Raw genomic sequence first — 278,689 nt, 5'->3', positions numbered from 1 at the left:
ACACTCTGTGTGAGTTACTCATTAACCCCTGAGGTAGGTGGTATGGGCTCTCCGTTTCATAGGTGAGGAGTGGGAGGCTGACAGTAAGTTATCCCTATGACTGCATACAATCCTGAGAAAACTGAGAGTGGTTAATGATTTGCTAAAAGAAACACAGTGGCCAAGCAGCAGTGCCAGAGTATCTCTGCTTTTATAGTGAAGACCAGGGCTGCCAGGACACATTTTCTCTAGGGAATAGTTCTCTGTTTACATAACCAAAGAAACAGTAGAATGAAACAAAGTTTACTGTAAGCTCTTCATCAGAGTCTACATGTTGAATGATTTTCTAAGTTCTTTTCTTTTTATATAGCATCATTTTCAAATGAATGCTCTGTAATATGGTCACTTAAATCCCTACAAAGTGAGTCAGATCTTAAAGCTGACACTGTTACCAGACTCTGTCTCCTCCTCGATTTCTTGTTCCTCCTGGCTGGAGGCTGTGGTCAGAGTATAACCTATATCATCTGAATGGAACAACTGGTTGAATACATGAACTGAGGCTGGGCAAAACAGGCAAATATTCTGACCAGGAAGCCATTGAGATCTATTTTATATTTTGTTTAAGACAATTTCTTGAGACCAACTGTACAAAGATGGTGCACCTGCCTAAATCACATGTGAGATTCTACACTGGTACACATTTGACTGGTTGGCAATTTCCATGTATCTTCTGGCCACAGTATTGTTATAATGAATGGAAATTTTCTGGTTACAAACAAAACTACAAATTCAGTTGCCCATTAAGATACTGGTGGAGACTTTAGGGAAAATGATATTTAGGTTGAAGAGCAGAAAATATATAGCCTTCTCCAGGGAGAAAGTCATTCATTCATTCTCATCTGATGGAAGGGAAAAAAATCCAACTTTTTGGTCTATAAAATCTAATTAAAATGAGTGGAAAAGATATTATATCTGTGCTATTTCTCAGGATTCAAGTGAAAGTAATTGTATGGAGTTAGAGTTGCTCTTCCTTTACTACTAAAAGACTTTTTTGAAGTAGGCAAGATTGTAACATAATAAAACAAATAGCTGATTAACAGATCAACATGGAAAGTATAAATTTACACATCACTCACTTTGACAATCCCCAGACTCCAGATTTGGTATTCCATTAGACTAAGGAGTAGGTCTTTAACATCCTGTCACTTGGATTAAGTAGAATCAATTTCTTCCATGTTTCATTGGCCCTGATTCTTTTTTTCATATCTTCTGTGGTTTCTCTGAGCTCCTTGAGTTGCCCCAAATGCATTTCTTTAGATGGTGTATTAGTTCGTTCTCACACTAATGTAAAGAAGTACCCGAGACTGGCTGGGCACAGTGGCTCACGCCTGTAATCCCAGCACTTTGGGAGGCCGAGGCGGGTGGATCACGAGGTCAGGAGATTGAGACCATCCTGGCTAACTAACACAGTGAAACCCCATCTCTACTAAAAAATACAAAAAAATTAGCCAGGCATGGTGGCGGGCACCTGGGGCAGGAGAATGGTGTGAACCCAGGCGGCGGAGCTTGCAGTGAGCCGAGATTGTGCCACTGCACTCCAGCCTGGGTGACAGAGCAAGACTCCATCTCAAAAGAAAAGAAAAGCAAAGAAATACCCGAGACTGGGTAATTTATAAAGGAAAGAGGTTTAATTGACTCACGGTTCGGCATGGCTGAGGAGGCCTCAGGAAACTTACAATCATGGAAGAAGGGGAATGGCAGAAGGGAATGGCAGAAGGGGAAGCAGGCACCTTCTCCACAAAGCAGCAGGAGGGAATGTGAGTGTGTGAAGGAGGAAATGTCAAACACTCATAAAACCATCAGATCTCATAATTCACTCACTATCATGAGAAGAGCATGAGGGAAACTGCCCCCATGATCCAATCACCTCCCACCGGGTCCCCCTCTCAACACATGGGGATTATTGGGATTACAATTAAAGGTGAGATTTGGGTGGGGATAAAACCAAACCGTATCTTTCTGCCCCTGGCCCCTCCCAAATCTCATGTCCTCACATTTCTTTTTTTTTTTCTTTTTCTTTTTCTTTTTTTTTTTTTTTTTATTATGAGACAGTCTCACTCTGTCACCCTGGCTGTAGTGCAGTGGCACAATCTCGGCTCACTGCAACCTCCACCTCCCGGGTTCAAGCAAGTCTCCTGCCTCAGTCTCCCGAGTAGCTGGGACTATAGGCATCCACCACCACACCTGGCTCATTTTTGTATTTTTAGTAGAGACAGGGTTTTACCATGTTGGCCAGACTGGTCTCAAACTCCTGACGTCAAGTGATCTGCCTGCCTCGGCTGGGATTACAGGCGTGAGTCACCACTCCTGTCCTCACATTTCAAAACACAATCATTTCTTCCCAGCAGTCCCCCAAAGTCCTAACTCATTTCAGCATTAACCCAAAAGTCCAAAGTTTCATCTGAGACAAGGCAAGTCCCTTCCACCTAGGAGTCTGTAAAATCAAAAGCAAGTTAGTTATTTCCAAGATACAATGGGAGCACAGGCATTGAATAAATACTTCCATTCCAAATGGGAGAAATTGGCCAAAACAAAGGGGCTACAGGCCCCATGCAAGTCCAAAATCCAGTGAGGCAGTCATTAAATCTTAAAGCTCCAAAATAATCTCCCTTGACTCCATGTCTCACATCCAGGGCACACCGATGCAAAGGGTGGGCTCCCATGGCCTTGGGCAGCTCTGCCCCTGTGGCTTTGCAGGATACAGCCCCCTGCCCTGGCTGCTTTCACAGCTGGCATTGAGTGTCTGTGGCTTTTCCAGGTGTACTATGCAAGCTGTCAGTACATCTACCATTGTGGGGTCTGGAAGACAGTGGCCCTCTTCTCATAGCTCCACTAGGCAGTGCCCCAGTGGAGACTCTGTGTGGAGGCTCCAGCCCCTCATTTAGCCTTTGCACTACCCCAGCAGAGGTCCTCCATGAGGGCTTCACTCCTGCAGCAAACTTCTCCCTGGACATCCAGGCATTTCCATACATCCTCTGAAATCTAGGTGGAGGTTCCCAAACCACAATTCTAGACTTCTGTGCACCTGCAGGCCCAACACCATGTGGAAGCCACCAAGGCTTGGGGCTTGCACCCTCTGAAGCAACAGCCTGAGCTGTACCTTGGCCCCTTTTAGCCACGACTGGAGCTGGAGTAGCTGGGACACAGGGCACCAAGTTCTGAGGCTGCACAGAGCAGGGGGACCCTGGGACCAGCCCATGAAACCATTTTTCTCTCCTAGGCCTTCAGGCCTGTGATGGGAGGGGCTGCTGCCAAGATGTCTGAAATGCCCTGGAGACATTTTCTCCATTGTCTTGGCAATTAACATTTGGCTCCTCATTACTTATGCAAACTTCTGCAGCTGGCTTGAATTTCTCCACAGAAAATAGTTTTTAATTTTCTATCACATCGTCAGGCTGAAAATTTTCCAAACATTTAGGCTCTGCTTCCCTTTTAAACATAAGTTCCAATTTCATATCAACTCTCTCAAGTTCAAAGTTCCACAGATCTCTAGGGCAGGAGCAACATGCCACCAGCCTCTTTGCTAAAGCATAGCAAGAATGACCTTTGCTCCAGTTCCCATTGAGTTCCTCATCTCCATCTGAGACTACTTCAGCCTGGACTTCATTGTCCATTCATTATGAGAATTTTGGTCAAAGGCATTCAACAAGTCTCTAGGAAATTCCAAACTTTCCCACATCTTTCTGTCTTCTCTCTGAGCCCTCCCAACTGTTCCAGCCTCTGCCTGTTATGCAGTTCCAAAGTTGCTTCCACATTTTCAGGTATCTTGATAACAGGGCCCCACTCTCCACAGTAGCAATTCCTGTATTATTCCATTCTCATACTGCTATAAAGAAGTACCCGAGACTGGGTAATTTATAAAGGAAAGAGGTTTAATTGACTCACAGTTCCACATGGCTGAATAGGCCTCATGGAATTTACAGTCGTGACAGAAGGGGAAGCAGGCACCTTCTTCATAAGGCAACAGGAGAGAGTGTGAGCGTGTGAAGGAGGAAATGTCAAACACTTATAAAACCATCAGATCTCGTGAGAACCCACTCACTATTATGAGAACATCATGGGGGGACTACCCCCATGATCAAATCACCTCCCACTGGGTCCCTGCCTTAACATGGGGATTATGAGGATTACAATTCAAGATGAGATTTGGGTGGGGACACAGCCAAACCGTATCAGATGGGAACACTGTTTCCCCAGTGATTGGCAGCATCTGACCATGGATAGAAGTATGTGTACTTCAATATGGTTGTGGACATCTTGTCATCCTTGCATAATCTCTTCAATGCTTTGCAGCTCTGCCCACATGCAGTACAAGATGTGCTTGATGAATGCTAGGGAGTGATTCTGGAGCAGCATTTCCTGCACAGTCCCAGTCTATAAATCTGTCAATGGCAGAGTTTTTAACCTGCATAGTGAGGACCTTCTTGGGTTGGGAGGAGTCATCAGAGGGAAGGTAAACCAGAAAGTTATCCAGTTTAACCTTCGACTTAAAATCTAGGGTTGAAGGGAAGCTCTGCTCACAAGGACTAACAGCTAAGCATTAGTGGAGATGCCACTATTGGCATATAGACCCTGCCTTGTCATATTGGCCCAGGTAGCATTAGAACGCAGGTCTTGAGGATTCTCAAACTGGAGGAAGAAAGATATGCTTCAGCTGCTTATTTGGATCTGTTTATTTGAAGTAGAATTGCTGGCCCTGATGTCAAGAACCTGCAAAGATAAAACCTGGAGCTCTTTGAATAGAGCTACTGGAGAATGAGTCTTGGAGAATGAATCTTGGCATCCTTTTGTCAGAACCTGAAAGAGTATGAGAGGAATATTCTCAGATAATTCTTTCAAGGATATCTCAAGTCAATCTTTTTCCTAGCAGCCAGAATTCCCCCATTCCACACTGAGAAGGATAGAATGGTTTTGGTAGAGAAAAAAGAGGCCAATAGTAATGGATGTGGGCTTATTCCCAAAAAACTAAGTGAGCCCTATTCTCTTTTCAGCTCAAGAGTATAGATTCATGTTAATTTCTAAGACTGATTTTTCCAGAACATAGCTCTTGGAGTAAACAAATTTACTGAGGACAAACGACACCTCAAGAACGGAGCTGCACTGGGCCTTAAGGCCCTAGGAAGCCCCATTCACATTGCATTCTATGTGAACGGTGCCTTCTGGAGTTGTGTAACACAGAGACTCTTTTAAGATCCCCGGCACTTCTATTATCTAACACAATGACAACTTTGTCAATACTCAGCTTTTGAGAGAGGGGCATATTGTTGTAGGTAAGGGTATTGAGGAAACAGATATCAGAATGTGGCATCCTAGCTTAAGGGCAAAAGAAGCCTGGAATTAGACGATGCTCATTGCATCTCTCTCACTAAATGATTACATAGCTTTGTCATCCCATTCTATTTGTTTTCCTCTTGCCAATTCCTTTTTCTTCTCAGTCAATATAGCCAGATCCTCCATCTGATCTTTGAATTTTGGAGCTCTCCAGGGCACAGTCCTTGGTCCTTTTTTATTCTCATCAGGGATGTCATTCAGTTTCATGGCCCCAAGTAATATTCCTATGCTGAGAGAACCCAAATGTGTATTGCCAAGCCTGAGCTCTCGCTTCTGTCTTCCAGACCCATAAAATCCCCTAGCCCGTTCCTCCTCTCTATTTGAGGGTCTCAATCCTCTCAAACTTGACATTTTCACATGTAATCTTATCATCTTATCCTTCCGACTATACAGTTTCCTCATTAACTCTGACACCTCTTTCCCACACCCTCCACAGCCATCACTAAATCCTCTCCTCAGAACTAAACCTACAAGTGGTTCAATTAGCTTCATCTTCACTGCTAAAAATAATCCAATCCATGATCATTTCTCACATGGATTAAGGTAAGAGCTTTGTTTTGACCTCCCAAAATCTACTGCAGCCCCACTGTGATCCATTATCACATGAATGTAAAATTAAACTTTGACTTTTAAATTAAAATTTGAGTTAAAATTGTAGTTTTGATTATGTTACTCTCCTTCTCCAAACCCTACAATGGACTGTATAACTAAGGACAACTGTGAAAATATTTGTTTAATTGTGATAGATGCTGCAAAATACAAGAATAAGATGTCTGGGCATATATAGCGAGGGATCTCTAAGGGCCTGGATGATTAGGGAAGGCTACCCATTCCTTTTAGGACAGTATGCAAGACCCTTACTCTAGCCCACAAAGCTTTGCTTGATATAGCCGGGCTCAATCTCTATTTCTCCAGGCTCATCTCATGTCACTATTTCTCTCAGTGCACAACTCTCAACCTCATTGACTCACATCCTCAAATACACCAACATCCTTCTTGACTCAGGCCTTTAAACATGCTCTTCCTTTTGCCTGGAATTTCCTCCCTTGTCTTATTCACCTGTTTAACTCCTATTCATCCTTCAGGTTGAAGTTTAAATGTCACTTCCACAGGAAAGCCTTCTCGGACCATCTAGGCTTGGTGATGTCTCTCTGTTATATGTTTCTAAGGCAGATTATAATTTTGTTTTATGGCAATCATCAATATTGATATAGATACTTATTTATGAGTGAAACATCTGCCTCCCCTCCAGACTAAAACCTCTATGAAAAAGGATCCATATGTGTCTGGTTCATTGCTATATTTCCAGAACACACAATAAATACCGGTTGAATGAACCAGAAAAGAAAGGTGAGTTTGGGCTCCCACCCATAGGATGGCCTCCAGAATGGATCAGAGCAACTCACAACAGGGATGGATCTGGAAGCAGGCCTTTTGGCAAAGTGTTGAAAAGAGGTTGATTCAAAGTGGTGGCCACCAATTAATCTAGTGAACAAAGCTGAGTCTTGATACCTAAGGCTTTAGGAGGAAATTATCTTCATCTAACAATTGCCCTAGGTAAGCTAAAAACAGAAGGTGCTCTGGATCCTTCATTCCCCTTCAGCTTACCCTTTCCTGTCCCATGTTTAAGGAGCTAAGTCTGAAGGCAGGCCAGACTCATTATGGGGCTGGTTGGAAATTAATTGAATGACTGCTCTTCTGGCCAACAGTAAGTCTGATATGACTTAGCAAGGAGGACTCTCTTCTACCAGCATGATAGAATATAGGGCCTGAACTGCAACTTGGTCAGAGACATGGTTGAACATTTGAGAAGTAACTTGCTTTCATTCAAAATTGCTCCCCTATAGAGGACCAATAAAAGGATGTGCTGGATGACAATGGTAGGGTAGGGTATGATGAAGGTCATGGGAGAAGGACCTTGGTATGTCAGAAAAGACACATACCACAGAACTATTGTGCTAAAGAGTGACTGTCATCAGAAATCTTTAAGCTACACCCACTTCTGGAAGTGGATGGCTCCTGCCACCTGCTGGATGAGCATATGGAATGCGAGTGGAAAGGAAAGGATCCTAATGAACTAGAGCATAGAAACAGCAGGCTGTGAAAGTTGGCAGCACAGCAGGCATGGAGATAATGAGAAGAAACCATCCAGCTCCAGATTGTTTTCAAGAATTTCTGATTGTAACTTGATCTGGTGGCCCAGCTATGCTATGGAACTTGTTTCATGGCTGTATGGAAGGGCAAAGAATGATGTCAGAAGAAAGAAAAGCAATGCCATTTCTCTGCATCTTTGGCGAGCAATTTGGAGCTATTTTTGTGTGATGACTTTGCATTAAGTTTCCTAATTCTCAGTGTGGAAGGTCAGTATGATTGAATGAGAGCTGACCAGCAGTGCCATAAAATTCCACTGTTTATTTTCTACAGCTTGATAGCACCTTCCTTCACTCCCATGGAGAAGCAAGCTTAATTTTATTATCTCACATGCTAGTTAACAAATATGGTAGATGCTTTTTCTCAGTTTTTTTTTTTTTTTTTCAGTTCTCAACAGCATGGAGCCCTATTCACCACCACTCCCGGAAGCTTTCTCCTTCTCTTCCCTTCTCTGATCTTCTGCCTTACTACTTTTTCTCTTGTCTCTTTGAGTGCACCATGGAATTCTTTCCAAGCTGTTCCTCTTTGCCACACTCCCACTGCAATGGACTGAATGTTTGTGTCCTCTCAAAATTCATGTATTGAAACTCTGATCCCAATGTGATGGTATTAGGAGGTGCTTTAGGAAGTGCTTAGGTCATGAGAGTGGAGCCCTCATGAACAAAGTTAAAGCCCTTATAAGAAGTCAGAGAGGTATCCACCACCTGGGAGTACAGCAAGAAGCCAGCAGTCTGCAACTCTGGGTGGGGGGGCCTATAGAACACTGATCTCAGACTTCCAGCCTCCAGAACTGTGAGAAATACATTTCTATTGTTTATAAGCCACCAGCCTATGATTCTTTGTTATAGCAGGCAGCCAAACTAAGACACACACCCTATCAAATATTTCTTGAATTCAGTACTTAAGCCTCTACTCATTTTAGTCTATCCTCTCTGCCTCAGGATTCTCTTTCTCAAACATTACTTCTAAGCACATGACTACTACTAGATGTCTATTGTTGTCCTCACCACTGCCTTAAATTCCAGATATGCATTCCCTTCTCTGTGCTGAACATTTGCTCCAGTTCAGCAAGTTTGCTCCAGTCCAGTAAGTTTCTCTGTCAACTCATTATCAGTATAGCTAAGTCAAAATTCATCAAGACTACCCAAAATGTAGCTTACATTCCTTCATATCTCAATGCATCCCACCACCATGCCCCTAGATATTCTAGGCCCTCCTTGACCTTCCAATTTTTCCTTGGTTGTCTCTTCCCTATAATTTTTCAGTTACTACTTCCAGGTCTCAAATTTAGATCACAATCATCTCACGTTTAGATTAATCCAATAATATTCTAGGGGTGGTTTTCTTTCTCTGTCTCTTCTTGTCTTTCCTTTCTTTGCTGCCAGATTAACCTGATGCAGATGCCACTTGGGTCATATTTTTGGTCAGTTCTAAAAGGGCCCCACTACTTTATATCTTACTTGGTGGTCAAGGCTTTCCTGGCCCCAGTGAACCCCTTCAGCTATATTTCCCATTACCCTCTTTCTTCCAGAAACACTTACATCAAAACATGAACTGAAAGATATCAGGCTTCCCTTTATTTTGCAAATTGCACAAAGACTTTTATACCATAAATGTGACACCACTGACACTGCATCATCTTGCCTCAATCCATCCATTCATTTGTCTGTCCATCTCTCTGTCTATGGATGCATGAAACTATGATTCCATCCACATACCTATCCAAGAAATGTTTGGAGAGTCTCTATAGGCCATGAACTAGACCAAAGTGCACACCCTATTAAAAGCTCCAATATCATCCTGTGAGGCAGGGCAAGGGATCCCCTGAAGGGACCTTCCTCCTAATTTCAAAACTGGTCCTCTGTTGTCTCTTCTGAGCCCAGTCACCTACTTTGGAGATTCTGTGACATGTTTTCACCACGACCTACCTCATCAAGAAAAGCTGTCATATACAACCATGTTTTTATGCATCTTTCTGGATGCTGGAGCATGGAGTTCTCCCCACTGCCAATACCAAACACTACAAAATCCCCAAATGATTTAAGTACTATGTATCCACTTAAGTGATGCTTCTCAACTCACATGCATCCTGGAATAGGAAGTACAACATCTAAACCCTTATTTGAAGTTGTACAATTTTTTTATGTCAAATCTTCATATCTCGGTTAAACCTCCCTCTCTGTTGTAAAACCATATCTCCATCCATTCCTTCATATGATTTGTCTGTAAGTATTTATTCAACACCCAATTACCTGCCTTCTGATTTGTCTGGACTATGTTAGAGACCCATGGGACTTCATTTTGCTAAAAACAAAACCAAGTATACTTAATTTGCCAGGTCATGTATGCCATGGTAAAAATGAAGCTCTCCATTTCTCTCTCATAAAGATTGTGCTGGGTGCCCACTGGGGCATGAGGATCAAGAAGACCTGTAATAAAGCTGTTGCTCACAAGCAGAGCCTGTGGGTCTGATACAAAGGAGCCTGAGGTTGCAGTATTACTGGGCGCAAAACTGTCTTGGTCTGTGTTTCCCTTCTGAAAAGACAGATGGTCAATTTCCACTCTGTGGAAGTCTTGGGCATGTGGCTAATGTTCTAAATATATGAAAATACATCCCATGCCTTGGACTCTTTCCATCTGTGATAGGCATAGGAGTCCCAACCAAGATACTTCCTTGTGTGGGAGCCAAGCAAGACCACTAGAATCTCCCACTGGAGTCCTCCATGTAGGTTCTTGCAAGATGCTCTGACCCATAGGGTCACTAGCAAGATGTGTGGTTGCTGGGATAATTTCTAGTTCTTCATCCTTGTCCCAAGGCAGCTCTTCCTATATGGGAGAAAATGCCCATATGAGGTGTCTCTTCTTTCTTGAAATATATTTTTCCAATCAAGTTATTTGGTTTCCATCTGAAAGTCTGTGTCAAAAGAGCTGGAAACACCAAGCTGTGGTGTTGTGAGAAGATTATCCTGTTGGCCATCTCTATGCTTAACAGTGTCCCAGAAAGGCTGCAAGGTCCTTACGCAGAAAGCTCTCACTAGACTTGTTCTGTCTCCTGGAGAGTGGCCTTATTTCCATCTATCCTTGGCATATGAGAACATACCATATTGGAAGCCTAAAGTATATTCATTCACCTATGTTGGACATGTCTGAAAACATGGCTACCATATGTCTCTGTCTGTCTTCTGAACACCTGTGCTGAATAATGGAACCAATCTCAGGGACTGAAGGGACAAAAATATTGGGGAAACCAACCAGAGAAAGGGCCTGACAAGCCCATTACTACATTGTGTACGTGTGTGTGAGTGTGCATGTGTGTGTGTGTGTGTGAGTGCGTGTGTGTGCGCGTGTGTGTGAGACAGAGAGAGAGCATTAACGAGAGAGAGAGAGACAGTTCTGATCATTATGCAGGAATCTAGGGGCCATTTCTGAGAGTGTATATTGATAAGTAATAGATAAGAGCTCAAATCAAATAGCACTTACCAATGTCCAGAATGCCATATCCCGAAGAAAAACCAAAGAAATACTCAGGGCCAGGAAGGAAGATGACAGCAGGGCCACGAAGCAGGGCTGAGACTTTTGGTGGAGTGTTAGTGTAAGTTGAATTGAACTCAACTATTATTGGAAAATTGCAAGAAGTTTCACAGACTGATCTATCTGAATAAAGGAGCTGGCCATGCCTTTTTTTCTTCCCCAGGTGTCCTAAATAAAAAACAACCTACTGAAATAACTTCTTTCTCTGGATTTCAGGTTCTACCTTTCTGCATTACATTAAGCTAGTTAATATAACCATCACCTCAAATATTTAACATTTTTGTTGTTCAGACAAAATTAGAAATTTACTCTTAGTGATATTAAAAAGTACAGAACTCAATCATTAGTTATATCCGACATAATCATTACTTACATTCGACATACTGTGCAATTGATCTAAAAAATCAAACTTATTCCTCCTAATTGAGGCTTTGTACCCTTTGACTATTGTGGCCCTATTTCTCCAACCCACCAGCCTTTGGTAACTACCATTCTACTTTCTGCTTCTATGAGTTCAACTGTTTTAGATTATACATATAAGTGAGAACATGGAGTATTTGTCTTTCTGTGTTTAGCTTATGTCACACAGCATAATGTCCTCCTATTTTATCCATGGTGTCTGAAGTTGACAGAACATCCTCGTTTCTGAAGGATTAATAGCATACCATTGTGTATATATACACCACATTTTCTTTATCCATTTATTCCAAGATTCGCTAGCATCACAACTGCCATAGGTCTGTACATGGGCCATTCCCTCTTGGGGCTTCTAGGTAGAATGGCTGGCCTTCTTTCCAAATAACACAGTCATCAATTAGCTCATCCACCCACCCAAAAATTACTTATGAGTGCTTTCTATGACTGAACACTTAAAACCCACATCCCACACATTGCTGTGGCCCTGTCTTGTGAAAAGGGAGATGGCAGGAAGTAAACATGTTATTTTGTTCAAACTCTCACCACCAACTGGCACATATTTGCCCCTTGTCCTCAGGGGCCTTATTGCCTCTTTGATGATGTAAGCGTTTTTGTAACATACATCCACCAACCCAACGGGAGAAAAACTTCTTCAGTTGTACCTGCATATACCCTTTCTACGTGTCTCGCCACCAAATATATTGTTTGTGCCCTTCCCTGTGACTAGTATTAGTGAGTAGACAATTAAATAATTGTTTAATGTTTATGAGACTAATGCTTCTTCTTATGTTTTCTGCCCCCAACACATTTGAAGGATAAGGAGTTTCCACATAAAAAACAGTGGCACACCAATACGTTCTTCTGGTGGGTGTATGAACAGGACTCCATGAATTTATAAGTTAGAACCCCAGTGGGGAAGGGGACATTCATAGAAATGATATTTGATAAAGCCCCTCTGCCCCAGTCCTTTCCAAGTCAGGGTCTCATAACTAGAAAAATATGAAGTGATAATTTAAGACTGAAGGGAATGCAGGTGTTACATGAAGTGCTGGAGAAGGGAGGCTGTTGCCACAGGTATGAAAGAGTCTAATACTGTGGAAGATAGAATGCAGCCAAAGGAAACATGATTGATTCCAAACTCCACCTCCTTGATTGGAAATCCATGTGTTGCTCCCTCAGTTCTGATTATTAGAGCTTCCTACCCTTTCAGCTCCCATTAGCAGCTCTTGTCCTGTGTATTCCCAGGTGCTCATTTCAGAAACCCCAGCAGTCTGCACTGTGTGTAAGGGAAGATTAATCAGGAAATTGGATGGAGATGATGGACTGGGTTTGTGCATATGTGTGTCGGTGTGTGTTAGATATGGATATGTCATAATTAGGACTGAAAATAAAATGGCTTATTAATTAGGAGTAATTTCTGGACATCAGAATGCTTCAGAAATGAGATTAAATGAAAGCAATCACCACCCAATCCTGAAAAGGAGAGGATGTCTTCCAGAGTTAAAGTTTGCTCAAAGTGCTCTGAGGTTTAAGTTGCAGGACAGGGCATTATAAACAGGGAATGAGAATACAGTCACCTCCCTGGTTGAGATGCTGTGGTAGGGCCAGCAGTCAAACTAGCTAGGCAGGGAATTCCCATTCTCCAGTGCAAGAAGCAAAGAGATGCAGTCATCTGCCCACAGTGTAAGTTCCTGCAAGTTGGTGCTGGTGTCCCAGGCTTAGAGGCACCAGGCTCCCTTGTTGTCTGCTACCCCTCATGTGGTGCATGTGAATGTCACTCTCATGCCTTCTGCAGGAGACAAATCATATCATTGTGTTGGCATGTATTTTGTATTTTACATTTCCATGGCATAGTTAATTAAAAATATTATTTTTTCCTTTGTAGAGTTAAATGATAGATATCCTGTGTTTGGTGATAGCATTTTTCAACTTATTGAGGTATAATTGACAAATAAATATTGTATATATTCAAGATCTGCAACGTGATGTTCTGATACACATTTTGAAATGATTACCATAACCAACCTCATCAATGCACCTATCACCTCACATAGTTACTCTGGGTGTGTGTGTGGTGCAAACACTGAAGATCTACTCTCTCAGCATATTTCGAATATGTAATACTTATTATTAATTATAATCACTGTGCTATGCATTAGGTCTCCAGAACTTATTCATCTTATAACTGAAGGCTTGTATACTTAGACCAACATCTTTTCATTTTCCCCACCCCAGACCTCTGGGAACCACTATTCTAGGAAATGAGATCAGCACCTTGAAGAGATATCTGCCTTACCATGTTCATTTCAGGATTATTCAAAATAGCCAATATATGGAACCAACCTAAGTGTCCATTGATGAATGAATGATAGGGAAATTGTGATAATTGTGGTATATGTGTATAAATGTGAATATTATTCAGCCTTAAAAATGAAGGCGATCTTGTCATTTGGGATAACATGTATGCACTTGGAGGACACTATACTAAGTGAAACAAACCAGACACAGAAAGAAAAGCACTGCATCATCTCATTTATACGTAGAATCTAAACAAAGCTATAATGTTTCCATGATGGGCAAATAAGTTCTTTCCTGTGGCTGCATGCATTTTGATGCAGTTTGTGGAACTGAGTTCCAAAAAAAATTAAAAAATAAAGTCATCAACTGTTTTTCCCTCAGATTTGACTTCAAACATATGAGCAAAAGATTCTACACCAGACAGTTTGGGAGTTAAAATGACTTGGCAAGATTTGTTCCCAAAATCAAAAGGAAGAGAAGAAAGAAAAGGATTGCTATATGTGTAGTTTACAGACCTAACATTGAATGAGAGGCTGGGAGTTATGTGGTGCATGTGTGGGGAAAGCAGTGGAGGATCTGATCATAATAGCTGAGGTGTACTCATTGCATCCTGTGTACCCAGCAGTGTGTGCATTATTTCACCTATTTGAGCTGCTTGACCTCAGTCAATCAGCCACAAAAGTACTATAATTTTGCTGCTAACAGTATCTGCAGTTTATTGAAGGGGAAAATCAAGCTCAAGGCATTTAGAACTTTGCACAAGTTTAAAGAACTTGGATGTTGCCGAGATGGGATAGGAATCCAGGGAGTCTGACTTCAGTCTCCATTTTTAATGACCATAAGCCCTGATGAATTTCAAGGGTTAAGAGTAAGTTCAATATGTCAGTGTTACACCTGCAAACATCAATATTTACATTTTTAACTCATAAAATCACCACTGTAAAGTTATGGGTGTGAGCATATAATTATGCCCATTTGCAGAGAGGTCTCACAGAGAGTCCCATTGTGCAATAAAGATGCAAGCTCTGGGCAGATGGGAAGTTGAGTAATATGTAGATGGTGGATAGGTTGTGATGTGGTGGGAAAAACCATGCCCTTGGGAGAACAGCCTTCTTTGTCTCCTTGATGGTGGACCTCAAACTTTCTGTTCACTGCTGGCATCCTGAGACAGAATTAAAGAGGGGTAGATACAATTTTCTCAGCATAAAGCCCATGACTCTGACTTCTATGAGGGTTGTGGTCAGGTGAGGGATGCTAGAGTTGCCCACACAGAAGGTAGATTTCTTTCATCCATAAAGTTTCAGGGTATAACATCCAGAAGAAATTGCAGGGGAAGAAAAGTATCTCTTTTGTGAAGGCAATGGTCAGTTTCTTTAAGGTTTTGAAGCAACCTAGGTAACAAGAGCTTATTGTAAGGATACCAGGGGAAAGGAAGGAGAAGAGAACTCTGCTTACTTCTTAGGTGCAAATCCCTCAAAGTCCCTATCCTTCCAGACTGGGAGAGACTCCAGGCCTCAGAGAGAATCCCAACACTCAAGCAACCCCATTAATATTAATGACATTCTGAGCTCCAAAAAAAAGCACTTTCTCCATGTTAGTAGTATTTATCTGATTGGGTTCTTTTCCTAACACCCAGTGAAGGGCTCCTCCTCTAAGCAGAGTGACTAGCACAACCATCTTGGAGGCAGGTGTTCTCCCCTATGTCCATCCAATTCATAGCTGCCTTTTTGTCCAAAATTTTGGAAGACAAAAGTAAACTTTGGAGAATGGATCCTCCAGCTTCACTCTTCTCCTTTTTGGTTCTTACATGTGTGTTCTCTCTTACAGAGAAACAGCCCAATAAGTTGTTTACTTGACTAGATAAAATGCAAGAGGGAACCCCAAATTTCAGGATGAAGACCTCATTCATTGCCAGAGGTGAGTCACCAAGAGGCCATTTGAGATTTCTATGTCAGTGTTTGGTATTATTAGTGGTCACTGGAGCTTTGACACTTCCATGCTTGCCTAGGGTGTGAGATCTCGTATGGCAAGCAGCAGACTTCAAACGTGTTCCTTACATTCATGGGAACTTGGGAATGCACAAAGTCTTTCCAAGATGTTGTGAGACCAGGTGGCTTCAGAAACTCCATTTCCAAGTCTTCAGACTTCCATAAGTGCTAGACTCATCTGCTGGAGAATGGCTTATGGGTTACACTTTTTTGCCTTCCTTTTTCATAATCCTCCTCTTCCCACTTTACAAATGAGAACTCTACTTCTAGCACATCCCTAATGTTATAATGGTGGAGTAGACTCAGACTTTAAAATCTACAGGCATCAAAGGCAGAATTTGAATATTTGAATATTGATATTAGCAAACATCCTTTGATTCAAAGACCCCTGGCATAAGCCTACTCCATCCATCTCATTAAGATACTCATTCCCAATGAAATTTTATATATATATAACATATATGATATCTAGAAAACCTATATATAGGATATATCATATATATCTTACATGTAATATTTAAGACTATATGTACATATATGTATATATATGTCTATATGTATTCTCAAAATGTATGTGTTGTTATACATATGTGTGATGCATATGCCATTATGTACATATTATGTCACATGAATAAAGCACAAAAGACAGTAAAATTAGATAATAGGCCTCTTTTTCCTTTTTAACATAAAATATAAATATGCTATTTTATGCCAGACTGGTAGAGGTTCCTATTTGTTGCCAAATTTTTCCATTAGTTCTTAGTGCATCTTGAGATACTCCTCAATCATTTCTTAAATGATTCTTTACTGTTGAAAAAATTTAAGTTCTCATACATACCGTTGTTGATTACCATGTGATTTACAATGTTGCCTATACATATTTCTTATCCTTAGATGCATAGTACTTCTATATTGCCTACTCTACCAAATATTCTTGATTTTGTCTTTCCTTGACTTTTAGGCCTAACCCATTCTGTGCTTTCTTAAAATGGCATTAAAAGAACACAGTGATTTGCTCCTTTGCCCTAGAAAAGGAAAGACAATGACATTAATTAGGCATATCTAAAATTCTACAAATGATAATTAATTCCAAAACAATGATAACCTTTTGTTTACAAAATCACAGAAAAACACTGAAAATGAAAATTTCTCTTCCTATATTAATTTTCCGTAAGTAAAATATCCTAACAAAACATATTTCAAAGATTGTATATGTTTTAGGTTATAAGAAGTATATGCAAGTTTAAGCACAAAGACTGGTGGAGTAACTATGAAGAGAATTCTTTTTAGAAGGCTAGGTTCACAAATCCTTTTTATATTTTGTCCATTAAAATTAAAAGTTTGCAAAACCACTAAAGTTCCTTTTAAGAATACATAGGAATTGTAAGAGGCCAATTACTTATTTCAGTCTTCTATTAGATCTGGGTGCCAAGGCATATCTACCTTGTCTAACACCAATAGCAGCAAGAACCAAAGCTGCAAAAACTTTAGCTAATTTAGTTCTTGGGTCTCCACTAAATTTACCAGTTCCCCAAACTATGTACAATATTCCATAGACAGGAAATCCTCAGCGCTTCTTGGCTAGTCACCTACCCTCCTATGAAACATCATCACTTTCCCCTTAACACATCCCTGTGCATTGCTGCACCTTCCTCCTTTGCCTGACGAAGAAAAGTATATGATTTCTTAACTGTGTTAGGCAATTATCCATATCCTGCACAGACCTTCTAAAGACATCCTTGGATATCCTTGCTTTAATTCTGTTTGTGGTTCATACTGAAAAAGAAAAGCTAATAACTGACAAGTGAGTTCTGCTACCCCAGACTGGAATTTACCCTTGAAATGTAACTTTCTCTCAGAAATTAAATCTGTTCATTCGGTTAAGTTACTTGCCCTTGTCTAGTCCTGCCATCTGACAAAATATGAATGAGCAAATATTTATACTGGTCACAGGTGTGGTTTAGGGTTAGTCCATAACTTTGAAATGTTATAGAAACAGAGTTTTCAGGACTCTGTTAGAGAGATCTCTCTGTTAGAGAGATAAAGAAACTAGAAATGTTTGCTAATTAACTTAAAGAGATTGCCATCATAAAAGTGGGGGTTAGAAAAATTATTTTATGTATTACAACAGCAAAGACAAATTGGCAATTATATAGAATCAACGTTGATGGGATAATTATACAATTATTGCCACACACTCAGATGATGCCTCTAGTTTTGCTACCAACATGTACAAGCTGCGTTTCCAGAACACACACCTAAGCAGCCTCTGCATGACCTAATACCTGGAGATCTGGTCTTCTGGAAAAAAGTCATTGAGGAAACACTGTCCTTAGGCAGCAGTGGAAAAGACCTTATCACGTACTGTTAACAACTCATTTCATCCAAACTACAAAGGAAGACAACTTCTGTTCAAGACACCATTAGTTTTCCAATTCATTGGCACCTATTTTTTTGGTTTAACAATTAAAATTGCTTATCCTGGTGTTAGATAGGCAGACATGAGCAGGGCAGGGGAGCCCCCCTCCACTCCCCACCCAAGGAATGTCAGGTGACCATCAGGTGATGGTCAGGCAGTTAAACTGTTTCTATAAAATGATAATTGGCACAGCTGATGCCGGGGAAAGACGGTCTCCTAATAGAAAACACTTGGAACTGGTAATCAGCAGCTTCCTGATAAGATCTCAGGAGTTGGGCGAGTGGGCTGAAGCATGTGCACTAAGAAGCAAAATGGCAAAATTTAACCAGTATATGACCTTCTTCTGTGAACGCGTGACTGGTTAGGGAATAATGCCTCAAGTGAGCATGCACACAATTTCAGTAAACACGCTGTGCATACGGCCCCTCCCTAGTGCTGGTAGGTCACTGTACATGCGGACAGTCCTCCTCAAGGGAAAAATCAAGGGAAAAGAAATGCAAACCCAAAACCATGCCAATGTATAAAGCCCCAAGTCAAGAGCCAAATGGGGCACTTGGATCTCTCAAGTCATCCACTTGGCCGTCTTCCGAATGTACTTTACTTCCTTTCATTCCTGCTCACTCCTGCTCTAAAGCTTGCCTTGGTCTCTCCCTCTGCCTCATACCTACTTCTACCCCTCGCCTGAATTCTTTCCTCTGAGGAGGCAAGGATCAAGTTGCTGAAGATCCATACAGATTCACCGCTAGCAGCACTGGTAAAAATGAGTGACTGCCAGCTTTTTTTCCAACTAAACCTTTGACCATGGTTTTATCTTTGCACCTTCAAGATAAAAATTTAAAAGATGAGGTAAACTAAAAATAAAATCCCAACCCCCCACTGCCTGAATGGATCCCTTCTTGACCAAAGGGACCCTAGAAAAACTTTAAAACTGTAACTGAAAAGTAGGTTAGTTGCTTGCTGCATGTAGAGTTTTAATTAACAAGAGCAAGGCCACAAAAAAGTGAATTTATTCCAAAGCTAGCTTGGGGGAAGGGACACAAAGCATCCTGCCTTTAAATATGCCACTTCACCTTTGGAGCAGAAAGTGGGCATTTTTATAAGGTGCTAGCTTGGTGTCTTATCTATGAAACAGGTGAGTTGGTGCCTTTCCGGGCAGAAGTCATAAAGTGGCTAAGCTTGCATGCTTTCAATAAGCCCTCCTAGTGGATGAAAGTTCCAAGGCAAGCCCTGGAAGATGGAAGTTCCAAGGCAGCCCCCTGGAGGTAAAAGTTCCGTGGTGCTTTGGTCTGCAAATCAACTGTCAGCTCTGGAGAAGAGATCTGTCTTGGAGCAGCACATAGTTTGAAGAACTTGTCCTGTAGGGAATGTCTGGTAAGAGGGAGGTGAAAGGTTATATTTGTATTTCTATGGACTAAGTAGGAAATGGAGAGCTGGGGAAATGAGAAAAGAGAGAGAGAGGAAAAAATAATTAAACAGCCTCTAAAAAAATGAAGGTACTCAGTAACAAAGCTGAGCTCCTGGCCATGAAGGGAAGGGAAGTCAGACATGCCCCATTAAACCCCTCTCCCTTTTATGGTTAAGACACAGCAGCTTCCTAGCATTAATGTTAAAACAGAGATCATAAGACTGACAGAATGGACTCTTTGTGGCATCGAGATACCAAACTACAAACAAGACCTAAAGCCATGCCTGACAAGAGTAACAAGCTCTGTTCTAACTGCCACAAGGTGTTTCTTTTTCTCTAGCAGCCAAAGGAGCACTGGCCTAGAGATAAGCAATATTCAAATAATTGTAGCTTATCACCAGATACTAACTGACCTCCTGTTTCACAAGCCATAATGACAACTTTGATTGGACAAGAGACTGATTTCAGGAACTTTCTCTAGATAAGAAGACCACCAATCATGGACTGGTTCTGGTCAGTTTACAGAGGCTTCCCACTTGAGTGCTTTTGCATCCTGAAAAGACCTTTTGACATATAGGGCCTAATTGTAATATGTTTAAATGTTAACGTCTCCACCACAAGGTGAACATGGGTCATATGTTACATACATTTGTTCAGTACGCATGCATCAGGACCACCTTCATGAATATTCCTAGCTTCTCCTGTAACCTGATGAATACGTATATTTAGCCAACCTGTTCAGAATAAAGCACCTTACCCCAACCCCTCCTCCTTTGAAGTGCACCTCTCTGATCTCTGCCAGAGGCTATGCTGTAACCCCTTATAAGAAATAGTCTCTTTTTTCCAAATTTATAATCCTGTGATTTTTTACATTAACAATACTTAATCATAGAATTATCCCCCACTTCCTGACAGTGTTCAATTAGAGAAAAGCCCCACTTTTTGAGTCCTCCTGCAAATCACCTAACATAAGCCCAAGTCCTATAGAAAAGACTCTAAGAAGTATATTCTAGCACCATATTAATGAGATGCCGCAGTGTGCTCCGCGGTGCATGTTTTCTCCCTCCGTGAGACTTTGTTCAAGGTGTTCCTCATGTTCTTTGTCTGGAGGGTACCAGCAGAAGATACATGATGGATTTACATAGCACAAATGATTAAAGTCTCATAACTTATGCCTATTTGGCACTTTATTTTAAAATATTTTAGAGTATCATTTTGTTTTATGCCAAGAGATTTTTCTAAAATTAAGTATGGCATCATCATAAAACAGTAGAACTGAAGTGCAGGGAAAGCAGCAACTGTAAAAGTGACTCTTGAATTGCAGGGTTCTAGGAAATGCTATCCTAAGTCATACTCTGCTAAGAATTATGTCAGCTTTTGTGTGGAGTTCACGGAAAAGTTAATCAGGTTCTCATCTTCATCCTTGATTCTCACAGCTGACTAGAAATGTTTGCAGGATAACATAAATATAGAAACTCTGGATTGGAATGGGAAGATTGAGGGGAGGTTTCTGTCAGTCTTACTTCCAAATGAAGTTAGTTAATTCAATAAGCAGGAACTCAGTGACATTTAGCAGGTTTCATCCAGCCAACGGATGCTGGATCTGCAAAGACCAATCAAACGTAGTTCTTGCCCTCAAGGTGTTATAGGAGGCAGAAAGAAATTATTTAGGTAGACATGATAAAGCCAGTCCCCGGCAGAAAACTCCTTTTAACAAAAAGCAGCTCAAAAATAGCTCCCTTTCCAACCGCATGCAATTCAAAGAAATCACTTCTCTTCTAACAACAAGCAACCTGAAAGAGCAGACAGTAAAACACAGATAAGACAGCTCAGACACAGAAGGAGGTGGGGGAAGTCTCCTGGGTAATTACCAAACTTCACACTTATACAATGGGCCCCAGTAAAACAGTGGGCCTTAATAAGGACATTCCTTTCCCTTTAGGCACGCTAAGATAGAGAAGCTCAAAACACACTCCGGGGATGCCTGCAGCTGCAAGAAGATGTACCGAAACAGACACAGAAACTCTCCCTCCCAGATAAGCAGGACAAAGAAACACAGACTAAGAGTTGGCCTACATGGTCAGGGAATGGGATAAGAGCTGATTAAAAACAAAAAACAAAAAACAACAAAAAAAACCTCTGCTCTGTACAGATAGCACACCTGGTCCTAACTAAACCGTCAGGCCCTAGGAGGATAAGACATCCCCTCTTCACAAGCCCCCTCCTCGCTAGCCCATTTATTAAAACCCTGACATTTTTACTACAACTTGGCAACCCGCTCAGGACCCCTCTCTGTGATGGAGAGCTGTTCTTTCCTTTTGCCTATTAAACTCCTTCTCCAAACTCACCCTGTCTGTGTGTGTGTCTGCGATCTCAATCTCCTTGGCCATGAGACCAAGAACCTTGGTATTTACCCCAGACAATGAGGCTGCTTCAAAGGGTCTCACAGTCTCCTGGGAGAGGAGATCCATTAATTCAATCCAGAGTTACCTGTGATGGCTTATGGTGTGCTGGGCACTGTGCTAGCTGCTGTGCATACAACAGTGATCAAAAGAAGCAGAGGAATCCACCCTGGAGGAGTCTACATTCTCTGAGGAGTGACTTTAGGGGAGTGACTGACAATTTACAAGCACTGAAAGACATTAATAAGCAATGATTCTACTAATCCAAACTTGATTCTGTCTCTGTAAGTAGCTTTGAAAAGTCCCATATGCTACAAATTCTGTATCACATGCTATATTTCCATTATTCCCTATTCTTACATGCCCACACCAGAGTCACTGAGCTGAGTAGGGCACACCATGATGCGATTGTGATTACATATCCACCAAAAAAACACCCCTGATGGGCCAAAAAAATACAACAGCTCTGTACATGTTACATGAAGAGGCTAGGTTGTGGAGAATTTGTTACCTAGGGGAGCCCTTGTGGTAGCTTCCTCCAGTGGACAGCAAACCCCCACGACTATACTTAAGCTATACTAGCTTGTCTCTCTAGTCATTCTCATTTTCTTTGAAAACTCCCAGGAATGTTTTATTCTTCTCTAACTGCGTTTAAGCTGTAAACAGGAAACCTACAATAATCATATAATAATAACCAAAAAACCCACATAGTTGAAATTTTTTTAAAACACTAAGTATCTCATGACTCAGAGGATAGATTTTGCTGAAAGATATGAAATACTTTATTTGGGTGGATATCTGTGGAGTAATGCTCACAGTAGTCGAGTCTACTGCTGCAGACTTTGTGGGGATAACATGTTCCTAATATGTAAGTTCCACACTCTTCAAACACTACTCTAGCCCCAGATAAAATAGCAAAAGGGTGAGCTTCCAGTTAGTAGGAGTGCAGAAACAGATAATTATGCAAGCAATTACAACAAACTGATGTGCTCTACCTAACACTTTAGGAGAATGAAGGTAGGCTAAAAGAGGATTTGGCAGGGAAAACTAGCCTAATGGAGGGGTGACAGAGAAAGCTTGCCTGAGGAAGTGTTCTGCAAGCTGAAATAACCAGGAGATCCCCAGAGGAAGGCAGAGTGTGTGTTTGGGGGGAATATTAAAGAAAGATGGAAAAACATGGCTAAGGTTCTGTGAGCCAAAGACAATACAGATAACCTGGTGGCCTTGATTGTCTCAATCCCTTCTCTACAGGGGCCACATTTTATTTCCTGGATTTGACCTGAAGATCTCATGGCCCACCTAGAGTTTTCAATACATTCCAGTGTATGGATGTGTGTCAATGTTTTCAAGCAACTTCCTTCTGATGGGCATTTAGATCATTTGAAGTTTTCTGCTCCTGCCAAGAAAACTAGGGTGATAACATTGTTCAAAACTCTTTGTATGCTTGTGTTGTTATTTCCTAGGAATAAAGAATTTTTTTTTTTTTTTGAGACAGGGTCTTCCTCTGTCGCCCAGGCTGGAGTGCAGTGGCACTGTCTCTGCTTACCGCAACCTCCACCTCCCAGGTTTAAATGATCCTTCCACCTCAGCCTCCTGAGTAGCTGGGACTACAGGCACACGCCATCATGCCAAGTTAATTTTTATATTTTTTGTAGAGATGGGTTTTCACCATGTTGCCCAGGCAATTCCTGGGCCCAGGCAATCCACCCGCCTCAGCCTCCCAAAGTACTGGGATTATGGGATGACCCACTGCCCCCGGTTGGAATAAATAATTTGAAGGGAAGTTACTGTATCTGAGGGTTTTTGTGCTTATACCATTGGTGCTTATTCCCAGGCTGTACAGTCCTACCTGCAAGGGTGCTAATGCTGGTTCACCACATCCTCACTGTGGTAGGTATTCTCTAAATACGGCCACCATCAAGAACTTCTTTCCCTCTCTGCACTCATTGATTGTCATGCTATGAGATGGAGTCTAACTCCCTTCCCCTTGAATATGGGCTGTGTTGGAGCAATAGAACATGGCAGAAGTGATGCATGTTTCTTCCAAGTCTAGGTCATAAGAAGACTTAATTCCACCCATGACTCCTAAAACTCTCACTCTTGGAGTGTTCCCTCTGAGAACACAAACATCATGCTAAGAGAACCCCAAGAGATAGGGAAAGGCCAGGTGGAGGATACAAAGTTGTAAACCTCAAATAAGGCAACAGTCAGCATGAAAATCCAGTCACATGAGTGAGTCTACTTGGAAGTCCAGGCCAGTAGAGCCTTTGGAACACCACAGTTGCCATTCATAACTGACTACAACTGCACGAGAGACCCCAAGTAAGCTGATACCCGCCAACCTATAGAACTATGTGGGACACAGATACATTTTTTGCTTTAAGCCGCCAAGTGGTGGAGCAGTTTTTAAAATGTAGCAACAGAAAACTGGATCATTCACCATCACTTTTTCTCTTTTATTTAATTATCTTACCCTGTGAGTAGGTATAAGGAGGATGATCAGATTTTAGCCCATATATATAATATCTCTTATGCCCCTGTTTAATTAAAGAAATGAGATCCAGGCAATCCTACTGATTAGATATTAGGTGACTGGTATAATGATGAGTCAGAAGTTGTCATCGCCCAGGACCCTAGGACCAAACACTAGAACCTTCTAATATATTTTACTATTCCTTGAGGTAAGACATTATAGGACAGGAGTTAATAAAACTGGCTTTGGAATGAAGCAGATCTGAGTTAGAATCTGAGCTCCAGCACTTACTACTTGTGTGAACTTAGGCAGTTACTATGATTCTGTGGGCCTCCATTTCCTGATTGGCTAACTGGGATGATGGGAACAGTTAAAAGATAAGTGAAGGCACATCTTTTGATGCTGTGTCTGGTACATTAGAAGGAGTAAGTAAATGAGAACTGTTTTTGTTATTAGTGTTATTATTAGTAGTAGTAGCAGCAGCAACAGTAACAATAGCAGTAGCAGCAACAGTATTGTGATTTATTAAATGCCCAATATATTCTAGGTATTGTTATCATTATATAAGGGTTTTTTAGTCAAAAGCAATTTGAATCTCCTCTTGTCTGCCTGGAACATGGCATCAATTCTAGATCCATATCACCCTCTTCCACTCTTCCTTAATCAGGGAAGATACAGCTTTTCTCTGCAGGATAACTTGTAGGAGGCCAGCCCTGATTATAGCCTCCATGAGTCTTGTCGGGGTGAGGCCCTGAGACCTAATTCCATTTCTCCTGCTCTTCTTGAGGTGAGAAACATGGAGACCCAAACAGCCCAGCCATGGCCTGGGAAAAGTCATGCACACTGTGCCTGGGTAAGCCACACATCAGCATGGAGGACTATGCCAGGACACCTGGGCTTCTAGTCTATCCTTGGTCCAGAAAAAGGGCATTGAGTATAGGAGCAAGATTTATGTCATTTTTTCATTTCCTTTTTTTCCGCAGACCGTACTACTCTTAGTTGTTCTGTGCTAAGAGGAATTAAAATGACAAACTGTAAATGAGTGAAGACCTCACAGACAGATTTCACAGATGTGTCTGGAGAAAATGGCACCATTTCCTCTCTGGGTTTGTGGAATCTTTTGTAAGTGCCAATGGGATGGGCGAGACCTCTTTAAAGTCTCTGAATGGGATCTGAGATTCCTGCCAGACAAACGTACAGAAAGTCTGAGCCCTGAACAAAGGGCTTTTCCTACTTTTAAACATCTTAAGGCGGGAACTACGTGAGGCAGGAAGCAAGTTACAGAAGCAAGAAACAAAGGCAGCATTACAACATTTCTTACATCTTGAGAGAAACATGTCTTGCAACCTAAACTTATCGGTCTTGTGACCCTGCAGCTGTGCAGGAACTCGCTGGGCCTGTAATAAACTTTGAGGAATGTGGACTTGGGGAGTATAGATAAGGTCCACTGTCCACAGAGGGAAGACAGGCTGTTAATATTCTCTTTTAACCTGACTGTAAGGTGGGGGGAGGTCACATTTTGCAGCAACTCTAAGAGGATTTTAAAATGTCTATTACTACTATTAGGTTATAGTTGATTTCATTAATTCCTTCTTCAATTTAAAGCCATGGAGTTTGTGATAAATTGTTATGGCAGCAATGGAAGGTTAATTCAATATGGAAACACATTTCTCATATTGAAGTAATCAGAGAATCTCATTCTGGAATATATGAGGTATCATTAGACACGTTTTAATGTTTTTGGTCTCCTGCATTAGCTTATACTTCTTTAAACAAGTTTGTCAGGAATATCTAGTGAGTGAATGACTCCTTGGATAACCAGTTTGCCTGTGTGGAGCAGATATTGGGCATCAGAGTTGCACTGTTATTGGAAATTTGGTCATATGATAATATGTCAAACAATCAAGTGTTCATGGCTTTGCTTGGCTCCATGGCTTTGTTTGGCTCCACTGCTCCAAGAGAAATAAGAAAGGATTTCCATATCAATGAGCAGTATTTATTAACAATGCTCAATAACTGGTGTGTGTGAATATGGAAAATCAAAGAGGTGTTATCTCCTGCAAGGGAACTCCTGACATTTGATAAAATCCACTATTGTAGGATGTTGTGAATAGCTTTAAAGGGGAGCAGTGGGTTTCCAATTGATCACTGCATATGGATAGCATTTTTAATTTGTGTTTGATACTCAGTGTAACAGGCTGGTTAACACTTTGGCAGCAGTGATCCATTCATTTCTCATTAACCCACTCTGTGGATGGAGAATGGATTAAAGCTTAACGTTTTAGTAGCAATCCAGCCTATAAAAAAGAAAGGCCTCATGTATTTATTATACTTAGCAGATTTGAAGACTGTAAAGGAGTGAACCAAGATAAGGAGGAAGTATGGGTGATGAATGTGAATCAAAACAGATGACCATATCATGATGGGTAACATTCACAAGATTAGTAACATTCACAATGCAAAGGACTTTGCATTTCAAGAGACATAGGTTGAAAATGTGTTCCACCACTTAAGTCGCTTAACCTCTCTGATCCTCAGTTACCTCATCTGCAAGTGGGGATTATAATATTATACATCATAGCATGTCCTGAGAGAAGCTGTTCCCGACCACTTGGACTAAGGAGCCCCCCTCTGTGTTTCGAGACTCCCGTTTCTCATGCCCACCATGGTTTTCATCTGTTGTTTTGCCATTATCTTCAATATGCCTCCCCATCTCCACCAACTGTGAGCTCTTTGAGGTCTATTAACCTGCAGAAAACATGGATATGTGAGAAAAGTCCACCAAAGCACAGATCCTGGAGCCTGGTGCTCACAGATGCTCTGACACATTTATGTATGATGATGACCCATGCCACTCAGTACAGTGTAGCTGTTTTTTTGGGGGGGTAGGGGGATGGAGTCTCGCCCTGACACCCAGGCTGGAGTGCAATGGTGCTATCTCAGCTCACTGCAACCTCCGCCTCCTGGGTTCAAGCGACTTTCCTGCCTTGGCCTCCTGAGTAGCTGGGATTACAGGTGCGTGCCACCATGCCAGGCTATTTTTTTTTTTTTTGTATCTTTAGTAGAGATGGGGTTTCACCGTGTTGGCCAGGATGGTCTCGAACCCCTGACCTCGTGATCCACCTGCCTCGGCCTCCCAAAGCACTGGGATTACAGGCGTGAGCCACCGTGCCTGGCCCAGTGTAGCTATTTTTATACAACTAATAAACATCAGTTAGTGTGTTGGAAACAATATACTGTAAATGACTGAATACAGCAAATCTTTCAGCTCAATTTTCTGTTAATATAGAGGGTTTATGTGTTTTTATCCCCACACCTCGTTCAGAACCTTATCATACCACTATAAAACACACATTTTCCCTTTCATAGTGCATCTTGGACAATGCAGTTTAGAGCTGCTATGAGTACTTCTTTGGAGCCTCCCTGTATACAATGAATTGATATAGCAGAGTAGGACTGCAATAAATACTTATTGAAAGAATGCAACATTCCTGTCTGTTATTTTTACTTTGTAGATGGGAGGCATATATGCCATTTAGGTGTATCTCAGCAGGTTCAAGAACGTGAACCCAGTGATTATGGGACTTGGAAAGTCCAGGTAACCTTTTTCACTTCTACAGAAAGGCCACTCTGCTTACTTTCCTCCTGCCTCTTTTGGTCACTCCTTCTCAGTCTGTTTCCTTGAACCCCTCCCCTTGCCATTATATATATATATATGACTATATATACATATATATTTGACTATATATTACAGTATTCTCTAGGGGTCTTACCTTACAGTGTGTCAATTGGGTCATGCTCCTGATGATCATCAGTGATGCTAAAAATACAAAAGTGCCACATAACATAATCATTCTAGCAATGGTTTTCAGAAATGCCCTGTTCCCATGCCACCTGGATGTGGAATCCAGATGGTGGCCTGAGAAGAGGCTCTAGCCTTTGGCTCCAGGCATAAGTCTCAGAACATGCCAGAATAGAGATTTACCTTTGAATCAGAATTATACTGCAAAATAAGGAAGAGGAACCTTAGACCTGAGAAGTTATGGGCAATTCCTGAATCAGATTGACTGAGAAAACCCCAAGCAAACACTAAAGAGGCATAGGAAAAGAGAGCTGTAAAAGTACACAGTAACTCAAGGGGGAATTCCAAATGTGAACTGAGTTCACAGGTCAGAAGTTGGGATACTGAAGAAGGAACAGTATTGGGGGCAGGCAGTGGGGCCCCACTGCCCACTATGGAAAGCAGTTGGAAGCATAGGCCTGCAGGTGCGAGTACCTTCCACCTTCACATTAGTGCTGGTGTCCTTTGCTTAGATGTTCCATGTTTCTTTCTTTGTTCTCCAGTGTCTACTATGGGATGACTATGAACAGCACTGTTATGACTCTAGTATGGGGCCCAGAGCATCACTACGCCATTTCAAAATGGTATGAAGGTTAAGATGTGTGTCCTGCTTTTTATGACATGTAAAGGATTAAATCTGTTTTCCTCATACAGCCCTCTGGAAAGTACCCAGCCAGTCACAAGGACAGTCTCCTCATGAGAAAATAAGTACTACTCTGGGAAAATCTGTTTTTGATGACATATATCCAGGGGTCTGTTGCAGCAAAAAAATAACTTCTTGTGTACCCAGAAAAGACTTCTGAACAGGTAAGTTCATGTGAACTCAGTTCCTCTGGTGGGATCTCAACAGAGAGTTTGAGAATTAAAGTGACCCTGAATGGTTCTTCCCGTCTCAGAGAGAGATGGGGAAGGATAATAATATATTTACTCCTAATTCAAAGGCCTAAACTTGAACAGAGGACTCAGGCTGCAGATATGTTGTGGGGAGATGTTATTAATCATGATATGTTGCCCTAAACTGAAGTGTAGCAATTATATCCTGTGTGCCAGGCACTTTGCAGAGTATTTCACATGCTTTACCTCATTTAATCATCTCCAGTAATTCTATAAGGTAGGTACAATCATTATCCCCAGTTGACAAATGAGCTTCCAAGGCCCAGAGAGGTCGCACAACTTGCTCAAAAACACAGCTTGTGAATGTGTGATCTGGGATATAAACCCAGGCTGTGGCTCCAGAGCTTGCATTCCAGATGACTTTCCCCACTGCCTCTAAGGAATGGATGTTAAGGGCTAAGAGAGAGTCCCATGAGTCAGGGTTACACTTGCAAGCGCCAACATTTATATTCCTTACATCATATAATCCTCAACACAAGAGGTGTGAGTGTATACATACGCTTACTTTTTAGAGAGATCTCAAGATAGAATTGTAGGGGAGCTGAGACTGAGGTTCTGCGTTGTATGGGTATTTTCCCTAACATCAGGTGGCTCTGAAGGGATCTACTGCATCGTTCTAGAAGCCACACTGTGTTAGCCAGTCAATCTTCTTTTATCCCTTCTCTTCGACAAGCTCAAATGCTTTTGTACCTATTCTGCTAGATATTTGTTGGGGCAAAGCCAGAACCAGAAGACAACACAATCCCTGTCTTTGAAGCATAGACATTCTATTCAGGGTCAGAAAATTAATGCACAAAATAATTAAGAAACACTTGGGTCAAATTCCAGTAGGTCAGAGAAGATATATGAAGTGCTTAGAATAGTTCAAACCATTAGATGTGTTACTACTTCTGCAGTGGTGTTTGATGCCAACTGTTGCTTATAAGTTATAAATAATTTTCCTTGGCATCATTCTCCTCACATCACTCCGCCACCATCACTCCACCCAAGAAATTATTTAAACTTAAATCTCCAGTTTTGGTATCATCAGAACATCTTGTTTTGCTGTTTTTCAAAAATTATTTATATATTTTAATGCACGCATAAGAATTGTATATATGTATCAAGTACAACATGATTTTTTTTTGAGATGGAGTATCACTATGTTGTCCAGGCTGGTCTCAAACTCTTGGGCTCAAGCAATTCTCCCACCTCAGCCTCCTGAGTGAGGCAGTGCTCCTTTTGCAGGGCCACTAGCTGCAGAGAGTCTGTCCCTTGCAGACCCCTGGCCCAGCAACAGATGAATCAAATATATTGACACACAGATATTCTGCTTCGCCAGTCCAGCTGAGGGTCCGAGGCCACTCACAGACTCCAAGGAGAGTCCTGTAAACAATGGCAGCCGTGGCCCCCAGCAGCTCGCACTTCAGGCATTTATTTGGAACAAAATTAACAACAGAAGCTTTGAGTAAACACACTTGTGGATAATTAACATGATTAAGAGAGAAGTTTTATGAATGATTAAAGCTCAGGTACTGTGATCTAAAGTAAATACCATTAGGGTGCAATTTCCCTGGTTGACCTTCCCCACTCCCCCCGCCCCCAAGAGGGCCATCTGGCTCAAAGGTTAGTTAATGGAGGTAGGATAAACAGACTTAACTGGGGAAGCCTCTATTGTCCCTAGTATTTACCCGATGACCTAATGCCCTAAGGTAAGAACCAGCCGCCTTCAGCCTGTACAATTATTACAAGCTATGTAACCTTTCGGCCTTCCAAAAAGGTTTGTGACTATTCCCTATAACTTTCCCTAATATTTCTGCCACCATCCTGAGTGAATTCCAACACCTGAGTAGCTAGGATTACAGGGGAACACTACCATGCCTGGTTTACATGATGTTTTGAGATACATCTTCATTGTTGAATGGCTCAATCAAGCTAATTAACATAGGCATTACTTCACATACTTAGCATTTTTTGTGTGTGGAGGGAACACAAAATCTTCTAGCAATTTTCAAGAATACAATACATTGTCATTATTATAGTCAACATGATGTACAATAGATTTCTTTTTTTTTCAAAGTGAAAGCAAGTTTATTAAGAAAGTAAAAGAAAATGAAAATGGCTACTCCATAAACAGAGCAGCCCCAAGGGCCGCTGGTTGCCCATTTTTATGGTTATTTCTTGATGATATGCCAAACAAGGGGTGGATTATTCACGCTTCCCCTTTTTAGGCCATATAGGGTAACTTCCTGACGTTGCCATGGCATTTGTAAACTGTCATGGCACTGGTGGGAGTGTAGCAGTGAGGACAACCAGAGGTCACTCTTGTTGCCATTTTGGTTTTGGTGGGTTTAAGCCAGCTCCTTTACTGCAACCTGTTTTATCAGCAAGATCTTTATGATGTGCATTTTGTGCCAACTTCCTGTCTCACCCTGTGACTTAGAATGCCTTAACCACCTGGGAATGGAGCCCAGTAGGTTTCAGCCTCATTTTACCCAGCTCCAATTCAAGATGGGGTAGTTCTGGTTCATATGCCTCTGACATTTCCCCCTCCCTTTTATAAGAGAACCCTTAATCCTAAGGGTTGTAGAGGGATGAAGATCCATCTTCTGTAACTTCTTCAGGTTCAGCAGGGGCGACAGTATTCCTGCCTAACTATGAGGGTCTCTTGTGTTCAGGGTAGAGAGGAGCTCAGTTAGAAAGCATCAGTATATTGAGGGCCATTTATGACTCTTGAGTTTTGACAAGAGGTGATATCTGGAAGATTAATATGTGTTTAGTTTAAGAAAACATTCAGTAAGCTTGTCCTGTATTCCTACACAAAGAGTATAACAGCAATATATTCCACAAGAGTAAAGCAAAATAGGTAAAGTTATTCCAAGTAAACTAAATTAGAAAGTTTTTCATGAACTGAGCAACTATTGGAATTAAGCTGATATGGGTTTGTTAGTTGATTGTAATGTGCCCAGAATTAGAATACCGATCCAGATTTTTACATTACCCATCATCCCTATTGTTTGTTCTGAGCAGCAGTCAGAGATCACTGATTGGTTTACAGGCATAAGCAGGGTTAGCCTAAATTGCAGAAACAAACTTAAAAACAACTGATGAGACTAGAATTTAATAACAAGTGTGCCACAGTTCTTGAAACATAACTAAAAGGCAGTACACATTTTACTTTCCTGATAAAATATTTGATTTAAGCTCTTATTTTCAAACTAACTAAAGCTCTTTCATCTATAAACATCACACACATAATACATATAAATACATAGACAGATGGAAGATAAAGGATCATCCCCTAAGCTGGGAATTGAACCCTGAACCCAGGTCGCCATTGTGAAAAGAGAAAGCATGGCCACATCATTACAAGGTCAAGCTCCCAAGGGCATAACTGACCAGAGGGAAACATCCAGTTTACACACACAAACACACACACACACACACACACACACACACACACACACACAGAGAGAGAGAGAGAGAGAGAGAGAGAGAGGGCGCCAGAAATCTGACTGGTAAGAAATTCTTATCCTTTTGCTGGCATGCCAGGCTTCTGAGTTCCCTTTCCCTGAGCAGGCCTAGTGACCCAGCTGGCTACACCAAAGCCCTAGGCACCAAGCCACAACACAAAGGAAAATTATCTTTTTCTCTTCTGGCCAGAGCAAAATACATGTGAAAAAATATAGACATTACCCACTCTGGTTAGCACCCCCAATTAAACTCGCAAGGTTTAAACTTGTCCCTGGTTGGGCCCTGTCATTGTTAATCCAACCTCCGACCAGGAGTTTCAACATGTGGTTTCTGGGCAAGATTGTTGCCCTGAGTAATAGAAAAGAAAGAGAAAGGAGAGAGAGAGAAGCATTGCCTGCGGCAGGGTGGAGAAGGCAAAATGATCAGGGAAGCCAGAGAAAGACCCACCCATTGCAGTGACACTGAAAAGTTCAGGTGGCTGCTGTCAGTTGAGCAGGGATCTTTTCCAGCAATCCTATCAGCTCTCAAGTTTCCCCTTTTAGGGAGGAAAAAGCTTCCCATGTCCCACGATCCTGTACATGCCTAATCCTATCATCCATAGCCATCAGCAAAGAGTGCAAGGCAGATTAATCCAAAGAGAATAGCAGTTCACATTCCATAGTGCCGAACCCGTTCTTAGCCGAGAGGGACTTTACCGAGAGGGGCCTCTAGCCCCCTGAATCTTAGAAGGGACTCTAACCCTCCTAAGTCGGGCCTCTAACCCAAGGTCAGTCAAGCGTCCTTGCCTTTTATTAAGAGGGGCCTCTAACCCACTCTGTCTTAGGAGAGACTCTAACTCCCCTAAGTTGGGCCTCTAACCCAATCCCGTTCTTTACTCAAGTACCCCACCACTTACCCAAAGTCATCCAATCAGTGCTGCACTCTATTTCCTTTGCGTTGGTGGGGGTGGTTTCTTCAGTATTGTCCCTTCAGGATTCAGCAGAAAGATGTTACAGGACCCCAACACTTACCCAAAGGTAGCCGTTGAGTCAGGGTTTCTGCACTGTAGTCCCTTCTGTGGTTGCCAGAAATATGTTACAGGACAGGGGTCCAGATCCAGACCCCAAGAGAGGGTTCTTGGATCTCATGCAAGAAAGAATTTAGGGCAAGTCCACAGTGCAAAGTGAAAGCAAGTTTATTAAGAAAGTAAAAGAATAAAAGAACGGCTACTCCATAGACAGAGCAGCATACAATAGATCTCTTGAATTTATTCCTCCTATCTGAAACTTTGCATTCTTTAACCAGTATCTCCCCACTCACTCCCCAGCCCTGGTAACCCCATTCTACTCTTTGCTTCTAGGTTCAACTTTCTAGATTCACATGTAAGTGAGATCATGCAATATTTTTCTTTCTGTGCCTAGCTTATTTAATTTAACATAATGCCCACCAGGTTAATCCATGTTGTTGCATATAACAAGATTTCTGTCTTTCCTTCTTTTTAAAGTCTGAATACTATTCCACTGTGTACATATGCCACCACAATGTTCTCCAACTAACTGGCTCTTTAGCCTTGCCACTATTTCTTGCTGAGCTTCATTTTCCCCCTGTATACATTAGGGTTCATAGTTTACATTACAGTGTTGATGTGTTCAACACATAGTGATTGGAAATAATAATCATTGTCATTACTCTTGATAGTCATTTAATAGGAGGGAATGATCAGATTGCACTGGAATTGCATTCATATTTAGAGGGGTAATATTAATATCTGTTATAAATACAACAGAACAGGGAGTGACTGGGAATTTGAAGCACTTATAAACTTGAGGCTTGATGAGGTGGCATAAAGGAAACTACAAAGGAATCTGGCTCCCACTTCCTGCCTCAGGGCTCCTCTCCATGCTGGGTGTGGACCATTTGACTAATAAGGGTGGCACCTGCTCAATCAAGAACGACTGCTAGGGTGCTGGTCTAGGCAACTAGGTGGATGTTGGTGACCACATCCAAGCAATTTCCTTCCTCAGTGTCTCGGCAACTTGTACTGTTCTCTCATCGACTATCTCCTCTCCTCTTAGCTTCAATCAACCAGGAAAGCAGCAATAAGAAAGGCTGTAATTCACTCAGCACCCTCTCTGTGCCAAGCACTTCATTCCAGATATAAACATTAATTGAGGGCCTTTCTTTTCGGTGTATACACAGTAGTGGAATTGCTGTATCATATGACAGTTCTATTTTTTTTTTAGTTTTTTGAGGCACTTCCATACTGTTTAAAAATCAAAATAAAATATTTTACAAATATTTTCAGGCAGACAGACATATCAAGTATAACAAATAGATTCTACTTTTAAGTACCCTTTTCTGAGCCAGAATTAAATATTGGTCCATTCAGAAAATTTAAAATCCACCTTCTTCATATTCCTCCTAGTAAAATTTAAGTGTTTCTGCTTATAATTTGCAAGTAACAGGAAACTGGCCCAGCATCTAAATCTATCTACTAACCCCACCCTAGTAATTGACCTTTCACTGTGACCTTCCACAGTTGTTCCCAGCAATGTCAGTATCTTTACTTGAAACATGTGATGGAAAGTCCACAGGCTCTAGAGCCATACATTGTCCATTATTACAAAAAAAAAAGCTAGTGTAAACATCTTCGATCATAAGTCTTCTTACATTCAGTCAGTTATTTCTTAGAATCAATTTTAGAAGGGAAAATGTGGCTATTTCTAAACAGCCTAAAATGGACAGGCCCTGTGCTAATCACTCATACACAATGCAACAAGAAATAGTGGGTTTTATTCTTTTTTAATTGAAGTAAAAATATACATATAAAATTTATCATCTTTATCATTTTTACCTGTACAATTCAGTGATGATGAATACATTTATTTTCTATATTCCCTTCATCCCTCTCTCCCTTTAACATTCATGGCCTCTCACTTTAACATTCATGGCCTCTCATAATCACCATTCTCCTCTCTACCTTCATGCCACCACCCACTTTTTCAGCTTTCACATGAGAACATGCAATATTGTCTTTCTGTGTTTTATTTCACTCAACATAAACAGTTCCAACCATGTTGCTGCAAATGACAGAATTTCATTCTTTTTTATAATGAAATGATATTCCATTGTATATATGTACCACATTTTCTTTATCCATTCATCTGTTGATGAAAACTTGGGTTGATTCCATGGCTTTGCTATTGTGAATAGTGCTGCAATAAACATGGGAGTGCAAATGTCATTTTTATATATTGATTTATGTGAATAATGTCGTTGGTATTTTGATAGGAATTGCACTGAATTTGTCAATTACTTTGAGTAACGTGGTCATTTTAACAATATTAATTCTTTCAATTCATGAGCACGGAATATATTTCCATGTTTAAGTCTCAATTACATTTATGTATGTTCTGATCTTGATTGTTTATTTTCTTCTACTAATTTGTGGTTTGGTTTGTTCTTTCTTTTCCAGTTCCTGGAGATGCATCATTAGGTTGTTTATTTGAAGTCTTTCTACTTTTTTGACAGGAGCATTTATTGGTATAAACTTCCCTCTTAGTGCTTTTGCCATATCCCATAGATTTTGGTATTTGCTTCGAGAAATTGTAAACAATTAGGGGCATGTTTGTATAAGGTGTAAGGAAGGGATCCAGTTTCAGCTTTCTACACATGGCTAGCCAGTTTTCCCAGCACCATTTATTAAATAGGGAATCCTTTCCCCATTTCTTGTTTTTGTCAGGTTTGTCAAAGATCAGATGGTTGTAGATGTGTGGTATTATTTCTGAGGGCTCTGTTCTGTTCCATTGGTCTATATCTCTGTTTTGGTACCAGTACCATGCTGTTTCGGTTACTGTAGCCTTGTAATATAGTTTGAATTCAGGTAGCGTGATGCCTCCAGCTTTGTTCTTTTTGCTTAGGATTCTCTTGGCAATGTGGGCTCTTTTTTGGTTCCATATGAACTTTAAAGTAGTTTTTTCCAATTGACAAATGGGATCTAATTAAACTAAAAAGCTTCTGCCCAGCAAAAGAAACTACCATCAGAGTGAACAGGCAACCTACAGAATGGGAGAAAATTTTTGCAATCTACCCGTCTGACAAAGGGCTAATATCTAGAATCTACAAAGAACTTAAACAAATCTACAAGAAAAAATCAAACAACCCCATCAAAAAGTGGGCAAAGGATATGAACAGACACTTCTCAAAAGAAGACATTTATGCAGCCAACAGACACATGAAAAAATGCTCATCATCACTGGCCATCAGAGAAATGCAAATCAAAACCACAACGAGATACCATCTCACACCAGTTAGAATGGTGATCATTAAAAAGTCAGGAAACAAGTGCTGGAAAGGATGTGGAGAAATAGGAAAATTTTTACACTGTTGGTGGGACTGAAAACTAGTTCAACCATTGTGGAAGACAGTGTGGCGATTCCTCAAGGATCTAGAACTAGAAATACCATTCAACCCAGCCATCCCATTACTGGGTATATACCCAAAGGATTATAAATCATGCTGCTATAAAGACACATGCACACGTATGTTTATTGCGGCACTATTCACAATAGCAAAGACTTGGAACCAACCCAAATGCCCATCAATGATAGACTGGATTAAGAAAATGTGGCACATATACACCATGGAATACTATGCAGCCATAAAAAAGGATGAGTTCATGCCCTTTATAGGGACATGGATGAAGCTGGAAACCATCATTCTCAGCAAACCATCGCAAGGACAGAAAACCAAACACTGCAATGTTCTCACTCACAGGTGGGAATTGAACAATGAGAACACCTGGACACAGGAAGGGGAACATCACACACTGGGGCCTGTCATGGGGTGGGGGGAGTGGGGAGGGATAGCATTAGGAGATATACCTAATGTAAATGACGAGTTAATGGGTGCAGCACACCAACATGGCACAAGGATACACATTTAACAAACCTGCACGTTGTGCACATGTACCCTAGAACTTAAAGTATGTAAAAAAAAACATAAAGTTAAAAAAAAACAATTAGGAGCATGTTGTTTAATTTCCATGTGTTTGTGTATTTTCCAAGGTTCCTCTTGTTATTGATTGCTAGTTTTATTCCATTATGGTCAGAAAAGATCCTTGATATAATTTCTATTTTTTCATTTAGACTTGTTTTGTGGCCTAAGATATGATGTTTTCTGGAGAATATTTCATGTGCTGATGAAAAGAATGTGTCTTCTTCAGTAATTGGATGAAATGTTCTATAAATGTCAGTTAGGCCTATTAAATCTAGTGTGTAGTTTAACTCTGATTTTGTTGTTATTGTTGATTTTCCATCTGGATCATTTATCCATTACTGAGGGTGGAGTGTTAAAGTCCCCTACTAATATTGTATTACAGTATATCTCTCCCTTTAGATTAATGTGTGCTTTATAGACTTGGGAGCTCCCGTGTTGGGTGCATAGAAACTTATAATTGTTATATCCTCTTGCTGAGTTGACCCATTTATCATTATATAGTGATCTTTTTTGTCTGTTTTTAAAATCTTATATTTGTAGTCTATTTTATCTGATAAAAGTATAGCTTATCCTGACCTTTTTTGGCTTCCAGTTGCATGGAATATCTTTTTCCACCCCTTCACTTTCAGGCTATGTGTGTTTTTATAAGTGAACTAAGTCTCCTGAAGGCAGCATATAGTTGGGTGTTACTTCTTTATCCATTCAGCCACTCTGTGCCTTTTCATTGGAGAATTAAAACAATTTACATTCAGTGTTATTGCTCAGTAAGGACTTACTACTGGCATTTTGTTGCCTGTTTTCTGGTTGTTTTGAGACTCCTCTCTTCCTTTCTTCCCTTATTACTGTCTACCTTTGTGGTTAAGTGATTTCTCTGGTAGTGTGTTTTAATTTGTTGCTTTTAATTTTTAGTGAATCTATTATAGATTTTTGTGCCATTGTTGTCATGAGGCTTACACAAAATTGTATAGATATAACAAGTTATTTTAACGATACAACTTATATCACAAAAATAATAGAAACCAATGAAGGCAAAAACACACAAAATTTCTACACTTCAACTCCACCTCCTCCCCATTTTGCTGAGGTTGGGGGAAGTGAATTCAGCTTGCTTCTATACCACCATGTTAAGACCAGAAGTTGGCCGGGTGCGGTGGCTCATGCTTGTAATTCCAGCACTTTGGGAGGCTGAGGCAGGCGGATCACGAGGTCAGGGGATCAAGACCACGGTGAAATCCCATCTCTACTAAAAATACAAAAAATTAGCCGGGCGTGGTGGCGGGCGCCTGTAGTCCCAGCTACTTGGAGAGGCTGAGGCAGGAGAATGGCGTGAACCCGGGAGGCGGAGCTTGCAGTGAGCCGAGATCACGCCACTGCACTCCAGCCTGGGTGACAGAGCAAGACTCCGTCTCAAAAAAAAAAAAAAAAAAAGACCAGAAGTTATTATTCTTTAGTTACAGGGAGAAAACAGGTTCAGAGAGTTAGAGAGTCTTGCCAAGAGCCACTTCGTCCTCTAATGCAGTGTTCTCAGCTTTTCTTCCATTCATCACCCACTTCATTGGGATCCTGAACACGAACCACCCACTCCCAATGCATGTGTCCATGTCTAGCAATTCTAAATATATAACCCATATATCATCTGGATCAGTTGAGCTCATGCCCAATTCTGTCCCCAGAGATACTGCAGCTTCATGCTGGACGGAGATTGTTCCAGGCTGTCATATGGTCTGTGCCTTTTTTGCTACTCTTACCACAGCATTTGGTGCTTTCCATGACCTAATCCTGACTACATTTTCATTCCCAGCCCCCTTTACTCTTGGATTCACAATTATTATTGACACTGGTTTTGGTGTAATATAGAACACATATGAATTCCAATCCTGGCCCTGACACTTAAGTCATTCTGCCATTAAGCCTCAGTTTCTTCGTCTGCAAAATAACAATAATCTTACCTACTTTGTAAGTTGCAGGGAGGATTAGTAAGTTAATGGATCTAAAACTCCTAACTCTCAGTACCTGGCCCACAGGCTACACTAAATAAGTGGTTTTTATTATCTGTCACATATCTCTGTATCACTGGCACAGGGGAGGTCATGAGACAGGCACTCAGTAAGTGTGTGTAAGACTGAATTAGAGGGAAATCTTGCAAAAGACTGGAAGAGTAAAATGTAGGAAATCACCCACCAAATGGAATCTGTGGCCAATGACTTTCTCTTTTGGTTCATTTTCCTTTTTTCAAGTCTTTTGCTTGTCTTAAGAAAGGATGTGGGCTGGTGAAGGAAACTCTAGGTAATGAGTAATTTGAGCACATATTTGTTCTAAGGAATATTGAATATTTAACCCTCTAGAGTAACTGTAGCTGAGGGAGAGAGGAGTCATAAGGAGCTGAATTAGCTGGGGCTTGCTTTTATTGCTTTCATTCTTCCAGTCCAAATAAATGGCAGTGTAAATGTATCACTGTCCCTAATATCTTACCTCCTAGGATCAGGAATACATTTATTTGTGAGGCCTAAGAATCTCAAGGTGCCCATTGAGATAGGACTGCCTCATATTACATGAAACTAATGGAGGGAGTCTGAGGTGTTTTGTTTTTGTTTTTGTTTTTTTTCGGAGTCTTGCTCTGTCACCAGGCTGGAGTACAGTGATGCGATCTCAGCTCACTGCAACCTCCGCCTCCTGGGTTCATGCAATTCCCCTACCTCAGCCTCCTGAGTAGCTGAGATTACAGGTGCATGACACTACGCTCAGATAATTTTTTGTATTTTAGTAGAGACAGGGTTTCACCATGTTGGCCAGGATGGTCTTGATCTCCTGACCTTGTGATCTGCCCACCTTGGCCGCCCAAAGTGCTGGGATTACAGGCGTGAGCCACCGTGCCTGGCCTGAGATTTTTTTTTAAGCCAAAGAGTAGGCTTTTTGAGGAGCAGTGCTGCAAAAGATTTCAGTATTTGTACCTTTAGAAATTGTGATATGTACTCTCCACTTGAAGACGTGTGATCCTGAGGTTTCTTGTGGCATGTGTAATCCAGTGGGGATAAAATAGGGTTAAAGCCAATATTTCCCATTTTTGGACTACATTATTTGCTTATGTTGGTGCTTACCAAAAGAAATTACTAAATAAATTTATTAGATTTCAGTTGCTGAAATTATCAGGGACTCTTCCTGAAATGTGTGTAGGTGTGTTTATAGGCATTCCAGGAATAACATGCAACATAACATGTTTTAAACACAATCTTTGTGTTTCTAATATATGTTTTTTTCTTTGAGCAGCTGGAAGAAGATCAGCAGTGGGAAAGTTCAAGGTTACCCCAGAAGAAAAAAAAGTTAGTAGAATGCATGAGACAGAGATATATCAAGCCCATGGCACCTTATCAGGTTGACAGAAAAGCAAAAGCCTCCTTCTCATGTGATACAGATCAGAAGAGATTCAAATGTGAATGCCACTGCTGTCAGGGGTATGTGGGAAACACTTCTGGGATCTCAACCAGGAAGAAAGTAACCTCCCATTCTTCCTGGGATAACCTAACACAAGAACTCAATAACTTGATGCTCAATCCTGGAACTATCCAGCCTACTCTCCTACAAGAAAGGGCACAGGAAAGAAAGAAGAAGAGCCCAAAACAGAAGCATCATTTCAGAGGCTCCTATAAACATAAGCAGAATAACTCTTGAGACTACCATCCTCAGGTAAAGGAAGATCAAAATAAATGGGGTCATGAACGTCAACATTACCAACTGCTTGAGTGGAATCCTTTTGAAAACATGGTCAGGAGGAGTAACAGCATCCAGTCTTATGACAAAGAATCACATCAGCTGGCAATTCAATCCAATCCAATTGTGGCATCAGCATCTGTCCTCCAGTATTTTAGCATCACCCTGGCATATGCTGGAAGCAGTTGCTCTTTGACAATGGCAACTGGGTAGCAATGATTCTATACTCTTGGTAATATTGTTTTCATGGTGCAAGCTGTCATTTTCCCTCCTTAGGTTTCAGTCTTTCCTCCCTTAGCATGTTGACAATAAGGTATAAAGCATCTATGCATTGTTTCTGACTTCCTGTTTTTTAAATGGTTTAATTTCACTTTATTGATTGGATCCAAGAAGTACTAGGTCTGTTGAAATATACTTATGTGTGTGTTCACTTTTTATTTTGAAATTATAGATGCACAATAAGTTGCAAAAATAATACACCCTTCACCTTGTTTCCCCCAAGACAATGTATAGCTTACATAACTATAGTATAGTATCAAAATCAGGAAATTGACATTGGAACAACGTGTATGTAGTTCTGTGTCATTTTATCATGTGGAGATATGTGTAATCACCAATCCAATCAAATCACAAAACTGTTTCATCACCATAAAGATCTTTCTCATGCTATCCCTTTGTAGTCACACTCACCACCATCCCAGCACCATCTCTAATCTCACGTAACAACTCAACTGTTCTCCATCTCTCTAATCATTTCATTTTAAGACTGTTGCTTAAAAAAGAATCATGCAGTATGTGTCCTTTTGGGGTTGGCCTTTTCCATTCAGCATAATGCCCTCAAGGTCCACACAGTTTGTTGTGTGTATCAAAAGTTGCTGATTAGCATTCCATGGTATGGATATGCCATGGTTTCTTTGTCCATTCACCTCTTGGTGGACATGTTGGCTCTAAGATTTGGGCTATTACAAACAAAGCTTCTATGAAGAAGTCTTTTTGTGGACATTTGCTCTCATTTATAATAGCCAATTCAGCTGCTCTAATAGATATCTACTGATATCTCATTGGAACTCTTTGTAGACCTCTCCAATATCTGTACCATCAAAACCCACTCTTTTTCAACTCTACTCATTTTTTGTTAATGAATAGGAATTGCTTCGTGGCTTGAAACAGTTTAGGTAGGAATATTCTGTTACTTTCATTCAGAATCATCCCTACTAACACAATGAGCAAGGTAGATTTTTTAAGGATGCATTTTATCATACTCCAAAATAACCTCCATGAATTCTAATCCCTTGTATGCTATTTTAAAACTCTGCAATCATTTGCAAATTACACAAGTTCTGTGTCTCAGCGTTCTGATCTGAGAAAAAGGAATTGTAATATTACCAAACACAGAGGACTTCAGCTATATGAACTAAATGCAATTATGTCAATAAAGTGTAAGAAATGGTCCCTAGTATGTTAGTTAAATTAGTTATATATCTCTTAATCCTCTTACTAAAGATATCATGGAGGCGCGGTGGCTCACGCCTGTAATCCCAGCACTTTGGAAGGCCGAGGTGGGTGGATCACGAGGTCAGGAGATTGAGACCATCCTGGCTAACACGGTGAAACCCCGTCTCTAGTAAAAACACACACACACACACACACACAAAAATAGCCAGGCGTGGTGGCTCACGCCTGTAATCCCAGCACTTTGGAAGGCCGAGGCGGGCGGATCACGAGGTCAGGAGATCGAGACCATCCTGGCTAACATGGTGAAACCCCGTCTCTAGTAAAAATACAAAAAAAAAAAAAAAAATAGCCAGGCTTGGTGGTGGGTGCCTGTAGTCCCAGCTACTCGGAAAGCTGAGGCAGGAGAATGGCGTGAACCCGGGAGGTGGAGCTTGCAGTGAGCCGAGATCACGCCACTGCACTCCAGCCTGGGTGACAGAGCAAGACTCCATCTCAAAAAAAAAAGTTCTTAGAATAGTACAAACTATTAGATGTACCATTACACCTACTGTGATATTTAAGATATCCCATAGTATGGTTTTCACAATAGTTTATCATTGCATTTATCAAATGATACTTTTTGAACCAAAATACATATTAAATGAAAAATACTTTTAGGCATCAGAAGCATAAAAGATGTCATTTACTGTTTGAGACTTGGGAAATGGTACCATAAATTTCACACTATATTGAGAACTGTGCCAGCTACTATGTGGAATTTCATAGAAAAATTTCTCATGTTCTAGCCATTGAACACCTCATAGCTGACTAGACAGATTTGCAATGTATGTAATTTTTTTTAAAGTCACACATATTGTGCCTACGGAGGTAAATTCCATCTTATCTCCTAACAGGAATGGAAATGATGTTCCTATTTATGCTACTTCCAAAAGATCAATTAGTTCAACAAACATTCATTGACACCTGCCAGCTTTCAAGCAATATCTTAGATTCTGAAGGTGGTGATATTGAGAAAGACTGTAACCAATCAGTGTGCTAAATTCACAAATTGCACGGTATTTTAGAAAGTGTTAAGTGCTGTAGAAAAGGGGGGAGTGAAGCAAGGCAAGGGAAATTTGGAGTTTGACAAGGAACTGGGTGAGCTGCAGATTAAATTATTACACAGAGTGACCACGATAGGCTGCATTGAGAAAGTGACATTTTGACGAATATGTGAAAGGGTAGAGGAATCAGCCAAGCAGATACATGGGGTCAGAACTTTCTAGACAGATGAAACAGTTTGGAAAAAGTGTCACAGGCAGAGCCTGCCTGACGTAGCACAGACGCTACAAAGACACCAGTGCGGCTGGGAGCAGGAATGAGGGCTGAACAGAAGGCAGAAGACGACAGGGTGACAACAACAGGATCCTGTTGGACATGGTAAGCTTCTACTCAGTAAGCTAGTCTGAAAAGAACAACCAAGGGGCATAAATATTGAAGGCAAGTCTGTGTGGGGTAGTCGAGTTCAGGCAAAGGAGGGCCATGGGAAGAACAGTCAGAGAAGAGGACACAGGGATAATCTGCATGGCTTTTATATATGTGTGTGTGTTTATATGTATATATATAATATACATATACACACACATAATTTAACCTGCAGCTCACCCAGTTCCTTGTCAAACTCCAATACATATAATACATATATACACACACACATAAAAGATATATAGTGTGTGTGTATATATATATATAATCTGCATGTCTTATAGCTATACATATGTGACATGCAGATTATCCCTTATATATGTATATATATACACATCCCTTATATATGTATATAAACATATATACACACACATATATAAAAGATCTATATACACACACATACACACATACAAACACACATAATGCTGAGTACCTTTCAGAAAAAGGTAAATGATTAATGAGTGATTATCAATTATTTGTCATGAAAAACAAAGTTAAATACCTACACCCTCAACAATTTTTAATTAACCCAATGATTCCATGAGATCCATGCAGCAGGCATGAGCGTGCTATTAGCACTCCCACACAAGAGATACCAGACCAAATGGAAAGCTCCTGTATCTATTAAGCTGAGGCACTAGCACCAACATGCAGAAATTCATGCTGTGGGTGGAGGAATCTGTTTCCTTCTGCTTCATGCCCTGGGTGTTCTTACTGCCTTATATATTCCACAATGGAAAGTGGAGAAGCAGGCAATCCAGAGAACCCAATGGTTGCAGAAAAAAGAAAGCCCCAAGAAAAGCCTTCTGTTTAGCCAAAGAACCAATCAATGCATGAGACATGTAATTGAGTAGCCCCAATTCTACATGCACCTTGAGATTCTCGGTCCTTACACACAAAACTATTCATGGTCCCTGAAGGGAAAAAGTTACAGAAAACAAGCCCATTAGGCTTCCATCATGTTTATATTTGTCTATTAGTATACACTCTCTCTTCTATGAAGGAACATGGGGTCCAGTAAAGCAGATGTGCTATCTGGTGTGGCCACTGCTTTATCCCCTATTCCTAGAGCAGGCCATGGTGCAGCACAGGCCCTCACTGCCTGCTTATTTCATTAAATGAATGAATGAATATGTAAATATGAAAGAGGATGGAGAGACAAGGCTAGAGGATGAAGCCAGTTATGAAGTCTTTGAGTGGCAAAGGAGCTGGCTGTTCCTTTTTCCAAGAAGAGTTGCAGGTCTTATGCTCATTATTTCACCTGAGTCTCCCAACAGACCTTCAAGCTAAGTACTCTAATCCTCCTTTGACATTTCAAGGGACTAAAGATGTCGTCATGTACCCAAGTTCTTTCCCATGTGCTCTACCCTTTTACATGCTGGGTTAAACCTCCAGGTGGTCTCAAGATAGCTATAATTTTTCCAGGCCTCATGGATTAAAATGTTTATATCCCTAAGCAAAAGAGGAATTTGTGTGTGTGATATTTCCTAGGAGCAAAAAATTATTTCACAGGAGTCCCCAGGATATATTTTCTTCTTTCACCTAGGCCAACACTGGGTCACATACCCATTTCTGAAGATAGAAAGGATGACCATTAAAGTCTGAGATGAAAAGATTTTGGAATACAATGGATGTTGCGGAATCAAGCACAATATTCCCTACACCAGCATACACACTGTTGTGAGAGGCTTGTGTATGTAGGGGGAAGGCAGGGAGAGTGAGATAAAGAGAACCTGCAGCAGGATAGATTTCAAAGTGCAACATTGTGCACTGAGAAAAACAGACTGAATGTTTTGATGTGCTGTTTATTCCCACTTTATAGGTGAAGAAATTGAAGCTTAGATATTAAGTGATTAGCTCCAGATCACATAGCTCTTCTAAGAAGAAGAGCGAGGTATTCCACCCAGGAGTCCACTTTCCTAATCTCCAAGCTCTACAGGTTCTACAGGCTGTGAGATTGTCGTCTCCCTTAACCATGCTGAGCCTCAGATTCTTCATCTGTATAAAAGAGATAAGGGAAATACTTACTCTACATGGACATTGTGAGATTTAAGTGAGACAATACATGTAAAACGCTTGGGAACCCAGTAGATTAAGTAAACAGTAGCTCTTCCCATCACTGAATCTATTACACAACACCCACCACTTGGATGACACACAGACACCGACCTAAATGAGCAAACAATTACTGAGGGCTGGAGGTAGGATCATCTGGGGGAGGGGACATTGTCAGGACAGGAAAGAGCACTGATGCTGCAGACCCCACAGCAAAAAGTCACAAAATCTCCTGTGAAAACTTCTACCATTTCCCTAAGGATGCTCTGTGGGCATCAGCCTCCTCCTCCATAACATTTTCTTCGACAACATCCTTCATTCAGTCTCTGGCCATCAGATCTCACCTCCCCAGCTCCCTGGTCCCAGCCCCAGCCACAATCTCTATTCAGGACTATAACAAGGTATCTCTTCAGTGAATTATGGAATGCAGGCCCATTCTGATGGCAGATTTGAGGTTGAGGCAGTAAGAGTCTATCGAACCTTTGTTATGAATGAAAATCATTTGGAGAATGCACAACCACTAGATGCTTCTGGTCAAAGTGTAGAACAACAGTCACAAACCCTAGTGAATTCATGCAGAGGGATTTGCTATGGTCACTCATTACTAATATATTATTTTTAATTATTAATAACAGGTATAGTAGTTACACTTTGTTGAGTATCAAGTACTATCACATTAGCAATAAATGAACTCTAGGCATTCTGTGAGGTAGGTTAATTGTCATCTACTTAGAGAACACTTCTCTGACATACCTCTAAAATATTTTCAGCAGGTGGTAGTCATTTATAATTATCATAAAATATTTCTAGTATATTTTCTATGAAGATATATAATTGCACTTCCTGGGTAGTGTCATGTAACTAGTTGTGGCCTACATAAACAGAAGTAATTCATATCTTATCTGACATCGAGTATTTAACTTCTAGGGCAAGACACTCCAGAGCATTCTCTTTTCTTCTTGCACAGTGACCAGTAATATTCAAGATGGTGGCTGTTCTGTTAATCATGGTACCTAAATAACTACAAATACCACATTACCACTCTTGTCTCATGATGTATATGTACTGTGGTTAAGAAAAATCCTATCTATTTACCACTGAGCTTTGCGGGTTTGTTTCTGTAGCATAAGCAAGTCTGTCCTGAATGATACACTGTCCCCTCGATAGTTATTTTCTGTCCTTTCACTCAATTATTTCCTGTGTTGGCAGAATTCTAAAGATGGCCTTTCAAGATTCATGTCTCCTGGTTTATTCAATCAAATGCCTATCTAGATGTTGCTTTAAAGGGATTTTACAGATGTAATTGAAGTCCCCAGTGAGTTGACCTTGAAACGTGTATTTTTTCGGGGTGGGCCTGACCTCTTTAGGTGAGTCCTTTAAAAGCTGAGTTTTCTCTGGCTGGTGGCAGTGGGGGAAATTAGAGAGATTTGAAGCATAAAAACTTGAGGAACCATTGCAGGCTTGAATACGGAAGAGGCCACCTAATAAGGAATGTGGATAGCTTCTAGAAGCTAAAATCAGCACCCAGATGACGGCCAAGGAACTGAGGACTTAGTCCTACAATCACAATGAACTGAGTTTTAAACGTACAATCATAACGAACTGAGTTTTTCCAATAACAGGAATGAACTTGGAAGAAGACTGCAAGCTCCACATAAGAACACATTAAGTGGACATCTTGATTTCAATGACGGTGGACCAGACTTCTAACCTACACAACTGTCAGTTAATAAATGGGTGTTGTTTGAAGCCATTAAATGTGTAGTAATTTGTAATGAAACAATATATTTCCCTTGTAGCATTTGTCACAATCACCCATTTTCCTATTCATTCATTTTTTTAATGTTCTGACTTTCCCCACTAAAATAAAAGGAGTAGTTTTTCTTGTCTTGCCGCCTATCTAAGCCTTGAAATTATTTTGTTGGTCATTTCCTTTTGTTCTCCTGGCTCAAGAATTAACCATAATAAATGAGAGTAAGAAACAAAAAGAAGCTATTAGCCAAGTAACAATTTATCTTGGCTTTTATGTACTCTCAGAATTAACAAGAATTATGTAAATTATTGCCTCAACCTAAATTTATTTTTGGGGCCAAAATATAAGAATTTTCCCTTATCATCCAGAAGGCGTCCCCTTCTCACATCACTATAAAAAAGTCATAAACCATACCCCTTCCCCATCTTGGAAAGGAGTAGGGGAGTGGGGTGAAATCTTAAGAAACAGATTTTTCAGGTAAAATTCAACATCCCTTCATGTTAACAACTCTCGATAATCTAGGTATTGAAGGAACATACCTCAAAATAATAATAGTGATACATGACAAACCCACAGCCAATATCATACTGAATGGGCAAAAGCTGGAAGCATTCTCCTTCAAAACTGGCACAAGGATGCCCTCTCTTACCACTCCTATTCAACACAGTATTGGAAGTTCTGGTTAGGGCAATCAGTAAGAGGAAGAAATAAAGGGTATTCAAATAGGAAGAGAAGAAGTCAAATTATCTTTGTTTGCAGATGACATGATCCTATATCTAGAAAACCCCATCATCTCAGCCCAAAAGCTTCTTTAGCTGATAAGCAACTTCAGCAAAGTCTCAGGATACAAAATCAATGCACAAAAATTGCTAGCATTCCTAAACACCAACAACAGGCAAGCAGAGAGCAAAATCATGAATGAACTCCCATTCACAATTGCTACAAAGAGTATAAAGTACCTAGGAATGCAGCTAACGAGGGAAGTGAATAACCTCTGCAAGGAGAACTACAAACCACTGCTCAAGGGAATCAGAGATGACACAAACAAATGGAAAAATATTCTGTGTGTGTGGATAGGAAGAATCAATATTGTGAAAACGGCCATACTGCCCAAAATAATTCATATACTCAATGCTATTCCCATTAAACTACCACTGACATTCTTCACAGAATTAGAAAAAAAGCTGTTTTAAAATTCATATGGAACCAAAAAAAAAAAAAAGAGCCCATATAGCCAAGACAGTCCTAAGCAAAAAGAACAAAGCTGGAGACGTCACGTTACCAGACTTCAAACTTACTACAAGGCTAGAGTAACCAAAACAGCATGGTACTGGTACAAAAAGAGACACATAGACCAATGAAACAGAATAGGTAACTCAGAAATAAGACTACACACCTACAACCATCTGATCTTCAACAAACCTGACAAAAACAAGCAATGGGGAAAGGACTCTCTATTGAATAAATGGTGCTGGGAGAACTGGCTAGTCATGCGGAAAATTAAAACTGGACTCCTTCCTTACACCTTATACAAAAATTAACTCAAAGTGGATTAAAGACTTAAATGTAAAACCCAAAACTCTAAACACCCTAGAAGAAAATACATTCAGGACCCAGGCACGGGAAAGTATTTCATGATGAAAATGCCAAAAGAAATTGCAACAAAAGCAAAAATTTACAAATGGGATCTAATTACACTAAAGAGCTTCTGCACAGCAAAAGAAACTATCAACAGAGCAAACAGAAAACCTACAGATTAGGAGAAAATTTTTGCAATCTACCCACCTGACAAAGGTCTAATATCCATAGACTACAGGAACTTTAACAAATTTACAAGAAAAAAACAAAACCCCATTAAAAAGTGGGCAGAGGACATGAACAGACACTTCTCTCAAAAGACAGTATTCATGTAACCAACAAATATATGAAAAAAGCTCAACATCACTGATCATTAGAGAAATGCAAATCAAAACCACAACCAGATACCATCTCATACCAGTCAGAATGGCGATTATTAAAAAGTCAAGAAATAAGAAATGCTGGCAAGGATGAGGAGAGAATGGACTGCTTTTACACTGTTGGTGGGAATGTAAATTAATTCAACCATTGTGGAAGACCGTGTGGCAATTCCTCAAAGATCTAGAACCAGAAATACCATTTGACCCAGCAAACCCATTACTGGGTATGTCCCCGAGGGAATATAAATCATCCTATTGTAAAGATACATGCAGGCATATGTTCACTGCAGAACTAGTCACAATAGCAAAGACATGGAATAAACCCAAATGCCCATCGATGATAGACTGGATAAAGAAAATATGGTACATATACACCATGGAATACTATGCAGCTATAAAAAGGAATGAGATCATGTCCTTTGCAAGGAAATGGATGGAGCTGGAAGCCATTATCCCTAGCAAACTTACGCAGGAACAGAAAACCAAACACCACATGTTCTCACTTATAAGTGGGAGTTGAACGATGAGAACACATGGACACATGGGAGGAACAACACACACTGGGGCCTGTTGGCAGGGGCAGGGGCAGGGAGAGCATCCAGAAGAATAGCTAATGGACGCTGGGCTTAATTCCTAGGTGATGATTGATCTGTGCAGCAAACCACCATGGCACACAAACCTGCACATCCTGCACTTGTACCCTGGAACTTAAAATAAAAGCTGAAGAAAATAAAAAGAAGAAACAGATTTTTCAGGCTGGGCATGGTGACTCACACCTGTAATCCCAGCACTGTGGGAAGCCAAGGTAAGAGAATCATTTGAGCCCAGGAGTTCGACACCACCCTGGCCAACATGGCGAAACCCTGTCTCTATTAAAACTAAAAAAAAAAAAAAAAAAAAAAAAAAAAAAAAAATTAGCAGGGCATGGTGGTGCATGCCTGTAGTCCCAGCTACTTGGGAGGCTGAGACCAGAGGATCACTTAAACCCGGGAGGTGGATGTTGCAGGGAACCGAGATCGTGCCACTGCACTTCACTTCAGCCTGGGCAACAGAAGGGGACTCTGTCTCAAAAATAAATAAAAATTAGCGACGAGGGATCTAGCAAGATGGCCAAATAGGAAGAGCTCCAGTCTGCAGCTCCCAGGGAGACCAATCCAGAAGGCAGGTGATTTCTGCATTTCCAACTGAGGTACTCTGTTCATCTCATTGGGACTGGTTAGGCAGTGGGTGCGGCCCACGGAGGGCAAGCAGAAGCAGGGTGGGGCATCGCCTCACCGAGGAAGTGCAAGCAGCTGGACAGCCTCCCTTTCCCAGGCAAGGGAAGGCGTGAGCTTGGAACCACGGCATGACAGAACCCTTCACTCCACTGGAAAGTGGGCTGAAGCCAGGGAATCAGTGGTCTCGCTCAGCGGATCCCACTCCCATGGAGCCCAGCAAGATAAGAACCACTGGCTTGAAATTCTCACTGCCAGCACAGCAGGCTGAAGTCAACCTGGGACGAACTTGGTGGGAGGAGGGGCGTCTGCCATTACTAAGGCTTGAGTAGGCAGTTTTCCCCTGACAGTGTTAAGGAGGCCAGGAAGTTCAGACTGAGCAGAACTCACCACAGCTTGGCAAAGCAGGTGTGGCCAGACTGCCTCTCTAGATTCCTCCTCACTAGGCAGGGCATCTCTGAAAGAAAAGCAGCAGCCCCTTATAGATAACACTCCCATCTACCTGGGACAGAGCACCTGTGGGAAGGGGCGGCTGTGGGCGCAGCTGCAGCAGACTTAAATGTTACTGCCTGCTGGCTCTGAAGGGAGTAGCAGATTCTGACAAAGAGGTTTCTCCCAGCACAATGCTCGAGCTCTGCTAAGGGACAGACTGCCTCCTCAAGTGGGTCTGTGACCCCTGCGCTTCCTGAATGGGAGAGACCTCCCAGCAGGGGTCGACAAATACCTCATACAGGACAGCTCTGACTGGCATCAGGGTGGTACCCCTCTGGGAAAAAGCTTCCAGAGCAAGGAGCAGGAAGCAATCTTTGCTGTTCTGTAGCCTCAACTGGTGATACCCAGGAAAACGGTCTGGAGAGGACTTCCAGCAAACTGCAGCAGACCTGCAGAAGACAGGCCTATTAGAAGAAAAACTAAAAAACAGAAAGCAGTAACATCAACAAAAGGACCCCCACACAAAAACCTCATCCAAAGGTCACCAGCCTAAAAGATCAAAGGTAGATAAATCCACCAAGATGAGGAAAAACCAGCACAAAAATCCTGAAAATTTCAAAAACCAGAATGCCTCTTCTCCTCCAAATGATTGTAACTCCTCTCCAGCAAGGGCACAAAACTGGATGGAGTTTGACAAACTGACAGAAGTAGGCTTCAGAAGATGGGTAACAACAAACTCCTCAGAGCTAAAGGAGCATGTTCTAACCCAATGCAAAGAAGCTAAGAACCTTGATAAAAGGCTACATGAACTGATAACTAGAATAACCAGTTTAGAGAAGAACATAAATGACCTGATGGAGCTTAACAACACAGGACGAGAACTTCGTCAAGCATACACAAGTATCAATAGCTGAGAAGATGAAGCAGAAGAAAGGATATAAGATATTGAAGATCAACTTACTAACATAAGGCATGAAGACAAGATTAGAGAAACAAAAAAGAGAAGAAATAAACAGCCTCCAAGAGATATAGGACTATGTGAAAAGACCAAACCTATGATTGATTGGGGTCCCTGAAAGTGACGAGGAGAATGGAATCAAGTTGGAAAACACACTTAGGATATTATCCAGGAGAACTTCCCCAACCTACCAAGACAGGCCAACATTCAAATTCATGAAATACAGAAAACACCACTCTATTACTCTTTGGGAAGAGCACCTCAAGACAAATAATCGCCAGATTCTCCAAGGTTGAAACGAAGGAAAAAATGTTAAGGGCAGCCCGAGAGAAAGATCAGGTTACCTACAAAGGGAAGCACATCAGACTAACAGCGGATCTGTCTACAGAAACCCTACAAGCCAGAAGAGAGTGGGGGCCAATATTCGACATTCATAGTCAGGAAACAACAGGTGCTGGAGAGGATGTGGAGAAATAGGAACACTTTTACACTGTTGGTGGGACTGTAAACTAGTTCAACCATTGTGGAAGTCAGTGTGGCGATTCCTCAGGGATCTAGAACTAGAAATACCATTTGACCCAGCCATCCCATTCCTGGGTATATACCCAAAGGACTATAAATCATGCTGCTATAAAGACACATGCACACGTATGTTTATTGCGGCACTATTCACAATAGCAAAGACTTGGAACCAACCCAAATGTCCATAAATGATAGACTGGATTAAGAAAATGTGGCACATATACACCATGGAATACTATGCAGCCATAAAAAATGATGAGTTCATGTCCTTTGTAGGGACATGGATGAAACTGGAAACCATCATTCTCAGAAAACTATTGCAAGGACAAAAAACCAAACACCGCATGTTCTCACTCATAGGTGGGAATTGAACAATGAGAACACACGGACACAGGAAGGGGAACATCACACTCTGGGGACTGTTATGGGGTGGGAGGAGGGACAGCATTAGGAGACATACCTAATGCTAAATGACGAGTTAATGGGTGCAGCACACCAACATGGCACATGGATACATATGTAACAAACCTGCACATTGTGCACATGTACCCTAAAACTTAAAGTATAATAATAATAATAAAAAGAAAGAAATAAGAACTAGTGTACAGCCAAATGAAATTCTATATGAAGGCCTAACATCATATAATGATATCAAGAATCCCTAAATTTACCTATAAATTTAGCATGATTTTGTTCTCACTTATAATTGGGAGCTAAACATTGGGAGAGAGCTGGGCAAGGGTTGAGACACCAACTGTTGGGTACTATGCCCACTATCTGGGTGACGGGCTCATTCATATTCCAAATCTCAGCATCATGCAATATACCCATGTAACAAACTGGCACGTGTACACGTTGAATCTAAAATAAATGAAATTATTTAAAAAAAAAAAAAAAGAAAAGAATTTTCAACCCAGAATTTCATATCCAAGCAAAATAAGCTTCATAAGGGAAGGAGAAATAAAATCCTTTCCAGAACAGCAAATGCTGAGAGATTTTGTCACCATCAGGCCTGCCTTACAAGAGCTCCTGAAGGAAGCACTAAATATGAAAAGGAAAAACCAGTACATAACCAGAACAGACCAGTAACAAGTAACAAGATCAAAGCCATAATAAAAGTCTTCCAGTAAAGAAACCCCGGACCTGATGGCTTCACTACTGAATTCTACCCAACATTTAACAAAGGACTAATACCAATCCTACTCAAACTATTTTGAAAAATAGAGGAGGGAATACTTCCAAACTCATTCTATGAGGCCAGTACTACCCTGATACCAAAACCAGACAAAGACACATCAAAAAAGAAAACTACAGGGCAAAACCGCTGATGAATATTGATGCAGAAATCCTCAACAGAATACTAGCAAATCAAATTCAACAATACATTAGAAAGAATCATCATTATGACCAAGTGAGATTTATCCCCGGGAAGGAAGGATGGTTCAACCTATGCAAATTAATGTATATAACAAATCATATCAACAGAATGAAGGATACAAACCATATAATCATTTCAATTGATGCTGAAAAGCATTTAATAAAACTCAGTATGTCATCATGATACAAACCCTCAAAACACCGGGGAAAGAAGGAACATACTTCAGTGTAATAAAAGCCATATACCACAGACCCACAGCTAGTACTGAAGTGGCCTCGTTGTCCGGGGTAACATCCAGAGTTCTTGGTCTCACAGCCAAGGAAATCAAGGACATGGGCACACCAAGAGTGAGGTGTAGAGCAGAAAGTTAATAGGAGAAACAAAGAGAACAGCTTTCTGCTACAGAGAGGGGTCCCAGAAAAAACGGTTGCCATCCAGCAGTGAAACGCAGGGGTTTTTATAGATGAGCTAGTGGGGAGGTAGTATCTGATCACCTACATAGGGTACAAACAACCGATTAGGACCAGGTATACTATCTGCATACGGTGTGAATCTCTGGCAGCCCCCACCCTAATCTTTTATTATGCAGGCAGGTCCTCAGCCTGAGCTACTCCATGTTGCTCATTTCATTCTTACTGTGCATGTGCTAAAAATGAGGAGGTGGAAAGCCCATGGTGGACATGCCTGGCCCCAGGTGGCCTTCTCTATCTGTGCAGCTGTTGGCATCCCCCTATGAAAGCTTCCAGCTTCCTATCTATCATAGAAAATCAATGTACCAACATTTTATCTCTATGTACCATCTCAAACACAGGATTTACACTTTCAAAAAAGATACAATTCTCAAGAGTATTAAAGATCCAGAAATAAATTTCACAAAAATGTGCAAGGATTCTTTGCAGAAAACTGTAAAACTTTATTAAGAGAATGTTATCAGTCAAATTTCCAGATTAAGAATAACATTCTTGGTTTCAGTCTTCATTTGTCTTGGTTGAAATCTACAGTTGTGCATCACCTATAACATAAATATAAAATTAGGGTCTGTTACTCAGCAGATTTTTATTCATATGACACTAGAGGTATGTGACTACCATGTTGATGAACTAGTATCAGAACCCTGAGGGTGACCCTTTAACTTACATCCAGTTAGCCTCTGAATAAACTCTGAAGGTAGACTTCCAGGCATATTAACAATATTTTTAATTCATGCCCCTTTTTCTAGTAGAATAAGGAAACAAAGAGACCAAGTTCAGAATGAATTAAATCAAGTGAATCTATTTTTTTTTGAAACTATGGCTCTTTATTTTCATGTGGATAATTCAAACAAAGTCATTAGTAGTCACTGTTCAATTTTTTTAAAAAAACAAAAAAACCCTCAAATAAAAAATCTTGGGCTTAAAAGAACTCTAAGTCTGTCACAGGAGCCTGGTTGGAGGATTCCTATTTTTTTAGATGAGAAATAGAATGCAGATTTCTCTGAAGAGTGTTTAAAGAAGGAATGGTAGTTGAGGGGGCTTATTTCCCAGGCTCAAAGTGATTTAGGGGTGGTGTCATAGTGCTAGGTATAGGGTGATAGGACAGTGATCACTGCCGAGGGCCTTGGAACGGATCTTGCTGTCACACAATGCAGGTAACAGAGAGTGGGACAACAAAAAGTAATCAAGGCGCCAACCAACATTCTTGGATCGAGCATTCATCATGTAATCAAGTGAATCTATATTGTATCTATAAGTGGAAAGCAAAAAAAATGCATATACTTTCAATGAAAATTCAACGAAACAAAATCCTAAGGGAAAAAAATATTTCTAAAGTATCATTTAAATATTTTGATAAGAAATAACACTCTGAATATGGAATATGTTTATAACTGCCTAAATGAAAAACATAGAAAAGTCAGTATTACATTTGTTTTGTGTCTCTTGTGAAAAAGTGTAAAAACGTTACTTTGGACTAGTTTAGCCATTATGTTAAGTAGGGCGAACATTTGTCACTATTTTCACGGGTACTCCTGCCTCTTTACATGCCTAAAAGCAGTTCAGTTTATACAGTAAACTGAATATCCACGCTACCTTTAAGCCACTACCATCACACTTAACATCACAATATAAACTGATGCTTATTACAAACATGTTATGTATTTGTTAAAAACAGGCCTCTATAAAAATATCTGAAAATCATTGGCTGTTGGTAAAATGACTTACATTTAAAAGTCAGAATACATTTTCATCTTGATTTAAAAATGACACATAAAATTGTATACATTTATCAAGTAAAACATGACGATTTAAAAAATATATATACATTGTGAAATGGCTACATCAAGCTAATTAATATATGCATTATTTCATTTAGCTGTGAAGACACTCAAAATATACTCTTTTAGCATGTTTCATTTCTTTCACATCATAATCCAATTAGTTTTGACCCAATTTTTCTCTGTCTCCTGAAGTCTTGGCCTCAAGTGATCCTTCTGCCTCGGCCTCCCAAGATACTGGAATTAAAAGCATGAGCCACCACACCTGGCCCTCTATCTCTGATAGTGTGTAAGGCAGCCATTTGGGGTCTGAACTACCTTCAAAGAACCTTTAGACGTGAAGTATGATATTAAAGTAGCATTAATTTTACCTCTGTGTCACACAAAATAATGTGAAAATAGAAATACAATAGTTTGCATCTTAATTGAATAACATACCTGCTTCCAGCACTTTAGTGAGATCAAAAGTGGGCAGAGTCCCCTCCCTGACAACAGGACCATCTCCAGTCTCATCTGCTATCTTAAGCAGAGCCAGTTCCTGTTGAAAAGCTTTCATGTCAGGCCCTTAAACAGTAAAAAGGTCACCAATTTACAAATTAAAACATGAACTATGAACGAGGAAATGAAAGTATTTATTCCCCCATCATTATGAAATAAAAACCTGTAGGCTAATTATTTCAGGAGTCTGCTGCCAGGAAAACAGGAAAGCAGAGATGTTCAAACATTGCCCTTTCCTTTCCCAAGGCTGGCCTTAGACAACTTACAAGTCCCTTTTGTACTCATTTGTTCTTATTCTTATCACATTAAATCAGTGATTTGTTTGAGTCAGTCTGAATAGACTATGAGCTTTAGGCAAAATTTTGGCACTGACATCTCCAGCACTTAGTATATTACGCGGCATGAGGAAGCATTAATAAATGTGTGTTAAAAAGTTTCTTAAAAAATACATCAGGTGTCCGCAGATGGCAGACTAGGAAGCTGCAAGCTGCCATTCTTCCACAGAAACATAAAACAAAACAAAAACTAGAAAATGGCTGAACAAACCATACAGGAGCTCTGGAAAACGAATTACAGCACCCATGCAAATACCCAATCAATAAAAAGCCTCCATAAAAACGGTAGGAAAGTTTAGTGGCTTTTTATGTCTCCTTGTCCCACCCCTTCCCACAGCAGCAGTAGGAAATGTTTAAGATTCCTTCCTAATGCTTTCTGTCCGTCCGCGTGTTACTGGTATGTCATAAAATATAATGCATAAATATACCTCCACCACCCATAAGTGTCATTCTCCACTCTCCCTTCACCTTGAACAGCGGGCGCTGCTTCATTATCAATCTCCCCACTAGGTGCAATACCATGATTATCAGATGGTGGTTCCTCTTCTTGACGTTTTTCCTCAGTGGGCTGCTGGATCTAAGGGTGTAAGTGTGTGTGCAAATAAAAAGAAAACAACAGAAATACGCAAACGCATATGTGCATCCAATCATAAATTTAAAGACATTTTTACAACACATATATATAGATAGAGAGAGAGAGAAATATCCATATCCATACAGGTAACACCAGAACATATTCCTGAACCAACGTTTCCTTCATGAGATGCCATCATCAATTTTTATCAGCATGGAACACCTGTATCAGTGCATGTACACTAGCTCAAAAATATTTTTTAAAATAAATTGTATGAATAGGAAACATCAAATGTTAAAGGACCCACAATCACAGATCCTGGGAAGACTCTTCATCATTTCTTCTTTCTGAGGATTGGGATCTTGTTCTTACATGCTCACTCATATTTCCCACTGAAAACAGAATATTGTTATTTGGAAAAAGTGTGTAAGAACTTAGCTATATATATGAACATTCCATGGCAAAATGGTGATTTGTACTTTTTTAATTTTGAAAATATTTTCAACGTAATTCACAGAGCATTGATAAGTACGCATGCTTTCCATTCAAACTAAGGACAGATTTGTTTGTATCATAGTCAAAGAGGCCTAGAAATCACCATAACGCCATAGCAAAGGACAGAGGATATTTCTGCGTTTTGGTTTCACAATTAGACTCTCCATCATGAAGACATTTGGGGAAAAAAGGGCAGAGAATTGAAACTGAAATGACTACTGCTTTCGTCCCACTCTGATTTGTTAGGCCCATTTCACCCCCACACCCCTCTCAAAATCAAGTCTTGGTGGAAAGCACAGCCTCGCCCATTCCTTCCATGGCATCCATGGTGGAGGTGAGAAATTGTGAAACAGAGTGAACGTTATGCTCCTCACGGGACACCTCTGCCAGGCACTCTACAGACCTCGGGGCCACAGTCACCAGCCCACAGCGTTCCCAGTTCCCAGGCCCCTTCCTTACTGACCACACGGTCCCTTCCCGCGTCCCTACCGAGGAGTCTGGAAACTGTCCTCTCTCAGGGGGTTCCAGGAGTTTTCGAGACTCAGACACCTCTAAAGGCACCCCCAGCACTCGCCGCATCTTCACGCGATCCCTCCCCTCTGCGGCCCACCTTCCTCCCTCGTCCCTCGTCCCAGCCCAGCCACGACGACAAGTCCCATGGTGGCGTCGCGACCTGGGAGGAGCCGGACGACGACCGCGAGGCCCTTTTCCCTCAGAAGCCACGGACTGTGCCGCAGGACCTGTCCAAAGCCAGCTGGCTCCTCCACACATTCACCCACAACTAAATTCCCAGGAAGACCGCTCTGTGGACCTACCCGCTGAGTCTCGGTCAGTGACAAAGAATCAAGATGGCAGAAAGAATGAAGACACTCTCCTCGCAGAGCTGTGTGTGGACAAAAGGCGGGCAGCAAGGCGCATGTGCAACAACAGACACGCCTAGCAAAAGACGTGCTTTGTAACAACAGACATGCGCAACAACGGGTCTGTGCAGCATGTGCACTGAGTGGGGTATTCGCCTCGTGACTCAAGTTTTCCTGCCTCTGTGGAGAACCTAAACCACCAGCGCTCCTGACAACGAAAATGAACTTGCAAAGCACTTTTCTTTTTCCCCCGCCCAACCTTTCTTTCACTTCCAATGGCATTAGAGAATAGGAGCCTCAGGTTACTCTAATAATGTGTTTCAGAAAAATTCACCATCATAGAAATAAATCTTAAATATTTTAATACCTGTTTTATATATGCTTCCATAAATCATTTTCTTGCCTCCTTCACGAGTTTGCTTTCATGCTTGCAGTGGTCTTACCCAGTACAATATCATAAGACATTCATAGATTTTGGTTGCATTATTGTACATTCAAAATCTTTGATCCATCTGGACAAAATTAAAGTGGTAGGAACTCAACATTATTTGTTGAATCCCTGTTTCACCCACTGTTTTGAAATGGCTCTTTTATCATCACCTACATCCCCAATCAATTTTGTATGTAACTCTCTTCTTTTAATTTTCTTCCATTTGGTTGTTTATACCTGTACCACTACTACACTATTTTAATTGCTGTAACTTAATTATACTTGAAATGTGAAACAGTGCTTGCCTTTCCTCATTAATTTCTCCTTTTCTATCAACTCTGACACGTTGGTCTTTTAGATGAACTTCAGAATCATTTGATCAGGTGCTAAAATATTCCTGTTGAGATATTAGTGACTATTTTTATATTACATGTTAACTCTGGGACAATAGCCATCTTTCTATTTTAGAATCTCTCTATTCAAAAAAAAAAAAAGTTACTCCTCAATTCCTCAAGTCTTTTAACTTATCCCACACAATGACTGTGTTATTTGCTTCATGTTAGTTCTTCACATTCAAATTAAATTTATTCATGGGGACTTTTATTTTTCTATTCCATTGCTGACACGTGTTTGCCTTTACTCCACTATGTTTTTCACACAAGTCAAACAATCTGTTTGCAAACCATGTGATTCTATACCTAGAAAATCCCAGAATCTCTGCCCAAAAGCTCCTTGATCTTATAAACAACTTCAGGAAAGCTTCAAGATACAAAATTAATGTACGAAAACCAGGAGCGTTTCTGTACACCAAGTACCTTCAAGCGCAGAGCCAAATCAGAAACACAATCCCATTCACAATTGCCACAAAAAGAATAAAATACCTAGGAATACAGCTAACTAGGGAGAACAATCTCTACTATGAGAACTACAAAACACTGCTCAAAGAAATCAGAGATGACACAAACAAATGGAAAAACATTCCATGCTTGTGAACAGGAATACGCAATACTGTCAAAATGGCCTAACTCACCAAAGCAATTCATACATTCAATTATATTCCTATTAAACTACCAATGACGTTCCTCACAGAATTAGAAAAAAAAGGACTTTAAAATTCATATGGAACCAAAAAAGAGCCCAAATAGCCAAGGCAATCCTAAGCAAAAAGAATGAAGCCAAAGGCATCATATTACCTGACTTCAGACTATAACACGAGGCCACTGTAATCCAAACAGCATGGTGCTGGTACCGAAACAGTCACAGAGACCAGTGAAATAGAATACACAGCCCAGAAATAAAGCTGCACACCTCACACCTATTACCACCTGATCCTCAACAAAGTTGACAAGAACAAGCAATGTAGACAGGACTCCCTATTCAATAAATGGTGCTGAGATAACTGGCTAGCTGTATGTAAAAGACTGAAACTGGACCACTTCTTATAAAAAAAATTAACTAAAGGTGGATTAAGAACTTAAATGTAAAACCCAAATCTATAAAACCCTGGAAGACGACCTAGGCAATGTCATTCTGCACGTAGGAAAAGGCAAAGGTTTCATAACGAAGATGCCAAAAGCAGTTGCAACAAAAGCAAACATTGACAAATGGGTTCTAATTAAACTAAAGAGCTCCTGCACAGCAAAAACAAAACAAAACAAAACAAACAAACAAACAAAAAAAAAACTATCCACAGAGACAACAAACAACACACAGAATGGAAGAAAATTTTTGCAAACTATGCATCTGTCTAAGGTCTCGTATCCAGCATCTATAAAGAACTTAAAGAAATTTACCAAACAAACAAAAAACACTAAAATGACACGCCATGCGTGGTGCCTCACACCTGTAATCCCAGCACTTTGTGAGGCCAAGATGGGCAGATCACTGGAGGCCAGGATTTCAAGACCAGCCTGGCCAACATGGAAAACCCTGGCTCTATCATAAAATACAAAAATTAGCTGTGCAAGGTGGTGCACACCTGTAATCCCAGATACTAGCGTAGCTGAGGCAGCAGAATAGCTTGAACCCGGGAAGTGGAGGTTATAGTGAGTGGAGATTGTGCCACTGCACTCCAGCCTGGGCAACAGACCGAGACTGCATCTCAATAAACAAAACAAAACAAAACAACCCATACCATTAAAAAGTGGGCCAAGGACATGAACAGACCCTTTCAAAGGAAGACATGCACGCGGCCAACAAGCATATGAAATAAAGTTCAAAGTCACTGATCATTGGAGAAATGCAATTCAAACCACAATGAGGTATCATCTCACACCAGTCAGGATGGCTATTATTAAAAAGTAAAAAAAACACAATAAAATAACAGATGCTGGTGACATAGTAGAGAAAAACTTATTCACTGTTGGTGGAAGTGTAAATTAGTTCAGCCATCGTAGAAAACTGTGTGCTCATTTCCCAGAGACCTAGGATATTATCCAGGACAACTTCCTCAACCGAGCAAGACAGGCCAATGTTTAAATTCACGCAATACAGAAAACACCAGTCCGTTGCTCCTTGGGAAGAGCAATCTCAAGGCAATAATCATCAGAATCTCCAAGGTTGAAACAAAGGAAAAAATGTTAATGGCAGCCACAGAGAAAGGTCAGGCTACAAAGGGAAGCCCATCAGACTAATAGCGGATCTCTCTACAGAAACCCTACAAGCCAGAAGAGAGTGGGGGCCAATATTCAACATTCAGAAAGGAAAGAATTTTCAACCCAGAATTTCATATCCAGCCAAACTAAGCTTCGTAAGGGAAGGAGAAACAAAATGCTTTCCAGAACAGCAAATGCTGAGGGATTCTGTCACCGTCAGGCCTGCCTTACAAGAGCTCCTGAAGGAAGCACTAAATATGACAAGGAGAAAGCAGTACCAGCCACTGCAAAGACAAACAAAAAAATGAAGACCAACGACACTATGAAGATACTGCATCAACGAATGTGCCAAATAACCAGCTGGCATCATGATGACAGGATCAAATTCACACATAACAATATTAATCTTAAATGTAAATGGGCTAAACGCCCCAATTAAAACACACAGACTGGCACATTGGATAAAAAGTCAAGACCCATCGGTGTGACAGATACAGAAGACCCATCTCACGTGCAAAGGACACACAGGCTCAAAATAAAGGGATGAAGGAATATTCACCAAGCAAATGGAAAGCAAAAAAAAAAAAAAGCAAAGCAGGAGCTGCAATCCCAGTCTCTGATTAAACAGTCTTTAAACCAACAAAATACAAAATTAGCTTGGTATGGTGGTGCATGCCTGTAATCCCAGCTACTACTAGGGTGGCTGAGGCAGGAGAATCACTTCAAACTGGGAGGCAGAGATTGCAGTGAGTGGAGACTGTGCGACTGCACTCCAGCCTGGGCAACAGACTGAGACTCCGTCTCAGGAAACAAAACAAAACAAAAAATAATACCATTAAAAAGTGGCCCAGGCTGGGCGTGGTGGCTCAAGCCTGTAATCCCAGTACTTTGGGAGGCCCAGGCGGGTGGATCATGAGGTCAGGAGATCGAGACCATCCTGGCTAGCATGGTGAAACCCCGTCTCTATTAAAAATACAAAAAATTAGCCGGGCGTGGTGGCGGGTGCCTGTAGTCCCAGCTACTCCGGAGGCTGAGGCAGGAGAATGGCGTGAACCTGGGAGGCGGCTCAAAGCCACTGATCGTTGGAGAAGTGCAACTCAAACCACAATGAGGTATCATTTCACACCAGTCAGAATGGCTATTATTAAAAAGTAAAAAAAGAGAAAATAGAATAAAATAACAGATGCTGGTGACATTGCGGAGAAAAAGAAACACTTACTCACTGTTGGTGGAAGTTAAATTAGTTCAACCATTGTAGGAAACAGTGTGCTGATTCCCCAGAGACCTAAAAACAAAACTACCATTCGATCCAAGCAATCCCATTACTGGGTATACAGCCAAAGGGATATAAACTGTTCTGTCATGAAGACCCATGTACGCATGTGTTCACTGCAGCACTATTTACAATCAAAAAGATATGGAATCAACCAAAAAGCCCATCAACGGTAGACTGGATAAAGAAAATGGAGTACATGTATACCATGGAATAGTATGCAGCCATAAAAACGAATGACATTATCTCTGTGGCCAGAACATGGATGGAGCTGGAGGTCATTATACTTAGCAAAGTAATGCACGAACAGAAAACTAAGTATTGCGTGTTCTCACTTATAAGTGGGAACTAAAATGGAGAAAAAATAAACACACAGAGGAGAACAACAGACACTGGGGCCTACCAAAGAGCGGAGGATGGGAGGAGGGAGAGGATCAGGAAAAACAGCTCATGAGTACCAGGCTTAATACCTGGGTGACAAAATAATCTGTACAACAAACCACCATGACACAAGTTCACCTGTATAACAAACCTGCACCACATATACGCCTGAACTTAAAAGATACAAAAAGAATAAGAAAAAAATAGATTTCAAAACAAAAACTTTGAGAAGAGACTAAAGGGTCACTATATAATAATAAAGGGGTCAATTCATCCAAAGGATATTAACAATTTTAAATATATATGCACCCAATACTTGAGCATGCAGATATATAAAACAAATTCTATTAGAACTAAAGAGAGAGATAGCCCCCAATAAAATAATAGATGGAGACTTCAGCACCCCACATTCAGTATTGGACAGATCTGCCAGACAGAAACTCAACAACAACCACAACAACAACAAAAACAGAGTTAATCTGCACTACAGACACATGGATCTAATAGATATTTACAGAACATTTTCTCCAACGGCTACAGAATACACATTCTTTTCCTCAGCACATGGATCATTCTTAAGGACAAGACCATATGTGAGGTCTCAAAACATTAAAAAAAAAAAATACCTGAAATAATATCATGGACCTTGTCAGACCACAATGGCCTAAAACTAGAAATTAATAATAAGAGGAATTTTGGAAACTACACAAATACATGAAAACTGACTGAATGAATAATGGGTCAATGAAGCAGCTAAGAAGGAAATTTAAAAAGTTATTGAAACAAATGATAAAGGAGACGCAACATACCAAAACCGATGGGATACAGCAAAAGCAGTACTCGGAAAGAGGTTTATAGCTATAAATGCCTACAACAAAACAGGTAAAAACTTCAAATAAACAATCTAACGATGCATCTTAAAGAACTGCAAAGAAAGAGCAAACCAAACCAAAAATTAGAAGGAAAGAAATAATAAAGATCCCAGCAGAAATAAACGAAATTGAAATGAAAAATCCCTACAAAAGAGCAGTAACACAAAAAGTTGTTTTTTTAATAAGTTAATCCAAATTGACAAACCATTAGCCAAACTAAGAAAAAAAGAGAGAAACCCAAATGGATAAAATCAGAAATGAAAAAGGATTTGGGAGGCTGAGGCAGGTGGGTCACTTGAGGCCAGGACCTCAAGACCAACCTGGCCAACAAGGCGAAACTCCAACTCTACTAAAAATACAAGAAATTAACCAGGCGTGGTGGTAGGCGCCTGTAATCCCAGCTACTAGGGTGGCTGAGGCAGGAGAATTGCTTGGACCCTGGAGGTGGGGTTCTACTGAGCTGAGACTGTGCCACTGCACTCCAATTGTCACCATTGGCGACAAAAGGAGACTGTCTCGAGAAAGAGAAAAAAAGAAAAAGAAATGAAAAAGGACACATTACAAAACTGATGCTGCAAAAATTCAAAGGATCATAACTGGCTCCTATGAGAAACTCCATGCCTATAAATTGGAAAATCTAGAAAAAAAATGGACTAACTCCTAGATACATACAACCTCCCAAGATTGAACCAGGATGAAATCCATAACCTAAACAGACCGGTAACAAGCAACAAGATCAAAGCCATAATAAAAGTCTTCCAGTAAAGAAACCCCGGACCTGATGGCTTCACTACTGAATTCTACCCAACATTTAACGAAGGACTAATACCAATCCTACTCAAACTATTTTGAAAAATAGAGGAGGAAGGAATACTTCCAAACTCATTCTATGAGGCCAGTATTACCCTGATACCAAAACCAGACAAAGACACATCAAAAAAGAAAACTACAGGGCAAAACCGCTGATGAATATTGATGCAGAAATCCTCAACAGAATACTAGCAAATCAAATTCGACAATACATTAGAAGGAATCATCATCATGACCAAGTGAGATTTATCCCCGGGATGGAAGGATGGTTCAACATATGCAAATTAATGCATGTGATAAATCATATCAACAGAATGAAGGATACAAACCATATAATCATTTCAATTGATGCTGAAAAGCATTTAATAAAACTCAGTATGTCATCATGATACAAACCCTCAAAACACCGGGGAAAGAAGGAACATACTTCAATGTAATAAAAGCCATATGCCACAGCCCCACAGCTAGTATTGAAGTGGCCTCGTTGTCCGGGGTAACATCCAGAGTTCTTGGTCTCACAGCCCAGGAAATCAAGGACATGGGCACACCAAGAGTGAGGTGTAGAGCAGAAAGTTAATAGGAGAAACAAAGAGAACAGCTTTCTGCTACAGAGAGGGGTCCCAGAAAAAACGGTTGCCATCTGGCAGTGAAACGCAGGGGTTTTTATAGATGAGCTAGTGGGGAGGTAGTATCTGATCACCTACATAGGGTACAAACAACCGGTTAGGACCAGGTGTACCATCTGCATAGGGTGTGAATCTCTGGCAGCCCCCACCCTAACCTTTTATTATGCAGGCAGGTCCTCAGCCTGAGCTACTCCATGTTGCTCATTTCATTCTTACTGTGCATGTGCTAAAAATGAGGAGGTGGAAAGCCCATGGTGGACATGCCTGGCCCCAGGTGGCCTTTTCTATCTGTGCAGCTGTTGGCATCCCCCTATGAAAGCGTCCAGCTTCCTATCTATCTACGACAGAAAATCAATGTACCAACATTTTATCTCTATGCACCATCTCAAACACAGGATTTACACTTTCAAAAAAGATACAATTCTCAAGAGTATTAAAGATCCAGAAATAAATTTCACAAAAATGTGCAAGGATTCTTTGCAGAAAACTTAAAACTTTATTAAGAGAACATTATCAGTCAAATTTCCAGATTAAGAATAATGTTCTGGGTTTCAGTCTTCATTTGTCTTGCTTGAAACCTATGGTTTCGCATCACCTATAACGTAAATATTTAATTAGGGCCCGTTACTCAGCAGATTTTTATTCATATGACACTAGAGGTATACAACTACCATGTTGATGAACTAATATCAGAACCCTGAGGGTGACCCTTTAGCTTACATCCAGTTAGCCTCTGAATAAACTCTGAAGGTAGACTTCCAGGCATATTAACAATATTTTTAATTCACGCCACTTTTTCTAGTAGAATAAGGAAACAAAGAGACTGTTCAAGTTCAGAATGAATTAAATCAAGTGAATCTATTTTGTATGTGTTAAGTGGAAAGCAAAAAAAAAAAAAGTATATACCTTCAATGAAAATTCAACGAAACAAAATCCTAAGGGAAAATGATATTTTAAAGTATCATTTAAATATTCTGATATGAAATAACACTCTGAACATAGAATATGCTTAGAACGGCCTAAGTGAAGGAAATAGGAAAGTCAGTATTACATTTGTTTTGTGTCTCTTGTGAAAAAGTGTAAAAACGTTACTTTGGACTAGTTTAGCCATCAGGTAATTGCTTTAAGGAGGGCGAACATTTGTCACTATTTTCACCGGTACTCCTGCCTCTTTACATGCCTAAAAAGCAGTTCAGTTTATACGGTACACTGAATATCCACGCTAGCTTTAAGCCATTAACATCACAGTTAACATCGCAATATAAACTGATGCTTATTATAAACGTGTTACGTATTTGTTAAAAACAGGCCTCTATAAAAATATCTGAAAATTATTGACTGCTGGTTAAATGACTTACATTCAAAAGTCAGAATACGTTTTCGTATCTTTTCTTAAAAATGACACATAAAACCGTATATATTTATCATGTATAACATGATGCTTTAAAATATATATACACATTGTGAAATGGCTTCATCAAGCTAATTAATATATGCTTCACATAGCTGTGAAGACACTGGAAATCTACTGTCTTAGCATGTTTCATATCTTTCATATCGTAATCCAATTAGCTTTGACCCAATTTTTCTCCATCTCTGGAAGTCCTGGCCTCAAGTGATCTTTCTGCCTCGGCCTCCCAAAGGGCTGGAATTTAAAGCATGAGCCACCACACCTGGCCCTCTATCTCTGATAGTGTGTAAGGCAGCCATCTGGGGTCTGAACTACCTTCCAAGAATCTTTAGACGTGAGTATGATATTAAAGTAGCAGTAATTTTACCTCTGTGTCACACACAATATAATATTGTGAAAGCAGCAGAAACCATATAGTTTGCATCTTAATTGAATAACAAACCTGCTTCCAGCACTTTAGTGGGATCAAAAGTGGGCAGAGTCCCCTCCCTGACATCAGGACCATCTCCAGGCTCATCCTCTATCTTAAGCAGAGCCAGTTCCTGTTGAAAAGCTTCCATGTCAGGTCCTTAAAAGATAAAAAGGTCATCAGTCTACAAATTAAAACATGAACTATGAACAAGGAAATGATAATATTTATTCCCTCATCATTATGAAATAAAAACCTGTAGGCTAATTATTTCAGGAGTCTACTGCCAGGAAAACAGGAAAGCAGAGATGTTCAAACATTGCCCTTTCCTTTCCCAAGGCTGGCCCTAGACAACTTACTTGTCCCTTTTGTACTCATTTGTTCTTATTCTTATCACATTAAATCAGTGATTTGTTTGAGTCAGTCTGACTAGACTATGAGCTTTAGGCAAAAATTTGGCACTGACATCTCCAGCACTTAGTATTATTACATGGCATAAGGAAGCATTAATAAATGCGTGTTAAAAAGTATCTTATAAAAATACATGAGATGTCCGCAGATGGCAGACTAGGAAGCTGCAAGCTGCCATTCTTCCACAGAAACATAGAACAGAAGAAAACAAAACAAAACAAAAAACAGAAAATGGCTGAACAAACCATATAGGAGCTCTGGAAAACACTCAAAGGTTTATGGTAACCATGCAAATACCCAATCAATAAAAAGCCTCCGTCAAAATGGTAGGAAAGTTTAGTGGCTTTTTATGTGTCCTTGTTCCACCCCTCTCCACAGCAGCAGTAGGAAATGTTTAAGATTCCTTCCTAATATTTTCTGTCCCCCTGTAACTGGCATGTCATAAAATATAACGCATAAATATACCTCCACCACCCATAAGCATTATTCTCCACTCTCCCTTCACCTTGAACAGCAGGTGCTCCTTCATTTTCGATCTCCCCACTAGGTGCAACACCCTGATTATCAGTTGGTGGTTCCTCTTCTTGACGTTTTTCCTCAGTGGGCTCCTGGACCGAAGGGTGTTAAGTGTGTGTGTGAATAAAAAGTCAATAATATAAATACACAAATGCATATATGCATCGAATCATACATCTAAAGACATTTTTACAACAGATAGAGACAGAGAGAGAGAGAGAAACACCCATATCCATACAGGTAACACCAGAATATAATATTCCTGAACCAACGTTTCCTTCATGAGATGCCATCATCATTTTTTATCAGCATGGAACACCTGTATCAGTGCATGTACACTAGCTCAAAAATATTTTTTAAAATAAATTGTGTTAATAGGAAACATCAAATGTTAAAGGACTCACAATCACAGATCCAACTGGCTGGGAAGACTCTTCGTCATTTCCTCTTTCTGAGGATTGGGATCTTGTTCTTACATGCTCACTCATATTTCCCACTGAAAACAGAATATTGTTATTTGGAAAAAGTGTGTAAGAACTTAGCTATATATATGAACATTCCATGGCAAAATGGTGATTTGTACTTTTTTAATTTTGAAAATATTTTCAACGTAATTCACAGAGCATTGACAAGTACGCATGCTTTCCAATCAAACTAAGGACAGATTTGTTTTTATCATAGTCAAAGAGGCCTAGAAATCACCTTAACGCCATAGCAAAGGACAGAGGACATTTCTGCGTTTTGGTTTCACAATTAGATTCTCCATCATGAAGACATTTGGGGAAAAAAGGGCAGAGAATTGAAACTGAAATGACTACTGCTTTCGTCCCACTCTGATTTGTTAGGCCCATTTCACCCCGACACCCCTCTCAAAATCAAGTCTTGGTGGAAAGCACAGCCTCGCCCATTCCTTCCATGGCATCCATGGTGGAGGTGAGAAATTGTGAAACAGAGTGAACGTTATGCTCCTCACGGGACACCTCTGCCAGGCACTCTACAGACCTCGGGGCCACAGTCACCAGCCCACAGCGTTCCCAGTTCCCAGGCCCCTTCCTTACTGACCACACGGTCCCTTCCCGCGTCCCTACCGAGGAGTCTGGAAACTGTCCTCTCTCAGGGGGTTCCAGGAGTTTTCGAGACTCAGACACCTCTAAAGGCACCCCCAGCACTCGCCGCATCTTCACGCGATCCCTCCCCTCTGCGGCCCACCTTCCTCCCTCGTCCCTCGTCCCAGCCCAGCCACGACGACAAGTCCCATGGTGGCGTCGCGACCTGGGAGGAGCCGGACGACGACCGCGAGGCCCTTTTCCCTCAGAAGCCACGGACTGTGCCGCAGGACCTGTCCAAAGCCAGCTGGCTCCTCCACACATTCACCCACAACTAAATTCCCAGGAAGACCGCTCTGTGGACCTACCCGCTGAGTCTCGGTCAGTGACAAAGAATCAAGATGGCAGAAAGAATGAAGACACTCTCTCTCCTCGCAGAGCTGTGTGTGGACAGAAGGCGGGCAGCAAGGCGCATGTGCAACAACAGACACGCCTAGCAACAGACGTGCTTCGTAACAACAGACATGCGCAACAATGGGTCTGTGCAGCATGTGCACTGAGTGGGGTATTCGCCTCGTGACTCAAGTTTTCCTGCCTCTGTGGAGAACCTAAACCACCAGCGCTCCTGACAACGAAAATGAACTTGCAAAGCACTTTTCTTTTTCCCCCGCCCAACCTTTCTTTCACTTCCAATGGCATTAGAGAATAGGAGCCTCAGGTTACTCTAATAATGTGTTTCAGAAAAATTCACCATCATAGAAATAAATCTTAAATATTTTAATACCTGTTTTATATATGCTTCCATAAATCATTTTCTTGCCTCCTTCACGAGTTTGCTTTCATGCTTGCAGTGGTCTTACCCAGTACAATATCATAAGACATTCATAGATTTTGGTTGCATTATTGTACATTCAAAATCTTTGATCCATCTGGACAAAATTAAAGTGGTAGGAACTCAACATTATTTGTTGAATCCCTGTTTCACCCACTGTTTTGAAATGGCTCTTTTATCATCACCTACATCCCCAATCAATTTTGTATGTAACTCTCTTCTTTTAATTTTCTTCCATTTGGTTGTTTATACCTGTACCACTACTACACTATTTTAATTGCTGTAACTTAATTATACTTGAAATGTGAAACAGTGCTTGCCTTTCCTCATTAATTTCTCCTTTTCTATCAACTCTGACACGTTGGTCTTTTAGATGAACTTCAGAATCATTTGATCAGGTGCTAAAATATTCCTGTTGAGATATTAGTGACTATTTTTATATTACATGTTAACTCTGGGACAATAGCCATCTTTCTATTTTAGAATCTCTCTATTCAAAAAAAAAAAAAAGTTACTCCTCAATTCCTCAAGTCTTTTAACTTATCCCACACAATGACTGTGTTATTTGCTTCATGTTAGTTCTTCACATTCAAGTTAAATTTTTTCATGGGGACTTTTATTTTTCTATTCCATTGCTGACACGTGTTTGCCTTTACTCCACTATGTTTTTCACACAAGTCAAACAATCTGTTTGCAAACCATGTGATCCTATACCTAGAAAATCCCAGAATCTCTGCCCAAAAGCTCCTTGATCTTATAAACAACTTCAGGAAAGCTTCAAGATACAAAATTAATGTACAAAAACCAGGAGCGTTTCTGTACACCAAGTACCTTCAAGCGCAGAGCCAAATCAGAAACACAATCCCATTCACAATTGCCACAAAAAGAATAAAATACCTAGGAATACAGCTAACTAGGGAGAACAATCTCTACTATGAGAACTACAAAACACTGCTCAAAGAAATCAGAGATGACACAAACAAATGGAAAAACATTCCATGCTCCTGAACAGGAATATGCAATACTGTCAAAATGGCCTAACTCACCAAAGCAATTCATACATTCAATTATATTCCTATTAAACTACCAATGACGTTCCTCACAGAATTAGAAAAAAAAGTACTTTAAAATTCATATGGAACCAAAAAAGAGCCCAAATAGCCAAGGCAATCCTAAGCAAAAAGAATGAAGCCAAAGGCATCATATTGCCTGACTTCAGACTATAACACGAGGCCACGGTAATCCAAACAGCATGGTGCCGGTACCGAAACAGTCACAGAGGCCAGTGAAATAGAATACACAGCCCAGAAATAAAGCTGCACACCTCACACCTATTACCACCTGATCTTCAACAAAGTTGACAAGAACAAGCAATGTAGACAGGACTCCCTATTCAATAAATGGTGCTGAGATAACTGGCTAGCTGTATGTAAAAGACTGAAACTGGACCACTTCTTATAAAAAAAATTAACTAAAGGTGGATTAAGAACTTAAATGTAAAACCCAAATCTATAAAACCCTGGAAGACGACCTAGGCAATGTCATTCTGCACGTAGGAAAAGGCAAAGGTTTCATAACGAAGATGCCAAAAGCAGTTGCAACAAAAGCAAACATTGACAAATGGGTTCTAATTAAACTAAAGAGCTCCTGCACAGCAAAAACAAAACAAAACAAAACAAACAAACAAACAAAAAAAAAACTATCCACAGAGACAACAAACAACACACAGAATGGAAGAAAATTTTTGCAAACTATGCATCTGTCTAAGGTCTCGTATCCAGCATCTATAAAGAACTTAAAGAAATTTACCAAACAAACAAACAAAAAACACTAAAATGACACCCCATGCGTGGTGCCTCACACCTGTAATCCCAGCACTTTGTGAGGCCAAGATGGGCAGATCACTGGTGGCCAGGATTTCAAGACCAGCCTGGCCAACATGGAAAACCCTGGCTCTATCATAAAATACAAAAATTAGCTGTGCAAGGTGGTGCACACCTGTAATCCCAGATACTAGCGTAGCTGAGGCAGCAGAATAGCTTGAACCCGGGAAGTGGAGGTTATAGTGAGTGGAGATTGTGCCACTGCACTCCAGCCTGGGCAACAGACCGAGACTGCATCTCAATAAACAAAACAAAACAAAACAACCCATACCATTAAAAAGTGGGCCAAGGACATGAACAGACCCTTTCAAAGGAAGACATGCACGCGGCCAACAAGCATATGAAATAAAGTTCAAAGTCACTGATCATTGGAGAAATGCAATTCAAACCACAATGAGGTATCATCTCACACCAGTCAGGATGGCTATTATTAAAAAGTAAAAAAAACACAATAAAATAACAGATGCTGGTGACATAGTAGAGAAAAACTTATTCACTGTTGGTGGAAGTGTAAATTAGTTCAACCATCGTAGAAAACCGTATGCTCATTTCCCAGAGACCTAGGATATTATCCAGGACAACTTCCTCAACCGAGCAAGACAGGCCAATGTTTAAATTCACGCAATACAGAAAACACCAGTCCGTTGCTCCTTGGGAAGAGCAATCTCAAGACAATAATCATCAGAATCTCCAAGGTTGAAACAAAGGAAAAAATGTTAATGGCAGCCACAGAGAAAGGTCAGGCTACAAAGGGAAGCCCATCAGACTAATAGCGGATCTCTCTACAGAAACCCTACAAGCCAGAAGAGAGTGGGGGCCAATATTCAACATTCAGAAAGAAAAGAATTTTCAACCCAGAATTTCATATCCAGCCAAACTAAGCTTCATAAGGGAAGGAGAAACAAAATCCTTTCCAGAACAGCAAATGCTGAGGGATTCTGTCACCGTCAGGCCTGCCTTACAAGAGCTCCTGAAGGAAGCACTAAATATGACAAGGAGAAAGCAGTACCAGCCACTGCAAAGACAAACAAAAAAATGAAGACCAACGACACTATGGAGATACTGCATCAGCGAATGTGCAAAATAACCAGCTGGCATCATGATGACAGGATCAAATTCACACATAACAATATTAATCTTAAATGTAAATGGGCTAAACGCCCCAATTAAAACACACAGACTGGCACATTGGATAAAAAGTCAAGACCCATCGGTGTGACAGATACAGAAGACCCATCTCACGTGCAAAGGACACACAGGCTCAAAATAAAAGGATGGAGGAATATTCACCAAGCAAATGGAAAGCAAAAAAAAAAAAAAAAAAGCAAAGCAGGAGTTGCAATCCTAGTCTCTGATTAAACAGACTTTAAACCAACAAAATACAAAATTAGCTTGGTATGGTGGTGCATGCCTGTAATCCCAGCTACTACTAGGGTGGCTGAGGCAGGAGAATCACTTCAAAATGGGAGGCAGAGATTGCAGTGAGTGGAGACTGTGTGACTGCACTCCAGCCTGGGCAACAGACTGAGACTCCGTCTCAGAAAACAAAACAAAACAAAAAATAATACCATTAAAAAGTGGCCCAGGCTGGGCGCGGTGGCTCAAGCCTGTAATCCCAGTACTTTGGGAGGCCCAGGAAGGTGGATCATGAGGTCAGGAGATCGAGACCATCCTGGCTAACATGGTGAAACCCCGTCTCTACTAAAAATACAAAAAATTAGCCGGGCGTGGTGGCGGGTGCCTGTAGTCCCAGCTACTCCGGAGGCTGAGGTAGGAGAATGGCGTGAACCTGGGAGGCGGCTCAAAGCCACTGATCATTGGAGAAGTGCAACTCAAACCACAATGAGGTATCATTTCACACCAGTCAGAATGGCTATTATTAAAAAGTAAAAAAAAAGAAAATAGAATAAAATAACAGATGCTAGTGACATTGCGGAGAAAAAGAAACACTTACTCACTGTTGGTGGAAGTTAAATTAGTTCAACCATTGTAGGAAACAGTGTGCTGATTCCCCAGAGACCTAAAAACAAAACTACCATTCGATCCAAGCAATCACATTACTGGGTATACAGCCAAAGGGATATAAACTGTTCTGTCATGAAGACCCATGTACGCATGTGTTCACTGCAGCACTATTTACAATCAAAAAGATATGGAATCAACCAAAAAGCCCATCAACGGTAGACTGGATAAAGAAAATGGAGTACATGTATACCATGGAATAGTATGCAGCCATGAAAACGAATGACATTATCTCCGTGGCCAGAACATGGATGGAGCTGGAGGTCATTATACTTAGCAAAGTAATGCACGAACAGAAAACTAAATATTGTGTGTTCTCACTTATAAGTGGGAACTAAAATGGAGAAAAAATAAACACACAGAGGAGAACAGACACTGGGGCCTACCAAAGAGCGGCGGATTGGAGGAGGGAGAGGATCAGGAAAAACAACTCATGAGTACCAGGCTTAATACCTGGGTGACCAAATAATCTGTACAACAAACCACCATGACATAAGTTCACCTGTATGACAAACCTGCACCACATATACGCCTGAACTTAAAAGATACAAAAAGAATAAGAAAAAAATAGATTTCAACACAAAAACTTTGAGAAGAGACTAAAAGGTCACTATATAATAATAAAGGGGTCAATTCATCCAAAGGATATTAACAATTTTAAATATATATGCACCCAACACTTGAGCACGCACATATATAAAACAAATTCTATTAGAGCTAAAGAGAGATAGCCCCCAATAAAATAATAGATGGAGACTTCAGCACCCCACATTCAGTATTGGACAGATCTGCCAGACAGAAACTCAACAACAACCACAACAACAACAAAAACAGAGTTAATCTGCACTACAGACACATGGATCTAATAGATATTTACAGAACATTTTCTCCAACAGCTACAGAATACACATTCTTTTCCTCAGCACATGGATCATTCTTAAGGACAAGACCATATGTGAGGTCTCAAAACATTAAAAAAAAAAAATACCTGAAATAATATCATGGACCTTGTCAGACCACAATGGCCTAAAACTAGAAATTAATAACAAGAGGAATTTTGGAAACTACACAAATACATGAAAACTGAATAATCTGCTCCTGAATGAATAATGGGTCAATGAAGCAGCTAAGAAGGAAATTTAAAAAGTTACTGAAACAAATGATAAAGGAGACGCTACATACCAAAACCGATGGGATACAGCAAAAGCAGTACTCGGAAAGAGGTTTATAGCTATAAATGCCTACAACAAAACAGGTAAAAACTTCAAATAAACAATCTAACGATGCATCTTAAAGAACTGCAAAGAAAGAGCAAACCAAACCAAAAATTAGAAGGAAAGAAATAATAAAGATCCCAGCAGAAATAAACGAAATTGAAATGAAAAACCCCTGCAAAAGAGCAGTAACACAAAAAGTTGTTTTTTTAATAAGTTAATCCAAATTGACAAACCATTAGCCAAACTAAGAAAAAAAGAGAGAAACCCAAATGGATAAAATCAGAAATGAAAAAGGATTTGGGAGGCTGAGGCAGGTGGGTCACTTGAGGCCAGGACCTCAAGACCAACCTGGCCAACAAGGCGAAACTCCAACTCTACTAAAAATACAAGAAATTAACCAGGCGTGGTGGTAGGCGCCTGTAATCCCAGCTACTAGGGTGGCTGAGGCAGGAGAATTGCTTGGACCCTGGAGGTGGGGTTCTACTGAGCTGAGACTGTGCCACTGCACTCCAATTGTCACCATTGGCGACAAAAGGAGACTGTCTCGAGAAAGAGAAAAAAAGAAAAAGAAATGAAAAAGGACACATTACAAAACTGATGCTGCAAAAATTCAAAGGATCATAACTGGCTCCTATGAGAAACTCCATGCCTATAAATTGGAAAATCTAGAAAAAAAATGGACTAACTCCTAGATACATACAACCTCCCAAGATTGAACCAGGAAGAAATCTATAACCTAAACAGACCAGTAACAAGCAACAAGATCAAAGCCATAATAAAAGTCTTCCAGTAAAAAAACGCCAGACCTGATGGCTTCACTACTGAATTCTACCCAACAAAGGAAACTATAGGCCAATATCACTGATGAATATTGATATAAAAATCCTCAACAAAATACTAGAAAACCGAATTCAACAACACATTTAAAAAAAGTCATTCATCATGACCAAGTGGGATTTAACCCAGGGATGCAAGGATGGTTCAACCTATACAAATCAATTAATGTGATAAATCATATCAACAGAATGAAGGGTGAAAACCATATGATCATTTCAATTGATGCTGAAAAAGCATTTGGTAAAATTCAACATCCCTTCATGATAAAAACCCTCAAAAAACTGGATATAGAAGGAACATATCACAAGATAATAAAACTATATACAACAGGTGCATAGCTAGTATCATATTGAATTAGGAAAAACTGAAATCCTTTCCTCTAAGAACTGGAACAAGGATGCTCATTTTCACCACCGTTATTCAACATAGTACTGGAAGTCCTAGCTAGAGCAATCAGACAAGAGAGAAATAAAGGACATCCTAAAGGGGAAGGAAGGAGTCGAATCATCCTTGTTTGCAGAGATGTGATTTTATGTTTGGAAAAACCTAAAGACTCCACAAGAAAACTAATAAACTGATAAACAAATTCAGGAAGGTTTCAGGATACAAAATCAACATACAAAAATCAGTAGCATTTCTATATGCTAACAGCGAACAATCAGAAAAAGAAATTTTAAAAAGTAATCCCATTTACAATAGACACAAATAAAATACAATACTAGGAATTTGCTTAACCAAAGAAGTAAAAGATCTCTACAGTAAAAACTATAAAACATTGATGCAAGAAATTAAATGTTAATGGATTGGGAAAATCAATATTTTTAAATGTCCATACTACCCAAAACAATCTACAGATTTGATGCAATCCCTATCAAAATACCAATGATATTCTTCACATAAATAGAAAAAAACTCTAAAATTTATATGGAACCACAAAAGACACAGAATAGCCAAAGCTATACTGAGCAAAAAGAACAAACATGGAAGAATCATATTACCTGACTTTAAATTATACTACAGAGCTATAGTAACCAAAACAGCACAATACTGGCACAAAAACAGACACACAGACCAATGGAACAGTATAGAGAACCCAGAGATAAATTCACACATCTACAGCAAACTCACTTTTGACTAAGTTCTCAAGAACATACACTAGGGAAAGGACAGTCTCTTTAATATACAGTGCTGTGAAAACTGGATATCCACATGCAAAAGAATGAAACTACACCCCATCTCTCACCATATACAAAAATCAAATCAAAATGTATTAAAGACTTAAATTATAAGAACTCAGACTATGAAACCACCAAAGGAAAACACTGGGGAAACTCTCTAGGACACTGGATTGCACAAAGATTTCGTGAGCAATACCCCACAAGCACAGGCAACCAAAGCAAAAGTGGACAAATTGAATTACATCAAGTTTAAAAGCTTCTGCACAGCAAAGGAAACAATCAACAAAGTGAAGCGGCAACCCACATAATGGGACAAACATTTGCAAATTACCCATCTGACAAGGAATTAATAATCAGAATACATAAGGAGCTCAAAGAACTCTATAGGAAAAAAATCTAATTGTCTCATTTAAAAATGGGCAAAAGACCTGAATGGACATTTCTCAAAAGAAGACATACAAATAGCAAACAGGTATATGAAAAGATGCTCAATATAATTGATCATCAGAGAAATGCATATTAAAGCTACAATGAGATATCTTCTCAACCCAGTTAAAATGGCTTTTATCTGAAAGTCAGGCAATGATAAATGCTAGTGAGGATGTGGAGAAAAGGGAACTCCCCTGCACTGTTGGTGGCTATGTAAATTAGTACAACCATTATGTAGAACAGTTTGGAGGTTCCTCAAGAAAACTAAAAATAGAGCTACCATACAATCCAACAATCCTGTTCTCAAGTATATACCCAAAAGAAAGAAAATCAAGATAATGAAGAGATATGTGCATTCCCATGTTTACAGCAGCACTATTCTCAATATCCAAGATTTGGAAACAACCTAAGTGTCCATCAACATATGAATGGATAAGAAAAACCATGGTACTTATACACAATGGAGTGCTATTCAGCCATAAAACGAATGAGATCCAGTCATTTGCAACAACATGGATGGAACTGGAGGTCATTATGTTAAGTGAAATAAGCCAGTTACAGAAAGACAAACTTCACATGTTCTCACTTATTTGTGACAGCCAAAAATTAAAATAATTGAACTCATGGAGATAGAGTAGAAGGGTGGTAACCAGAGGCTGAGAAGTGTAGTGGTGAAGTGGCAGGGAACTGGGGATGGTTAATGGGTACAAAAATGTAGTTAGAAAGAATGAATAAGACCTAGTATTTGCTAGCACAATAGGGTGACTATAGTCAATAATAATTTAATCATACATTTAAAAATAACTAAAAGAGTATAATTAGACTGTTTGTAACACAAAGGATAAATGCTTGAAGTGATGGATATCCCATTTACCCCGATGTGATTATCACACATTGCATGCCTGTAATGAAATATCTCATGTAACCCACAAATACATATACCTACTATATACTCACAAAATTAAAAATAAAAAATATTGAAAAAGAAGAGAACAATGCACACTAGGGTCTATTTGAGAGTGGAGAGCAGGAGGAGGGTGAGGATTGAAAAACTACCTATCAGGTACTATGCTGATTACCTGGGTGACAAAATTATCTGTACACCAACCCCTATGACGCATAACTTACCCATGTAACAAACCTACAAATGTACCCCTTGAACCTGAAATAGAAGTTGGAAAGAATAAGAAAAGAAAAACAGATGTTACAAATCACTATTTTAAAAGAAATCATATGAAAATAAAGTTGTTCATTCCTTTATTCTTCTTTCTCTTATACATTATATTGTGATTTTATAGAATAATTGGAGCCAATTGGACTTTCACTAGCAGCTACCCTCTGTACACCCTTACCATCCCACAGTTCTTCTCTGTCAAATAAGAAGACCATGTGATTTACTAAATAATTTTAAAGTAATAATATTTTGAGATGTTAATTTCTTTGTCTGAGTTTCCTTGTGTTCATTGCCTCCATACTCCCAACAGTTAAACAGTAGTGATGTATTTCTACATGTCTTAGCCTAGTCAGGAATAAATAGCCACACTTTTCAATTTGGTTATTGAAAACTTACTGAAAATATAATTTACGGAGCCAAGATGGACAAATAGGAACAGCTCCAGTCTACAGCTCCCAGCGTGAGCGACACAGAAGACGGGTGATTTCTGCATTTCCGTTTGAGGTACCGGGTTCATCTCACTAGGGAGTGCCAAACAGTGGGTACAGGACAGTCGGTGCAGCGCACTGTGTGCAAGCCAAAGCAGGGCGAGGCATTGCCTCACTCAGGAAGCACAAGGGGTCAGGGAGTTCCCTTTCCTAGTCAAAGAAAGGGGTAACAAATGGCACCTGGAAAATCAGGTCAGTCCCACCCTAATACTGTGCTTTTCCAACGGGCTTGGAAAACAGCACACCAGGAGATTGTGTCCTGCACCTGGCTCGGAGGGTCCTATGCCCATGGAATCTCGCTGATGGCTAGCATAGCAGTCTGAGATCAAACTGCAAGGCGGCAGCGAGGCTGGGGGAGGGGCGCCCGCCATTGCCCAGGCTTGCTTAGGTAAACAAAGCAGCCAGGAAGCTCGAACTGGGTGGAGCCCACCACAGATCAAGGAGGCCTGCCTGCCTCTGTAGGCTCCACCCCTGGCAGCAAGGCACACACAAACAAAAATTCAGCAGGAACCTCTGCAGACTTAAATGTCCCCGTCTGACAGCTTTGAAGAGAGTAGTGGTTCTCCCAGCACGCAGCTGGAGATCTGAGAACTGACAGACTGCCTCCTAAAGTGGGACCCTGACCCCCGAGCAGCCTAACTGGGAGGCATCCCCCAGTAGGGACAGACTGACACCTCACTCGGCCAGGTCCTCCTCTGAGACAAAACTTCAAGAGGAACGATCAGACAGCTGAATTTGTGGTCTCACGAAAATCCACTGCTCTGCAGCGACCGCTGCTGACACCCAGCCAAACAGGGTCTGGAGTGGACCTCTAGAAAACTCCAACAGACCTGCAGCTGAGGGTCCTGTCTAGTAGAAGGAAAACTAACAAACAGAAAGGACATCCACACCAAAAACCCATCTGTACATCACCATCATCAAAGACCAAAAGTAGATAAAACTACAAAGATGGGGAAAAAACAGAGCAGAAAAACTGGAAACTCTAAAAAGCAGAGCACCTCTCCTCCTCCAAAGGAACGCAGTTCCTCACCAGCAACAGAACAAAGCTGGATGGAGAATGACTTTGACGAGTTGAGAGAAGAAGGCTTCAGATGATCGAACTACTCCAAGCTATGGGAGGAAATTCAAAACAATAGCAAAGAAGTTAAAAACTTTGAAAAAAAATTAGACGAATGGGTAATTAGAATAACCAATGAAGAGAAGGGCTTAAAGGAGCTGATGGAGCTGAAAGCCAAGTTTCGCGAACTATGCGAAGATTGCAGAAGCCTCGGTAGCCGATGCGGTCAACTGGAAGAAAGGGTATCAGTGATGGAAGATGAAATGAATGAAATGAAGTGAGAAGGGAAGTTTAGAGAAAAAAGAATAAAAAGAAACGAACAAAGCCTCAAAGAAATTTGGGACTATGTGAAAAGACCAAACCTACATCCTATTGGTGTACCTGAAAATGACGGGGAGAATGGAACCAAGTTGGAAAACACTCTGCAAGATATTATCCAGGAGAACTTCCCCAATCTAGCAAGGCAGGCCAACATTCAGATTCAGGAAATACAGAGAACACCCCAAAGATACTCCTCGAGAAGAGCAACTCCAAGACACATAATTGTCAGATTCACCAAAGTTGAAATGAAGGAAAAAATGCTAAGGGTGGACAGAGAGAAAGGTTGGGTTACCCACAAAGGGAAGCCCATCAGACTAACAGCTGATCTCTCGGCAGAAACTCTACAAGCCAGAAGAGAGTGGGGGCCGATATTCAACATTCTCAAAGAAAAGAATTTTCAACCCAGAATTTCATATCCAGCCAAACCACGCTTCATAAGTGAAGGAGAAATAAAATACTTTACAGAGAAGCAAATACTGAGAGATTTTGTCACCACCAGGCCTGCCCTAAAAGAGCTCCTGAAGGAAGCACTAAACATGGAAAGGAACAACCAGTACCAGCCACTGCAAAAACATGCCAAATTGGAAAGACCATCGAGGCTAGGAAGAAACTGCATCAACTAACGAGCAAAATAACCAACTAACATCATAATGACAGGATCAAATTCACACATAACAATATTAACTTTAAATGCAAATGGGCTAAATGCTCCAATTAAAAGGCACAGACTGGCAAATTGGATAAGGAGTCGAGACCCATCAGTGTGCTGTATTCGGGAAACCCATCTCACGTGCAGAGACACACATAGACTCAAAATAAAGGGATGGAGGAAGATCTATCAAGCATATGGAAAACAAAAAAAGGCAGGGGTTGCAATCCTAGTCTCTGATAAAATAGACTTTAAACCAACAAAGATCAAAAGAGACAAAGAAGGCAATTACATAATGGTAAAGGGATCAATTCAACAAGAAGAGCTAACTATCCTAAATATATATGCACCCAACACAGGAGCACCCAGATTCACAAAGCAAGTCCTGAGTGACCAACAAAGGGACTTAAACTCCCACACAATAATAATGGGAGATTTTAACACCCCACTGTCAACATTAGACAGATCAATGAGACAGAAAGTTAACAAGGATATCCAGGAATTGAACTCAGCTCTGCACAAAGTGGAACTAATAGACATCTACAGAACTCTCCACCCCAAATCAACAGAATACACATTGTTTTCAGAACCACACCACACCTATTCCAAAATTGACCACATAGTTGGAAGTAAAGCTCTCCTCAGCAAATGTAAAAGAACAGAAATTATAACAAACTGTCTCTCAGACCACAGTGCAATCAAACTAGAACTCAGGATTAAGAAACTCACTCAAAACCGCTCAACTACGTGGAAACTGAACAACCTGCTCCTGAATGACTACTGAGTACATAACAAAATGAAGGCAGAAATAAAGATGTTCTTTGAAACCAATGAGAACAAAGACACAACATACCAGAATCTCTGGGACACATTCAAAGCAGTGTGTAGAGGGAAATTTATAGCACTAAATGCCCACAAGAGAAAGCAGGAAAGATCCAAAATTGACACTCTAACATCACAATTAAAAGAACAAGAGAAGCAAGAGCAAACACATTCAAAAGCTAGCAGAAGGCTAGAAATAACTAAAATCAGAGCAGAACTGAAGGAAATAGAGACACAAAAAACCCTTCAAAAAATTAATGAATCCAGGAGCTGGTTTTTTGAAAAGATCAACAAAATAGACCACTAGCAAGACTAATAAAGAAGAAAAGAGAGAAGAATCAAATAGACGCAATAAAAAATGATAAGGGGGATATCACCACTGATCCCACAGAAATACAATCTACCATCAGAGAATACTACAAACACCACTACACAAATAAACTAGAAAATCTAGAAGAAATGGATAAATTCCTCGACAAATACACCCTCCCAAGACTAAACCAGGAAGAAGTTGAATCTCTGAATAGACCAATAACAGGCTCTGAAATTGTGGCAATAATCAATAGCTTACCAACCAAAAAGAGTCCAGGACCTGATGGATTCACAGCCGAATTCTACCGGAGGTACAAGGAGGAACTGGTAACATTCCTTATGAAACTATTCCAATCAAAAGAAAAAGAGGGAATCCTCCCTAACACATTTTATGAGGCCACCATCATCCTGATACCAAAGCCTGGCAGAGACATAACCAAAAAAGATAATTTCAGACCAATATCCTTGATGAACAGTGATGCAAAAATCCTCAATAAAATACTGGCAAACCGAAACCAGCAGCATATCAAAAAGCTTATCCACCATGATCAAGTGGGCTTCATCCCTGGGATGCAAGGCTGGTTCAACATATGCAAATCAATAAATGTAATCCAGCATATAAACAGAACCAAAGACAAAAACCACATGATTATCTCAATAGATGCAGAAAAGGCCTTTGACAAAATTCAACAACCTGTCATGCTAAAAACTCTCAAAAAATTAGGTATTGATGGGACATATCTCAAAATAATAAGAGCTATCTATGACACACCCACAGCCAGTATCATACTGAATGGGCCAAAAGTGGAAGCATTCCCTTTGAAAACTGGCACAAGACAGGGATGCCCTCTCTCACCACTCCTATTCAACATAGTGTTGGAAGTTCTGGCCAGGGCAATCAGGCAGGAGAAGGAAATAAAGGGTATTCAATTAGGAAAAGAGGAAGTCAAATGGTCCCTGTTTGCAGATGACATGATTGTATATCTAGAAAACCCCATTGTCTCAGCCCAATATCTCCTCAAGCTGATAGGCAACTTCAGCAAAGTCTCAGGATACAAAATCAATGTACAAAAATCACAAGCATTCTTATACACCAATATCAGACAAACAGAGAGCCAAATCATGAGTGAACTCCCATTCACAATTGCTTCAAAGAGAATAAAATACCTAGGAATCCAACTTACAAGGGATGTGAAGGACCTCTTCAAGGAGAACTACAAACCACTGCTCAGTGAAATAAAAGAGGATACAAACAGATGGAAGAACATTCCATGCTCATGGGTCGGAAGAATCAATATCGTGAAAATGGCCATACCACCCAAGGTAATTTATAGATTCAATGCCATCCCCATCAAGCTACCAATGACTTTCTTCACAGAATTGGAAAAAACTACTTTAAAGTTCATATGGAACCAAAAAAGAGCCTGCATCACCAAGTCAATCCTAAGCCAAAAGAACAAAGCTGGAGGCATCATGCTACCTGACTTCAAACTATACTACAAGGCTACAGTAACCAAAACAGCATGGTACTGGTACCACAACAGAGACATAGATCAATGGAACAGAACAGAGCCCTCAGAAATAATGCCGCATATCTACAACTATCTGATCTTTGACAAACCTGACAAAAACACGCAATGGGGAAAGGATTCCCTATTTAATAAATGGTGCTGGGAAAACTGGCTAGCCATATGTAGAAAGCTGAAACTGGATCCCTTCCTTACACCTTATACAAAAATTAATTCAAGATGGATTAAAGACTTAACATGTTAGACCTAAAACAATAAAAACCCTAGAAGAAAACCTAGGCAATACCATTCAGGACATAGGCGTGGGCAAGGACTTCATGTCTAAAACACCAAAAGCAATGGCAACAAAAGCCAAAATTGACAAATGGGATCTAATTAAACTCAAGAGCTTCTGCACAGCAAAAGAAACTACCATCAGAGTGAACAGGCAACCTACAAAATGGGAGAAAATTTTTGCAACCTACTCATCTGCAAAGGGCTAATATCCAGAATCTACCATGAACTCAAACAAATTTACAAGAAAAAAACAAACAACCCCATCAAAAAGTGGGCAAAGGACATGAAGAGACACTTCTCAAAAGAAGATATTTATGCAGCCAAAAACCACATGAGAAAATGCTCATCATCACTGGCCATCAGAGAAATGCAAATCAAAACCACAACGGGATACCATCTCACACCAGTTAGAATGGCGATCATTAAAAAGTCAGGAAACAACAGGTGCTGGAGAGGGTGTGGGGAAATAGGAACACTTTTACACTGTTGGTGGGACTGTAAACTAGTTCAACCATTGTGGAAGTCAGTGTGGCGATTCCTCAGGGATCTAGAACTAGAAATACCATTTGACCCAGCCATCCCATTACTGGGTATATACCCAAAGGACTATAAATCATGCTGCTATAAAGACACATGCACACGTATGTTTATTGTGGCACTATTCACAATAGCAAAGACTTGGAACCAACCCAAATGTCCAACAATGATAGACTGGATTAAGAAAATGTGGCACATATACACCATGGAATACTATGCAGCCATAAAAAATGATGAGTTCATGTCCTTTGTAGGGACATGGATGAAACTGGAAAACATCATTCTCAGTAAACTATCGCAAGGACAAAAAACCAAACACCGCATGTTCTCACTCATAGGTGGGAATTGAACAATGAGAACTCATGGACACAGGAAGGGGAAGGTCACACTCCAGGGACTGTTGTGGGGTGGGGGGAGGGGGGAGGGACAGCATTAGGAGATATACCTAATGCTAAATGACGAGTTAATGCATGCAGCAAACCAACATGGCACATGGATACATATGTAACAAACCTGCACATTGTGCACATGTACCCTAAAGCCTAAAGTAGAATAATAAAAAAAAATATAATTTACCAAAACAAAAAAATACACACAAAAAAACAGAGATCAACTCAAAATGGATTAATGACTTAAATATAAGACCTAAAACTGTAAAATACTGGAAGAAATTATAGAGGAAAGCTTATTAGCATTTGTCCTGGCAAGGATTTTGGGGATATTACCCCAAAAGCTTAGGCGACAAAAGCAAAAATAGACAAATGGATTGCATCAAAGTAAAAAGCTTTTGCATGGAAAAAGAAACAATCGAGTGAACATGCAACCTGCACAATGAGAGAAAATATTTGCAAACTACATATCTGATAATGCATTAATATCCAAAATATATAAGGAAATCAGACAACTCAATAGCAAGAAAATAAATAACCTGATTTAAAAATGGGCAAAGGACCTGAATAGATATTTTTCCAAAGGAGACATCCAAATTGCTGACAGTTATGTAACAATGTGCTCAATATCACTAATCATCAGAGAAATGCAAATTAAAGCCACAATGAGATATCACCTCACACCCATTAGAATATCTACTATCATTAAAAAACAAAAGATAAGAAGTGTTGGGGGGATATTGAGCACTATTTGTGGGAATGTAAACCAGTTCAGCTATTATGAAGAACAGTAAGGAGATTCCTCAAAAAATTAAAAATAGAGTTATTGTATGATTCAGCCATTTCACTTTTAGCTATATACCCAAAGGAAGTAAAGTCACTATGTCAAAGACATACCTGCACTTCCATGTTCATTGCAGTATTATTCACAATAGCCAAGATATGGAATCAGCCTAAGTGTCCGTCAACGAATCAACAGATAGGGAAAATGTGGAGTATACACACACAGAGACGGGCACACACAATGGAATACTATTCAGCTTTAAGAAGGAAGAAAATCCTTTCATTTGCAACAATCCCCATAAACCTGAAGGACATTATGCTAAGCAAAATAAACCAGACACAGAAAGGCAAATGCTGCATGATCTCATTTATATGTGGACTCTAAAAAAATCTAATTGATAGAAACTGAGAGTAGAATGGTGGTTACCAGGGGTTGGCAGGAGGATGTAGGAAATGGGGAAATGTTGGTCAAAGGGTTCAAAGTTTCAGTTAGGAAGCAGAAATAAGTTATAGAGCTCTATTGTACAGTATGGTGACTGATTATAGCAAATTATAACGTATCATATACTTGAAATTGCTAAAGAAGTAGATTTTAAACGTTCTTACTGCAATAGATATTATATGAGGCAATGGATACATTAATCAGCTTGATTTAATCATTCCACATTGTACACATATGTCAAAACATCATGTTACACCTCATATATATATAATTTGTATTTTTCAATTCAAAATTAATTAGCTAATTAATTAATTGGAGTGCTACTTGAGAAGCTCTAACTTCTATTACTCCAGAATATGACTGTAATTGGATATCAAGCCTATAAAGATGTGATTAAGTAAAAACGAAACCTTTAGGTGGCCCTAATCCAATCTAACAGATGCTTTTATAAGAAGAGGAAATTTGTATGCACAGAGAAACAGCAGGGGTGCATAGGCATAGAAGAAAGACTATGTAAGGACACGGTGAGAAGGTGACTATCTGAAAGCCAAAGAGAGAGAGACCTCAGAAGAAACTAAGCCTATGTATACCTTGATCTTGGACTTCCAGCCTCCAGAACTGTGAGAAAATGAATGTCTGTTGTTTAAGCCACCCATTCTGTGGCATTTTGTTATTGCAGCCCTAGCAAACTAATATACCATGCTAATGTCCCATGCTAATTTCATCAGATTTAGCTTCTCAATCCCGAAGGCATTCAATATTTCTCCTTTTTTTTGTGAAGAGAGGGCTGAATGGAGAAATGAGTGCTCCATTAGTGGGTGGAGGGCAGTTAATTTATATATATAATGGTCCTTTTTGAGGAAGAATTGAGATATGTCAGGGTCTCCCTGGTGTTTCAGGAAATGTTTGTGCATAGCATCAATAAAATTTTCGAAGACTAACACTCCAGACTGTTCTCCGCTTTTACTACATAAGGGAGGCAGAAAAAAGACATACCTGCACTTCCATGTTCATTGCAGTATTATTCACAATAGCTAAGATATGGAATCAGCCTTCAGAAACAGGAAGACCTCGGTTTGGGCCCTTCTCATCTCCAAGTACCTCAACTGTAAATTCAAGATAGTAATAGTATCTACATCAAAGGGTTTGTAGGAAGGGTTAACGAAGTATTGCATGGAAAGCAAGCCTAGCCTGTAAGAATTAATTTCCTTATCCGAAGTTTCTCTAAACTACAAAGGGCTATGGCAACTAAAAGTGACAGAAAGATCTCAGTACCAATAACATTTCTGTTCCCCCTGCTATCCACAAGGAATTAGCCTCATATAATTTAAAAAATGGCCTCTGAAAGGTTCAATGATTGCACCAAAACCCAACTTATTGCATGTATGTAATACTCAGATAAAATAATGCAAATTATATCACACCTAGTAGTGCTCAATAAATATTGGTACTTGTCAATTCTTATCACTCTACCTTTATGCCCCATCTACACACACACACACACACACACACACACACACACACTACTCAAATACAAGTTTTTTGTTTTTTAGGGAAAGTTTTCCAGTCGTAGAAGAGAGTACAGACAGATATGAACACCCCCGACACTTTTTACTCCCTAATTAAACTTTAAATGCAGGTTCACATTAACTTCTAAGGTCTCAGTGGAGATCACATTATTACAACCCAGTTGACATCAGCATGAATATTCTGAAATCATATGGGAGTATACAAGCAGAGGATGGTTTTTATTAAAATGCAACAATAGAGACTGCATCAGAAAGCAGTTGCCACAGAGCAGAATGTATTTTCCCATCAGAAAAATATTATGGCCAGTGGTAGGCTATCTGATTCTTTTCTCTATAATCAAAAAGATTAACAGAAATATTCTACTGCATAGCTTGAAAAATACAGATACAAGTCTAAAACCCGTCATACAGCAGTGAAATGGAAAAAATGGCTGCAACTGTCAAGAGAGTGCAATCCACATGTGTTACACTAGGGGCAGCAGCGTATAAGGAATGGTGATATATTCTAATTGCATTTTCGTAGAACTCTTTGATACTGGACCCAAAACAAATACATATTAATTAGACATTGAAAGACCAGTACTTTGGTTAGATTTTCTGGGATTTTTAGGTGGAATTCTAGGGAAAGATTTTGATGGTTGAGGTTTATCTCTCTGTTGCTTTTAAATTAAAGCTAGGTGAATTGATGCTTTCTTTTTCCCTTAGTTTCTTTCCCTGTAACTAACAGAGCCATGTACAGAGGCAATATCATTAGGATTACATCATACTCAGATATAAGGCATGTTGGGAGACTGGCAGCATGGGGCCAGCAGAGAGAATGGAAGGCGGAAGGGGCAGGTTTCAAGGCCATTCCATAGACTGATTCTCAACTAAACATTTAGGAAAAGCTATTCATCTTTGTGGATTTACATATGTATGTACAATAATTATAAGGATGAATAAATCTTTGCTTGTTTGGTTAATGCCCATCCTCCATACAGTCTTGCATTTTGAGTAGCAATTTTGCTTTTATCTCACAAGCTCGTGAATCAAGCATACTCAGCTTCAGTTTCCCTGGTAACCGACCTCTGCTTCCTGTCTAGACTTCTGGTCATGAGAGGAGAGAAAAGGAAAAATGCAAAACGGGAGAGGAAGGGCTAGAAAATGTTATTCCTTATCCCCTCTCCCCTTTCCTACCACAGTCTATTTCTCTACCACCACAGCCATCCCCCACAAGAAATGAACAAAGTCTGTTGGGGAAGTTGAGTAAAATTAATCCCACCTGTGTATGCTCCTACCCCCTTGTCTTCCTTCCTCTCTGCATCAATTTGGTACTAACTAGTCAATTCATCCATATGCGAGTAAATATAAGGTTATCTTGACAAGAGATCCAGAGACTAAGAATCTTCGGCAGAACAGGTATCTTTCTTTATACCTCATCCTGCCTCTCTCTGTTTCTAGAATATAGTGGTCTTATTATTAATCATAGGCAAAAAGCTCCATCTTTTCTTGCTCTCCTGCCTCCACCCTATTGAAATAAATGAGGGCAGAGAAGAAATTCACTACTACAGGGAAGAAATCTGGCACTACTTCTAGAATCCATAGTGGCAGGTATTCCAAAACTCAGGTTCTCGGGCACTGCAGCCACTGCCTCCACATTGCACTCTGAAGGGTGCTGGAATCTTTTCCCATCTTCTTCAGTCCAGTATTGTATTCTTACTTTAAATCATCCCCAGGCCACCACTCCAATCCCCAACCTCCACCAGGAACCCTCCCACAATTGCCCACTCTGTGGCCCTTATCCCATCCTAACGGGCTTTCTAGAAATCCAACTCTCTAAAATAAGCCTCACTGCTAGTAGGCCCCATATTTGTCCCTCAGATGGGCTCTCTGCAAGTATCTGGCTTGCCTCAAGATTCTCCATTTCTGTAGTCTAATCCTTGGTTGCTACAAAGTTCAAGGAAATACTTGGGTCCTCTTTTCTTTGGCCTAAAAGACTCCTACCTCTTCTACTGACCTGGACTTGAGGGTTTCCATGTTCTCTCCCATTCCTCTCTTATCCTTTCTCTCCTGCCACTCTCCCAATCTCAGGACCACAGGGCCTCGGGGGAAATGTAGAAGAAGGATATTGCTACTAATAACTTCTCTGTGGAAAATAGAGTAATTGAAAAGAGGGGACTCGTGGGTAAATTTTGAGGAAAGAGCTTGAAGAGCTAAGGATATGCCCCCCAACTTCCTCTCCACTCCCAAATGATCGAGGTGTCTCTCCTCATACTCATCCACACCTGCTCTCTCTTTCAGAGGCCCAGCTGTCCATATTACTACACTGGTACTGGAACCCTGCAGTGCACTCCACATCAGCTAACATCACTCATATCCACAGATTAAAAACAACAAACTTCTCCTAAATTATCTTGAGGTAAAGTTGAAGTTTTTTATTTTTTGGCACCCATGACTGCATTTCTAGTTTCCAAAGACCTTTTCCCATATAAGAAATACAAAGACAGTTTAGAAAGTCAAACAAATAGGATTTAATGAAGGATTGCGAGAAATAGAAAACAACTCAGGAATAAAGTTTACTGGATGCCAGGCAATTCAGCAACAATAATCTTCAGAAACTAAGGTAGAAGACACCGCCAGGGCAAGCAATGAGGAAGAAGGTGATAAGGTAGAAGAAGACGGAAAAAGCAAAAGAAAGAATGAAAAAGCAGTCTCAAAACAAAAAATAAAGTCATACACTTCAAAGAAGCCCTCTAAACATTTCCAGAAATCTCCTGGAGATGAAGATGACAAAGAATGCAAAGAAGAGATAAAAGCAGATCCGAAGATAGAAATGCCTGCAATGACACAAGAAACACAGCTTCAAACTTGCAGAAAACCAGTGAAGGGAGCTACCTACCATAATCAATGCTGCATATTAAAAGAAATCATAAGAAAATTAAATGTTTGGTTGTCTTATGTGTATATATATGTATATATATATATACTTTTTTTTTTTTGAGACGGAGTCTTACTCTGTCACCCAGGCTGGAGTGTAGTGGCATGATCTCGGCTCACTGCAACCTTCACCTCCCCCGTTCAAATGATTCTCCTGCCTCAGCTTCCGAGTAGCTGGGACTACAGGCATGCGCCACCATGCCCAGCTAATTTTTGTATTTTTAGTAAGGGTGAGGTTGTGTCATGTTGACCAGGCTGGTCTCGAACTCCTGACCTCAGGCAATCCACCCACCTTGGCCTCTCAAAGTGCTGGGATTACAGGCGTGAGCCACCGTGCCTGGCCGATGTTCTTAGATTTTATATGAACCAACACATAGTCCTTGTTATTATTGACAGAACCCCAGTTTTTATGTACATTATTCATATTCCTCTCTGTTGTGGTTGAAAAAAATATGTTATCCTTTTTAAAGGTTATTGATTTAATTTCATGTCATTTGGTTGCATGAAGTTGCCCTTAACCATAAAGGATTATCAAGACTTTTGCACAGATTTGTGCATATCTAGGATCCTTTTATCAAGGCAGTTATATCCACCATTCTCTGGCCCCCATCATCACCAAACACTTAGTTAAAAATAAGTTTTACTTTTAAATGACCACTCAACATATTGCTTAAGAATGGGGTTTTCTGTCTATGACAGAACTGAGGAAGTGATTCTTAAATACATAATGCTGGCATACTGAAGATGAAATTATAATTCGATTTCAGTTTTGAGGCCATGTGTAAAGTTTATGTTGTAAAATATCTATTCAGTAATAGAAATAGTTAGCTGAAAGCTTTACTTCCCAAACTCATGTTGTTATGTACAACACAGACTCAGTTTCTATATGTGAAGTGAGTCTTTCTGTGTTATTCCAAAATAAAAGCAATGATTTATTTTTTCCCAATGCCAACACAATTTGAGCTAATCACTCAAAGTGGATACTTTACATTTTAATGCTGGAATTAGCAGAAGTCCTCTGGAAAAGCAGACAAAACACTTACATGTAAATAGACTTTTAAAATGAACTGCTGTTTTCTTTGGAAAGTAGAATTAGAATAGTTAACATTGATCCATAAGTCACTATTGTGTGTGCATTATTGTTGCTACTGTGATAATAGATAATTTCTGTTGTTGTTGTTTTGTCTTGTTTTTTGCTTTTTGGTTTTTTTTTTTTTTTAGATGGAGTCTCACTCTGTTTCCCAGGCTGGAGTGCAGTGGCATGATTTCGGCTCACTGCAACCTCCACCTCCCAGGTTCAAGCAACTGCCTCAGCCTCCCAAGTATCTGGGACTACAGGTGCGTGCCACCACACCTGGCTAATTTTTGTATTTTTAGTAAAGACAGGGTTTCACTGTGTTAGCCAGGATGGTATTGATCTCCTGACTATGTGATCCACCTGCCCTGGCCTCCCAAAGTGCTGGGATTACAGGCATGAGCCACCGCACCTGGCTGAAAATAGATAAATTTATTTATTTTTATGCCAGCTTATATTGTGAGAACACATTTAGTCAATTTGGGTTTTATTAATCTCATTCTGCTTATCCTTGGAACATCTTTCAAGTAAGTATATGAGGTTTGTAGTATAAAATTTTACTGTAAAAAAATAAGAAACAGATGTATTGATTTTGCAGAATAAATGCATTGGAATGTAGAAAAAATATGTCAGGATAGGGGACAGGGTAATAATTTAAAATGGACATGGGAGGAAATCCTGGGATGGTGACCATGTTGTTATTTCCTCTGTATGCTGATTATACAAGTATACTGAAATTGTGAAAATATATATTAACCTGTATACATGTATGACTTATGCACCTCTCTGTATATGTGCTACATATCAATAGAGTTTTTTAAAATTTTAAGTTTCAGGATACATGTGCAGGGCATGCAGGTTTGTCACATAGGTAAATGGGTGCCATGGTGGTTTGCTGCACCTATTAACCCATCACCTGGGTATTAAGCCCTGCATGCATTAGCTATTTATTCTGATGCTCTCCCTCCCCTCACCCCCTTGACAGGCCGCGGTGTGTGTTGTTCCCCTCCCTGTTCCATGTATTCTCATTGTTCAGCGCCCACTTATGAGTGAGAACATGTGGTGTTTGGTTTTTTGTTCCTGTGTTAGTTTGCTGAGGATGATGGCTTCCAGCTTCATTTGTGTTCCTGCAAAGGACATGATCTCATTCCTTTTTATGGCTGCATAGAATTCCATGGTGTATATGTATGACATTTTCTTTATCCAGTCTATCATTGATAGGCATTTGGGTTGATTCCATGTCTTTGCTATTTAACAGAGATTTTAAAGAACATAAACATATGTAAAATGCAAACAATAACCTCAAAAATATTTGCCACATTGTAGAAGTACAAAAGATAAAAATCATGAAGTTTTAAAATGACTACTAATAATCAATAAGCAAAAAACGTCTCAAAAGAAAACTGTGGTGAAGCCAAGATGGCAGAATAGGAACAGCTCCAGTCTACAGCTCCCAGCGTGAGTGACGCAGCAGATGGGTGATTTCTGCATTTCCAACTGAGGTACCAGGTTCATCTCACTGGGGAGTGCCGGACGGTGGGTGCAGGACAGTGGGTGCAGTGCACCGCGTGTGAGCCGAAGCAGGGCGAGGAATCGCCTCACCCGGGAAGTGCAAGGGGTCAGGGAATTCCCAATCCTAGTCAAAGAAAGGGGTGACAGACGGCACCTGGAAAATCGGGTCACTCCCACCCTAATACTGCACTTTTCCAATGGGCTTAACAAACGGCACACCAGGAGATTATATCCCGCACCTGACTCGTAGGGTCCTACACCCACAGAGCCTCGCTCATTGCTATCTCAGCAGTCTGAGATCAAACTGCAAGGTGGCAGTGAGGCTGGGGGAGGGGTGCCCACCATTGTTCAGGCTTGAGTAGGTAAACAAAGTGGCCCAGAAGCTCGAACTGGGTGGAGCCCACCGCAGCTCAAGGAGGCCTGCCTGCCTCTGTAGGCTCCACCTCTGGGGGCAGGGCACAGACAAACAAAAGACAACAATAACCTCTGCAGACTTAAATGTCCCTGTCGGACAGCTTTGAAGAGACTAGTGATTCTCCCAGCACACAGCTTGAGATCTGAAAACGGGCAGACTGCCTCCTCAAGTGGGTCCCTGACCCCCAAGTAGCCTAACTGGGAGTCACCCCCCAGTAGGGGTGGACTGACACCTCATACGGCCAGGTACTCCTCTGAGACAAAACTTCCAGAGGAACGATCAGGCAGCAGCATTTGTGGCTCACCAATATCCACTGTTCTGCAGCCACCGCTGCTGATACCCAGGCAAACAGGGTCTGGAGTGGACCTCCAGTAAACTCCAACAGACCTGCAGCTGAGGGTCCTGACTGTTAGAAGGAAAACTAACAAACAGAAAGAACATCCACACCAAAAACTCATCTGTATGTCACCAACATCAAAGACCAAAGGTAGATAAAACCACAAAGATGGGGAAAAAACAGAGCAGAAAAACAGGAAACTCTAAAAATCAGAGTGCCTCTCCTCCTCCAAAGGAATGCAGCTTCTCACCAGCAATGGAACAAAGCTGGATGGAGAATGACTTTGACGAGTTGAGAGAAGAAGGCTTCAGAAGATCAAACTACTCTGAGCTAAAGGAGGAAGTTCGAACCAATGGCAAAGAAGTTAAAAACTTTGAAAAAAATTAGACGAATGTATAACTAGAATAACCAAGGCAGAGAAGTCCTTAAAGGACCTGATGGAGCTGAAAACCCCGGCATGAGAACTACGTTACAAATGCACAAGCCTCAGTAACTGATGCAATCAACTGGAAGAAAGAGTATCAGCGATGGAAGACGAAATGAATGAAATGAAGTGTGAAGAGAAGTTTAGAGAAAAAAGGATAAAAAGAAATGAACAAATCCTCCAAGAAACATGGGACTATGTGAAAAGACCAAATCTACGTCTGATTGGTGTACCTGAAAGTGACGGGGAGAATGGAACCAAGTTGGAAAACACTGCAGGATATTATCCAGGAGAACTTCCCCAATCTAGCAAGGCAGGCCAACATTCAAATTCAGGAAATACAGAGAACACCACAAAGATACTCCTCGAGAACAGCAACCACAAGACACATAATTGTCAGATTCATCAAAGTTGAAATGAAGGAAAAAATGTTAAGGGCAGCCAGAGAGAAAGGTCAGGTTACCCACAAAGGGAAGCCCATTAGACTAACAGCTGATCTCTCAGCAGAAACTCTACAAGCCAGAAGAGAGTGGGGGCCGATATTCAACATTCTCAAAGAAAAGAATTTTCAACCCAGAATTTCATATCCAGCCAAACTAAGCTTCATAAGTGAAGGAGAAATAAAATCCTTTACAGACAAGCAAATGCTGAGAGATTTTGTCACCACCAGGCCTGCCCTAAAAGAGCTCCTGAAGGAAGCACTAAACATGGAAAGGAACAACCGGTACCAGCCACTGCAAAAACATGCCAAATTGTAAAGACCATCGAGGCTAGGAAGAAACTGCATCAACTAACGAGCAAAATAACCAGCTAACATCATAATGACAGGATCAAATTCACACATAACAATACTAACCTTAAATGTAAATGGGCTAAATGCTCCAATTAAAAGGCACAGACTGGCAAATTGGATAAAGAGTCAAGACCCATCAGTGTGCTGTATTCAGGAAACCCATCTTACGTGCAGAGACACACATAGGCTCAAAATAAAGGGATGGAGGAAGATCTACCAAGCAAATGGAAAACAAAAAATGGCAGGGGTTGCAATCCTAGTCTTGGATAAAACAGACTTTAAACCAACAAAGATCAAAAGAGACAAAGAAGACCATTACATAATGGTTAAGGGATCAATTCAGCAAGAAGAAATAACTATCCTAAATACATATGCACCCAATACAGGAGCACCCAGATTCATAAAGCAAGACCTGAGTGACCTACAAGGAGACTTAGACTCCCACACAATAATAATGGGAGACTTTAACACCCCACTGTCAACATTAGACAGATCAACAAGACAAAGTTAACAAGGATATCCAGGAATTGAACTCAGCTCTGCACCAAGCATCTACAGAACTCTCCACCCCAAATCAACAGAATATACATTCTTTTCAGCACCACACCACACCTATTCCAAAATTGACCACATAGTTGGAAGTAAAGCACTCCACAGCAAATGTAAAAGAACAGAAATTATAACAAACTGTCTCTCAGACCACAGTGCAATCAAACTAGAACTCAGGATTAAGAAACTCACTCAAAACCACTCAACTACATGGAAACTGAACAACCTGCTCCTGAATGACTACTGAGTACATAACAAAATGAAGGCAGAAATAAATATGTTCTTGAAACCAAAGAGGACAAAGACACAACATACAAGAATCTCTGGGACACATTTAAAGCAGTGTGTAGAGGGAAATTTATAGCATTAAATGCCCACAAGAGAAAGCAGGAAGGATCTAAAATTGACACCCTAACATCACAATTAAAAGAACGAGAGAATCAAGAGCAAACACATTCAAAAGCTAGCAGAAGGCAAGAAATAACTAAGATCAGAGCAGAACTGAAGGAGATAGAGACACAAAAAAAACCCTTCAAAACATCAGTGAATCCAGGAGCTGGTTTGTTGAACAGATCAACAAAATTGATAGACCGCTAGCAAGACTAATAAAGAAGAAAAGAGAGAAGAATCAAATAGATGCAATAAAAAATGATAAAGGGGATATCACCACCGATCCCACAGAAATACAAAGTACCATCAGAGAATACTATAAACACCTCTATGCAAATAAACTAGAAAATCTAGAAGAAATGGATAAATTCCTCGACACATACACTCTCCCAAGACTAAACCAGGAAGAAGTTGAATCTCTGAATAGACCAATAACAGGCCCTGAAATTGAGGCAATAATTAATAGCTTACCAACCAAAAAAAGTCCAGGACCAGATGGATTCACAGCCGAATTCTACCAGAGGTACAAGGAGGAGCTGGTACCATTCCTTCTGAAATTATTCCAATCGACAGAAAAAGAGGGAATCCTCCCTAACTCATTTTATGAGGCCAGCGTCATCCTGATACCAAAGCCTGGCAGAGACCCAACAAAAAAAGAGAATTTTAGACCAATATCCTTGATGAACATTGATGCAAAAATCCTCAATAAAATACTGGCAAACCGAATGCAGCAGCACATCAAAAAGCTTATCCACTATAATCAAGTGGGCTTCATCCCTGAGATGCAAGCCTAGTTCAACATACGAAAATCAATAAATGTAATCCAGCATGTAAACAGAACCAAAGACAAAAACCACTTGATTATCTCAATAGATGCAGAAAAGGCCTTTGACAAAATTCAACAACCTGTCATGCTAAAAACTCTCAATAAATTAGGTATTGATGGGATGTATCTCAAAATAATAAGAGCTATCTATGACAAACCCACAGCCAATATCATCCTGAATGGGCAAAAACTGGAAGCATTCCCTCTGAAAACTGGCACAAGACAGGGATGCCTTTTCTCACCACTCCTATTCAACAGTGTTGGAAGTTCTGGCCAGGGCAATCAGGCAGGAGAAGGAAATAAAGGGTATTCAATTAGGAAAAGAGGAAGTCAAATTGTCCCTGTTTGCAGATGACATGATTGTATATCTAGAAAACCCCATCATCTCAGCCCAAAATCTCCTTAAGCTGATAAGCAACTTCAGCAAAGTCTCAGGATACAAAATCAATGTACAAAAATCACAAGCATTCTTATACACAAGTAACAGGCAAACAGAGAGCCAAATCATGAGTGAACTCCCATTCACAATTGCTTCAAAGAGAATAAAATACCTAGGAATCCAACTTACAAGGGATGTGAAGGACCTCTTCAAGGAGAACTACAAACCACTGCTCAACGAAATAAAAGAGGATACAAACAGATGGAAGAACATTCCATGCTCATGGGTAGGAAGAATCAATATTGTGAAAATGGCCATACTGCCCAAGGTAACTTATAGATTCAATGCCATCCCCATCAAGCTGCCAATGACTTTCTTCACAGAATTGGAAAAAACTACTTTAAAGTTCATATGGAACCAAAAAAGAGCCGGCATTGCCAAATCAATCCTAAGCCAAAAAACAAAGCTGGAGGCATCATGCTACCTGACTTCAAGCTATACTACACAGCTACAGTAACCAAAACAGCATGGTACTGGTACCAAAACAGAGATATAGACCAATGGAACAGAACAGAGCCCTCAGAAATGATGCCGCATATCTACAACTATCTGATCTTTGACAAACCTGACAAAAACAAGAAATGGGGAAAGTGTTCCCTATTTAATAAATGGTGCTGGGAAAACTGGCTAGCCATATGTAGAAAGCTGAAACTGGATCCCTTCCTTACACCTTATACAAAAATTAACTCAAGATGGTTTAAAGACTTACATGTTAGACCTAAAACCATAAAAACACTAGAAGAAAACCTAGGCAATACCATTCAGGACATAGGCATGGGCAAGGACTTCATGTCTAAAACACCAAAAGCAATGGCAACAAAAGCCAAAATTGACAAATGGGATCTCATTAAACTCAAGAGCTTCTGCACAGCAAAAGAAACCACCATCAGAGTGAACAGACAACCTACAGAATGGGAGAAAATTTTTGCAACCTACTCGTCTGACAAAGGGCTAATATCCACAATCTACAATGAACTCAAACAAATTTACAAGAAAAAAACAAACAACCCCATCAAAAAGTGGGCAAAGGATATGAACAGACACTTCTCAAAAGAAGACATTTATGCAGCCAAAAGACACATGAAAAAATGCTCATCATCACTGGCCATCAGAGAAATGCAAATCAAAACCACAATGAGATACCATCTCACACCAGTTAGAATGGCCAACATTAAAAAGTCAGGAAACAACAGGTGCTGGGGAGGATGTGGAGAAATAGGAACACTTTTACACTGTTGGTGAGACTGGAAACTAGTTGAACCATTGTGGAAGGCAGTGTGGCGATTCCTCAGGGATCTAGAACTAGAAATACCATTTGACCCAGCCATTCCATCACTGCCTATATACCCAAAGGATTATAAATCATACTGCTATAAAGACACATGCACATGTATGTTTATTGTGGCACTATTCACAATAGCAAAGACTTGGAACCAACCCAAATGTCTAACAATGATAGACTGGATTAAGAAAATGTGGCCATATACACCGTGGAATACTATGCAGCCATAAAAAATGATGAGTTCATGTCCTTTGTAGGGACATGGATGAAGCTGGACACCATCATTCTCAGCAAACTATCTCAAGGACAAAAAACCAAACACCGCAATGTTCTCATCATAGGTGGGAATTGAACAATGAGAACACACGGACACAGGAAGGGGAACATCACACTCTGGGGACTGTTGTGGGGTGGGGGGAGGGGGGAGGCATAGCATTAGGAGATACACCTAATGTTAAATGACGAGTTAATGGGTGCAGCACACCAACATGGCACATGTATACACATGTAACAAACCTGCACGTTGTGCACATGTACCCTAAAACTGAAAGTATGATAAAAAAATTAAAAAAAATAAAAACTGCAAGATGAAAACTGTCACCAAATTCCATCCATATCCTGCCCTATCCCCAGCAAATCCCTCCCTGCCCCACCACTCAAGAAAACCTGGAAAGAAAAAAGCTTATCCAATTCTGCTCTCTACCCATATAATTCACATATTCATAATATGTAAAAAAAAAATCGCCTTTCCCCATTTAATACATGATGCATGATATTTACTTTATGCCTAAAAAAGCATCATTTGTCAATAAAGAAATTTTTAAAGCACCCATCCTGTATGAGTTGGCAGCTGATTAGGTTAAACTGGCTGGATTAAAAACATCACTGGACTCAACAAGTTATAAAATATGAATATGTTCATGATATTTATTCTCGATAAAATGATAGGCTCAACACTGTCAGACCTAACATATATTTACTGAGATACTATGTTTTTGGAAATAATCAAATTGTCAACTTACACTTGATGATAACTTTTAAATGGGGAAGTTTAAATAGGGACTTGTATGAATGCCACATGAGGGTTTAGCTGTCTCTTACTTTCAATCAGTGAAATTGACCTATCCGTGAAGAGGCAGGTATAAACAAATAAGATGATGCAGTCGAATTTTCTGAAGTTTTTGTAATTTCATAATTTACTAGGTATGATGCTTCAAATGCATTTAGATCCAATATTAGATATTTAATATTCTTATATTTAGTATTTTAAAATTAGATATTTTATGGTTAGAAATTTGTTGTACTAGTTCATGTGTGAGTTGATGGTAACCTGGAATAAGGAGGTAGCACTGAATTCAAATAAAATATAGAGACAAATCTCTGGAATTAAAACTTTTAATTTGGCAAGAAAAAAATGCAATTTGGAATATACACGCATACCAGGTGTTCTTCAGTATGTCTAAAGAACAAAGAGAAGTTTAGAGGTTTTATTTAAAAATAGAAATATTACACATTGCTCTTTGAGACAGTACATTGGCACTAGTAAGATTTTTGGGGAGGTGGCAAGCTCTTATTGTTGAGTGATCGTGGTGGGTAAAAGTTGCAGCAGGCTGTTTCAGTAGCCATGAGATAAAAGTGCTTTCAGGTTACAGCAGGCAGTTTCAGCAGCCAGGCTTGCAGAGAATTATACTTTTGGAGCAATGTTATGTGCCCTGAGTGATGTTTCCCCCCCGGCTTCTTGACTCTGTTTTAGTTGGGTAAGACAAGAATGACCCAATTCATATAATCAGCTTTCACAGTAGCGATGAAGACGGACAGAAGTGAATGGAACTGAGATATATTTAAAAGTAATGTCTGCAGCATTAGTCAAAATAGCCAAAAGGTGGAAACAACCCAAGTGTCCATTGAAGGATAAATGGATAAACAAAATGTGGTATATACATACAAAAGAATACTGTTCAGCCTTGAAAAGGAAGAAAATTCTTTTTTTTATTTTTTTATTTTTATTTTTTTTTATTTATTTTTTTTACCACAGGCCTCCGGATTGGGCCACTAAAATTACTAGTTTATTTAGTGAAGAAACCCTAATGGTATTTTCTTAACCCTGAAAACAAGCATTTCCAGTTCTTTGCTGATGCCACATTTTTCTGAGATGAATGTTATTGTTACATGTTTCTGTTACTATTTATGGTGCCCGGAGCAGTGTGGATTCTTTGCAAATATTATTATCTTGTCGATTTCTCATGGGATTTTGCAAATACTGCTTTTCCAGAAGAGGAAACCTGGTCTTAGAGAACTGAGTCACTGCCTAAGGTCACATAGACAGTGTGGGCCAGGCTGGGATTCAGCCCGGGGCTGGCCCATGTCCTTGTTCTTTTCAATAGCTTCTTCACTGTCACTTGCTTATTGCTTTCCACTTGCCAATGGACCATGCTTTATGACATAGGAATTTGTGTTTTTGTTTAAAAGCATCAGGAAAATAATAAAAAAAATTGAAACTATAGCTTAAGTATATTATGTATTAAACAAAACACCACTACTGTCAATTCACTTCAAGGAACTCAATATTTTCTTTTTTTTTTTTGAAGAGATCATAAACCAGAGGCGGATTTTAATCTATTTTTAAAATTTTGGATCAGGATATGTCTACTTTAGCTACTTCTCTCTTTTTTTAATTATTATTATACTTTAAGTTCTAGGGTACATGTGCACAACGTGCAGGTTTGTTACATATGTATACATGTGCCATGTTGGTGTGCTGCACCCATTAACTCACCATTTACATTAAGTATATCTCCTGATGCTATCCCTCCCCCTCCCCCACCCCACGACAGGCCCCCGGGGTGTGATGTTCCCCACCCTGTGTCCAAGTGTTCTCATTGTTCAATTCCCACCTATGAGTGAGAACATGCAGTGTTTGGTTTTCTGTCCTTGTGACAGTTTGCTCAGAATGATGGTTTCCAGCTTCATCCATGTCCCTACAAAGGACATGAACTCATCTGAAAAGGAAGAAAATTCTGACACATGCTACAACATAGATGAATCTTAAAAGCATTATGCTATGTGAAATAAGCCAGTCACAAAGGATGAACATTGTATGATTCCACTTACATAAGTTAGGTACTTAGAGCAATCAGATTCATAGAGATAGAAAGAATGGTGGTTGTCAGGGGTGGGGTGGCGGGGAGAATGGAAGTTACTGTTTAAGGATACAGAGTTTCCATTTGGGAAGATGAAAAATTTCTAGAGATAGATGATTATGATAGTTGTACAACAATGTGATTGTTCTTAACCACTCAACTAATTATATTTAAATATGGTAAATTTTATGTTAAGTATATTTTACCATGACTAAAAAGAATAATCAACAAAACCTATATAAAATGCTGTAAGGTTTGCTTGCATTCTTCCCCCAAATCTGAACCTGATCTCTGATAGGTCTGACCTTCTATAGTACTTTAGCTGTATCTATTTAACTACCTTTAGTTTCTACATTGTGAAATGGTATTTAATGCTATTTACCTATTCAGACTGGCAGCATCTCTGGTAGAACTTAATCTCCCATACAGTGTTACACTTAGCATTAGTAGGTGTTCAATGATTCTTTTTTTTTTTTTTTTTGAGACGGAGTCTTGCTCTGTCACCCAGGCTGGAGTGCAGTGGTGTGATCTTGGCTCACGGCAAGCTCCGCCACCCAGGTTCATGCTATTCTCCTGCCTCAGCCTCCCAAGTAGCTGGGACTACAGGCGCCTGCCACCATGCCCGGCTAATTTTTTGTGTTTTTAGCAGATACGGGATTTCACCGTGTTAGCCAGGATGGTCTCAATCTCCTGACCTCGTGATCCGCCCCCCTCAGCCTCCCAAAGTGCTGGGATTACAGGCATGAGCCACTGCGCCTGGCCTCAGTAATTCTTATTGAATTACAAAGACTAAAAATACTGGTTTATTTTTATAATTTCCAATTTTTTCCTAATAATATACAAGTTAAAAGGTTTTTAAGTTGGTATTTTATTTCTTTGTTTCTTTGTTGTTGTTGTTGTTGTTGTTTGATAGTTGGCAGAGCTAGCTGAGGTTTGATTTTGGAAAAAACCCAACTGAGTTGTTCTGTAGCTAAAGGCATGGACAAGGCAAGTACCCCAGGCAGTAAACTGTCCCTACAGGTGGGCTGAGGGCCAGGGCTGAGCCTCTGGTGGGTCTCCTGTCCCCTATGCTCCCCTGCACAGTGGTCTCCCCCACAGGCTCTGGGGCAGCCACAGTAGGGGTAGGCTGGGAGCGGCTGCCATGGCGGTTCACACTGGCAGGACATCAGAGGACTCAGACACCAGCTTCCCATCACGGGTTTCGATCTTCTTCACAACCATGGCCCTGGAGGAGCAGGTGCAGCTGAAGGCGCCCAGACCCCGCAGTAAAATTGGCATAGAAGGGATGTAACTTAAGGTAATAAAAGCCATCTATGACAGATCCACAGCCAACATTATACTGAATGGGGAAAAGTTGAAAACATTAACCCTGGGAACTGGAACAAGACAAGGATGCCCACTTTCACCACTTCTATTCAACATAGTACTGGAAGTCCTAGCCAGAGCAATCAAATAAGAAAAAGAAATAAAGGGCATCAAAATCAGTAAAGAGGACGTCAAACAGTGGCTGTTTGCTGATGATATGATCCTATACCTAGAAAACCCTACTGACTCCTCCAAAAATCTCCTAGGATTGATAAATGAATTCAGCAAAGTTTCAGGATACAAAATTAATGTACACAAATCAGTAGCTCTTCTATACACCAACAGCGACCAAGCTGAGAATCAAATCAAGAATGTAACCCCTTTTACAACAGTTGCAAAAAAAAAAAATCAAATAATTAGGAATATACCTAATCAAGAAGGTAAAATACCTCTACAAGGAAAACTATAAAACACTGCTGAAAGAAATCATAGACAACACAAACAAATGGAAACACATCACATGCTTATGAATGAGTAGAATCAATATTGTGAAAATTTCCATACTGCCAAATGCAATCTACAAATTTAATGCAATTCCCATAAAAATACCATCATCATTCTTCACAGAACTAGAAAAAACAATCCTAAAATTCATATGGAACAAAAAGGAGTCCACATAGCCAAGGCAAGATTAAGCAAAAAGAACAAATCTGGAGGCATTATATTACCTGACTTCAAACTATCCTATAAGGCCACGGTCATCAAAACATGGTACTGGTATAAAAATAGGCATATATATCAATGGAATAGAACAGAGAACCCAGAAATAAAGCCAAATACTTAGAGTCAACTGATCTTTAACAAAGCAAACAAAAACATAAAGTAGGGAAAGGACATCCTATTCAATAAATGGTGCTGGAATAATTGGCGAGCCACATGTAGGAGAATAAAACTGGGTCCTCATCTCTCACCTTATACAAAAATCAACTCAAGGTAGGACTTAAATCTAAGACCTGAAACCATAAAAATTGTACAAGATAACATGAGGAAAACTCTTCTAGACATTGGCTTAGGCAAAGACTTCATGACCAAGTACCCAAAAGCAAACACAACAAAAACAAAGATAAATAGATGCAACTTAATTAAACTAAAAAGTTTCTGCTCAGCAAAGGAAATAATCAGCAGAGTAAATAGACAATCCACAGAATGGGAGAAAATCTTCACAACCTACACATTCGACAAAGGACTAATATCCAGAATCTACAGGGTCCTCAAACAAATCAGCAAGAAAAAAAAAAACAATCCCATCCAAAAGTATTGTCCATAAATAGACAATTCTCAAAAGAAGATATAAATGGCCAACAAACATATCAAGAAATGCTCAACATCACTAATTATCAGATAAATGCAAATCAAAACGACAATGTGATACCACCTTACTCCTGCAGAATGGCCATAATTTTAAAAATCGAAAAATAATAGGGCTGGGCGCAGTGGCTCTTGCCTGCAATCCCAGCTCTTTGGGAGGCTGAGATGGGCGGATCACCTGAGGTCAGCAGTTTGAGACAGACTGACCAACCTGGAGAAACGCCCTCTCTACTAAAAATACAAAATTGGGCGGGTGTGGTGGTGCATGCCTGTAATCCCAGCTACTTGGGAGGCTGAGGCAGGAGAATCACTTGAACCCGGGAGGCAGAGGTTGCGGTGAGCCAAGATTGCACCATTGCACTCCAGCCTGGGCAACAAGAGCAAAACTCTGTCTCTAAATAATAATAATAATAATAGATGTTGGCATGGATGTAGTAAAAGGGAACACTTTTACTCTGTTGGTGGAAATGTAAACTATTACAACCACTATGGAAAACAGTGTGGAGATTCCTTAAAGAACTAAAAGTAGATCTACCATTTGATCAAATGAAAAAAAAAGTCATTATATGAAAAAGACACTTGCACATGAATGTTTATAGCAGCACAATTGCAAAAGCAAAACTGTGGAACCAGCCTAAATGCTCACCGTCCAATGAGTGGATAAAGAAAATGTGGTATATACACACTATGGAATACTACTCAGCCATAAAAAGGAATGAGATAATGGCATTCACAGCAACCATTATTCTAAGTGAAGTTACTCAGAAATGGAAAACCAAATATTGTATGTTCTCACTTATAAGTGGGAGCTAAGCTATGAGGATGCAAAGGCATAAGAATGATACAATGGACTTTGGGGACTTGGGGGGAAGGGTGGATGGGGTTAAGGATAAAAGACTACACATTGGGTACAGTGTACACTGCTTGGGTGATGCATGCACCATAATCTCAGAAATCACCACTAAGGAACCTATCCATGTAATGAAACATCACCTATTCCCCAAAAATCTATTAAAATAAAAAAAAAAGGAAGTTCTGGTGTAACAAGGAGTAAGAATTGGAGGTAAACAGACCAGTGAAGAGATTAGTCCAGGCAAGACACGAGGCTTGAATTAGGAGAAATCAACAGTCATGGTATCTACTACAATGACTTCTGTCATGAATTTTCTGGTGATTAATAAGGTTGTCCTCCTGGTTAAGGCTTGTCATATGCATGACATTCATAAAGTTTTTCTCTGCTATAGATTGCTGATGCATAATCAGGCCCGAGGCCTAAGTTAAGGCCTTATGCATAGATGACACTCAAAGGCTTCTCTCTACTGTGAATAATCTTGAAGTTTACACAGTTTGAGCTCCAAGTAAAAGTTTTTCCCATAGACATTATATCCCTAGGATTTGTCTCTACTATTGATTCTTTCATGTTTAGAGCTCCTGATGATTATCCTTGCATATTCACTGCATTTATAGGACTTTTTCCTACTGTGAATTCTCTGGTGGAGAAAAAGAATTGAATTCTATCTAAAAGCTTTTAAACACTAGTTATACTTTTAATGTATTTCCTTAAGACTAATTATCTGACTACCTAAAAAATTCAGAGTTCGGTATGATGATAAAATTTTGTGAATTTCTACTCCAGACTCTCTGGCCTATAGCTGCTCTCCTTTGGGTCATAAGGCTTCAGTTCTTCTGGTGGATATTATTTCAGGAACTCTCCCCCAGGAAGAACTGGCTGTTCAGTGACAGAACCAAAACAGTTTTCTTGGAAGGAAACACATATCACGCTATGTTCAATCTAGCACTCTGACTTGCCTTAATACTCAGAAGTTGTTCCAGAGTTGGGGGCCTAGGGAATGACCCTGCTTGTAACATCTCTAGAAATTTTTCTATGACTAACATGTCTTGCTTTGGAATAGAATCCTTGCTGTCAGTCTTATTATCTGAAAAAATAAATAGGTATATGTGGTAATTGGCTTTGGCATGCTGAGCCCTCTTAAAACTCATCCCTAGCCATACAGGAGAATTTGCAGGAAAAATTTAGACAGGACCTTCTGAGAACTCAGAAATAGTTTCCCAGGAACCTAAGAGGATGGAAATCCTCAGATACAGGAACATATGTATGGAGGCTGAAGACAGAGGCCCAAGTCTGAGACATCTAAGCAGTGTCACCTCCAGAAAACCCTGTAAATTGCGCTAAGCCACAGCTAGATAACCAGTACCCCCACTGTTTGAAAACAAGAAACAGAAAAACACTACATGTGCCTTTCAATATACATTCCTTCAACAAGTATTTGTGGAATGCCTGCTATGTTTCACGGTCTATTTTAGGTTACTGAGGATACAAAGAAAGTCAAATAACATAAGAAGTCTGTCATTGAAGGGATCAAGGTCTTGTAGGAGAAACAGGCACATAAACAGGGAATCATAGAGGCATGGAGGAGAAACATCTGCCACTATCACAAGAGAGCAACTGAAGGAAGATTTCTGGAATAGGTGATATCTGAATTGAATCTTTTTTTTTTTTTTTTTGAGACAGAGTCTCACACTGTCACCTGGGCTGAAGTGCAGTGGCACGATCTTGGCTCACTGCAACCTCCGCTTCCCGGGTTCAAGCAATTCTCCTGCCTCAGCTTCCTGAGTAGCTGGGATTACAGGCACCTGCCACCACGCCCAGCCAAATTTTATATTTTTAGTAGAGATGGAGTTTCACCATGTTAGCCAGGCTGGTCTCGAACTAACATGTGATCTGTCAGGTGATCTGCCCGCCTCGGCCTCTCAGAGTGCTGGGATTACAGGCGTGAGCCACTACATCTGGCCCTGAATTGAGTCTTAAAGGACAAGCAGGAGTTAATAAGCTAGACCAAAACAACAACAACAACAAAGATGGATTGTGTGAACCTATGGATTATATCAGGGAAAAAAGAGAGGGATTGGAGAAGATAATTCTAGCCAGAGAAAAGAATGTAAAGGCCAGGAAGAAAGCAAGCATAGGTGGACTAAAGGAAGCTTACAGAAAAGTGTCAACAGGTAAGACACAGGACATAAGCAGAAGACAGTTTATGACCAACTTTATAGATCCTGTAAAAGAATTTGTTGTTTTTCCTGGCAACGTTGAGGAGCCATTGAAGGAGTCTAAACAGCAGAGTGGCATGGCCATATTTCTGGGATAGAAAGATCATGCCAACATCCAGTGGGGAGGATGCAGATGATGAAGCCTGAACTGCAACAATGGCCTTGGGGACACAGAAAAGGAATGCATAAAGAGAATTGAAATTAAATGAACAGAATATTTGCTAGTTGCTTCCTAGGTGCCAGACAATATAAGTTTTGCAGAGATTCACTCTTTTTTTTTTATTCTTTAAGTTTTAGGGTACATGTGCACAACGTGCAGGTTAGTTACATATGCACATATGTGCCATGTTGGTGTGCTGCACCCATTAACTCGTCATATCCCCTAATGCTATCCCTCCCCACTACCCCCACCCCACAACAGTCCCCAGTGTGTGATGTTCCCCTTCCTGTGTCCGTGTGTTCTCATTGTTCAATTCCCACCTATGAGTGAGAACACGCGGTGTTTGGATTTTTGTCCTTGCGATACTTTGCTGAGAATGATGGTTTCCAGCTTCATCCATATCCCTACAAAGGACATAAACTCATCATTTTATATGGCTGCATAGTATTCCATGGTGTATATGTGCCACATTTTCTTAATCCAGTCTATCATTGTTGGATATTTGGCTTGGTTCCAAGTCTTTGCTATTGTGAATAGTGCCACAATAAACATACATGTGCATGTGTCTTTATAGCAGCATGATTTATAATCCTTTGGGTATATACCCAGTAATGGGATGGCTGGGTCAAATGGTATTTCTAGTTCTAGATCCCTCAGGAATTGCCACACTGACTTCCACAATGGTTGAACTAGTTTCCAGTCCCACCAACAGTGTAAAAGTGTTCCTATTTTTCCACATCCTCTCCAGCACCTGTTGTTTTCCTGACTTTTTAATGATTGCCATTCTAACTGGTGTGAGATGGTATCTCATTGTGGTTTTGATTTGCATTTCTCTGATGGCTAGTGATGATGAGCACTTTTTCATGTGTCTTTTGGCTGCATAAATGTCTTCTTTTGAGAAGTGTCTGTTCATATCCTTTGCCCACTTTTTGATGGGGTTGTTTGTTTTTTTCTTGTAAATTTGTTTGAGTTCATTGTAGATTCTGGATATTAGCCCTTTGTCAGATGAGTAGATTGCAAAAATTTTCTCCCATTCTGTAGGTTGCCTGTTCACTCTGATGGTAGTTTCTTTTGCTGTGCAGAAGCTCTTGAGTTTAATGAGATCTCATTTGTCAATTTTGGCTTTTGTTGCCATTGCTTTTGGTGTTTTAGACATGAAGTCCTTGCCCATGCCTATGTCCTGAATGGTATTGCCTAGGTTTTCTTCTAGGGTTTTTATGGTTTTAGGTCTAACATTTAAGTCTTTCATCCATCTTGAATTAATTTTTGTATAAGGTGTAAGGAAGAGATCCAGTTTCAGCTTTCTACATACGGCTAGCCAGTTTTCCCAGCACCATTTATTAAATAGGGAATCATTTCCCCATTTCTTGTTTTTGTTAGGTTTGTCAAAGATCAGATGGTTGTAGATATGCGGCATTATTTCTGAGGGCTCTGTTCTGTTCCATTGGTCTATATCTCTGTTTTGGTACCAGTACCATGCTGTTTTGGTTACTGTAGCCTTGTAGTATAGTTTGAACTCAGGTAGCGTGATGGTTCCAGCTTTGTTCTTTTGGCTTAGGATTGACTTGGCAATGCGGGCTCTTTTTTGGCTCCATATGAACTTTCTCAATACATGCAGAAAAGGCCTTTGACAAAATTCAGCAGCCCTTCATGCTAAAAACTCTCAATAAATTAGGTATTGATGGGACGTATCTCAAAATAATAAGAGCTATCTATGACAAACCCACAGCCAATATCATACTGAATGGGCAAAAACTGGAAGCATTCTCTTTGAAAACCGGCACAAGACAGGGATGCCCTCTCTCACCACTCCTATTCAACATAGTGTTGGAAGTTCTGGCCAGGGCAATCAGGCAGGAGAAGGAAATAAAGGGTATTCAATTAGGAAAAGAGGAAGTCAAATTGTTATTGTTTGCAGATGACATGATTGTATATCTAGAAAACCCCATTGTCTCAGCCTAAAATCTCCTTAAGCTGATAGGCAAGTTCAGCAAAGTCTCAGGATATAAAATCAATGTGCAAAAATCACAAGCATTCTCATATACCAATAACAGACAAACAGAGAGCCAAATCATGAGTGAACTCCCATACACAAATGCTTCAAAGAGAATAAAATACCTAGGAATCCAACTTACAAGGGATGTGAAGGACCTCTTCAAGGAGAACTACAAACCACTGCTCAATGAAATAAAAGAGGATACAAACAGATGGAAGAACATTCCATGCTCATGGGTAGGAAGAATCAATATCGTGAAAATGGCCATACCACCCAAGGTAATTTATAGATTCAATGCCATCCCCATCAAGCTACCAATGACTTTCTTCACTGAATTGGAAAAAACTACTTTAAAGAGATTCACTCTTTTACACTTCATAAAAACACTATGAAGTAGATATTATCAGTATCTTCATATTACAGACAAGGAAACTGAAATGCAGACAGGTGAAGTAATCTCCCAAAGTTCACACAGTTAATAAATGGCAGAACCCAGTTAATCTGGCTGGAGGGCTGATGTTCTTAATCACTGTTCATTCTTGCAGTGACATTTAGAAGAACCAAGTACCAGGATGAGATCTCATCTTCCATAAAGTGACTGAGCAAGTAATTCCAGACTCTTCCTCCTCCCTCAACATCTACAAAACTCACTGTTCCTGAAATGCAGTAAACATCTTAAGACCTCCCTGATTTTGTTGATATTGTACCCTCTGCCTGGATTGCCCCTCTCCCTCTGCTTTATCCAGTAAACTCATGCTTCGTAACCCATTTAAAATATCATCTGTTCTCTGTAGTGTTTCCTGAAATACATTAGAGACTTTTAAATTTTTTTCCTTTTGCTCATATTGCTGTCTCTGCCTGTTGAATAGGGGATTGAGAAAGAAAACCCATTCTTCTTTACCAAAAGACAAAAAATATAAATAGTTATTAGCTGTATTAAGATATATGCCAGGTGAGATGGTTAATATTGAGTGTCAACTTGATTGGATTGAAGGATGCAAAGTATTGATCCTGGGTATATCTGTGAGGGTGTTGCCCAAAGGAGATTAACATTTGAGTCAGTGGGCTGGGGAAGGCAAACCTACCCTTAATCTGGGTGGGTATCATCTAATTGGCTGCCAGCAAATATAAAGCAGGCAGAAAAACATGAAAAGGCTAGACTGGCTTAGCCTCCCAGCCTACATCCTTCTCCCATGCTGCATGCTTCCTGCCCTTGAACATTGGACTCCAAGTTCTTCAGCTTTGGGACTCAGACTGGCCTCCTTGCTCCTTGGCTTGCAGATGGCCTATTGTGGGACCTTGTGATCATGTGAATTAATACTACTTAATAACTCCCATATATATATATATACGTGTGTATATATATATATATGTGTGTGTATATATATATACATGTGTGTATATATATATATACACATACATATGTATATGTATGTATATGAGAGTTATATATGAACTCACATATATGTGTGAGTGTGTGTGTCTCCTATTAGTTCTGTCCCTCTAGAGAACCCTGACTAATATACCAGGACCTTTTTTAATTCTCCTAATAGGAAGATATTCCTACTAAGCATATAGATTACTTATAAAAGGAAGAATATGAGCCTGACATTGAACATTTTAGCTCTAATTATAAGTGTTATTAAACAATGAAATAATATTTATAACACTCTGAGGGGTGAAAAACTGGACTTTGGAATTTTACACCTAACCAAAAATTATAAGAGAATTCTCTGTATTACTCTATGATATTTTGAAAAATATTGATGACTAAAATTGATACGGGAAGAAGTTTTTTAAAAAACATATAAACAAATTATCATGGAAACCATTGGAAAAGCTGTCTAAGAACAGCCCAGCTACCATCACCAAATGGTATTAGGGCAAATAATTATATTGGCTGGTATTACCAAAACTTACAAGAACAGATGTGTTATTTAAATTAAAATAGAAACTATAGACCAATCTTACACGAAGAAGAAACCACAGCACATCTGGGACATAGCTATCATGCTACCCTCTGAGTTTCATTCCAGAATGTGGGTAAGGGATATAGCTAATGAAGGAGAGAGATGCTGATAGTGAGACCAACCCTTCAGGAAGTAACCCAACAAAGCCTGTATGTCTTCCTTAATCCCCACTCATCACAAGTGGTTGAGACTACCATTAACCAGGACAACTTTTTACAGAGATATTGGATAAAATGTAAGAAAATATATTTAAAAGATCCATATCCTTTGGTCAAATAATCCCATTTCTAAAAATCAATACTAATATTTGTGGTGATGGTTACACAATTCTGTAAATATACTAATAATCATTGAATTACACATTTAAAATGGGTGAATTTTATGGTTTATAAATAAACTTTTAGAAAATCTATGCTAAGAAAATAACCTAAGATGCAGAGAAAACTTTAAGTACCATGATGTTTACTGCAGTGCAACTGCAAAGTAAAAAGTTGAAACTCCTAAGTCACTGAAGTCTATTCAATCAAACATTGTCTGAATATCTACTTATTGTCAGGTTGACACTGGGGTTGCAGAAATGAATCAGACCTAGACTCTGATTCCAGAGGAATTCCCACACAGGTAGGAAGTCAGCCAAGACACAGAACAAATCAACGCAGAGAGAGAGAGAGAGGGGACTATGTAGAGAAGGGCCAGGAAAGTGTTTCCTGAGGACATGCTACATGAGCATATGGGACTGAAACTTATTTCCCCCTCCAGGCTATATTGCCTCATAAAAAGGTGAGAATCACACAACCACCACCCAAAGAGAAAATGAGACATTTTCCTCTAAAGGAGAGGAGATATCAGGCACAACCACAGCCACCTACACTCATGGGCTCAGCTGGACCAGGAATAGTACAGAGAGGCACCACCTAAGTATCCTTCCCAATGACCTGGGAAGTCCCAGACACTTTCCTCCATTAGGGCACTTCGAGTTCTTCTCCACATCACCTCAGAGGTTTGTTAACCTCAGTAGATTTTATTCTTTCAGTTCCTTTTCTGGGTACAGGCAGAACAGAGTAGAAAGAACAGAGGAAATGCATCTGAATGCAACAGGCATTTCTGACAGCCCCTCTAGTCAATGGTTCCAGATTCCTGTCAGCAAGTTGCTCAAGGTCTGATGTGGGAGGAAGACATAAGACAAGGTGCCAGTAGTACAGTGTGATACATTCTGCGAGAGAAGATGTGGGGGCCCAGAAGAGGGAACAAGATCCAGTGTGGGGGTTTAAAAGGGCCTCCCAGAAGTGATGACCTTTGAGCTCAATTTTCAAAGTGACAAATGGTTAGCCAGCTAAAAAGTTGGAGGTCAAGGTTATTGCAGCTGCATTTGAAATACCTTCTAGAAGAACTGGAGTTAATCTTTAGTTTTAAAAATGGTTAAGTACACCATGCTATAACCATACTCTCCAATTTACATGCCACTGCATCTCCAGTACCTAGCACCACACCTGACATGCTATAGGCACTCAATAAACATTTGTTGAATTAATAAATTAATCCAGATGAAGCAGCAAATATCACAGAAAAGGAGTTAATATTGATATTATTCAAAGTTCTTCTCATCTCATCCTCACAATAATCCAATAGGGTAGGTTCTATGACTGTCCCATTTTATATATGAGAGATCTGGAGATAAGTGAACCAAATAGCTAAGGTGTTTTGGTGACTTGGTGACTTGGGTGAGTCTGACTCCAGAGTGCATGCTTTTAGTCCACTATATTTTACTGCCAACCCACCCCCAAAGTGGGCAAAAAGTAGACCATTCAGAAGAGAAATAGACAAATGATAAAGAAACATATGAAAAGACACCAATCTCATTAATAATGAAAGAAAAGCAAATCAAAGCAACACTGATATACCATTTTTAGTGCCTATAAGATTAACAAATATTTTAAAAATTGAAAATAACAAATGGTATTGATGAGTTTGTGAGAAAATAGATACACATTTACTCTTATACACCACTGGGTGGGGAAGGGTGTATAACACATGTATAGGGCAAATTGGCAGTATCACAATTTTTAAATGTCTATTACCTTTAGATCCAGGAATGCTTATATTTTAGGATGCCACCCTCTAAAAAAATGCTCTCACAAATGCCAAAAGATGTTTATTGCAACATTAATCATAATGGAGGGGGGAAAATCCTTGGGAATAACCTAAATTTATATCAATAAGGGAGTGTTTAAATAAATTATAGTGCATTCAGATTTTGTAACCTCCATGGTATATTGGCATATGGTTGAATGAAAAAAAAAGAAATTGCAGATCAATATGTAGACTATGGTCTTATTTATGTAAATATAATATTAATGATGACAATCTGCTCTAAAGATGAAATTGTCTGGTTATAACATGGTCCTGATGCCTTAGGATTGATAAGGGAAGGGGAAAAAGAGTGACAAAAGGGAAAGAAAATGAAAAAGGGAAGAGAAGGTAATAGAAAAGATAAGACAGAGAACTTCACATTTTTAATAGTATATTATGAGAGGAAGAGAAGAGTGTGGGTTCTGTAACTAGATTGCCTAGGTTCATAGGCGGGCTCTGTACTTTCTAGTTGGGTAATTATCAGCAAGTTACCTCACCTCTCTGAGCCTCAGTTTCTTCATCTGTAACACAGGGATGATAGTACCTATCTTTTAAGGTCCTTACGTGGCTAAATTAATTCATGTAATTAATTCACGTATTACCAAATTGTTACAACAACCGGGGATCTAGTCTGTGGAAGCTGACTGTTAGAACTCATAAGCACAACACCGTATTCTAGGTCTGACTCCAGAGCCCTCCCAACTTGTGCTACAGTCACTTCTGGGTTTTATTGCCCTCCTTTTATAGTTGAGGAGATCTATAGTCAGAGAGGTGGTTTGTTCAAGGTACCCCAGCTCTATGTGGATGGTCTGATTCCAAAGCCCAAATGAGCTAATTTGGGCTATATGTCCTATAGAGACACTGTAGAGACACTGTCCTATAGAGAGAAGAAAATAGGGAAGAGCCAGAGCTGGGGGAGGGAGTACACTAGAGGGAGGTGCTACTTTGGGTTTTATCTCTAGCAAGGAAGGGACTTGCAGGGCCAGGCCAGCAGAAGGCAGGGTGGGTGGGGCTGAGTCAGAGGAGAAGGGATAAATGTCAGGTCCTAACCCACAGTACCCACCCGTCGTTCGTTCGTCCTCAGTGCAGGGCAACAGGTAAGAGCTGCTTTCAGCCTGGCACCCTCTCTCTGGTCTGCCAGCTGGTCTCTCAGGGCTGTACACACTGACTCTCTGGTCTGAGTAGATCTGACTTTTTCCTTTGTTTCTTAGAATCTGTCTCATTTTCATTTTCTTTTTACCTCCCATGTCTCTTTCTGTCTTTCCTCATTTTCAGCTTTCTTCTCTTTTTCCCTTCGTTACTTTCTTTTGTTAGTTTTCAAGATCATTCATTTCATTTCATCATTCTCTGACACTCTTGCTTTCTCTTATTTTTCCCTCCTCTGAATTCTAACTATCTTTTTCTCTAAATTTCTTTCTCTCCCCCTTTTTGTCTCTTTCCTCGGCTTTGTATCTCTCCGTCTCTGTGTTTCTGTCTCTCTCTTCCTCTCTATCAAGAACGATGCCTTAATATTTCTTTCTGCAATTCCCCATTCCTCTCTCCCTTTGACTCCCTCTACCTGCTGGACTGACAGCAGAGCTCAGTGGGTCAGAGCCCATGGGGTGCCTAGGGGTGGGGGGAAGAGCTAGGGAGGGAAACTAAGAGGATGTGGGGGTGATGGGAATGATGAATTGGGTAAGGAGAGATTTGGGGAATTGAGAGATGAATAATTAGCAGAAATAAGTGAAGAAAGTGGAAGAGGAATGTAGTGTCACTATACAGAAAGTAAACAGATTTCTATTCTCATCCTAATTCACTGTGAGACCCTAGGCAAGTCATTCACCCTCTGAAAAAACGGCTTGGCCTGTTAATTTCCACCACCCTTTCTAGTTTTGATTTTGTCATCTTCTAAATTTTCCTGTTTCTAAGAATTTCTGATTCTCTGATTACAGTTATCTAAAGTTCTGTATGATTCTTCCATGGTGGGAAAGCGGTACTAGGAAGAGAAGTAAGGCCTGATGTTTCCAACTCCTGAAGAGAAATTACCACTTCCCTTCCAGACCTAATTGACTTTTGCAAAGCAGGCCACAAAAGGGGTGGGGGGTGGGGGACAATGAATGCTGCAATGAGTGTTTTCTGGCTCTCTGCTGGGGTAGAGTTGCAGTTGGCCCTTTTGACCTCTGGGAGTACAGATAGGGTGCTGACACGAGAGAGGATTTTAAAGTCATAGGGAAAACCTTTCAGTATGATCTGTTACTTGGTCTGAAATTTCACCATCATCTCTTTGGTTAAAAGTATTGTTTTAAGAAGATGCCTGGCAAGCATTACCACACATTAGGTGCATAAGTTATTAAATGGTAGAGTAAATGAATATTCAACAGTACCTGAAATTCCACTGTAGTTACAGATCTGTTCCTTTGGTAAGGCATTGGTGACAAATGGCATATGACCTGGAAAGAGGCCTATGTTAGTGCAGCAGAGGAGATAAATGTCTAGAGTCAGGCCCTCAGTCAAGAAAAAAAGGTAGTAATAGTTGAATCACAGATCCATAGTGGTTAAGTTAGGAATCTCTGGAAACAGATTGCCTAGGTTCAAATCCTGCTTCTCCTATGTACTAGCTTTCTGATCTAGACAGGTTACTTAATCTTTTTGGGATTCAGTTTCCCTATCATCACAGGGTTGACATAAGAACACGGCCTGGCACACAGGGCTCTGTAAGTGTTTGACTATCAGAACTAGGCGGAATCTATGAAATTATCTAGTCCAATGTCAGTGGAGAAACCGAAGCCAAGAGAGGGGAATTACAGAGCCCAAGTTCACACTATAAATTGTAACAGTATTGGGACAAGAATCAATTCTCTAGCTTCCCAAACCCAGCCTGGTATATTCATATGACTTCCCTTGGCTGTACCTTCATTTTTTCTACATGGGAAATGGAGAAAATAAAAATAATAAAGTCTATCCATTAAATATAATAGCTAACACTTTTTTACTGTTTACTCTGGGATAGGTACTCTGCTAAATGCTTTATATGGATTATCTTACTGAATCTTCACAACATTCCTGTGATGCAGATTGTCCTTGTTATTACCAACATTTTCCAGATATAAGATGTACAGCAGGGAAGTGACTTTTCTAAGGTCCCAAAGCTAGTGAGTGGTGGAGCCAGGATTCAAACCCAAGTAGTTTGGCTCTAGAGCCTATGCTCTTTATACCCTAAATTGACTAAAATGCTTCCTTGATTCAATTTTATTCACTCTAGTCTCTTGGTAGGTAATGAGATGAAATAGAAACAGAGCCCATGGTAACTAGACTACAAGGTCATGGGTATAATGACGGCCAGGCAGAGTGAGGCAGAGCAAATTTCAGGAAAGGAGTAACAGAACAAGAGAAATGAGAACAGGAGCTTGAAAGAACTTGAGAATTCAACAAATTCCAAGAAGTGGTCTATATTTTCCCAGGACCCTGAGAATATCATGGCCAAAAGCCCCCTAGTAATGATGTGTGTTTAATTTCTTCTGTTTTTATATACAGGAGGTAGGTCTTCTCCACCATTCCAAGGCAGGACTGGACTTTGCCTCCAATATTGGGGGCTTTCCTTCCCACTACATACCCCAATGTTGTTGGCATTATTGTTGCCAGTATTGATGTTGGGGGAGTTTACAGGAGCCTGGAGCCTTGTCATCTGCCTTACCTGCACTTCTGGGCCATCCACTTCTTACCACCAACAGCCAGGGCCAGCTCTAGCCAGATGCTCAGACGTGATTCCAGGAAGGGGTGCCTCTTCTCTCCCACGCCCTGGTCTCAGCTTGGGGAGTGGTCAGACCCCAATGGCGATAAACTCTGGCAACTTTATCTGTGGTCTGCAGGCTCAGCCCCAAGTGCTTTAGCTTTCACAAGCAGGCAGGGGAAGGGAAACACATATCTCCAGATATGAGGTAGGCACTGGATCCAATTCCTTACCTACCACGTGAAGTGGCCATAATTACCTCATGTTTGACAGCTGATGAAGGCCAAGATCCAGAGAGGGGAAGTGATTTGTACAAGAACATCCAACAGTGAAATTGGAGAGCTGGAATTTTAATAAGAAAAGCTAATATTTATTGAAGATTTACTATGTGCCAAACACCACCCTAAAGGCTTAACTTGGATTGTTTCATGTAGTCCCTCCAACAACCCTTCTGTCTTTTCCAATTTCAGGGCCCACATGCCTTGGCCCCACATACCAACCCAGGCTGCTGTGACAGCCCATGAGAGGGGGAGAGGTTGCTCTGGAATGGAACAAGAAAAAGAGGTTGTTTTGTGAGGTAGGGGGAGGGTGCTTGTTCTATGAGATCAGGAAGGGAGGGAGATGAAGGAGGTTGCCATATGAGGGCAGGGCCATGAGCTGACCTGTCCCTCAGAACATAAGGCTGAGGGTGCTAGTAGATTCTACTCAGTAACTTTCTTCACAGTGTCAGGGCTTTAGTCTTCTCACATTCTCCCATGTCTCTCCCATTGTACTGTCCCTTATCTTGTCTCACTTTTTGACTCTGTCTTTCCAATTTGCCCTTTTTCTTTACATCTGTCTCTCCTTCTTGCTCTCTCTAGCTGTCTTTCTCTTGGTGTCTCTCAGCTCTCACCCCTCTTAACTCTCATCCCCCTACTTTAGTCACCTCTCTGTCTCTATCCTTTGATCTTGTCATTTTCTCTACTCTCTTCTCTCTGTCCCTTGGTCTCTCTCTCATCTCCCTCAATTAGGGCCATGATTCTCTTCCCTAAACTCACTTAGCCTTTTGCAATTTCTGGCAGCATTTTTTTATCTTTGTGTCTGACTGACCCTCTACCCCTGCTGGATCCTCTCCACTCCTGCTCTCACTTTTGTGAATCTTTGTATAATCCTCTAGACTCGTTGATCGCTCCTCATGTCCCTTTCGTGTCCCTTGGTCTGTCTGTCTCTGCCTTTATCCCTGTGTGCACTATCCCCACCCCCTTTTTCTTTTTTCATTTTCTCTTTCTCTCAACTCAATCTGTTTTCATCTCTACCCTGCTCCCTTTCCCTCTACCTTTGATCTCTTTTTCTCCCTCAATTTCTGTTCTTTTAACTCTACCACCACCACCACATCTTTGTTCTGTCTCTACCTTCCTCCTTTTATCTTTCCTAAATTTTCTTTTCTTCTGGCCTTTCTCCTAGTCCCTTCTCCTTCCTCAATTTCAGACTCTGTTCATTCATCAATTTACCCCAAAATCCAACAAATATTTATTGAGTGCCTATGTGTCATTTGCTTTCTCTTTTTCTGATCTCTTTGCCCCCTTTCTCTTCTCTGTCTTGGCCTCTGCCTGTTTCACTAACCCATAGACTATGTCTTTGTCCCTTGTTTTCCAGCCCCACTGGGACTTGCTTTCACCTCTTCCTATATCTGTGCTTATCCAAGAGACAGGAGCAAATTCAAAGACAGCATAATATCAGGCTGGTGGCACACATTCTGTAGGACCTAGGGCCTACCCTTCCTTCCTATTCCCTTGATTTCCTTAAACTGATACATGTGACCTCAAGCTCCTTCTCCCTCTCTGGCTGATCCTGCTTAGGAAACACCCTGGGCCAAGCCTCAGGAGCTCTGCTCAATGACATATGTTTGCATTAGCACGCTGAATCTTCACTTGGCTAAGACCAACATTCTTAGAAAGATTCTTGGCCTTAAATATTGATCAAAGGGTTAGTGGTTTGGCAGTTCTCATCCTGCCACACAAAAACACATCACAGAGGCAGTCAGTGCCAGAATGTGAGTCAGAATCCAGGCTTTCTGACCTCCAGTTAGAACTCTTTCCTTCACCCCTTTGCCCAGTAGTCAGTTTCCTATTTCTTCCTCTCTGATGTTTTATTGGTACATGTTAACATTGGGAAAGAAGTTCTTTCCCTGGAAGGGCAATAAGAGCATCTCAGAGGCAGCAAGTTTTGGGTGGGAAGCTGAAGACGAGGATCAAAGGCTTGGCTTTTTGCCAGGCCCTCATGATGGAATCTCATCTCTTCCATGTCTTCTACAGGACTTCGGGCTCAAGATGGTGACTGCAGCCATGCTGCTACAGCGCTGCCCAGTGCTTGCCCGGGGCCCCACAAGCCTCCTAGGCAAGGTGGTTAAGACTCACCAGTTCCTGTTTGGTACTGGACGCTGTCCCATCCTGGCTACCCAAGGACCAAACTGTTCTCAAATCCACCTTAAGGCAACAAAGGCTGGAGGAGGTAAGAAGAGGCTGCTAGCAAAAGGGGAGAATGTTAGGGTCCTGGGGTAAAAGTTCCAAGTCATACTGGACATCTTTGCCTAATAATTAGGACGGTTCATGTGAAAAGTGTCAAGATAGCATGAACTGGCCCCAAAATATACCCAGGATCTGTCTTCTGCCAAGTTCTCTAGAAAGAGTCTCATTCTTGGCCAGGTGCAGTGGCTCATGCCTGTAATCCCAGCACTTTGAGAGGCCGAGGCAAGTGGATCACGAGGTCAGGAGTTCAAGACCACCCTGGCCAAGATGATGAAATCCCGCATCTACTAAAAATAAAAAAAAATAGCCGGGCATGGTGGTGGGCGCCTGTAATCGCAGCTGCTTGGGAGGCCGAGGCAGAGAATTGCTTGAACCCAGGAGGTGGAGGTTGCAGTGAGCCAAGATCACGCCACTGCACTCCAGCCTGGGCGACAGAGTGAGAATCTGTCAAAGAAAAGAAAAGAAAAGAAAAAGTCTCACTGTCATGTGCCTCACACACTATACTCCAGACAGGCTGAAACTACTTAAAATTGCCTAAATCAACTATTCTGTCAAGAGTTTGTGCCTTTGCTCCTGTCAGATTACCCTCTCCTAGACCCTGTACTGGAGAATCTCATACTTCTCATTTGACACTAAGCTTGGCCATCATCTCCTCTGCAAAGCCTGCTTAGACCTCCAAACTGTCTAATTCCAATTCTGGCTCATTTCCCCTCCCTCTTCTGGGCTTCTGTAGCCCATGTACTTCTCCTATCCCAGCACTGTTCACAATGTGTCTTCAGTGTATGCCATTCCCACCAGCTTAGGAGCTCCCCTAGCACAGGGACCAGACTCATCTATCTCTGTGTCTCTACAATAGCCTGAGATAGGGCTTTAGGGGTACATTAGATCTCAGTAATTATTGTTGAGCTGAACTTATGACTAGAAATGCACCCCAAATTACTCTCTTACCTTTGCATAGATTCTCCATCTTGGGCCAAGGGCCACTGTCCCTTCATGCTGTCGGAACTCCAGGATGGGAAGAGCAAGATTGTGCAGAAGGCAGCCCCAGAAGTCCAGGAGGATGTGAAGGCTTTCAAGACAGGTTGGAGTCAAGTTCCACCTTATGCAACCTTTACTCCTAATGCTTGAACCCACTACATTACAGTCCTGAGCAAGGCTAATACAAAAGCAGCCAGTACACATCCCATGATGAGAAGTCCAGTCTTTCCAGGGGATCCATGTTAGGCAACAGTTTAGGCTGTATGCTGAAGCACACCATTCCTGACAAACACACATGTACGGGCTCCTGAAACTTTTAGTCATTATTCTAAGATGAGCCCTCTAGAATTTTGACTCCTCTTTTTCAGGTGGCTAAATTGATCCCAACAGGCTGGGGTCCCACATTTCAGCAAGACCACCCTATGAGAATATGGATTTGCATGAAAGAGAAAGAGCTGGGAGTAGGTACCTCCTTTAACCAGGGTGCAGATCCCCAGGTCAACTTTATTAGTGCAGACCACCCAAGATAATCACCCTTGAGATATGGCCACACTGTTGACATCTTTCATAGGACCCTTTGGGATATCATTAAGGACAAAAACTTCAAAATTGAAATTTAACGATGTTTAGAAAAGAAGAGTAAGGTACATTATCACGCACCTACTTTCTAAATGCAGGACCCAGGGTGGTTGCCCCAGTTACCTGACCCAAGGGAAAATCCTAGTGGAGAGAAGTATGATTCACCTTATAGGAGGTTTCCTAACAATGTAATAGTCTCCATTCAGGGGGATAAATAGAAGCTCACCTTGGAGAAGATTTCTTCTTGCTGTAGAAGCTGCCCTTACCTTATAAACTGGAATTTTCATATGTTGCATTGAGCTTAAAGACGACAACACATGCTTTCTTTTTCCCCCATTCCCTTCATGGCCAATGAATCTCACATTCCATCTCAGATCTGCCTAGCTCCCTGGTCTCAGCCAGCCTAAAGAAGCCATTTTCCAGTCCCCAGGAGCAGGAGCAGATCTCTGGGACGGTCACACACCTGATTCAGAACAATATGCCTGGTGAGTTTGCTGAGGTGGAAAAAAAGGGGATCATAATAGGGAAGGCATTCTGAAAGGGCCTCTGTCATAGTAGGGGAAACAGTACAGAAGGGCCTTGGAACCAAAGGAAATTTGAGTTTAAAATTTAAAGCTGGCACTTGCTGGATCTAGGTGTTTTGGCAAGTAAGACACTTTCCTTCGGTGGCATTTAATACCTACCTCAATAGGTTACCATGAAAAGAAAGTAAAATTACACTTATGGAAGTGTTTCTAATGAGGCTTCATTAAATATTAGGCTTACTCCCATTATTTCTTCTCCATGCTTCCCTCAAAAACTTTCACCCTTCATAGAGCACCTTTTCCCCATTCTTATATGTGTTTATATTCCTTTTCATAATGACATTTACATTATTTTCTAATGTAAAAGGAATATGATTCATGGTAAAATGTTTTTCAACATATACAGGAAAGTATAAGGAGGGAAATTTAAGTCATGCAGAGTTCCACCATTAAGTTTTTGTTATATTTTCTCCCAGATATTTTTCTATGGCTACACACACACACACACACACACAAACACACGCTCTCTCTCTCTCTCTGCTCTCTTCACCCCACCCACACTTTTGTTAGAAGTGTGATCTTATTTTACCTGGAGTTTGTTATGCTGTTTTGTTCATTTAAAAATATGTCATGGGTATAGTATGGATTCAATATCATTCAGTTAATCAAGCATCTATAATTTAAGTTGTTGTTTCCAATTTTTTGTATTCTCTCAGTTTAAATTTTAGGTTGGTTTTACATACATACAAACGTACTCAAAGAAAATGTATAGTATTACTTTTTTCAATTTTTATTTTTACCTAATAATATCTTGCTATATATTTTACTCTGTGCCTTTTTTTCACTCAACAATATACTGTGGAGATGCTTCCACTTTAACACATATGTATCTACCTTATTTTTCAATGCTTCAAAATATTTTGTAGTATAAATATAATAGAGATTATTTGGCTACTCCTCTGTTTGGTTGCTTCCAATTTTTTCTATTACAAACAGTGGTGCAACAAACATCCTTGAATGTATCTCCTTGTGTACACAGGCAAGTGTTTCTCCAGGATAGACACTCAGTGGTGGAAATTCTTGGGATGTAAGGATGTGTACATTTTTGATATTAATAAATATTGTCAATTAGCCCTCCAATATGGCTGTACCAGTTATCAAGGAGGGTATCCATAGTCTCATACCCTTACCAGCCCTTGATATTATCAAACTTTAAATCTTTATCAATTGATAGGTGAAATTTTGTTTTCTAAGTTTTATTTTTCCTGATTAAGAATCTTTTTCTACATTTATTGAATTGTCTGTCCATATTCTATGCCCATTTTTCTACTGGGTTTAAATTTTTCATGTTAATTTTTCAGAGATTATATAATAAATTCTGAGTATCAATCATGTATCTGTTAAGTATGCTGCAAATATTTCTCTAGATATGTCAGTATGTACATTTTAAAAACTTTTGATATATATTTCCAAACATCTCTGCAGCAAGGATGTTACCAATTTGCACCTCCAGCAGCCATATAAATTGCTGTCTGCAACATGATTTCTGTCTCATGTAAAGAGTTCTAGAGTTTAACAAGCCCTTTGGCAAACGTTATTTCAATTTATCCTAGGAATAAAGTTACCCCATTTTGTAGTGGTAATGGTTAAAGAAGTGGGCTCTGAGTTACTTACTTGATGAACACTTACTTGCTGCATGACCCTGGTCAAGTTGCCTAACACTTAATGCCCCAGTTCCCTCATCTGTAAAATGGAGATACTAATAGAACTGTCCATGGAGCATTGTTGTGTGGAATAAATTAAATATTTATAAAGTTCCTAGGAAAGAACTTACATGTATTAGGAATTCATTAAATGTTAGCTATAATAATATAATTGAATATTAGCTATCTTTATTAGTATTATTATGACTACTAATACTATAGCAGTAATAATACTACTATTACCATGTGCCATTTATTAGTTTGAATATATTACATGTTGTTGGCTGTCAGATGCTCACAACTCTCCAAGGAAAGTATTATTAGCCTCATTCTACAAATAAAGAAATTTAAAGTAAGAAAGAAGATTCATGACTTGTTCAAGGCCACACAGCTAGGAAGCGGCAAAGAGATTGCTAGAAACAAGATCTGTTGATACTCCTTCCAGTGAGACTGAAAGTAGTGATTCTAGTAAGGAGGCTGCCACACCAACCCGGGAAGAGAGAGGAGGCCATAAGAAAGTCTAAATGAATGTGTGAATGAACTACTGAGTGAATGAGTGAATGAGTAAGCAAAAGGATGGCTGAATGAAGTAGTAGAGAGTTAATGTGGTCCATAAGTCAATGACTGAGCAAATAAATGAATATGTGGAAAAAGAGTTGGAGAACTCAAAATCAGCAACATGGGTAAAATACAGACTAGCCAGGGAGAGACTTAAAATGAATTCTTTTCATCCTCATATCTGCTCCTGCAGGAAATTATGTCTTCAGTTATGACCAGTTTTTCAGGGACAAGATCATGGAGAAGAAACAGGATCACACCTACCGTGTGTTCAAGACTGTGAACCGCTGGGCTGATGCATATCCCTTTGCCCAACATTTCTCTGAGTCATCTGTGGCCTCAAAGGATGTGTCCGTCTGGTGTAGTAATGATTACCTGGGCATGAGCCGACACCCTCAGGTCTTGCAAGCCACACAGTGAGTAGTAGGCTCTCAGGCATCAGCAGTGGCCAGAGGAGATGAAAAGCCACACATGGAAAAAATAAGGCAGAGCTGGCAGTGGAAACCTGGGTTCTACCACCACTTCTTTTGTCCAAGTTCCTCCACCATATCTATTCCTTGAATATGAAATAAGTCAACACACCATGTTTCCCAAACTCTTCGGTGTCCAATGCTATGGAGGGAAAGGATGGGAGACCAAGCAAGGCCCACTCTGCCTGAGTTTTTAATCTAGCTGCAGAATTAGTATTGCCAGAGATGGAGTGTGACTTCCTCTAGGTCTTCCAAACTACTCAAGCTCAACCTAGCTTCTCCCTCTCTCCCTGAGTACCTCCAGTCCTAGAAGGAAGGCACATGTCTCCCTATCCTCCCCATCCTTCCCTCTACTTTGTCTCATAGGACACAGTTTATATAGGATCACTAACTCAACATTGACTCCCATCAAGGAAGGGAAACCTACCCGGTTCCTCGATGCCTGACGAGAGTTTTTTTTTTCTCCTTTTCTCCTGTTTTCTCCTTGCCAGGGAGACCCTGCAGCGTCATGGTGCTGGAGCTGGTGGCACCCGCAACATCTCAGGCACCAGTAAGTTTCACGTGGAGCTTGAGCAAGAGCTGGCCGAGCTGCACCAGAAGGACTCAGCCCTGCTCTTCTCCTCCTGCTTTGTGGCCAATGACTCTACTCTCTTCACCTTGGCCAAGATCCTGCCAGGTAAGCCTGAGGCTTGAGCTTTGTTCAGGGCTGGTATCCTGCAATACAACATCCAGTTTCACTGGTTCCATCACTCCTTCCCTGTATTTGGAGTTCCCTCACTCCCATTGTTCTTCCTTCTTATCCACCTTGCATATCCTCAACACTGGATAATTATATCTCTCTGCTTTCTCTCCTTCTGCACGTAGAGAGGACCATTACCGGGGAGCTTTTTCTCCATTTCAAACTTTTTCTCCTCTTCTAAAACCTCTGAATACCTTCTCATTCACACTTAGCAAACAACCTCACATCTTACTTCACAATAAAAACAGAAGCCCCAGACAGAGAATCCTTATTTATTGCCACCAAACCTACAAACTTATCTAATTGTTAATCTAGCCTTGCCTCATTCTTCCCTTTTACAATGGAAGGCATATCTCTCCTTCTGCCTAAAGCCAATCCCTTCACTTGTACACTGGTTCCCATATTGCCAGTCTCCTACTCTCTAGTCTATAATGTCCTCACCTCATACGCCTTGTTGTCCTTCCGCCAAGGCCCAATCCAGAATGAATACGACTCTCCATCTTCACTATATCAATTCTGCACTCATACAGTTGCTCAGACAGGAGTCACTAAAAATTCACAGTCTTAACCTCTACTGGGTTCTCCATGGTCTCTGGCAATCCCATTTCCCTGGTCAGTTCTCGAAGTTTATGGGACAGTTTTGCCAAACCACCATTATCCTCAGCCTTCCCGCACCCCCTCCTCCCCATCTCCCTCAGCAGACGACTTCACGTTCTACTACATTCAAAATAGAAGATACCAGACAGCAATGTCCTTGACTCCCAGCCACAAAGCACCTACAAACTCTTAAGCATCTTCAAATGTCCTCTCCTCACTCCTTCTCTTCTGTCATAGTGGAAGAAGTATCCTTTTTCTTGTGACTAATCCTTCCACTGTTGCTCTGTGCCCCATTCCCCTCTACCACCTTAGGAATCTTGACCTATTGGCTCTCTCCTCCTCTCCTGTATCTTCAGCCTCTCCCTCTTTAAACATGTTTTCAAGTCTCTTGTATCTTATAAAAAAAAATTGCCTCAACCCCTCATCACTCTCTAGCTACTGCCCTCTTTCCTCCCTATAACAGGCAAACTGCTTGAGAGAAGTCTCCACTCTTACTATCTACTTCCTCACCTCCTGCTGATTCTTCAGCACAGCAAAAATATTACCACCACTTCTCAGAAGCTTTTTTTGAGTCCACCCATAAGCCCCAACTAAACTCAACATCTTTAAGCGGTTTTTAGTCCATCCCCTCCTCAACCATTAGAATTAAACTTCTTTCCATCTCTACTGCCAGCATCCTAGCCTGATCCAACATCATTTTTTAAAGAAAATTTTACCTTTGTCCTCTGATAATCTATTCTTTACAGTAGTCAGAATTTTTTTTAACTCAAAACTATCTTTGTCACCCCACCTCCAGCCCTGGTCAAAACCCTTTGGTGGACCCCCATTTCCCCAGGACCAAATCCAAATTTCTTATCACAGCTTCTAAAGTTCTCATTAATCTGGCTTCTATGTATCTCTTCGGTCTCACATTTTTGCACCCCTCCTCTCACTATTTCATTCAGTAATACATTCATTCATATACTCATTCACTTACTTATAAATCAGTCATCAGTTTATTTATCCATTCATTTAATAAATGTTTACTTAGCATCTACTATGTGCTTACTCTTATACTGGACACCAGAGACAGAGAGATAATAAGATGTTTTTGCTCCCATGCAACTCCCAGTCTGCTTGCCTTTCAAGCCATGTTTCCAGAAAGCCATAACTCATTTTCTCAGGTGGAAGTTATCCCTTAATCTTATAAAAAGGCCACAGTTCCTTGATGGCAGTGCAGTTGGTGGCAGGGGTTGGGGAGGTCCAGGAATCAACTCCCTCTACCAATTTCACAAGCCCACTTGCCCCACCAGGAATGCCCAGTAAAAAGCCCTGCATTCTTCAAATATTTCTGGACCTTAGCTTTCTCACTTGTCTAGTAAAGGGGATGAATCCCATTATCACTAACAGCCCTGCCAGCTCTGACACGCCATGAGCTTATGACTCCAACAGTAAAAGCCTGGTAAATATCCATCCCTGTAACCACAAGCAGATGGATGCTACCTGGAACGGATGGAATTTCATCTAGACTAGGAACAATCTAGCATCAGTCCAAGTCAACAAGCATTCCCTGGGGTAATCCCTTTTCCAAGTCTTGATCTTATATATCGGGGAGAAGGAAAATAGGTCCTGTCCTCAAAAAACTCTGAAGCTTCTTGGGAAATTAAATGTTCTTCCACCCCAAGGCAGACAGAGGCTAGACCAGGGTTACAAATGACTGGAGGGAAGGATGTAGGGGTCAGAATTTGGGAACAGTGAAGTCCTTCCAAGGGAGAAAGAAGTGTCACAAAGGTTCCCAGAGAAGGAAGAAGCAGAGCAAGGTCTTCAAAGGGAAGAAAGGGTTGGCCCTTTTCTTTGCCAGGTCAAACCTGAAGGTTGAAGTGGGAGTACTGGGACAAAAGCTTAAGGATTATGCATCTGCTTCCTCAGGGTGCGAGATTTACTCAGACGCAGGCAACCATGCTTCCATGATCCAAGGTATCCGTAACAGTGGAGCAGCCAAGTTTGTCTTTAGGCACAATGACCCTGACCACCTAAAGAAACTTCTAGAGAAGTCCAACCCTAAGATACCCAAAATTGTGGCCTTTGAGACTGTCCACTCCATGGATGGTATGTATATGAGTGAGTGTATGTTTACTAGTGTTGGTCTCATGAAAACCATGATGATCATGATGATGATGACGATGATAACATTATAACAGCTAATATTTATAGTGTTTATTATGTGCCAAGCAAAAGTATTTGTATTTTACATGTATTAATTCACTTAATTTTCTGAACAATTCTATGAGATAGGTGTTATTATTATTTTGATTTTTTACATGAGGAAACTGAGACATAAGAGTAATTTGTCCAAAGTCACACAGCTAGTAAATGCCAAAGAATGGAGGCAGCTATTACATTCATCTTATAGGTAAAGAAACTAAAGTTCAGAGTTGGCATACAATTTATCTTGAGTGGCTCAGCAAGTTGGTGCTAAAGTGAGTATCTGCACCCTAACACATATAATTCCAATTTGTCGAGTAACACTTCTCTGGTTAGAAATGATATGTAAATCAATAATCCCAGTGTTTGGTTTTTATGAAGCAAATTTCAAAAACCATTGCCTAGGATTTTTTTCAAGGTCCAGTATGAAGCATTGGGGTCAAAACAGGGTTTCAAGTCAGAGAGACCTGGGTTCAAATCCCACCTTTGACAGTTACTGGCTATGACCATGGGTAACTCTTTAACTGTCTAAGCCTCAATTTTCCCAAAGGTAAAATATCTGGTTGTAAGAATTAGAGATGATAGAAACCATTCTAGTTATTATGCTTTAGTAGAAATAAATGATCTTCACACTCCTACCTCCTTTCTTTGCTCAATTGAAACAATGTCCAGAGCTTTCTGTTGCTGGCCCTGTTGTGTAGAAATCATGTGTTTTAGGCATCCTCTTATGGATTTATTTGAGGGAAGAGGTCCTCAACTCATTTCAGTTTGTCTCTTTTCCAACTGAAACAAAAGAGTCCATAGTATTCCCTGATTTAGGTATCTTAAGTGGCATGTAATGATTATACACACAGGCTCTAAAACCAGACTATCCATGTTCAAATCCTAGCATGACCATTTACTAGCTTGGGCAAGCTTCTTAATTGCTCTGTGTCTCAGTTCTCAGTTGCTTATTTACAAAATGTAAGTGATAATAATTAAATAGGTATGCAAATTAAATGAGTTAATATATGTAAGGAACTTACTATTATGCCCACTCCCACATTTCTAACACTAGCAATAAAGTAAAACTATCCTATCCCTTTTGTATATTTCTACCACTGAGACTATTCAAATTCATTATTTCTCTAGTGGAAACTATGTTGGTACCATTCTACCTCATTACATTTGCAAATAAATAGTTCTTTATTTACCTATTTTTGGGGTGCAAACTCTGCCCAAACTGTTGATCCTTAGGCCGAATCTCTCCCATTGAAATGATGCTAGGCTGAACACAGCAGAAACAGGAAAATAGACATTGTCAGAATGAAGTAAAAATAGAAAGACAAAGAGTCAAGCCTTGATCCCAGGCTGGGGAACACACACACATGCCCACACACACGTACACACACACACACACACACACACACAGAGAGAGAGAGAGAGAGAGAGAGAAGGCAGGGATGAGATACAGGCAATCGATCCGTACACAGAGGTTTGTAATAGTTCTAAATGAAGGCGCACATCCTCCTTCTCTACAACACCTTTTTCCAACCCAAAGTAGGCATGGATGGGAAATTCCACACTGGAGATGGAGCTGGGGAAGGGTTATGATGTCCTACCTCTATCCCTTGGCTTTGCTCAGGTGCCATCTGTCCCCTCGAGGAATTGTGTGATGTGTCCCACCAGTATGGGGCTCTGACCTTCGTGGATGAGGTCCATGCTGTAGGACTGTATGGGTCTCGGGGCGCTGGGATTGGGGAGCGTGATGGAATTATGCATAAGATTGACATCATCTCTGGAACTCTTGGTAAGTGAATGCTTTGGGCCTTCTTATATACCCTCCAGAGAGGACGCCCCTACAAAATTCTTTTCTCCCTCCTCCCCAAAGCTATAGGGGTTGTTTGGACAGAATTCACAGCCCCAGGCTGCTGCCATCCTGGACTCCCTCTCTCCACTTGCATCCCACTGCAGAGTTGATGAGAAAGTCTGGTAGTTTTTTGAAAAGACCTGAACTAGACCAAATAGTTAGATTCAACTTGAGTATGTGAAGAGCTGTGTTTCTAAACCCCTCCCCAATCCTAGCCCCAAGCTTCATCTTAGCTCCACTCCTGACCCTATCCAGCTAAATGTCCCCACCCAGCTCCTGCCTATCTAGTCATTGCATATGGCAAGACTTGAAAGTCCTATCTCAAAGCAGCAGAATTATCAGCTCTGACTGCCTCGTCATGGACAGATGAGCAGAGGCCTGGGAAGACAGCCTGGAGCCCCAACTTCTGGTGTATCCCCTTGTGTTATCTGGCACATGATCCTGTTCCTCTGGGACTGATTATGGGATCTGTGTATATCTTCTTCCTGTCTCCAGGCAAGGCCTTTGGCTGTGTGGGCGGCTACATTGCCAGCACCCGTGACTTGGTGGACATGGTGCGCTCCTATGCTGCAGGCTTCATCTTTACCACTTCTCTGCCCCCCATGGTGCTCTCTGGAGCTCTAGAATCTGTGCGGCTGCTCAAGGGAGAGGAGGGCCAAGCCCTGAGGCGAGCCCACCAGCGCAATGTCAAGCACATGCGCCAGCTACTCATGGACAGGGGCCTTCCTGTCATCCCCTGCCCCAGCCACATCATCCCCATCCGGGTGAGAGCCCCACCATGCCCATTGCCCTCTCCACCTATTTCTTCTGGGAAACACTCCCAACAAACCTACATCTGTTGCTGTCTTCAATTATTTGCTTTCCTGCTAACCATTCCCCTTATTGCCAGCTTTGTTTCCCTTTTTGAAAAATTATCAGCCATTCTGGATTAACCAGTCTTTTCCTTGCATCAGCCATTACCTCATGCTTATTAGATTATCCTAACCCTAATAATAGCGAGTGCTCACAGCCTATAATTCAGAGTTTTTCAAACTGGATCAAGACAATTAATGGGTCACAAAATCAGCTTAGTGGGTTATCATTAGCATTAAAAAAAAAGAAAAGAAATAGAAAATGTTGGAGTACATCACACATACTAAGGGTATCAATTTGTGAAAAATTTGTATGCGTTTTGTGTATTTGCACATATACACGTATGTGTATGTGTGCGTTTATGGTCATGGTGTAAAACGTACTTTTTATTGAGAATTGAGGGCAGAAAAATAAAATCAAAAGCCATAGGATTAGCTGCTACTTTGGATCCTCAATATGAGCATTTACTGCTTTTAAAAATGAACTGCTACTTCTTTCTTAAATAACACGTATTTGTGTGAGTCAGTAAGCCAGGGCAGGGAAAGGACAGTTATTTGTGACAATTTTGTGGATGAGAAATAGTCACTGCTCTTTAGACTAACCTAGTATTTCCTTTAAACAGTCATTTTATGAATTAATTTAGTGACAGCACCCCAGAATTGGCTTGGTGGGGGGTATCTTCTCACCCAGAACCATCCCAAACTAAGATATTAGCTAAGTAAAATCAGTGTGCTTGCTCTGCAAACAGCTCCCAAACAGGGCTCCTGGTACCACTTCTGCTCCATCCTTTTCAAACCAAATTGCTAGCTCTGAGCTCCTCCTTGATAGAAATTCTGGAGCTGCCACTAAGCCCCTAATGAAAAACAAATCTATCCCAAAATTCAGTGATGTTCCCTCATCTAGTTCCCTCCACCTGCTTAATGGAGCTAGTGATGGTGGAACCAGAGTGGCAGGTACTGATAGGCCTTTCTCCTGAGTCCAGGTGGGCAATGCAGCACTCAACAGCAAGCTCTGTGATCTCCTGCTCTCCAAGCATGGCATCTATGTGCAGGCCATCAACTACCCAACTGTCCCCCGGGGTGAAGAACTCCTGCGCCTGGCACCCTCCCCCCACCACAGCCCTCAGATGATGGAAGATTTTGTGGGTAAGTTCTTAACATGGGTGCCTACAGGACCTCCCTCCCCTCAGCCCCAGGATCTGAAAGAGAAGCTGAGAGGACAGAGACCATTCAGTTTATAAAATATTTCTGGAACATCTAATGTGTGCCAGCACCTATACTAGGGTCACAAATAAATGAGAAGCAGCCCCTACACTTGTAGGGCTCCAGTTTGGTTGGGGATACCACAGTGGACACAAACAATGACATTAAAGGATGATCAAAGCTCCACAAGGCAGTGCATGATAGAGTTGTTGGAGCAGAGAGGAGGGGCCTGACTCAGCCTGAGGGATCTAAGACCCGCTTCCTAGTAGAGGTGACACCTGAGCTGAGTCTTGCAAAGTGAGTGGTGTTAAAAGAAAGAGAGCATGGAAGAAGTATTCCTACCAGAGCGAAGAGCATGAAGAAAGGTGAGGAGAATGAGAAGCAGCCAGGGATATATCAAGAACAATAAGCAGGTGGTATTGGAATGTAGGGTCATAGGAATGGAGTGGGGCAGGGGAGTATCAATCTATGAATCTACAAAGACAACATGAGATAGAGACTGGATTGAGAGGCTTGTAGAGCTGAGTAGTTTGAGATTTACCCTGAAAATGCCAGTTTAGTCAATTCACCTAATGTTTGCTGGATTTCTGTTGGCTAGTTTTGGTTTTTTTGTTTGTTTGTTTTTTTGAGACAGAGTCTGGCTCTGTAGCCCAGGCCGGAGTGCAGTGGCACGATCTTGGCTCACTGCTACCTCTGCCTCCTGGGTCCTGGCTCAAGCAATTCTCCTGCCTCAGCCTCCCAAGTAGCTGGGATTACAGGCACGTGCCACCATGCCCAACTAATTTTTGTATTTTTAGTAGAGATGGGGTTTCACCATGTTGGCCAGGCTGGTCTTGAACTCCTGACCTTGTAATCCACCTGCCTAGGCCTCCCAAAGTGCTGGGATTACAGGTGTGAGCCACCATGCCCGGCCTGGGTAGTTTTTAATGCAGGGCCTGACATTGAACAGGTGCTCATCCCAGGCCTGTTGGATGAAAGACATGTAGGCAGTTGATGGTCTGGCAGAGGAGCCAGATATAGATGGTACTGGTCCAGTATGATGAGCTCCAGTATTCTGGGAGCTACAGGGAGTGGACACATTATGGCGAGAGAGGGTGGGAAGGATGAAATTGGAGAGGCTTTGTGAGTAAGGAAGTTTTTATGATGCATGTTGAAGTACATGTGAATATGTTGTAAGAATATTCCAGAATAAGGGAATTCCATGAGCAATGACCTAGAGATAGGAAAGCAGGGGGTATGTATTGACAACATCCTTCTGTTTGTCTGAAGCATGGGCAGTATGAGAATTCAAGGAAGACAAGCTAGGTAGGCGCCATTCATTCATTCAAAAGCATTAAATAATGCTGGCTAACAGTAAGTACTTACATGTGCCAAGCACTGTTCTAAACACTTTACACGTATTAACTCATCTAATCCCCACAACAACCTCAAGAGTTAGAGATCCTCTTATCATTTCCATTTTGCACATGTGGAAATTGAGGCACAAAAATATATAGTCGCTGATCCAAGGTCACACAGCTTCTAAGTTGCAACTGGGAGGTCTGTCTCTACCTCCATGGTCATAACTGCTAGGTCTACCATCTCTCTGAGCTGATGACCCAGACTCCTGGGCCTTTTGTTCACTATTCTCTATTGCTCTGGGCTTCAATTATAGAGCTCTCAGTATTCTTGGTTCTCTGAATGTCCACTTAGGCTAGGCTTTTGTAAGAATATGAGAGGCATCCACGATGACTCCACCAGTCCCTAAGTTCCACAGCCAATCCATCCTGAAATCCTGCAAAGTTATCTATAATCTCTCTCAAACCTATTTGCTTTTCTCCCCTGCCACTTCTTTAATCCATGTCAACATGATTTTTTCCTAATTCCTCTGCTTCTCTCTTGCTCCTCTCAAATCCTTTCTCGATGATGACCACTAGAGGGATTTTTCTAAAATTCTGACTATATTGCCCCCTTGCTTAAACCCCTTCATGTTTCCCTCTAGACTCTAAAGCAGTGGCCTCCAAGGTGAGGTATGCAAAATGATTACAGGGTGAAGGAGCAGAAAATGTATTAGAATTTTATGATTTTTTATCTTAAAAATAGGAAATCAAGCATTACTGATACTGATCTTTAATATACAGACTGACAGTTATACATGTATATAATATATAAACAAATATACAGAGATTGGAGGTACATGCTGAAACATTTGTACTGATAGGGATGTATAGTCCAAAATTTGGAAACCATTGACATATAGAACAGAGTTGAAGCTCTTCAGCATAGCATTCAATGCCTTCCACGTGGTGATCTCTATGCCCTCACCTCCTCCCCACACGCATTTTGTTTTTTCAGCTACACTGAAGGACTTGTCGTTCCCTCATTTTTTTCTGCTCTCTTACCTCTGGGACTTTGCTCATGCTGCTCTCTTTTGATTGGAATGCCCTCCCTCACACTTTCCTCTGGCTTACTTTCCTTCATCTTGTAGACTTAACTTAGGCATTCTTTCAACAAATATTTATTGAGTACCAACTGCGTACTAGATACTGTTCTAGGCACTGGGGATGCAGTAGCAAACAAATCAGACACAAAATTCCTACCCTCTGGAGCTTACATTCTAGTGGAAGGGGATAGTAAAAAAAAAATTACCAAAAAGAAGCAAATTAAGTAGCACATTAGTTCTAAGTGCTATGGGAAAAAATAAAGCAGGATAAGGAGAATGGGATAAGGGGCCAGGGGCGAGTTCAGAGAAGGGTTGTAGTATTAGAGTGGCAAGGGTAGAAGACACTAAGGTGAAACTTGAGCAAAAATTTGAAGGAGGTGGAGTTAGTGAGGCAGATATCTAAGGGAATGGCATCCCAGGCAGAGGGAACATCCTAAGGCAGGGAAGACACAGGAGTATTCCTTTTATATTTGAGGAGCAGTAAGAAGATGGGTGTGGGTGGAATGGTATAGGCAAGTGGGAGGCAGAAGAATTGAGTACATAGAGGCAATGTGGGACCAGACTGTATAGGGTATGGTAGGCCATCAGAAGGATTTTGGCTTTTACTCTGAGAGCCCTTGAAAGGATTTGAGCACAGGACTGATATATCTGACTCGGGTTTTAACAAAATTGCTCCAACTTCTATGTAGAGAATACACTAAAAGGGAGCAAGGGTGGAAGCAGGGAGACCCAAGAGTGGGCTACAGTAATATCCCAGGTGAGAGATGATGGTGGCTCAGACTTGATCATAATGAAGGCAATAAGAAGTAGTCAGATTTTGAAGGTAGAGCCAAGGGTCTTTGCTGATAGATGGGATATAGGGTAAGAAAGAAAGAGAAAAATAAAGGATAGCTGTGAAATTTTTGGACTGAGCAACTGGAATTGCCATCCACTGAGATGGGAAAAGCTAAAAGTAGAATAGCTTGGTGGAGGGTAGGGACATGAGTAGCTCAGTTGTACTCATAAGTTAGAAACGCATACTAGACATTGAGGTGGAGATGGAGAAAAGCCATTGGATATACAAGATTGGAAACCAGTAGAGAGGCGTGAGCTGGAGATTAAAATTTCTGAACCATCAGCATATAGATGGTCTTTAAAGTCATGTGACTAGACAAGATCAACAAGGGCATGAACACAGAAAAGGCCAAGAACAGAGCCCTGGAACGTACCTGGGGTACTTCCTCCAGCTAGGTCAGGTTCCCTTCTCTGGGTTTTCACACCCCCAGGTGGACTCCCTACCCCAGGTTTCCTGGTCATAGCACCAATGACACAGTATGGTTACTGTCATTATCATTGTCCTCATAGGGCTTGGAGTTCCCAAGCAGACAGTCATTCTTGGGCCACAGCACATCCTATACTTAGGGAGTGGTCCAGGCCAGGACAGTATGGCTTCAAATTGTGTCAAAGGAGAGCTTCCCAATCTTTTATAATATATATCCCAGCATCCAGATACAAATGGTAATATTCACAGCACACACAGAAGCAAACAGAAGGCTACTTCTGGCCCTGAGGTATCTTGAAGGGTTGAGGGGGATCAATATCTTGGTGCATCTGTACTGTGACAGATTTGGAAGATCTAGTCTAACCCATTTTTTCCTTCCCCTCCCCCTACCACCTTCAGAGAAGCTGCTGCTGGCTTGGACTGAGGTGGGGCTGCCCCTCCAGGATGTGCCTGTGGCTGCCTGCAATTTCTGCCATCGTCCTGTTCACTTTGAGCTTATGAGTGAGTGGGAACGTTCCTACTTCGGGAACATGGGGCCCCAGTATGTCACCACCTATGCCTGAGAAGCCAGACGCCTAGGATTCACACCCCACCTGCACTTCACTTGGGTCCAGGCCTCCTCCTGTCTTCTGCTTTGTTGTGTGCCTCTAGCTGAATTGAGCCTAAAAATAAAGCACAAACTGCAGCATGTGTAGCCTTTTATTGGACAGGGAACAGACAAATGCACTCTACCTGACTCCCTCAGACAAGTGGCAGATCCATGAGGAAACCACAGGTCACTTGTTGGTCACCATTCCATTTTACCAACAGGTAAACAGAATGAGAAAGAGGAAGGAAATGCCCAAAAACTACACAGTGAGTTGCAGAGCTAGGATACTTGGCAGATTTATTTGAAAGGGCTCTTCTCCAATGGTTTCAATAAAAATCCAGGGATTGACTCTTCACTGGTAATCTGGGCCCTGGAAATCTGGGCCCAGGGTAGCCCCTGAAGCCAGGAAATGAGTCAGCCCTAACCAAATTCCCTAGAAATGAGTGGTTCCCCAAAACCAAAGAGGTATTTTCCATAAGGGGATATGGATGTCTTCCTCAATCCGTTATCCTCTCTCCCTCCCATGGCATCCCACAGAACAGGATTTACCAGTCCCATTCTCTTTTTCTTTTTTTTTTGGAGACGGAATTTTGCTCGTTGCCCAGGCTGGAGTGCAATAGCACGATCTCAGCTCACTGCAACCTCCGCCTCCCAGGTACAAGCTATTCTCCTGCCTCAGCCTCCTAAGTAGCTTGGATAACAGGCACGCGCCACCACGCCCAGTTCATTTTTTTGTATTTAGTAGAGACGGGGTCTCACCATGTTAAGCTGGTTGCGAACTCCTGACCTCAGGTGATCCACCCACCTCAGCCTCCCACAGTGCTGGGATTACAGGCGTGCACCACTGCACCTGGTCTACCAGTCCCATTTTCAAAGGTGAGAAGAGGCTTGGCTAGAGCAAGCACTGTGTTCAATGCTCCCACTTTCCAGGTCACAGTATACAGGAAACATTTCCATGGCACACTTAGGGGTACTAATGATACTGCTTGCCAAGGAGGCGATCTTCCCTGAGACTTGTGTGGCCCCAGGCCCTGCCTGGCAACTCTGAGGGCTGAGGACCCTGTTTCTTTCAACCCTGTAACCCACTGTGGCAGCTGTGAGACGCACTAGTTGGAAAGCTCTGGTTTAAGGCTACACAGCCCACCTCCCTTGCTGATTTAACCTTAGCAGTACAGGAAACTCCTACAACTGAGCAGACAACCCTTTATGGTGAGCACTGCTCCTCACTCCTCACTCTTCCCTCCTTCCTCCTCCCCTTTTCCTGGGAATTATATCACTGGGCTACAGCCAGCCGGCAAACCCAGTATTGAGATGGCTTCTCTGACTCAACTTTATGGAGTACATCCACAATGTCCAAAGTGCAACCCTGAAACAAATACACAGACTTTATTTATGCACAAATACATTTTCCAGCAAAGACAGAAGTGATTTAAAATCACACAACTTCCCGGGGCAGCTAGTGTCCGTGTACTTCGGACAGGAAGGTGGAAAGTGGTGTAGGGGGCTGGGTCACAGGATTAAGGCACAAGAAGCTCACCAACAAGGAGCTAGGTAGGAAGGACAGCGAGGAAGAGAGGGCTTAGAAGAGGAAGAGAAGGGTAGGAGACTTTCAGGGAGAAGCAGGAGGCAGCTCAGGGAAGAGGAGCTGGCCTCAGATCATGTGCAGGGGTGACCATGCCAGATGTCCCCAGGCCTCCATTGGTTCAGCTGGGCCTGCTCCAGAGGAAGAAGTTGCACCGGGAGGAGGGGTCAGTGGGAGGACCCCGGGGCCTGGCACACATGTAGAAGCGGCGGCCCAGGTTGGGTCCTGGCTTCTTCACAGTACGCATCACACATGGCTCCCTGTGGCCCCCACAGAGGGGTGTGCGCAAGGGCCCTGCCAGCACAGACTTCCAGAATGAGGTCCGTAACTCCTTCTCATCTTTGGCTTCTGAAGTCTTGGCCTGCCCCTTCACCACTTTAGCCACTGCCTTCTCTTCTGGAGTCTTCGGGGTCATGAGGGCGCTCATCAGTGGTAGGCTAGGCAGCTCTATGTCAGGAGAGGCTTGGGGACAGCTAGGGGAGGGCTGAAAGTAGCTCTTCAGGTTTTTCTGGCCTCTGCTAGAGCCAACCTGACTAGGCCGAGGCCTGGTTGAGCGCACTTGGGCTTTGTTTTGGCATGTCTGTACCCGGGTTTGATTGTCGTGCTGCAGCGTCGACTGCTCCAACACAGGACTTTGTTCGAGAGGAACCAGGAAGTGAAGGATCTTGAGCTGGGTGCCTGCAAACTCAGGGAGGAAGCGGGTGCACAGAGGTGGGCACTGTTTTGCAGGCACAGAGGACACGCTCAAGACTGCACCCACAGGGCAGTGGTCAGAGCCCATCACCTCAGGCAGCAGGAAAGAGGCCTGAAAGGTGTCTATGACCAGGGTCCTGTCCCCCAGCACATAGTCAAGGCGGGAGCCATAGTTGAGATGGCGGGCGCCGGTGACTGCTGACCAGCAGGTGAAGGCCCCCTCCTGCTTTGGTTGGAAGCAGCGGTAGCTATCGATGAAGGGCCCTACATGAGAGGCAGACTGGCACCCCAAGTTACTGAGCAAGCTGTCCATCCACTTGCGCCCTGGGTCCTCTTCAAAGCATTCCTAGGTGAGGAGGAAAGGGGGTTGGAAGAGAGAGAGACAGAACTAGATACCTAGAACTGGAAGGGACTTAGACTAACTGCTGCATTTTGCAAATAAGAAAATTTGGTTGTCCCAAGAGGACTACTGCTCAAGGTCACACAGTCTGGAATTGGCAGAGCTGGGATTCTGATTTTCATCCTTACTGATTTAAAAGACCATGCTTGTTTTTCCCTCTGCACGAGCTTGCATTTGTCTTGCACTGGTCCATCAATGGCAAATCTGAAAGTTTGTTTAATCAAAGCAATTCCCGGAACTGCTTTTCAAAAGGATGGAAAACAGGAAATTAAAAGTGTTTGCCTCTAGGAAGCAGGGCTGGGGTTAAGAGTTAGGAAGACTGTCAGCTTCTTCCTTTAAACCCTCTGGCACTATTTGGTTTATCTAGTGTGTCAAAGCCCTCAATGACCATCCCTACCTCCTGAGCTGAGGACCTGCAAGGATCCAGGTCTGAATACTTCCTTAGGCTCTGATTCCCCATCCATCATCCATCAGTCCATCCATTCAATCCACCTACCCACCCACTCATTCAATGCAAGAAATGTTCATGGAATACCTATTATGTGCCATGCATGATGCCAGGGACAAAGTAGGAACCTGGTCTACTCCTGGGGACCAAGGAGGCTTCCTTTCGAGAAGTGATCTGGAGCTGAGGTGTAGGGGCTGAGTAAGAGTAACCTAGGTGGAGGGTGCTCCTAACTTTAAGAACAGTCTCTGTGCTGGGCCTGTGGAGGGAGTGTGCTGCGTACCCAAAAGACTTGAGGAAAGACCAGACTGGAGACCAGAATACCAGCAGGAAATGGCTGCCACAGTCACACAAGCAAGATGATGGTCACTTGGACTAGGGTGGGTGCCAGAGGAGACAGAAACATGAAATTATGAGATGATTTGTAGCTAGAATCAACAGTACTTGCTGACCAACTGAACGTGGGAAGTGGAGTAAGAAAGAAAGACACTACTAGCACAATTCCCAGGCTTTTAAGTTGAAGCAACCAGTGGGATGATGGTGCCATTTAGAGAAATGACAAGACTAAAAGAGCAAGCCTAGTAGAAAGTGGATGTGTTCTGCTATTTTGGAAAGACTGTGTAAGTCATCTGAGCTGGCACTATTAGTTCTCTTTTCCTGGAGGAGAAAATGAAGGAGGTATACATGAGAGATCTAGGATACCTCTGAACTAAGTAGAAAAGGCATAAAGATATATGATGCTATCACAGGAATCTGAAAGAACACACTGAATGAATGCATAAGAGGAATGAGGCAGGGAGGGACTGAAGGCTCGCACTTTGTAGCATTCTCTCCGCTCCCCACCACACCACCACCACCATTCTCTCATTCTCTCACTTCTGCTCATTTTCCCAGCTGGGAGCCATATCTACATTTATGTAGCTCTTCTGTGAATTAATCAAGGAATATTCCCACGGTCCCTTCTCTAAGCCAAGCCCAGTGCTGAGTGGGACTGTACCAGCATAAATCACTGATCCCCCATCATAAGACATAAGGCAAGCCAAGATGAGAGCTGGCTTGTAGATTCTAGGGCAATGGTTCTCAAGCCTGGCTGCACAATAAAGTCACACCGGGGGCTTTTAGAACATGCCACTACCCTGGCCCCATACCCGAGAGTTCTGAGTTCATTGGTCTGGAGTAGTGCTAAGATATTGATATTTTTGTTCTAATATGCAGTTAAGGGCTGAAAACCATGGGCCTAAGGGAACTTAGAGATAAGAGGTTCATATAACAAAAAGACAGAGAGGGGGTCATGTCCACCAATTCAGGGCACAGTGAGAAAAGCCAGAATGAGAATAACTTTTACAACGGGCCGACAGGAGACAACCTGTCTAGAGAGGACAAAATGTGTAGGGACACTGAAGGTGGAAATAAGAGACAGGTCACAGACCAAGGAGAGCCTTGAATGCTAGGTCTCCATGTTTTCTCTGCATCACAGAGGTAACAGGGAGGTATTGAAAGTTCATAAACAAGAAATATAGTGTATTAAGGAAATGACCAAGGCAATGTGGAATTCACAGTCCTTGAAATCTGACCCCCAACAACTCTCCAGCCCCACCTTCTGCCACTCACCTCCCTTCCCGTGTCACTAAGAAGAAAGGGACTTGTGGTTCCCCATGCACACAATGCAAATTCTCACCTTGAAACCTTTGCCCATGCTAGAATGCTTTCTACTTCAAAGCTCTGTTCTACTCATCTGTTAAGATTCAGCCATTTTCAGCTGCCTGTCCTGATGTCCAAGCTCACCTAGGAATCCCATCTCTGAGCTCCTGTAGCTTTCTGGGATGCCATCTGTGCCTCTGCCCTGAGAATACCATCCTATGATTGGCTAGCCATGTGTCTGTAGCCCACCACCATGCTGGAGAGCTCCCAGGAGCCAAGAGCTGGATCTGACTCCTGAGTCCTCAGTATGTGGCTCAGGGCCAGGCCATGGGCAGACTCAGTATTGTCTATTGAATGAATGACCAATCCTCAGTACTATAAGAATAGTATTGCAAGCCAAGCTCCGCTTTCCCATAAAGGAAGCTGTCCCTGGGCCAAAAACTCAGCGTTGGTCGGCTGGACAAACAGAATCAGTCAGGAGTGGGGCCAGGCACCTAGAGGGAGCCTTACCAGGTTGACTGCATCCCAGTGGTCAATGGGGCGGTGGGCTGTATTCAGGTCACCCAGAATGATCACATGGCTGAAAAACACAATGTGGGATTATTAGAAAGAGGTGCAGCAGTCCTGGCCCATATACTTTTTCCTGGGCCCAAGAGCTCAGACAGGCCATCTCCCATATTGAGGCTTCCTAGCCAACAGCAACTCATAGCAGCCTACCTCTCCAATCTTACCACAACCTTGCTGCCTTTCATATCTAACCAACCCAATTCTGATCTCCAAAGGTGACAGTGTTCCATGTTTGACATGACTGCCTCACTAATCAGTACCCAGTGGGCATTTTTCTTGTCCTTCAAAGCTGAGCTCAGATACCACCTCCCCTTGATTGTTCTAACTCACCCTCACTTTCCTGTCCTTCCCTGGAACAAGACTTTCCTTTGCTCCCAGGCACTTTACCATTCTCATCTCTTTTCACCCTTAAAACTATTGTGTGGGGTAGAGATTCATATATTCATTTGACAAAAGAGAAAACAGAGGCAAGACTAGCCCTAGGGCTCACAAATGAATAAGAGCAGGAGCCTGAATATGTGCTCAGAGTACAAAACCCATGTTTGTTTTGAACAGAGCCTATTCAGGTGGGCATATTGGTGTCTGCAACTATGCTGTGAAAGAACTCAGAGACAAAGGGTCCATATCCCTTCCAATGGAGCTTGACACAGGGCTGGGCACCCAGGACCAACTCAAGGAAGCCTTGCTGCCCAGGCTTGCAGTACCTGCCTGCCGCCAGGAGGGCTTCTGCTCGGATTTGCAGCAAACGATAGAAGCGCATCTTAAAGACTAGCCGCTCAGGCCTCCCAGGGTCCGCATGTGGGCAGTACACATTGATTAGGGTCAAGGTCTTCTCCTTCCCTTCCCATGTGCTGGAGAAAAGAGAAACCCCCAAAAGGGGTCAGTTTCAAACCTCCCCTTCTGTCCCTTCCCCATACCACATGGCTTCCATTTTATGACTGTCTGGGATGGAAAAGAAAGGGGTTAAAGAGACACAAATGATCTGGCATGCACAGGACTTGGGGACTGACTACTGATAAGGCAGGGAGAGGGGTATCTAAGGATTACCACCAGGTAATGGTGCTGCTATTCACAAAGACAGAACACCCAGAAAGAGAGCAACCTGGGGTAGTGAGTTCAGCACTAAGTTGCTTTTGAGATGTCTATGGTAATAAGAGCTGGATCACTAGGCCAGCCCCACACTGTAGAGATGGAAACTCAAGCCTCAGAGGGGGAAAAATTTGCCAGGGTCACACACTGAGTAGCCCAGCCAGGACTAAACCAGGAAAGGCAAATTTGGGAACTTCTCCACGGTGCATGTATGTTTACATGGCAAGCCTTAGAATCTTCACACTCAAAGAGTAGCACCAGCAGTGCTCAGTAGCAGGGAGATATGAGCTATTACCGGATTTTATGCTGTGTGAGGAGGGCCCGGCCCTCACTATCCAGAGCCCGGAGTTCCTCTTGGGTAAACTCATCCATGTTTCCATAGCAACCAACATCGCCATTCTGGGTGGCAAACAGGCCACTCAGGCCTTCTTCAGCAGCCACTGGGGTAGCGTTGTCCTTACAGAAGGTGGCTACACCTGGGAACAGACAGGGCACTCTGAGCAGACCTGGCAGTCAGTAGCCTGTTGCACAGCCTGTCCCACTCCAATTGTCCCCACACAAGTCACCTAAGTCATCTTCATAAAGTGTGGTTCTTGGGCAACCTTATTCAAACCCTGGAGTCTCAGTTCCTGCATCTAAAAAAGCCACAGAATGTTCTAAGTGTTTTACATTGATACATGGTGAGTGCTCAAGAAGTATTAGCAATTATTATTATCACATGGATTAATTCATTTAATCCTTGTAACAGCCCTTGAAGGTAAACATTATCCTCATTTTCTAGCTGAGGAACCCGAGGCACCAAGTGGTAATGTAACTTGCCAGAGGGTGCACAGCTAGGAAATGAGCCATGACTCAAACCCAGGTTGTCTGGCTCCACAGTTCACACAATTAAGCACCACACTACTACTGTACTTCTGGGGTCCAGTAGGATAATTCTATCCATAAAAATTATATTTCCAGTAGGATAATTATATCCATAAAAATTATATTTCACGTAATTTACTACTATGCAGCTTTAGCTCTGTAAACTAAATGTCTAAATTTCTTATTACCCTCTCATCAAATATTGGAAACCTTTTTCCCCTATCTGCCTCCCTCACTAATTTAAAGTCCACAGAAAGCCCCATTTACCAGAATAGCCGCTACGGTTGCGGCTGAAGCTGAAATAGGAGTTATAACCCTCAACGATAGCCAGGGGCTCTGTCAGTGCATCCCCTGGAAAAAAAAAATGTAAGATTAAGTCAGAGGTAAAACTAGGATCCGAGAAACACAAAGGCCTGGAATTACAGTTGTAGGCTAATTCCTCGCACACATCAGAGCCAGAGTTGGGGGTGACGGGAATGAAGTATCTATGATTAGTGGAGGACCTAGAAAGATGGGAAATGTCAGAGAGGAAATTGATATCAGAATTAGAAGGCTGCGGGGGGCGGGGTTAGAGACTATGAAGTGGAGGTGGAGAATTAGGTGGGAAGGGGCAAGAATCAGAGCTAAGCCTAGGGGTCTGAACGACAGGAGGAAGCTGGGGATGGGGATGGACATATGAGAGGACAGTGGGAATCTGAGCTAAGGGTGAGAGGTAAGAGAGAGGGAATTAGGGGATCTGAACTGGGGGTGGAGGGAAAAGGAATTAGGGGATTCTGAGGGGAGATAGGAGGGTGAAGAAATAAGAGGACATCTAAGCTTGGGGTGGGAAATAAGGTGGGAATTAGGGACTTTCCGCTGGGAGGAGAGATGGGAATAGATAAGGGGTACTGGGGTTCTGAGGTGGAGATGTGAAAAAGAGGAAATTAGAAAGACTGAGCTGGGGTCAAAGATGGGGTGGGAATTAGAGGATCTGAGCTTGGGGCAGGGATGAAGAATTCGGGGGTTTGACTTTGTGGCAGGGAGATGCACAGCGTATGGAAGGAAGAAATTCAGGGGACTGACTTTGGGGCCGGAGAATGAGTGGGAATCTGACTAGATATGGGGTTTTGAGAAGGAGCTAAAGTTTGCTGAAGACAGGAGATGGAGTGCAATTAGGGGATCTAGTTAGGGTAGGAAATGGGAGTTTAAGAGGGAAGGGACCTGGGTCTAAGGGCAGGACTCTAAGAATAGGAAACTGGGAAAGTAAAATTACATGGGACAGGGGGCAAAAGTTAGCGGGAAAGAAAAAGTATGTAGGGATCCTGGAATCTAGAGCGCTCACTGGTCACTTTGGTTTCCTGGAGACAGACGATATCCGCATCCAGCTGGTCCAAAATGCGCCCCACGGCCACGGCGGCACAGTTGCTGGGTTCCTGATTTGCCGCCCCTTGCAGGGGTCTCCGAATCCCATTGATGTTCCAGCTCACCACGCGCAACATCTTAACGGGCTGAAACACCTCCCAGCCCGCGCCAACGTAGGCGCGGGCGAAGCGCTTGCTGTTCAGAAGTTGGCCAGGCCCGCCTCCCGCGCGCGTTTGCGCAGGCGTTCGCGTGCGTACCACAAAAGCGTCTGACGCATGTCGGGCGGGGGCTTCAACTTTCTCAGCTCTCATTGGCGGGAGGAGGAACTGGGTGGACGCTGAAGGAAGCAGAGCGGAAGGCTAGTGGCAATGAATGGCGAGAGGAGTTTCCACTTGGGCTCCCGCTCCTTCCGCTCGGATCCCTGAGTCTCAGTGCGTTTTTCCTGTACTCAGAAGTCCACGTGGTGCGTCCGGTTACTTACAAACGGGATTTTGTCACTTTTTAAGCGACGGAACCCTGAGCGGAACTGGTCAGCCGCCAAAGCCCCGCCCTCAGTGCGGCAGACCGCCCACCTAAGTTCACAGATGGCTGCAGCGCTTGCGCCCCAGGAATAGCTGGCGCTAAGTGCTCGCGTTGGGCTGGGCAAAGGGAAGTTCATGGTTGGAGGAGGGAGCAGTAGGAGTCGCTCCACTGAGATAAGACTTAGGAGGAGGGCCTTTGGCTTTATTGGGGCAGGGGGAGGAGGAGGAGGTTGTCTCAAGCCTGCCCTGTAGCTTTTATTTGTCTTGGCTCTTAACATTCTGAAGGATGTAGCCGGACACATCCTTACTCTTGGTTCTGTTTCTCAGATAAGTGAAATCGAGGCCCAGGAAATGTAAGCTCGTGAGCAGCATTGTCTCCGGATGCATCTATGGCTCTTCTGTATATGTTATCTCATTTCACTCTCAGGACAACCCAGTTGGGGACATTGAGGCTAAGTTAGAGACGTCGAATGAATTCACTTCATTCTCACAGTTCACTCTCTCTTACACTGAAGTAGTAGAGCCAGGATTCAAACCCTATCTTAATTAGCTCAATAATTACTTTTCTGAGTGTTTTTACTGACCACACACCTCCCCAGTTAAGTCTTTTCCTCTGGGGCCCCACGGCACCCTATGGTCCATTCTGTCACAGTACTTATAATACACAGTTATCATTGACTTCTATTTCTGCTGCCACTAGACTGCCAGCAACTTGAGAGCAATGACCATGTCTGGTTCATCTTGTTAGCCCCATCCCCTAATACTGGACACAGCATATATTGGGAAGCAATAGATATTTGTCAGGTGAATGAATGAACAAAGGATAATAGCAAGAGCATCGATAGGTTCATGGCTTGTTTTTGAGAGCACAGAAGTTAGAAGTAATGGATATGCCCAATGTCCAGGGAAAAGCATAATGATGCATCTTTAGGTTCCTCACCCAGAATTGCAACATAATTATTTTTTCCCCAGAATTTAAGTCTTAGAGCCATCATCCTCAATGGTTACAGCAAAGACGCAGTAAACTGCTTTTCCTCCTGGAGGACTTAAAAGGTTACCAGTTGTTGCTATCAGAAAATAGCTCTGTGATTAAAATAAAAATTTGTATGTCCTGAGCTTTTTCATGCTTTGGGGGTTAATGACTCAGGATTGACTCCCATGAGTGTGATAACTAGGACAAAGGAAATGAACATTTTTATTGCTCTTGCTTCATATTGCCAGATTGCTTTCCACTAAGGGATTATGCCCATTTACACTGAAGACCGATCTGAAACAGCCCCAGCGAAATCCAGAACTTGCCTGTCTCCATAGCTGGTTTTAATTTCCCCATTCTGCAGTGGCTTGTTAATATTAGTTCTGACCTTTGGGGCAAGGTGAACACATGGTTGGACTGAAGAGAAAAGGCTTCGGGTGGCTCAGGAACTTCTTTGGCAACTACAACAGCTGATATTTCAACAGAGCACATACATCCCCCACTTAACAAGGGTACATCCTCAGCCTTCTCAGGGAACCAACGAACACCTCCAGGCTTCCTCTTTGATGCCACCCATTGGACCTGCCTTGGGGGTCTGTAAATGCAAGAGAACCGAGTGTTGGATAATTAGCGATGGAAGAAAAATCCTCTAGAATAAAAGGTAGGTGAGAAAGAAGGGAAAGTAGGTAGGAGTTGCACAAATCCACATCCGTTCTTCAGGCCCTCTGGAAAGTTTTCTTTGCATAGATGGTTGGTTGTCGTGTGCATTAAAGGGCATGGGAAAGTGGGGGAAAAGATTATATCTGTATGTAACCTATTTATCTGTCTGTATATTTTTAAAAGTCCATTCTGGCCTTTGTGGGACAATGGCCCCCCAGGGCAATTCACTGGCACCTGTGAAAGTCTAACTTGGCCTAGTCTGGTTTTGAATGAACTGAGTGATTGAAATTATAGCTTTTACCTCCCCACTGATGTGTAAAGTAGGGTTGATTTGCTGTGGCGCTTTGAACAAGCTCTCTAGCTTCTCTGGGCTTCAGTAGCTTCCTCAGTAAAATGGATATCAAAGTCTCTAGCCAATGTTCCTCAGAGGGCTGTCACGATCAAGAAGAGTGGAAAGGCAGAAACCAAAGCTCTTTGGAGACATTTCAGGACTTGCTCACTCTAAGAGTAGTGATCTTGCTTTTTTTTATAGGCTCCACAAGCAATCCCACCCAAAACCCTCCAGCTGCTGTGCGACTGTAGTCTGTGGAGAGCCACTGCCATAACTGGGATTCAGTGAGGTTTGGGGCCCAGGTATGAGGCCGAAAATAGTGGAGAGATGGTGGGCCAGGACAGTGGGTGAGAAGGAAGGGGATCCTAGGCTGCTGTCACAGAAGGCCTGCACCTAGCTTGTAAGTGTGTGGTTGATCTCCGCTCACACCTTCACTCTCCACAAATGCATTCATACCCAGTCTGAGAGCTACCAATAGGGAGACCCCATTCGTGACTTTATTATCCATCAGCACTGTCATATACTGCTTTACATGGTATTCTCTCCCCATACACATGCCCTGTACTTTGGGAGGGCTATGGGGTCAGGATCTGGGGGCCTTGGGAAATCACATTGTAATCTTCCCTAGAGATAGCCCCATTTTAGAATTTTAGACCAAGAGCTGCAGGTCAGAGCTTGATCTTGAATGAGAATCTGGTACCGACTGAACCCTTTCTCTGCCACGAGTTCATTGGCCCTTTTCAGAGAGGACTTCATTCTTTTGTTTATCTGTTTCTGTCCCATTCAAGGTAGAGAAACCTTTCTAGATGCCACCTCCTACCTCAGACAAGTTAGTTCTCCCATCCAATTCCCTGCACAGCTCTCTGTTACAATATTTACCTTGTTGAACTAGGATTAGTTGTCCACAAGTTCATCTCATCTGGGGCAGAGAGATGTAGACTGCACAAACACAATAAGCAAGTGTCTTTTCTCTCCTCTGTGCCAGGGCCTGAGTTGGACACTGGAAACACAAATTACAGATCACTGAGATCTAGTCTCCATCCTCAAGGAGTTCACAGTCTAGTGGGGAAGCAGACCAGGAAAATACTGGTGGATACTTGCTCAGATAGGAGCATGTGGGCAATATAAGAACCAAATACAAGGCTTGTCCCAAGGATACAGGGGTCACTTCCCAGAGGAAGGGAACATCAAACTAGACCTTGAAAAGTGGGTCAGATTTTGTTGGGAATAGGAGAAAAATGGCATTTCAGGCTGAGCAAAGGCCAAGAAGCAGGAAAATACACCATGTATTTTGGGGCCCAGTGAGTCAGCCAGTGCAGTTTAAGGATGGAGATCTAAGGAGAGACATGGCTGGACAGGTAGGCTGAAGCTTGATTGAAAAGTCTTGGGTGCCAAGCTGAGGGCTTTCCATAAAGCTTGTTTTGGTCTCCTGCTTCTGGGATCAGAATTGGTAACAGTAGTGAGGAATCTCATAGCTAATTCCAGGCACTTTTAAGTTAGGCTTTCAAGCCTGGACCCCAGGTTTACCCTTTAAGACTTTGTCAAAAGCCTGTCAGCTTCCTATCTCAGATTTCCTGCTGCTAAAATTATCCTTCTGCCTGTTGGCAGGGCCATAAGGACAAAATCGTAAACATAGAAGAGACATTCATGTGACCAGCTAGATTACCTTGAACATGCCACTTCCCCTCCCCAGACCTCAGTTTCCCTGTAAGGCTAACAAGGATGTTTGTAAGGATCAAATAAGATAAGGAGTATGTTGTTGCTTTGTGGGCAATGGAAAACATACAGGGAAAGGGTTATAATTAAGATTATTAATATTAACAGATTTATACCAGTTAGGAAATTTATTAGAATTAAAAGAGTTGTATCTCTTACAAAGTCTAGTTCTGAGACTCTAGAGGTTCTGAGCTAACTTGTAAGACCACATTCTTAGATCAGGCTTGTTTGATTAATTAAAGAAAAGCCCTGACCTGGGAGAAATTAGTTCCCTAGTGTTCTATTCCTGACTTGGCCACTGATTTACTACATGACCTTAGGAAAATATTTCTAGACCTCAGTTTTCTTACCTGAGAGGGTGAGATGAAATGATCTCGCAAGTCTTTACACAAAATCAAAAGAGTAAAACCAAATTCATCCTTCTAATTGATTTGCAGGAGCTCTTTGTGTATTATAAATGTTAAGCCTTTGCCATAATATTGTAAGTTTCCTTAACTGAGGGTTTTCTGTATGGTCGGCATTATATTAGAAGTTTCAGATTAGTCAAAGAGGTGTGTCTGGTCATTTACCTCCCAAAGGGAGTAACAGTGTTAGATAATATATTTTTAACATTTCCCAGATTGCTTTACATTTTTTAACACATTGAATCTTCAACAGTCCTAAGGAGGGTAGGTACTCCTATCATTCCCATGTTCCAGATAAGAAAACTGAAGTACTGAAAAGTTTAGTCTTCTGCTCATTGCCTCATAGCCAACAAGGGGCAGAGGTAGGATTCCACTCAAGAAATATCGCTCCAGAGCCTATTGCTCTTAACCATCATGATCTGCTATCTCAGTTGATTCATTTAGATAGGTGGGCTCTGGAATGTATTAAAAATTTGGTATGATTTATACACAACAACTGGAGGGAATCTGACCCTTGTGTAGACTAAGGCTTGCAAATGTATTTTAGGGAACTTCTTAAAAGGCAAAGTGGAACTGAGAGCATTTGAGGGCAGGGATTAGAAATTTCTGTCCCCAAGAGATTGCCCTTGTGCAGCCCAGCTCAGTGGAAGAAAGTTGAGCTTCTTCATAACCAATCGTTGGAGGTTCATTGGGGGTGGGAAGGTTGCAAAAGAGTGAAGTAAGAGCACACTTGCACATCTTCCAGGCAAGCTGTGCAGTTCTATGAGTTATGCACATAAAAGCCTCAAAACAGTGGGTCAGGGGAGCGGGAGAGAGGGCAGGTGAGAGTGAGTCATCTGGGCTGGATGGCTCTGGCCTATGGACTTGTCCTACTTTGAGGCCATTGCTCTCTGTTCCCTGCTGCAGCCTCTACCCTCTTAAATCTCCATCCTAATGGCTTGGCATGAGGAACTTTAGCGAAATTTTCTATCAGTTCATAATGCCAATGTCATCCTCCTTAGGGCATATGATGGTGGCTAACAGCCATGTGGGCAGAGCTTACCATTCCCCCACCTCCAGCCCCAGGCAATGGCTGCACTCTTCCAAAGGTGTCAGTTTACTCCTATTTATTTAGCCCTTGGCTGGAGAGAGTAGAAAGATGATCAGATAGTGCCCATCTCTTCAAGAGTGCCCCAGGCAGCACATTTCAGGTGGGAGAGGCCCTGTGGCAAGGAAGGCAGCAGAATCCAGAGAAGACAAGGGATGCAATGCCATTTTGGGTCGGGGAAGCAGAGAAGTAGTGGACCTTCCATGTCCAGTTTGGGCCTCTAATTGCCAGCTCAAAACACTGCATTCCCCAGTAGGGACTTGGTGTTTGTGTTTTTGTCCTTGGGAACCTTGCATTTCTGATGTGAATCTTGGTTTCTGGGTTGGAGCTTGACATTCTACTTGGGCCCATTTTTTTATTTCAAAGCTGGGAAAGCCGCTGAGACCTACCTCCATCACCTTTGCCTCTCTACCCCACACAGGCTGTAAGCACATGATCTTTGGTCTTTTATTTGCATACTCTATTAGTCTTGTCTTCATTGGAGGGAAGTGACTGGTCAGACCTGGGCTGTGTTGCTGGCTGCCTTCCTTGTTGGGCTCCAACTTACCTCCTATGTACACAGCCCTTGGAGTTCAGAGGCCTCTCCTGACCTCTGCCCAACCTCTCGCCCTCTGCACCCAATACCCAACTAGTACATACAGGAGCAGAGGCAGGCTAGGACCAGAGGAAAGAGGAGAGGGGGCTGAAGACAGACTTTGAGAGGGCTCAGGAACCCAGTGCACCCCCTGTCCCAGCCCTGTCCACCTGCTGCTGTGGCCACAGCGAGAGAAAAGACAACTAGTAAGATAGGAAGTGAGGCCAGGTACCTTGTGGGCAGTGATGTCATTAGCTGCGACTCCTAAGATGTCTCCAGAGATGGGAGAGCTCACCCAAACCAGGTTGCAGAAGATCTGGATTCCACACAGCAGCGGCAGCAGCAGGCTGCAACGGAGAAGGGGCTGTAAGTGGGGTTTGCTTCCGTGGGTTTCAAGGTGGTGGTGGTAGAGTGGGTGTAGAAGAGCAAAGGATGCACCTCCCCTTGTCATCCACTCCTACCCCAACCTAAAAGTTGGAATAGATGAACAACTGGATGAAATAGAGGCTAGTGTCAAAAAGGTGAGGAAAGAATGAGACAGAAGACAGGCGGAAAGAAAGAGATGAAGACAAAGAAGGAGGATTAGGTTAAGACCATCTTAATCAGAGGGATCTTTAGGAACTTTTCCTTTCTTATGCAGAGCTTGTTTGGAATGCTTCTTGTTTGGAATTTAAGATTTCTAGTTTAGGACTGTTCAGTGATAGCCTAGTATGTTTCATTTTGGTGACTTCTGTGAAGTGTCTGGGAGTTGGTCTTGTCTGACTGATAGTGCCTGGGTGAAATAAGGTGATGGCTCCTGGCATCATCTCTCAGGGGACAGGTGCTGGGTACACAGCAGTGCCATGTCACTGGTCAGTATTGCTCCTCTCCTTTCTCAGGCCTTTTCTGAGTCTATACCTGCCTAGGTTGGGAAACACTTAATGTCCTGTCTCCAGTGTTGCCTTCCTGGCACATATGGACTTCCTTGCTGCTCTGGGAATTTGAGAGAGACACTCTCTCAGGGCCAGCCCGCTGGTGTGGTGCTCACTTTGGAAATTTAAGAAAGATCAAGGGCAAAACAAAACCTGTACATATTTAAAACAAAAACTGGAGTATACCATTTCCCATAGATAACAGGCGACAGTGGTGGACCAAGGTGCATCCAGCCCAGGGATTGTGGCCTGAGTGGCCATAAGGTGGGTTAAGATAAGGCAGCTGTGGACTGTGGGACTCAGACATCCCAAAGGCCAGCTAACCAAGTTTCCACTCTGCTAATGCTAGAGGAGGCCCAGGCTCAGGTATATTGCGGGTAGCAGTAGTTGCTTAGAGGATCCAGGAGCATATAGGATGTTAAATATAGTTATAATATACAGGATGTAGGGTGTGGGTGGAGGAAGAGAGAGAAAAAAGACTAGGCTCCTACTCTCTCTCTTTCTTATCTCCACCAGCTCTCTCACTCACTCATCTGGAGATCTAGGAGCCTGGAGACTGAGAGGTACCCTCACCCAGCTAGCCACTCTTGGCCTTTTCCAAGGGGCTGTTTAGTTGACAAACAAACAAGCCATTCTCTGCATACACGGGTCCTCCAGAACTAGAATGCTTATAGTCCTGGGAACTGTGTCTTTGAAGTTGGAGAGATAATATACATAAATCACCTAATATAGTCTCTATCAAATAGAAGATGAAAAATAAATGTGTGCTCACTTTAGTTTGGAGTGTCACTTTCCTCAGCTATAAAACAAGATTAATGCCTACGACCCAGTGTTATTGGGAGTAATTCACTGATTCAGAGGTTCTGGATCCAGACTGCCTAGGTTTGACTTCCAGCTCTATCTCCCCCTGTGTCTGTGACCTTGGACAACTCTCTTAACCTCTCTGGGCTTGTTTCCTCACCTGTAAAAGGAAGTTAATAACAGTGTAGTTGTGAAGATTAGATGAGCTGAAGCATGTGACATGCTTAGAAGAGTGTCCAGCACATAGTACATACTCAGTAATTGTTAATTATCCTAATTATTATTGTTCTTGTTATTTAAACAAGAAAGTGGGCATGTGGTCTTATTTACCATCATATCCTCAACATCAGGCCCTTATACTGGCACACAGTAGATGCTCAGTAAATGGTCACTCTGTTTTACTTCCACTCTACCACTCACCGTAGCCAAGAATGGGGCTCTGTGTGCACAAGACAGTCACTCATTAATATTTGACTAAATTTTATCAGACCATAGATGCAAAAAACTTAGTGGTTGCCAAGTCTGGACAATGTCTGGTTCACTTCTTGCTAGGGAGGCCAGTCTATTGGTCCCTGTAAGGTCTGAATCACCTTTTTCTTGGAGCATCCTCTCTAGAAGACACACAGTTACTTAATGTTATTCTGAAGATTAAATACATTAACATGTAAAGTACTTGAACATCTGTGCATATTCTTTTCTCATCCAACATTATGTTTATGTGAACCACCCATGTTATCGTTGCAAGCAGTTGTAGTTTGTTTATTCCCCTTGTGAATATCCCACAGTTTATCCATCTTACTATTGTTGAGCATTTGGGTAGTTTCTAATTTTTGATTATGAAGAATTATCCAATGGGCATTCTTGTACCTTTATCCTGGTAGAGCAAGTCCCTCCATCTTGTCCTTCTTATGGAGTGTCTTGGCTATTCTTGGCCCAATGCTATTCTCCATAAATTTTGGAATCAGCTTCCCAAGTTACACACATACACACATACACACACACACACACACACACACACACAGAGAGAGAGAGAGAGAGGGAGAGAGAGAGAGAGAGAGAACTTTTGGAATTTTGATGGAAATTACATTCAATCTGTAAATCAATCAATTTGAGAAGAGTTGCCATCTTTGTGACATTGAGTCTTCCCTAAACATGGTATATCACTCCATATATTCAGGCTTTTTCATGTTGAGTGAAGTTTTATAATTTAATCTATAAAAGGTTTGCATGCCATTGTAAGATGTTTTTGGCTTATTTTTTGTTGCTATCTTAAAGAGTACCTTTTTAGAAAATTAAATTTTATAGCAGTATGTTGCTAATGTATACAACTGTATTTGTTTCTCATGTAATGAATTTGTAACTAGCAAACCTGCTAAACTTTCTTATGAGTTTTGATAATTTGTATGTAAATGACAGCTTTCATTTTCCCCACAACCCTTGTTTTTATCTTTCTTACATTATTACACTGCTAAGACCTCCCACCTTTAATATACACACACGAGATGTGCAGTACACGTTGAAAAGAAATGTTAATAGTGTATATTCTTATGCTGATCCCGATTTTAAGTTTCACCATTGAGCAAATTTGCTGTAGTTTTTTTGGTAGATATCATTTAACAGGTTAAAGAGGTTCCTGTTTATTCTGAATTTGCCAATACAATTTTTAAAAGATGAATGAATATTGAATTTTATTAAACATGTTTTCTGTATTCACTGAAATGACATTAATTTTCTATTTTAACCCATTAATGTGGTACATTACATTAGAGTTTTTCTTGTGTTGAAATAATCTTGCAGTCCTGGGATAAATAAAAACTTCTGAATTTCTTTCACTAATATTTTGTTTAGGATTTTAGCATTTTGCTCAGGAAAGAGATTGGCCTGTAATTTTTCCAAGAGTGTCAAGATTATACTAACCTCATAAAATCAGATGGGAACTATTTCCTTTCATTCTGTCCTCTGACAGAGGTTGTCTGCAGAACTAGCCATTCCTCAAATATTTTACCTGGCAGCATTTTTAGGTAAAATATCTGGACCTGGTGTCTCCTTTCACATTTTAACTGATACAATCTCTTTTATCAGTTATAGAGTCCTTTCAGTTTGCTATTTTCACTAAAGTTAGCTTTCTTAAGCTTTCCTAAGTTATGGTTTTCTATGAATTTTTCTACTTCACATCAGTTTTCAAATTTATTTTGTGTAAAGTTCTTATCTTTGTATCTTTTTTATCTCTGTTGCATTTGTGGTTATAGCTTCTCTTTCATTATAATGTTATTTATTTGCACCTTCTTTTTTCTCTTGATCAATCTTGCTATAAGTTTGACACTTTTATAATTCTTCTAAAATAATCAGCTTTTGACTTTTTGATCCTTTGTTATCTTTATTTTCTATTTAGCTATTTTTCATCATTATTCTGTTTCTCCTATTTTCTTTGGATTTATTCTGTTGTTCTTTTTTAACTAATAGAGTTGTATGCTGCTCAGCTCATTCATTTTCGGACTTTCTTCTTTTCTAATTTAAGTATTCAATGCTATAATTGGCCTACTAAACAGGGCTGATATTCCACAGATTCATAATCGTATGGCCATATGAATTTTCAAAATATTTATAGTCCATTTAATAAATAGGCACTGTCCCAGGCTCTTTTAGTCTCTCCAACACTTACCCAGTTACCCTGGCCACCTCAATTCCTTTCCCAGGACAGCCAGGACCTACTGATTATCATCTAGCAACTAAAGGATTAATGCCTACCACAGCAGGAGGCCTCCAGTACTCGGTGCCAGCCCTTGGACCAGCTTCTGTTTTGATAGATCAGTGCTCTTGTCATTTCTATTTTAATTCCATTCTGGTCAGAGAACAAACTTTGTACTATTTCAGTTCTTTGAAATCTGTTGAGACTTGCTTTATGGACCAACTTATGGACAATCTGGTAAATATTCCAAGAGCACTTGAAAAGAATGTGCATTTTACAGTTGTGTTTAGTGTACTATATACCTCGATTAAGTTGTGTTTGTTAATCTGGCTCAAATGTTCTATATTCTTCCGGGGTTTTGGCTGCCTGTTGATATGGAAAATTTGTTAATGTCTCCTTGTAATTCTGTCAATCTTGAAAGTTCGTAGTTACAAACAAATTTAGAATTGCTATATCTTCCTTGTGAATTAAATATTTTATCACCATGTAAGGAAATTATTAACTCTGGTAATACCTGGTAATTTGGTATCATTGACGTTTTTGCGCTATAATCAATCTTTTTCTCATATTAATATACCTACATTAGCTTTATTTAGCTTAATATTTGCCTGGTATGTGTTTTCCTACATTTTAAAAAAATTGTTTTTGATCGAGATATAATTCACATACCATAAAATTCACCATTTTGAAGTATACAGTCAGTTTGTTTTGAGTATATTCACATAGTCGTGTAACCATCACCACTAATTCCAGGACATTTTCTTTATGCCAAAAAGGAATTCCATACTCTAGACTCACTCCAGATGACCCTCTCCCCTTAGCCCCTGGCAACCACTAAGCTACTTTCAGTCTCAATGGATTTGCCTATTCTGGACATTTTATACAAGGGAAATCATACAATATGTGGCCTTTTGTATCTGGCTCGTTTCTTTGGGCATGTTTTCAAGGTTAATCCATGTTGTAGCATGCAAAGTCACAAAGATTTATGCCTAGGCTTTTTTCTAAGAGTTTTATAGTCTTAGCTCTTACCTTTAGGTTTTTCAATTTATTCTGAGTTAACATTTGCATGTGATGTGAGATGGGAATCCAGCTTCGTTCTTTTGCATGTGGATACCCAGTTGTCCTAGTAGCATTTTTTGAAAAGACTCTTCTTTCCCCTACTAAATTGTCTTGGCACCCTTGATGAAAATCAGGTGACTATAAGTTGAAGGGTTTACTTCTGGGCTTTCAGTTCTATTCCATTGGTTTATATGTATCTCTACCCTTATACCAGTACCACACATTCTTGATTACTGTAGTTTAATTGTAATTTTGAAATTGGGAAGTATGTCTTCTAATTTTGGTCTTTTTCAGATTGTTTTCATGATTGTTTTGGCTATTCTAGGTCCTTTGCATTTCCATATAAATTTTAAGACCAATTTATTAATTTCTGCAAAGAATTAAGCTGAAACTTTGACAGAGGCTACATTTAATCTATAGATTAGTTAGGGAATTACCATCTTAACAATAATAAGTTTTAGGTCCCTGAACATGAGATGTTGTTGCATTTACTTAGGTCTTTAATTATTTTCAGCAACGTTTTGTAGTTTTCAGAGTGTTTTACATTTTTTAAAGTGTTCTTTTAAGCATTTTATTGTTTTGATGCTATTGTAAATAGAATTGCTTTACTTAATTTCATTTTGTTTGCTCATGGCTACTTTATAGAAATGTAATTGATTTTTATATGTTGATCTTATATTCTGCAACATTGCTGGACTCATTTATTAGGTCCAATGGTGTTTTTTAGTGCATTCCTTGGGATTTTCTATATACAAGATTATGTTATCTGCAAATAGAAATAATTTCATCTCTTCCTTTCCAATCCAGATGCCTTTTATTTTCTTTTTCTTACCTAATTACCTTGGCTATAACCTCTACTAGAAAACAGACATCCTTCTCTTGTTACTGATCTTGGCAGGGGGCATGGGGGAAACTATTCAATCTTTCGCCATTAAGTGTGATATTCACTGTGGGTTTTTCACTGGTGTCTTTTATTAGGTTTAGGACTTTTCCTTCTTGTCTTAATTTGTTGTTGGTTTTATCATGAAGGGGTATTTAATTTCCCAAATGCTTTATCTGTGCCTATTATGATGATCATATGGTTTTTGTCCTTAATTCTATTGATGTGGTCTATTGCGTTAATTGATTTTCAAAGGTTAAATCAAGCTTGCATTCCTATAATAAATCTAACTTGATTGTGATGTATAAAGTATAAGTGTAATATATACATATATATAATGTATACATATAAATCCTTTTATACATTCCTGAGTTCAGTTTGCTAGTGTTTTGTGGGGATTTTTACATCCATATTCATAACAGCTGTTGGTCTGTAATTTTCTTTTCTTCTAATATATGTGCCTAACTTTGGCAGCACAGAAATACTGGCCTCATAGAACGAGTTGGGAAGTGCTTCCTTCTCTTCTATTTTTTGAAAGAGCTTTTGAAGAATCGTATTATTCTTTAAATGTTTGCTAGAATTCACCAGTGAAACCATCTAATCCTGGACTTTTCTTTGTGGCAAGGTTTTTCATTACTTATTCAATCCCTTGTTATAGATCTATTTGGATTTCATTTCTTTTTTAGTCAGTTTTGAGAGTTTGTATCATTCTAATAATTTGTCTATTTCACCTAAGACATTTATTGTGTTGGCATACAGTTTATGATTGTTCATAATATTTGCTTATAATTCTTTTTATTTTCATAAAGTCAGTAGTAATGTTTCCTCTTTTTTCCTGAATTTATTAAATTGAGTTTTCTCTTTTTTCTTGGTCAGTCTCACTAAAGGTTTGTCAAGTTTATTAATTTTTTCAAATAACCAACTTTTGATTTTGTTGATTTTTTTCTAATGCTTTCCTAGTCTCTGTTTTATTATTTTCACCTCTAATCCTTATTATATCCTTCTTCTGTTTCCTTTAGGTTCCCATATTTGTGAATTTCCCAAAGTTCTCTCGGTTATTAATTTTTTATTTTACTCCATTATGATTAGAGAACATACTTTAAATGGTTTCCATTCTTCCAAATTTATTGAAGCTTGTTTTATGGCCTAGAATATTGTCTGTCTTGGAGAATGTTTGATGTACACTTTGGAAAAATGTATAGTCTGCTGTTTGGAGATGGAGTGTTTTACAGATGTTTGTTATTACTACTTTGTGTTGAAGTCCTCTATTTCCCTGTTGTTGATCTTCTATGTAGTTGTTCTATCCATTATTGAAAGAGTGGTCTTGAAGTTTCCAACTATTGTCAGTGGATTGTCTATTTCTCCCTTCAGTTCTGCCAGTTTTGCTTCATGTATTTGGCGGCTCTGTTGTTTAGGCATATACGTTTATAATTGTGATATATTCATTATGGATTGACCCTTTTGTCATTATTAAATATCCCTATATATCTCTAGTAATGTTTTTGAACATCCATTTTGTCTCATATTAGTATGGTCACTCCAAATTTCTTGTGGTTGCTGTTTGCATGATGTATTACTTACATTCTTTTACTTTTAATCTATTTGCTTCTTTCTCTTTTTTCTTCTTTCTTTTTTAGAGTAGAGATGGAGTCTCACTATTTTGCCCAGGCTGGTCTCAAACTTCTGGGCTCAAGGGATCCTCCCACCTTGGTTTCCCAAAGTGCTCGGATTATAGGCATGAGCCACCAGGCCTGCCTTGTATCTTTCAGTCTAAAATGTATCTTCTGTAGGCAGCATGCGGTTGGATCTTGTTTGTTTGTATTCAGTTAAATATTCTCTACCTTTTGATTGGGTTGATTAATCTGTTCTGATTTAAAATCATTATTGATATAGTTGGTTTAAATATGCAGTTTTATTTTTCCATAGAGCTCATGTCTTTTCCCTCTATTCCTCCTTTACTGCTTTCTTTTGCATTAAATGAATTATTCTAATTATTTTAGTTTAACTTTTTAATTCATTTGATCATTTTTTATTATATATTTTTGAGGTATTTTCTTCGTGGTTGTTCTAGGGCTTTTCACATACATCATACATCAGTGTGCTTCAGATTTGTACTAATTTAGTTCCAATGAGATATAAAAATTTTACTCCTATATAGCTCTCTTCCACCTTCCTTTTTGAGCTATTATAATATATATATTATATCTGTATATGCTAAAAACTAAACAATACATCATTATAATTATTATTTTATATAATTTTATGTTTTAAGGAAGCTGAGAAAATTAAGGAGAACATGTATGTATTTATTATTTTCTATTATTTTCATTTGTTCCTGTGGGTTTGAATTACCTTCTGGTATCATTTCCTTATTTCTGTATAACTCTTTGCTTTGTGACTTGGCCAGGCTATTTTTAAAGTATGTTTCCCTGCAGTATGAACCCTTCAGTGTTGCTTCTTGGAGTGCATAGTTTTTAGCTTGCAGGTAATTTGGGCTTTCTTTGACTTTTTCCCAGTCTCTCTATTAAGCTGTCAGCCCACATGGGGGTATTACACTCTAGGCTCCACTAATTACTAGCTGAACGCTGTATTTTGTTTTTGTTTTTTGTTTGTTTGTTTGTTTGGCAGTGTCCTGAAGCATGCATTGCCCAGCAGCCTTATCTAATTAAACTCTAGCAGGAGTAGTTTGTGAAGTAAGTCTTGGAAGTTTCTTCATACCCTAGAAGGGCTCTTCTTACCTGTCCCTGTCTCTCTTGTTCTCTCTGATGAACGAGCTGGCCTATGTTGCTGTTAGTTAAGTGAACTTGTAGTTTTTGAGAACATCCTTGGGCTTGAGCTTCTTTGTACTATGTTAAAAATAAAGTTAGTTTTGGGGGGAGAGTTTCAGAGCTCTCTCATCTTATGAATTTCCTCTCTCCATGGGTATACTGTCTGAGCACTGTTCTGGGTGCTGGGCGAGGCAGCAGCTTCTGGTCTTAGTTTGCCTGTCCTGGTGTGGAACCTACCCTATGAGCAAGATGGAATGAGGGTAATCAGGACCTCCGTATTCTTAGCCTATTGCACCTGGTATATAGCCTCCATTCTATGAGTAAAAACTAGGAGGAGGAAGGGATCCTCCAACCTCTTAACCACACTTGCCAGGAATTTAGCCTCTGCAATTCTGAGCTGAAGGGAATGCTAAATGCTAGCTCTCTGCTCCTTCCAGTAAGATGCCAGTATTGATGGGACATTCTCTCCAAGATGAAAGGGAGCTTCTTCTTGGCTATATACACCTTAAGTGGAGCTTCTATCAAGCTAAGCTTGGAGCCAGTAGTGAGGAGACAGTAGTAAGGTTGGGAACAGTAGCATGGCACATGTGTGAAAGACTGTGTTCTTACCAAATTTCAGTAGATTTTCTTGAATAAAAATATCTTCATGTGCTGTATTCCATTAAGACAATTTCCAGAGATTTTAAAACGTTGTTGTGTTGTAATTTTTGCCAGCTGAGCTTGTTTTATTAGAGACTGGGTCTTCAGAGCTCCTCATGCTGTCATGCCAGAAATGAAAGTCTCAAGATTGTCTTTGTGTGTTGATCTTGTGTCTTGCAGCCTTGATGAACTCACTTGTTAGTTCAAGGAATTTCTGTAGTTTAGGGGGATATTTCTATGTAGACAATCATGACATTTGCAAATAGGGAATTTTTTTAAATTATTTTCCAAACTGCATGCCTTTTATTTCCTTTTGTTGCCTTATTGCAGTGGTTAGAACTTCTAGTACTATGTCAAAAGAGTGGAGAAGGTGGAAATCCTTACATTAGTCCTGATGTTAGGGGGAAAGCATTTAGTCTTTCACTTTTAAGTATAATGTTGGTGATAGTTTTTGTTTGCTTTGTAGAAGTTTCTTATCAAGTTGAACTTAAACAAATTTACAAGAAAAAAACAACCATATTAAAAAGTGGGCAAAAGACATGAACAGACACTGTTCAAAAGAAGACACACATACATCCAACAAGCATATGAAAAAACGCTCAACATCACTGATCATTAGGGAAATGCAAATCAAAGCCACAGTGAAATACCATCTCACACCAGTCAGAATGGCTATCATAAAAAAGTGAAAAAATAACAGATACTGGCGAGATTGCAGAAGAAAGTGAATGTTTATACACTGCTGGTGGGAATGTAAATTAGCTCAACCATGTGGAAAGCAGTGTAGTAATTCATCAAAGAGCTAAAAACAGAACTACCATTCAACCCAGCAATCCCATTACCGGGTATATACCCAAGGGGATATAAATTGTTCTATTATAAAGACACATGCAGACATATGTTCATTGCAGCACTATTCACAATACCAAAGACATGGAATCAACCTAAATGTCCATCAATGATAGGCTGGATAAAGAAAATGTAGTATGTGTATACCATGGAATACTATGCAGCCATAAAAAAGAATGATATTATGTCCTTTGCAGGGACATGGATGGAGCTGGAGGCCATTATCCTTAGCAACCTAAAATAGGAACAGAAAACCAAATATTGCATGTTCTCCCTTGTAAGTGGGAGCTAAATTATGAGAACATATGGACACAGAGGGGAACAACACACATTTGAGACTTACCTGAGGGTGGAGGGTGAGAGAAAGAAGAGGATCAGGAAGAATAACTAATGGGTGCTAGTTAATAGGTAATAGGTACACCTGGGTGACAAAATAATCTGTACAACAAACTCTTGTGACATTAATTTATCTCACTAAGAAACTTGCCCATGTACCCCTGAACTTAAAATAAAAAATGAAAATATAAAATCTTAAGCTTAACCATTCAGAAACCACCAACTAACCTCTAACTATGGACTTTCTACTTTAAGCAATCAAATATTTATTTCGTCTTTCTTCTGAGAACACCTTATAAAAGTTTTCCCTTGATCCCCCTCAGTGGAGCTCTGAACTGCTTGTGTATTGTGCTTCCCAATTCATGAATTGCTGAATGCTCAAACTCATTAAAATTATTTAAAGAAAGGAGTGCCTATCAAGTTTAGGTAATTCATCTCTATTCCTAACTTGCTGAAAGTTTTTATCATTAATGGGTTTTATGAAGTGCTTTGTCAGTATGTATTGATTTTTCTTCTTTAGTTTGTTGATAGGGTGGATTACATTAATTGATTTTTTGAATTTTATTCTAGTCTTGCATACCTGTACTAAATCCCACTTAATCATTGCATATACAGTCATCCCTCAGTATCTGCAGAGGATTGGTTCTAGGAACCCCTGCAGATACCAAAATCCATGAATGCTCAAGTCCCTTTTATAAAATGGCCTAGTGTTTGCGTATAACCTACACATATCCTCTCATACACTTTAAATCATCTGTAGATTAATTGTGATACCTAACACAATGTAAATGCTATGTAAATGGTTGTTATACTGTATTGCTTTTTATTTGTAGTGTTTTATTCTTGTTACTTTTATTGTTTTTAAAAGTATTTTCTATCTGCTGTTGGTTGAATCTGCAGATGTGGAACCCACAGATGTGGAGGACTGACTGTAATTATTTTCATGTAATGTTGGATTCTGTCTGCCAATATTTTGTTGAGGATTTTTGCATCTAAGTTTATGAGAGAGTGGACTATAGAGTTTTGGGGTTTTTGGTAATCCATTTGTCTGGTTTTGGTATCAGGGTAATTCTGGCCTCATAAAATTAGTTGAAAATATTCCCTCCTCTTCTTGTTTCCTTGAAAATATTGTTTAAAATTTGCATTAATTCTTCTTTAAAAGTGTTATAGACTTTTGAAGTAAACACATTTGGGTCTGGAGATTTCTATTTCTGGAGATTTTATGTTGAACTAAATTATTTTAATGTTTATAGGATTATTCGAGTGTCTGTTTTATTTTGGGCTGACTAGTGAGTGGCTGTGGTTTTCAAGGAATTGATCCATATATTCTAAATAGATAAATTTACAAGTGTAAAGTTGTTTGTAGTATTTAAGTATTAACTAGCTTCTGGCATCCAGTGCTTTCCGCACGAGATAAGCAAATTTCAGATGCTTTCTCTCTCTCTGAAAGTGCCTGACTCTTCAGATTTCAAGGTAGTAGTTTTCTCTATGGCCTCACTTCTCTAATGGGTCCCAGAAAAGTCACTGATTTTCAGTGTGATGAAATTTTTCTTATTGTGAAAATGAGAGCAAGAACTCCCAAGCTCTTGGAACTGAAACTAGAAGTTCCTGGCTTAGTTGTTTTATAAACCCATGAAATAGACATTTTTACTGGTGTTTCTCAAGTCAATGTTGGCTTAGTTTGACACACATGTTTACCATTTTACTTGCTCACCATTTCTTCTTGTCTCTTAGCTCTTTCTTTTGGTACCATTTTTCTTCTGTCTGAGGTACATTCCATAGAACCCTTATTGAGGGTCTGTTGGTAATAAATTCTCTTAGAGTTGTTTGCATGAAAATGTGTTTATGGCATCCTCATTCTTGAAGAGACTTATTTCTGAGTATACAATTCTGGGTTGAAAGTTATTTTCTCATAGAACTTCAGTAATATTATTTCACTATCTCTGGTTTTCATTATTGCTGTTGAGAAGTCAACTGCGAATCTAATTGTTACTTGTTAGGTAAACTGTCTTTTATCTTTGATTGCTTTTTAAGATCTATTCGGCTTTAGTGTTCTGAAATTTTATTATGATTTTTCTAAATGTTGCTTGTTTTTATTTTTGTTTAAAGTTGGGCTTCCCTAACTTGAGGACTGGTATCTTTCATCAATTCTTTTCTTTCTGGAACTGTAATTAAACCCATGGTAGACTTTATCATTCTAGCCTTGTGTTTTAAGCTCTATTTTATATTTCCATATCTTGTTATTCCTATAGTACTTTCTATATAATTTCTTCAGATTTATTTTCCAGTTCATTATCTCATCACCTCTGTTTAATTTGCTATTTAACCCTCATACATTGAGTTTTTAATTTTAATGCTCTCATTTCTAATTTCTAGAAGCTGTGTTTGATTCTTTTAAAAATTCATGTAGTCTTTCTTTGATAGTCTCACATTTCGTTGACATACTTTTGATACCTTCTTCATTTCTTTAAACATACAACCAATGCTTATTTCACAGTATAAATCAGATAATTCCAATTATAGCTTTTGCAATTCTGATTATTTGGTTTGTTTCTGTGGATTCTTATTCATACAGGTTTTTCTCGTGTGTGTGTGTGTGTGTGTGTGTGTGTGTGTGTGTGTGTGTGTTGGCTTTTTTTTTCTACACAGGTAATGTACATCCCAGCCCCAAACCCACATAAATGCAGGACTGGGCTGGGACATCTCAGGAACTATTCACTCTTTTGTTTCCCTCCACGGTTGAGCCAAAGTTGAGACAGTCTCAGTTAGGTGCTTCTTCTTCACCCACTGATTATGTCACCTTTGTCTGGTCCACACTTTAGTCAGGCTCTGAGATCCAACTTCCTACTTTAAGCCCAAAGAGTTTTGTTTACTATCCTCTATACGTGCTATCTCTTAAAGCCCAAGTTTTAAGCCAGAAATGTGTCAATCCTTTGACAATGGCCCAGAGAAGAAACATCGTTTTTCACTTTGCCACTCAATAAACACACACGTGTGTGTGTGTGTGTGTGTGTGTGTTAAATCAAAAAATATGCTTTTTATGATCCACTGTATTATTTTGTCAACTACTGTGTCATAAATTAACTTCAAAACGTAGTGGCTTAAAACAGCAAACATCTATTTTCTCTGTTTCTGTGGGTCAGAGATCAGTGCACAGCTCAGCTGGGTCCTCTGGCTCAGGATCTCTAATAAGGCTACAATCAAGGTATTGGCTGAAGCTTTGGTCATCTCAAGGTTCTACTGGGTAGAAGTGAGTGGATAGGGATCCACTTCCAACTTACTCACAAGGTTGTTGGCAAGATTCAGTTCCTCGTAACATATTGGAATGAGGTCCTTAGTTTCTCACTAGCTGTTGACCAGAGACCATCCTCAACTTCTTGCCATGTGGGTCTCTCCCTAGGGAAGCTCACAACATGACAGCTGGCTTCCAACAGAACAAGTCAATGAGAGAGCCAAAGAGGACCAACAAAATGGACGGCCAGTCTTTTTGTGATAAAATCTCAGGGGTGATATCCCATCACTTTTGCCTTATTTTATGGGTTAAAAGCAAGTCACTAGATTCAGCCCACACTCAAAAGTAAGTGACTACACAATGTCATGAATAACAAGAGGTATGGATCATTAAGGGTGATATTGTATGCTGCCTATTGCACCCACTGAATTGATTTCATGCTTGTGAAACACTGCTCCAGGCTACCAGGGTAAACATGGATTTTAGTGCTTATTTATCTCTTTAGATCAGTAATTATTTTCTCATTCCTGGCCTCTGAGGATTTCCGTTGCTTTCACACCAGCTCAGCCATGCTTTATTTGTTTTAAATCCAGTATTTTTAGGTGTTTTGTATTTGGAAGGACTCTTTACAAATACAGCCTAAAATATCACCAGAAATAGAAATCTCTCTTCTATATTCTACCATATACAACTTGAGTAAGATACCGTATTACTTAAAATTACCTGAAAGTTTACAGAAGAGCTTGAGAAAAATGTGACCAGCTGTCATAAGATCCTTTTCTAAAAACATGATTAGGTGATAGGAGAAATAAGAGTTTTATCCACCTGAAGTGACTAGATAGGAAGGGAAAGCATTCAGGAAGTGAATGGCTACTACCTAAGTCTGTCCTGGGAGTAAGCTTTTTAATTTTTTAGCTTTTTATTTTGAAATAATTTTAGATTTACAGAACAATTGTAGAATTCCTGTATACCTTTCATTCAGCTTCCACCAATGTTATCACTTTACGTAAGCATGGTGTATTTGTCAAAACTAATAAATTAACATGGGTAAGTTACTATTAACTAAACTACATAATTTATTCAGACTTCTTCAGTTTTTTCACTAATGTCCTTTTTATGTTCCAGGGTCCAATCCAGCATACCACGTTGGGATTAATTGTCTTATTTCCTTAGAATCATCCAATCTGTGACAGCTTTTCAGTCTTTCCTTGTTTTTCATAACTTTGACAATTTTGGTCAAGTATTTTGTGAAATGACCCTCAATTTGACATTTTCTGATATTTTCTCATGTTTAGACTGGGGCTGTGGGTTTTAAGGAGAATACCATAGAGGTGAGGTATCCTTCTCATCACATCACATCAGAGGGAAGATTATATCAACATAACTTATTGCTGATGATATTAACCTTGAACTCTTAGATTAGTTGTGGTCTACCAGGTTACTATTTTTCTTTTCTATACTGTATTCTTTGGAAGTGAATCATTATGTCCAGCCCACACTCAAGGGGAGGGAAATTAAATGCCACCCCCTAGAGGGAGAAGTATCAACTAATTTGTGGAAATTTATTAAAAACACTGTAATAATTTGGGTAAAATTATTTGAGCCTATGCAACTCTTCAGATTCTCCTTAAAGTTTCACTCACTAATTTTAGCAGCAATCAGTGGATCGTGCCTGTGGTAATTATTACAGTAGTGTTCTAATGAAGATTTTCTGCTTCCCTTATTTATTCTACATTTATTATTTGGAATCCCTCTATAAAGATTTTTCCTTTCTCCCCTACTTATTTATTCAACAGTGTATGTATATAAGTGTGTACTCATAAATATTTAATTATTTGGGTTGTAATACTCAACTTATTTATTTTGTTGGTCACCTTGTCCCAGCTTTGCCCATTAGGAACTCTTTCATATTGGCTCCTGCGTTCTGTTCTATTTTTAATAGACTTTATATTTTACAGTAGTTTTAGGTTTGCAGCAAAATTGAGCAGAAGGTACCAAGATTTCCCATATTCTCCCTTCCTGCCCTCCACATGCATAGCCTCTCCCATTATCAATATCCGCTGCCACAAGGGTATTTGTTACAAATGATGAACCTACATTGACACATTGCTATCACCCAGAGTCCATAGTTTACTTTCGGGTTCACTCTTGGAGTTGCACATTCTATAGGCTTGAGCAAATTTATAATGACATGTATGCAGTATTAGTTTCCCTGCCCTAAGAATCCTCTATGCTCCACTTATTCATCCCTGTCTTTTCCCTTCCTGTGTCCCTTTGATATACTCTTATTCTCCTTATTTTTCTAGCACTTCGTTACTTTTTTGCAAGATACACCAGCCTCTTCTCCAAGAAACCATGATTTGTGTAATTGAAAATTGGTATTTGGAAACCAAGATCTGGATGCTTTTGCTACTTTTAGGGTATCATTAATTCTAGCCCTCTCAGCAGACAGAGCTAAGAAATATTTGTGTGCATCCTAACCCATCTGTATTTTGGTGTCTGTATATATGTTAAAATAAACATGAGTTAATACCATTTCTGACCCTAAATTGCACTATAAGGCATCATTCTAGACCTTCTCCCTTGTTTACTATGAGCTTCTTTCTTAGACTGTGAAATACCTGACTCTCATTATCTACAAGTTATTTATTTATTTATTTATTTATTTATTTATTTATTCCACCCTACTACACCGGTAGTTTCAGAATTGTTAACACATACCCCTGGGAGAAACAATTTTACCAATTAGAGTACAGTGTCTACACACAATTACTTTCTGTCATTAGTCTTAAAATATTCGGCAAAACACTATTTTTGTGGTTATTTCAGGTTTTCTTTCTCCACCCCATTTAGTGAGATTATGATATATACACTTGTAATATAGTTAGAACCATTTGTTGCAAACTGCATTCAATATTGAGTTGCTCAGACATTTTGGTTGATTTATAAAAATTTGAATGCAATAAAATTCAGTTTTGTGAGTTTTGACAAATGTGTAAAGTCAGATATCCTCTTCCATAGTACCGTATAGAACAATTCCATCTCCCTAAAAATTCTCTTGTACAGCCCATTATAGTCAACCCTTCAGACCTCCCCCAACCCCTGGCAACTACTGACCTGTTCTCTGTTCCTATAATTTTGCCTTGTCCAGGATGTCATATACATGGAATTACATCACATGTCAGCTTTTGGATATGGCTTCTTTCTCTTAGCATAATGCATTTAAGATTCATCCTAGCTGTATGAATATCTTAATTGCCGAATGGTATTCTAGTTTATGATTGTACCACAATTTGTTTATCCATTCACCAACTGAAGAGCATCTTGGTTGTTTCCAGTTTTTAGTGATTTTTAGTAAGGCTCCATAAATATTCTCATACACATTTTTGTGTAAACTTAATTTTTCAGTTCCCTTCCAAAGGTATCTATGAGTGAAAATGCTAGGTCATATGTCAAGTGTATGTTAAATTTTAAAAGTAACTGCCAAACTGTTTTCCAAAATGCCTGAATCATTTTGCATTTCCACTAGCAATGAGTGAGAGTTCCTTTTGTAATACATCCTTGCCAGCATTTCATATTGTCATGTAAATTTATATGTGTATTTAATTCTAGCCATTTTAATAGCTATATCTTGAAGTGTTTCTCATTACACATTTGATTTTCATTTTCCTAATGATTGATATTATCTTTTAATACACTTCTTTGCCATCTGTACATTTGGGTTGGTGAAATGTTTGTTCAGATGCTTTGCTAATTTTTAAAATTAAATTTTATCTTTTATTGTTCAGTTTTAAATGTTATTTATGTATTTTGGATATACCAGATATATAATGTACAGGTATATTCATTCAGTCTGTGGCATTTTTCATTCCTTTGTGTCTTTCACAGATAAAAAAATTTTAATATATAAATATTTAACAATTTTTATTTTAAAATTTTTCATAAATAAAAATGTTTAAATTTTTATAGTTCAGTTTATCTATTTTTTTTCTTGTATGGATAATGCTTTTTGTGATGTAACTAAAAACTAATTGGCATATCCAATATTTTACACATTCTCTCCCAAGTCTTTTTTTTAGAAGTTTTATAGTTTTACATTTTATATTTAGACCTATGATCCACTTTGAATTATTTTTTGGGTAAGGTTTAAGTATTCAAGTTCATTTTTTGCAGTGGACTTCCGATCGTTCTAGCACCATTTGTTGCAAAGACTATTTTCTCTATTGAATTGACTTTGTACCTTTGTCCAAGATTAGTTGACTTTGTCCAAAATTTGAGTGGGTCTATTTCTGGGCTCTTTATTCTATTTCATTGATCTAGATTGCTATCCTTTTCCCAATACCACACTGTCCTGAGTATTGTGGCTTTATAATAAGTCTCAAAATCATGTAGTAAAGTTCATTCCACCAACATTGTTTTATTTATTTATTTATTTTCAATAGTTTTTAGGGTACAGATGGTTTTTGGTTACATGTGTAAGTTCTTTAGTGATGGTTTCTGAGATTTTGGTGCATCCGTCACCCAAGCAGTGTACACTGGCCCCAATATGTAGTCTTTTATCACTCACCCTCCTTCCATCCTTCCCCCCAAGTCCCCAGAGTCCATTACATCATTCTTACCCCTTTGCATCTTCATAACTTAGCTCCCACTTATAAGTGAGAACATAACGATATTTGGTTTTTCATTCCTAAGCGACTTCACTTAAAATAATGGCCTCCATCTCCATCCAAGTTGCTCCAAAGGCCATTATTTCATTCTGTTTTATAGCTGAGTAGTATTCCATGGTGTATATATACCATGGTATATGATATAAAGAAAATGGATACATTTTCTTTATCCATTCGTTAGATGATGAGCATTTAAGTTGATTCCATAGTTTTGCAATTGTGAAGTGTGCTGCTATAAACATGCATGTGCACATGTCTTTTTCATATAATGACTTCCTTTCCTCTGGGTAGATACCTAGTAGTGGGATTGCTGGATCCAATGGTAGTTCTACTTTTAGTTCTATAAGGAATCTCCATACTGTTTTCCACAGTGGTTGTACTAGTTTACATTCCTACCAGCACTATGAAAGTGTTTCCTTTTCACCACATCCATGTCAAGATGTATTTTTTTATTTTTAAATTATGGCCTTTCTTGCAGGAGTAAGGTGGTATCTCATTGTGGTTTTAATTCACATTTCCCTGAAATTTAGTGATGTTGAGCATTTTTTCATTGTTTGCTGTTTATCTTCTTTTGAGAATTCTATATTCATGTCCTTTGCCCACTTTTTGATGGGATTATTTGTTTTTTCTTGCTGAGTTGTTTTGAGTTTCTTGTATATTCTGGATGTTAGTCCTTTATCAAATGCATAGTTTGCGAATATTTTCTCCCACTCTGTTGGTTGTCTGTTTACTCTGCTGATTATTTCTAATGCTGCACAGAAGCATTTTAGTTTAATTATGTCCCATTTATTTATTTTTGTTTTTGTTGCATTTGCTTTTGGGTTCTTAGTCATGAATTCGTTGCCTAAGCCAATGTCTAGAAGAGTTTTCCCAATGTTATCTTGTAAAACTTTTATGATTTCAGGTCTGAGGTATAAGTCTTTGATCCATCAAGAGTTGATTTTTGTATAAAGTGAGAGAGGAGGGTCCAGTTTTATTCTTCTATATGTGGCTTGCCAATTATCCCAGCATCATTTATTAAATAGGGTATCATTTCCCTACTTTATGTTATTGTATGCTTTGTTAAAGATCAGTTAGCTCTAAGTATTTGGCTTTATTTCTGGGTTCTGTATTTTGTTCCATTGCTCTATGTGCCTGTTTTTATACCAGTACCATGCTGTTTTGGTAACTATAGCCTTGCAGTGTAATTTGAAGTTTCAGCAACATTGTTTTTATTTTGCAAATTGTTTTAGCCATTCTAGTTTCTTAGCCCTTCCATATGAGTTTTAGGATCAGCTTGTCTATATCTAAAATATCCTGATAGGTTTTTTATTGGTATTGTGTTAAGTATATAGGTCACTTTGGGGAGAATAGACATCTTTACCATATTGAGTATTCCAGTCCATGAACACAGTATGTCTATTTATGTAGCTCTTTGATTCAGCATTTTGTAATTTCCAGCATACAGATCTTTTATACATGTTTTATTGGTGTTATACCTAATGATTTTATCTTATTAGAACTATTGTAAATTTTTTTTAAATTTTGATTTTGAATTGTTTATTGATTGTATATAGTATTGTGATTGACTTTATGTGTTGACATCGTATCCTGTGAACTTGATAAACTTGCTTATTAGTACTAGAAGGGTTTTTAAAAATAGATTTTGGGCTGGGCGCAGTGGCTCATGCCTATAATCCCAGCACTTTGGGAGGCTGAGGTGGGCAGATCACTTGAGGCCAAGATTTCGAGACCAGCCTGGCCAACATGGTGAAACCCCATCTCTACTAAAAATACAAAAATTAGCCAGGTGTGGTGGCACATGCCTGTAATCCCAGCTACTATGGAGGCTGAGACATGAGAAGCCCTTGAACCTGGGAAGCAGAGGTTGCAGTGAGCCATGATCATGGCACTGCACTCCAGCCTGGGTGACAGAGCAAGACTGTGTCTCAAAAAATAAAACATAAATTAAAATATAGATTTCCTGGGATTTTCTACACAGACAATCATATTATGGATGAACAGGGACAGATTTATTTCTTTTTTTTTTTTTTTTTTTTTTTTTTTTTAGACAGAGTCTTGCTCTGTCCCCCAGGCTGGAGTGCAGTGGCGCGATCTCGGCTCACTGCAAGCTCCGCCTCCCGGGTTCACGCCATTCTCCTGCCTCAGCCTCCCGAGTAGCTGGGACTACAGGCGCCCGCCAACATGCCTGGCTAATTTTTTGTATTTTTTTTAGTAGGGACGGGGTTTCACCATGTTAGCCAGGATGGTCTCGATCTCCTGACCTCGTGATCCGCCCGCCTCGGCCTCCCAAAGTGCTGGGATTACAGGCGTGAGCCCCCGCGCCCGGCAGATTTATTTCTTCCTTTACAATTTGCATGCCTTATATTTCCTTTCTTGCCTTATAGTATTGACTGGGATTTTCAGTACTATGTTGAATAGGAGTGGTGAGAGTGCACATCCTTGCCTTGTTCCTGATATTAGAGAGAAAGCATTTAGTCTATCAACATAAAGTATGATATTAGCTGTAGATTTTTTGTAAATATTCTTTATCTGGTTAAGGAAGCTCCCTTCTATTCCAAATTGGTAAGAGTTTTATTACGAATGGATATTGTATTTTGTAAAAAGGTTTTTTTTCATCTGCTGATATAATTTGGGCCATCTTAATCTATTTTGTGCTGCTAAAACAGAATACCACGGACTGGTTAATTTATAAAGAACAGAGATTTATTTCTTACAGTTCTAGAGGCTGGGAAGTCCAAGATCATATGGCCACATCTGGTGAGGGCCTTCTTGCTGCATCATCCCGTTGTGGAAGGTGAAACAGCAAGAGAGAGTGTGCTTATGTGCATGCCTGTGCATGCGAGTGTGGGGGCCAAACTTATCCTTTTATCAGGAACTGTTTTCTGAGTTAACTAAACCATTCCATTATTAATGCCATTAATTCATTCATGAGGGCAGAAGCCTCTATTCATGAAGGTAGAGCCCTCATGACCTAATCACCTCTTAAAGGTCCCACCTCTCAATGCTGTTGCATTGGAGATTAAGTTCCAACACATGAACTTTGGAGGATGCATTCAAACCATACCATGGGGTTTTACATCTTTAGAATGGATTGCTTTGATTGATTTTCATAATTGAACCAGCCTTGTATTCCTGGGAAAAACCGTGCTTTCTTGTGGTATATTAGTTATCTATTTTATATATAGCCAAATTTCATTTGCATTTTTTTAGGATTCTTATGTTTATGTTCATGAGGGATATTGACTTGTAGTTTTCTTTTTTTGTATCACTTATTTTTCCAGTTTTTATATCAGGGTAATGCTGGCCTCACAGAGTAAGTTAATATGTATTTTCCTGTCTTCTAGTTTCATAGAGAGATTGTATAGAATTGATGCTATTTCTTCTTTAAATGAATGGTAAAATTTGCCAGTGAAACTGTCTGGACCTGGGTGTTTTGGGGGAAGATTTTTAATTACAAATTCAATTTCAGTAATATTTATAGAAGGATTTAGATTATTTAGATTATTTGTTACATTTTGGATAAGTTTTGCCAGTTTGTGCTTTTTGAGGAATTTGTTTCATCTATGTTGTTGAATTTATGTGTTTAGAATTGCTATTATATACTCTTGTCATTGTAATACCTATGAAATTTCTATCTACTCTTTCATTCCTGAGTTTTTATTTCAGCTATTATATTTTTAGTCCAAAATATCCATTTGATTCTTATTTATATCTTCTGTTTCTTCACTGAGTGCTTCTGTTTTAAATATTTGTTCCAAAATCGCTTGTTATCGTTCATTCAAGCATTTTTATTATAGCTAATTTAAGATAATGTAATGTCTTATCTCATCATTCATGTCTGTTGTCTTTTTCCATGTTAATTGAAATTTTTATGGTTATTTGCATGCTGATTGATTGTAGTTTGTATCCTGGACATTGTGAGTATTGTGTTGAGATTCTGTATCTTGTTTATATCCTATGGAGAAGGTCTATATTTTTGTTTTAGCCTTTTATATATTTTGGTTCCAACATCAATTCAATTTTCAAGCCTTTTTCAGTACTATATAGGTCTGTCCTGCATGTGTACCATCTAGTGGTTAGTCTGAGACTTGGGTGGAGGTGTACTTTCTAGTTGAGTTTCCAAATCTTTGGTATGCTAATGAAGATCAAAGCAGTCACAAGTCAGACGTAAGCCCAGGGGTTCAAATCAACTTTACACTGTTGCTTTTTCAAAACTCTTCCCTCTCCTTTGTCTTTTCAGTACTTTCCAGTTCCCTGGGCTCTCATTTCTGTTTTCTCTTCAAAAACTCCCCACTGTCATGGTTCTAGCATTTCCAGAAACAAGTAGCAGGAGGAGAGACTGAGGATGGGAGAGGGAGAGGGAGAGTGAGAACGAGAGGGAGAGGGAGAGGAAAAACTGGTATAAAGGCATCATCTTGACATCGTGGCTTCACCTAGAGGAAGGACCTTATCCCACAGAATTTTGATTCCTGGAGGCTCCCATTCTGGGCCACTATTGCTTCTGAGCCACCTTTGCTTTTACTACCTCCACTGTGGAACCAAAGGAGTAAATAAAAACCCAAGGGATTTCCCCCACTCTCTCTGAATTTTAGTTCTCTTTTACATTCCTTGAGCCAAAACTCCCAGACTTCTCCTGCATCTCTGTCTGCTAAACAATGCTCGTTTTGGATTGCACACCATGTTGAATTCATGCTCAGGATACTGAATGGGGGAAAAGTAATGTTGAATTTGCAATTGTTTAGTTGGTACTTCAAACTCTGGTGTCTTCTCTGATCTACCTACTTAGATTTATCTTTCAACTTTCATATAGTTGTCCATGCATTCTATCAGAGTTTTATATTTGAGTTAGTGAGAGATAAAAGGTCTGAGAATTGGACCCAACTATATATGTTTTGTAAATGGCATGTAGTTGGATCCTACTTTTTAATCTAATCTGACCATCTCGGTCTTTAATTGGAATGTTTAGTCGATTCACATTTAAAGTGATTATCAATATAGTTAGATTAAAATCTACCATCTTTCTGTTTTCTTTTCATTATATATGTTCTTGATGTTTTCTATTTACTATATTTGGCTTTTGTTTCCTTTTTCCCTCTTTTTTCTGCCTTTCATTATTTTATTTGGTCATTTTGTATGATCCCATTTTGTCTCATGTATTTATTTATTATTTAGATAACTTTTAAAGAAACTTTTTTAGTCATTTCCACAAAGTTTGTAATGTACATTTTTATATAATTTGGTTCACCTTTAAATAATACTATACTGCTTCATGTGTAGTACAAGACTATCCCCAATTCCTTCCTTCCATTCTTTGTTTCATTGTTGTATTCCATTATTTTTTTACAAATGCAACAAACATATAATACATTGGTACTATTATTGCTTTAAACGATCAGTTGTATTTTAGAACAATTAAAAATATGATAGTTATATTTTTCTTCATTTATTCCTTTTGCAACACTCTTCCTTTAATTATGTACACCCAATTTTCTGACCTATATCGTAACCCTCTGTCTGAAGAATTTCCTTTAATATTTAGACTGTAAGACAGTCTGCTGATGTTGAGTTTCCTCAGTTTTTGTTTGTCTGAAAAAGTATTTTATCTTAATTTTTGAAGGATATTTTCGCAGAACTTGGAATTCTGGATTGACATTTTTTTCTTACAATACTTTAAAGGTTTCATTTCACTGTATTTTTGCTTATATGGTTTCTGACAAGAAGTCTGGTATAATTCTTCTCTTTGTTCTTCTGTGGGTAAGATGTTCCCCACCTACCACCTTCTTCCTGGCAATCTTCAAGATTTTATTTTTGTCTTGATTTTCTGCAATTTGAATTTGATATTGTCTGGGTGTGGTTTTTGGTTTGGTTTTGGTATTTACCCTGGTTGGTGTTCTCTGAGCTTCTTGAATCTGTGGTTTGGTGTCAGTCATTAATTTGGAAAATTTTGGCCATTATGTCTTCAAATATTTCTTCTGCCTTATTCTTTCTTCCCCTTCTTGTGTTCTAAATACGTATATGTTATACTGTTTGATATTGTCCCACAGTTCTTGGATGTTTTGTTCTCTTTTCTTTTTTTGCTCTTTTTTTCTCTTTGCATTTCAGTTTGTGTGATCTCTATTGACCTATCTTCAGGTTCACTGATGCCTCAGCTGTGCGGAGTCTACTGATGAGCACATCAAAGCTAGTCTTCAGATCTTTTACTGTGTTTTTTTCTCTCCCATTTATATTTGATTCTTTCTTATACTTTTCACCTCCCTGCCGAAATTACCTATCTGATCTTGCATGATAAACTTTTCCAATAGAGCCTTTAACATACTCATCATAGCTATTTTAAGTTTCCTATCTGATAAAGATGGAAACAGTAGACAAAGGGGACTCCAAAAGGGGGAACAGTGGGAGGGAGCAAGAGTTGAAAAACTACCTAGTGAGTACTGTGTTCGCTATTTGGGTGATGGGTTCACTAGAAGCCCAAACCCCACCATTGCACAATATACCCAGGTAACAAACCTGCACATATAACCCCTGAATATATAATGTAAAAAAAGAAAGCAAAATAACCCAAATAAATAAACAAATTCCTTGTCTGATATTTCCAACATCTGTGTCATAACTTATTCTGGTCCTAATGATTGCTTTTTTCTTCAGACATTGTTTTTATTCCTTGCCTTGATTCTGCCCTTTGTGCTACACCCTGGAGATAATATATCTCTTAAATCTCTTATAGATGTATTCCACTGTTATTTTTACTGATGCTTTTTAGCCTGGTAGTGGGGGAATGGGGACCTGGGACATTCTATGCTATGCTGATTAAGTCTCAGTCTTAGGCAGGCTTACCCTGAGTGTTGGAGGTATGACCTTCACAAGTGTTCCTGCCCCCCCTCCTATGTTCTAAGCCAAGTGGGCCTAGCACATTTTCCTGCCCCTCCTGGGTTAGGGCTTTTTTTTTTTCAATTTTCTCCCCCAGCTGTAGTGAGTTTTCACCAGTGCCCTCAGTTTCTGTTGCCCTTTCTTCTGAGGACTAAGACTTTTTTCCCTTTGGGAAGATAAGGTAGATTGGTATGGGCAGAGTTTCAGTGATGTTGGCCATTCTGCTCTGCCAGCTGCAGTGAGTTTCTCCTAGTACTTTCAAGCTAGTTTTTGTTGCCTTTTCCCTGAATAGTAAGGCTTTTGCTCCATAGAGAATATAGGGAAAATAGTCTGTGCAGAATTTCAGCAACAGCTATTGTACTGTTCTCCCCAAGCCAGAACTACAGGATATCTTTCTCAGGATTCTTTGCAGTCTTTCTTGTCAGCACCTGGGGGACTTCCTGGAGGAAAACTCTGCAAAGGGGTGCAAAATTGCTTATATCTGCAGCCCCTACAGGCTTCACATTCTCACACTAGCCCATAACCAGCCTTTAGTAATTCATTATAATTTTTAGCTGAATCTTCTTATGAGTTTGTGTGTTGTTCAGTGGTATCTGCACTAGGTAAGCAAATGCCTGGTCCTGTGGCTCCCTTGAAGATGGTTGTTTCTACAGGTTTGTGGTACTGCAACCTTAGTTTTCTGATGAGTCTGACAGAAGTTCTTAATTTTCACTTTCCCAGTTTTTTCCTTATTGTAATGGTGGGAGACATGTTCTTTACAACTCTACATTTCTGGCCTAATACCAGAAGAGCCTATGAATCTGAGGATAAGCTTTTGAGTGTCTGTTTATTTTTCAGCATCCATACCCCAGTTTACCAATTCCCCCACAATGGTGATCATGGTGGGTTTACCAGCTCGAGGCAAGACCTATATCTCCACGAAGCTCACACGATATCTCAACTGGATAGGAACACCAACTAAAGGTATGTCTCTGAAAGCCTTTGTTCAACAACCCCATAAAAGCTACTGGCTGAAAACCTTACTTAGGTAGAAGGCCAAAGTCCTCAATACCAGAAACGCCCCATCATTATTATTACCAGCATTAGGACTACTACTATCACTATTACTACATTCTTATACATTTTATAACTTCTTGAGCACATACTTTGTGCCCAACACCACTCTAGGTGCTAAGCATAGGAAAACTAGTATTAAGATTAAATGTCTTCCCTCAAGAAGTTCCATGACCTCGAAACAACCCTGTGAGTAACATACTATTTTTATTGCCATTACTATTATTGCCATACCAATATTACTACTTTTATTAGCATTACCACTTCTTCACCATTTCATAGTTGAGGAAATTAAGGCCCAAGGAGTGAAGTGTCTTGTCTAAAGGCATATGGCCAGTTACAGAACCAGGATATGAACCCAGGTCTATTTGATTCTAAGCCTGATACTCATTGTGCCAAGTCTAATGCATGATTCTACTGATTGGAAGAGAAAAGAATCCCATGTTAGCCCTATAGTCTCCTTTTCTCCATTCTTTTTGTCTCCTTCTTTTTCTTGTTAATCTCAACATCCTGTCTCTCTGCCCCACTTCCCTCTGTTTCTCCCCCTCTTCCTTCCTCTCCCCAATTTTTGTTTCTTTTTCCCATTTCTTCTTTCCGTTCATTTATGTTCTCTTTATCTAATTCACTGGTGAAGAGTTTCCCAATGGTTTTCCATGTGCCCAAACTCCTGCTAGGCAATGGGGATACAAAACTGGTTGAGACTCACACCCTGTCCTTGAGGAGTTCTGAGTCTAGCTGGGATGTATAAGAATACCTCATATCATCTAGGAATTCTAGAGCAGGAGCAGGGTGCTGTATGAAATCACAAAGGGATTTGCCAACTGGAAGGCAAGGAGAGCTTTCTACATAGGATATGTTTGAGCTGAGTCTTGTGGGAGGAATAAGACATTGACAGAAGGGAAGGAGAGAAGGAGCAGCTCTCATGGAGGACTGCAAGCTCTCAGGAAAATCTGCTGAGTGTAGAGGCACATGGGACACTGGCAGATGGGTTTCTGCCTTGAGAGCCCCATCATGGGTTCAGGGTTTCTGATTCCCCTGCTTTCTATCTTCTTCACTCCACTCAATTCTCTCAAAGGCCTCCAGAGTCATATTTCAAAGCACAAAGCTGAACATGCCTGTGGCCTCCAAAGGTCCCCTTGGCCTGCAGGTTTAAATCCAAGCTCCTTAGCCTGTTGTTCAAGGCCCTCCGCAATTGGCCCCTTCCAGCATCTCAGGCCTCAGCTATAGTGGATGACTCACCATCCTCCAAACATGCTCTTCCTTCTGCCAATGCCATACTCTTGCTCAAGGTGTTCCTCTACCTGGAATGCCTTTGTTCCTGACTCCGGTTGCCCATATCTGCCTGTAAAAGGTGCCTACCCTAAAAAGCCTGGTTCAAATGGTGAAACCTTCTCAGATCATTCCAAGTACAATTAGTCTTTCTTTCCCTCTCACTGTCTTCCGTGGCTTCATATTGTCTTTGTCAGAGCATTTAACAAACTCTGTGGGAGCTCTCCATTTACTGGTTTACTCACTGTCTTACCTGTTGGACTGTGAGTGCCTTAAGGGCCTCATCATGAAGATCAGGCTAATCCCTGAGACCCAGAGCTCATATCCTGCTTCACAGAGTAGGAGTCGAAAAGTATTTGTTAGATGAGTGAATGAAATATTAACTCTTTGGCTGCTTATCTTCTTTCTCCTCCTTTCCTTCCCTCCTCTCTAGTTTTTCATCATTGCAAGTGGGAAAGTATGGCCTAGAGATTTAGATTTAGAATCTTCCTCATAATATAGAAAAATAAAATAACTTTGGACTAGAAGTCAGGAGGTCCAGTCTATATCTGTCACCAGCTCACTCACGGACCCTTGGTGATTAATTTTACTCCCTAGATCTCCATTTCTTCATCTTTCCACTGGAGTAGGGCATTTTAAGGATTGGCATTTATGATAAAGTAGAATAACGGAAAGACCACCAGCTATGGAGCCAAATAGACCTGGGTTTGAATCTCAGATATCCACAGATAGGAAATAACTGCGCAAGTTATTTCCTATCTCTGAACTTTCAGTTTCCTCATTTATAAAATGGTAATAGTGATCTCTACTTTGCAGGGCTGTTGTGAGGAATAAATAAACTGGTAGCCATAATTTGAAGTTTTAAAAGCACATTTTATAGCTACAAATTATACCTTCTTCTACCTCTGAGGTCCCTCCCAGCAAGGACATTTTTTGGCCACTGGGATCTTCCCAATCTCTTCACTGGCGCTCCCTGCTTTCAGTGTTTAATTTAGGCCAGTATCGACGAGAGGCAGTGAGCTACAAGAACTATGAATTCTTTCTTCCAGACAACATGGAGGCCCTGCAAATCAGGAAGTAAGTACCCAATATTTTAGGAACCTATGCTGTCTCGTGGCTGAAAGGCCCTTGTTCAGATACTGGGGGAGTAGGGCAGAGTAATCTGGACCAGAAAGGAGGCCCTCTAGACTCTCAAACAGTAGTTGGAACAGCCCTTTCATTTTCCTGCCCAAATCCTGTTTCTGGTCGTAACCATCCACTTATCAAGAACCCTTAATGGTCTTCTACTTCTGACAGGAGAGAGTAGAAACTTCTCAGCTTAGCATTTGAGGCAAGAATCTCAATAGCTTGGCCTACTCTAGTTTCTGTAGTCTCATCAGTTCAACCTCAAGGTTTCTCTGCACTACAAGACTCTGAGTACTTGCAGAATAGAGCCCGGGCCTTATGCCCTCATTATAGAATCCAGCAGTGACTAATCACTAAAGAGATTTTTGCTGAAAGCATAAATACATTGCCACTGTCATGCCTGTGTGTTACCCATGCCAGGAATGCCTTTTACTTCACAGACCACATGCTCTACTTGGGTTCATAAAACAGTTCAGCTTGAGTTCCATTAGCTCAAGGGTTGGAGCCCTTAATATTATGGCTTCTGTCATTGCTCAGCTTTTCCTGATTGTGTCACTTTATACCTGCCCCTAAACTGTGTAAGCTGTGCACACAGAGCCACTTTCAACTGTTTGACCCCTCTGTGCTTAGCACGGTGCCTAAAGCGTAGGGCACCCTGTGTAGATGTTCAATACATGATAAGTTAGTCTAAGACATGAGAGATGATACAGACAATGAGAGAGAAATCCATCCTGGGGGATAAGGGTTGTCTCTTTTTCTTTCCTGGTCTATTTCAGGCAGTGCGCTCTGGCAGCTCTGAAGGATGTTCACAACTATCTCAGCCGTGAGGAAGGTCATGTTGCGGTAAAGAAATTTTTTATTTTTTCCTTGGGTAACTACTGGGAAGGGAATTAGCTAATATGTACTGAACATTTACTAATGTGTATAGAACATTATGTTCTGAGTATTTGCATATATTAATAATTTAATTTTATGCTCCCCCCTTGAGATAGGTGTTGTTATTATGCCCCATTTCAGAGCCCAGAAGAATGGTTCACAGAGACATTAAATAATTTCCCAAGGTGGTACAACGTATACCTGGAAGGGCCAGAAGTGGAACCCAGGTTGTGTAGCTTCAGAATCCCTGCTCTTAACTACTATACACTACCAGTCTACCCCCAATAATTCAGCAGGACTATATTAGAATTTAAAACTGCAGTACAAACAGTTTAGAGTTATAGAGACTTACCTAAATATCTAGTCAATATTTTGGCTAGGATTTGCAAATTATAAAAAGGGAGCAGATTCTCAAATATGCAAATGGTCCAATCTCAGGTGCTGAGGATAGGGAATTGTTTCCTGTTTTTGAGGACTTCTAAAGTGATAAGGAAGGAAGAAGCTTCAGCTAGGAATTGAGAGAACCAGTTCTAGCTCTGCTCTGTCAGCAACTCTCGGTGACTTTGGTCAAGCCAAGTTCTTCTAGGCCTCAGTTACCTCACCTATAAAATGACCCTAATAAAACCCCACAATTTCCTCTTGCCTTATTACACTCACAGGGTAGCATACATTTCTGGACAGACCATAAGGGCCAAATATGTGCTTGTGAAATTGTCATAAGCCAATCATGAATCCTTCCTATCCTTCAAGACCTTGTTCAAGTTCTACCTCCATATGGAAGCCCTCCACTTAGCACAGGGATGGGCAAAGAGTAGGTGTTCTGTTAGCACCAGATTCAGAGTAAGCCAATCTCATTAACTGCCTCTAGGTTTTTGATGCCACCAACACTACCAGAGAACGACGGTCACTGATCCTGCAGTTTGCAAAAGAACATGGTTACAAGGTATGGTAGCACTCCAACTCTTATCTAGAGCCTATTTCTCCAGCACAAACCCCAAAGAAAGGCAAACCAGGGGACTCAGAGCAGCCAAATCCGCAACCATAAGCTCAACATTTTAATTTGGTTCTCTAACTTTCCAGGATATACTCAGAAGCAGCAAAGCAGAACAAGAAAGGAGGGGTACCACATTAGGCAATGGAAGATGACTGCAGACAGGCTGGCTATGGGGAAAGAGTGGAGAGAGTCACTACAAAAAACTTATATAAGACCTAAACCCAGTAAAGATATAAAACAACAATCTAGGGTCATTCAGTTTAGAGCCAATCTGCCTCATGAAACTCAGAAGCCTGAAAGTACAACTGTATGAGAGCGTTATGTTGTCAGAGATGCCCCTGGAGATGACTTAGAGCCATTGAAAAGGAGTACAGCTATGTTCAGCTCCTACCAAATATAATTTCCTGCTGGAAATCTCTTTTCTGTTTCTTTTATAGGTGTTTTTCATTGAGTCCATTTGTAATGACCCTGGCATAATTGCAGAAAACATCAGGGTAAGGACCACCAGTTACTTTTCCACTTTGCTCTGCCTTAGGCTTAGATCACGCCTAAGGCAGAGGTAAGATTATGCCTAAGGCAACTCCATGAGATTAAAGAAAGTATTCCTCCCTGATCTTCTCCTCTGAGTTTTCATAGGAAGCATTCCCTAACCATCCTGGCCTACAATGACTCTATTAATTTTAATGAAGCCAACATATATAGTGCCCTTTGTATGCTCCAGATACCAAACTTGACTGTCATTAATTTTCACAACAAAACTGCATATTAGAGATTATTTCCATGTTAGAGAGAGGAAACTGAGGTTCCAAAAGGATAAATGAATTGTCAAAGATTCATACAGACAGAAAGGGATGGAAGTGGGACTGGACCTCAGGCTTGGCCATCTGCCTCAAAAGCCTACATTTTTTATTCTGCCCCAAAATTCATACCAGAACTATCACTGCTCTTAGATTCTAGGCATGTGGTCTAGAACTAGGTCATTTACCACATTTTGTTGTTCCCTACTTCATCAATTTACTGGAGCTCAAGAACAGAAGAGACCTTAAGGGTAATTTTCTTTTACCCTACATCAGATACTTGAAATCTTACCTAAATGTATATCTAGATTTTCTTTTTATACCTGCAATGATAAGGGGCCCATTGCTTTCAACAAATGCGGTCCAGTCAAGCTGGAATCTGCCTCCCTGTAATTTTTATTAATCGGTCATTTTTTTAACTTTTTGGGACATACAGCATGTCCATTTCCTCCCTTCCTTCTTTATCCTCCCATCTATCTATCTATTGATTCAATAGAAATTGACTATATGCCTGGGCTTGGCCATTCTGGGCGTTAGAGACATGTATATGGATAGTGGAGAGTCCTTCCCTTGAGCACACAGTCTAGTAAGGAAGACTGGCAAGTATATATACAGAACTCTGAGAACTGAAGTGATATGAGGGAACAGAGGGACTTTGGGAAGACAGTGCTGAGGGCCTAACTTTGCATGGGGGCAGAAATCAAGGAAGCCTTCCTAATGGAGGTAAAATTAAAATGAATGGTACCTTGAAGAACACATAGGAATTTGGTGGGTGAAGAATGGAAAATAAGGATATAAGCATATACTAAGTGTGGCATCTCTGGAGAACTATAAGTAGCTTAAATGGCTAAAGCCAAATGTGTGGAGGAATAGGGGAGCCATGGGAGATAAGGATGAAGAAATAATCTGGGGCCCAATCATGACAAGCCATGAGCCACCTACTAAAATAATTCACACTTTTTTCTAAAAGGGATGACAAAATGTAGAAGGGTTTTAAGCAGGAGAATACTTTGGCCAGATGTTCATATTAGAAATACCCTTCTGGCTGCCAGTATGGTGAATACATTAGAAGTAAAAAGAATATAGACAAAGTAGTTGGGCACAAAGCTATAGTGAGCACAAGCAAGAAAGAATGGATATTTAGAGGAGATGATAGAGTGGAGAGGATTTGGTACCTGCTAAGAGGTGAGGGATGAAAGACAGACATCTAGGATGACTCCCAGGTTCCATTTAGGATCATATGACTGGGTAGGTGATAGTGCCAGTACCTGAGATGAGGACTGTGGGGAGGAGACGTGGATATTGGTGGATTAGGAGAGGCCAGTCTTCAGAAATCCAAAGACAGCATGTCATAATCTCCCAGTAAACACTTGATACATGTAAGCCATAATGACCCCTGGCTAAGATCTCTAGTTCCTCTTCTTCAGCCATTTCTCATATCACAATTTCTGGTCCTGTTATAAATGTTCTTCTTTTATAAGCAGTGTATGCTCTGGGACTGAGTATAATGTAACAGGCCTTGTTTGAGATTAGGAATGAGGAGTCACACAATCAGCTTCTTTTCAATTGGCTGATTTTTGTAAACTTGGGCAAGATGTGTTCTCCGGGTCTCAATTCCCTCATCTTTATAATGAGGCATCTTGTACTCAATGGTCTCTAAGGGACCTTCCAAAGAAAACCATCTGTCTCCCAATGTCTCCCTTGATACCTCTGTTCTCCCTGCTCCCAGCAAGTGAAACTTGGCAGCCCTGATTATATAGACTGTGACCGGGAAAAGGTTCTGGAAGACTTTCTAAAGAGAATTGAGTGCTATGAGGTCAACTACCAATCCTTGGATGAGGAACTGGACAGGTAAGAGCCAGCACCCTGAAGTCAAGGTCTAGATCTTTCACCCAGTTTTGATATCCTGTCGAACCTAGAGTAAATATCCTCCCTTTCTGGGCCTCAACTTCTCTATCTGTAATATCAGGAAACTGAACTTGATCTTTCTTCAAGGATCCTTTCAGCTCTGAATCCTTGATGTGTAAGGTTTTCCTAAGATGACTAAAATAGTGTTTGCCTGAGCAATATGAACAGTTCAGGACCCTGGGAACAAATGCCCCCCTCCTGTGGGTGTTGCGATTATTATTACAAAAGTGTTCTTCACACATGAATGACACTTCAGTTTCCAAACATGTTTACCTTCTTTCTTACATTTAATCCTCTAGGACTCCTGTAAAGGAGGCTGAGATAAGTCTTATGATCATAAAATTTCAAGAAAAAGAAATTGAGTCTTAGAGAGCTGAAATTACTTTCCAAAGCTTCCACCACAAGGAGTAGAGCTAGGATTCTAATTACATGTTCTGTCTCCTAGTCATGTCTCTTTTCACAACACTCCCATGTCTCATCAATCAACAAGTATTTGGACCCTTTGGGCTGTGGTATATGTAGGGGGGTATAAATAGGGGCAAAAGAGGTGGGTTCTATCCTCGGGTAGCTTCTATAGTGCTTTGACATATGAGAAGACCCACAAAAAAAAAAAAGAAATGCTCTGTCATAATACCAACTAAAGATAGGAGAGAGCAGATGTGAGTTTTAGATGTAGAATGTTCCCAGAACCCTGCTCTCTTTGAAAATGCATTATGATGAGAAGAGACCCCAAGTGAGAAGTATAAAGAGGCTTCAAATGGTCATCACCACTCTAAGAAATCTAAAGAGTGGCCTTACCCAACTGAAGTACCAAGAAATGAGCACTGTTACTGCCCCACTCTTTAGATGGAGAAACTGAGACCCAGATCAAGTCAAAGTCTTACCTTGGGCTACACAATGAATGAGTCAGTAGCACAATATATACTCGAACCCATATCCCAGTTGTGCAGATTGTTTATTGTACAGGCACCCTGGTCAAGGGTACACTCGCTTCTCTCACCAAGATGTATGCTGAAGTAGGGCTATGTGACACTGAGGAAAGTACGGCTTTTTAAAATTATCACAAAGGCACAACATGGGCTAACGGCATATGGTGAAAGGAGCCTGAAGGTCGGGGTGAAGGGTGTAAGTGAAAGAACGGCATTGACAAAGCCCCAGCCCTGGGCCTAGACCCTGTAGTTGCTAGGTTGCTGTTTGATGAATTAGTTTGGGCCAGAAGAAGACAGATCTAGAAAGTCAGCTTTATTTCATCATTTTTCCATCAACAGACATTTACAGTCTATGCATCAGGTCCCAGCCCTGAACATGGAATCAAAAGAGGAAAGGGCTGTCGCTGATTTGACAGAATGTCCAGTTAGTTGGAGAAGACAATGAGTACACAGTTGGTCACAGCTCTGGTGACAGTAAACCAATTGGGCTGTAGGAACATGGGACCCAGTCCAGCATGGAGGAAGAAGGTCTAAAAGAACTGGATTACCCAATAGGCAGACTACACAGAGGTTACCAGCAACATAGGGGCTACCAAACTAAGAGAAAAAAACTATCTTAAAAACTTTTATTTATTTATTTATTTATTTATTTATTTATTTTTATTTTTGAGACAGAGTCCCACTCTGTCACCCAGGCTGGGGTGCAATTGCATGATCTCGGCTCACTGCAACCTCTGCCTCCTGGGTTCAAGCAATTCTCCTGTTTCAGCCTCCTGAGTAGCTGGGACGACAGGTGCCCGCCACCGTGCCTGGCTAATTTTTGTATTTTTATTAGAGATAGGGTTTCAGCATGTTGGCCAGGCTGGTTTCGAACTCCTGACCTCAAATGATCTGCCCGCCTTGGCCTCCCAAAGTGCTGGGATTACAGGCATGAGCCACCGCACCCAGCTGGCTTAAAGGCTTTTATAATATTGTATATTTCAAAAACAGCATCAAGGTAGTCAAAGTGGAAAAATATAAAACCAGAACTTGGGAGGACTTCCCCATATTCTATAGTTTATAATTTTTATTTTAAATAAAAATTTAAAATTTTTTTAAAAATTTTTAAATAAAATTAAAAATTTGGATGAGGGTAGGCATTAGCTACTCTACTGTTTTTGGTGTGGAACACCTCTAAATGACTTCACATGATCCTGGTCTCAAAAAAGAGAGTGAATATGCCGGCTCTTGAGGTATAAATGCATAGCAGCTCAACTTTGGAAATCGGGCAAAGAGAATAGCACTTTGTAAGTGCCTAGTTAAATCTGAACAAGAGTAGAGAAATACAGAAAATATTCCAAGTGTAATAGCAAAGGTATGAAGACAAGAATGAAACAGAGAAGATATGGGTATGGGCATGGGACCATAAAGTGAGGCCAACTGGGCCCAGTGTGAGAAGGCAAAACCAGAAGATCAGACTAAGCTGAAGAATTTGGAAGCTCCTAGAGCCTCAAAGGACTGAGTGTTAGGAACAGACAGTAGCCAGGCAACAAGTTTACATCAGATATTTTCTACCCCTAGGCTCTGAGGGTTCTAGAAGAAATGATTGGAGAGGGGAGCATTCTGGGGTACTTCTTCCCAAGAAGGTGGCCTTGGGAAAATCACTTTCTCTCTCTATGCCTCAGTTTCCTCACCTTTGAAACAGGTGATAATGTCTGCTCTGTAGCAATATTATGAGGATTCATGCACTTAAAAGTTCCCACTCCCTGCCAGATGCACAGAAAATGTTCAACAAATACAAGTGCCTTGTGGAAGCCATTAGGCACAGATGGGCATGATGAGCGTGGTGCAGCCATAAAGGGCTTCTCTAGGAAGCTCTAGGGAGAGGCTTTCTGAAACGAAACCTATCAGCAACCTTACCTTCCTCGAGTTAGTGCAGTGCAGCTCTTTCCATTCACTTGGTTTTGTTACCATGCAACCAGGGCTGCTGGTGTCACCCCATTGCCCCAGCCTTCCATTCCTCTTCCCAGGGATTTCTCTGAACTCTGTACAGGCCAGCGACTGAAGGATTTTATGCCTGGTACAGCGTAGGCCTCAGAAGTCTTGCTCCATGTTTCTAGTCTTCTGATTAGTCAGTGCCTACACTCCACCCTCCAGCTTCTACACAAACAGGTGGTTGAACAGTTTAAATATTATTCAGTGTATAGGTATTAGTTCATGACAGAGCACAGAATTGAGGATACAGTTAGGAACTTGGGACAAGGACCACAAGTTCCCCAATGATGTTGTGGACCACGTCTGTATCCCCATGCCCCACTACTTGGCACACCTTAGAGGGAGTGACTATATATGGAATGAATGTTGAGCACTGATCATGTGTTTCCAAGTATTTGTTCCTGACTGGCCAGAAAGCTCCCAAAGCACAGACACTGGGTCTCCTTGCCAAGCACAATGCCTAGAACAGAGGAGTATGTTTGAAGTATGTTTGTTGACTGCATAGCAAATAGGAAAATAACCCAGGCCAACCCCACTTCTGAGTGAGGAGAGGAACACACACATGCACAGACACACATGTGCACACAGACGCAATCTGGTAGCTGTGTGTAGAGTATAAAGGACAATATGTAGCAGAGGCTAAAAAAAAAAAAAAAAAAGAGGAGTGAAGAGCTCAACTCAGGATCAGAAAGGGCAGGGGAGTGAACAAGTCAGGAGCTGCCAGTAAGACATTGGAGCCAGCCAGGGATGCAAAGGATACTGCTTCTCTCTGACTATGTTAGGGGTGTGAACCACAGAAGAGAGAACCCAGCTGCCTGTAATAGGATGAGTGAAGGTGAAAAGGCAGTTTGGCTCAAGTTGAGGCTGAAGGAAGGAGACAGGGGGAAATGGTAGCATGCAATGAGCTCCTTTGGGTGGCCAATAACCAAGTCTCTAGGACAGGTACTCAGTACAGGGCAAGGCATGGCATCACATTAGGTGACAGCTGGGTTGTGGAAGAGGTTTGAAAGGGTGTGTGGTTCGGGATTTCTCTTGGGGTCAACTCTACCACCATTAGCCCCTGAGCTGCCCTTGCTCCTGCTTGGGTCTGGCCCAGCCACCTGTCCTACATCAAGATCTTCGACGTGGGCACACGCTACATGGTGAACCGAGTGCAGGATCACATCCAGAGCCGCACAGTCTACTACCTCATGAATATCCACGTCACACCTCGCTCCATCTACCTATGCCGGCATGGTGAGAGTGAACTCAACATCAGAGGCCGCATCGGAGGTGACTCTGGCCTCTCAGTTCGCGGCAAGCAGGTAGGGTGGGCCACACACACCCAGATGGGTTGGCTGGGCTCTCCTAGGTGGGCTGGAGGTGTAGTGGTGGCCACATTCTGGGTCCTGAGATGGGATGACCCAGGGATGGGGTAGAAGCAGATTCCATCACTCCTGCTCTTCCACCCATCAGCCACTCAGTCTCGACCCAGCCGCCGAATGGCTCCCAATGCCACCTGTTCTGCAGGTCTAAGAGCTTTGCCCTGGCACCCAAGGCCTGTCCAAAGCCAGCTGCTCCATGACAGTGACTCCCTTGGCCCTGCCTGACTGGTTCCCTCATCTTTCTCACGACTTTGTGCCTTTGCTGGTGCAGCTCCCCCACCTAGTCTACCCTCTTCTGTCTCCTCTGTCAGTGAGTGACTGTCAGTGGCACAGACAGCTGCCCTGAGAGACCCACACTTGAATCACTCTTCTCCCCAATTCTGCCCTCCCGACCTTACCCCAATGCAGGTGTCACACTGGCAGCCCCTGTCCCCACTCATGACAGTGTCCTTCCTGCCCTCCCCACTCCCTTCCAAGGCCCAGCACCTGCTCCAGGAAGCCCTCCCCATCCTCTCCTCCCTTCCAGGCAGGTTGCCATGCCCTGGGTTCCAGCTCTCCCAGTTCTGGCCTATGTGTGGCTCTCCTGGCCTGAGTATCTTCTCCCCAGCCCAGCACAGTGACCTGCTGGCTGGTTGCTGGCTGAATACAGTGATCCATTTCCACAGCATTTGGCCTGTGCCTGGGCTTATTGGCACAGGTATTGTTGCTGTTGGCAGGACCACTTGGGGATGGAACAGGTGGGAAATGAAGTGCAGGAAGGACAGTTGTTGTCATGATTGTCATTTATCGGACACCTATGCACAGTCACGGTGCCATCTTCTTCCGAATGTATGGCTCATTTCATCTTCACCACAGGTCTGTGGGGTGGGCATTCCTGCCACCAGTTTATGCATGAAGAAGCAGAGAGCAGCCCCAGGGCAGACGGCCAGGATGAGACAGAGCCAGAACTGAAAGCTGGGCCTACTGGCCTGCCCTCAGCTCTCCCACTGGAGATGGGGGGTGCCCCAAGCAAGGCACTACCCTGGATGGCCACACCCTGGTGTCTCCCTTTCTGTTACCTCCAGACTGACGGCCTCCCCTCGAGGTAGATGCTGACTTGTGACTCCCTCATGTCCCACTCCTCGGAGCAGAGTCAGAGGCTGCTGGAGGTGTGATCCCAGCCCATGGCAGCCCCTGCAGCCAGGGCCGTCTTGGGTGGAGCCAGCCCGGCCCTGCCCACACAGCTCGGAGCCCAGCTGGACACGTGGCTGTCTCCACAGGGCATGCCTCCCTGCACACAAACCTGTGTGTGTGTGCATGCACACAGCTGGCACCACCTTCATGCTTCTCACAGAGCACCAGGCCCAGTTTACAAAGCACCTCCCCATCGAGGTAGCTCTCACTTGTGCAGCACCCACTGTGTACCAGGCTGTGGTCTGGGTGCTCCCCATTCACTATCTAAAGTGCGGCCCCCAGACAGCAGGCCAGGTTAGCCAATGCTCTTTGGATATGAGGCCAGAGAGGGGCAGGGATGTGTCCGAGGGCACAAGGGACCATGTAAGGGCGCTGAGGGAGTTTAACCTACGGCTCATAGCTCCCTGTCAAGGGCTCCTTCCACCAGAGCACGCTGACTCCTGGCTCATGTCTATAATGAAATGCATGTATGAAACGCCTATAGCCGCATATAAAAATGTGTGCCTGGACCTATGCACCTGTGCAGATGTTCCTAACACATTCCATCAGTGGTTAACAACACACCTATACACAGAGGAGGAAATCACTAGCTCCTCTGGGCTCCCACAGCCCTTTATGGTTCCCCTCGGTGCTGTCAGTGTTTCCCTCACTGGACTGGCCATGTCTTGAGAACAAGAATACCCCAGCACCCAGCACAGGGCCACAAACACTCAATACATGTGTGAATGCCCTTAGAACCTGGGTACCAGGAACCCTGCTTAAGCAATAAGTGTTCACAGTGTCAAAAAGTAATGTCTCCCAAATCCCACAACCCCTACTTCCAGTCCGTAATCTGGGTACCCCCAACCCTAGAATTCTTTGCCCTTATTGTCTAGAGTCCGCTTTCAGTGCCTACATGGGCCTGTCCTAGAGTCTGTCCACTTGAGGTCAGGCCATATCACAGGACCAAGGGGTTGCTGTTTGTGGAGCATGGGGATCAGTGGAGGTGGAAATGTGAACAGAACTCGGTCATGTGACTTGGTTATCCACAAGCATGTACTAAAGGCACATAGAAGTGCAGGATAGAGCCAGAAATGGAGAGATAGACTGTGCATGGAGTGCCTCCATTGGTACTCTTGTCCCAGGCTCCACAAATGTTAGAGGCGGGCCTGTTTGAAGGAATGAATAACCAAGTAGGGGCTTTGGTGAGCAATCGTCAAATGAGCGCGCGTGCACACGCACTCTCTCTCTTTCTCTCTCTCTGTCATGCTCTTTTCTATTCCCTTGGCCCACCATCACATGGGAAAGAGTATGGCTTTTTATAAATTTGGAACATTTAAACTCTTTGCTTTGCTTGTTCATCACCACTCAATCTGTGGCAGATCTGAGCTTGTTCTGATGGCCACCCTGTTCTCTCTCACCTCTCCTTTTCCCCTTCTCTCCTCCTCTGCATCCCCACACCCTAGTATGCCTATGCCCTGGCCAACTTCATTCAGTCCCAGGGCATCAGCTCCCTGAAGGTATGGACCAGTCACATGAAGAGGACCATCCAGACAGCTGAGGCCCTGGGTGTCCCCTATGAGCAGTGGAAGGCCCTGAATGAGATTGATGCGGTGAGATGCATGGGGTGAATCTCCTGTGTGTGGGGGTAACTTGAGTCTGGGATTATCCCCTGGGTTGCCTCTGCTCCAGCCCCTATGGGGAGCCTAATTAATTCAACAAACTTTTTTGACAACTAGCCATGTGCCAGACCTTATTCTATGTCTTGGGGATCCAGTGAAGGCCCGAATAGACAAAGTCTCTGCCCTCATCCTAAAGACAGACAGTAAATAGGACATTACGTACTCAGTGTGACAAAGGGCTATGAGAGAAGTAGAAGGGATTATGGAGGATCAGAGGGTGAGAGTGCTCCTGACTCAACTTGGTCTTGGGGAATTTACAAGGAAAGCTTCCTGGAGGAAGCTAGAGGTGATATAAGAAGGAGATGAAATGGTCTGGGGAGTGGGGAAATAAATTTAATTCAGAGACAGAAAATAACTCATGTGAAGACCCAGAGATGAGAAGAGAGCATGGCAATTTCAGGGAATTGAAGGAAAGAATAGCACAGAGAATGGGACAGCAATAGTGAGATCTGAAGAAAAGGAAGATGAGGCTAGAAAGGAAGCCAGGCCACCAGGCTTTATAGTTCATGTTGAGGGATTCAAATGCTGCCCTAACAGCAATGAGATGCCATTGATGGGGTCCACATCAAGTTGGAGTAGTCTGAATGTGTTGCATATTTTTAAAGAAAGCCCACTCTGGGCATGTGTGGAAACTTGGTGGGAGGAAGGCCAGAATGAACATGCAGACCAGTAAGAAGTTGACTTCATTAGTCTGGCAAGAGGTGGGGGCATGTTGGACCAGAGTAGTGGCATCGGAGATGGAATGAAGAAGGACTTTGGGAATGTTTCAAAGGTGGAATCAGGCCAGGTGCAGTGGCTCATGCCTGTAATCCCAGCACTTTGGGAGGCCTAGGTGGGAGGATCACTTGAGCTCAGGAGTTGGAGACCAGCCTGAGCAACATAGTAAAACCCCATCTCTACAAACAATTTAAAAATTAGCTGGGTGTAGTGGTGCATGCCTGTGACCCCAGCTACTCAGGAGGCTGAGATACGAGGATTGTTTAAGCCTGGGAGGTTGAGGCTGCAGTGAGCTGTGATCATGCCACTGCACTCCAGCCTGAGTGACAATCAAGGCCCTGTCTCAAAAAAAAAAAAAATTTAAGGTGGAATCAGCAGGGCTTGCTGGTGCACTGGCTGTAAGGGATGAGGAAGAGAGAGATGTGAAGGACGCAACTCTAGTGGTATAGCAGTCTCTCTTCAGGGTCAGGTTCTTCCATGAGCTCTTTGAGAAAGGAGCTGTTTCCTCTCCATTGTTCACCTGCACTGTAGGTACAATGGCACTGGGCAGCAGTGCACAGGTTATGATTGTTAGGCATCAACATAAAAGCTTCACCACTTGTGTAAATAACTTGCATGTGGGTAGGTTAACTTACTTGCCTGCTAGATATGCCTCTATAGAAACAGACATATATGTGTGTGTACATTCATACATATGTGTATATAAATATAGAGGTACAGAAATACACGTAGTTAGAAAAGGGCTATACAGCTTTGTTCTGTATACCACATACATTTGCTATAAAATATATGCAAGCAAATATGAAATTTCTTCATCAGAAGTTTGGTGGCTTCTTATTTCTGGCCCACATGTGGTATAAACATTTATTGAACCCCTCCTTGTTTCAGGTTCTGGAGTGATGCTGGAGGTGGAAATTGATCTAATTCATTCCTGTCTTCACTGAATTTTCAGGCTAAATAGGGTAGACAGAGGAATAAACAGAGAAATAGAGATCAGCATGTGTGATACAGGCTCTGATAGGTAAGACTATGGGTGCATAGACTTTGGGGCAGGACACCTAACTCAGCCAAGATCTACCTGGAAGAAGTGATACCTAGCTGAAGCCTCAAGTTTGAGTAACAGTGAACCAAGTAGAAAGGATCAAGAATGACATTCCAGGCAGACAGACAGGGATAGGGAACTTCATAAACAAAGAGGGTATTGTATGTATGTGGAAATGCTAAGGTTGTAGTAGTACAAATGGAGAGGGAGGAAAAAAGGAATCGATTTGAGAGAGCTTTAGGAGGTGAAATCTCAGGAATTGGCTATGAGGGGTGAGTGAGGAAGAAGCAAGAATTTAGGATGAAGATAAAGCAAGAATTTAAGTTTCTGGTTTATTTTCCATGAGTAATAAAATATTAATACTTCATTCTAATGATTGAGTCTTTAAAATGTCCCTTGCGCATTCTGCACTAGTATCTTTTACTTACATTTTTCCAATATTCAAAACACTTCTATGAAGTAGTTCCAATTCTCCACATTTTGCAGATAAGGAAAGTAAAATTCGGAGAGGTTAAGCAGTTTGACTCAATAAGGAGTCAATGACCATTTCCACAGGCAACAGGCTCCTAGTACTCCTCAGAAGAGAAAGTTGAAGCCAATCTGGAAGGACCTCATGTACCCAGTAGGGTGCACTTTCTTCCATGGGCAGTGTGGGTTGGAGAAGTTTCACACTGCAGAGATGTTTGTGGGTTGGGGTAGGGGTTCACTTCCTCACCCCTGATGGGGGCATGGTAGATGGGCCCAATAGACAACAACCAGAGGCCACTGGCCCCCTACAGGGAGATTTAATTGGAATGCACATACCCAGAAGGAAACCCTAGAAACCCAACATCACTCTCCACCACCAGCAGCAGTCACCTCACCTCTGGGAGTTTCTCAGTAGACTTGGAATCTCTCATAAGCTCCTTAGGAACTCATTCTCTGAGCACTCAATTCCTTTTTTGAGTGAGGAGAGTGTATCTCCCCCAAATCCACTCTGAAACTATTAGGAATTTATTAATTTTTCCTGTCTGAGATGTCTGTGGATGCCTGTTTATCTGCCAGAGTTCCCAAAGTAGAGGTCTTCAGACACCTACTTCAGACACAGGCACACAGATACTCTCACATATACACCAGTGACATAATGAGGGACATATACATTAACAGACACACATGCCACAGGCACACTGAGACCTGCATGGAAAGACCACATGGACACATTCTCAGATGCTTAGACACCCTAAACACACACATACACACACATGCAAGCACACAACATATGCTGAGACAAATACACAAACAAAAGGCATAAGTCCTTAAACATACCACAAGTACATATCATAAACATGCTGCACACAGACTTGTAAACACAGCCACAAATCCTTATGCCCATATATTATAAAAATACATACTTATATGTATAATGTACACCTACAGACCTATCTGTACAATCATAGAAAAACATCATACACTCAGCCTGAACACATCTATTCACATACACTCACTGTCACATCCACACAGCCACACACCTCATACACACACACACACACACACACACACACACACATACACACTTATAGACAACAGGCACAAACCCAGAGCTATGTTCACAGAGACCCAAGTGCTCATGCTTCGATGTTTCACAATCATCGAAGAATTATGGCAAAGACTCTGTGGAATTTCATCTTGTGAATACTTTTGCCCCCAAATACTTTTTCTCAGGGTGTCTGTGAGGAGATGACCTATGAAGAAATCCAGGAACATTACCCTGAAGAATTTGCACTGCGAGACCAAGATAAATATCGCTACCGCTATCCCAAGGGAGAGGTAAGGTTTGGGGGGTGGCCTAATGCCTAGGACTACTCCCCAGTGTCTTCATTGCAACTGCTAGGATTCCACAATTGTCTAGACAGCTTTAGAAGCAGAGTAAGCATATCTTGCAGCAGCTGCCATCCCACAAGGCACATGATTATCTGGCCCTTGGTTGTTTTAGATTCTTGGCTATAGGCAATAGATCCATCCCTTTCTTTTAAAAGCTACATAATTTTCTTGTTTATTCTCTTTCTGCTTCAGAAGTGCTCACTTTATCCTGGACCTTGTCTCTGGTATCCCTTCATGAAGACACTTTAAATAGTTCAACATACTCCGATTTCCTGATATTTTGTTGCCAAGTTGCCTAAAGCTCCAGCCTCTCTGGGCAGTTGGCATTGTCCGAAGGGACAATGGCTAATAATTTAATCAACTTCTTTGCCACTACATGAACCAGACCATCAGTTCCCTATCCCCATATGAGATGAATGCTCATTGCTTTTGATCAAGCCTCCACTTAGCCAGTTCCACATTTTAGAGCATTTATTAGTCATACTTTATTTCTGATATACATTGCTGGGAAAAGTTATTAGAAAAGAAGGACATCTGGGAAGATAAAACAATAGATATTCTATTCAGTTATACAACACTTTCACATTTTTAATCTTCACCCACAGAGATGACATTATAAAATTCATCTTAATTTGCCCTCATTTTCCTTTAAGTATTTAGAGGCTATGTTATTAGAGGTATACAAAATTAAAGCAATTATATCTTCTCAGTGAATTGCACATTTTATTATTACATAATGACCAAACCTCTTTCTCCTCAATAATTCTTTTTGCCTAAAAACGTATTTTATCTGATATTAATATAGCTGTACGAGATTCAGTGACTTCTGGTGACTGCTTACCTAGTTCACTTTTAGCTATTCATTTACTTTCAACTTCTCTGTGTATCTTTGTTTTGTGTCTCTTATAAACAGCTTATAGTTGGGTTTCGTTGTTTTTAATCCAAACTGAAAATATGTCTTTTGAATGGTAAGTTTGGTATATTTACTTTTATTGTAATTACTAACTTTTTTAGTTTATTACTATTATCTTGTCTTGAGCTCTCTGCTTAGTTTTTTCTCTTTTCCTGCCCTCTTTAGGATTGATAAAGTTTTTATATCCGTATTTAAGTTATATAATTTGTTTCCATTCATTTAGAGATTACCCTTAACATTTTAAAAATTTTTCATCGTGATTCTTTCAATTTTTAGTCGATATCTCAGTAAAGTATTTCAAAATATATTTCAAAAACACTCATAATAATTTTTTTGCTGAGTGCTATTATGCAACCAACTTGAATCCTTAACATTTTAATATTCATTATTAACAAAATCTAAAATCAATATCTCTACCCTCTACCTAAACAACAGAAGAACTTTAAAACTCTGGCCATTGTATCTCCTAATTTACATGTTAATTGTTTGTATTTTAGGTCAAACTTGGTCTTAACCCCCAAGTGAATTATTACTGTTGTTGTTATTATTGTATGCAATCAATGTTTATTTAGATTTAACCACATGCTCACCAATTCCTCTGATCATTCTTGCCCCTTGCACCTCAAATCTTCCTTCTGAGGTAATTTTCCATCTTTCTTTTTTATTTTTATTTATTTATTTTTTATTTTATTTATTTTTTTTTTTTTCGAGACGGAGTCTTGCACTTTCGCCCAGGCTGGAGTGCAGTGGCCCCATCTCGGCTCACTGCAAGCTCCACCTCCCGGGTTCACGCCATTCTCCTGCCTCAGCCTCCCGAGTAGCTGGGACTACAGGCGCCTGCCACCACACCTGGCTAATTTTTTGTATTTTTAGTAGAGATGGGGTATTACCGTGTTAGCCAGGATGGTCTCAATCTCCTGACCTCATGATCCACCCACCTCGGCCTCCCAAAGTGCTAGGATTACAGGCGTGAGCCACCACACCTGGCCTTCCATCTTTCTTTAGAAGCTTTTTTAGTGAGTAAACACACCCTTCTTTTTGTCTAAAAATGTCTTGGTAGGAGGGGGTCCTCAAGCCTAGTGATGCTTGGCTGGGTGAAAACTCTAGGTTGACAGTTGTTTTCTCTCAGCACTTTGAAAGTATTACCCTCACTGTCTTCTGGCTTCTACTGTGGCTAGGAAATCTGCTGTCAGTCTAGTTTTCTTTCCTCTCTGGCTACTTTTAAGGTTTTTGTATCACTGTTGCTTTAAAGTTTCCCTCTAATATATCTAGATGATAATTTCATTTATTAATATATAGCTTGGGATTAGTGAGACTTCCTGAATCTGAGGATTGGGATTCTTCTTCAAGTCTGGAAAACTCTCAGACAATTTATCTTTAAAAATTCATCTCTCACATTCTATTATCTTCATCTGGAAATACAATTGGATGTATAGTACTCCTGCCTCTATTTTTCATGTCTTTTCCTTCCTATTTTCTATCTCTTTGTATCTTTTGCTGCATCCTGAGTAATTTCTTCAGCTTTATCTTCCAGTCACTATTTAAGTAGTATCCAATATGCTCCTTACACCATCCACTGAGTTTTCAATTTTAATGACTACTATTTATTTCTGAAATTCTATTTAGTTACTTTTCAAATCTACATCGTATATTTGATGGCATCTTGTTTCTTCCTTACATTTTTTATTCCACCTTTTATTTCTTTAAAAGTTTCAAACATATTTATTTTATATTGTGGCATCCCTTATCTTAAGTTTTTAGGGTTCTCTTCTTGTTTCTGCTTATTCTCACTCATGGTAGCTTATTTCCTTGTGTGTCATATGAACTCCAGCTTGGCAAGAATTTATCTATGAGAATCTCACACAGCCTGAGTTGAGAGAATCCAGAGAGATTTCCATTTGCTTCTTCTAAGCAGTCCTGGGAGCTAACGACTTGGGATCACTTTTTATTAAACTCTCAGCATAACATTCTTCAAACCACATGGGTAGTGTAGTTCTGAATCACCAGCCCACCTGAAGGAAGTCTGGTGCTTATAAATTCTTACAGGATTTTTTTTATTATAATTTAAGTTTTAGGTTACATGTGCACAACGTGCAGGTTTGTTACATATGTATACATGTGCCATGTTGGTGTGCTGCACCCATTAAATCCTCATTTACATTAGGTATATCTCCAAATGCTATCCCTCTCTCCTTCCCCCACCCCACAACAGGCCCCGGGGTGTGATGTTCCCCTTCCTGTGTCCAAGTGTTCTCATTATTCAATACCCACCTATGAGTGAGAATATGCAGTGTTTGGTTTTTTGTCCTTGCGATAGTTTACTGAGAACGATGGTTTCCAGCTTCATCCATGTCCCTACAAAGGACATGAACTCATCATTTTTTATGGCTGCATAGTATTTCATGGTGTATATGTGCCACATTTTCTTAATGCAGTCTATCATTGTTGGACATTTGGGTTGGTTCCAAGTCTTTGCTATTGTGAATAGTGCCGCAGTAAACACAGGTGTGCATGTGTCTTTGTAGCAGCATGATTTATAATCCTTTGGGTATGTACCCAGTAATGGGATGGCTGGGTCAAATGGTATTTTTAGTTCTAGATCCCTGAGGAATCACCACACTGACTTCTACAATGGTTGCACTAGTTTACAGTCCCACCAACAGTGTGAAAGTGTTCCTATTTCTCCACATCCTCTCCAGCACCTGTTGTTTCCTGACTTTTTAGTGATCGCCATTCTGACCGGTGTGAGATGGTATCTCATTGTGGTTTTGATTTGCATTTCTCTGATGGCCAGTGATGATGAACATTTTTTCATGTGTTTTTTGGCTGCATAATTGTCTTCTTTTGAGAAGTGTCTATTCATATCCTTCACCCACTTGTTGCTGGGGTTGTTTTTTTCTTGTAAATTTGTTTCAGTTCTTTGTACATTCTGGATATTAGCCCTTTGTCAGATGAGTAGATTGCAAAAATTTTCTCCCATTCTGTAGGTTGCCTGTTCACTCTGATGGTAGTTTCTTTTGCAGTGCAGAAGCTCTTGAGTTTAATTAGATCCCATTTGTCAATGTTGGCCTTTGTTGCCATTGCTTTTGGTGTTTTAGACATGAAGTCCTTGCCCATGCCTGTGTCCTGAATGGTATTGCCTAGGTTTTCTTCTAGGGTTTTTATGGTTTTCTGTCTAACATGTAAGTCTTTCATCCATCTTGAATTAATTTTTGTATAAGGTGTGAGGAAGGGGTCCAGTTTCAGCTTTCTACATATGGCTAGCCAGTTTTCCCAGCACCATTTATTACATAGGGAATCCTTGGTCAGGTTTGTCAAAGATCAGATAGTTGTAGATATGCGGCATTATTTCTGAGGGCTCTGTTCTGTTCCATTGGTCTATATCTCTGTTTTGGTACCAGTACCATGCTGATTTGGTTACTGTAGCCTCGTAGTATAGTTTGAAGTCAGGTAGCATGATGCCTCCAGCTTTGTTCTTTTGACTTAGGATTGACTTGGCAATGCGGGCTCTTTTTTGGTTCCATATGAACTTTAAAGTAGTTTTTTCCAATTCTGTGAAGAAAGTCATTGGCAGCTTGATGGGGATGGCATTGAATCTATAAATTACCTTGGGCAGTATGGCCATTTTCACGATATTGATTCTTCCTACCCATGAGCACGGAATGTTCTTCCATCTGTTTGTATCCTCTTTTATTTCATTGAGCAGTGGTTTGTAGTTCACCTTGAAGAGGTCCTTCACATCCCTTGTAAGTTGGATTCCTAGGTATTTTATTCTCTTTGAAGCAATTGTGAATGGGAGTTCACTCATGATTTGGCTCTCTGTTTGTCTGTGATTGGTGTATAAGAATGCTTGTGATTTTTGTACACTGATTTTGTATCCTGAGACTTTGCTGAAGTTGCTTATCAGCTTAAGGAGATTTTGGGTGGAGACGATGGGGTTTTCTAGATATACAATCATGTCATCTGCAAACAGGGACAATTTGAGTTCCTCTTTTCCTAATTGAATACCCTTTATTTCCTTCTCCTGCCCGATTGCCCTGGCCAGAACTTCCAGCACTATGTTGAATAGGAGTGGTGAGAGAGGGCATCCCTGTCTTGTGCCAGTTTTCAAGGGGAATGCTTCCAGTTTTTGCCCATTCAGTATGATGTTGGCTGTGGGTTTGTCATAGATAGCTCTTATTATTTTGAGATAAGTCCTATCAACACCTAATTTATTGAGAGTTTTTAGCATGAAGGGCTGCTGAATTTTGTCAAAGGCCTTTTCTGCATCTATTGAGATAATCATGTGGTTTTTGTCATTGGTTCTGTTTATATGCTGGATTACGTTTATTCATTTTCGTATGTTTAACCAGCCTTGCATCCCAGGGATGAAGCCCACTTGATCATGTTGGATAAGCTTTTTGATGTGTTGCTGGATTCAGTTTGCCAGTATTTTATTGAGGATTTTTGCATCAATGTTCATCAGGGATATTGGTCTAAAATTCTCTTTTTTGGTTATGTCTCTACCTGGCTTTGGTATCAGGATGATACCAAAACCATAAAATGTGTTAGGGAGGAGTCCTTCTTTTTCTATTGATTGGAGTAGTTTCAGAAGGAATGGTACCCGCTCCTCCTTGTACCTCTGGTAGAATTCGTCTCTGAATCTGTCTGGTACTGGACTTTTTTTGGTTGGTAAGCTATTAATTATTGCCTCAATTTCAGAGCCTGTTACTGGTCTATTCAGAGATTCAACTTCTTCCTGGTTTAGTCTTGGGAGGGTGTATGTGTCAAGGAATTTATCCATTTCTTCTAGATTTTCTAGTTTATTTGCGTAGAGGTGTTTATAGTATTCTCTGATGGTAGTTTGTATTTCTGTGGGATCAGTGGTGATATCCCCTTTATCACTTTTTATTGCGTCTGTTTGATTCTTCTCTCTTTTCTTCTTTATTAATCTTACTAGCGGTCTATCAATTTTGTTGATCTTTTCAAAAAACTAGCTCCTGGATTCATTAATGTTTTGAAGGGTTTTTTGTGTCTCTATCTCCTTCAGTTCTGCTCTGATCTTAGTTATTTCTTGCCTTCTGCTAGCTTTTGAATGTGTTTGCTCTTGCGTCTCTCGTTCTTTTAATTGTGATGTTAGGGTGTCAATTTTAGATCTTTCCTGCTTTCTCTTGTGGGCATTTAGTGCTATAAATTTCCCTCTACACACTGCTTTAAATGTGTCCCAGAGATTCTGGTATGTTATATCTTTGTTCTTGTTGATTTCAAAGAATATCTTTATTTCTGCCTTCATTTCCTTATGTACCCACTAGTCATTCAGGAGCAGGTTGTTCAGTTTCCATGTAATTGAGCGGTTTTGAGTGAGTTTCTTAATCCTGAGTTCTAGTTTGATTGCACTGTGGTCTGACAGACAGTTTGTTATAATTTCTGTTCTTTTACATTTGCTGTGGAGTGCTTTACTTCCAACTATGTGGTCAATTTTGGAATAAGTGCAGTGTGGTGCTGAAAAAAATGTATATTCTGTTGGTTTGGGGTGGAGAGTTCTGTAGATGTCTATTAGGTCCGCTTGGTGCAGAGCTGAGTTCAATTCCTGGATATCCTTGTTAACTTTCTGTCTCATTAATCTGTGTAATGTTGACAGTGGGGTGTTAAAGTCTCGCATTATTATTGTGTGGGAGTCTAAGTCTCTTTGTAGCTCTGTAAGGACTTGCTTTATGAATCTGGGTGCTCCTGTATTGGGTGCATATATATTTAGGATAGTTAGCTCTTCTTGTTGATTTGATCCCTTTACCATTATGTAATGGCCTTCTTTGTCTCTTTTGATCTTTGTTGGTTTAAAGTCTGTTTTATCAGAGACTAGGCGTTGCAACCCCTGCCTTTTTTTGTTTTCCATTTGCTTGGTAGATCTTCCTCCATCCCTTTATTTTGAGCCTATGTGTGTCACTGCATGTGAGATGGGTTTCCTGAATACAGCACACTGATGGGTCTTGACTCTTTACACAATTTGCCAGTCTGTGTCTTTTAATTGGAGCATTTAACCCATTTACATTTAAGGTTAATATTGTTATGTATGAATTTGATACAGGAGGATTTTCACTTATTTCCCCTGAGAGCCAAGGAGAGACAGACACATTTTCTTGTTGTTTCTTTTTGCTTGTTAAGGAACTTTTTCTAGTTTGCACTTAGAGTGTAAGGATTTGGCCTTTGAGGGTCTCAGATTTATGTGAGAGTCTCAGTCTTAACTCCCCACCTTGTGCACACCCAAGGCCTTGTCTTCTACTGCTGTACAGTTTTTAAAACTCAAAACTCTTAGTTACTATGATTGGCAAATGCCCCCAGGGCAGCTGTGGCTTCTACATCCACTTATCACTTTTTTTTTCAGTTTTTCTCTATTTTGAGACCCTATATTTATAAAATTTTCTTTATTTTTGTGACAGGTCAGCAGTGCACTTAAGAAGACAATTTGCAGTGGGGAGTTGTATTGTTGTTATTGTTATTTAGTCCACTGTATTGATACATTTATTTAGTCCACTATATTGATAGCCCCCATTTAGCAGACAATGAAACTAAGACCCTAAGAAGGAAGTGAGTTGCCTAAGGTCATACTGCTGGGTCAACAGTTGAACTGGCACTGGAACCAAATGTTCTTGATTCCTAGTTTAGAGTTCTTCCCCTCTGGACAAATGTGCCTCATCTTCCTTTCTCACTCAAGTATCTCTCTTACGTTTAGTCCTATGAGGATCTGGTTCAGCGTCTGGAGCCAGTGATAATGGAGCTAGAACGACAGGAGAATGTACTGGTGATCTGCCACCAGGCTGTCATGCGGTGCCTCCTGGCCTATTTCCTGGATAAAAGTTCAGGTACTACCCTAATCTCTGTTTTGGGAAAGTTTGATGGTATTTGAGACACTGACACCAACAATTAGATGTCTATATCTTAGTAGTTAAGAGAAGAGTATCTAGAACAAGGATGCCTAGGTTCAGATTCTCTCTCTTTCACATACTAGCTGTACTGCCTTTCACAAATTACTTTAACTTCTCTGGCCTCAGTGTCCTGATCTGTAAAATGGGGAGAATAATGATGCATTTTAAATAACATAAGTAAAAAGTTTAGAACAGTTCATGGCACATTGTATGGGCTATATGTTAACTGCTATTATTAGTATAGTATTATTCTTAGCTAACATTTTCAAAGCCAACGTTAACAGTCTGCCTCAATCTGGAAAAGATGAGCTAGTATTTCTGTGAAGCATGCTACCATCAGGTGATAGTAGGGCCTTTCATAGCTTCATGATCCTGATTACAAGTTTCTGTCCTTGCTATAGGGGTAATTTCCCCAAGATAGTGATGTTTTCATTTTAAATTGTTTTTCAAATGATAACTTATTTTTAAAAAATATCTAGGCATTGCATTTACAGAGTATTTACACACTGACTGCATAGGCTGAACTGCAAACTGGGGCAGCTGGCCTGGCAAAAAAACTGTTATATCACTTTCAGACATGAGATTCCATTTCCAATGTGGATGCTGAAGTGTTAGCATTTCCAGGATATTTTTAAGGTGTCTCAGAACAATGCAAAATTATATTCAATGTCTACAATGTTTTACAGTCTTGGATCTTTTTACGATGCTAGTTTGAAAATAAAGAACACTGTAATATGGAGTCATCCAGAATTGGAACCCAGGGCACTTGAGAACTTGACATTAAATAAGGAATTTCCTCTGCCTAGTCCTCAGTTTCCTCACTGGAAATAGGTGATAGGATGTGCGGTGGGGGTCCTTGCACTGGTAGATTTCTCTGCATTCACATCTCTACTTTTCAGGGCAATGTTTTGAGACCATGAGGCAGGTGCTGTAACTCCCATTGTCCAGATGAGGAAATGGGAGATCCAGAAAGGTGAAGCGACTGGCACAAGGTCATGGGGCTCAGAGTGTGAGGGATAGACATTGATCCCAGGTACATGCCAGAGGACTTCCCGTCTCAGATATGTGTGGAGTGCTTTTTACACACAGGCTACCTGTGAGACAGATGTTCTCACCCCCCCACCCACCCACCCCGTTACTTAGGAGCAAGGCCCAGAGAGATGATGTGACTGAGAATGCAGACCCACAGAACCTCAGGGCTGGGGCACCCTCAGAGTACATCTAGTCCAATCCTGTCCTGTGAAATGGGAACACTGAGGACCAGAGAGAGAAGAGCCTGGGCCAAGGTCACTAGGGGAGGCAGTGGCAGAGCTGGGTCAGAGATCTCAGGCAAGTCACTTCCCTTCTCTGAGTCTGTTTCCTCAAGTGTACAAGGAGGGTGTACAGTAGTACCTCAATCTATCTTTAAGTGTGTCATGAGGTAGTGGGCAAAACACCCTTGGCCCAGGGCCTGATGATGACAAAAACAAGGAGGAGCAGCAGGATGGATGCCCAGGAAGGAAAAAAGCCAACCTAATGTCTCAGGAGGCTGGGAGGGCAGTGGCAGGCCTCAGAAACCTAGGGTGGAACCTGCTGTTGAGGGAAGCCATGAGGGGTGGTGATCCTGCAAAATGAAGGGAAATGGGGAGCGTTATGTGCAGGTGGGCGGGAAAGTGGGTGTCAGGAGAGAGTGCCTAGCAGGTGGGTATATCACCCCCAGGTCACTGCAAGCCCCTGGATGGCAGGGGCAGTTGACAGTAGGGGTCAGTGCATGCATTCTGACATCACAGGGTCCCAGGTTCAAGGCCTTGCTCTGCTGCTTCCTGGCTGTGTGACTTGCGGAGAGCATTTTCCCTCTCAGAGCTTCAGTTGGCTGAGACCATGAAATGGGCTTACTGTCCCCACCTCTTGGGCTTGCCCGAGAAATGGAAACATAGACCCAGACAAGAATGCACATGAATATTCAGAGCAACTTTATGCATAATGTGAATAACTGGAAACAAGTGAATGCACAAATGCTCGTCCATCGCCAGGCCTGGGGCAGGGATGATCAGAGGGAGCAGGCCAGGCTGGGAGAAGGCTGTGGGAGCTGTCCACTGCCACAGCAGGGCCTCAGAAAACACCTGCTGATGTGAACTGTGGGCCTTTGCGGTGTGGGGTCTGCCGAAGGCCCCAGGCTTGGGGCGGGAGAGAAGCCTGCCTGAGTCTCATTTGTCCTGTGAGTGAGGTGGTGGCCGTCTCCAGGGTGGCTGGCCCTACCCTCCTGCAGGACACGCAGTCCAGTCCACCACCGTTTTCCAGGGCATTCCTGCCTCCCTGCTCTCCTCCTCTCTTCCCAGGTGCTCTCGTGCTGCCCCTGCAGGGTGGGGGGAGTGGGCCCCTGGTGAGGCCCCACCACGGCAAGGGGACATGAGGGCTGCTTCCTGTTCCTTTCTAGATGAGCTTCCATATCTCAGGTGCCCTCTGCACACAGTGCTCAAACTCACTCCTGTGGCTTATGGTAAGTACTCCCACCCTGATCGAAGGACAGGCATATAGAGGCTATGAGCATGGCCCTAGTGCCTACCATTTGCCCAGAAGAGTCCTGCAGGAGGTTTCCTGGGTGGGTGGGTGGATGTCCTGCAGGAGGTTCCCTGGGTGGGTGGTGGGGGTGGGACTGATGGTAGTAGGATAACAGGGAAAGAGTAGGATGGCTTCTAAATCTGGGGCTGGCTCTGACTCTCTGTGTCTCTGCCAGAGCACCCAGCACAGAGCACCAAGCTGTGGAAGGGGGATTCCCCAAAGGGGACCAGAGGAAAATTGTAGGTTAGGGCCGTATTGGAGAAAGAGCACAAAGACCAGCCTGGGCAGTTCAGGCTCTTTCTTGGGACATTAGCTATGAAAGGTTCGTGAACAAGGGAGGGGCAGAATCAAATCTATTCTGGGGTGCGAACAGGGCAGATGACCTACTGAAGCCTGGAGTAAGGTGCAGTCCACAGGGATGAAGCTAAGGGAGCTTCCAAAGGCATTAGGCCCCCTCTGTCAGCCCCAAGCCCCAATGATGCACCCTCCTCCGTCTTCAGGTTCCCTAAAACTCCCATGTGAACTTGCATACTCCTGGTGTTGCCACAACCACATTGTCCTCCAGATAAACTTTGCCTTGCACTGATCGCCCAAGGCAGTGGCCCCAGGACTCTTCCACCTCTTCACCACCTAACACGGCTTGGAGGATCCACAGAGCTACATCAATATTACATAGATGAGACTGCTGTCCTGCGGACCTCAAGAGCTGTGGGCAGCCAGAGTTCATCTCTCATCTCCATCCCCATTTACAAATGAGCAACTGAAGCTCAGAGAACTAAGACTGTTAGGGGCAGAGGTGACAGGATGCCCTGTTGGCTGCCTCTTAGGCCTGGTGTCTTCCCCACAATCACATAGCTGTCTAAATTCTCCTCCATACAGGCGAGTCATGATCTGTACACAGTATGAAGCTGGGGGTGTGGCTGGTGATGGGGGTGGGGGGAGGTGATACCTCAGGGAAGACCTGTGCCTACCTTGGGGGCTTATGGACAGATGGATTTTTCTTTTCTAAGGCTGCAAAGTGGAATCCATCTACCTGAATGTGGAGGCCGTGAACACACACCGGGAGAAGCCTGAGGTAGGTGGGGGACTCTATGGCCCAAGCTGGCTGTGGACACAGCACATGGTGAAAGCACCTTATCCACAGAAAGGCTGCCCCAACCCCACCAAGCCTGGGTGTTTTGCACCAACAGATGAAGCAACCAGCACCCAGAAATGCGGAAACCACAGCCCAGACCCGAGGCACCATGGAGATGCAAGGCTGGGGCAATTCCCGCCAAAAAGGCCTCAGGCTGAGATTCCCCCAGGCCTACCTGAGGGTCAGGATCCAGGCCTGGCTGAAAGAGGGGAGCCTGGCAATGAGGACAAGAGGCAGGGGAGAGGTTGGGGCCCTGCACTGCTGTCTCCTTCCTATTAATCCTGCGCTCTCTCCTCAGAATGTGGACATCACCCGGGAACCTGAGGAAGCCCTGGATACTGTCCCAGCCCACTACTGAGCCCCTTCCAAGAAGCCAAACTGCCTGTGTCCTCATCGCCTTCCACCTTTAGGAAATGCTATCCTTGCTCTTCTCCTACTCTGCCTTGGCCTCACTGAGGCACCCCACTTCCAGTGAAGAAGTCCTCCACAACTCCCAAACAAGCCTTGCTTACTGGCCGCAACCAAGGAGCTATCTAGCTCTGGAGGAAACTTTGTTTCTTAATTCCTATTCTCTGACAAATAAAGACTTATTGCCTACAAGAGGAGAGGAGGAGGTCATGGCGAGGCTTTTCCAATTGTTCTCAAGGTACTGATCCTAATCCTGACCCAGCTCTGCTGCTATAAGGGCATGGAATGGGTGAGGACTTCCTGGAGGGAAAAGTTCTATGGTAGCACCTCCAAAGATGGGGGAGAAGATAGGTGCCTGTGAGTTCCTGTGGGCCTTGTTCCAGCAAGGTGGCTGTGGGCATGACACTTTCATCCTTACACTCAGAGAAGAATCTGGCACTTGAGCCAAGTGTTCCTTTCTTCTCCAACTCTTGCTGCCATCCTGAGTGATTTCACTGTTTATGTGAATGATCCAACCAATACTTTGGCCTCACAGTCCCCTGACCCCCTCAACTCCAGTGATCATCTTCTCCCCTTCAACCACCTACTCCATGGATTTTGGTATCATCTCCCTAGTCTGACTTTTTAAATGTAAGCATCCAACTGTCTGACCACTGCCCACCTACTACCCCAGTCCTTACAACTCTCTGTCATCCACTGAATCCCTAGCAGTGTGCCTCCATACAGGAGGCATATATGTAGTATTTCCTTCTTTTTTTTTTTTTTTTTTTTTTTGAGACAGAGTCTCACTCTGTCACCCAGGCTGAAGTTCAGTGGTGCAATCTCAGCTCACTGCAGCCTCGAACTCCTGGGCTTAAGCGATCCTCCCACCTCAGCCTCTCTCACAAGGAGCTGGGACCACAGGTGCATACCACCATGCCCAGCTAATTTTCAATTATTTTGTAGAGACGAAGTCTCACTACGTTATCCAGGCTGGTCTTGAACTCCTGGGCTCAAGCGATCCTCCCATCTTGGCCTCTCCCAAAGTGCTGGGATTACAGACATGAGCCACTGTGCCCAGCCCTATAGTATTTTTTGAATGAACAATATTTGTTGCTGTACAGCATCAAGAGCAGAGTCCTTTGAATGCTCTATTGTCCCCCAATCTATCCTTAGTGTTCTGTCCCTAACTATGTTGGATACTATGGGCCATCTCTTCAGCTACTCTCCATGCAGCCAGGTACCAGTGACAGATTCATACACTTGCTGCCTTTGTTCCCTTGTCCTTACATCACAACCACCCAGCAAGATCTAAACCTTGTATAATCCACCTCTCCTTTTTTTTGTTGTTGTTGTTGTCTACTACAGAAGTTGCTGATCCCTGCTTGAAGCAGATCTATATTTATCTGCATCCACAGCCACCCTTAGGTCTGTTCAAAGTCAGGGTCGTCTTCTCAGGGATGGGCTACTTCAGTCAATTCCTGACTCTTCCATATCGATCTCCTGTTCCTGTTAGCTTTTGCCCCACAGTCTATACAATATGCCCAAGTTTTCCTCTCCTATCCCAATTAAACCCTCCCTTGTTCTTATGTCCACCCCTAGTGACCTCTGCCCTTCCCTCCATTCTTACACCAGTGATTCAAAATGAATCTGTGCTTACTGCCCAGAAGCCTCTCCGTTTGCCTTCTGCTCCAGGCTTTCCCTCTCCATATCTTTCCTCAAGCTGTATCCTCTTGCCTGCCATGCTTTCCCCAGGCCTCTATCCTGCTGAAGTCATATTTGCCTTTGAGCCAAAAGCTGGAGCCCCACGTTCTCCAAAGAACTATGCTGATCTCCAGCTCTTCTACGAACCCAAGATCCCACTCCACAACTACCTAAGCACATTAAAAGACAGAAAAAAACTACAATTCATTTTGCAAATTTAATGTAACTCTGATACCAAAATATGACAGCACACAGAAAGCAAACAATAAAGCAGGAACAGCAAACAGATTTTTCCATCACATGACACCCTCAGCCGATTGGCCATAGCTGCTTTGACTGCTGTGTGGACAAAGATTCCAAGGATGTACTTTGGCTCCATGGGAAGGACTACTGCAATTTATTAGTGGTATCTGTAAACATGGGGAATAAATCTGAAAACAAAACAAATAGGAACACATTTTAGCACCAAATACACTGTCTTCTCATAATTCCTTAATTGCCCTCATCTTTCCACCCTGCTCTCCTGCGTTAGTATTTCTTATAACATCTCCCAGCTCTTATACCCATCCCTGTGGGTCCTGGCTATGGAAATATTGCAGTTACCTGAAACCTCACTAGCCATAGGAGAAGCCACAGGCACCAAGACTGGCGGCTCCACTGCCAAAGCCAGCACTGGTGCTCGGTCCACCACCAAAGCCAGCACCAGTGTTTGGTCCACCGCCGAAGCCAGCTCCTGTGCTCGGTCCACCGCTGAAGCCACTGGTGCTTGGTCCACTGCAGAAGCCAACACCAGTGCTTGGTCCACCGCTGAAGCCAACAACAGAACTGGGTCCACTATTGAATCCCGTGCTGGTGCTGGGTTCGCCAGTAAAGCCAGTGCTGGTGTTGGAACCACTGCCAAAGCCAATGATGGTACTCAGTCCTCTGTCGAAGCTGGCATTAGGCCTACTGCCAAAGCCATCGCTGGTGCTGAGGCCACCACTAAAGCCAGCACCAGTGCCAAGTGTGCTGCCGAAACTAGCATTGGTGCCCAGTCCACCACCAAAGCCATCACTAGTGACCAGTCCACCACCAAAGCCAGCACTGGTGCCCAGTCCACCACCAAAGCCAGTGCTGGTGCCTGGTCCTCCACCGAAGCCAGCGCTGGTATCTAGCCCACCAACAAAGCCAGCACTGGTGCCTAGGCCACCACCAAAGCCAGCACTGGTGTTCAGTCCACCACCAAATCCAGCACTGGTGCTTAACCCATTGCCAAAGCTGAAACTGGTACTGGTGCTGGGTCCATCACAAAAACTAGGGCTGGTAGCACCACTAAAGCAGGCACTGGTGCTAGGAGGGCCACCAAAGCATAGGTTAGTATTAGATGCACTGCCAAAGCAGAGGCTGGTGCTGGGAGCTCCACCAAAACAGAGGCTGGTGCCATGAGCTCCACCAAAGCTGACACTGGTGCTGGGAGCAGCACCAAAGCCAATGCTGTTGCTGGGAGTACCACCAAAGTCAGTAGTGGTACTAAGTGCCCCACCGAAGCCAGCACTGGTGCTAAATGCACCGCCAAAGCCAAGGTTGGTGCTTGGTGTACCACTGAAGCCAGCACTGGTGCTGACAGCACCACTGAAGCTGGCACTGGTGCCGACGGCACAGCCAAAGCTGGCATTGGTGTTAAGTGCACCACCAAAGCCAGCACTGGTGCTGGGAGAGCCACCAAAACAGACGCTGGTGCTTAGTGTACCACCAAAGTCAGTGCTGGTGCTGACAGCACCACCAAAACCAGCATTGGTGTTGAGTGCACTGCCAAAGCTGACACTGGTGCCAGGAGAGCCACCAAAGCAGACACTGGTGCTTAGTGTACCGCCAAAGTCAGCACTGGTGCTCATAGCACCACCAAAACCAGTACTGGTGTTGAGCGCACCACCGAAGCTGGCACTGGTGTTGAGAGCACCACCAAAGCCAGCACCGGTGCTGGGAGAGCCATCAAAGCAGATGCTGGTACTTAGTGTACCACCAAAATTTGCACTGGTGCTGGAAGAGCCATCAAAGGAGACACTGGTGCTGAGTGTGCCTCCAAAGCCAGTGCTGGTGCAGGGAGAGCCACCAAAGCAGATACTGGTACTGAGTGTACCACCAAAGCTACCACTGGAGCTGGGAGAGCCACCAAAACAGACACTGGTGCTGACTGTGCCTCCAAAGCCAGTGCTGGTGCTAAGCGCACTACTGAAGACTGTGCTCGTTGTGGGTGCACTGCCAAAGCTGGTGCTAGTGCTGAGTACACCACTAAAGCCAGCCGTGGTGCTGAGTGTGCCTCCAAAGCCAGAGCTGGCTCCACCACTGAAAGTGGCACTGGTGCTGAATGGACCACTAAAACTAGAGCTGACTGCACTACTAAAGCTGGCACTGGTACAAGGCATGCCACCAAAGCTAATGCTGGCTTCACTGCTGAAACTAGTGCTGGTGCTGGGTGCACCACCAAAGCTAATGCTGGCTGCGCTGCTGAAGCTGGAGCTAGTGCTCAGTGTGCCACCAAAGCTAATGCTGGCTGTATTGCTGAAGCTGGCACTGGTGCTGGGTGCAACACCAAAGGTAATGCCAGGTCCACCACTGAAGCCACCACCGGAGCTGGGTGCACCATTGAAGCTAATACTAGCACCATCGCTGAAGCCAGCCCTGGTACTAGCTCCTCTGCTGAAGTTGACGTTGGTGCTGGCATCTGCATTTTCTTGGGCTCTGGCCTCAATTTCAAATGAAAATCTGCTCCAGGCCTGAGCATCATCGCCTAACTCTTCCCTTGTTAGGCAGTCGATATCCATGTCATCCCAATTCCAGGGCCCAGCCACAGCTTCCTCTCCAATCCCCATTTGGGCTCTTGCCTCAGCCCTGGCTTCAGCCTCAGCCACAGCCACAGCTGCAGCTTGGACTTCCATCTCCACTGCCTCGCGGTACTGCACAGCCCAGTCCTTGGGGTCTTTCTTCTGCACCTGAAATGGGGATGATAATCATAATAAGAAAACAACCCTAGTAATCACGTATTAACCTATGGGCTTTGTATTAAACTAGTAGCGATACTTTTTTAAAATTCTTAGTTACTGGGGCTCTATCATGGGTCAGTTCTGAACTCCAGTTTCAGCTCTGATGACTTACGTGCTATATGACCTTGGACAAGTTACTTAACCTCACTTAGCCTAAGTGTCTTTATAATTACGGGAAATGATAGAGAGTAAATATGTTATGAACTGAAGGGTTGTGCCCGCCCCCAAATTCGTATGTTGAATCCCTAACACCTAGTGTGATTGTATTTGGAGATAGGGCCTTTATGGAGGTAATTAAGGTTAAATGAGGCCATAAGGGTGGGGTCCTGATGAACAGGATTAGTATCCTTATAAGAAGAGACACCAGAAAGCTTGCTCTCTTCTCTCACACACAAAGCCACGTGAGGATACAGCAAGAAGGCAGCCATCTGCAAGCCAGGAAGAGAGCCTTCACCAGGAACTGACCCTGGTGGACCCTGACCTAGGATTCTCGCCCTCAAGAACTATGAGAAAATAAATTTGTTTTTTAATCCACCCCGTCTATGGTATTTTGTTATGGCGGCCCATGCTGACTAATACAAAGTATGAACAATGAATGAGATGATGTAAACTATATATCTAGCAGCACCCTAGGACATAAAGGAGGCTCCACATGTTTATATATGAGCTGCAGGCTGCTCTGTACCTGCCCATCCCTGTGCATTGCCTGCCCCAGGCAAGGGTGTCCCATTGCCTTAATATGCCAAGCTCAGGCAGCTCTCCTCTTACCTTGCATGCAAACTTGAGGACTTTCATCTTGCTAGTCTCATGGTAGGAGCGCAAGCCCCAGAAGAACTCATATTCAGGTGGTCTGCTGTTAGGGACCCTCTTGTACTCCAGGTACCTTGGAAAAAGGAAACGAAACTTGTTTCTAACCAAGCAAGCCCGCTGTCTAAGCACTAGACACCAGGTGGCAACCTCCTCCAAACAAATACAAACAGCCCCTGGAGAAGGATTTCTAAGACCCTCCAGCCCCAGACTCACTACCAAACACAGTTTATGGTCTTGGCCTCCAATACTGAGCCATTTCCCACTGGCCCTGTGCAAAGCAGTCCCTTGGGCTTCTCCAGAGGAGACATGTATAGGGCATGATGTCACAGGAAGGCCAAAGTATCATGCCACCTGTGAGGAGTAAGCCCAGATTCCTGTTGGGTGTGTTGTAAACAGAGGAGCCATTCTTAAGGGCCTCTGCTCTGAGCACACCCCACTGCAAGGGCCTTGTGTTGAGTCTGGCCCAGTCCTGGAAAGGTCTGCCCATGGGAATTTTAGATAGTATCAGTTCTAGGACACAGGATGCCCATCCCTTTAAAGCTAGTGTAAGAAAGGCACTGACTAAGCACTTTCTGAACCAGAACAGTATACCCAGAACACTTCAGGGCCAGACAAAGCCCCAAACACCACTTACTTCTGCTTCACAAACTCGTCTGTGATGAGCTTCCTCACTTCCCCAAAGAGTGAATGCCTCACCCTGACAATGGGAAAAATAACCCATGAACACAGATCAGAACTGCCTAGATGAGGGCAGAGGCATTTCCCAACATGGAAGAGACCTCTCTAGCACATGGGGTAGTCTCAATGAAGCGAAGAAAGTAGTGAGCACATGGCCACTAGAAGCAAGCAGTTAAGACCGGATGCCTCTTTGTCAGGGATCCCTGAAGGTCTATCTAACATCTCAGCTTAGAACACAGGACATAAAGGAGAGAGACAGCAGAGAGTTCAGGACCATTTGCCCATCATCCATCCAGGTCAGAACCCTGGGCCCTCTACCCAGTCCAGCACCCCACCCGCTCCACCAGACCACCAGACTGATGCAATCCTAGGACCATCCTCTCTTGCCAAAGGACAACACGGACAGCACGCGCTGAGAGAGCCCAATCATACCCAGGGTGCAGCCCCAACTTGCGCAGCACCTCCCAGATGACAGCTGTGAGGGGAGGCAAGAGGAGACAGGGACAGAAATTGAACACATGGAATCCAGACCATGGCCACCCATTCAGCTGCAAGCCCAGCCACTCACCCTCACTGGCCTTGTTGCCATTCATAAAAATGACACTCAGAATCACCATGAGGAGACCCAGCTTGGGTGTGTCCTTGGTCCTAAGGGAATAACAGGACAGAAAGAAGGTTTATGTTTCAACAGGACAGAAAGAAGGTTTATGTTTCAACAGGACAGAAAGAAGGTTTATGTTCAGCAGCCATCCGCAAAAGACACACCAGCCAGCTCACTAGGCTAGCCTCTCCCAGATTCCTCAGATACAGAATTCTGCCCAGTCTCTGCTTCCAGCTCTATGCCACCCTGGGCAAGGCACTTAGACCTTGCAAGCCTCGGTCTATTATTCAGTAAAATGGGAAAATCATATTCTCCCTTCCTCAGGTTGCCAAGAAGATGGAAGAATGGCTGTCAACCTGGTACAACACAAGCACTCAGTCAATGTGAGTCCCTTCTTTCTCTCCCAGAACCTTCAGCCCCACTGACACTCCTGCACTTCATGCATCCTGATCCACCCACACCAGGAAGCCCTCCTTGAGAACCACTCTGTCAAAGCCAGGCCAGGCACTCCATCAGAAGAGGCAAGCAATGACAGGCCTGCTTTCCTGGGAAGCTTCTACAGAGACAGCAAACCCGACAGCAGGAATGTCCCACCCTAGGCTCCTATACCCTTCAGTCAATCATAATCAGGTGCCACTACTATGAGCAGGGCTCCAACTATGAGCAGGTGCTGAGACAGGGCTTTTGAGACCCTGTTTTTCCTGACTCTCTAAGAGGATGGGGGAAGTAGGACAAAGAAGGGGTAGCAGCACAGATAAAAGCAGAAGCTTCCTTCCCACTGCAGCCCTTTCCCAGCTTACGTTCCCAGTATGCCTGCAGAGGATTCCCGAGTGCTGATGAGAATATACAAGCTACTTTGCTTATCAATTTCTTTCAGATTGACTCGAAACATCTGCCAAGTAAAAGAACAGCCTGTGAGATCACAAAATTCAGCTTAGGTATCAGTGAACTTTCCGGGCATCCTAAAACTCCCAGTGTACTTAGGGGGTTTGCATGTGTAAGAAATCAGTTAGATAACGCACATACAGCACACAGCCAAGTGCCTGGCACCCAGTAAACATGCAGCAAATGTACTATTGTCATCAACATCATCTTTGTGATGAGCAGGAATCTAGGGAGACAGAGAATGGGGATACAAGGGACAGGTGAGATCTGAAATACATGCAGAATGTGTCCAACTATGGATAGAAGCTGAGACTAAGTTGAGTGGCTTCTGTCCTAGCCATGCTGTCATCACTGACACGCTGTGTGACCCATGGCAAGTCTACACTTCTCCCTAGGCCACTGTCTGCCCATTCACACAGTAATGGGGCTGGATTAGCATGTCTCTGTGATTCTCTCCAAAAGGGACATGTATGTCTTTGCTCGATTCAAAGCTTCCCCATTGTGCCCATCCACCAGCACTGCCCCTTCACCTTCTCCAGAGTGTAGCTTGCTCGTTCAATGATTTCTGGGAAATATTCATCATATTCTTGGATGACATCCCTCAGCATGTCTGTAGAAAAGGAGAAGTGAGAGTAGCTGAGCTTAGCAGGGGCCACAGAGCTGCAGCCCTTTTGCCAGTCCTGTTGGGTCAGTGCAATCAGAGACCTGAAGTGAGTTAATGGGAGATGCCAGCCATGGCAGAATGCGAGGAGGGCAGGTGTGGAGATATGACAAAACAAAAAGGACATAAAGTGTTACTCCCAGGCTATGGGAGGAGAGGGGAGTGGAGAGGAGAGCTGAAGAAGGAGGGTTGGTAGGACACTACCTGAGCGTTTGATGGGGATCTTTGTCTGGTCCTTAACCAACAGGTATTTCACCAACTTATTAGCCTGGGAGGAGAGGAATAGATGGAGAGATCTTAACATGCTTGCAGAAAGCTTGGAAGGTGGCAGAGAAGAGGGCAGGTGAAGAAGAGAAGAGACTGGACTGCATTGGATTCTTACCCTTTCTTGTAAAATGGCCACATCTCGCGGTGGCGCAGGTCTCCGGCCCCATGGGATCCGCCTGTAATTACTGCCACTTGTCTCATCCCCATTCAGATGCTTGGACTTCATCATCAGAAAGAAGGAATGTCCAGAGTCACCAGGTGAAAGAGATGGCTCTGTCTCCTCACCTTGCCTGCTCCAGACAGAAAGTCCCTCTAACCTCCTCCCTCAGCCTTGCTGTAGTGGAGCCTGATCCTGACCTTGCCATTGGCCACCCTGAGTCCTGAGCTTATCTTTCACTGTCTTCCAGGAAGGAATTTCATTCCTCTGCCAGGCCAGGAACAACTCAAGATAAGAGCCTAAGGGTCTTTCTCTTCCTTTGGCTACCACCAATTATGCTGGCTGGTACCTCTTGGACAAGTCACTTCATTTCTCTGGAACTCAGTTTTCTTAAGTGTAAAACTGGGACCTATGATCCCTTGTTGGTAAGAGTTACTTTCAAAACATTCAGACATACCCTGTGTAAATGTACCCAACACAAAGCCTGGCACATGGTAACTACTATTTAAATACAAGTAGAATTACATACAGGTTGTAGCTGAGTGTATGGATGCCTTATTTCCTCACCAATCTGTGAACTGCTAGGGGGCAGAAACTACATCACCTTTTTCTCAGCATCTTCCACAGCCTATCTGAACACAGGGACTAGCTCAAAGTAAAACTTTTATAGAAGAAATGAACAAACTAGAAGGGTAGAAATGGAAAAGAAGCACAAAGTTAAGGATGGCAATGTCAGAGATCTCACCTTTCGGTTTCTCTTGCCCCGGGTCCTGGTTGTGGGCTCCAGGCTCAACTGAGCCAGATAGTCATCTGCCAGGGCCTGGACAGCAGCAGCAACCTGAGTCTCAAGGGCACTTACGTTGGTCTGAGCAAAGGCCATCTTGGCCTGGGCCCCTTGGTCAGCATTTGGAGTCTGGCTTTCAGTTGCCTGAGCCTTAATGGCAGCCTTCCGAGCCCTAGACCCTCTCTTGACCCGCAGGGTGGCTGCCAGGGCTTGGTTTGTGACCATTTGAGTGGCAAGTGGGGCCTCAGAGAGCTCAGAGACAGAATTTGGGCTCCTACTGGCAGCCTTCTTGCCCTTGGATTTTTTGGGCCTGATAGCTACTACTGAGGCCTCAATCTGCCTGGTAGCTGCCTCAGTGACATTTGGAGCCTCTATATGCTCAGTGTCAGTATTTATGACCTTAGCAATTGTCTTCCTGGCTTTGGAGACTCTCTTGGTTCGGATGGAGGCTGCTGCGGTGTGGATACTGGCTGTCTCATTGGTAATTTGGCCTTGGGTGGTAGCTGTATGGGTGGCAGGTGGAGCCAGTGAGACCTCGGTGGCACTAGCTATGGCCTTATTCGCAGCCTTCTTAGCCTTGGAAGCTTTCTTAGGCTTGATAGAGGTTATCAAGGCCTGGGAACTGGCTGACTCATTGGCAATTGGAACGTGAATATTCTGTGAGATGACTGGTAGCTTTAGGACCTGCAAGGGTGACTTGAGCTGTGTAGTGCCACCCTCACGGCCAGTTGGGGATTGGGAGCCTTGGGCTGCCTTGGCAGTAACTCTCTTCATCTTGTTGGCTTTCTTAGGCTGAGCAGTGACTGAAGAAGCCTGAGTATTGGTTACCTCAGTGGTAGGTAAAGCCTGGCTGATCTGGGTAATGACTGGCAGGTTTAAAGCCTGCCAAGTTATTTTGGGCTTATTGGTGGCAATCTCATCGGCAGTTGGGACTGGAGGGGCAGCAGGTGTGGCCTTAGTAATAGTCTTTATAGGGGCCTTCTTGGTCTTGCTTTTCTTAGACCGGTTGACAACTGGTGGGTCCATGGCCAGGGAGTCCTTGGTTGCCGCCAACAGGGTATGCATCAGCAAGACACTGTCCTCTTCTGTGGTTTCAGTCTGTATATCTGGAGGGAAGGGAAGCCCCAGGCTCCCCGGGGGAGGCAGAGGGCCCTACACACTTAGGATTAACATCCTCTGGGCCATCTGGCCTCCCTAAAGCCCATCCCTTTCCACAAAGGCCTTCCCTTCCTCTAAGCAGTGGTTAATTAAAATGGGGTAGGGGAAGGGGTAGGGAGCAAGGAAGGAAAAGAGGCAGGTTTTCCTCTCCTCCCCTTCATCATGTAAGGGAGGACTGAGACGAGTTAGGCAGGGAATTATGAAACTACATGGTGGAAGGGGTCTGAAGAGCAGTAGGTGAACTCAGGACGGGGCAGATGGCCTAGAGAGAATGCAGAGAGGCCTCACCTGAAATAGAGGCACCCTATATCCGTAGTCATTTCTCCTATCCATCTTTCTGGGAGGCCGAGTAACAGGTGAGCCTGAGGGGAATGGGCCTGAGTTAGAGAATGAGAGGGAGGGGGAGATTCATCAGACATCTCACCTATCCTGACTTAGGGGAGTCTCATGTAACCTTGGGCCCTAATCCCTTCAACTCCTGGGTTTTCATACCTAAAAAACCCAGGCCATTTGGTTTCCAACGCCCAGCTCCTTTTGCCTCCAAGAGGGTCAGTTCTACGACCCCACCCCTTTACACGCCCCCTCCGCAACTCGATAGTGCGCATGCGCACCGACTAGAGGCGCCCCCACCCCCCATCTTAGGCCCACCTCTATCCCAAAAGAACCGGTTCTTCAAGGCCCTCCGCGCGCATGCGCCTTGGTAAACCGGACAGTTTCTAACCAGTTCAATCCCACATCTGCCCCCTGCTCTCAGAGCAACAGAACATCTTGGCGCCACCCCGACCCACTCTTTCTAACTGCATCGCGTCTCGATCCAACCCTTCCCCCAACACTAGCCCCCTCCCTCCGCTCTGCAGTACCACTCCGCACCGCCCCTACCCCAACACCGCCCATCTCTCCTCTGCGGTACTGCCACGCACCGCCCCTTCCCAATACACCCCCTTCCCTCCGCTCTGCAGCATTTGTCTTCACCTTCCCTTCCTTTAATAAGCCCCCTCCCTCCGCTCTGCGGTACGTCGCTGCATCACCCCTTCCCCAACCAACACCACTCCCCGCTCTTTCCACGTCTGCAAGTGTGCAGCTCCGCCCTTTCTGCAACACGAATACCTCACCCCCAAATCCAACTGTATGAACCTTCTGTGTATTCCTGTTCTCAAACCCTACCAGGTCCTGTCTCTTCCCTTTCAAACCGGAACCAACCGGGTCATATACCCTCCTTTCTCCTGTCTGAGTCTGGTCCTTTCCGTTGCTCAAAAGGGATGCTGCCCACTCCTTTCTCTGGGTCCCAATCCCTCCATTCTGTGGCCCAAACAGGGTCCTGCCCCGTTTCTCCAGCCTAAACGGAGTCCTGCCGTCTCCCTATCTCCCTCCCGAACTGTGTGTATCCTCCTCCCTTCTTGCTACCGTCCGAAGGATTTCTCGATCCTTCCTTTCTGCAGTCCCAACTAGGTCTGCATCCCTCCCTTCCACGGCCCGAACCGAGTCCAGATAGTTCCTTTCTGTGGCCCAAAGGGGATTCTGCCTCCTACTTTCTCCCGTGCGAACTGGGTCCAGGCACCGCTAAAGGCGACTTTGATGCGGTTAGGTCCCAAACCTCCAGCAGGTTTTCTTCAAACCTTAGGGGCGTGTGGAGTCAGGCACGTCGAAGCCGCAGCCAGGAAGCCCCCACAGGGTCTTCACTAAAGCCAGGCACCTCAGCTCACCTCGTCTTCTTGAATCCAGAAGGCGTCTGCTCTCTCCAACCCTCTCCTTGTGTCTGAGCCTATCCCCCTCCCTGGCCGGAAGTGGTCCTGCCTCTTTCCGCCTCCAGAGGGGGGTCTCCGTCCCTGCCTGTCAGTCTCCTCCGCTCCATACCTACTTTCAACTTTCCATTCTCCTCAATGTAGCTCCCTTTTTCTGCTTACTACCCCTATTCAGTTATCACTCCCTCTTATTCTCCATTTGACTTCTCTATTCCCCACTCTATATCTCTGTTCCTATTTGATTCTCCTGTTTCCCCTAGGAGGAATGTGCTTCTCTGAACTTCCACACCAACCCTTCCTACAGACCCTCTATCCCAACACTATTTACACAGTGTTGTTATACCTTGTGTCTATGTCTCTCTTCCCTAGAGCTGCTCTGGAGCAGGGGACTAGGTCATATTCATTTCTGTCTTTCAAGTATTACCAGGTTAAAACATTTAGAGGCTCTAAACACTAAAAGATAGGGTGCCCATCCATCTTCTGCAATTCAGAATAAAAACAGTAATGTATAAAAATCTATGAAAAGTTTTTATTGATCCCACAATGACTATACTGATGTTTTAAAAATATCAACTTAGACTGTCTCTTGTGACATGGTGCACTGTTCCCCCATGCAGAAAACAATTCGTGGCATTTATTTATTCATTCAATCATTCAAAAGAGAGCAAGGATAACTATACCTATGTCAAATAAAATAGACTTAAAGTCAAAAACCATAAAAGATCTTAAAGGTCATTATATAATGATAATGAGATAAATCATCGTGAATATCTAATAATTATAAATATATTTAATATATGCACCCAACATAGAAGCACCTAAATATGTAAAACAAATATTAATAGATCTGAAGGGAGAAGTAGACTGCAATACAATAATGGTAGGAGACTTCAAGACCCCATTTTCAACAATTCACATATCATCCAGACAGAAAATCAGTAGGGAAACATTGAACTTGAACTACACTTTAGACAAAAAGGACCTACAGAATATTTTATCCAATAGAATATACATAATTCTCAAGCACACATAGAAATTTCTCCAGGATAGATCATAAGTTAGGCCAAAAACAAGCCTTAACAAATTTAAGAATATTGAAATCACATCAAGTAATATATGCACAGTGGTATGGAACTAGAAATCATTAATGATAAGAATTGCGGAACATTCATAAATATATGGAAATCAAAAAACATACTCCAGAATAACCAATATGTCAAGGAAAAAATTAAAGGGAAAATTTAAAATATCTTGAGACAAGTGAAAATGTATACACAACATACTAAAACTTATGGAATGCAGCAAAAGCACTTCCAAGAAGGAAGTTTATAGCAATAAATACATACATCAAAAAGAAAAAAGATCCCAAACAATCTAACATCACACCTCAAGGAACTGGAAAAAGAAGAGCAAATAAGCTCAAAATTAGTAGAAAAAAAGGAAATAATAAAGATCACAGCAGAAGTAAATGAAATAGAGATTAGAGAAACAGTAGGAAAAAAATCAGTGACACCAAGAGTTGGTTTTATGAAAAGATAAATAACATTGACAAGCCCTTAGCTAGATCAACTAAGAAAAAACAAGAGAAGACTCAAAATCAGAAATGAAAGAGGAGACATTACAATTAACACCACAGAAAAGCAAAAGATTTTAAGAGAATACTAAGAACAATTATATGCCAGGAAATTGGATAACCTAGAAGAAATGGATACATTCCTACACACATAAAACCTACCAAGACTGAAGCATGAAGAAATAGAAAATCTAAACAGATACGTAATGAGAAAGGAGACTAAATCAGTGATAAAAGTCTCTCATCAAAGAAAAGCCCCAGACCTCGTGGATCCACTGCTGAATTTTACCAAACATTTAAAGAGGAATGAAATCAATCATTTTCAAATTCTACCAATACATTGAAGAGAAGGAAACACTTCCAAAGTCATTTTACAGAACCAGAATTACCCTGATACCAAAACCAGACAAAGACACTAGAAGAAAAGAAAATTACAGACCAGTATCCCTGAGGAACATAGGTGCAAATATCCTCAGCAAAATACTAGCAAACCAAATTCAACACCATATTAAAAAGATCATTCATCATGATCAAGTGTAATTTATCCCAAGGATGCAAGGATGGTTCAACACATGCAAATCACTAAGTGTGATACAATACCTTAACAGAATAAAGGACATAAACCACATGATCATCTCAGTAGATGCAGAAAAGGCATTGATAAAATTCAACAATAATTCTTGATTAAAAAAAAAAACTCTCAGCAAATTAGGTATAAAAGGAAACGTACCTCCATACAATAAAGCTCATATACAACAAACCTATAGCTAACATCCTACTCAATGGTGAAAAGTGGAAAGCCTTTTCTCTAAGGTCAGGAATAAAGCAAGTATGCCTGCTCTCACCACTTATATTCAACATAGTACTAACACCCTCAGGAGGAGAAAGAAATGTAATCCAAATTGGAAAAAAAAGTTTAATTGTCCCTGTTAGCAGACCACATAACTTTATACATAGATAAAGAATCTACAAAAAATAACTAAGAAACAAATTCAACACACAAAAATCAGTTGTATTTCTTTTTTTTTAATTTTAAACTCAATAGGCTTTCAGGAAAGAAGTGGTGTTTGGTTACATGAATAAGTTCCTTAGTGGTGATTTCTGAGATTATGGTGCATGCATCACCGAGCAGTGTACACTGTACCCAGTGTGTAGTCTTTTATCCCTCAACTCCTCCCACCCTTTCCCCCAAGTCCCCAAAGTCCATTGTATTATTCTTAGGCCTTTGCATCCTCACAGCTTAACATCCACTTAAGTGAGAACATACCATGATGTTTGGCTTCCCATTCCTGAGTTAACTTCACTTAGAATAATGGTCTCCAATTCCATCCAGGTAGCTGAGAATGTGATTATTTCATACCTTTTCATAGCTGGGTAGCATTCTATGGTGTATATATATAAATATATATATATATGTGTGTATATATATAAATATATATATGTGTGTATATATATAAATGCCCATCAATCAAGTAGATAAACTGTGATATATATATAATATATAGTATATATTACTTAATATTATATATTATATGATATATCATGATATATGTTATATTATATATTATATATGTATATAATATGACATACAATATATATCTATATATCTGACAAATAATTTATATCCAGATATATAGATATATATACTAATATATACTAATATGTATACTTATATATATATTAGTATATACTAATATATATATCTATATATCTGACAAATAACTAATATCCAGAATCTACAAGGAACTGAAACCAATCAGCAAGAAAAAACAATCCCATCAAAAAGCGGACATGAATAGACAATTCTCAAAAGAAGATATACAGATGGCCAACAAACATACGAAGAAATGCTCAACATCACTAACTACCAGGGAAACTGAAATCAAAACCACATGCAATACCAACTTACTCCTGCTAAAATGGCCATAATAAAAAAAAATTAAAAAATAATAGATGTTGGCATGGATGTGGTGAAAAGGGAACACTTTTACACTATTGGTGGGAATGTAAACTAGTACAACCACTGTGGAAAACAGTGTGGAGATTCCTTAAAGAATTAAAGGTAGATCTACCATTTGATCCAGCAATCCCACTACTGGGTATCTACCCAGAGGAAAAGAAGTCATTATATGAAAAAGACACTTGTGCATGCATGTTTATAGCAGTACAATTCACAATTGCAAAAATATGGAACCAGCCCAAATGCTCATCAATCAATCAACAAGTAGATAAAGAAACTGTGATTTTATATATATATATATATATAATAACCATAAATGAAGATCTTAAAGGTCATTATATATTATAATAATTATATATATAAATATATATAATTTATATATATTACATTATATATTATATATTATAATATATAATATACGATTATATATTATAATATAATATAATATTAGTATATTATATTATATTATAATATATAATCGTATATTATATGTATTATATTGCATTATATATTATATATAATGTATATAATTTATATATTATATATTATATTATATATAAATATTTATATATGAATTTATAATATATATTACATTATATATTATTATAGATATAGATATTATAGATATATTATTATTTTATATATAATTATATATTCATATATAAATGTATATATAATATAATATATAATGATCTTTAAGATCTCCTTTTATGGTATTTTATATATATATAATCACAATTTCTTTATCTAGTCGATTGATGGGCATTTGAGCTGCTTCCATATTTTTGCAATTGTGAATTGTACTGCTATAAACATGCGTGCACAAGTGTCTTTTTCATATAATGACTTCTTTTCCTCTGGGTAGATACCCAATAGTGGGATTGCTGGATCAAATGGTAGATCTACCTTTAGTTCTTTAAGGAATCTCCACACTGTTTTCCATAGTGGTTGTACTAGTTTACATTCCCACCAATAGTGTAAAAGTGTTCCCTTTTCGCCAACATCTATTATTTTTTGATTGTTTTGATTATGGCCATTCTAGCAGGAGTAAGCTGTCGCATTGTGGTTTTGATTTGGATTTCCCTGGTAATCAGTGATGTTGAGCATTTCTTCATATGTTTGTTGGCCATCTGTATATCTTCTTTTGAGAATTGTCTATTCATGTCCACTTTTTGATGGGATTGTTTGTTTTTTCTTGCTGATTGGTTTCAGTTCCTTGTAGATTCTAGATATTAGTTATTTGTTGGATATATAGATTGAGAAGATTTTCTTCTAATCTGTGGGTTGTCTGTTTACCCTACTGATTAATTCTTTTGCTGTGCAGAAGCTTTTTAGTTTAATTAAGTTGCATCTATTTATCTTTGTTTTTGTTGCATTTCCCCAGGTCTAGAATGTTTTCCCAATGTTATCTTTTAAAACTTTTATAGTTTCAGGCCTGAGATTTAAGTCTTTGTTCCATTTGAGTTGATTTTTGTATAAGGTGAGAGATGAGGATTTGGTTTCATTTTTCTACTTGTGGCTTCCCAATTATGCCAGCACCATTTGTTGAATAGAGTGTCCTTTCCCCACTTTATGTTTTTGTTTGCTTTGTAGAAGATCAGTTGGCTTTTAAGTATTTGGCTTTATTTCTGGGTTCTCTATTCAGTTCCATCGGTTTGCATGCTTATTTTTATACCAGTACCATGCTGTTTTGGTGACTATGGCCTTATAGTATAGTTTGAAGTCAGGCAATGTGATGCCTGAGACCTCATTCAGCACCCCTAAAATAAGAAAAATAAGCAAATCAGATTATGTCAACTGATGAGGGGAAACAAGAACCCTTAGGTACTTCAATGGAGCATGCAAACCAGTGAAGTCATCTTGAAGAGCAATCTGGCAGTATTTAGTGAAATTAAGAATCATTCACACTATAACTGAGAAATGCCACTCCAGAAAAGATCTCTTTCTGGCCTACTAAGTGACATGTACAGGATGTTTATCGTGGCATTATTTGTGGTAGCAAAAAGTTTGGGCAACCTAGCAGTGTATAATCACAGAATAAATATGTAAATTATTGTATGAGCATTTGCATTTGATCTCATACAATGATCTCATGCAGTGGGAAAAGATAATCAATTAAATCTGTATATAACAACATGGATAGCTATCAACATAATGTTAAATAAAGAAGTGAGAAATAGAATGAAATTTAAAATACAGTGCTCTTAGAAGTTCCCACTTAGCTATGGCAGTGTAAACTCCCTACAGGCACCACCACACTCATTAATTATACCTAAAAACTCTTGTCAAATTTTTTTAAAGAGAAGAAAACCCGCCTAAGCACTCTGCAAAGTAACTAAAACCAGGCAGATTGTGGAAGAGAGTTAAAACATAGAGAAGTGACCTGCATAAGGGTAAGTTGTCCAGGGTTTTTTTTTCCTCTCAGCCTTGCCATGAGTGTGTCCCACTCACAGACTGGAGCAGAGCATATGACTAAAACTCTGAGGGATTCTCTGCCATCTTTCTGGCCAGAGGAAGCACAAAAAAGAACCTGGGTAGGATGTAGCATGAACAAGAAATCTCAGAAGGAAAAGAGATAGAGAAAATATTCCCATATATGTGTATGAAATCACACAATTCTCACCCCAACCATTAAACAAGGCATGTTCAAGAATTAACCAAACAAGTATTTAAATGCTTAGGGAACTGAGCAGAGAATTAAATTGCCTACAAAAGTCTCAGCTTCAAATATATATATATATGCCACTTTTAAGAACTATACTGAGATTTTAACTATAACCCAGAAAAGGCAAGACAGAACTGATGGCCAGAATCTAACTCAGTTGATTGCCTGCTAAAAGAAAAGCATCAACATTTTTCAGAAGATTATAACAACCCAGAGGCTACACGAAATAACATTTGCAATGTCCAGGATATGATAGAAAATTACTCCATGTCAAAGAACCAGAAAATGTGCCCCATTCTCAAGGAGGAAGAAAATCAATATATGACAAAACAAAAGAGACACAAATGTTGGAATTATGAGACATAACTTTAAAGCAGCTATTGTAACTATACTCCATAAGGTACAGAAAACCATACTTGAAATGAATGAAAGGAAAAGAAACTTTGGAAGAGAAATAGAACCCATAAGAAAAACACAAATGAGGGTGGAGCCAAGATGGCTGAATAGGAACAGCTCCGGTCTACAGCTCCCAGCCTGAACGGCACAGAAGACGGGTGATTTCTGCATTTCTGTTTGAGGTACCGGATTCACCTCACTAGGGAGTGCCAAACAGTGGGTGCAGGACAGTCGGTGAAGCGCACTGTGCGCGAGCCGAAGCAGGGAGAGGCATTGCCTCACTCGGGAAGCGCAAGGGGTCAGGGAGTTCCCTTTCCTAGTAAAAGAAAGGGGTAACAGACGGCACCTGGAAAATCGGGTCAGTCCCACCCTAATACTGCGCTTTTCCAAGGGGCCTGGAAAACGGCACACCAGGAGATTGTGTCCTGCACCTGGCTTGGAGGGTCCTATGCCCACGGAGTCTCGCTGATTGCTAGCACAGCAGTCTGAGATCAAACTGCAAGGCGGCAGCAAGGCTGGGGGAGGGGCGCCCACAATTGCCCAGGCTTGCTTAGGTAAACAAAGCAGCCAGGAAGCTCAAACTGGGTGGAGCCCACCACAGCTCAAGGAGGCCTGCCTGCCTCTGTAGGCTCCACCTCTGGGGGCAGGGCACAGACAAAAATTCAGCAGGAACCTCTGCAGACTTAAATGTCCCTGTCTGACTGACAGCTTTGAGGAGAGTAGTGGTTCTCCCAGCACGCAGCTGGAGATCTGAGAACAGACAGACTGCCTCCTAAAGTGGGTCCCTCACCCCTGAGCAGCCTAACTGGGAGGCACCCCCCAGTAGGGACAGACTGACACCTCACATGGCCACGTACTCCTCTGAGACAAAACTTCCAGAGGAACTATCAGACAGCTGAATTTGTGGCCTCACGAAAATCTGCTGTTCTGCAGCCACTGCTGCTGAAACCCAGCCAAACAGGGTCTGGAGTGGACCTCTAGTAAACTCCAACAGACCTGCAGCTGAGGGTCCTGTCTCGTAGAAGGAAAACTAACAAACAGAAAGGACATCCACACCAAAAACCCATCTGTACACCACCATCATCAAAGACCAAAAGTAGATAAAACCACAAAGATGGGGAAAAAACAGAGCAGGAAAACTGGAAACTCTAAAAGGCAGAGCACCTCTCCTCCTCCAAAGGAATGCAGTTCCTCACCAGCAACGGAACAAAGCTGGACGGAGGAGGACTTTGACAAGTTGAGAGAAGAAGGCTTCAGACGATCAAACTACTCCGAGCTACAGGAGGAAACTCAAAACAATAGCAAAGAAGTTCAAAACTTTGAAAAAAAATTAGACGAATGGATAACTAGAATAACCAATGGACAGAAGGGCTTAAAGGAGCTGATGGAGCTGAAAGCCAAGTATCGAGAACTACGCGAAGATTGCAGAAGCCTCAGTAGCAGATGCAACCAACTGGAAGAAAGGGTATCGCTGATGGAAGATGAAATGAATGAAATGAAGCGAGAAGGGAAGTTTAGAGAAAAAAGAATAAAAAGAAACAAACAAAGCCTCCAAGAAATTTGGGACTATGTGAAAAGACCAAACCTACGTCTGATTGGTGTACCTGAAAATGACGGGGAGAATGGAACCAAGTTGGAAAACACTCTGCAAGATATTATCCAGGAGAACTCCCCCAATCTAGCAAGGCAGGCCAACATTCAGATTCAGGAAATACAGAGAACACCACAAAGATACTCCTCGAGAAGAGCAACTCCAAGACACATAATTGTCAGATTCACCAAAGTTGAAATGAAGGAAAAAATGTTAAGGGCGGCCACAGAGAAAGGTCGGATTACTCACAAAAGGAAGCCCATCAGACTAACAGCTGATCTCTCGGCAGAAACTCTACAAGCCAGGAGAGAGTGGGGGGCTGATATTCAACATTCTTAAAGAAAAGAATTTTCAACCCAGAATTTCATATCCAGCCAAACTAAGCTTCATAAGTGAAGGAGAAATAAAATCCTTTACAGACAAGCAAATGCTGAGTGATTTCGTCACCACCAGGCCTGCCCTAAAAGAGCTCCTGAAGGAAGCACTAAACATGGAAAGGAACAACCAGTACCAGCCCCTGCAAAAACATGCCAAATTGTAAAGACCATCGAGGCTAGGAAGAAACTACAGCAACTAACGAGCAAAATAACCGACTAACATCATAATGACAGCATCAGATTCACACATAACAATATTAACTTTAAATGTAAATGGGCTAAATGCTCCAATTAAAAGACACAGACTGGCAAACTGGATAAGGAGTCAGGACCCATCAGTGTGCTGCATTGAGGAAACCCATCTCATGTGCAGAGACACACATAGACTCAAAATAAAGGGATGGAGGAAGATCTATCAAGCAAATGGAAAACAAAAAAAGGCAGGGGTTGCAATCCTAGTCTCTGATAAAATAGACCTTAAACCAACAAAGATCAAAAGAGACAAAGAAGGCCATTACATAATGGTAAAGGGATCAATTCAACAAGAAGAGCTAACTATCCTAAATATATATGCACCCAACACAGGAGCACCCAGATTCATAAAGCAAGTCCTGAGTGACCTACAAAGGGACTTAAACTCCCACACGATAATAATGGGAGATTTTAACACCCCACTGTCAACATTAGACAGATCAATGAGACAGAAAGTTAACAAGGATATCCAGGAACTGAACTCAGCTCTGCACAAAGTGGACCTAATAGACATCTACAGAACTCTCCACCCCAAATAAACAGAATATACATTTTTTTCAGCACCACACCACACCAACTCCAAAATTGACCACATAGTTGGAAGTAAAGCTCTCCTCAGCAAATGTAAAACAACAGAAATTATAACAAACTGTCTCTCAGAACACACTGCAATCAAACTAGAACTCAGTATTAAGAAACTCACTCAAAACCGCTCAACTACATGGAAACTGAAAAACCTGCTCCTGAATGACTATTGGGTACATAATGAAATGAAGGCAGAAATAAAGATGCTCTTTGAAACCAACGAGAACAAAGACACAACATAACAGAATCTCTGGGACACATTCAAAGCAGTGTGTAGAGGGAAATTTCTAGCACTAAATGCCCACAAGAGAAAGCAGGAAAGATCCAAAATTGACACCCTAACATCACAATTAAAAGAACTAGAAAAGCAAGAGCAAACACATTCAAAAGCTAGCAGAAGTCTTGAAATAACTGAAATCAGAGCAGAACTGAAGGAAATAGAGACACAAAGAACTCTTCAAAAAATTAATGAATCCAGGAGCTGGTTTTTTGAAAAGATCAACAAAATTGATAGACTGCTAGCAAGACAAATAAAGAAGAAAAGAGAGAAGAATCAAATAGATGCAATAAAAACTGAAAAAGGGGATATCACCACCGATCCCACAGAAATACAAACTACCATCAGAGAACACTACAAACAACTCTATGCAAATAAACTAGAAAATCTAGAAGAAATGGATAAATTCCTCGACAAATACACCCTCCCAAGACTAAATCAGGAAGAAGTTGAATCTCTGAATAGACCGATAACAGATTCTGAAATTGTGGCAATAATCAATAGCTTACCAACCCAAAAGAGTCCAGGACCTGATGGATTCACAACCGAATTCTACCAGAGGTACGAGGAGGAAATGGTACCATTCCTTCTGAAACTATTCCAATCCATAGAAAAAGAGAGAATCCTCCATAACAGATTTTATGAAGCCAGCATCATCCTGATACCAAAGCCTGGCAGAGACATAACCAAAAAAGAGAATTTCAGACCAATATCCTTGATGAACATTAATGTAAAAATCCTCAATAAAATACTGGCAAACCGAATCCAGCAGCACATCAAAAAGCTTCTACACCATGATCAAGTGGGCTTCATCCCTGGGTTGCAAGGCTGGTTCAACATACGCAAATCAATAAATGTAATCCAGCATATAAACAGAACCAAAGACAAAAGCCACATGATTATCTCAATAGATGCAGAAAAGGCCTTTGACAAAATTCAACAACATTTCATGCTAAAAACTCTCAATAAATTAGGTATTGATGGGATGTATCTCAAAATAATAAGAGCTATCTATGACGCACCCACAGCCAATATCACACTGAATGGGCAAAAACTGGAAGCATTCCCTTTGAAAACTGGCACAAGACAGAGATGCCCTCTCTCACCACTCCTATTCAACATAGTGCTGGAAGTTCTGGCCAGGGCAATCAGGCAGGAGAAGGAAATAAAGGGTATTCAATTAGGAAAAGAGGAAGTCAAATTGTCCCTGTTTGCAGATGACATGATTGTATATCTAGAAAACCCCATCGTCTCCACCCAAAATCTCCTTAAGCTGATAAGCAACTTCAGCAAAGTCTCAGGATACAAAATCAATGTACAGAAATCACAAGCATTCTTGTACACCAATCACAGACAAACAGAGAGCCAAATCATGAGTGAACTCCCATTCACAATTGCTTCAAAGAGAATAAAATACCTAGGAATCCAACTTACAAGGGATGTGATGGACCTCTTCAAGGAGAACTACAAACCACTGCTCAATGAAATAAAAGAGGATACAAACAAATGGAAGAACATTCCATGCTCATGGGTTGGAAGAATCAATATTGTGAAAATGGCCATACTGCCCAAGGTAATTTATAGATTCAATGCCATCCCCATCAAGCTACCAATGACTTTCTTCACAGAATTGGAAAAAACTACTTTAAAGTTCATATGGAACCAAAAAAGTGCCCACATCGCCAAGTCAATCCTAAGCCAAAAGATCAAAGCTAGAGGCATCATGCTACCTGACTTCAAACTATACTACAAGGCTACAGTAACCAAAACAGCATGGTACTGGTACCACAACAGAGACATAGATCAATGGAACAGAACAGAGTCCTCAGAAATGATGCCGCATATCTACAACTTTCTGATCTTTGACAAACCTGACCAAAACAAGCAATGGGGAAAGGATTCCCTATTTAATAAATGATGCTGGGAAAACTGGCTAGCCATATGTAGAAAGCTGAAACTGGATCCCTTCCTTACATCTTATACAAAAATTAATTCAGGATGGATTAAAGACTTAAATGTTAGACCTAAAACCATTAAAATCCTACAAGAAAACCTAAGCAATACCGTTCAGGACATAGGCGTGAGCAAGGACTTCATGTCTAAAACACCAAAAGCAAAGGCAACAAAAGCCAAAATTGACAAATGGGATCCAATTAAACTAAAGAGCTTCTTCACAGCAAAAGAAACTACCATCAGAGTGAACAGGCAACCTACAGAATGGGAGAAAATTTTTGCAACCTACTCAACTGACAAAGGGCTAATATCCAGAATCTACAATGAACTCAAACAAATTTACAAGAAAAAAACACACAACCCCATCAAAAAGTGGGCGAAGGACATGAACAGACACTTCTCAAAAGAAGACATTTATGGAGCCAAAAAACACATGAAAAAATGCTCATCATCACTGGCCATCAGAGAAATGCAAATCAAAACCACAGTGAGATACCATCTCACACCAGTTAGAATGGCCATCATTAAAAAGTCAGGAAACAACAGGTGCTGGAGAGGATGTGGAGAAATAGGAACACTTTTACACTGTTGGTGGGACTGGAAACTAGTTCAACCATTGTGGAAGTCAGTGTGGGGATTCCTCAGGGATCTAGAACTAGAAATACCATTTGACCCAGCCATCCCATTACTGGATATATACCCAAAGGACTATAAATCATGCTGCTATAAAGACACATGCAGACATATGTTTATTGCGGCACTATTCACAATAGCAAAGAGTTGGAACCAACCCAAATGTCCAACAACGATAGACTGGATTAAGAAAATGTGGCACATATACACCATGGAATACTATGCAGCCATAAAAAATGATGAGTTCATGTCCTTTGTAGTGACATGGATGAAACTGGAAAACATCATTCTCAGTAAACTATTGCAAGGACAAAAAACCAAACACCACATGTTCTCACTCATAGGTGGGAATTGAACAATGAGAACTCATGGACACAGGAAGGGGAACATCACACTCCGGGGACTGTTGTGGGGTGGGGGGAGAGGGGAGGGACAGCATTAGGAGATATACCTAATGCTAAATGACGAGTTAATGGGTGCAGCACACCAACATGGCACATGGATACATATGTAACAAACCTGCACATTGTGCACATGTACCCTAAAACCTAAAGTATAATAATAAAAAAATAAAAATAATAATAATAATAAATAAATCAAAAATAAATTTAAAAAAATTTAAAAAGAAGACAAACACAAATGAAAATTTTAGAACTGAGGAATGCAATAAGTAAAATTAAAATACATTGGATGGGCTCAAAAACAGAATGCCAATTACAGAGGGAAAAAAATAGTTACCTTAAAGATAGATTGATAAAAATTATTAGATCTGAGTAACATGGAGAAAAATGTTGGGGAAAAAATAAACAAAACTCAGAGACCAGATGAACATTATCAATGCAGCTAACATATGTATAATTGGAGTTCCAAAGAGACAGGACTTGGGCAGAAAATACATTTGAAGAAGTAATAACCAAAAGCTTTCCAAATGAGGTGAAAGATAAATTTTCATATATGATAATCTCAGTGACCCCAAGACAGTAAAAATTCCACGAAAGCCAAATTGAAAAACCCATTACTTCCTTTTTTTTTTTTTTTTTCAGCTTACATATTTAATTTATTTTGTTATCAAAAGTAAAGAGAGTAAAGGAAAGGGGAAAAACGGGCCAATCTTATTAATACAAGGACAAAAAAAATTCTTTTTTTCTTTTTTTGAGATGGAGATTTTCTCTTTTCTCCCAGACTGGAGTGCAATGGCACGATCTCAGCTCACTGCAACCTCTGCCTCCTGGGTTCAAGTGATACTCCTGCCTCAGCCTCCTGAGTAGCTAGGATTACAGGTGCCCTCCACTATGCCCGGCTAATTTTTGTATTTTTAGTAGAGACGGGGGTTTCACCATATTGGCCAGGCTGGTCTTGAACTTCTGACCTCAGGTGATCCACCTGCCTCAGCCTCCCAAAGTGCTGGGATTACAGGCATGAGCCACGGCGCCCTGCCAAAAAAAATCTGAAAAAGGAAAAGTATAAACTGAATTCAGCAATGTATAAAAAGATGATATATAATTACCAAGTATGATATACTCTAGGAATGCAATTTTAACATTATAAACATTAGATTTAACATTATAAAATCTATTAAGTAATGTATCACATTAATATATTAAAGGAGAAAATATTATTTTAATAGGTATAGAATACACAGTTGATAACATTTAATAATTTTTGATACAAAACCCCAGTGGACAAGTTATAAAAATGAATTTCTTTAACCTGAAAGAGTTATGCATGGAAATTTTATAGCAAACATTATAATCAATGGTGAATCATTATAATCATTCACAATATAACTATTGCTATTCAATATTGGATTAAATATGTCTAAAACGCCAAAAGCAATGGCAACAAAAGCCAAAATCGACAAATGGGATCTCATTAAACTAAAGAGCTTCTGCACAGCAAAAGAAACTATCATCAGAGTGAACAGGCAACCTACACAATGGGAGAAAATTTTTGCAACCTACTCATCTGACAAAGGGCTAATATCCAGAATCTACAATGAACTCAAACAAATTTACAAGAAAAAAACAAACAACCCCATCAAAAAGTGGGCAGAGGACATGAACAGACACTTCTCAAAAGAAGACATTTATGCAGCCAAAAAACACATGAAGAAATGCTCCTCATCACTGGCCATCAGAGAAATGCAAATCAAAACCACAGTGAGATACCATCTCACACCAGTTAGAATGGCCATCATTAAAAAATCAGGAAACAACAGGTGCTGGAGAGGATGTGGAGAAATAGGAACACTTTTACACTGTTGGTGGGACTGTAAACTAGTTCAACCATTGTGGAAGTCAGTGTGGCGATTCCTCAGGGATCTCGAACTAGAAATACCATTTGACCCAGCCATCCCATTACTGGGTATATACCCAAAGGACTATAAATCATGCTGCTATAAAGACACATGCACACGTATGTTTATTGCGGCACTATTCACAATAGCAAAGAGTTGGAACCAACCCAAAGGTCCAACAACGATAGACTGGATTAAGAAAATGTGGCACATATACACCATGGAATACTATGCAGCCATAAAAAATGATGAGTTCGTGTCCTTTGTAGGGACATGGATGAAACTGGAAAACATCATTCTCAGTAAACTATCGCAAGGACAAAAAACCAAACACCGCATGTTCTCACTCATAGGTGGGAATTGAACAATGAGAACTCATGGACACAGGAAGGGGAACATCACGCTCCGGGGACTGTTGTGGGGTGGGGGGAGGGGGGAGGGACAGCATTAGGAGATACACCTAATGCTAAATGACGAATTGTACTTCCTTTTTTTAAAAAATTTTACTTTAAGTTCTGGGATACATGTGCAGAACATGCAGGTTTGCTGCATATGTATACGTGTGCTATGGTGGTTTGCTGCAACTATCAACTTGTCACCTAGGTTTTAAGCCCTGCATGCATTAGCTATTTGTCCTGATGCTCTCCCTCCCCTCGCCCCCCAACGACAGGCTGCAGTGTATGTTGTTCCCCTCCCTGTGTCCATGTGTTCTCATTGTTCAGCTCCCACTTATGAGTGAGAACATGCGGTGTTTGGTTTTCTGTTCCTGTGTTAGTTTGCTGAGGGTGATGGCTTCCAGATTCATCCATGTCCCTGCAATGGACATGATCTCATTCCTTTTTATGGCTGCATAGTATTCCATGGTGTATATATACCACATTTTCTTTATCCAGTCTATCATTGATAGGCATTTGGGATGGGAACTGTTCTGTATGGTATTGGGGTGGTGGATACATAACTCTATGCATTTATCAAAACCCATAGAACTATATATCACAAAGACTAAACATCAATATATGCAAAAAAAGAAACAATTAACCAGAATATACAGGGATCCCTGGATGACAGCTAGACAATGACAAATGAATCTAACTATATTACAAATATATGCTACAATGACATATATTTGCATGGTGAAGGTTGAAAAAGGAAGTGAAGGACAAAAAAAGGAAGAGCTTACCTAAGTAACTTTGTGAAGATGTGAAGAAAAGGAAGAGCTTACCCAAGTGACTTTGGAAAACTGTGTTTTGACTGGAAACTGAAAGGCTAAAGACAAAAGGAACTTTACATACATGCTGTAGTCTAGGTTGTAAATTATTTTCATCATTGTAGTGTGGGTTAGTAATTTAGAAACTGCTTTACATGTATACTGGGGTTGAATAAATAAGTAAAGGGATGGTAGATGGTGGGAGCCAGACTTCTTACCATCAGAGAGAGAAGTTGCAGATAAGTAAGAGGGGTAGGCTAGAACTCAGCATGCAGTCCTGAATAGAAGTTAGAAACTTCAGTATGAAATTATGTTTAGTTGGCCAGGCACAGTGGCTCACACCAGTAATCTCAGCACTTTGGGAGGCCAAGGTGGGCAGATCACCTGAAGTCAGGAGTTTGAAACCAGCCTGGCCAACATGGCAAAACCCCGTCTCTACTGAAAATACAAAAATTAGCTGGGTATGGTGGCACATGCCTGTAATCCCAGCTACTTGGGAGGCTGAGGCAGGAGAATCACTTGATCCCAAGAGGTGGAGGTTGCAATGAGCCGAGATCACGCCACTGCACTCCAGCCTGGGCAACAGAGCAAGACTGTCTCAAAAAAAAAATATGTTTACTTTAATATACACACAGATGGATAAATACAGAAACAATTAAATATATCTACGCATACATGGTTTAAGCATAAAGAAGAAATACATTCCCTAGCTCTCATTGAGAAGGCCTAGGAGGTGGAGGTTAACTACCCCTTCATTGTAGATTGAACTTAGTGACTTAATTCTAAAGAACAAAGTATGGAAAGGGGAAAATAGTAATTTTATTGTGAATAGGATTGTGAATAAATCTAGCAAATACTATCTTAACCAAGTAATCAAAGTTAACATCACTAATGATGTCATGTGGATATCCTGTACTCCCTGTTATGATGTAAAATCCCATAAATCCAGTTTAATCAAGTAAACAAAAATAAGACAAACCCAAATTGAGGGACATTGTACAGAAAGGCTAACCAGTATTCCTCAAAACTGTCAAGGTCATGAAAACCAAAAATAGACTATCAGAGATCAAAGGATACTGGGAGACATGCCAACTAAATGCAATGTGGTATCCTGGATTGGATCCTGGAATAGAAAAATGACATTCATGGACAAACATGAAAGTCTAGAGTTTTGTTATATATCAATGTTGGTTTCCTAGGTTTAATGAAAGTAACATGGTAAAATAAGATGATAAAATTAGGGGCGACTTAGTGAGAGGTATACAGCAATTCTCTGTACTATTTTTGCAACTTTTCTGTAAATCTAAACTTATTCAAAAAGTTCATTATTTTTAGATGTTTTTATTTTTTATTTTTATTGGTAGATAATATGTGTATATATTTGTACGGTCCATGAGACATTTTGATACAGGCATAAAATGTGTAATAATTTCACCAGGATAAATAGGGTATCCATCACCTCAAGCATTTCTTTGTGTTACAAATATTCCAATTATACTATTTTAGCTATTTTTAATGTACTATAAATTATTGTTGACTATAGTCACCCTGTTGTGCTATCAAACACTCGATTTTACTCATTCTATCTAACTATACTTTGTTCTCAACTCCTAGTTTTTTGGGTTTTTTTTTTATAATTTCAACTTTTATTTAGATGCAGGCATGTGCAGGTTTGTTATATGGGTATGTTGTGTGATGGGGCATGAATGATACCATCACCCAGGTATTGAGCATAATACTCAATAGGTGGTTTTACTGGCCCTTTCTCCCCACCCTTCTTCCCCTTCTAATAGTCCCCAGTGTCTCTTGTTACCATCTTTATGTCCATAGGTACCCAATATTTAGCTCCCACTTATAAGTGAGAACATGCAGTATTAGGTTTTCTGTTCCTGCATTAGTTTGCTTAGGATGATGGCCTCCAGCTGCATCCATGTTGCTGCAAAGGACGTGATTTCATTCCTTTTATGGTGGTATAGTATTCCATCGTGTACATGTACCACATATTCTTTATCCAATCCACCATTAATGGCACCTAGGTTGATTCCATGTCTTTGCTATTGTGAATAGTGCTGCGATGAACAAACTAGAACATGTGTCTTTTTTGTAGAACAATTTATTTTCCTAAAAAGTTTATTTTAAAAAATTGTAGAAATTACAGTCTGGGTTTAATTTGCCCTCACATGTGTATTATTTCTGCAAAAATGTGTTTGTATACATTATATTATTTTTAAGAACTTTAAGTCTCACAGGTACTATAACCCTTACTTATCCCAGAGCAGAACTAATACTCTTAGGAATTTGAACACCAGGATTGGCAGTAGAATTTGAAGTTCTTGGGGAAATTTTCAAATGAAACGACATCATTTTTGCTAAGGAGTCTGTAAAGTCTCTTGCTTATCATAGGTGTGCAATACTCATGATCTCTTATTCCAAATTATTGCTTAGGTACTTAGAAAATGGTCAATAAATTTGAGCTAATGTTTGTAATAAACCTTTTATTGAAGTATACATATAGAAAAGTTCACAAAATCATGTTTGCACAGTTCAATGAATTTTCACAAACTGAACACATGCATGAAACCTCTACTCAGGTTAAAAAAAAAAAAAGGAATATTACCACTTCCAAGGAAAACCCTAATTCTCTCTTCCAGTCATTTTCTCTCCACTCCCAGTTTATCACTATCCTGATGTCTAATGGCATAGATTAATCTTGCCTCTTTTTGAACTTTATATAAATAAAATAATGCGGTAGGTAATCTTTTCTCTCTGGCTTCTTTCATTGAACCTTGTGTTTGTGAGGTTTACACATGTTGTTGCATATAATGTTGATCATTCATTTTCATTACTGTATTCAACTGCGTAAAAATACCACATTTTATGCATGCATTCTACTGTTAATGGACATTTGTATTGCTTTCTGCTGTTATAAAAGTAATAATGCTGCTATGATAATCTTTTTGCTATAGTATTCTCTGGGGCACATATGAACACATTTTCATTTCACAGAAATAGGAGTGGAATTACTCATTCACAAGGTACACAAATGCTTCTTATCATTATTTTGTTGTTATTTTATACAAAATATTTTGCAATCATTGATATAGTTTCAAAACGTCCCTGTGAGGTAGGTGGGGTTCTCCACTGCCATACATATCTCCCAGATCCTACTTTTTCACTTCTCAGCTGAAGTGAGTAGATTAGATTGGTTATTCCCAAACTTTCCTGGAAATTTCAAACTGAAAGTTCTGGGTAACTGAAAGGCTGCAGGTGTGCCACATCTCACCAAGATGTAACACAAACAGTTCTAGCAGTCCAGGACCAAGACATACAAAATCTAGCAGTAGCTGCAAAAAATACTGGTAGGATATAATGTAATAATAAGACAGCTGCAAATCCTCGAGGGGCTTCTAATTCTTTGGTAGTGTGAACACAATTACCAAGATAATAAAGACCTCTTAAAAAGAACTCTTAAAATCTCTTGTCAAGGACACACAAGACAAGCTAATGCAAAAGCGTGCCAGATTTGGTTGGTTGGTAGAATGAGCTACTTTTAGATTTACAAAGTTTCTTACACACACTGACACTGAAAGGAAGAGTGTGGCAGCCAAAGATGCCAGTTCCTCATAGTCCTTGTCCCGCACACAAGAAAGGATGACACCAAAACAAAAGGGGCCAGATGACTACAACATGAGCTGTGGGATAACCCAGTGCTGAGGAGCCAACTCCAGATTACAGCTAAGCGATTAATATTTTGCAGCTCTATTCTTATAGGGGTGAGGCAGAAAGCTTTATACCCTTTCAGAACCTCAAAAGTAGTAAAAAACTCTCATGACAGCCTCTCTGGAGGGATAGAGAGGCAAATAGGAATTGGCTTTGTGACAATTCCTCCCACCACCTCACATTCTGGGAGAATCAGTGTGTTCAACCATGACTCAGATAAGCTGTGGTTCAAGCCTTTGCCTGTGTGGCCTGTGTGGATCCATGCAAGTCATTCAGAATTCAATTTTTCATGAGAGGTGACAGAAAAATCTTCAGCCTCACACATTTAAATACTCCTATCCTAGCAAGATAGCATGTTTCTCTGAATTCAGAGCTCAAAAATTGCAGTAAATCTTTACATTCTTGAGTGCAGCATATTGAGATATTTTATGTTTTTAAAGTTGGTTATCATAATTCAGGAGTTACTCCATATAAAAAATTATAGACATGAAAAAGAGAATAGAGGACCACAAATCCAGGCTGGAGATGTAGATTCTGGGTAATATTACTAATCATCCTGATTCGCCCATGTGTAAGGAGGGTTCCCAGGATGTAAGGCTTTCAGCACTAAAATCAAACAAGTCCCTGGGAAACTGGGGTTAATTGGTCACCCAAAAAGGCTCAGATTTTGGCTAAGATTTTGCTCACTCTTAACCAATGCAGCACAGCCCAAAAATCTAGCTCTTGTTAGTATGATTAATTCAAACTTGTGCCTAGGAAAAATTACAAGAAGTAGCTAAAAGTTGTGAGATTACTTTGTAATAGACAGAGTGATTTTCACATTGACTGTCCCATTTATTTATTTATTTATTTATTTATTTATTTATTTATTTATTTTATTTTATTTAGAGACGGAGTTTCACTCTGTTGCCCAGGCTGGAGTGCAGTGGCATAATCTCGGCTCACTGCAACCTCCACCTCCGGGTTCAAGCAATTCTCCTGCCTCAGCCTCCCAAGTAGCTGGGACTACAGGTGCATACCACCACGCCCGGCTAATTTTTGTATTTTTAGTATAGACAGAGTTTCACTATGTTGGCCAGACTGGTCTCAAACTCCTGACCTCAGGTGATCTGCCTGCCTCAGCCTCCCAAAGTGATGCAATTACAGGCGTGAGCCAATGCGCCCGGCCTGTCCCTTTTACATTTATCCTTATGACAGAGCTGTTATTATCACCACATCTTAAAGATAAGGTTAAGTAATTAGCTCAAAGTTACATATTCAGTAAGCAGAAGGCTCAGTATTCAAATCCAGCATACCAGACTTCCGGGACCGTGCTTTTCATCACAAGGCTAATATGCCGTAAACATTTAGATTCATTTGAAGCTGTGGAATGCATCGATTACAAGCTCAAAAATGCAAAGCATTTCTATATCTTGGTCAACCTGGGGTGGGGGAATGAGGGTTCTTTTTTCTATAAAGTTACTATATTTGTTGATTTAATTACTCTCAAATTGTTAAATACTTGAGGTACAGAGGTGAACAAGATTAGGACCCCCAGTAGGATGCTGAAGCTGCTTGGAGGATAGACCACAACCAGGCTCCCCCTACAGAGCTAAGCCTGTTAAATATGTCATCCAGCTGCAACAAGAAGTGTTGGTAATTGCACACACTCCACCTTGATCAACCAGCAGGAAGTCCTGGGCAATAAGATTGTCCACTACTGATCATTCTAGAGAGTTTAGCACAAACAGTATTCTGTGAAAAATGAACAAAGTGCCCAACATAAAGCTAAAGAGAATCATATTGGTGTTCAGAAAGTTAATCTTGTTCTTTTGTTTTAAAGCAGAGGCTATGCCTTTCTGGAGTCAGTGGATGTTGTGAAATTTCTGAGAAATCTTAAACTTAGTTGTTTTTTTTTTTTATTCAGAAGTTGTGGGTTATGGAAGCAATCTGGGGTAAATTGGCCAGAAGCCTTGTGGACAAGGACTGAGGGATAAGAGAGAGAAGCTGATTGACTTTTTCCCCACTCTTGACCCTCCAGAGTTAAACATGTTCTCTTTCCACCATTCAGGGTTGTTTTGCTCTTTCTGTAGCCACATGACCAGTATAACCAATTCCTGTAGCAATCACTTCACTGTTTTCTGAATTCACCAATGTCTTACACATACTGTATTCTTGATCTCATCCTTATGTGGCTCAGCAGTTTCTTTTTATAGTCTTTGTACATTCTTGGAACATCTCTACTCCCTAACACATGGGCCATTCCAGAGGACCACCTTAGGAGCTGTCACCTCATATTTATAATTATCATCAATATCCATAATTTCCCAAATTCAGAAAGCATAGCTGGGCAGCAAAAGAAGCATCATGTAGAATCACCCAAACACCCCCAACTTTTTATTTGATGCTTACAAATTCCATTAGCCCTGTTTCCCAGGGGTAGGTGTGAAAGGAAAAAAAAGTAGAATGAGGGTTAATTCTCTTGAAGCCAGTTAGGACCTCTTCACCCTCCCAGCATGCCCACCAACCTCATAATTAAGCATTCTATTTAAATGAGAGGTACCCTGTTGGGCCACAGACCAAACTGCCTGACTTAAGTGTGTGCTCCACTGGAAGCTGACCCTTTGTTGTCCAGTTATCTTTTTCTGCTTCTCCTTTAAGAGTTTATTCTGTCTTTCAATGACACCTGCTGCCTGGGATGATACAGGGCATAAAAGGTCCAATAAATATCTATGTAGCTTCTCACTGTTGGATACTTTTTGCTATAAAAGCAGTATCAGTGTCTAATCATGTGTTTAGAGTATCCAAATATGTAACATAGACCATCTAAGAGTCATTAAATGGTATGGCCCACATTTGCTAAGCAGATGGGGATGGCAATGTCATACCCTGAAAAGTTATGGAAGTCAATGTCCAGCAGTACCCTCAAGAGGAGACTAGGGAGGTATATTCTCTATCCATATGGTTAGGCTTTGTGTCGCCACCCAAATCTTATCTTGAATTGCAATCCCCAGGTGTTGAGGGAGGGACCTGGTGGGAAGTGATTGGATCATGGGGGCAGTTTCCCCCATGGGTTCTTGTGATAGTGAGGGAGTTCTCATGAGATCTGATAGTTTAATAAATGGCAATTTCCCCATGGGCTTTTCTCTCTCTCTCCTGCCACCTTGTGAAGTAGGTGCCTGCTTCCCCTTCCTCCGTGATTGTAAGTTTCCTAAGGCCTCCCAAGCCATGTGGAACTGTGAGTCAGTTAAACCTCTTTATAAATTACCCAGACTTGGATATTTCTTTATAGCAGTGTGAAAATGGACTAATACATCTATTTTCCAGGACTAGCCAGGTATGCTACCTCTTGCTATATGCCCCAAAGCTCCCTTTGCCATTCAGCTATGTAGCTGTCAGTCTGGGCACATTCACTAGGCTTCCTAGTCTCATATTCTGAAATTATGAGCACTTGTTTTTGGGGCCCAGTACTGAACTGTAGATGGATTACGATATCCTGAGGGATGCTGTATCCAAGTGGATCTGTGTCCACGTGTCCTTTTATGGGTAGTGAAGATTTCACCAGCTTGCTATTGTCATTGATGTTCATCCTCAAAGGGTCCTTTTTCATGGGCGTCCATGTGGGTCACAGAGGTTGTGAGTCTTGTGCAATGTGCTGCCATAATGTTTGTCTCCACAGAGGCTGAGACTTGGTCATCCAGTTATCTTACTGTAAGGCACTACTCTTCCAGCCTGTTGGTTCTTGCTCATGAGTAAGTGAAAATGTAACAGTGTATTTTCCAAGGCAAACATGGAAATACACCATCGAACAGAGGTCACTTACTCATGCACAGTTGTAGTGCACAATTTTCTTTGGGGCTGCATCACAGCAGTGTCCCAGCACACCCCGCTGGCCTTGAATGTATCCTATCTGTATGTGAACCAGGTCCCAGCATTCTCAAGAACCTCAGTGTACTGAAGGCCCCAAGAAGCCCAAGGTGCTAGCACAGACCCTACATCTGAGACAGGCTCATCTGGAGTATTTCCAGCCACCTTTCGTTTAACTGTGAGATTCTGTAATGCCTACCTTATTTTTCCCTGAATATACCACTTCCATTTAATAATGATTGCTTATTGGACAACATCCACTTTTTTGGTGTTCTCATTTCTGACCCAACCTGTGGTAGGGATGTCAGGTGTAACAACACCTGCTGTTGCTTTGTCAGTCTCTCAGAATCTACCAGCACCCAATAACAAGCCAGTAGTACTCTTTCAAGTGGGGTATACCATGAGATCATGTCAGGCAAGCGCTGCGTCCAAAACCCCAGGGAGCACTATTGCTTAGTGGCTACATCTTTTTGTCACTTGCTTCAGTCTGTGTAATTGTCAATCACTGAGACTTGTAGCTCAAAGGTCTCCTTAAGGCTCACTGGCCCAAGTGTAAAGAAGTCTTTACAGCCTGTGGGGTAGTTTCCTTAAGCACTCCTATCTCTACTAGCTCTTTAATCAAGACCAAGATCTTTCTTTCTACTGTATTCCCCTTCCTTGCTTCACTGACACCACATGGCTGGGCTGGGGGAGCCAGGTGGGCTCCCAGTTGTGTACTCATCCTTCTACCGTTGTTCTAATTGTAAGATTTCCCCATTGGAAACATCCCTTATAAGCAAGAGAAATATTACACATACTTAACACAACACATTCAGCAGTATCCATTACAACCACTTGAACGTGCATTGGCCCCAAAGGACCCACTCACAAAGTACATCAGTCCATTGTACAATCTAAGAGCTATTTCCAAATCCAGTTAAAATAATTTTTCAAACATGCCCATGTGTGCTACCCGGCACCATGATGGCTTGTGTCTCAATTTTCAAAAGAGCTGAAAAAGTTTGGCAACCTCCGTTGTCATCAAGTCCTCAACATCAATATACCTTAACCAGAACATAAGGTCTCTGGTCCCTCTTAGAGAAGGAGGGAACTTGGCCTCTGTCCTAGTCTTGTTTTGTTAAAGGGGATGCGATCTAGATAGAGAGGGTGTGTTGAAGGCATTGAATCAACACCAGTTATACCAACATAAACCTTAGTAAGAGGGTCTAGGTCTTCTTGGTCCTTCTCCTGTTTGTCCACAGTAAATGCTAGTCCTGTGTCCAAGATTCTGTTTTGTCAGTTTGTTTCTCAGGAGCTGAGTAGTTTTTCAGAGGCTATCTTTGTGGTTAACATTTGTTGAGATTTGTTTTGTGTCCTAAAATATGCGCTATCCTGGATAATGTTCCGTATGTTGATCAGAACAATGTGTGTTCTGCAGCTATTGGGTGAAATATTTTGTAAGTGTCTTTTAGATTCATTTGGTCTGAAGTCCAGTTTAAATCCATTTTCTTTGTTAATTTTCTGTCTAGATGATCTGTCTAATACTGAGAGTCTGGTGTTTAAGTCCACAACAATTATTGTGTTGGATTCTATCTCTCCCTTTAAATCTAATAATATTTGCTTTATATATGTGGTTACTCCAGTGTTGGGCACATATATTTTCAGAACTGTTATATCTTCTTACTAAATTTATCCCTTTTTCATTATATAATGACCTTCTTTCTCCCTTTTTACTATTTTTGAATAAAGTCTGTTTTATCTTATATAAGTATACCTACTTCTCATCACTTTTAGTTTTTATTTGTATGAAATATCTTTTTCCATCCCTTTACTTTCAGTCTAGATGTGTCTTTACAAATGACATAAATTTCTTGTAGTCAGGATATAGTTGGGTCATGTTTTTTAATCCATCCAGCCAATCCTTATATTTTAAGTGGAAAGTTTAACTCATTTACATTCAAAGTTATTATTTGATATGTGAGAGTTTATTCCTGTCATCTTACTAATTTTTTATTGTATTGGATATCAGTTGTTTTCTCCTGTTTCTCATATCATTGTGATTAGGTTGTTTTCTGTAATTGTAACACTTGAGTCCTTACTCTTACTTATTTGTGTGTTTGCTCTGCATTGAGTTTTATACTTTCATGAGTTTTCATGATGGTAGATATTGTTCTTTTGCTTCCAGCTGTAGGACTCCCTTAAGCACTTCTTTTAGGACCAGTTTAGTGGTGATGAATTCCTTCAGCTTTTGCTTATCTGGGGAAAACTTTATTTCTCCTTCATTTATGAAAAATAACTTGGCTAGGTATAATATCTTTGGCTGGCAGGTTTTTATCTTTCAATACTTTGAATATATCATCCTACTCTCTCCTAGGCTGTGATATGTTCCTGCTGTTTAAAAGGTCTGCTGTTCTATTCACAATAGCAAAGACATGGAATCAACCTAGGTGCCCATCAATGGTGGATAGGATAAAGAACATGTGGTACATATGCACCATGGAATACTACACAGCCATAAAAAAAAAGAATGAAATCATGTCCTTTGCAGCAATATGGATGCAGCTGGAGGACATTATCCTAAGTGAATTAATGCAGAAACAGAAAACAAAATACCACAAGTTCTCATTTATAAATGGGAGCTAAACACTGGGTACTCACTAACATAAAAATGGCAACAATAGACACTGAGGGCTACTAGAGGCAGGGGAGAGGGAAAGAGAAAGAGTTGAAAAACTAACCGTTGGGTACTATATTCACCGCCTGGGTGACAGGATCATTCGTATCCCAAACCTCAGCATCACATAATGTACCCATGTAACAAACCTGTACATGTACCCCTGGAATCTAATATAAAAGTTGAAATTATATTTTTAAAGGTCTGCTGTTAGTCTGATGGGGCTTCCCTTATAAGTAACTAGATGCTTTTCTCTTGCTGTTTTAAGAATTCTCTCTTTGACTTTTGACAGTTTGTCTATAATGTGCTGTGGAGAAGACTTTGCATTGTATCTATCTGGGAATGTCTGAGCTTCCTGTATCCCTAAACTTAGGAAGTTTTCAGATATTACTTTGTTAAATAGGTTTTCTATGCCTTTTGTTTTCTCTCTGTCTTCTGGGACACTGAAATTTTGGATATTTGATCACTTTATAGTGCCCCATATGTCTTGTAGGCTTTGTTCATTCTTTTGAATTCTTTATTTTTATCCGACTGGGTCATTTCAAAAGACTTGTCTTTAAGTTCTAAAAGTCTTTCTTCTGCCTAATTTAGTCTACTGTTGAAGATTTTGAATGTATTTTGTATTTTATTCAATGAATTCTTAACTTCTAAAATTTGTTTTATATCTATCTCTCTGGTAAATTTCTTATTTGTATCCTGAACTGTTTGTCTGATTTCTTTGTAATTTTTATCTGTGTTCTCTTGTATCTAACTGAAATACTTTAATATCATTATTTTGAATTATTTTCCTGGGATTTCATAAATTTTTTCATTGAAATCTGTTGCTGGAGAATGATTTTGTTCCTCTGGAAGTGTTATATTTCCTTGCTTTTTCATGTGTCTTTTGTCCTTACATTGATAACTGTGCATTTGGTTTACCAGTCACTTCTTCCAATTTTTTGAATTTACTTTCATACACGAGAAATTTTTCCTGAAGATGTATCTATGGTGTTGGTTGGATAGGATATTTTGGTTGTGATTCTGGATGTATGCAGTAGTGTAGTCTCCATTATTTCTTCAATTATAAACAGCATCAGTGTTGTCTGTGATTTATTCAGTGGCTTAGGGTGCAGTTGTTACTGGAGGCTGTGATGAAGTTTTGCTGGAGATGGTGTGCCAGGTGGGCCAGTCCACAGGTCCCATTGTTGGCAGCAACTGGCTGAGTATGCCTGTCCTTTGGCTCAGTAAGGCATATATTAGCTCTGGTGTTAGCAGGTCCAGGCAGACTGATTATTGGGCCTCCGGGTCACTTGTTTAGGTGCTGGCAGTGGCAGTGGTGATCCAGGCAGATGGGCAGGTCCTCGGGTCCCTGAGGGGCAGGTGTGGCATGTGCGATGGCAGTACTATTGGCAGTGCAACTCTCTGGCTCCCAAGTAGTAGGCACTGGTGTTGGCAGTGGCTGCAACAGGCTGGGCAAGCCAGTCACCAGGACCACAGGTGGTGCATGCCAACATGGTGGTAATAGCAGGTTGGATGGGCCAATCCTCTGGATTCTGGGAGGATTTCTCAGCTACCAATGGTAATGGATGGGCCAGGGCAGTCCCCAGACTTCCAGATAGCATGCTTTAGGCACTGGGAAGGTAGAGCCAAGCTGGGTGGTACTATCCTCAGGCCCCTCAGTGGTGCATGCAAGCAGTGCTTGTGTTAGGCATGGGCAGGGTGACACCCAGCCCCCCAGCAGAATATTCTGGTGAGGGAAACAGTGGCTATGCTTTGGTCCTGCTCTTAGGGAGGGTAGGGTTGCTTTCAGTGGCAGCAGTTATAGGCAGGTGGCTGGGAAGTGTGTGTGTTTCAGCCCCAGGTGGTGGCTATGGTCGGGCAGCCTGTCCTAAAGGTGCTTGTAAATGCATGGCAGCCCCATTGCTGTGAGGCAGGCTTGCTACCAATGGCTCATGCATCAGCCCTAGTGGCAGCAGCCAGCAGCAGTGGTGGCCATGGATGGGGGATGTCAGTGGGTTCTAGGAATGTGGAGATACAGGGGCCATTGGGCCCCAGGGCAGGATGCAGTCTGGCGGGGGCTGGGCTCTCAAAATGGCACCTTCGTTTAGCTGCTTAGGACTCAGGGGGCTCTGTAGGACCCAGTGTGAGCTCCCTCTCTGAAGCAATGCCATCACACAGTTTCCAGACAGCTCCCTATGTTAGTCTCAGGGTCCATGAGGACCGAGGGGCTCTCCTATGGCTAGGATTGCAGGTGTCTACGGTGGGAATGTGGACTACTGGGGATGTCTCACTTACCCTTTCCCCACATTAGGAAGACTCTCTGCACTCCCAGCTGATCCTGGCCAAGCAGACTGCCTTGCTTCCCGCTCCTTCCTTCCTTTAGGTGTTTCCTGTCATTTCTTTGCTGAATTCCAGTGTTCTCTTTTAGATGATCTGTTCCAAATGTGATTATCTACTCATTGTTTTAATTATTCTAAACTAAAAAAGAACTTTAGTTTAGAAGGAGGTGAGTACCAGATGCCTCTAGTCAGCCATCTTGAAGCCAGAAACTTCTCCTCTCCAGAAGTTAAATACAATCCTGGTGAAAAGTAGAGGGCCACAGGAGAAGGGGTCTATAAATAGCTAAAATTTTATAAGTTTCTACTATCCAGTTCAGTAGAGATGGTAAAAGGGAAGATCAGTGTTAAGGAAAGAAAAGAAAGTAACATTTCTTACATTCTTAAGTTGGTGGGCTTTATTTTGTGCAAATATTTATCTAGGTAGGCTTAGAAATAGTTATAAGTAGAAAAGCCAACATATTTCATTTTTAACTTTTATTTTAGGTTCACGGGTACATATGCAAGTTTGTTATATAGGTAAACTCATGTCACGGGATTTGTTGTACAGATTAGTTCATCACCAAGGTACTAAGACTAGTACCCAATAGTTGTTTTTTTCTGTTCCTTTCCCTCCTCCCAACCTCCACCCTCAATTAGACCCCAGTATCTGTTATTCCCCTCTTTGTATCCATATGTTCTCATTATTTAGTTCCCACCTTATAAGTGAGAACATACGGTATTTGGTTTTCTGTTTCTGTGTTAGTTTGCTAAGGATGATGGCCTCCAGGTCCATCCATGTTCCTACAAAGGACATGATCTTGTTCTTTTTTCTCGCTGTGCAGTATTCCATAGTGTATATGTAACACATTTTCTTTATCCAGTCTACCACTGATGGGCATTTAGGTTGATTCCCTGTCTTTGCTATTGTGAATAGTGCTGCAATGAAGATACACATGCATATGCCTTTGTGGTAGAATGGTTTATATTTCTTTGGGTATATACCTGGTAATGGAATTGCTGGGTCAAATGGTGGTTTTTTTGTTTTGTTTTGTTCTTTTGTTTGTTTGTTTTCTTTTCTTTTCTTTTTTAGCTTTTGAGAAATCACCACACTGCTTTCCACGATGGTTGAACTAATTTACCATCAACAGTGTATAGGCATTCCTTTTTCCTCACAACCTTGCCAGAACCTGTTATTTTTTTTTTGACTTTTTAATAATAGCCATTCTGACTGGTGTAAGATGGTGTCTCTTGTGGTTTTGAATTGCATTTCTCTAATGATCAATGACTGATGTTGAGCTTTTTTTCATATGCTTGTTATCCACGTGCATGTCTTCTTTTCAGAAGTGTCTGTTCATGTCCTTCACCCACTTTTTGATGGGGTTGTTTGTTTTTTTCTTGTAAATTTGTTTGAGTTCATTGTGGGTTCTGGATATTAGCCCTTTGTCAGATGAGTAGGTTGCGAAAATTTTCTCCCATTTTGTAGGTTGCCTGTTCACTCTGATGGTAGTTTCTTTTGCTGTGCAGAAGCTCTTTAGTTTAATTAGATCCCATTTGTCAATTTTGGCTTTTGTTGCCATTGTTTTTGATGTTTTAGACATGAAGTCCTTGCCCATGCCTATGTCCTGAATGGTATTTCCTAGGTTTTCTTCTAGGGTTTTTATGGCTTTAGGTCTAACATGTAAGTCTTTAATCCATCTTGAATTACTTTTTGTATAAGGTGTAAGGAAGAGATCCAGTTTCAGCTTTCTATATATGGCTAGCCAGTTTTCTCAGCATCATTTATTAAATAGGGAATCCTTTCCCCATTGCTTGTTTTTGTCAGGTTTGTCACAGATCAGATGGTTGTAGATGTGTGGTATTATTTCTGAGGGCTCTGTTCAGTTCCATTGGTCTATGTCTCTGTTTTGGTACCAGTACCATGCTGTTTTGGTTACTGTAGCCTTGTAGTATAGCTTGAAGTCAGGTAGCATGATGCCTCCAGCTTCGTTCTTTTGGCTTAGGATTGACTTGGTGATGTGGGCTCTTTTTTGGTTCCATATGAACTTTAAAGTAGTTTTTTCCAATTCTGTGAAGAAAGTCCTTGGTAGCTAGATGGGGATGGCATTGAATCTATAAATTACCTTGGGCAGTATGGCCATTTTCACAATATTGATTCTTCCGACCCATGAGCTTGGAATGTTCTTCCATTTGTTTGTATCCTCTTTTATTTCTCTTTTAGTTCTCCTTGAAGAGGTCCTTCACATCCCTTGTAAGTTGGATTCCTAGGTATTTTATTCTCTTTGAAGCAATTGTGAATGGGAGTTCACTCATGATTTGGCTCTGTGTTTGTCTGTTATTGGTGTATAAGAATGCTTGTGATTTTTGTACATTGATTTTGTATGCTGAGACTTTGCTGAAGTTGCTAATCAGCTTAAGGAGATTTTGGGCTGAGACAATGGGGTTTTCTAGATATACAATCATGTCATCTGCAAACAGGGACAATTTGACTTCCTCTTTTCCTAATTGAACACCCTTTATTTCTTTCTCCTGCCTCATTGCCCTGGCCAGAACTTCCAGCACTATGTTGAATAGGAGTGGTGAGAGAGGGCATCCCTGTCTTGTGCCAGTTTTCAAAGGGAATGCTTCCAGTTTTTGCCCATTCAGTATGATATTGTCTGTGGGTTTGTCATAGACAGCTCTTATTATTTTGAGATACATCCCATGAATATATAATTTATTGAGAGTTTTTAGCATGAAGTGTTGTTGAATTTTGTCAAAGGCCTTTTCTGCATCTATTGCAAATTTACAAGAAAAAAACAAACAACCCCATCAAAAAGCGGGTGAAGGATATGAACAGACATTTCTCAAAAGAAGACATTTATGCAGCCAAAAAACACATGAAAAAATGCTCATCATCACTGGACATCAGAGAAATGCAAATCAAAACCACAGTGAGATACCATCTCACGCCAGTTAGAATGGTGATCATTAAAAAGTCAGGAAACAACAGGTGCTGGAGAGGATGTGGAGAAATAGGAACACTTTTACACTGTTGGTGGGACTGGAAACTAGTTCAACCATTGTGGAAGTCAGTGTGGCAATTCCTCAGGGATCTAGAACTAGAAATACCTTGTGACCCAGCCATCTCATTACTGGTATATACCCAAAGGACTATAAATCATGCTGCTATAAAGACACATGCACACGTATGTTTATTGCAGCACTATTCACAATAGCAAAGACTTGGAACCAACCCAAATGTCCAACAATGATAGACTGGATTAAGAAAATGTGGCACATATACACCATGGAATACTATGCAGCCATAAAAAATAATGAGTTCATGTCCTTTGTAGGGACATGGATGAAACTGGAAACCACCATTCTCAGCAAACTATCACAAGGACAGAAAACCAAACACCACATGTTCTCACTCATAGGTGAGAATTGAACAATGAGAACACATGGACACAGGAGGGGGAATAACATACTCCAGGGACTGTTGTGGGGTGGGGGCAGGGGAGAAGGATAGCATTAGGAGATATACCTAATGCTAAATAACGAGTTAATGGGTGCAGCACACCAACATAGCACATGTACACATATGCAACAAACCTGCACATTATGCATATGTACCCTAAAACTTAAAGTATAATAATAAAATTTAAAAAATTAATAAATAAAGAGTATTTCTTTAGGAAGTACTGTAGAAGTAGAATTACAAAAAAAAAGAAGTCAAGATAGTGTCTACACTTAGGGAGTAGCACTGGGGCGGGGCATGAGGGAAACTTCTGAGAGGAATGTTCTCTCTCTCTCTTTTTAGAGACAGGGTCTCACCCTGCAGCTTGGAGTGCAGTGGTTTGATCATAGCTCAATGTAAACACAAACTCCTGGGCTCTAGCAACCCTCCCACCTCAACCTCCCAAGTAGCTGGGACTACAGGTGTATGCCACTATGTCAAGTCATTTTATTTTTGAGGCAGGGTCTCACTCTGTTGCCCAGGATGGAATGCAGTGGTGCAATCTCAGCTCTGCAACCTCTGCCTCCCGGGCTCAAGCAATCCTCTCACCTCAGCCTCCCAAGTAGCTGGGACTACCCACGCATGCCACCATGCCTAGCTAATTTTTGTATTTTTTTGTAGAGATGGAGTTTGGCCGTGTTGCCTAGGTTGGTCTCAAATTCCTGGCCTCAGGTGATCCTCTGGCCTTGGCCTCCCAAAGTGCTGGGATTACAGGCGTAAGCCACCATGCCTGACAGTTCTATAGCTTGTTCTGAGTGGTGAAGATATCTGTATATAGATATATAGTATATTTGCAAATTCATACAACTGTTATTATTTGTGCTTGGAGACTACCCAAAGCGGAAAATCTAATAGGAGAACACCAGAGCAGGAAAAAAGATGAAATTTCAAAAGACTGCACCTTAGTGTAAGGGTAAAGGAGAAATAATCACTGCCAAGCGGAAGGGCAGAAAGAAAAATTGCTGATTTTGACTTTGTTGCTGAATTGAAAGAAAAAAATTCCCTATAGTACCAATGGGCATACCTAGGACCCAGATCTTAGATTTTAAGTATCATTTCCTACTAAAAAGGAACTCAGGATGCCTTGGAGCAATAGCTGATTCCAGAGCTGGATCAGGGAAGTTGTAAGGCTGGAACATCTTGTGGTGTCAGAAAGTAAGGAAATGTCCTCCAGATGATAGGGCCGTGTCACAAGGACATAGGAGTAATCTTTGAGACAATTTGATCATCATAATAAATAAAACTGTTAACATTATAACCATTAAATAAAATAGGAATCAATGAGTCTGTTCTAATAAATAAATAAATACAAATATTCAATAGTTACATGTAGCTGGTGGCTACCTTATTGGATAGCACAGCTCTAGAGAATCTGTCACATATTTACCTGAGGAGTCATGTACAAAAAGGTCTATTGTAACATTGTAATAGCAGGAAATTAGAAGCAATATAAAAGTCCATCAGAAGTAGAATGAATAAATAAAATTGTGATTTATTTAAACAATGAAGTACATACAGCAGTGAAATGAACAATTTACTATTACATGGGCCAACGTGGATGAAGCTCAGAAACATGTTAACTGAAAAAGCAAGTCATAAAAGAAAACATAAAATAATCTTTTATATAAAATTCAAAAATGGGAAAAACTAGGTATTATATAAGGATACAAACATAGCTAAAAAGTTAAATAGAAGCAAGAAACTACAAAATTTAGGGTAGTGGTTATTTTTGTATAGAGGGAGTGATGTGTGTATTGGGAAGGGTTTCTAAGGTAATATGATGTTGAGTACCTGGGTAGTGATGTCATTATTTTTCTTTTTTTGCCTGACACTATCCACATGGAGATACATGTCATTATTTTAATTGCTTTTATATATGACACTTTCATGTTTTTAAATTAAAATTTTTTATTGAGGTGAAATTCACATAACCATAAAACTAACCATTTTATTTATTATTTTTTATTTTCCCATAAGTTATTGGGGTACAGGTGACATTTGGTTACATGAGTAAGTTCCTTAGTGGTGATTTGTGAGATTTTGGTGCATCCTTCACCAGAGCAGTATACATTGCACCATTGTAGTCTTTTATCCCTCGCCTCCCTCCCACTCTTCCTCCCAAGTCCCCAAAGTCCATTGTGTTATTCTTATGCCTTTGGGTCCTCATAGATTAGCTCCCACATATCAGTGAGAACATATGATATTTGGTTTTCCATTCCTGAGTTACTTCACTTAGAATAATAGTCTCCAATCCCATCCAGGTCACTGCAAATGCTGTTAATTCATTCCTTTTTATGGCTACGTAGTATTCCATCATATGTACATATACCACCATTTCTTTATCCACTCATTTATTGATGGGCATTTGGGTTGGTTCCACAATTTTGCAGTTGTGCATTTTGCTACTATAAACATGTGTGTGCAAGCATCTTTTTTGAATAATGGCTTCTTTTCCTCTGGGTAGATACCCAGTAGTGGAATTGCTGAATCAAATGGTAATTCTACTTTTAGTTCTTTAAAGATCTCCACACTGTTTTCCATAGTGGCTATACTAGTTTACATTTCCATCAGCAGTGTAGAAGTGTTCCCTGTTCACCACATCCACACCAACATCTACTGTTCTTTGATATTTTGATTATGGCCATTCTTGCAGGAGTAAGGTGGTATCTTATTGTGGTTTTAATTTGCATTTCCCTGATCATTAGTGATGTTGATCGTTTTTTCATGTTTTCGGCCATTTGTATATCTCCTTTTGAGAATTGTCTATCCATGTCCTTAGCCCACTTTTTGATGGGATCATTTGGTTTTTTTTTTCTGCTAATTTGTTTGAGTTTGTTGTAGATTCCGGATATTAGTCCTTTGTCAGATGTATAGATTGTGAAGATTTTCTCCCACTCTATGGCTTGTCTGTTTACTCTGCTGACTGTTCCTTTTGCCATGCAAAAGCAGTTTAGTTTAATTAGGTCCCAGCTATTTATCTTTGTATGGCATTTGCTTTTGGGTTCTTGGTCATGAAATCCTTGCCTAAGCCAATGTCTAGAAGTTTTTTTCCAATGTTATCTTCTAGTTTCAGGTCTTAGGTTTAAGTTCTTAACCCATCTTGACTTGATTTTTGTATAGGGTGAAAGACGAGGGTCCAGTTTCATTCTACCACATGTGGCTAGCCAATTATCACAGCACCATTTGTTGAAAAGGTTGTCCTTTCCCCACTTTGTGTTTCTGTTTGCTTTGTTGAAGATCAGTTCACTCACTGTAAGTATTTGGGTTTATTTCTGGGTTCTCTATTCTGATCCATTCGTCTGTGTGCTTATTTTTATACAAGTACCATGCTGTTTTGGTGACTATGGTCTTACAGCATAGTTTGAAATCAGGTAGTGTGATGTCTCCAGATTTGTTCTTTTAGCTTAGTCTTACTTCGGCTATGTGGGCCCTTTTTTGGTTCCATATGAATTTTAGAATTGCTTTTTCTAATTCTGTGAGGAATAATGGTGGTATTTTGATGGGGAGTGCATTGAATTTGTAGATTGCTTTTGGCAGTATGGTCTCTTTCACAATATTGATTCTACCCATCCACGAGCATGGGATGTGTTTCCATTAGTTTGTGTCATCTGTGATTTCTTTCAGCAGTGTTTTGTAGTTTTCCTTGTAGAAGTATTTCATATTCTTGATTAGGTATATTCCTAAGTAATTTTTTTTGCAGCTATTGTGAAAGGGGTTGAGTTCTTGATTTCTTCTCTGCTTGGCTGCTGTTGGTGTATAGCAATGTTACTGATTTTTGTACATTAATTTTGTATCCTGAAACTTGGCTGAATTTATTTCCCAGTTCCAAGAGCTTTTTGAATGAGTCTTTAGAGTTTTCTAGGTATACAATGATATCATCAGCAAATGATGACAGTTGACTTCCTCTTTACCAATTTGGATGCGTTTTATTTCTTTCTCTTATCTCATTGCTCTGACTAGGACTTCTAGTACTATGTTGAAGAGAAGTGGTAAAAGTGGGCATCCTTGTCTTACTCCAGTTCTCAAGGGGAATGCTTTCAGTTTTTCCTCATTCAGTATAAAGTTGGCTGTGGGTTTGTTATAGATGGCTTTTATTACCTTAAGGTATGTCCCTTCTATGCTCATTTTGCTAAGGGTTTTAATCATAAAGGGATGCTGGATTTTGTCAAATGTTTTTTCTGTGTCTATTGAGATAATCATGTGATTTTGGTTTTTAATTCTGTTTATGTGATGTATCACATTTATTGACTTATTTATGTTAAACCATTCCTGGTATGAAACCCACTTGATCACAGTGGATTATCTTTTTGATATTCTCTTGGAGTTTCAATTCACTAGTATTTTGTTGAGGATTTTCGCATCAGTGTTTATCAGGGATATTGGTCTGTAGTTTTCTTTTTTGTTATTCCCTTCCCTGGTTTTGGTATTAGGGTGATACTGGCTTCATGGAATGATTAATAAGGATTTCCTCTTTCTCTGTCTTGTGGAATAGTGTCAATAGGATTGATATCAATTCTTCTTTGGTAGAATTCAGCTGTGAATCCAACTGGTCCTGGACTTTTTTCTACCATTTCAATCATGCTGCTTGTTATTGGTCTGTTCAGAGATTCCATATCTTCCTGGTTTAATCTAGGAGGTTTGTATATTTCCAGGAATTTATCCATCTCCTTTAGGTTTTCTAGTTTATGTGCATAAAGATGTTCATAGCAACCTTGAATAATCTTTTGTATTTCTGTGGTATCAGTTGTAATATCTCCCGTTTTGTTTCTAATTGAGCTTATTTGGATCTTCTCTCTTCTTTCCTTGGTTAATCTCACTAATGGTCTATCAATTTTATTTATCTTTTCAAAGAACCAGATTTTGTTTCATTTATCTTTTGTATTTTTTTGTTTCAATTTTATTTAGTTCTGCTCTGATCTTTGTTATTTCTTTTCTTCTGCTGGGTTTGGGTTTGAATTGTTCTCCTTTCTCCGGTTCTATGAGGTGTGACCTTAGATTGTCTATTTGTGCCCTTTCAGACTTTTCGATGTAGGCATTTAATGCTATGAACTTTCCTTTTGGCACTGCTTTTGCTGTATCACAGAGGTTTTGATTGATTGTGTCACTATTATTGTTCAGTTCCAAGAATTTTTTAATTTACATCTTGATTTCATTGTTGACCCAATGATCATTCAGGAGCAGGTTATTTAATTTCCACGTATTTGCACGGTTTTGAGGGTTCCTTTTGGAATTGATTTCCAAGTTTATTCCACTGTGGTTTGAGAGAGTACTTGATATAATTTCAATTTTCTTAAATTTACTAACACTTCTTTTGTGGCCTATTATATGGTTTGTCTTGGAGAATGTTCCATGTGCTGATGAATAGAATGTATATTCTGCAGTTGTTTGATAGAATGTTCTGTAGACATCTGTTAAGTCCATTTGTTGTAGGGTATAGTTTAAGTCCATTGTTTCTTTGTTGACTTTCTGTCTTGATGACCTGTCTAGTGCTGTCAGTGGAGTACTAAAGTCCCCCACTATTATTGTGTTGCCATCCATCTTATTTCTTAGGTCTGGTAGTAACTGTTTTATAAATTTGGGAGCTCCAGTGTTAGGTGTATATATATTTAGGATAGTGATATTTTCTTGTTGAACTAGTCTTTTTAGCATTGTACGTCCCTCTTTGTCTTTTTTAACTGTTGTTGCTTTAAAGTTTGTTTTGTCTGATATAAGAATAGCTACTCCTACTCATTTTTGGTGTCCATTTGCGTGGAATATCCTTTTCCACTCCTTTACCTTAAGTTTATGTGAGTCCTTATATGTTAGGTCAGTCTCCTGAACACAGAAGAAACTTGGTTGTTGAATTCTTACTCATTCTGCCATTCTGTACTTTTAAGTGGAGCATTTAGGCCACTAAATTTAATGTTAGCATTGAGATGTGAGGCACCATTCTATTAATTGTGCTATTTGTTGCCTGAATACCTTGGGCTTTTTTTCATTGTGTTATTGTTATATAGGTCCTGTGAAATTCATGCTTTAAGGAGGTTCTATTTTGGTGTATTTTGAGGATTTGTTTCAAGATTTAGAGCTCCTTTTAGCAGTTCTTGTAGTGCTGGCTTGGTAGTGGTGAATTCTCTCAGCACTTGTTTGTCTGGAAAAGACTGTATCTTTCCTTCGTTTATAAAGCTTAGTCTCACTGGATATAAAAATTCTTTGCTGATAATTGTTTTGTTTAAAGAGGCTAAACAGGACCCCAATCCCTTCTAGCTTGTAGGGTTTCTGCTGAGAAATCTGCTGTTAATCTGATAGGTTTTTCTTTACAGGTTACCTGATGCTTTTGCCTCGCAGCTCTTAAGATTCATTCCTTCATCTTGACTTTAGATAACTAGATGACTATTTGCCTAGGTAATAATCTTTTTCTGATGAATTTTCCAGATGTTCTTCGAGCTTTTTGTATTTAGATGTCTAGATTTCTAGCAAGGCCAGAGGAGTCGTTTTCCAACTTTTAGATTTATCTTCTTCTTTGGAAACACCAATTATTCTTAGGTTTAAATAGTCTTGGGATTATTTTACATAGTTCCCGAACTTCTCGGAGGCTTTGTTCATTTTTTTAAAATTATTTTTTCTTTATCTTTGATGGATTCAGTTAATTCAAAAGGTTTGTCTTCTAGCTCTGAAGTTCTTTCTTCTGCTTTTTTATTCTATTGCTGAGACTTTCCAGTGCATTTTACATTTCTCTAAGTGTATCCTTGGTTTCCAGAAGTTGTGATTGTTTTTTATTTATGCTATCTATTTCACTGAAGAATTTTTTTCATATCCAATATCATGTTTTTTATTTGTTTAAGTTGGACTTCACCTTTCTCTGGTGCCTCCTTGAATAGCTTAATAATTGACCTTCTGAATTCCTTTTCTGGCAATTCAAAGATTTTGTCTTGGTTTGCTACATTGCTGTTGAGCTGGTATGATCTTTTGGGGGTGTTAAAGAACCTCATTTTGTCATATTACCAGAATTGTTTTTCTGGTTCATTCTCATTTGGGTAGACTATGTCAGAGGGAAGATGTAGGATTCAAGGGCTGCTGTTCAGATTCTTTTGTCCCACAGGTTGCTCTCTTGATGTGGTGTTTTCCCTCTTCCCCTAGGAATGGGGCTTCCTGAGAACCAAACTTTAATGATTGTTTTTGTTCTTCTGGGCCTAGCCACCCAGAGGAGCTACTGGGCTCTGGGCTGGCACTGGGGAGTGTCTACAAAGAGTACTGTAATATGATCCATCTTCAAATCTTGTGGCCATGGATAACAGCATCTACTCTGGTGGAGGTAGCAGGTGAGCAAAGTGGACTCTGTGAGAGACTTTGGTTGTGTTTTTATTTAGTGGGCTGGTTTTGTGTTGGTTGGCCTCCAGCCAGGAGGTGGCGCTTTCAAGAGTGCATCAGCTGTGGTCTTATAGGGAGGATGCAAGCTTGTCCTAGGAATACTGGTTAAGTATTCAAGTTTCTCAGGGGGTGGACAGGGCCATAGCGCTCCCAAGATCTTTGGCTACAAAGTCAAAGATCTTCCTGTCTTTGGCTACAAAGGCAGATAGAGAAAGACCACCAAGTGGGGCAGGGATAGATGTGTCTGAGCTCAGTCTCTCCTTGGGTGGGGCTTGCTGCAGCTGCTGTGGGGAACAGTGGTGTGGTTCCCAGGCCAATAGAGTTATGTTCCCAGGGGGGCTATGGCTGCCTCTGCTGAGTCATACAGGTCACCAGGGAGATGGGGGAAAGCCACAGGTCTCACCCTGCTCCCATGAAGCTGGCAGTCCTAAAGGCTGGTGTCACTCCCACCATGCCCCAACAACAGCATTCAATTTCCAGGCAGCCGGTGACTAGGGCTGAGAACTTGCCCCAGACCATGAGCCTCCCCATTGACAAAGCAAGCAGACTATTTTTTTTGGCATCTGAGGGTGCCTGTATTGGTGATCCAGTTCCTTCATAGGGTCTGCAGATTCTCTTGGCCTTCCTGGTATGTTCCTGTGGCAGTTCCTGGAGCAAACATTCATAATGTGAATCTCCACTAGCTGTTTTGTCCATCTGAGTGGGAACTGCCAGCTAGTCCTGCCTCCTATCCATCATCTTAATCCCCAGAATCTTTTAATAGCAAAATTGATCAAGCAGAAGAAAATTAGTGAGTTTCAAGACAGGATATTTGAAAATACAGTCAGAGGAGATAAATGAAAAAAAGAATACAAAACAAGTAAGCACACCTACAGGATCCAAAAAATAGCCTCAAAATGGAAAATCTAAGAGTTACTGGCCTTAAAGAGGAAGTAGAGAAAGAGATAAGAGTAGAAAGTTTATTCAAAGGGAGGGAATAGCAGGGAACTTCCCAAACCTAGAGAAGGATATCAATACCAAGTATAAGAATGTTATACAACACCAAGCAGATTTAACCAAAAGAAGACTACCTCAAGGTACTTAATAATGAAACTCCTAAAGGTCAATGATAAAGAAAAGATCCTAAAAGCAGCAAGAGAAAACAAGCAACATACAATGAAGCTCCAATACATCTGGCAGCTGACTTTTCAGTGAAAGCTTTTCAAGCCAAGAGAAAGTAGCATGACATATTTAAAGGGCTGAAGGAAACAATTTTACCAGAGAATACTATATCCAGTGAAAATATCCTTCAAAGATGAAGGAGAAATAAAGACTTTCCCAGAAAAACAAAAGCTGAAGGTTTTCATTCACACCAGACATGTCCTACAAGAAATGCTAAAGGGAGTATTTCAATAAGAAAGAAAAGGACATTAGTGAGCAATAAGAAATCACCTGAAGGTACAAAACCCCCTGGTAATTGTAAGTACACACAAAAACACAGACTATTATAACACTATAACAGTGCAGTGTAAACTACTCTTTCATAGAAAGTCTAAATGATAAATGAATCAAAAATAATAACTAAAACTTTTCAAGACTTAGACAGTACAAAATATAAATAGACACAACAGAAACTTAAAAAGCAGAGAGACCAAGTTAAGGTGTAGAGTTTTTATTAGTTTTCTTTTTGCTTGTTTGTTTTCTTATGCAAGCAGTGTTAAGTTGTTATCAGCTTAAAATAATGGGTTATAACATTTGCAAGCTTCATGATAACCTCAAATCAAAAAGCATACAATGGATACACAAAATAAAAAGTAAAAAATTAAATCATCCTACCAGAGAAAGTCACCTTCACTAAAAGGAAGAAAGGAAGGAAATAAAGAAGGAAGAGAAGACAACAAAACAATCAGAAAACAAATAACAAAGTGTCAGGAGTAAGTACTTATCAAAAATAACATTGAATGTAAATGAATTAAACCCTCCAATCAAAAGACATAGAGTGGCTGAATAAATAAAAAAGAAGACCCGAATATTTGTTGTCTACAAGAAACACACCACCTAGAAAGACATATATAGACTGAAAATAAAGGGATGGAAAAAGATATTCCATGTCCATGGAAATTTAAAAAGAGCGGGAATAACTGCACTTAGATGAAACAGATATCAAGATAAAAGCTATAAAATGAAATAAAGAAGTTCACTATATAATACTAAAGGGGTCAATTCAGCTAGAGAATATCACAATTGTAAACATATATGTAAACAACACTGGAGCACACAGATATATAAAGCAAATATTATCAGAGTTAAAGAGAGAGATAGACTCCAATACAATAATAGCTGTAGACTTCAACACACCACTTTCAGCATTGGACAGATCTTCCAGATGGAAAATTAACAAAGAAACATTAGACTTGATCTGCACTATAGACCAAATCAACCAAATAGATATTTACAGAACACTTCATCCAATGGCTGCAGAATACGCATTCTTTACCACAGCACATGGATCACTCTCAAGGATAGATCAGATGTTAAGTCACAAAACAAGTCTTAAAACATTCAAAAAATTGACATAATATCAAGCATTTTCTCTTCTGGAATAAAACAACACCAATAATAAGAGGAATTTTGGAAACTATACAAACATATTGAAATTAAACAATATGTTTCTGAATGACCAGTGGGTCAATAAAGAAATTAAGATGCAAATTGTAAACATTCTTGAAACAAAAGATAATGGAAATGCAACGTATAAAAACCTATAGGATACAGAAAAAATACTAAAGGGAAGTTTATAGCTATAAGTGCCTATATCAAAAAAAGAGAAAAACTTAATCTAACAATGCATCTTAAAGAACTAGAAAAGCAAGAGCAAGCCAAACCCAAACTTAGTAGAAAAAAAGAAATAATAAACATCAGAGCAAAAATAAATGAATTTAAAATGAAGAAAACAATACAAAATCAATGAAACAAAAAGTTGGGTTTTTTTGAACAGTTAAACAATTGACAAATCTTTAACCAGACTAACAAAAAAAGAGACAACACACAAGTAAATAAAATCAGAGATGAAAAAGGAGATGTTACAACTGATACTACAGAAATTCAAAGGATTATTAGTGGCTCTATGAGCGATTGTATGCCAATAAATAGAAAAATCTAGAAGAAATGGAAAAATTCCTAGACACATAAAATCTACCAAGATTGAACCATGAAGAAATCCAAAACCTGAACAGACCAGTAACAAACAACAAGATGAAAGCCATAACAAAAAGTCTCCACCAAAGACATGCCTGGGACCCTATGGCTTCATTGCTAAATACAACCAAAAATTTAAAGAAATAATACCAATCCTACACAAACTATTCCAAAAAAAATAGAGGACAAAGGAATACTTCCAAGCTTATTCTATGAGACCAGTGTTACCCTGATACCAAAATCAAAGACACATCAAAAAAAGAAAACTATAAGCCAACAACTCTGATGAATATTGATGCAAAAATCCTCAATAAAGTACTAGCAATCCGAATTCAACAATACATTAAAAAATCATTTATCATGAATGACTGGGATTTATCCCAGGGATGCAAGGATGGTTGAACATATGAAAATCAATAGTGTGATATATTGTATCAATCAAATGAAGGATAAAAACCATATTATCATTTCAATTGATACTAAAAACACATTTGATAAAATTCAACATCTCTTCATGACAAAAACCCTCAAAACACTGGGGTAGAAGCAATGTACTTCAACATAATAAAAGCCACATATGACAGACGCACAGCTAGTATCATACTGAATGGGGAAAACTTGAAAGCTTTTCTCCTAAGATCTGGAACATGACAAGGAGGCCCACTTTCACCAATGTTATTTAACATAGTACTGGAAGTCCTGGCCAGAACAATCACACAAGAGAAAGAAATAAAGGGCATCCAAATTGGAAAGGAAGAAGTCAAATTATTTGGCCAGGAATGGTGGCTCACACCTGTAATTCCAGCACTTTGGGAGGCCAAGGCAGGTGAATCACCAGAGGTCAAGAGTTTGAGTCCAGCCCAGCTAACATGGTGAAACCCTATCTCCACTAAAAAAAAAAAATACAAAAATAAATAAGCCAAATTATCCTTGTTTGCAGATGATATGATCTTATATTTGGAAAAACCTAAAGACTCCACACAAAAAAACTATTAGAACGGGCAAACAAGTTCAGTAAATTTGCAGGATATGAAATCGACAAACAAAAATCAGTAGCATTTCCATATGTCAACAACAAACAATTTGAAAAATAAATCAAGAAAGTTAACCTATTTACCATAGCTAAAAGCAAAATAAAATACCTAGGAATTAACTTAACCAAAGAAGTGAAAGTTCTCTATAATAAAAACTATAAAATATTGATGCAAGAAATTGAAGACGAGACAAAAAAAGAAAGATATTCCATGTTCATCAAAGGGAAGATTCAATACAGTTTAAATGTCCATACTGCTCAAAGCAACTTACAGATTCAATGCAATCCCTATCAAAATCCCAATGACATTCTTTGTATAAATAGAAAAGAATTCTAAAATTTATATGAAACCACAAAAAACCCAGAATAGTAAGGCTATCCTTAGCAAAAAGAACAAAACCGGAGGAATCACATTGCCTAACTTTATATTATAGAGCCGTAGTAACCAAAGCAGCATGAAACTGGCATAAAAAACAGACACGCAGATCAGAGGAACACAACAGAGAACTGAGATAAAGCCATACCTCTACAGTAAACTTACTTTCTTTTATTATTATTATTATACTTTAAGTTCCAGTGTATATGTGCAGAGTGTGCAGGTTTGTTACATAGGTATACAGGTGCCATGGTGGTTTGCTGCACCCATCAACCCGTCATCTACATTAGGTATTTCTCCTAATGCTATCCCTCCCCTAGCCTCCCAACCCCCAAAAGGCCACGATGCATGATGTTCCCCTCCCTGTGTCCATGTGTTCTCATTATTCAACTCCCAATTATGAGTGAGAACATGCAGTGTTTGGTTTTCTGTTCTAGTGTTACTTTGCTGAGAATGATGGTTTCCAGCTTCATCTATGTCCCAGCAAAGGACATAAACTCATCCATTTTTATGACTGCATAGTATTCCATGGTGTATTTGTGCCACATTTTCTTTATCCAGTCTATCATTGATGGGCATTTGGGCTGGTTCCAAGGCTTTGCTTTTGTGAACAATGCCACAATAAACATACATGTGCATGTGTCTTCATAGTAGAATGATTTATAATCCTTTGGGTATATACCCAGTAATGGGATTGTTGGGTCAAATGGTATTTCTAGTCCTAGATGCTTGAGGAATTCCTACACTGTCTTCCACAATCGTTGAACAATTTCCACTCCCAACAACAATGTAAAAGTGTCCCTATTTCTCCACATCTTCTCCTGCATCTGTTGTTTCCAGGCTTTATAATGATCATCATTCTAACTGGCTTGAGATAGTTTCTCATTTTGGTTTTGATTTGTATTTCTCTAATGACCAGTGATGATGAGTTTTTTATATGTTTGTAGGATGCATAAATTTCTTCCTTTGAGAAGTGTCTATTCATATTCTTTGCCCACTTCTTGATGGGATTTTTTCTCATAAATTTAAGTTCTTTGTAGATTCTGGATATTAGCCCTTTGTCAGATGAATAGATTGCAAAATTATTCTCCCATTCTGTAGGATGACTGTTCACTCTGATAATAGTTTCTTTTTTTAATTTTATTATTATTATACTTTAAGTTTTAGGGTGCATGTGCACAAAGTGCAGGTTTGTTACATATGTATACATGTGCCATGTTGGTGTGCTGCACCCATTAACTCCAAATGTACATTAGGTATATCTCCTAATGCTATCCCTCCCCCCTTTCCCCACCCCACAACTGTCCCCGGTGTGTGATGTTCCCCTTCCTGTGTCCATGTGTTCACATTGTTCAATTCCCACCTATGAGTGAGAACATGCAGTGTTTGGTTTTTTGTTCTTGCGATAGTTTGCCGAGAATGATGGTTTCCAGCTTCACCCATGTCCCTACAAAGGACATGAACTCATCATTTTATATGGCTGCATAGTATTCCATGGTGTATATGTGCCACATTTTCTTAATCCAGTCTATCGTTGTTGGACATTTGGGTTGATTCCAAGTCCCATTATTATTGTGTGGGAGTCTAAGTCTCTTTGTAGTTCACTCAGGACTTGCTTTATAAAACTGGGTGCTCCTGTATTGGGTGCATATATATTTGGGATACTTAGCTCTTCTTGTTGAATTGATCCCTTTACTATTATGTAATGGCCTTCTTTGTCTCTTTTGATCTTTGTTGGTTTAAAGTCTGTTTTATCAGAGACTAGGATTGCCACCCCTGCCTTTTTTGTTTGCCATTTGCTTGGTAGATCTTCCTCCATCCTTTTATTTTGAGCCTATGTGTGGCTCTGCATGTGAGATGGGTTTCCTGAATACAGCACACTGATGGGTCTTGACTCTTTATCCAATTTGCCCATCTGTGTCTTTTAATTGGAGCATTTAGTCCATTTACATTTAAAGTTAGTATTGTTATGTGTGAATTTGATCCTGTCATTATGATGTTAGCTGGTTATTTTGCTCATTAGTTGATGCAGTTTCTTCCTAGCCTCGATGGCCTTTACAATTTGGCATGATTTTGCAGTGGGTGGTACCGGTTTTTCCTTTCCATGTTTAGTGCTTCCTTCAGGAGCTCTTTTAGGGCAGACCTGGTGGTGACAAAATCTCTCAGCATTTCTTTGTCTGTAAGTTCTGGCCAGGGCAATCAGGCAGGAGAAGGAAATAAAGGGTATTCAATTAGGAAAAGAGGAAGTCAAATTGTCCCTGTTTGCAGATGACATGATTGTATATCTAGAAAACCCCATTGTCTCAGCCCAAAACCTCCTTAAGCTGATTAGCAAATTCAGCAAAGTCTCAGGATACAAAATCAATGTACAAAAATCACAAGCATTCTTGTACACCAATCACAGACAAACAGAGAGCCAAATCATGAGTGAACTCCCATTCACAATTGCTTCAAAGAGAATAAAATACCTAGGAATCCAACTTACAAGGGATGTGAAGGACCTCTTCAAGGAGAACTACAAACCACTGCTCAATGAAATAAAAGAGGATACAAACAAATGGAAGAACATTCCATGCTCATGGGTAGGAAGAATCAGTATCGTGAAAATGGCCATACTGCTCAAGGTAATTTATAGATTGAATGCCATCCCCATCAAGCTACCAATGACTTTCTTCACAGAATTGGAAAAAACTACTTTAAAGTTCGTATGGAACCAAAAAAGGGCCCGCATCACCAAGTCAATCCTCAGCCAAAAGAACAAAGCTGGAGGCATCACGCTACCTGACTTCAAACTATACTACAAGGCTACAGTAACCAAAACAGCAGGGTACTGGTACCAAAACAGAGATATAGACCAGTGGAACAGAATAGAGCCCACAGAAATAATGCCACATATCTACAACTGTCTGATCTTTGACAAACCTGACAAAAACAAGAAATGGGGAAATGATTCCCTATTTAATAAATGGTGCTGGGAAAAATGGCTAGCCATATGTAGAAAGCTGAAACTGGATCCCTTCCTTACACCTTATACAAAAATTAATTCAAGATGGATTAAAGACTTACATGTTAGACCTAAAACCATAAAAACTCTAGAAGAAAACCTAGGCAATACCATTCAGGACATAAGCATGGGCAAGGACTTCATGTCTAAAACACCAAAAGCAATGGCAACAAAAGCCAAAATTGACAAATGGGATCTCATTAAACTAAAGAGCTTCTGCACAGCTAAAGAAATGACCATCAGAGTGAACAGGCAACCTACAGAATGGGAGAAAATTTTTGCAACCTACTCATCTGACAAAAGGCTAATATCCAGAATCTACAATGAACTCAAACAAAATTACAAGAAAAAAACAAACAACCCCATCAAAAAGTGGGCAAAGGACATGAACAGACACTTCTCAAAAGAAGACATTTATGCAGCCAAAAAACACATGAAAAAATGCTCATCATCACTGTCCATCAGAGAAATGCAAATCAAAACCACAATGAGATACCATCTCACACCAGTTAGAATGGCCATCATTAAAAAGTCAGGAAACAACAGGTGCTGGAGAGGATGTGGAGAAATAGGAACACTTTTACACTGTTGGTGGGACTGGAAACTAGTTCAACCATTGTGGAAGTCAGTGTGGCAATTCCTCAGGGATCTAGAACTAGAAATACAATTTGACCCAGCCATCCCATTACTGGGTATATACCCAAAGGACTATAAATCATGCTGCTATAAAGACACATGCACACTTATGTTTATTGTGGCACTATTCACAATAGCAAAGACTTGGAACCAACCCAAATATCCAACAATGATAGACTGGATTAAGAGAATGTGGCACATATACACCATGGAATACTATGCAGCCATAAAAAAATGATGAGTTCATGTCCTTTGTAGGGACATGGATGAAACTGGAAAACATCATTCTCAGTAAACTATTGCAAGGACAAAAAACCAAACACTGCATGTTCTCACTCATAGGTGGGAATTGAACAATGAGAACACATGGACACAGGAAGATGAACATCACACACCAGAGACTGTTGTGGGGTGGGGGTTGGTGGGAGGGAGAGCATTAGGAGATATACCTAATGCTAAATGACGAGTTAATGGGTGCAGCAAACCAACATGGCACATGTATACATATGTAACAAACCTGCACATTGGGCACATGTACCCTAACACCTAAAGTATAAAAATAAAATAAAATAAATAAAAATAAAAGGATTTTATTTCTCCTTCACTTATGAAGCTTAGTTTGGCTGGATATGAAATTCAGGGTTGAAAATTCTTTTCTTTAAGAATGTTGAATTTTGGCCCCCACACTTTTCTGGCTTGCAGAGTTTCTGCCGAGAGATCAGCTGTTAGTCTGATGTGCTTCCCTTTGTGGGTAACCCGACCTTTCTCTATGGCTGCTCTTACCATTTTTTCCTTCATTTCAACTTTGGTGAATCTGACAATTATTTGTCTTGGAGTTGCTCTTCTCAAGGAGTATCTTTGTGGCGTTCTCTGTATTTTCTGAATCTGAATGTTGGCCTGCCTTGCTAGATTGGGGAAGTTCTCCTGGATAATATCCTGCAGAGTGTTTTCCAACTTGGTTCCATTCTCCCCGTCACTTTCAGGTACACCAATCAGATGTAGATTTGGTCTTTTCACATAGTCCCATATTTCTTGGAGGCTGTGTTCATTTCTTTTTATTCTTTTTTCTCTAGACTTTCCTTCTCGCTTCATTTCATTCATTTCATCTTCCATCACTGATATCCTTTCTTCCAGTTGATCGCATTGGCTACTGAGGCTTCTGCATTCTTCACGTAATTCTCAAGCTTTGGCTTTCAGCTCCATCAGCTCCTTTAAGCACTTCTCTGTATTGGTTATTCTAGTTATACATTTGTGTAATTCTTTTTCAAAGTTTTTAACTTCTTTGCCTTTGGCTTGCATTTCCTCCTGTAGCTCAGAGTAGTTTGATCGTCTGAAGCCTTCTTTTCTCAACTCGTCAAAGTCATTCTCCATCCAGATTTGTTCCATTGCTGGTGAGGAACTGCATTCCTTTGGAGGAGGAGAGGTGCTCTGCTTTTTAGAGTTTCCAGTTTTTCTGCTCTATTTTTTCCCCATCTTTGTGGTTTTATCTACTTTTGGTCTTTGACGATGGTGATGTACAGATGGGTTGTTGGTGTGGATGTGCTTTCTGTTTGTTAGTTTTCCTTCTACCATACAAGACCCTCAGCTGCAGGTCTGTTGGAGTTTGCTAGAGGTCCACTCCAGACCCTGTTTGCCTGGGGGTCAGCAGCGGTGGCTGCAGAACAGCGAATTTTTCCTGAACCATGAATGCTGCTGCCTGATCATTCCTCTGGAAGTTTTGTCTCAGAGGAGTACCCGGCCGTGTGAGGTGTCAGTCTGCCCCTACTTGGGGGTGCCTCCCAGTTAGGCTACTCGGGGGTCAGGGACCCACTTGAGGAAGCAGTCTGCCTGACCTCAGATCTCCAGCTGCATGCTGGGAGAACAACTACTCTCTTCAAAGCTGTCAGACAGGGACATTTAAGTCTGCAGAGGTTACTGCTATCTTTTTGTTTGTTTGTGCCCTGCCCCCAGAGGTGGAGCCTACAGAGGCAGGCAGGCCTCCTTGTGCTGTGGTGGGCTCCACCCAGTTCGAGCTTCCTGACTGCTTTGTTTACCTAATCAAGCCTGGGCAATGGCGGGCGCCCCTCCCCCAGCCTCGCTGCCACCTTGTGGTTTAATCTCAGACTGCTGTGCTAGCAATCAGTGAGACTCCATGGGCGTAGGACCCTCTGAGCCAGATGTGGGATATAATCTCCTGGTGTGCCATTTTTTAAGCCCTTCGGAAAAGCGCAGTATTAGGGTGGGAGTGACCCAATTTTCCAGGTGCCGTCTGTCACTCCTTTCTTTGACTACGAAAGGGAACTCCCTGACCCCTTGCACTTCCCAAGTGAGGCAATGCCTTGCCCTGCTTTGGCTCATGCACAGTGCACTGCACCCCCTGTCCTGCGCCCACTCTCTGGCACTCCTTAGTGAGATGAACCCAGTACCTCAGATGGAAATGCAGAAATCACCCATCTTCTGCATCACTCATGCTGGGAGCTGTAGACTGGAGCTGTTCCTATTTGGCCATCTTGGCTCCACCCCTATGGTATTTTGTTGATCAGAACAAAACAGATTTAGACTTGAACAGGCTTGAACAGACTTAGACAACCTTTGAAAGGCACAAAAGTCAAACGGAACTAGTCAAAGAAAGCTCATTCTTGTATTGGTTGACTAAATATAATATAAATGCAAATTCATCCTCCCTCAAGTATATATATATATATATATATATATATATATATATATATATACCTGTGTGTGTGCATGTGTGTGTGTATATATACATTTACAGACTTCCAATAAAAACACCTAAAAGTTTTTAATGGAGCTAGACGGATTGATACTATAGTCCATAAAGAGAAATAAACACACAAGAATAGCTAGGGAAACATTGGGGAAAAAAGTTACAAATTCTTTGAAATATTTAAAAATACTATAAAGCCTCTAAAATTGAAATCATATGCTACTGGCACATCAGCATTCAAACAGACAAAGCAAATAGAATAGAAAGTCCAAAAAAAGATCCAAGTGCATATAGAAATTTAGTATTTGATAAAGACAAAATCATAAATCACTGGGGAAAATGGGTTTTTTGGTAAATGATGCTCAGACTGAACAGTCATTTGGGAAAAAAAAGAAAATTAGATTCATACCTCACACCACAGAGAATAATAAACTCCAAATGAATGAGGGATCTAAATGTAAAAATTGAAACCATATGTATTAGTTGGCTAGGGCTGCCATAACAAAATACCACAGACTAAGTGGGGAGAGACAGACAGAGAGAGAGCTCTTGTATCTGTTCTTATAAGGACAGTAATCCTATTGGCTCAGGGCCCCTGCCTTATGACCTCAATTAACCTTAATTACTTCCTTGGAGATCCCATCTCCAAATACATCCACACAGCAGATTAGGGCTTCAACATATGAATTTGGGGGAGACAATTTGCATTTGACTTAAGTTTCCTTGCAAATAGATTCAGGTTATACGTTTCTGTTAGGAATATCACAAAAGAATTGTCTTCTTCTCATTGCTTCATATCAGGAGACACATGATGTGTATTTGTCCCATTATTGGTAATGTTAACTTTGATTACTTTGTTAAGGTGGGGTCTGCCAGGTTTTTCCACTGTAAAAGGTATAATTCTTACCTTTGTGATTAATAAGTACCTGTGCAGAGTTATTTTGAGACTATATAAATATCCTGTTTCTCATCAAATTTTCACCTACAAATTTTAGCATCCATTGATGATCCATGCCTGATATGATTCCAGTCATGTGTCACTTAACAAGAGAGATATTTCCTGAAGAATGTGTCATTAGGCTATTTTGTCCTTATGCAAACATCATAAAGTATACTTACACAAACCTAAATTGTATAACTTACTACACACCTAGGCTGTATAGCTTATTTCTTCTAGGCTACACACCTGCACAGCATGTTACTGTATTGAATACTGTGGGAGATTATAACACAATGGTGAGTATTTGTGTATCTAAACATAGAAAATATAATGCAGTGCACTATGATACAACAATGGGAATGATGTCAACAGATGATAGAAAATTTTCAGCTCCATTGTAATCTTATGGGACCACTACCATATATCTGGCCTGTCATCGACTGAAACATTATTATGCAGTGCATAACTATATTACTATGGTTGTTTTCAAACAGTGATTCTCTAATCATTTTTATGTTTAGTAGTCCACATGTTAATGTAAAAAAGAGCTTTCCCTTATCCCATATTTATTTATTTATTCATTCGTTCATTCATTTTATCAATATGGGTTCATGAATTTTTATTTTATAATGGTCTCCCATTATCTTCAGTTTTGCTTTCCATGGTTTCAATTACCCAAAGTCAACCATAGTCCAAAAATATTAAATAGAAAATTCCACAAATAAACAATTCATAAGTTTTAAATTGTGTGCTGTTCTGAATAGCATGATAAAATCTCACATTTTCCCACTCCTCTCTGCCTGAGACATGAATTATCCCTCTGTCTAGGATATCCACACCATACACATTACCTGCCCATTAGTCACTTAGTATCTATCTAGGTCATGAGATTAAAAAAAAAAACATAGTATATATGGAATTTGCTACTACTCACTGGGGGTCTTAGAACATATCCACCACTGATAAGAGGGAACTACTCTATTCCATATGTTATAAGCCATTATAATTATTATTTTATGCTCAAATTACTCCAGATTTAGCCTTTGGGAGATCCTCTGAGACGGGCATCTGTGTCCTTTTGACATGTTCCCATCATTATTTAAGCATTTCCTTTTCTCATACAGAAATACAGTCTACATTCATTTTGCGTTTCCTAGTCCCAGCCATGGAATCAGCCATTTCTTCAAGCAGTCAGGGTTCCCTTTAGAGAAGGTTGGTATTTAGAAATGAGCTTTAGGTGTGTTTATTGATGTTGGAGTGTAAATGCTCCTAGGCCATCACAACAGATCAAGCTAGGAAATATATACCCACACCCACATACCCCTCTCTTCCCTCTCTCACCTCGTACCCCTTCATATGTATGTATGTATGTATGTATATTCATGTGTCCATGTATCTATCTTTCTATCTGGAAAACCATGTTTATAACAATATTTCTGTTATGAACTCAATGTTTGTGTCTGCCCTCCCAAAATGTATATGTTGAAATCCTAATCCTCAATGTGATGGTATTAGGAAGTGGGACTTTTGGGAGGTAATTAAGTCATGAAGGCAGAACCCTCATGAATATAATTAGTACCCTTATAAAAGAGACACCAGAGAGATCCTCACTCTTTCCACATATGAGGACACAGTGAGAAGATGGCATCCATGAACCAAAAAGTAAGCCCTCACCAGACACCAAATCTGCCAGTGCTTTGATCTTGGACTTCCCAGACTCCAGAACTATGAGAAATAAATTTCTCCTGTTTATAAGGCTTTGTCCTATTTTATCATGACCTTAAAGCAACTTTGGTGTTTTTGTGAGATTGCTTATATCTAGTAAGAAAATATTATGGTCTAGTTGTTACTGCCAGGGCAGTTTCTGAATGTCAGAGGTTGCTGTTTTCTTTCTTTCTTAGTGCCCCTTTGGCCAAGGGCAGATGAAATCAGGCCACAGGACATTAACACATGATATCCAGAATTTTACCATTGCCAAGCTTTAGCTGGTTAAGATCACAAAGGTATACACAGAACATAGTCTGTAGTTGATCCAGGGTTAACCTCTCCTTCTCCTTGTATTGTTGGATGATTTGTTGAATCATCTGACATGACAATAGCTGTAGAGTAGTATTTAAGATTCTGGACAGGATACATCAGACATATGTAGCACAGGCAATTATCAGAAATATAATTATTCATTATTTTAATAGGTCTCTAAACCAAGCGCCTAAATTATAAAACTTAGGCAATAAAAAAAGTCATGATATCCATCTCAGACTATTTTAGAGAGCCAGGTGGCTTTTCTTTTAGCCTAGTTACAGACTGTTCTACCTTCCCTGTAGTATTTATACAGGTACAATAAGAAGTGTTTGCCATAGTCCAAATTCCTCCTTGACTGGCTAAGATGAAACCAAGGGCTAAATGATTGTATTTGAAAACACTAGATAATATATTTAGATTAGTTTTTTGGACTTTTAGAGCATAAGTAGTGGTATTTGTGACTTCTACTAACATCAGAGATAAAGATTGAATCCCCTCTTCCAGTTTTATTATTCCTACTATAGGAATTGCAGTTTGTAGAATACACAGGAAAAGGGAATCAATTACGCTTCCTGGAAGTTCTCCCAAATAACATGTGCTTGCCTCACTCTGGACATTTTTGGGTATCCTTCTGAAGGAAACGTGATCCACAGAAGGAATGGTAGTTTTAGATATTTGGACACCTCTAATAATTACTCTGAATACACAGGATAAATTAGTGTTCATAGACAAATATATGTATAATGTTCACATGAAAAATAGCTCCACTGGGGCACACATTGCATAGGGAGTATAAGCATCATTTATTACAGTAGGAGTGAGCCATCTAGAGACACAAATTCCTTGAGTAAAATTAAATATTTCCTACAAGTCAGGCTGAAGTGTCTCTGAAAAGAATGCTGACTATTACAGCAAGAGTACCCCCATATCAGTGCCTATTCCTGATTGACTTGGCCTTGCTGATAACATTATAATGATATAAGCATAAGCATTTGGTTGACATGAAGTCAAGGTCTAGTTTTTGCAAAACTGAAGGTTGGGATTAATTACATAAGGAAAACTCAATTGTCAGAATGGACCTATTGAAACATTTGCCTTCTGAAGTATTTCTAAGAACAGTGATTAAATTTTTGTTGGCAGGGCCAGGTAAGGAATGATAGAGCCAGCAATCCATTAGATTTCAAATAAGTAGTTCTGGTCTGGGAAAAAATGTATGAAAATTTTTGTTTTTTGTTTTTTGTTAAGTGGTAGAAGGAGACCATAGATGGCCAGAAATAATAAAATGGAGAAAAAGGGGATTAATTTGTGTTTGGAGGGCATTAGTGTCCAATAATAGGTAAGATCAGTGGTAGAGCAAAGAGACAGAAAGGATGTTAAGGAATTAGAAAATTAGTCTTGTCCCATCATCTTGGGCTACAGCTTCCCAGATCACTAATTGTTCCATCAGCTTGGGCAGAAGCCGTCTACTTCAGAGGTCAGCAGCTTCTGGAGGATTTCTAAGAATCCTCAATTTAATATTTCCAGATGGAATGGATGTCTAGTATGAAGCCAAGGATTAATACCTTGGAGCTTTACTGCTAAGTCAGTTGTTAACAGTACCTGATAAGATTCTTTACATCAACGCTTAAGGACAGTTTTTCTCTGGCTCTTTTCCAGAAAACTAAATCTTCAGATTTCAGATCATGCAGATCCCATCTTGGTAGATATTTTGAAAATGCAATTTGTACCTGTTGATGATAAAGCTGGAGGTATTGTATAAATCCCTTGCAGTAATTAATTATACCTGCTCGTAATAGAGTAAAATCTTAAGCTTGGATGGGGAAATTACCAAACGCATAAGGGCAGACTGTTATTAACTCATAGGAAATAATACGTGGGTTCTAGAGTTGGTTAATCTTATAGAGATTAAAGCTAACTGGTAATGATTTAGGCCAGGTTTTTTCAGCTTTGACAGCTTTTTTCAGGTTTTGACAGCTTTGCCAATTTTAGTTTTAGAATTCCATTAGTTCTCCACTCTTCCTGAAGATTGTGGATGATAAGGACATTGAAGTTTCTGAGTAAAAGGCAAAATTTACAGTTATTTAATAACTTTACAGTTACTTAATAACAGTACCAATAAAGTAAAGAGAAATACTTGGGAATTTCCCTGATTGGAAAAACAAAAACAAGCAACGTTTCTGTCCCATTTTAGGGCCATAGTTCTCAGGTAAGAAAAAGTTTCCACACATCTTAAGAATAGACAGATAATAACTGGAACATATTCATAATCCACTGCAGTAGGTATTTGTATAAAGTTCATTTGGAAGTGTTCAAAGGGCCCCCAAGGCTTTGATTCCTGTCCATGTCTCATCTTTAGAGTTTTGCCAGAATTGTGTCATTGGTAGGTAGGACTTGTTTTGGAAACATTCTAGGCAATATCTGTAAAATTACTCCACCTATGTTGGTTTAATTTATCTTTGCTCTTATAGGTAATATCATAAAACATGCTAAACTCTATTTCTAAATTTTGGCATTAACAGTCAGCTATTTTGAGATCAGCAAATATTGTCTTTATGCAATGAGGAGCATGAGTTTTCCCATTTCCTTTTTTTCAAATTAGGGGCTTGCTTTTCATAGTTAATGACAGCCTTTTAAATTCCTCTAATTAAAAATTGTTTTAGTAGAAATTATCTTGGTTAATTCTGCCTTTCTTATCTGGCCACCATAGTGGCCAGATAAAGCACTGCCTTGAGATTCTGGGTCTTTGTGCTTTGAGTGACCTTCTACTTTTATTATAGTGATTTTCTTAGGTAACTGCAAAGCATTGAAAAGTTCTAAAAGCATCTAAATGTCATCCATCTGTACAGGGGTTATTGTTGAAGTAAGAAAACCTCTTTGTTCCCAAAGCATTCCAACGTTGTATACTACCACAAATACATATCTACTATCAATATAAATACTTTTGTATTTTATTCTTTGCCAGTTGACAGGCTTTGTTGAGGGCAGTTAATTCAGCCACCTGAGTTGATTTGATTTCTGGGAGTGGCATATATTCAAAAGGTGAATTCAGGTTTGTGAGAGCATAATCTGCTTGATAATTTCCAATTTCTGTTATTAAATAGGAACCATCCACAAATAACATTAGATCAGGGTTAATCATTAGACTCACTAACAAATCTATACAAGGCACAGATAACTTTCTAACAAAGATTAAATAAGCATGAGGTTTTACTTCTCAGATAAAGGAAAGCACATAACTCGATCTTGCATATTGCAGTGGTAAATAGTGATTTTTAAAAGGAAAATAATAATATTTCATAGGATATCAGGCAACTAGATAAGAATTGTCACATATTTTCCATTAATAAAGGAGTCTTACAGTATAGAGAACCATTTAGTAGAGACTCTGAACTAAGACAGCTGAGGCTTCCATAAGCTTTGCTGCTGCTACTATTGCTCTTAGATAACAGGTCTCAAATGTACTGAATTGAGGATTCTGCTGGATAACCTTGGCTATCAGATCTAATGAAAAACAGAAATAAGCAATAGGCCTTTGATGATCCTTATGTAGCTGAGTCAGTACCTTTAGTGCTTTTTTAGACTTTCCATGAACAAAATGGGAAAATTATTTGTGAATCTAGAATTTTATTATTATTATACTTTAAGTTTTAGGGTATGTGCACACAACGTGCAGGTTTGTTACATATGTATACACGTGTATACATGTGTATACATGTGCCATGTCGGGGTGCTGCACCCGTTAACTCTTCATTTAGCATTAGGTATATCTCCTAATGCTATCCCTCCCCCCCTCCACCCCACAACAGTCCCCGGTGTATGATGTTCCCCTTCCTGTGTCCATGTGTTCAGTTCCCACCTATGAGTGAGAACATGCAGTGTTTGGTTTTTTGTCCTTGCGATAGTTTGCTGAGAACGATAGTTTCCAGCTTCATCCATGTCCCTACAAAGGACATGAACTCATCCTTTTTTATGGCTGCATACTATTCCATGGTGTATATGTGCCACATTTTCTTAATCCAGTCTATCATTGCTGGACATTTGGGTTGGTTCCAAGTCTTTGCTATTGTGAATAGTGCCGCAGTCAACATACGTGTTCATGTGTCTTTATAGCAGCATGATTTATAATCCTTTGGGTATATACCCAGTAGTGGGATG

General features: G+C 40.8%; 5 protein-coding genes and 1 non-coding gene across 19 annotated transcripts; 2 read left to right on the top strand and 4 right to left on the bottom strand.

The window, feature by feature from the left end:
- Positions 1–55,405: 55,405 nt before the first annotated feature.
- On the bottom strand, positions 55,406–121,156 carry PAGE2B (PAGE family member 2B). Its single transcript, XM_063634829.1, has 6 exons — positions 117,474–121,156; positions 69,667–69,758; positions 69,252–69,354; positions 68,369–68,494; positions 57,206–57,331; positions 55,406–55,528 (listed from the first exon to the last, which is right to left on the bottom strand). The coding sequence occupies exons 1-6, from the start codon at positions 117,532–117,534 to the stop codon at positions 55,512–55,514; spliced, it is 525 nt and encodes a 174-aa protein (XP_063490899.1). The 5' UTR covers positions 117,535–121,156; the 3' UTR covers positions 55,406–55,511.
- Positions 116,166–137,929, top strand: ALAS2 (5'-aminolevulinate synthase 2). 3 transcript variants are annotated; one of them, XM_055267652.2, is made up of 11 exons: positions 116,166–116,207; positions 121,114–121,309; positions 122,285–122,407; positions 123,258–123,368; positions 125,862–126,084; positions 126,630–126,814; positions 129,383–129,562; positions 131,283–131,447; positions 132,003–132,271; positions 133,342–133,504; positions 137,644–137,929. In XM_055267652.2, the coding sequence occupies exons 2-11, from the start codon at positions 121,129–121,131 to the stop codon at positions 137,805–137,807; spliced, it is 1,764 nt and encodes a 587-aa protein (XP_055123627.1). In that variant the 5' UTR covers positions 116,166–116,207; positions 121,114–121,128; the 3' UTR covers positions 137,808–137,929. The 3 variants fall into 3 exon arrangements, with proteins under 3 accessions (XP_055123627.1, XP_055123629.1, XP_055123628.1); XM_055267654.2 differs by lacking the exon at positions 123,258–123,368; XM_055267653.2 differs by lacking the exons at positions 116,166–116,207; positions 123,258–123,368 and adding an exon at positions 119,290–119,396.
- A 1,271-nt stretch (positions 137,930–139,200) lies between these two features.
- On the bottom strand, positions 139,201–146,885 carry APEX2 (apurinic/apyrimidinic endodeoxyribonuclease 2). Of its 2 annotated transcripts, none has more exons than XM_055267655.2 (6): positions 146,436–146,885; positions 145,382–145,465; positions 144,546–144,726; positions 143,866–144,012; positions 143,105–143,174; positions 139,201–140,454 (listed from the first exon to the last, which is right to left on the bottom strand). In XM_055267655.2, the coding sequence occupies exons 1-6, from the start codon at positions 146,764–146,766 to the stop codon at positions 139,537–139,539; spliced, it is 1,731 nt and encodes a 576-aa protein (XP_055123630.2). In that variant the 5' UTR covers positions 146,767–146,885; the 3' UTR covers positions 139,201–139,536. The 2 variants fall into 2 exon arrangements, with proteins under 2 accessions (XP_055123630.2, XP_055123632.1); XM_055267657.2 differs by lacking the exon at positions 146,436–146,885 and adding an exon at positions 144,817–144,885.
- Positions 146,791–209,789, top strand: PFKFB1 (6-phosphofructo-2-kinase/fructose-2,6-biphosphatase 1). 5 transcript variants are annotated; one of them, XM_055267963.2, is made up of 15 exons: positions 146,814–146,918; positions 148,198–148,610; positions 179,260–179,385; positions 181,728–181,821; positions 182,646–182,712; positions 183,614–183,688; positions 184,177–184,233; positions 186,266–186,387; positions 190,444–190,651; positions 193,330–193,476; positions 197,006–197,110; positions 204,787–204,916; positions 207,396–207,458; positions 208,531–208,595; positions 208,954–209,789. In XM_055267963.2, the coding sequence occupies exons 2-15, from the start codon at positions 148,583–148,585 to the stop codon at positions 209,011–209,013; spliced, it is 1,347 nt and encodes a 448-aa protein (XP_055123938.1). In that variant the 5' UTR covers positions 146,814–146,918; positions 148,198–148,582; the 3' UTR covers positions 209,014–209,789. The 5 variants fall into 5 exon arrangements, with proteins under 5 accessions (XP_063490896.1, XP_055123937.1, XP_055123938.1 ...); XM_063634826.1 differs by lacking the exon at positions 148,198–148,610 and having other exon boundaries at positions 146,791–146,918; XM_055267962.2 differs by having other exon boundaries at positions 146,809–148,610.
- A 1,160-nt stretch (positions 209,790–210,949) lies between these two features.
- Positions 210,950–221,588, bottom strand: TRO (trophinin). Of its 7 annotated transcripts, none has more exons than XM_055267953.2 (13): positions 221,474–221,588; positions 220,059–220,132; positions 218,574–219,764; positions 217,787–217,891; positions 217,609–217,672; positions 217,274–217,353; positions 216,659–216,750; positions 215,826–215,905; positions 215,690–215,732; positions 215,214–215,276; positions 214,538–214,652; positions 211,350–213,718; positions 210,950–211,177 (listed from the first exon to the last, which is right to left on the bottom strand). In XM_055267953.2, the coding sequence occupies exons 2-12, from the start codon at positions 220,101–220,103 to the stop codon at positions 211,361–211,363; spliced, it is 4,236 nt and encodes a 1,411-aa protein (XP_055123928.1). In that variant the 5' UTR covers positions 220,104–220,132; positions 221,474–221,588; the 3' UTR covers positions 210,950–211,177; positions 211,350–211,360. The 7 variants fall into 7 exon arrangements, with proteins under 7 accessions (XP_055123928.1, XP_055123933.1, XP_055123927.1 ...); XM_055267958.1 differs by having other exon boundaries at positions 213,611–213,718; XM_055267952.2 differs by having other exon boundaries at positions 220,059–220,147; positions 221,474–221,554.
- Positions 214,886–215,014, bottom strand: LOC129476600 (small nucleolar RNA SNORA11). The gene has a single exon (XR_008655024.1). It is a non-coding gene; the product is annotated as a small nucleolar RNA SNORA11 (small nucleolar RNA).
- Positions 221,589–278,689: the final 57,101 nt, after the last annotated feature.

The sequence above is a fragment of the Symphalangus syndactylus genome, chromosome X, assembly GCF_028878055.3.
Source record: "Symphalangus syndactylus isolate Jambi chromosome X, NHGRI_mSymSyn1-v2.1_pri, whole genome shotgun sequence".
Taxonomy (NCBI): domain Eukaryota; kingdom Metazoa; phylum Chordata; class Mammalia; order Primates; family Hylobatidae; genus Symphalangus; species Symphalangus syndactylus.
This window is presented reverse-complemented; position numbering and strand designations above follow the sequence as displayed.

Excerpts from the sequence above, each read along its gene's own strand:
- PAGE2B (XM_063634829.1), bottom strand. The coding sequence starts at position 117,534 with ATGCCATTTGTCACCAATGCCTTACCAAAGGAACAGATCTGTAACTAC. Across the intron at positions 69,759-117,473 it reads TAACTACAGTGGAATTTCAG|TGGGAAATATGAGTGAGCAT; the intron begins GTACTGTTGAAT and ends TTCTGTTTTCAG. Across the intron at positions 69,355-69,666 it reads AGCCAGTTGGATCTGTGATT|GAGCCCACTGAGGAAAAACG; the intron begins GTGAGTCCTTTA and ends CCTTCGGTCCAG.
- ALAS2 (XM_055267652.2), top strand. The coding sequence starts at position 121,129 with ATGGTGACTGCAGCCATGCTGCTACAGCGCTGCCCAGTGCTTGCCCGG. Across the intron at positions 121,310-122,284 it reads GGCAACAAAGGCTGGAGGAG|ATTCTCCATCTTGGGCCAAG; the intron begins GTAAGAAGAGGC and ends ACCTTTGCATAG. Across the intron at positions 133,505-137,643 it reads GATGATGGAAGATTTTGTGG|AGAAGCTGCTGCTGGCTTGG; the intron begins GTAAGTTCTTAA and ends TACCACCTTCAG.
- APEX2 (XM_055267655.2), bottom strand. The coding sequence starts at position 146,766 with ATGAGAGCTGAGAAAGTTGAAGCCCCCGCCCGACATGCGTCAGACGCT. Across the intron at positions 145,466-146,435 it reads CCAGGAAACCAAAGTGACCA|GGGATGCACTGACAGAGCCC; the intron begins GTGAGCGCTCTA and ends TTTTTTTTCCAG. Across the intron at positions 144,013-144,545 it reads CTCACACAGCATAAAATCCG|CACATGGGAAGGGAAGGAGA; the intron begins GTAATAGCTCAT and ends TCTTTTCTCCAG.
- PFKFB1 (XM_055267960.2), top strand. The coding sequence starts at position 152,967 with ATGTCATTAGCTGCGACTCCTAAGATGTCTCCAGAGATGGGAGAGCTC. Across the intron at positions 153,088-179,259 it reads GCTGCAACGGAGAAGGGGCT|CATCCATACCCCAGTTTACC; the intron begins GTAAGTGGGGTT and ends TTTATTTTTCAG. Across the intron at positions 186,388-190,443 it reads TTGGATGAGGAACTGGACAG|CCACCTGTCCTACATCAAGA; the intron begins GTAAGAGCCAGC and ends GGTCTGGCCCAG.
- TRO (XM_055267953.2), bottom strand. The coding sequence starts at position 220,103 with ATGGATAGGAGAAATGACTACGGATATAGGGTGCCTCTATTTCAG. Across the intron at positions 217,673-217,786 it reads TGGCCATTTTACAAGAAAGG|GCTAATAAGTTGGTGAAATA; the intron begins GTAAGAATCCAA and ends CTCTCCTCCCAG. Across the intron at positions 217,354-217,608 it reads GATCCCCATCAAACGCTCAG|ACATGCTGAGGGATGTCATC; the intron begins GTAGTGTCCTAC and ends CCTTTTCTACAG.